This window comes from Boleophthalmus pectinirostris, unplaced genomic scaffold, assembly GCF_026225935.1.
Source record: "Boleophthalmus pectinirostris isolate CB_2022bp ecotype Guang Dong unplaced genomic scaffold, ASM2622593v1 HiC_scaffold_2, whole genome shotgun sequence".
Classification (NCBI taxonomy): domain Eukaryota; kingdom Metazoa; phylum Chordata; class Actinopteri; order Gobiiformes; family Gobiidae; genus Boleophthalmus; species Boleophthalmus pectinirostris.
This window is the reverse complement of record NW_026571152.1, coordinates 41,637,946-41,897,945: the sequence shown is the minus strand read 5'-3', so window position 1 is coordinate 41,897,945 and position 260,000 is coordinate 41,637,946. Positions and strand designations below refer to the sequence as shown.

Here is a 260,000-nt window from a genome sequence, read left to right as displayed (position 1 = left end):
AGGTACAGACGTTTGACCCAGGTACAGTTTGCATTTGACCCAGGTACAAGCGTTTGACCCACGGTACAGACGTTTGACCCAGGTACAAGTGTTTGACCCGGGTACAGGCGTTTGACCCGGGTACAGGCGTTTGACCCGGGTACAGACGTTTGACCCAGGTACAGACGTTTGACCCGGGTACAAGCGTTTGACCCAGGTACAGACGTTTGATCCAGGTACAGGCGTTTGACCCGGGTACAGGCGTTTGACCCGGTACAGGTACAAGCGTTTGACCCAGGTACAGGCATTTGACCCAGGTACAAGACGTTTGACCCAGGTGACAGGCGTTTGACCCAGTACAGACGTTTGACCCAGGTACAGACGTTTGACCCGGGTACAAGCGTTTGATCCAGGTATAGACGTTTGATCCAGGTACAGGCGTTTGACCCCCTGCAGATGAGAGGAGAGCCTCAATTCGTCCTTAGATATAAACCTTTTTCACAACGGTCGTAAGTGCCGCGATGTCCAGTGAACATCACTTCCGGTTAATGGTTTTCTGTGTAAATGTGTGTGTAAAAGTGTGTGTAAAAGTGTGTGTAAAAGTGTGTGTAAATGTGTGTGTAAACGTGTGTGTAAATGTGTGTGTGTAAATGTGTGTGTAAAAGTGTGTGTAAATGTGTGTGTAAATGTGTGTGTAAATGTGTGTCGTTTTCTCCAGCAGCTTCCTAAATCTGCCTCATCACCAAATCTTCAACCAACAAACTCCACAAAGGATAAGACCAGGACAAGATCAGGACTGAGGCCAGGACTGAAAACTGGTTTAATCCTGGTTTAGTCTTGGTTCATTCCTGATTCAGTCCTGGTTCAGTCCTCATTTAGTCCTCATTTAGACCTGGTTTAGTCCTGGTTTAGTCTTGGTTCATTCCTGATTCAGTCCTGGTTCAGTCCTCATTTAGTCCTCATTTAGACCTGGTTTAGTCCTGGTTTAGACCTGGTTCAGTTCAGCATCACAGTTTAAGTCAAACGGAAACGTGAAACGGCCGTTACCTGTTTTTTTATTTTGATTTTGGAGACAAATAATGAAGAAAATAGTTGTTTTTTCCTTTTAGGTTTAGGGTTTAAATTTTTATTTTTGGTTTTATTTTGAAACACGAATGAACGAATGAGACACGGATTATTTCTCTTCGCTTCAACTCTTCCCCTCCATTTAATTTCCTTTGTCCGTGTGTCAGTGTGACGGCCGTTTGAGCCTGAAATCGGGTCCTATTCTCTTTTTTAAAACCTGTAATCACGCCGTGGTCTGACGCTGGGACACTGGGACACGCTGGACACACTGGGACACACTCGGACACACTCGGACACACTGGGACACACTGGGACACACTGGGACACACTGGACACACTGGGACACACTGGGACACACACACTGGGACACTACTGGACACACACTCGGACACACTGGGACACACTGGGACACACTGGGACACACTGGGACACACTGGACACACTGGGACACACTGGGACACACTGGACACTGGGACACACTGGGACACACTGGGACACTGGGACACACTGACACACTGGGACACACTGGGACACACTGACACACTGGGACACACTGACACACTGGGACACACTGGGACACACTGACACACTGGACACACTGACACACTTGGACACACTGGGACACACTGGACACACTGGGACAACACTCGGACACACTGACACACTGGGACACACTGGACACACTGGGACACACTGGGACACACTGACACTGGGACACACGGACACACTGGGACACACTGGACACACTCACTGGGACACACTGGGACACACTGGGACACACTGGGACACACTGACACACTGGACACACTGGGACACACTGGGACACACTGGGACACTGGGACACTGGGACACACTGGGACACGCTGGGACACACTGGGACACACTGGGACACACTCGGACACACTGGGGACACACTGGGACACACTGGGACACACTGGACACACTGGGACACACTGGGACACACTGGGACAACACTGGGACACACTGGACACACTGGACACACTGGACACTGGGACACACTGGGACACACGGACACACTGGGACACACTGGGACACACTCGGGGGACACACACACTGGGACACACTGGGACACACTGGGACACACTGGACACACTGGGACACACTCGGACACACTGGACAACACTGGGACACACTCGGACACACTGGGACACACACGACACACTGGGACACACTGGACACACTGGGACACACTGGGACACACTGGACACACTGGGACACACTGGACACACTGGGACACACTGGGACACACTGGGACACACTGGGACACACTGGGACACACTGGGACACACTCGGACACACTGGGACACACTGGGACACACTGGGACACACTGGGACACACGGACTCACTGGGACACACTGGACACACTGGGACACACTCGGACACACTGGGACACACTGGGACACACTGGGACACACTCGGACACACTGGGACACACTGGGACACACACAGGGACACACTGGGACACACTGGGACACACACTCACTCGGACACACTGGGACACACTGGGACACACTGGGACACACTGGGACACACTCTGGGACACACTGGGACACACTGGGACACACTCACGGACACACTGGACACACTCGGACACACTGGGACACACTGGGACACACTGGGACACTCACTGGGACACACTGGGACACACACACCACTGGGACACACTGGGACACACTGGGACACACTGGGACACACTGGGACACACTGGGAGACACACTGGGACACACTGGGACACACTGGGACACACTGGGACACACTGGGACACACTGGGACACACTGGGACACACTGGGACACACTGGGACACACTGGGACACTGGGACACACTGGGACACACTGGGACACACTGGGACACACTCGGACACACACACTGGGACACACTGGACACACACTGGGACACTGGGACACACTGGACACACTGGGACACACTGGGACACACTGGGACACACTGGGACACACTGGGACACACTGGGAGACACTGGGAGACACTGGGACACACTCTGGGACACACTGGGACACACTGGGACACACTGGGACACACTGGGACACACTGGGGACACACACTCGGACACACTGGGACACACACGGACACACGGACACACTGGGACACACTGGGACACACTCGGACACACTCGGACACACTGGGACACACTGGGACACACACTGGGACACACTGACACACTGGGACACACTGGGACACACTGGGACACACTGGGACACACTGGGACACACTCGGACACACTGGGAACACTGGACACACTCGGACACACTGGGACACACTGGGACACACTCGGACACACTGGGACACACTGGGACACACTGGGACACACTGGGACACACTGGGACACACTGGGACACACTCGGACACACTCGGACACACTGGGACACACTGGGACACACTGGGACACACGCTGGGACACACTGGGACACACTGGGACACGCTGGGACACACTGGGACACACTGGGACACACTGGGACACACTCGGACACACTCGGACACACTGGACACACTGGGACACACTGGGACACTGGGACACACTGGGACACACTGGGACACACGGACACACTGGGACACACTGGGACACACTGGGACACACTGGGACACACTGGGACACACTGGACACACTGGGGGACACACTGGGACACACTTCGGACACACTGGGACACACTGGGACACACTCGGACACACTGGGACACACTGGGACACACTGGGACACACTCGGACACACTGGGGACACACTGGGACACACGGACACACTGGGGGACACACTGGGACACACTCTGGGACACACTGGGACACACTGGACACACTGGGACACACTCGGACACACGGACACACTGGGACACACTGGACACACTGGACACACTGGGACACACTGGGACACACTCTGGGACACACTCGGACACACACTGGGACACACTGGGACACACTGGGACACACTGGGACACACTCGGACACACTGGGACACACTGGGACACACTGGGACACACTGGGACACACTGGGACACACTGGACACACTGGACACACTGGGACACACTCGGACACACTGGGACACACTGGGACACACTGGGACACACTCGGACACACTGGGACACGGCGGCGCTGGAGCAGGTGGTGACATTGTGTGATTGGCGTCATTATGTGTGATTATCACTGCTGTTTGTGAGTGACGTCCTCTCTGTGCCCGCAGCCTACCGCTGCTACGCTCATTATCTGAAGATCGAGGTGAGCCAGTCCCACCCGGTGATGAAGGCCTTCTGCGGGCTGCTGCTGCAGAGCGGGGGCCCGGACGGCGCCGCGCTCAGGCCCAGAGACGCAGAGGAAGGTTTGTACTGCGGGGTTTTCAGATTCTACAAAGTGATCGTGTCAGGGGCAAAGTGAAATGTGATCCTGTTGATCCAAAAGGTAAATTCACAGTTGTTGAACCTGGTATTTTCAGTAAGAATGTAACAAAAAACGTAATATCGTGATATCGTATCGTCAAAGTTTTCACAATAATATCGTGGATCATCACAATATATCGAAGCACAAGTCTCTTTGTTTAAGTAAAATGAGTTATGGTGCAGTAACAGATAAAAAAAACACAGAGGGAACTACATAGACCATGATCCTTTGCTCCATTTCAGTGCAGACGACAAGAAGAAATAACAGTTCTAACACTTTTAAGTCTTAGTTCTTTGGATTAAGTCTTGTTAAGGCATTTTAAGAGGAAAAAGTCGCACATTAACAAAATATCGTAATAAATATCGTACCGTGAGATGTTTATCATGAAAATATCGTACCGAGAGATTTGGATATTGTTACATCCCTAATCGTGAGCCTCGCCTCCATATCATGAGCTTTACCACAATATCACAATAAATATCGTACCGTGAGGTTCATACTGTGGCGATATCGTATCGTGAGACTTGGATATCGTTACACCCTAGACTGGTGCATGTCAATGGCCGTAGTTGTCCTGCCACTAAAAACAGTCTTACCCACTCCACAAAACACCTGAAGGAATGTAGTTAATATGATTAAGTGAGATTCAGGAGCTGGACCACACCTCAGCCGCCCTCTCCTCTCACCAGCGAACCACAACTCACCTCGACCACGCCTCTAATTTCCCATCATCCCAGTTTGTCTCGGCGAACTTGACCCCACCCTCCCATTTCCTATTTTGTCGGTATTTCAGTCATAAGACGCCTACGGGGGGGGGGTCCCGTTCCGGCTGGGCCAATTGAAGACCAAAAAACACACATGAACATACAGGCCTCGTTTATGAACTCTCTCTCAAATAAAACTCTCTGCTTCATGTCATTTTTATCATATTTAAACGATGCTTGTCAGTCTTTTCTCTTCCGTAGACTTTTCGGTTTCATTTGGACTTTTGGACACGATTGTTCTGATTCTGATTCTCCAGTGTCACGACGAGGAACCCGCTGCATTTCACTCACACACAATAAAACAATAAAACACTAACACAGAAAAAGAATAAAACAGTAAAACAGTGTTGAGTGTTTGGGAGTAACGCGTTGTAAAAGTAATGAGTTACTGTGGTGCGATGTTTTTTTGCTGTAACGCAGTAACGTGGTCAGATTTTACTGTACAAGTGTGAGGAACGCGCGTCACGTTTGCGGTTTTAACCTGGACTCAAGTTGGGGGTTTTTCTGTTTTTTTTCTTCAAATAAATTCGCAAAAATCACGGTGAGATCAACAGCGGAGAAACGACATCGGTACGGTTCCGAGTGTCTGTTTCAGTTCTGGTTTAGACCTGCGCCAGTCCTGGTTTAGTCCTGGTTTTTAGTCCTGGTTCAGTTCTGGTTTAGACCTGGTTTACTCCTTGGTTAGACCTGGTTTAGTCCTGGTTCAGTTCTGGTTTAGACTTGGTTTAATCCTGGTTTAGTCCTGGTTCTAGTCCTGGTCTAGTCCTGGTCTAGTCCTGGTTTAGTCCTGGTTTAGTCCTGGTTTAGTCCTGGTTTAGTCCTGGTTCAGTTCTGGTTTAGACTTGGTTTAATCCTAGTTTAGTCCTGGTCTAGTCCTGGTTTAGTCCTGGTCTAGTCCTGGTTTAGTCCTGGTTTAGACCTGGTTTACTCCTTGGTTAGACCTGGTTTAGTCCTGGTTTAGACCTGGTTTAGTCCTGGTTTAGTCCTGGTTCAGTTCTGGTTTAGACTTGGTTTAATCCTGGTTTAGTCCTGGTTTAGTCCTGGTTTAGACCTGGTTTACTCCTTGGTTAGACCTGGTTTAGTCCTGGTCTTACATTTTAAACACAGTAATATTGTAATATAACGAATTACTTTGAAATTACAGTAAAAGTAAAAAAATAAATAACATATTACAGTTTTGAAGTAACTTGCCCAACACTGACACAGTAACACATATCAGATTGAGACGGAGCCCCCACCCCGAGTCTCAACCAGCATCTCTGCCTCGCGTCGTACATTATCAATAAACTTCTTCGCACTATGTCGTTGTTGGTGTGGTCCTGGCTAGTGAAAATCTATTATTACAAAAGACTGTTTGTGCTGATAGAATAAATTTTAGAAGTAAAACCAACGTTGCGTTTGAACGGATTTATGTCCGAGCAGCAGTGAGTTGTTCTTCCTGATAAAAAGCTCAGCAGCGGCGGACTGATATATGAGAAAATAGTCCCTCAACATTTAACGAGGGCCCCTGAACCTGGAGGGGCCCCCAACCAATTCCCCTCAGTGCCACTAATGGCCGAGGCCTGAGAGTAATTTGATTTTCTCTCAGTATGACATTAAATGAGAAGAGTTTTACTTTTAAACAAGAAAACACCGTCAGTATAGAATCTGATTGTCAAATCTATTTAAACTGTCAAAGCATTCGCCCCTTTTATGCTAGAACTATGTTAGACGAGTCAGTTTGACCTTGATTTGAATAACTTTAGCAGAATCACAATCATATATAATGGATGTAAACAAAAATGTAATTGTACCAGCAAAAAAATAAAACTACTTTCACTTCTGGTTTTCTAGTTTAGAAAACCACTGAACTAATAAGACGAGTTTCCAATCCACCATAATTTAAATAAAGACGTGCGTGTCTCAGTGGGAAACAATGGGAAAAACAGACAATAAATAAAAACAAAACAAAACAAAAAAAAAAAACATAACAAAACAGTGCCTTATAGTGAGGGCCCCAAACTTAAGTTCACCTAGGGCCCCCACATTGCTGACTCCGGCACTGTTTAAGACATTATTCTATCAACACAGACATTCACATGGACAGTCTGGTGTAATAATAGATTTTCTTCGGGTGTTTTGTGGAGTGGGTAAGACTAAGAATATTTTAAAAAGTGTCTTCACACGTCTCCAACACTCTGGACCACGAGGAAATGAAGCTCTGTGTCCAAAATTCCAAACCGTTCCCTTCTGTATTAGATCATTTTGGCCGATAGAACGTTGTGATGTCCTCTGAATCCGAGCAATATCCACAAGGCTGGTTTATACTGCGGCTGTAACGCACAAGGTTAAAGACTAATCAGATCTGAGCGGTGGCGAGCACGCGGGGAATAAAGACTGAGGGAGCGACTCAACGTGTCAGGAGAGAATGAGCTGCTGCTGTCAATCAAGAACTCTCCATGACAACGACAAGAGGGACTTTAGAATGACACGCACACAGACATACACACATTCATAAACACACACACATACAGACACACACACATACACACACACACACACATATACACACACACACACATACACAAAGACAGACACATAGACACACACACACACACATAGACACACACACACACACATAGACACACACACATAGACACACACACACACACACACACACATACAGACACACACATACATAGACACACACACACACACACATACAGACACACACATACATAGACACACACACAGACACATACACACACACTGACACATACACACACACACAGACACACAGACACACACACACACACACACACATACAGACACACGTACAGACACACACACACACACACATAGACACACACACACACACACACATAAGCAGAGAAAACATTCATCTGGTGTGTGCGCGCGTGTGCGTCCCTGTGCGTCACCGCAGTTGAGTCGTGCGCTTTTACGCACAGACGCGCACTGTAACAGAACTTTATATCAGAACATGATGTGAGACTGAAGCTCTGAGAGAAACAGGTGATCTGATCCACGTGCACGAGCCCCACGGGGACGCGCCTTACACTAATTATTATTATTATTATTAGTAGTAGTAGTAGTAGTAGTAGTAGTAGTAGTAGTATTCTGCTCTCGGTGTGTGCGTCACTTCCACGCCGCTCACGTTCGTGTTTGGTTTTGTTGTTTTTGTTTTTTTTTCTCTCGTGTGTGTGACATGTGTGTGTGACATGTGTGCGCAGGGATCCAGCTCGTGCAGAAGGAGAAGAAAGTGCACAAAGTGTCGAGCGCCAAACGAGCGCGCGGCCGCTGGCAGCTCCTCTACACGCTGGTGAACAACCCCGCGCTGGTGGGCACGAGGAAGCACTTCCGGCGGCAGAGCGCGGGAGGAGGAGGGGGCAGCTTCGTGAACGGCAGCCTCAAGAAGAGCACCAAGGCCGGAGGGGGCGGGAGCCTGAAGGACGCGGCGGGGGGGAGCGCAGCGAGCAACTAACACCCCGAGAAAAAAACAAAAAAACAAAAACAAAAAAACACACAAACTGGAACACGCACCAAAATATAAAACAAAAAAAAACACAATGAACATACAGGCCTCGTTTATGAACTCTCTCTCAAATAAAACTCTCTGCTTCATGTAATTTTTATCATATTTAAACGATGCTTGTCAGTCTTTTCTCTTCCGTAGACTTTTTTGTTTCATTTGGACTTTTGGACACGATTGTTCTGATTCTGATTCTCCAGTGTCACGATGAGGAACCCGCTGCATTTCACTCACACACAATAAAACAATAAAACACTAACACAGAAAAAGAATAAAACAGTAAAACAGTGTTGAGTGTTTGGGAGTAACGCGCTGTAAAAGTAATGAGTTACTGTGATGCGTTGTTTTTTGCTGTAACGCAGTAACGTGGTCAGATTTTACTGTACAAGTGTGAGGAACACGCGTCACGTTTGCGGTTTTAACCTGGACTCAAGTGGAGAGGTTTTCTGTTTTTTTTCTTCAAATAAATTCGCTAAAATTACGGTGAGATTAACAGCGGAGAAACGACATCGGTACGGTTCTGAGTGTCTGTTTCAGTTCTGGTTTAGACCTGCGTCAGTCCTGGTTTAGTCCTGGTTTAGTCCTGGTTTAGACCTGGTTTAGACCAGGTTTTGACCTTGGTTTAAACCTGGTTTAGTCCTTGTTTAGACCTGCGTCAGTCCTAGTTTAGTCCTAGTTTAGATCCTGTTTAGACCTGGTTTAGTCCTGATTTAATCCTGATTCAGTCCTGGGTTAGACCTGGTTTAGACTTGGTTTAGTCCTAGTTCAGTTCTGGTTTAGACCTGGTTTAGACCTGGTTTAGACCAGGTTTTGACCTTGGTTTAGACCTGGTTTAGTCCTTGTTTAGACCTGCGTCAGTCCTAGTTTAGATCCTGTTTAGACCTGGTTTAGTCCTGATTTAATCCTGATTCAGTCCTGGTTTAGTCCTGATTTAATCCTGATTCAGTCCTGGTTTAGTCCTGGGTTAGACTTGGTTTAGACTTGGTTTAGTCCTGGTTCAGTTCTGGTTTAGACCTGGTTTAGTCCTGGTTTAGACCTGGTTTAGACCAAGTTTTGACCTTGGTTTAGACCTGGTTTAGTCCTTGTTTAGACCTGCGTCAGTCCTAGTTTAGATCCTGTTTAGACCTGGTTTAGTCCTGATTTAATCCTGATTCAGTCTTGGTTTAGTCCTGGGTTAGACCTGGTTTAGTCCTGGTTCAGTTTTGGTTTAGACCTGGTCTAGTCCTGGTTTAGTCCTGGTTTAGACCTGGTTTACTCCTTGGTTAAACCTGGTTTAGTCCTGGTCTTTCATTTTAAACACAGTAATACTGTAATGTAACGAATTACTTTGAAATTACAGTAAAAAGTAAAAAAAAAAAAATACCACATTACAGTTTTGAAGTAACTTGCCCAACACTAACACAGTAACACAGTACTACAGTAACACAGTACTACAGTATCACAGTACTACAGTATCACAGTACTACAGTAACACAGTACTACAGTATCACAGCACTACAGTAATAGAGTAACGCAGTACCTTTAAATACTCTCGCAGCGCGTTCGGCCTTTTTGTGCCTAAACCTGTGGAACATTCTATATCCTAATTGTCTCTTCTTATGATGTTGGAATGACCCGTTTAGTTCTTTTGAAACGACGATTAAAAGTGTTTTTTTCTTTTTACTGAAAATAAAGCTGAACTTGTCACATTTCCAGGCTGTGCGGCTGTTTGATGAGCGGCGCGAGGAACAAAGAGCCTTTTTACGCACGGGCCTTTGTCTGCTGCGTCTCAAAAAACACGCTCCAAATAAACACCACAGCCGCGTTTTGATTTCATGTTTTATTAATTTCACGTACATAAAATAATATCAAAACGTCGGAACCTTTTTTGTTACAACAGTTCACAAAAAGTCACGTGTAAATACAAGACGAGGAAAGCCTAAAGTGGCTCTGGATGCGCTTTTGTGAAACGCTTTGTAGAAACTTACCGTCCGTAAAAAAATAATAAATAATAATATAAAAGATAGAAATAAATTAACTGGGGAAAAAAAAAAAAATCTGCATCCCAATTCACGTGGCTATACATCACAGGTCACAGTTATCTACGCGGTGGAGACTACACTAAACACACATTTCACGCGTGACATGCCATGGACACGTTTGGAAATCAAAAGCACCCGTTAATATCATGTTCAGGAGTAAAAAGCCTTCACGTGACACTACATCAGCTGGTAAATGAGGAATAGTATTTTACTTTCAAGCACAATTTCACGTTTTGTCAGCGAATGTTTCAGGAGAAGCGGTGCCAGATCCAAAAAGGAGCGCGCGTCGCAACCCGGAGGAAAAGGAGGAGGAGGAAGAGGAGGAGGAAGATGGTGTTTTCGTGCTCAGATTATCGACTAAAGAAGCTCATTTGCAAAACTGGCAGTGCGTAAAAGTCCCTGTATTTTTTCTATAAAATATGGCACTGGTGTTTGGGGTTGTGCTCTGGGGTAAGACATCGGTATTTCTTCTTTACGTACGGTTCTTTTCCTTTTACGCACAGTTCTTTGCCTTTTACGCACAGGTGTTTTCCTTTTACGCACAGTTCTTTGCCTTTTACGCACAGATATTTTCCTTTTACGCACAGGTATTTTCCTTTTACGCACAGGTATTTTCCTTTTACGCACAGTTCTTATCCTTTTACGCACAGTTCTTATCCTTTTACGCACGGTTCTTTCCTTTTTACGCACAGTTCTTCGCCTTTTACGCACAGTCCTTTGCCTTTTACGCGCGTGTGCTTGTTTTGTAAACGTAAACTCTGTACATTAGCATGTCACGTACACGTATTAACAATCTCTGACGCAGTGCTTCTGAGGTAAAAACGAAAGAGTCGCCCTTGATCTTAGTCCTCGCAGTCCGTGTTTTTGGATTTACCTGTTGGATGAGCGACTGAAAACTGAACTTTTTTTTTAATTTTATTTATTTTTTTATTTTATATAGCGGAGGCTCCGGGGGAATCAGCGGCTCGGCTCCTTGTAGTTGCCGTTGATTTCCTCGGAGATGGTGACGGCCTCCGCGCCCAGGGGCAGGCGGTCGCTGTACTCCGACCCCACCTCGAACTCCTCCGGGTTGGTTTTGGACGAGGAGCCCGGGATGGACTCCGTGACCACGCTGCCCTCCGCCTCTCCCTCCCGGTCCGCGTCCTCCGGCTCGCCCTCGCCCTCCTCTTCCAACTCGCTGGGGTTAAAATTCTTTTCCGAGCCCACGAAAGACGCGCGGGGGTCAAAGTCCGCGGCCATTTGCTTCTCCATCTGATCCGGGTTCTGCGCCTTCATGATGAGCTTGTAGGTTTTTCCCTGGTATTTATAGAGGAGGTGGCAGCAGGTGGCGCCCAGCAGAGGCACAGTGGCCAGAGCCAAGAGGAAAATACTGACCACCACGATAATGAGCAGAGACGGGATCTTCTTCCTCGTCGTGAAGACCACCTGCACCTGGCAGTCCTGCCCCGCGTAGGTGAGGCACAGGGTGTAGTTGGTGCCCGGCTGTAGATGATGGAAGTGATAGGAGTTAACCCTCTCCTCTATTTTGGACCACTGCACCATGGAGTGTCCGTTTCCCGTGTCCACGCAGAGGTAGAGCATGTCCAGCGTGGTCTTGGAGCCGGAAGACTCAAACACTCGGATCGGCTCTTTGCTGACGGTGTCCAGGTGGTCCCCGGGGCTCAGGTGGAGGTTGGTTTTGGTGTTGAGCTGCAGCGGGTTGAGCTGGACCCTGGCCTCGGTCTCGGACACCTCCAGGGCGATGACCCCGAAGTCGAAGGTGTACTGTTTGAGGTCGTCCAGGGTCCTGTTGAAGGCGTGGTTAGAGATGTACTCGCTGCCGTCTTTCACGCCGCATTTACTGCCCACCGTCGGCTCTTTGGGTTTGGCTCCGGCCCGCTCCACCCCGTGTTTGTCAGAGAAGGCGTCATCGCTCTTTGTCCTCTCTTCAGTTTTGGACCAGTTGATCACGTTGTTCTTGGAGACCTTGGGGGCTATGGGTTTGCTCACCGCGGGCAGTTTGTCTGTAGAATCCGGCTCTGGTTTGGCGATGTGTTTCTGTGAGGCCAGAGCCACTCGGACGCTGCTCTGTGCTCGGCCCACGTCGTTGGTGGCAGAGCAGCTGTAGTTTCCCTCCACTCTTTTGCTCATTCGGGGGATGGTGAGGGTGCCATTTTGAAAAACGTGGAACAGGCTGTTGGTCGCTTTGTCATTGATGGGTTTGTCTGAACTGATTCCGTTTGACGGCAGAGGAAACAGGTAGTTCTGTCCGGCCGTGCTCAGCTCCCACACCAGCTGAGGGAGGGGGATGCCTTGGGCCTCGCAGGTCAACACCACGGTGGCCCCCTCACTGAGCTCGGTGCTCTCCAGGTCGGGCTGGTACGTGATGGTGATGATGGGGGCTTTGCAGCTGAGTTGAGGCATGTTAGTGACCATAGTGCCCTTCAGGTGTGCGGGACTCTCACACACGATATTATTGGGCTCCGGCACTGAGATCTTTGTGGTGGTGATCCAGTCCCTGAGCCACTCCAGGGCGCAGGAGCAGGAGAAAGGGTTGTTGAAGATCTGCAGGTGGGACAGGGAGGACAGCGTGCTGAAGGTGCCCTGGACGATGGTGGTGAACTTGTTGTTGTTGATGCGCAGGGACCTGAGGTCGGCCAGAGTGGAGAAGGCGTCTTTGGGGAGACTCACCATCTCATTATTGTTCATCTTGAGCAGCTGCAGCGCCGTCAGGTTCTGCAGGTCCTCCCAGGGAAAGTTGATGATTTTGTTGTAGCTGATGTCCAGGTTTCTGAGCTGGACCAGAGGGGCCAGCGTGTCCCTCTCGATGGTCACTATCTCATTATGGGCGAGCCACAGGGAGTTGACCTGCGTCACGTTCACGAAGCTCTTACTTTTGAGCAGACTGATTTTGTTGGCGGAGAGGCTCAGGGTGGTGATGTTGGGGGGCAGATCCGCGGGCACCTCCAGAAGCTCTTTGTACGCGCAGTTTGCCAGGTTTTGCACCGCTTTATCCACGCACGTGCAGGGCTGAGGGCAGCACTGCGTCACTGCGACCAGCAGCGCGCACACCGCGAGCGAGCGCACAAAGCGCGCGGGCATTTTCTCCATCTGAAAACAACAGAAATATTTAGTTACGACATAAAATATTTCACAAACAAACAAAAACAGACAAACAAGATCCCAGTGCGCATGACAGTGGAAAATAAATGTTGAAAGATGAAAAAAGATTCTTCTTTCCCTGCACATGTCATGAAGCCGTGCACTGTGTGTGGTTAGAAGTGACGGGATGTTTCTGTTGTTTTGTGGCTCGTCTCCTCAGCCGCGGTTTGTCCTCGTGCACTCGGCTCAGGGCGGGCTCACATCACTGGAGCATCCTACCTGTGAGAGCAACTTCAGATGATCCGTGTCCAGAGGCTCCTGTGAACGGCTTCACTCCAGACTCCACTCGCGCTCCGCGGAAACTCCCTCCCCGAGACTTTGGCTGTGGTCAAGGCGCGGTGAAGCGCACATCTTCCCGCGGAGAGGCTGCAGTCACCGGTGCGCTCTCTCTGACGCTCGCGCTCTGAGTGCCGGAGCCAGTGCGCGTTCACGGCGCAGCGAGCGAGCGCGCGGCCCCTCCCATCCATCTCCTCCAGACGATTAAAGGCGCAGAGGCTCTACGGGATCTATAATTTACGAGACGGTGTTTATAATGTATGAACCGACCCCGAGCTCCTCTTTGACCCGCTTCACTTTGACCTGGTTCAGTTCGCTCCAAAAAAGCTCCAAAAAACTCAAGCAGCAAAACAACATCAATATTTAGTGTTTTTATTAAACTGTAAGTCTAAACTCAGCGCACTGTCCTCGTCCTACAGTTAAACCTACACCTTTCGTCTTTTGTGTCCGGAGAATGAAATTATATTTTATAAATATTTGGTTTATCACACGATCCATTGAGCTGTGCGCACAAAAATACTTTTCACTCACTGACGGAGTTACAGCGCCATCTACAGGTCAGAATAGGCTCCTGTTTATTTTATGAAGGAGCCTAATGTTGCAGTACAGCTCCCTCTGCTGGTGATTTGAGGAAGTGCACTCGGGGAGGTCACGTGCTTCTTAATTATTACACTGAGACAAACTTTATTGATCCACGAGGGAAATGATTTGAACACATGAACATCACAATAAAATATAAAAACAAAGAGGAAAAATATAAATGGTAAAAAATTAAATCTAAATAAGCAGCAAAAAAGAGCAAGAGACAAAACAAAATAAAACAAAAACATTTAATTATATACATGTAAATGTACAAGTTAAAATAAAATAAATAAATAATAAATACAATCTCAGCTTCTTTTTTTCATCTGTTACATAAGGGTGAGTTGTTGTACAGTTGTAGGGAGTATTATCTGTTACATAAGGGTGAGTTGTTGTACAGTTGTAGGGAGTATTATCTGTTACATTGTACAGTTGTAGGGAGTATTATCTGTTACATAAGGATGAGTTGTTGTACAGTTGTAGGGAGTATTATTTGAGTTGTACAGTTGTAGGGAGTATTATCTGTTACATAAGGGTGAGTTGTTGTACAGTTGTAGGGAGTATTATCTGTTACATTGTACAGTTGTAAGGAGTATTATCTGTTACATAAGGATGAGCTGTTGTATAGTTGTAGGGAGTATTATTTGAGTTGTTGTACAGTTGTAGGGAGTATTATCTGTTACATAAGGCGAGTTGTTGTACAGTTGTAGGGAGTATTATCTGTTACATAAGGGTGAGTTGTTGTACAGTTGTAGGGAGTATTATCTGTTACATAAGTGAGTGAGTTGTAGGAGTATTATCTGTTACATAAGGTGAGTTGTTGTACAGTTGTAGGGAGTATTATCTGTTACATAAGAGTGAGTTGTTGTACAGTTGTAGGGAGTATTATCTGTTACATAAGGTGAGTTGTTGTACAGTTGTTGTACAGTTGGAGTAGTAGGAGTATTATCTGTTACATAAGAGTGAGTTGTTGTACAGTTGTAGGGAGTATTATCTGAGTGAGTTGTTGTACAGTTGTAGGGAGTATTATCTGTTACATAAGGGCGAGTTGTTGTACAGTTGTAGGGAGTATTATCTGTATTATGAGGGTGTTCTGTGAGTGTGGGCGGGGCTATGGAGCTAAATATTATAATAAAGCAGAACAGCGACGGCACGTGTCAACTTTATTTTTGTCTTAAAGATTTTATATTTACACTAAACTGACTCTTGTGAACTTTAAGGGCGACTCACATTAGGACTTTAGAACCGTGCCGAGCTCAAGCACCGTCGCGTAGGTTCTATGTTCCACACTCACACTTGCAGAACCGAACCGGGCCACAGCCGAAGACGTCGTCACGCGGCGCTGTTTCTGTTTGTTTACATGTGCTGACGCTTTTAGCAGAGAAAAAAAAAGTCCAGCGGCAGAAATATCGATGACACAGTGAAGCTGATGTTTGTCCTTTTATGACACTCGCTCCTCTGAGTTTACGGAGACAAAAACAGAGCGGCACACACACACACACACACACACACGCACACACACACACACACACACACACACACACACACACACACACACACACGCACACACACACACACACACACACACACACGACACACACACACACACACACACACGACACACACACGCACACACACACACACACACACACACACACACACACACACACACACACACACACACACACACACACACACACACACACACACACACACGCACGCACACACACACACACACACACACACACACACACACACACACACACACACACACACACACACACACACACACACACACACACGCACACACACACACACACACACACACACACACACACACACACACACGCACACACACACACACACACACACGCACACACACACACACACACACACACACACACACACACACACACACACGCACACACACACACACACACACACACACACACACACACACACGCACACACACGCACACACACACACACACACACGACACACACGACACACACACACACACACACACACACACACACACACACGCACACACACACACACACACACACACACACACACACACACACACACACACACGCACACACACACACGCACACACACACACACACACACACACGCACACACACGACACACACACACACGCACGACACACACACACACACACACGCACACACACACACACACACACACACGCACACACACACACACACACACACACACGCACACACACACACACACACGACACACACACACACACACACACACACACACGCACACACACACACACACACGCACGCACACACACACACACACACACACACACACACACGCACACACACACACACACACACACACACACACACACACACGCACACACACACACACACACACACACACACACACACACACACACACACACAGGGCTCGTACGGTAAAGTCACGTGTGTGTGTTGACAACAGATAACGGTATCTGCAGAAATTATTATTCAACTGTTCCACTCTGGAGTGGAACAGTTTGCGTTTTTAAGCCCCAAAACACCGTCACCGTCTAAACGAAAGACACTTCGCATAAAATATTTTGTCATTTTTCCCAGTGGGTCAAGCAGAAGTAAACAACAAGGCCAAAAATTCAAGTTCAATTCAATTCAAGTATAAAATGTATTGAACAGATACATATGTACTCTAGTTTATGAAACTGTTGACCTTTTTTCTGTACCATTTTTGGTTCTAAAGTTCCATATGTTTTAAACAGACCATGTATGAAACATGGAACAAAAATTATTTCCCAAATTTCAAAGACCTGAAAATCATGTAAATAAATGGATGTATTTCATCATATCTTGTGTTATTCCATCTTTGAACTGTTGATGAAGGTACATGATTTTTTTTTTTTTTTTATATTTATTTAAAATGATAAAAATTTGCTTGGAAGGACTGACATATTTTATAGAAATAGTTTCTTTCATTTTTAAGTAATATTAAAGTTTTCAGAAGAAAAAAGTGACAAATGATGTAAAATCCTGCACCTTCTACTTGTTTGTACAATTTTCCCTCCGTTACTTTTCCCTCCGTTACCATGACCTTTCTTAATAAAAAATCTCATGAGTCAAAAAGTAAGAGGTTTTTCAACCTAATCTTGTACCATATGGTAGAAAACTATATGAAGCAAATATTCAAACCAGTTTGTTAAGGATATGTAAGTGAGAACCAAGAGTTATCACTGTTTGGATTTATTGACCAAAAAGTGCTGCATATTTCATTCCCTCCGTTACCGACATGAGTTTTTAAATTTTTTGTCAACAACTTGAAAGAATATCACAGGTTTAACTTGACCCTGTTGGAGTGTAACTCTTTCCTACATTCTGATACTTTACTTATTTCAATAGTCCCTCTAGTTTCTGAATAAGAGACATTTGAATGTCAAAAATCTGCCCCTGTTTCCCTCTGATAACACTGGACCAGACCCATGTGTAAACAGTGTTCTCATGTAAACAGACCCTAAGTCTGAAAAAATAACCTAATAACATAAATGATTGGAAGACCAAACGAACCTCATTGGACTATGTAGCTCCTTTTAACTTTTGTTCACAAACGGTCAAATCCAGAGCTGAAATCATCCAAATGTTTCTAGTGAAGGTGCGTGGAGTTAAAAAACAACAACACTGCAGATCAGATAAGTGCATAATATGGGACCTTGAATGAGTTGATAAGGGAAACATTTCCTCAAAACTCAGACTTTAGACTTTGTTTGTTCTGTTTGACTTCCTCAGGGGGAACCTCCTCTTCCTGTGTGCAGCAGAAAAACTGTGTGAAACGCAGAGGGTCAGGGTCTGCAGTCCTTCTCTGCACAGACTCATGTTAATTATATTATTATTATTAAATGATTCAAAATGTTCTGTTCTCTTCCTTTCAGGGTTTTTCTGATGCTTGTGCTGCTTCCACACATGGATTTTCATATTAAAGTATTTTCAGCCGTCACTTGTTGCCAGGCACAGTCAAAGTCAAAGAAGTTTGGCGGGAACTCGAACACAAAATAAATGTCCATGAAACTGTTGCTTCAGCCAATCAGATTTTGAGTTGTTGTCGCCGGGACCTTCAGTAGCGACGACAACGACACCGGATTCAGACTCGTGATTGGACAGAGACAAAACAGCAAACTGCATCTGCAGCAGCGACGCCAAAACTAATGATTATTACTGTGTATAAATGACATATGATACCAGAGTGAACCAGGACTAAACCAGGACTAAACCAGGACTAAACCAGGACTAAACCAGGACTAAACCAGGACTAAACCAGGACTAAACCAGGACTAAACCAGGACTAAACCAGGACTAAACCAGGACTAAACCAGGTCTAAACCAGACTAAACCAGGACTAACCAGGACTAAACCAGGACTAAACCAGGACTAAACCAGGTCTAAACCAGGACTAAACCAGGACTAAACCAGGACTAAACCAGGACTAAACCAGGTCTAAACCAGGACTAAACCAGGACTAAACCAGGACTGAACCAGGACTAAACCAGGACTAAACCAGGACTAAACCAGGACTAAACCAGGACTGAACAGGACTAAACCAGGACTGAACCAGGACTAAACCAGGACTGAACCAGGACTGAACCAGGACTAAACCAGGACTAAACCAGGACTAAACCAGGACTAAACCAGGACTAAACCAGGACTAAACCAGGACTAAACCAGGACTAAACCAGGACTGAACCAGGACTAAACCAGGACTAAACCAGGACTAAACCAGGACTGAACCAGGACTAAACCAGGACTAAACCAGGGACTAAACCAGGACTAAACCAGGACTAAACCAGGAAACCAGGACTAAACCAGGACTGAACCAGGACTAAAACCAGGACTGAACCAGGACTAAACCAGGACTAACCAGGACTAAACCAGGACTACTAACCAGGACTAAACCAGGACTAAACCAAAACCAGGACTGAAAGACCAGGACTAAACCAGGACTAAACCAGGACTGAACCAGGACTAAACCAGGACTGAACCAGGACTAAACCAGGACTGAACCAGGAACCAGGACTAAACCAGGACTGAACCAGGACTAACCAGGACTAAACAGGACTGAACCAGGACTAAACCAGGACTAAACCAGGACTAAACAGACTAAACCAGGACTAAACCAGGACTAAACAGGACTAAACCAGGACTAAACCAGGACTGAACCAGGACTAAACCAGGACTAAACCAGGACTAACCAGGACTGAACCAGGACTGAACCAGGACTAAACCAGGACTAAACCAGGACTAAACCAGGACTAAACCAGGTCTAAACCAGGACTAAACCAGGACTGAACCAGACTAAAAACCAGGACTAACCAGACTAAACCAGGACTAAACCAGGACTGAACCAGGACTAAACCAGGACTAAACCAGGACTGAACCAGGACTAAACCAGGACTAAACCAGGACTAAACCAGGACTAAACCAGGAACCAGGACTAAACCAGGACTGAACCAGGACTGAACCAGGACTAAACCAGGACTGAACCAGGACTAAACCAGGACTAAACCAGGACTAAACCAGGACTAAACCAGGACTGAACCAGGACTAACCAGGACTAAACCAGGAACCAGGACTAAACCAGGACTAAACCAGGACTAAACCAGACTAAACCAGGACTAAACCAGGACTAAACCAGGACTAAACCAGGACTGAACCAGGACTGAACCAGGACTAAACAGGACTGAACCAGGACTAAACCAGGACTAAACCAGGACTAAACCAGGACTGAACCAGGACTAAAACCAGGACTAAACCAGGACTAAACCAGGACTAAACCAGGACTAAACCAGGACTGAACCAGGACTGAACCAGGACTAACCAGGACTAAACCAGGACTGAACCAGGACTAAACCAGGACTGAACCAGGACTAAACCAGGACCTAAACCAGGTTAAACCAAGACTAAACCAAGGCTAAACCAGGTCTGGCGGGTCTGGTCACCGGGTCTGGTCTGGGGTCTGGTCGGGTCTGGTCTGGTCTGGTCTGGTCGGGTCTGGGCGGGTCTGGTCTGGGGGTCTGGTCTGGGGGTCTGGGGTCTGTCTGGTCTGGTCTGGTCTGTCTGGCAGGTCTGGGCGGGTCTGGGCGGGTCCGGGCTCAGACTTTAGGCGTTTGTTTGATTGTTGGGACTTCCTCAGGGACCCGTCTCGGTCTCGGGAGCAGAAGTGCACTCGGGTCTTTTTATAGACCCAGGGACACGGTGACAATCACGAGAACGGAAACAGAAAGAGTCGTTATGATGTCATTAAAGATGTGACGTGGAGCTGATTATTTGGTTTGTTTCATGACGTGCGCGTTCAGGGTGACGAAATACAACTGTCAAACTGAAACTTTATTGATCCACGAGGCAAATTATTTGGACACAGCAGCTCACACAATAATATAATAACAAAGAGAAAAAAATCAATTCTAAATAAGCAGCAAAAAAGAGGAAGAGGCAGACGTGTGCATTTATATCCTCTGTTCTTCTCTGTCCATTGTATTTGTCATTGTCAGTATCTTGTCATCAGTGTCGGGAAAGTGACTTTTAAAATGTAATCCCCTACAGATTACAGATTACATACACCAAAATGTAGTTTGTAACAGAATTCATTAAATTACTTAAAGTGAGTAATGTAATCTGAATACTTTGGATTACTTGATTTGCTGTAGAGAAACAAAGACGAGGAAATCGTAACATAAGAAGTTTTGTCTGATAAAAGAAAATAAAAAGTCCAGATTTTACTGAACCAAATTAAAAATATTATTGATAGAAGAAGAAACATGTCCACACAGCAGGATTTAGACCTGGTTTAGACCTGGTTTAATCTTGGTTTAGTCCTGGTTTTAGTCCTGGTTTTAGTCCTGGTTTAGTCCTGGTTTTAGTCCTGGTTTAGACCTGGTTTAGACCTGGTTTAGTCCTGGTTTTAGTCCTAGTTTAGACCTGGTTTAATCTTGGTTTAGTCCTGGTTTTAGTCCTGGTTTTAGTCCTGTTTTAGTCCTGGTTTTAGTCCTGGTTTAGACTTGGTTTAGACCTGGTTTAGTCCTGGTTTTAGTCCTAGTTTAGACCTGGTTTAATCTTGGTTTAGTCCTGGTTTTAGTCCTGGTTTTAGTCCTGTTTTAGTCCTGGTTTTAGTCCTGGTTTAGATCCGGTTTAGATCTCGTTTAGTCCTGGTTTAGATTCCAGTAATGAGTGAAATTACCAAAAAAAAAAAAAAAAACTACTAAAACAGAAAAACAGGAAAATCCCTCTGTGTAATCCATTTATTTCAACAAAGTAACTGTAATCCAATTCCCACTCACTGAAACAGTAACTGTAACTGAATACAGTTACTCATAATTTGTACTCTGATTACATAACTCCAGTACATGTAATCTGTTACTCCACAACACTGGTTAAGAATTACTTGCCGGACCCAAATATGCAGAGACAAATAAAGGTATTTTATTAACAAAAATAGTCTTGGAGGGGGAATAGGTTCCAGGGGAGGCAGGACAGGTCCAGGTCCAGGTCCGGGTCCGGGTCCGGGTCCAGGTCGGCTGCAGATTGGTGGTACGTGGTGAGTCTGACCAGAGGTTTACCGAACAGGTGACAAACGGGATGAGACTGGCTCCAAACAGAAGTGCTGAGGATAAAACAAAAAGAAAATGTTATGTTAAAGTATCAAAAGCCTTTGGAATCCTCAAAAACATTCAAAAAGCCTGAGCTGTTCAAAACTAGAATGACAGAAAGATCTGGTACTGAAGAGAAAGTCAGCAGGTCTTTTATGGCAGGCGATGATTGATGGATGAGGATCAGGAGTGGAGCTCAGCAGGTGCGCGATCGGGATCCGCCCAGGAAACGCCAAACAAGGTAAGGAGATAAGGAGAGAGGGAGCAGGGAAAGGAGGAGTAGGAGGAGCAGGATGAAACTCTCACAGGGTTTGGATTTACCACCAAATAAAAACAAGGCCACAAGAAAACGGACATCACAGGGAGGAAAATAACAACCGTGGATCACATCATCAACACCAGCGAGTGTTTCTGTAGACTTAAAACTTTTAATTTAATACGTGATAGTTTCAACTGCTCTTTGTTTGTTTATTTGACCACGTGTGACCCGGATGAACGTGCTGAAGGAGATGGGCAGGATTGATCCACAGGAAGAACCAAAAAGGAAACATTTGTCTGACTAGGAAATCATCCCGAGTTTGCAGAGAACATTTTGTATGTGGAGCAACAACAAAGCAAACTCAGGACGATTTAGGCAAACAAATGTTTCCTTTTTCGTTCTTCCTGTGGATCAATCCTCCCTTTGAACGGAGGTTTGAGTCGCACACATCTGATTCACTTTTGAATTCATGGAGTTCACAAACTTCCAAAGCCCATTTTTCGAGCTGTTTTCCGCTGTTAGGATCCAACAACCACATAATTAACGATGTCCAAATCCCAAAACTAAAATATGACAATATCAGAACCAGAAACAAAAGTGATATGGTTCAAAAGACTTGAAAAGATCGACTTTGACAAGAGACACATCCCACTGGGAAAACAAACATGGAGGTTTGATGCTCAGTTTTTCGGAAAATCCTTCGCAGTATGAAATGAGCGATGACCTGAAGTCTGAGATTCTTGATGCATCTATTGAAGTACGCTAAGTCTATACTGTATAAACATGCTTTACAACAATTACTCAATGTGGCTGCGTGCAACCGCTTGATACAAGGTTTTTAAGTAAATATAAAGAATCATTTTTTTGAGTTTATACTGACATATGTTCTGGGTTGAGTGCTGAACAGTTTTCCTTAGACACTCGAATCACAATTTTATTATGACAAACCACCACAAACCAAGTGTGACAGGTTTTGATTTTGAAAATCTGATCACTCTACACCACTGTTGGGCAAGTTACTTTGAAACTGTAATGTGTTATTTATTACCTATTACTGTCATTTCAAAGTAATTCGTTACATTACAATATTACTGCATTTAAAATGTAAGGCATTACATTACTATTGCATTACTTTAAGTTACTCTCACCAAAATAACTTTTGCGCTGTATATGGACTGAACCAGGACTAAACCAGGACTAAACCAGGTCTAAACCAGGACTAAACCAGAACTGAACTAGGACTAAAACAGGACTCACTGTCAGGACGGGCTCGAAGGTGACGCAGGAGAAAGGAGCGGCTCTGCTCCGCACCTCACGGAGGTAAGAGCGGCTGTCGCCCGATCGCTCTTTATGGACCCTGCTGCTCGGGCTCACGGCCCTGATTTCAGCAACTATTTGCAGGTACAAGACCCGGTGCAAGATTCTGCTACAGCGCGTAACTTCTACCTTCCTTCAGCGTGTCCAGAAGTCCAACTTTTTGTGCGATGGTTTGCATCTTCCTCTGTCTTTTGGGTGCGAGCGCAGGAGCCTTTGTCGGTGCAGAACGTTTCGTCGACACTTCAGAATCACACTGATACAGATTGAACATGTATTTAAATTTGGCAGCTGAACACATTCTGTACTGTACAGGAGACAGGAGTCCCTCAGCCAATCAGGACGCAGCGGGAGGAACACAATAAACATTCATACAATGTAAAAAAAAAAAGGCATGCAAAATTGCACAAAAAAAAAAAAAAAAAAATAAAAAATCTGCGAAACAGCAGGACCGCGAAAAGTGAACTGCGATAGAGGGCGGGACGAGTGTAACCAGGTCTAAAACCAGAACTGACCCAGGTCTAAACCAGGTCTAAACCAGAACTGACCCAGGTCTAAACCAGGTCTAAACCAGAACTGACCCAGGTCTAAACCAGGTCTAAACCAGGTCTAAACCAAACTGACCAGGTCTAAACCAGGTCTAAACCAGGTCTAAACAGTGTGGAGTTCTTTGTCAGTCCTTCCTTTTTACCTGAAAGTCTATGAGGAGCATCTCCAGCGTTTCACGCTGCTGATATCGAGGTGATTTTAGCAAATTTGTATGAAGAAAAACTCACCACTTCAATCCAGGTTAAAAAAAACACTGTAACGCGCGTTACTCACATTTGTACCGAGTAAAATATCATTATTTTTCCCCTGTAAATGCCACATTACTGCGTTACAGCAAAAAGTAATGCATTACTGTAAATTCGTTACTTTTATAACGCGTTACTCCCAACACGGCTCTACACCAGAGTCCTGCACAGGTCCATTTTTGGAGACCCGCACCCGTCCACACCCGAGCAGTTCAGCACCGCACCCGCCGTTAACCCGCGATCATATCAAAGTTAAACCACCGGGACCCGTGAACATTCCAGCTGTTACCCGCTCGGGTCCGTGTAAATCACACAAATTACAAGCTTCTAACTGAAGCGTCCATCAGAATACGAACTGAAAAAAATTACAACTTCAACAATTACAACGAAATTAAATGGTTTCACTTTCCCTTCGCTTTTTCTTCATGACGAATACAAATTCACAGACGCGACTCGACTTGTCAAAAACACGTCGTCACTTCACACACATTAATTATTGAGCAGAAGAAACATTGATCGAGCGCGTTTACGCGTGCACGTTTACACACACACCATGGACTAGACCAGGGACTAAACCAGGACTAAACCAGGACTGACTGAACCAGGACTAACCAGGACTGAAACCAGGACTAAACCTAAACCAGGAGAACCAGACTAGGACTAAACCAGGACTAAAACAGGACTGAACCGGGACTAAACCAGGACTAAACCAGGAAACCAGGACTAAACAGGACTGAACCGGGACTAAACCCGACTAAACCGGACTAAACCAGGACTGAACCGGACTAAACCGGGACTAAAACCAGGACTAAACCAGACTAAACCAGACTAAACCAGACTAAACCAGGACTGAACCAGGACTAAACCAGGACTAAACCAGGACTGAACCAGGACTAAACCAGGACTAAACCAGGACTAAACCAGGATGAACCAGGACTAAAGGACTAAAGGACTAAACCGGACTAAACCAGGACTGAACCGGGACTGAACCAGACTGAACCGGGACTAAACCAGGACTAAACAGGACTAAACCAGGACTAAACCAGGACTAAACCAGGACTAAAAACAGGACTAAACCAGGACTGAACCAGGACTGAACCAGGACTAAACCAGGACTGAACCTGGACTGAACCAGGACTAAACCAGGACTGAACTAGGACTAAACCTGGACTAATCCAGGACTGAACCAGGACTGAATCAGAACTGAACCAGGACTAACCAGGACTGAACAAGGACTAATCCAGGACTAATCCAGGACTGAACCAGGACTGAACCAGGACTCACTGTCGGGACAGGTCCGGAGGTGCGCCCGCGTTGTCCGTCAAGTGACGGCAGGCGAAAGGACCGGAGCAGATCTACGCGCCACATGGAGGTAAGTGCTGCGTTTTGCGGACACGGGCTCGGGCTTCTCCCTCTCTCTTAAATCCAAGACTAGTCCTGGTGTAGTCCTGGTTTAGTCCTGGTTTAGTCCTGACCCGCCCGTGTGTAATCCGCACCACATACCCGCCCGTAAAATTCCAGTACGTTAAAACAGCGCAGGACTCGGACTCGGCCTCCAGCTAAATATAAAGTGTCAATATTTTATAATTTTACCCCAATGTTGGAGCCACTTAAAGTTTCAAATCAGCCCAATGTGAAACCAGCCAAATAATCCTTTTCCATCAAGTACTAAACCCAGAGACTAACACTGTTGGGCAAGTTACTTTAAAACTGTAATGTGTTATTTATTAATTATTACTGTCATTTCAAAGTAATTCGTTACATTACAATATTACTGCATTTAAAATGTAAGGCATTACATTACTATTGCATTACTTTAAGTTACTCTCACCAAAATAACTGCGAAAAAGCTGAACTTTTGAGCCGTATATGGACTGAACCAGGACTAAACCAGAGCTGAAACCAGGACTGAACCAGGACTAAAAACCAGGACTGAACTAGGACTAGGACTCACTGTGGGGACGGGCTCGAAGGTGACGCAGGAGAAAGGAGCGGCTCTGCTCCACACCTCATGGAGGTAAGAGCGGCTGTCGCGCTTTATGGACCCTGCTGCTCGGGCTCACGGTCCTGATTTCAGCAACTATTTGCAGGTACAAGACCCGGTGTAAGACTCTGCTACAGCGCATAACTTCTACCTTCCTTCAACGTGTCCAGAAGTCCAACTTTTTGTGTGATGTTTACATCTTCCTCTGTCTTTTGGATGCGAGTGCACGCAGGAGCCTTTGTCGGTGCAGAACGTTTCGTCGACGTTGTGGATTTTGTCGGAGAGAAAACTTGCAACTGTACAACACTTCAGAATCACACTGATACAGATTGAACATTTATTTAAATTTGGCAGCTGAACACATTCTGTACTGTACAGGAGACAGGAGTCCCTCAGCCAATCAGGACGCAGCGGGAGGAACACAATACGTGCTCATACACTAAAAACAAAAGGCATGCAAAATTGCACAAAACAAAAAAAAACAAAAAAAACAAACAAAAAACAAACAAACAGCGAAACAGCGAGACCGCGAAAAGTGAACCACGTTAGAGCGAGGGACGACTTTAAACCAGGTCTAAACCAGAAGTGACTCAGGTCTAAACCAGGTCTAAACAGCGGGTTGGTCCTTTCGCCCGCGGTTAACTGAAGGTTTATCCGGCTGCGTCTCTGGCGTTTCACCGCTGCTGATTTCATGGTGATTTTAGCGAATTTCTATGAAGAAAAACCCACCACTTCAATCCAGGTTAAAAAAGCATTGTAACGCGCGTTACTCACATTTGTACCGAGTAAAATATTAACATTTTTTCCCCTGTAATGCCGAACATTACTGCATTACAGCAAAAATCTACGCATTACTGTAATACATTACTTTTATAATGCGTTACTCCCAACACTGGAGACTAATGAATCTTAATATTCAGTCCAGGTCGTTTAAAGGAGCCGTGTTTGGTCTGAGGATTAGACCGGGGGGGGGGAAATATGAGATGATTTTGCCGGAGATGTTCCTGTGGCAGAGCTGGTGGGCATTTACGAGGGCAGAGCTGCAGAGTGGCGCCGTTTCAATCGAGTCTGTGCCACGACGAGACTGGAGCCTGGAACTATTGGAATTGCCATCAGTGGGAATTAGACGAGTATCAACGCAGGAAGCAGATTGACAGCACGGTCCATTAGTTTTTAAGAGCGTTTTATAATGGGCTCTTTGTGTAATTTGAGAAACAGAAGAAAATAACGAAATAATGTCACTCCTTGTTAAATGCCAGACTTTGATAACAGCGAAAACAAACAGATTAAAAAGGAAAGACGCGCCCCAGACTCTAGAATTTTCCTGGTGTAGAGGATCTGAGGCTCCTTCGTCGTTCTGGGACCTGCAGAGATTAAAGTCGTCTGAAGGGGGAGACACAAAACTGACTCTTTTGAGCAAAGTCACTACATTTCATCTTTTAATGGTTTTAAACATTTCTGCAAAACACTTTTACTTTTGGCTCTTCAAGTACATTTTTAAACAAGTACTTTAATACTTTGACTTATACTTTGTATTGTGTAGGTTTTCTGGTGGAGGGTCTGTCACCTGCTTGTTTCTATGGAGATGTCACTGCTGGAATGTTCCACAGTGTGACATTAAACAGCTCTACTTGACATTTATTCAATTACAGGTGGTTTTATGGCTCAAAAATACCTTGAAAAACAAACATTTTGATGTGAGCGGGGTCGCCTCTCCACAGATCTGACCTGTAACTCTGGTCTGGTCTCCATGAAGATACAAAGGTTTAAAGCCACACTGTGAAACATTCCAGACAAAGCAATAACATCTCCATGGAGAAAAGTGTTTGACGGACCACGCCTCAACCTCCTGCTCTTCTCCAGAGAACCACAGCTCAGGTCCCCAGGAGCCTTTTCACACAGGCCCCTCCTCACTGAGCTCGGTGCTCTCCAGGTCGGGCTGGTACGTGATGGTGATGATGGGGGCTTTGCAGCTGAGTTGAGGCATGTTCGTGACCATAGTGCCCTTCAGGTGTGCGGGACTCTCACACACGATATTATTAGGCTCCGGCACTGAGATCTTTGTGGTGGTGATCCAGTCCCTGAGCCACTCCAGGGCGCAGGAGCAGGAGAAAGGGTTGTTGAAGATCTGCAGGTGGGACAGGGAGGACAGCGTGCTGAAGGTGCCCTGGACGATGGTGGTGAACTTGTTGTTGTTGATGCGCAGGGACCTGAGGTCGGCCAGAGTGGAGAAGGCGTCTTTGGGGAGACTCACCATCTCATTATTGTTCATCTTGAGCAGCTGCAGCGCCGTCAGGTTCTGCAGGTCCTCCCAGGGAAAGTTGATGATTTTGTTGTAGCTGATGTCCAGGTTTCTGAGCTGGACCAGAGGGGCCAGCGTGTCCCTCTCGATGGTCACTATCTCATTATGGGCGAGCCACAGGGAGTTGACCTGCGTCACGTTCACGAAGCTCTTACTTTTGAGCAGACTGATTTTGTTGGCGGAGAGGCTCAGGGTGGTGATGCTGGGGGGCAGATCCGCGGGCACCTGCAGAAGCTCTTTGTACGCGCAGTTTGCCAGGTTTTGCGCCGCTTTATGCACGCACGTGCAGGGCTGAGGGCAGCACTGCGTCACTGCGACCAGCAGCGCGCACACCGCGAGCGAGCGCACAAAGCGCGCGGGCATTTTCTCCATCTGAAACCAAAACAACTTTATTTATAAAGCACTTTAAAAACTGTACAGCTGCCCAGAGAACACTCTCAGAGTGCTGTACACAAACACAGGACAGACAAGGACAATCACAGTAGAATAAATTACACAAACACAATACAACTATTAAAAACATAGAAAACTGTAAAGTTTTCAATAACAAGAAATGTACATGTCACTTGTTAGAAGCCAGTGAAAAAAGGAGCGTTTTTAGGAGTGATTTAAAAAAAGGTCCAGACTCGGCCTCTAAACTCTAAAGGCGACTGGCTTCACAGTCGAGGGGCAGAAACAGAAAACACACGGTCCCCACAAAGCTTACGTTTAGTTTTGGGACGGCGAGCTGGAGCTGGTCTGCAGATCTGAGAGTGCGAGACGGGGACATAAGGGTGGATCAGGTCAGTGAGGCAGGAGGGCGCTGGGCCGTGCAAACACTTAAAAGTAAATAAAAGAATTTTAAAGGGCCCGTCTCATGCAAAATCAACTATTCAGAGCTTTGTACTTTCTAACAGTGATGTGTGGGCTTGTATACACTTCCATTCAAAAGTTTGGGGTCACTTAGAAATGTCCTTATTTTTGAAAGAAAAGCACTGTTTTTCTCAATGAAGATAACTTTAAACTAATCACAAATACACTCTATACTTTGCTAATGTGGTAAATTATACTTAGTTTTGCAAAATACTTATGAGTTTACGAATATTATATCCAGACCAGGACGAGACCAGGACTGAGACCTGGTTCAGTTCTGGTTCACTTCTGGTTTAGTCCTGGTTTAGACGTGGTTTAGTCCTGATTCAGTCCTGGTTTAGACCTGGTTGAGTCCTGTTTGAGTCCTGGGTGAGACCTGGTTTAGTCCTGTTTTAGTCCTAGATCAGTCCTGGTTTAGTCCTGTTTTAGTCCTAGTTCAGTCCTGGTTCAGTCCTGGTTTAGTCCTGTTTAGTCCTAGTTCAGTCCTGGTTCAGTCCTGGTTTAGTCCTGTTTTAGTCCTAGTTCAGTTCCTGGTTTAGTCCTGTTTTAGTCCTAGTTAGTCCTGGTTCAGTCCTGGTTTAGTCCTGTTTTAGTCCTAGTTCAGTCCTGGTTCAGTCCTGGTTTTAGTCCTGTTTAGTCCTAGTTAGTCCTGGTTCAGTCCTGGTTTAGTCCTGTTTTAGTCCTAGTTCAGTCCTGGTTCAGTCCTGGTTTAGTCCTGTTTTAGTCCTAGTTCAGTCCTGGTTTAGTCCTGTTTTAGTCCTAGTTCAGTCCTGGTTCAGTCCTGGTTTAGTCCTGTTTTAGTCCTAGTTCAGTCCTGGTTCAGTCCTGGTTTAGTCCTGTTTTAGTCCTAGTTCAGTCCTGGTTCAGTCCTGGTTTAGTCCTGTTTTAGTCCTAGTTCAGTCCTGGTTTAGTCCTGTTTTAGTCCTGGTTCAGTCCATTATTCATGTTTTTCCATTTTTCATTTAAACACAAAATCAAAAACTGAAAAAACGAATCATGATCTGTTTTTTTCATTTTGGTTTTGGAGACAAATAATAAAAGACTGACTCACAGATTGTTCGAGCTCTTTATCGTTGGTTTTCCCCCGTTTCTGTATGAACCTGAACCCAAACATTGTTAAGTGAGGAGGCCCCACAGTGGAACAAACGCCTCAGTCTGAAATCATGACTCACACTCTTATTTCTTTGGCATATGTTTCCACGGCGACGCAGATTTACAGTTTTACAATGGGCTGAACCAGGACTGAACCAGGACTGAACCAGGACTGAACCAGGACTGAACCAGGACTGAACCAGGACTGAACCAGGACTGAACTAGGACTGAACTAGGACTGAACCAGGACTGAACCAGGACTGAACCAGGACTGAACCAGGACTGAACCAGGACTGAACCAGGACTGAACCAGGACTGAACCAGGACTGAACCAGGACTGAGGACTGAACCAGGACTGAACCAGGACTGAACCAGGACTGAACCAGGACTGAACCAGGACTGAACTAGGACTGAACCAGGACTGAACCAGGGCTGAACCAAGACTGAACCAGGACTGAACTAGGACTGAACCAAGACTGAACCAGGACTGAACTAGGACTGAACCAGGACTGAACCAGGGCTGAACCAGGGCTGAACCAGGGCTGAACCAGGACTGAGTGTCGGGATGGGCCCGGAGTTGTGCCCACATAGACCGGTGGGTGATCAGAACTGAGACCGGGACCAGACCAGGACTGAGACCGGGACGAGAACAAGACTGAGACCGAGACCAGACCAGGACTGAGACTGGGACCAGACAAGGACTGAGACTGGGACCAGACCAGGACTGAGACTGGGACTAGACAAGGACTGAGACTGGGACCAGACCAGGACTGAGACTGGGACTAGACCAGGACTGAGACTGGGACCAGACAAGGACTGAGACTGGGACCAGACCAGGACTGAGACTGGGACCAGACAAGGACTGAGACTGGGACCAGATCGGGACTGAGACTGGGACCAGACCAGGACTGAGACCAGGACCAAACAGGACTGAGACTGGTTCAGTCCTGGTTTAGTCCTGGTTTAGTCCTGATTTAGACCTGATTTAGTCCTGGTTTAGTTCTGGTTTAGTCCTGGTTCAGTCCTAGTTTAGTCCTGGTTTAGACCTGGTTCAGCCCTGATTTAGTCCTGGTTTAGTTCTGGTTTAGTCCTGGTTTAGTCCTGATTCAGTCCTGGTTTAGTTCTGGTTTAGTCCTGGTTTAGTCCTGATTCAGTCCTGGTTTAGTCCTGGTTTAGACCTGATTTAGTCCTGGTTTAGTTCTGGTTTAGTCCTGGTTCAGTCCTAGTTTACTCCTGGTTTAGACCTGGTTCAGCCCTGATTTAGTCCTGGTTTAGTTCTGGTTTAGTCCTGGTTTAGTCCTGATTCAGTCCTGGTTTAGTTCTGGTTTAGTCCTGGTTTAGTCCTGATTCAGTCCTGGTTTAGTCCTGGTTTAGACCTGATTCAGTCCTGGTTTAGACCTGATTTAGACCTGATTCAGTCCTGGTTTAGTTCTGGTTCAGTCCTGGTTCAGTCCGTTATCCATTTTTTCGATTTAATTTCACGCTGTTATTTCTTTAGCATATGTTTCCACGGCGACGCAGGATTTACAGTTCACACCGACCACAATAACGTCTGTGGAACGGCGTCGCTGCATATTTTAGTTCACAACAAAAACAAAAGGATAAAACGAGAGGAGACGGGGCCGAGGAGCAGACAGATCGATGCAGTTATGTGAGAACGCGATGCCAAATACGGTCTGGCATTGATTAGACGACGTTCCAAGAGAATATCTGAAATTCTACCTCGCAAATGTTGGAACGAAAATATTAACCCTACAAAGCCTCACAAAATTCTAATGTTTTGATATTTAACTCTTTATTGGACCTTTGAACAAAACGTAAACAAAAAATAATGATAACTTTGACCATTTTATAAATCTGTTTTTAAATGTCTGAACTGGATGATTTTTATTTTGCCATGTGGAGGAGAGAAAACAGTTACGGTCTTTGTTCAAGCTCAGATCTACATCACATTTTCCACCGTACACGTGTGTGAAATGATTATAAATATATGTCAAAAATAAATGAGTGAATCCTGTGTTTCCTCTGAATCAGTCAAATATAGATTATTGGTGATTTTGTGAGTGAAATAAGAAGAGGCAGGACAGTTACACCAAATAAACCACTGCACCTTTTATTTATACACAAGTCATGTAAAGATCCAAATTCCACCATTGTGCAATAATTGAAAATATATTTTTAAGGTGACATCTAAGTTCCATTCATCCATTTTCTTCCTCTTTATTCAGGGCCAGGCTGCGGATGCATCAGTCTAAGCAGGGACTCCCACACTTCCTTTTCCACACACACTTCCTCCAGCTCCTCCAGGGTTGATCCCCAAGGTGTTCCCAGGCCAGTCCAGAGACAAAGTCCCTCCAGTGTGTCCTGGGTCTTTCCCAGGGCCTCCTCATGGTGGGACATGAACACCTCCTGAGGGAGATGCCCAGGAGACATCAGAACAGAAGCCCGAGCCTCAACTGGCTCTTCTTGACATGGAGGAGCAGCGGCTCTACTCCGAGCTCCTCCTGTGTGACTGAGGTCCTCACTCTATCTCTAAGGGAAGCACCCAGACACCCTGCAGAGGAAACTCATTTGTGCCGCTTGTATCGGCGATACCCAGAGCTCATGACATCTTAGTTATGAAATACTAAAAATTGTGTGGTGTTAAATTTGCACAGAATTGCATGAATTATGAAGATTGCATTAAAAATGTCATTGTAGTGATGATGAAGAACAGAATCAAAAATACCTACTGTATCAAATTTGATACAATTTTAACATGATTTTTCTATAAAATGAAAATAAAAATATGAAAACTTCATAGATTAATCTAAGAAAGTAAATGTTCATATTGAAGAATCACTAAGAATATTTAGGCAATTCTTACACTAACCTTTTCAAAATGTACAAAGTTGTTCCAAAAGCAGAGAAAGTCACGCCTGCTCTATTTCCTGAAAACCATGGACAGACCATGGACAGTATTTAATTATATACAACAGGTTTTCAGGAAAAATATTGATTAAGTGTGTGGACAGAGATCTCAGAATGATGATTTCTCCAGTGTCTCCATCCAAGTCCTGACCAGGCCCGGCCCTGCTGAGCCTCTGAGATCTGACGGGATCAGGCTTTGAAAAACTGAGGCCAAAGGCCACAGAAGCCGGCATGACTCTGCCAAAACCACATCAGGAAAAAAAGAACAAGATGGTAAAAGCAGCACAGACTTAAACCCCATGGAGCTGGTTTGGGATGAACTGGACTAAAGAGTGAAGCAACCTACAAGTGCCACACATTTATGGAAACTTCTCCGACTGACTTGGGAAGAACTTTCTGAACAATATTTGATTTCTGTTGTAAAAAGAACGAGCCACGAGTGTGTTCAGCTGAGATAACTGAGCCCGGTCAAGCAGAAGTAAACAACAAGGCCAAAAATTCAAGTTAATTGCATCTGATTATAAAAATGTATTGAACAGATACATATGTACTCTAGTTTATGAAACTGTTGACCTTTTTTCTGTTCCATTTTTTGTTCTAAAGTTCCATACGTTTTAAACAGACCATGTATGAAACATGGAACAAAAATTATTCCCCAAATTTCAAAGACCTAAAAATCATGTAAATAAATGGATGTATTTCATCATATCTTGTGTTATTCCATCTTTGAACTGTTGATGAAGGGACAGGATTGTTCAAAAAAAATTATTTAAAATGATAAAACTTTGCTTGACATATTTTATAGAAATAGTTTCCTTTCATTTTGAAGTAATATTAAAGTATTCGGAAGAAAAAAGTGACAAATGATGTAAAATCCTGCACCTTCTACTTGTTTGTACAATTTTCCCTCCGTTACTTTTCCCTCCGTTACCATGACCTTTCTTAATAAAAAATCTCATGAGTCAAAAAGTAAGAGGTTTTTCAACCTAATCTTGTACCATATGGTAGAAAACTATATGAAGCAAATATTCAAACCAGTTTGTTAAGGATATGTAAGTGAGAACCAAGAGTTATCACTGTTTGGATTTAGGCAAGGCAAGGCAAGTTTATTTGTACAGCACAATTCGTACACAAAGTAATTCAAAGTGCTTTACAGAATAAGAAATACATTAAAATCATAATAAAAACAAATCAAAACATAAATAAACATGAAGATTAAAATTAAAAAAGAGAGACATAAATTGGAGAGAAGAGTGCAGAATGAAAACCTTTCAGTTATTTGCACAGTTAAACAGAAATGTTTTGAGTCTGGATTTAAACAGCGTCACAGAAGAGTCTGTCTCACATGTTCAGACTGTTCCAGGTTTTAGCTGCATGAACCTGAAACTCTGACTCCCCTTGTTTAGTCGTGACTCTGGGCACCAGCAGGAGTTGGTCCCTGAGCTCCTCAGAGTGTGAGATGTTCATATGACACTAACATGTCACAGATGGACTTTGGTGCTCGGTCATGGAGACACTTGTACAAACAGAGCTGCTTTAAAGTCTCTGAGCCACAGGAGCCAGAGCAGAGACCTGAGCACAGGACTTATGTGCTCGTACTTCCTAGTTCGAGTCAGGACCCGAGCTGCAGTGTTCTGGATGTTCTGGATGTTCTGGATGTTCTGGATGTTCTGGATGTTCTGGATGTTCTGGATGTTCTGCAGCGTCTCACAGCTCATTTGGAGAGACCAGTGAGCAGGACATTACAGTATCTAACCTACTGGAGACAAACGCATGGCCAAAAAGTGCTGCATATTTCATTCCCTCCGTTACCAACATGAGTTTTAAAAAAAATTTTGTCAACAACTTGAAAGAATATCACAGGTTTAACTTGACCCTGTTGGAGTGTAACTCTTTCCTACATTCTGATACTTTACTTATTTCAATAGTTCCTCTAGTTTCTGAATAAGAGACATTTGAATGTCAAAAATCTGCCCCTGTTTCCCTCCGTTACCACTTGACCGAACTCAAATACATATTTTAATGTGTGTGTTTTCTGCAGATGCTCATCAATAGAAAGTTTCAGGTTGAGGTGTTGGGTTTAAAAGAGAGAAAAACTCAAATATGTATAACTGCAAATGATAAAAAAGTTCATCACAAAAAATAACGAGAAGGAGAAACATGTTTTGTTTACCACATTTATTTCAAAAACAGTGAATGTCCCGTAGACTTATAACGGCCGTCCACTGGAAAACCACATTCTACCATCTGAATCCAACTTAAACATCAAAGGAAGACTCTTTTTAAACAAAACAAGAGACAATTAATATAAAAATAGTTTATTATAGCACAGCACAGCATAATCATACTAAAAAATAAATACTATAAAGATTTTAAAGCGCTTACAAAGTACAACGTCAAATTTCTGGACAAAGGAAAATTAAATTGTGGGTTTTTATTCTTTTTCTCAAAACAACTGTTTCTGTTTGACTTGCATATTTAGGCTGAGTTCTTCTCTCCAACTATAAACTCTGTTCCAATTTGTGATGTCACGCAGTCATACAGGAAGTGCTCCACTGCGTTTTTAAACCTAATACGCGTTCAGTAGAATCATTTGGAAGATTTCAGCCCTGGAACTGCCGATCTCTACTGAACTACTGAAGGTAAAAGTGGATTTTAAGTTGAAAACTGCCACTTCATGACATCACAAGTTGGAACAGAGCGTTTTGAGCTTTGGAGATGTAGACAGACGAATAAAAAAGAGTTACAAAGAGAAACACAACTCCACCTCTGTTTTTCAAGAGGGAACATTAGAACATGGTCTGTCTGTCTGTACTGGTGTTGTAATCAGTGTTGGGGAGTAACAGATTACATGTACCGGAGTTATGTAATCAGAGTACAAATTATGAGTAACTGTATTCAGTTACAGTTACTGTTTCAGTGAGTGGTAATTGGATTACAGTTACTTTGTTGAAATAAATGGATTACACAGCGGTGTTTTCCTGTTTTAAACGAGAATTAAACCAGGACTAAACCATGTATAAACCAGGTCTAAACCAGATCTAAACCAGGTCTTAAACTAGGTCTAAAACCAGGTCTAAACTACATTTAAACCAGGGCTAAACCAGGACTAAACCAGGTCTAAACCTAGGACTAAACCAGGACTAGACCAGGACTAAACCAGGACTAAAATCAGGTCTAAACTAGTGCTAAACCAGGACTAAACCAGAACTAAACCAGGACTAAATCCTGCTGTGTGGACGTGTCTCTTCTTCTACCAATACTATTTTTAATTTGGTTCAGTAAAGTCTGGACTTTTTATTTTCTTTTATCAGACAAAACATCTTATGTCACGATTTTCTCGTCTTTGCTTCTCTACAGCAAATCAAGTAATCCAAAGTATTCAGATTACATTACTCACTTTAAGTAATTTAATGGATTCTGTTACAAACTACATTTTGGGGTATGTAATCTGTAATCTGTATTGGAATACATTTTAAAAGTCACCTTCACAACACTGGTTGTAGGGAGTATTATACCCAGTCCTTCCAACAAATAAATATATATATATATTAAAATGTTTAAAAAGTGCAATGTCAAAAGAAAATTAACCTTCATTTTTGTAATCACAAAAAATTAAGTTGTGAGTTAAATATTTTTTCAAATTTTTCTGTATTAATTGTTCTGTTTTTAAGTTGGATTTTTTTTTCTGCCACACACACTTGTTGGTAAAAGTGAAACAGGCACATACTGTATGTCATACTGTATGTATTCAGTCATGTTTTACTGTTGGGCTGAGGTCTGACATTCTTTTTCCAGTTTTTCATTCCAGGGAGGAGCAGCACGTCTGTCCACAGAGGACAGTCGGGTTCATGACCTGCTCAGTGCAATTGTTAAAAAATAGAAATGTATTTGATTTAATCTCTACACACTTCTCAAAACAAAAACAAAACACCGACATTCCGCCTTCCTGTCTTTCTTTGAGATTTTAAAGGCGCACTGTGTCTTTTTATGACGGATGAGATTAATGTGATTCTTTGAGGTAAAAAAGTCATAACTTCTCATAGAGACGGTGGGAGACCTTCCAGAAAAAAAAGTTACATCCATCCATTTTCTTCCGTTTATCCGGGGCCGGGTCGCGGGGGCATCAGTCTAAGCAGGGACTCCCAGACTTCCTTCACCCCAGACACTTCCTCCAGCTCCTCCGGGGGGAACAGAGGTGTTCCCAGTCCAGCCCAGAGACATAGTCCCTCCAGCGTGTCCTGGGTCTTCCCTGGGGCCTCATCCCGGTGGGACATGCCTGGATCACCTCCCAAGGGAGGCGCCCAGGAGGCATCAGAACAGACGCCCGAGCCTCAGCTGCTCCTCTTGACGTGGAGGAGCAGCGGCTCTACTCCGAGCTCCTCACGTGTGACTGAGCTCCTCACTCTATCTCTAAGGGAGCACCCAGACACCCTGCGGAGGAAACTCATTTCTGCCGCTTGTATCGTCGATCTCGTCCTTTCGGTCATTACCCAGAGCTCATGACCAGAGGTGAGAGTAGGAACGAAGACTGACAGTAAATCAAGAGCTTCGCCTTTCGACTCAGCTCCTCTTCACCACAACGGTCCGATACAGCGACCGCATCACTGCCGACGCTGCACCGATCCACCTGTCAATCTCACGTTCTGTCCTCCCTCCCCTCACTCGAGAACAAGACCCCGAGATACTTGAACTCCTCCACTTGAGGCAGAGACTCTCCACCACCCCAGAGACGACAAGACGCCTTTTTCCGGGCGAGAACCATGGCCTCAGACTTAGAAGAGCTGATCTTCATCATCAAAAAGTTAAATAGCGGATCTTTAAATTAGATGGCCAATATTACGTAAACGCCGAGTCAGCCTTTAAGTCTCAGAGGTCGACTCACTCTTAGATCCGAACCAACAGAAAATTACTTTAAGTACTTTTGTTGACAAACCAATAAATAAATGAACCTAAAATGGAGAGGATTTTATCGATTGGTTCAACTGTCGAATGAAAATTCACAGGATCTTTGTCTTATTGATATTTTGCTGTGACGTCATGCTGCTGGTTCTGTATGCATGTCTGTGGTTAAATGTTCAGCACTTACCACGGCAACACAATGCAAATATTAGTAACACTAATGCTGTAAATCGTTTGCTCTGGCTCTGCTCTAGCTGCGATCACAAAGTTATCACGTGATACAGAGGCCGCGCTCCTCGTGCAAACGCTCGTGTACATTGGCGTGCGCCCAAGAGAGAAAAGAGCACTACTGCGGGTAAAGCCACAGGAAGTACCTCGCTGCTAAAGGCAAATCTGGTGTCATGCAGCATTGAGCTCGGCCCGTTGACTTGAACGGGCGGCCATGCTTAGACCCCGGGGCCTGGTTTCTACGGCAGCTCTTACGTTTTTTTGAGAAACTTATTTAAGAGCACAAATCAGCTCAAAATCACCTGTTGTAGTTCTAATTAAGTCAGTTCTTTGTGGTCAAATTGTGATAAATAATAATCGTAATCGAAACTCAGATTAAAATAAATTGAGTAACAAACAGAGCAGCGCCGTCAGTGCCTTTAGTCAGCGTCACTCCCCGAGGGAATGTTGATGACATCAGCTGGAAGAAAAGCGAAAGTTCTTAACAATTATTTTCAAGATTTTAGGATGCTAGAGGTAAACAGTTGCGAAGAGCAGCGCCAGCGTTAGACACACGCACTGGGACACTGACTGTGCTGCGTTTTTCAGCCTGGGCGTGTGAGCTCGAATGTCTTCTCCGGTGTCCGATCTGGTGTCTTCTCCGGTGTCCGATCTGGTGTCTTCTCCGGTGTCCGATTCGGGGACCCGTCCGCTGTCCACCTCCCGCGTCTCCTGGACTTTGAGCAGATACTCCTTCACCACCTTCTCGTAGCCCTGCTCCCGGGACACGCACTTGTAGCTGCCGTAGTGCTCCTGGGTCACGGCGGGGATGAGGTGGAGGCAGTGGGACTTCATCTGCAGACAGGGGCTCCGCAGGGCCCCGTGCTCCCAGTGGTACTCTGCGTGGAACGAGTCGATGGGGCACGAGAGGTAAAAGGGCACGTCCAGAGACACGACGTGAACCGACAGGGAGGTCTGTGCCTCCCGTTTGCTGCGCGACTGCGACTCTGAAACACAAACAGAAACGTTATAATCCCAAGAAATACGAATATTAACTAGACTTTTTATAGATTTCAAAGGGTCCATATTTGGATATTCTCTGATCTGTTTCCTCAGCACAAACAGACCTGGAGTTGTGTTTTGTTTCAGTCACACATGTTTAACGCACAAACCTGCACATTTAGGCTCTGCTCCACCTTGTGATGTCATCATGTGGTAATACAGAATGTGCTCCACTGTGTTTTTAAGACTAATACACCTTCTCTAGAATCATTTGGATGATTTCAGCCCCGAAATTGCCGATCTCTACTGAACTAAAGGTAAAAGGAGCTGTTAAACTACCTCTTCATGACATCACAAAGTGGAACAGAGCATTCTGAGCTTTCGAGATGTAGACAGACTAATAAAAAAGAGTTGCTCAAACATGTGTGAATGACAAAGGGGAAATTCAATTTGTCAACTGGACAAAAGTTTATTAGCTCTTTAGTTGTGGTCAGACGCTGTTGGACCTTTTATCTGCCTGAAGGGAGGAGCTAACTACACTGAAACTACTCTGAAACGAACACACACACTTGTTTACAGTTTCTATTTGTAGCTTGGCCTATTCATGTGGACTGAGTGTGGAGTCATATTAGCAGAATAATTCAGGCCCATGATGAAAACAAAGAGCTCCAGTGTCGGACCAGAACTGAAGAAGCAGCTTGGATGAACTGTCAATGTTTTCAAACTAAATAAACGTCATAAATGTCCAGTTGACAAAGTGAATTTCTCCTTTGCTGTGGATTCTACCTGGACGACTGAGGGATTTTGCACGTTTGTGAATGAATAAAGCACAACTGAAGGTTTAGTCCAATCAGGTTCATTTGGTCTTCTGATAATGTATGTTATTAGGTTCTTTTTTCAGACCAAGAGTTTGCAGATCGTCAAAACCTGTTTAAATCAGCTGACTGGACACGTCACAGTGACCACTCTGAGGAAGGCCGCTAGTGAGCAGTCAAAACTGTCAAGTATCAAAAACAAACTCTTGGTCTGAAAAAAGAACCTAATAACAAAACTCCAGGTAACAACTTTATAACATGATTTAAAGCTGTAGAAGTTTATTACCATCAAGGTGGGACCAGGAGACATAACGATCGTGTTCTCCACTGAAGTCGAGCCTGTCTGTGCTTGTCTCGTAGGAAGTATTATACGTCTGATGACCTAGGCCAAGAAAAGAGGATCTGAGCTGGCAGTGCGGGGCTGACGCTGCAGTGTCCTCCAGTTTCTCAAGTCAAACTGCAGGACTTTGCTGTGCCGGCCCAACACTGCCAGTGCTGTTTCTTTATCGCACTGATACTGGTTGATCTGGACCACAGACGGCGTAAAGAGGTGTTCTGAGTGAGTGTGACGTCACCCACAGCGTTTGGCTCCAGTCAAATGAAGCTCATCGGGGCTGAACTTATAGGAGCAGATTCGGAGTCGAGTTTCATGTTTGGAATTACGACTGTGAGTATCTTAGCAATCACAGAGCTAATCGGGAGTGAGGGTGTTGCCCCTTCCCGTCCGCCCGGCTGGTTTAGCAGAGAGCGGACACTTAGCAACGCTGTCAATCAAACCTGTCGCTAACGGAACAGCAGAACTGACCTTGGCGAAATACGCACATGATTTGACTGTTATTAATGTTCATATTTTGATCTCTATCTGATCCTGGTGTTTTTCAGACCAGAAAGACTCACAGCCGCAGTTATGGAGAGAGGGAAGTACACGCCGGCTAGGAGGTTAGCTATGTCCAGTTACAGCCATGTTAGCTGTGTCTTTGGTCTATGGTAGTGTGTCCAGACGTCCCTATTTACCCGGGACAGTCCCAGTTTTGAGTCCTCCATCCCCTGTCCCAGCAGATTTATACAAAACCACTGATTTGTCTCAGTTTTATACAAGAAATGTCCCAGGTTTTCTCTATTTTGGACCAGTCTGATCTAAACCAGGACTAAACTAAGACTAAATCAGGACTACATCGAGTTAGTCAGGCTGAATCCACCTAGTGCCTCCACACAATTTAATTCTCTCCAGCTCTAGGTCAGGAATCTGAATACACTAGACGATTTGCAAGAACCTCAGAAGTTGTAGACGCAATCAAAAAAATCAACTGTGAGCTGTGAAGACATGACGTCAAACTGGTGGCGTCTGTCTGTGTCCCTTTTGTGTTTCAGCACAACAATAAACAAAGCGGCGAGATGGATGTAGACGAAGACAGACATTCTGTGTTGGCAACGATTCCCCAGATCAAGGATTTAAAGCCAGAACCCAGATCAAGGATTTAAAGCCAGAACAAAGAGAATGTTTGGGGAAACGTTTAGGGAAAGACGTTATTGTCCTTTTTCCTATGGGATTTGGAGCATTACAGACGTCACGACCAAACAGCAGCAATTGCGAGGTCTGATGAATCAGGCTAACACTGAGTCTAAACCAGGCCTAAAACAGAACTATCACAATTTTTGACTAATCTGATCCTGCCAACAGTAAAGAGGAGCATAAATTGTCATTTGTTTTACCATAAAACAGAAATCTGTGTTTGTGAATGACAATAAAGCAAGAAATGCAGAGTCTGAAGTTCCTCAGGTCATGACTGACACAAGACGTGGTAAACATGCTGTTTTTACTATTTTATTTATACTAACCCAACCTGGGTGTTTCCCAGTTTGGAATCTTGAAAATCCAGTTTATGGTCTGTGGTTTATTTTGTCTATGGTTTGGACAAAAGCTTAATGTTTACCTTTTGGTGGACACACGGTGTGGTTTCCAGTCATTACTTTCTGGATGTTCCCTCTGCAAGAGAAAATGCATTCAGTGTGATCATGAAGTTTGTTAAAGCCAGTGTTGGGGAGTAACAGATTACATGTAAAGGAGTTAGGTAATCAGAGTAAAAATTATGAGTATTCAGTTACAGTTACTGTTTCAGTGAGTGGTAATTGGATTACAGTTACTTTGTTAAAATAAATTGATTACACGGCGGTATTTTACTGTTTTCATATTTTGGGCTATATCCCTTTTTCTTTTTTTCTTTTTTTCAGTAATTCCACTCATTGCCGAACACTAAACCAGGTCTAAAACAGGACTAAAGCAAGAGGACTAAACCAGGTATAAAACAGGTCTAAACCCAGGTCTAAACCAGGTGTAAATCAGACCTAAATCCAGGTCTAAACCAGGTCTAAAACAGGATTTAACTAAATCATGCTGTGTGGACGTGTCTCTTCTTCTATCAATAATATTTTTAATAAGGTTAAGTAAAGTCTAGGCTTTTTATTTTCTTTTAGCAGATAAAACGTCTTATGTGAAGATTTCCTCGTCTTTGCTACTTTACAGCAAATCAAGTAATCCAAAGTATTCAGATTACATTACTCACTTTAAGTAATTTAATGGATTCAGTTACAAACTACATTTTGGGGTATGTAATCTGTAATCTGTAGGGGAATACATTTTAAAAGTCATCTTCTCAACACTGGTTAAAGCGTAAAAAGCGTGTGTTTGTCCAGAGGAGCACTTACGGAGCGGCCGCCGTGCACCTGGACGCCGCCGTGGACCAGGCGCAGTACGGGTCCTGAGCCAAAACGCAGTCCTCACACGAAGAGCCGTACTCACACCACTGCAGGTCCACGGTCACGATGGAGGACGGCAAACCGACCACCAGTTTCTTCTGCACACAAAAACACACACAAGAGGCTTTGGTCAAGAGGCACTGTTCACATTTACGTCACAAACCAGGAAGACATATGTAAACATGAGATGACAACTTCCTTTGGGCTCTGTTCGCAGTAGTACTGTATTTTTCGGACTATAAGTGTCACTTTTTCTCATGGTTTGGGTGTTTCCTGTGACATACTCCTGTGACTTATATATTAAAATGCTGACAATGAAGTGGGGAGAGGTTCTGGTCTTGTGTGTGAGTATCTGCTGCTCCTGTTCCTCCTGCACCACTGTCACTTGGCTCTACTGCGCATGTCTCCTGCAGAAAGAGCCTCTTTAACATTTAAACAAACTTAAAAAGATGACTGAGAAGACTGAACACAAATTCCCCCCAAAACAAAATCATATTCTGCAGATTACGAGCAGCGAATCGTGAAATCTGCAGCTGAAAACGGAAATTGAGGAGCAGAAAGAAAATTTGGATATATTTCCCAGATACTTTACTGAACAATGTTTGGAATTCCATAACCCAGAAAACTAGTTAAGGTTGCGTTTAATTGTTCCCAATATATCGTATTTTTCGGACTGTAACTTGCACTTTCTGTCATGGTTTGGGTGTTTCCTGTGACTTATTCTCCGGTGTGACTTATAAATATATTAAAGTGTTGAGAGTGAAGCGTGGAGAGGCTCTAGTCTTGTGTGTGAGGATCTGCTGCTCCTGTTCCTCCTGTACCACTGTCACTTGGCTCTACTGCGCATGTCTCCTGCAGAAAGAGCCTCTGTCCTGCTGCAGAAAGAAAGTTTGGAGTGAGAGAGAAACTTGTGAGGGACATGGGGAAAAGCGGGGATGGAGACCAGACTTCAGAAAAGACCCGAATAATTCTAACTGAACTGATGCTGAGTCTGACGACAGCGACACAGAAGAGTTTGCGTCTGTTACCTCCGGAGGTTGAGTTGTTCAGAGTGACACCGAGGATGAAGGAATTGAATGATTTAGTGATTTGGAGTGAATGGAGAGTTTGTTAAACTTGTTTGTTCTTGTTATGACTCACTTGGTCATTGCATCAACAGATCAGTGTTGATGCAAACAACTTCTCCAGCTAAACTCTACAAAGATGAAGTCATAGTGTTTGTCACAACAAAGGGACAGTGTCAGCATCACCTCCAGTCTCTCTCTCTAAAACTTCAAATCACAAGAAATTCGGGTATAATGGACCAACTTAAACAGCACAGTCAATAACATCTGCAGCCTTTTACCATCAAAAACATAGCAAAACAAAGTTTACTTCAGACTTGGAAAACTAGATACTGAATGTTCTGTTCACTGTCCTCCAAACGAGTGTGAGACGCTGCAGAACATCCAGAACATCAGAACATCCAGAACATCCAGAACATCCAGACATCAGAACATCCAGACATCCAGAAATCCAGAACATCCAGAACGCTGCAGCTCAGTCCTGACTCAAACTAGGAAGTACGAGCACATAAGTCCGTCTCAGGTCTCTGCTCTGGCCCTGTGCTCAGAACTTTAAAGCAGCTCTGTTTGTACAAGTGTCTCCATTCGAGCACCAAAAGTCCATCTGGACATGTTCAATGAACATCTCACACTCTGAGGAGTCAGACCATCCTGCTGGTGCCCAGAGTCACGACTAAACAAGGGGAGTCAGAGTTTCAGGTTCATGAGCTAAAACCTGGAACAGTCTGAACATGTGAGAACTCTTCTGTGACGCTGTTTAAATCCAGATAGTTTAACTGTTAACTGAAGAATTTGATTTTATGTACTGTACTTTGTGTGAATTGTGCTCTTCTTTATTTCTCTCTTTGTTTTTACTACAACTTGACTTTACACAGGAAATGTCGGCTCCTGGTCTCCAATTTTATAAAATGAATTTCCCCCAAAAAGTGTGACTTATATGTGTTTTTTTATTCTTCATTACGCATTTTTTGGCTGGTGCGACTTATACTCTGGAGTGACTTATAGTCCGAAAAATACGGTAAGTCTGACAATATCTAGGAAAAATTAGAAAATGTCCCAGTTTTCTTCATCTCCATGTCATTGTAGTGTTCCGTTATGTTCGACTAATCAACAATTTCAACCATACCTCAGTTTTCATCATTTCTCCACTGAGACAAAACCCTGGGTACATGGGATTGGAAGAGACGAGGCGCCAAACTCCAGATGATTCCAAACAGCACATACACTACTGGTCAAAAGTTTTAGAACACCACATTTTTTCACTTTTTTTCCTGTTTCCTGTCGACCAAAACATATTCTAAACTTTTGACTGATGTGTCGACCTTTGTCAGACATAACAGCTGAACACACTCGTGGCTCGTTCTTTTTACAACACAAATCAACATTGTTTAGAAAGTTCTTCCCAAGTCTTTTACAGAAGTTTCCATAAATGTGTGGCACTTGTAGGTTGCTTCACTCTTCAGTCCAGATCATCCCAAATATTTTGAAATATTTCAAAGGACTCACCTGAGCAACATCCAGATTTCGGGCAAACCGACGCATCAGCTGCATTTTCACCTCCGTAAGTTTCACTCTCTGAAAGTCCGTCGCTGTCGCTGTTTTCCACTTTATAATCAACTTCATCGTCATTTTGAAATCAATAAAAGTCACTTTCTCTAAACTTATCCATAAAATACGTCCGCTCCTCATTATTTCTAAAACTGTGCGCCGCAATCTTTCCATTGCTCATGTTTCGTGTTGTGCTTTTTTTTTTTCCGGAAGCTACAATCGTCACTACTTCGATTAACTTTGGAAAAAATCTGCGAAAACACATCCTTGAATCCTCTTGGTCAGTGTGGGTTGTAGTGGCCCCGACCGATCACAGCCTCTGTTTACATATGAAAAACAGGAAACTTTTCTAATGGTCGTCAAATTACGTCTTTAGCAGTGTTGGGGAGTAACAGATTACATGTACCGGAGTTATGTAATCAGAGTACAAATGATGAGTAACTGTATTCAGTTACAGTTACTGTTTCAGTGAGTGGGAATTGGATTACAGTTACTTGGTTGAAATAAATGGATTACACAGGGATTTTCCTGTTTTCACATTTTGGGCTAAACCAGGTCTAACCAGGTCTAAACCCACACTAAACCAGGTCTAAAACCAGGTCTAAACCAGGAAACCAGGACTAAACCAGGCTAAACCAGGTCTAAACCAGACTAAACCAGGTCTAAACCAGGACCCTAAAACTAAAACCAGGACTAAACCAGGTCTAAACCAGGTCTAAACCAGGTCTAAACCAGGTCTAAACCAGGTCTAACCAGGTCTAAAGCAGGACTAAACCAGGACTAAACCACGTCTAAACCAGGACTGAACCAGGTCTAAACCAGGTCTAAAACAGGTCTAACCAGGTCTAAAGCAGGTCTAAACCAGGACTAAACCAGGACTAAACCAGGACTAAACCAGGTCTCCTCCTCTTCTATCAATAATATTTTTAATTTGGTTCAGTAAAGTCTGGGCTTTTTATTTTCTTTTAGCAGATGAAACTTCTTATGTTACGATTTCCTCGTCTTTGTTTCTCTACAGCAAATCAAGTAATCCAAAGTATTCAGATTACATTACTCACTTTAAGTAATTAATGGATTTGTTACAACTCATTTTGGGGTATGTAATCTGAATCTGTAGGGAATACATTTTAAAGTCACCTTCACAACACTGTCTTTAGTGAAACAGTGGAGGTGTCAAAACACGTCAATTAAGGAAACAGGGGGGGGAAAGAGTTAAACTGGTGCTGCTGATCACATTTACTTCAGTGGGTTTGATCACAGTCGGTCGTCGAGCCCAGTGTCCCAGCGAACTCCACCTGAAGTTGTCATTGCATGTTTCCGAATGTCTTCCTGGTTTGTGATAGGGATGGGCATGATTAGTCGATTAATTGATAATGATCATTAAGAATTTCATCGATTACGTTAATTTTAATCGACAAACCGAATGTAGGTTGCTGTGTGTAGTGAGACCAAACAGGTGTGTACATGTGTCTCTGCATCAGAAGGAGCGAGACACAAACACAGACAGTTGGTCTGCAACGAACCGAAGCACAAATGCGTATTTAACGATGATTTGTACAAGAAATTTCACGCTTTCCGTTTGCAGGACAAGTGTGAGTCCATGTGCACAGTGTATAAAGCAGCACATATGTTTCTGTGTCCAGTGGAAAAAAGTTTTGCCAGGTGAGAATCGTGCACTGTCGATGACGAGGCCCCGCCCCCCTCCCCCCGTACGGTGTCCTGGTTTTGACAAACACAAATATGGTCCACTGAGTCATGTCTTTTAATCCGACAGAAATTGACTGCATCAGCGACACAAGAGCTGGTAGTTTTATCTTCGCTTAGTTTATGCAAATTAGTGATGTGGTTTTAAGTTTTGTTTCTGTGAGAGTTGAACAAAACTGAATTAAACACATTATAATGTCAAACGGGCTGATGTGGCTCTAGAGTCGTTACGGTTTATATGTCGTAAAGTTGAATTTATTTATGCAGATAGTAGTGCAGATAGTAATAATAATGATGATCATTTTAATATAAAAACGTTAATGATTAATCGATAATCGATCGTTAATTCTTCCGACGATCGATTAAGAAAATTTCATCGAATGCCCGTCCCTAGCTTGTGACGTCAGCGTGAGTAGAGATTGTGGTAAATAGCCACATTTTTATAGAGCACGTCAAGGCACAAAGCGTTTTACATCAGGGAAACACTCATCCATTCACACACCAGTGCAGACAGACACTGGGGGCGAGGTGGGTCAAGTGTCCTTTCCCAAGAACACAATGACAGCATTCATGTGCGGGAGCTGGAATCACACCACCAACCTGTGAGTCAGTGGATTTGAACGCTCACCAGTGATGTTTACGTCGAGAGCGGGATTTAAACCTGTCAGCCTTCAAATCAGAAAAACACTCCGCACCGACTGAGCTTTTTAAAAACATCTTTAGTCACAACAAAGCAGTAACCTCACTCATGTAGATATTAGTTCCGTTTCCCATTTCTGCCAGTAGAGGGGGACACACACCTCCTCCGTGTCAGGATCCTCGTTCATACTTACGTCACAAACCGGGAAGACGTTTGGAAACACGCGATGAAAACTCCCGGTGTGGTTCCCGACACTTCGCTCGCCGACCGACTGTGATCAAACCCACTGACGTAAACATGATCAGCGGGAAAATGAAGACTGCGGACGTATGTGCTGTTTGGAATCATCTGGAGTTTTCGCGTGTACCCAGTGCTCTCGGAGTTGTGTGTCAGTGGAGAAATGATGAAAACTCAAGTGCGGTTGGAATTGTTGATGAGGCGAACATAACAGAACACGACAATGACATGGAGACGAAGAAAACTCGGCCTTTGGAAGTCGTCATCGCATCTTTCCTGGTTTGTGACGTAAGCGTGAATAGAGTCAAATGGCTAAAGATAATGACAAAGAACTACAACAGTGTGAAAGTAAAAAAAAAAAAAAAATGCATAGCACACTCGGATGACGCCACACGCCAATGTCCAAAAGCTTTTCTAAAAATTTTTTTTTTTTTTCAGGAATAAGCTTTCGTCAGATCATCTCCTTCCGTCCACCTGTTGTGCAATATCTAAATACAGTGCAGTGAGTTTTTTTGTCTTGGGTGTCCCAGCATTTTTTATGTCTTGCACTACTACTTACGCACATATTTCATCATCATCATCATCATCATCTTTATTCCACACTCAGTGATATTACAAAACAATAAACTTTTATGTTTTTAAAAGACACTCACACCAGTGTCTCCACATGTTGGACTGATATTGAATTGCACTGACTCTTATATCTGTGAGTGACATTATATTACATTATATTATATTATATTACATTATTGTTCAGTCTGCAGATAAAACTGTACATTGAAATTCTAAGTGCAGCTTGCAAAGTGTTCACTCATGCAGTAACAAACATTTCAGTCGCACTCAGCCATCGTGGCTCCTCAAAAGCTCCGTAAAGTGTCATTGTAGGCACCTGCAGTCTTTACAAAGTGGCTTTTTTGTAATTAATCCAGAGGTGAACTGTACAAGGGTGAACAATATGATTTAAACACTAACAACTTTACAGCATTTGTACAAAAGCCAAAATAACACATCAGAGTATTTCCCTGAGCATAGAGCATAGATTTACTATTTACTAGAGCCCGACCGATATGGATTTTGTTGTGGCCGATATGAAACCGATATAATGGAAGTTGGAGCTGCCGATAGCCGATATAATCACCGATATATTTAGTGATGTAAAAATTCACTGTAAATCTTGAATTGATTAAAAAACTTAGGTTTGGCTCTAGTGGATTCTAAATTGGGTTTATTTAGGCAACATTTATTGTTATTTTGACTCTTTACATCATATTTACAGACAGTAGGTCGGCCTAATGGCATTTTTGCATCACATTCTAGCTGCTAGTGATGGGATTCCAGTTTTTTTTTTTTTTTTGGAGAAACCGGCTCTTTTGGCTCGGCTCACTAAAGCAGCTGGCTCTTTCGGCTCCCAAGCGACTCTTGAGATGTTTTGTTGCAAGCAGGACTAAACCAAAACTGAACCAGGACTGAGTGTCGGGACTCGGTTTCTATCTCTCTCCTCACTGAGCCCAAGATTAGTCCTGGTTTATTCATTTTATGCTGAACTGCAGCCAAATATGCACTTTTTTTTATCCTATGCACACGCAGATTTCTGAAAGTTTCGTTTTCAGCCGCTGCTGCTGTCAAACTACGGGTCGACATGCGGCTTGAAGAGAAAAAGTGAGAAAAAGAGAAAACACGGCTCCCAATAAGAAGCAGGCTCCTGTTGTTCGCTCTAAGAGCCGCTTCGATCGCGACCGACCCATAACTCCTAGCTAGTAAACTATCGCTATTAGCCTTTAGCCGTGAATGCTGCGCACCGCGGTAATTAAATTATATGCATAAATGTGGATCATTCACACGTCTATTCACAGCTCATTTACATATCAATGCAGGTTCAGTAACAAATACACGGCCAATATAGTCACTTTACAATAGACCAATAGAAAACAGCCTGTTTATGTGTGGGAGCTACAGCAGCTAACCGCTAACAAAACCTAAACTAGCTTCAAAGTCGATGTATTTCCAACACTCAGACTCACACAGGCTCCTCCTCACATCACAAGTCTGCACTAATAAATGTCCTTTTAATCCAGACTCAAACCGATTGTCCGAAAAAGAATATAAACTCAGTGTTGCGCACGTCTGCGGGTGTAAACAAACACACGTGAGTGAAGTGACGTCACTCTGGTGGTGTGTTCAGGGACAGTACGGACACAGACAAATTATACCGCAGAGATAAATACTGATGCGGAGCCACATATGAGGACATTTATCTGTCTGTAAATTGGATTAAATGAACATAATGTAGAGAGTCTAAGCTTTATAACGAGGTACAACATGCCCACGTGAAATATCGGCCCATATCAGCGAGCATATCGGCCGATAGCCGATATGTCTCCAGGTGCCCATATTGGCCGATAATATCGGCCAGCCGATATATCGGTCGGGCTCTATTATTTACTATTTCTTTCCTCTATTTTGTATTTATTTATTTTTTTGTACTGCGCTGTGCATGTCCCACGTGCATGTCTGCACTGGAGGGTGAGTTGATTTTTATCTCGTTGTGCAGGTGTAAACTGTGGATTATACATGTGCATAGTGACAATACAAGACATTCATTCACAGAGACAATTCCCCTCAGTGCCACTAATCGCCGAGTCCTCAGAGCAATTCGATTTTCTCTCAATATGATATTAAATGAGAGGAGTTTTACTTTTAAACAAGATCTTTAAACTAGATCTATTTAAACTGGCAAACCGTTTGCCCCTTTTACGTTAGAATGGACGAGTCAGTTTGACCCTGATTTGAACATAATTACAGCATAATCATAATCATATGTAATGGATGTAAACAAAAATGTAATTGTACTAGAAAAAAATAAAACTACTTTCAATTCTGGCTTTCTAGTCGGCGACTGAACTAATAAGACGAGTTTCCAATCCACCATAATTCAAATAAAGATATGTGTGTCTCATGAACAATATGAAAAACAGACAATAAATATTAAAAAAACAAAAAAAAACAAAACAAAACAGTGCATTATAATGAGAGCCCCACACTAAAGTTCACTAGGGCCCCAAAAGCACGAAAAAAGATCAAAACGTAATTTAAAAACAAAAAAAGCTTTTGGACATGGGCCATCTGAATGTGCTGTGCATTTTTTTTCACCTTTAAGTTGCTGTTCGTTGCATTTGCACCTCTACAAGAACTTTGATGTCTATTTTCTGTTTCATTTGAAAAAAAAAAAACAAACTCCAGCAGCTCGTTCTGCCTCGTCATTTACCTTGGCGGAGTCCAGTTTCATCGACAGCACAGTCGAGGTATTTGGGAGACGCGTTTCCGAGACGACCACTGGCTTCGGTCCCGCCTCCAAGACCTTATGGATCTTCCAGAATCTGTGCAGAAAGTGAAGCGCCTTTAATACCTTTTGCCTCCAGCAGGTATTTTTAGTTTATTGTTCCACTGATAAATAAAACAGGAACAGGCGGCTAAACAGGGAAGCTCTTAACAATAGAACCCGAGCTGCGCCCAAACAAAAACAGAGCTATATATAAAGGAGTCGACAAAGGCAGTGTGACCCACAGCGTTCAGCTCCAGAGGTAAATGAAGCTCACAGAGGCCAGCAGTTATAGAAGAAAATTTGGAGCCAGGTTCATATTAGGAAAATGAATTAAGTTACAGACAAAATAGCGAAATAAAAACCCCAGGATCGGATTAATACGAACATTTTAAAACCAAAAATCGATCCTCACAGCAGCAGGTACAGACAGAGAAGTGACTTTTTTCAATACAAAGTGAATTGGAACCAAAGATTCCGTGTATCATTCATTCATTTGTTTTTCAAAACAAAACCAAAAATCTGAAAATGAAAAAACAACTATTCTCTTCATTATTTGTCTCTATTTTGTGCTTAAATGAATAATGGAAAAAACAGATAATGGACTGAACCGGGACTAAACTGGTCTAAGTCGTGGTCTCAGTCCTGGTCTGGTCCTGGTCTCCAGTCCCGGTCTGGTCAGGGTCTCAGTCCCAGTCTCAGTCCCGGTCTCACTCCCAACTCCAATTCTAATACATGCATCAAGAGTTTCAGACTTCCGGTCATCGCGCTGTCCATACTGGGAAGGATTTTCCAAAAAAAGTGAGCATCAAACCTCCATGTTTGTTTTCCCAGTGGGATGTGTCTGTTGTCAAAGTCGATCTTTTCAAGTCTTTTGAACCATATCACTTTTGTTTCTGCTTCTGATATTGTCATATTTTAGTTTTGGGATTCGGACATCGTAATTATGTGGTTGTTGGATCCTAACAGCGGAAAACGGCTCGAGAAATGGGCTTCGGAAGTTTGCGAACTCCATAACCCCAAAAGTGAATCAGATGTGTGTGACTGCAAACCTCTGTTCAAACTGTTTCTCTTCCCAACGGAATTGAAAAATAGTGAAAGGTGAAGGTGATGGGCAGGATTGATCCACAGGAAGAACCAAAAAGGAAACATTTGTCTGCCTAAGAAATTATCCTGAGTTTGCAGAGAACATTTTGTATGTGGAGCAACAACAAAACAAAATCCTGATCTTTCGATCAACCTCGGTTATGAATTTAAAAAGTCAACACCAAAGCAAAAGGCACCAACTGTTCACCAAGAAACACCTTCCACTGCAAAGAGACCAAGACGTGATGTTGCTGTAAAACCACAAGAACAAGAAAGTGCAGCTCAGTCTGTTTGTCTTCTGCTCCTCTACATTAACAAACGGGATTTTGTTTTGTTGTCGCTCCACATATAAAATGTTCTCTGCAAACTCGGGTCAGTCAAATGTTTCCTTTTTGGTTCTTCCCGTGGATCAATCCTGCCCATCACCTTCACCTTTTCACTTTTTCAATTCCGTTGGGAAGAGAAACAGTTTGAACAGAGGTTTGAGTCACACACATCTGATTCACTTTTGCATTTTGTGGAGTTCGCAAACTTACGAAGCCCATTTCTCGAGCCGTTTTCCGCTGTTAGGATCCAACAACCACACATTACGATGTCCGAATCCCAAAACTAAATATGTCAATATCAGAACCAGAAAACAAAAGTGATATGGTTCAAAAGACTTGAAAAAGATCGACTTTGACAATAGACACATCCCACTGGGAAAACAAACATGGAGGTTTGATATACATTTGATAGATTTGAAAATCCTTCCCAGTGTGAATTGAACAATGACTGGAAGTCAGATTCATGATACGTGTGTTCTAATGGAACAAATTATCTTCCGTAGCAGAGTGTTCACTTTCTGTTTGGCAGCGAGCGGTTTATCTCTGTCCATTATATAAACAGTCTAGTGCCAAACCAAAGAAGGACGTACCAGTGGCCAGAAGCAGGACGTTGTAGACGCTGTCGTCAGCTCCTCGGACCTGGTCCACTGTGATCTTGGTGTAGTTGTAGCTGCTCACGTAGAACGGGGCTTTATAATGCACAGAGTGGACCCAGTCNTGCAAGAAACATGCTTGTCCATGTTGATGGAAACGTTGAGATGCTACCCGATGCAAATGTAATAGATGCAACATACATAAAGGAAATTCAAGAAGCAGCTGGAGTCTACGAACAGAGCGCCTGGAAACAACGTGGTGCTACAAAAGATGCTACAGGAATTTGGAGAAATCATGAAGGACGCATTCTGGCTCCAACACCGTTGCTTCGAATGCTCTTTGAAGAATACCACACCCCAACTCATCGAAGTTATGAAGCCATCTCGAAACATATTGATTTATGGTGGCATCCTCATTTGAAGCCGATTATGCAATATTGGATAGACGAGTGTCACGTTTGTCAGACTATGAACCCGAAGAAGTCTTGCAAGCCACCTCCAGGAACTTATGCTCTCCCAAATAAGCCTTTTGAAAGAATCGTCATGGATTTCACAGACATGGGTCCTGAGATGAGAGTCCGAGGATACCGTTACCTGTTGGTTATAGTCTGTGAGTACACCAAATGGGTTGAAGCATTCCCCTGTAAGACAGAAACTGCAAAGGAAGTCGTCAAGACATTTAACTACTGATGTTTTTCCACGTTTTGGCATTCCAGATGTCATAAGATCTGACAATGGGACACATTTCACCGCCAAAATAGTCCGTGATGTGCTAAAGGCTCTTAACATCACCCAGCGCTTTGGAACTGTCTATCACGCCGCCAGCCAAGGAGTCTGTGAACGAATGAATGCAACTGTCAAGAGAAAACTTGCAAAGGTCTGGAAAACTACAAAACTTGATTGGGTCACTGCCCTACCGTTCGTCCTGATGGACATCAGAAACAGTGTAAATAAAACTACATCATATTCTCCTCATCTACTACTGACTGGAAGAGAAATGCATAAACCTGAAGGCCCATTCACTGAAGATGCACCATTCATAGACTGGGACAAACAACATCACGCATATGTCCAACAGCTTCAAGAAATAGTGATGCAGCTGCATAAATGTCGACAAAGAACGCATGACTTACAGGTCAGAGCCAATCCAGATATAACCGTCTCACCAGGATCTTGGGTGTACGTAAAGGTACACAAACGGAACAACTGGACACAGCCATATCAAACTGGTCCGTATAAAGTCATCCAGTCCACTGGGAGATCTGTACAAGTTGAAAAGGGAACATCTAAAGTGTGGTACCATTTATCGCACTGCTTCAAGTCACCAGTAGACCCAAATGATCGAAGTCTAACCCAAATCCAAACTGACATTGCCGCTACATCTACCATCCAGGATGAAGATGGGGAAAACCAACGAAATCCGGACACTGCTGGAACCAGAGAACCTAAGAAACAACCCTGTCCACCGTCCACCACTGAGGCTCCAGAGGAGGAGGAGAAAAAGGGGAGAAAACATAGAAGGGGAGTATAGGCCATGCTTTTTGAGAAATTCTCAGTGTCTATCTTTGATTATGCTAATCTTTATCTGTTGTATCTGCTTTATAGTACCTATCCATAGAAGCCTTGGAACTGACCTCGGACAGCCACAGCCAACAATCAAAGAAACAACTGAGCTGGCGACCAACAATACGGGTAAGGGTCAAGGAGCACTGAACAGATTAAAAAGAGAAACACCAAAACTTGCGAAATTTTGTTATGAGGGACAAACTTGCAATATCCTATTTGACGCATGCGAAGTTTTCGACTGCATGTTAAATATCCCAGCTATAGATCACGTATTCAATGTACAAGTTCTTTGCAAAGATACTTGTCTGACAGGAAAAAATGGTAATTCAATAGGGTTTGCCAGAGTTATAGCCAGTACTGATGAGCAACACGAAACAGAAAATACTTTCAAAACTGATTTACAACAGAGAATTACTCTAACAAAAAACAGGAAAGATGATGCAGCTTTCCAAGCAGACTTAAAACATTGTAGAGGGCGTAAATCAATTACACAACGATGTAATCCTTTGTTATTATCAATTCAAAATTCAATATTTAATGACGCTGGTATATATTCTATAGGGTTCCTGTGTTCTAAAATCCCTTCTGTGCCATGTAATAGGAAAATAAAGTTAAATTTCGAAGGATACATACAAATAACAATTTTAAAGACTAATAAGCCTGCTTCAGAAAATGATTTAATTTCCCTAACTGAAGCAATAAAAATCGAAACAGGACAAGATTTGAATGAAAACACGTGGTTAAAATGGGTGCAGTATACTGCCCATACTGTGACTACAGAAGATTGTATTGTATGTTCTGCGGCCAGACCTAGGTTAACCACTACATCCTTACCATATTCTAATGAAACAGACCTGACCTGTATCCTTAGACTCTTTACTAGAAAATCGTTTGATAAAACTGATGAATGTTATCACCTCCATCACAAACTACCAGTAGTAACTTCAAAAGATGTACCTACATCTTGGACGATGGGAATTGCTAGATATACCTGCTTCCTTAGAGATACTGTTATAAATACGGGTACAAAAAAGGCTGACAAAATTGAAATAGAGAGTTTCTCAGACAATTTCTGTAATCAGACTTTGTCTTCTGATAATTATAAAGATTTTGTCCTTTTAACCAACCACTCTATTGCCCGTGCTGATATTTGGTGGTTATGTGCAGATTTACGCTTATATGCCATTCTACCAAAGACGTGGTCAGGCATTTGTGCACCGATTATGTTATTTGTTCCATTTACTATTGGCCCTGCAAATTCAGTTATGAGTCTAAAACCGACTAAATTGTCACACAGATTTAACTTAAAATATAACCATGTGTCCAAAAGGTCCTCTCACCGGGTTAGACCCAAACTTAAAGGATCTTTTAATGATGATATTTATATAAGCGCTATAGGAACCCCAGTAGGTATCCCAGACGAATTCAAAGCACAACACGAAATTGTGGCTGGGTTCACCGCAGCTTTATTTCCTGCAGTAATGGCAACTAAAAATGCTATCTGGATAAATTACCTCTACTATAATCAACAAAGATTCATAAACTATACGATTGAGGCACTAGAAGGCATTGTAGAACAATTGGGCCCAACTTCACTCATGGCCTGGCAGAATCGAATCGCCCTTGATATGATACTTGCCAAAGAATCATCAGTATGTAGTATGTTTGGGGCAGAATGCTGCACCTACATACCAAACAACACTTCTCCTGATGGGAGTATTACCAAAGCTTTAGCCAAACTCAAATCATTATCAGCAGAACTGGTTAAGAACTCTGGTGTACCTGAAAATACTTGGTTTAACTGGCTCTATAAAATATTTGGCCCTTGGACGGCTACTATAGTATCTCTTGTTACTACTATTTTTGATTATAATGGCAGTATTAGTCGTAATTGGATGTTGCATCATTCCGTGTATGAGATCGCTGGTAGAGCGTTTGATTACTTCTGCCCTTACACGAAATGCTCCTGTTACTCAAATTTTATTACTCTCTACTGATTCTCAACTTTCACGTCCCGAACCAGATGACTGGGTTTGATTAAAACCCTACAGATTAAATCATTGATTTAAATAAGAGATTAAAACAGCTTCTAAGTAAGTGCTCCTTGTCTCTTCCGCTGTCCGAGAGTCATGTATTGATTATGTATTATGCTATTCAGTGTGTTATGTTAGTAAAACTTGAGATATGTTGAAATCAAAAAGCTAAGGCTAAAATGATATTTACTCACACATGGGGTTTTTAAATTTGGATAAATTGTAGGTGGAGGTAGCGCCTTGCTTCTCCATATTGGTTGAGTGATCACATGTTTAATGTGATCAAATAGGGGAGATTGTGGGTTTATTTTCTTGTGTTGATGCTTTACTGTTAATTGAATCATATCAAAATGTTTCTTGTTATGTTTTCTTTTGGTTGCTGCCCCAAACCAAGGTCCAAAGGGGGGCATATGTGAACCTGGTAGCCTGATCAATATGTCTGCAAAATGTCCTTCAAAACAAGTTTTATCAAATATGTATGTGGACTTTCTTGTTTAAGTGAGCTAATCAATAAGTTAATATTTCAACAAGATGTCATGTATAAGAGCTGTCTATTCTGCTGTCATTCTGAGACGCTGGTGACCGAAATCCTGTAATCATTTGAATTGAGTTCTGTAAGCTGCCTGCGCTAAAATAAAGACATCGTAGATCTTCCTATCTCCTGAAGTTTTTTGCTTAGGAGTTTACTTGCATGTCACGCTCACTGCAACCTGCCCAGGGACGACAGGTGGAAATGAGCACTGGCGCTACAACCTGGTACAAACACTCTCCTGTTAAGATTAATATTTATTGTGCACTGTCCCTGTCTCTTTAAATAAATTAATTAAACTAAATCCCGCCCACAGATGAGAACGGCCAATAGGAAACAGCCTCTGTCCTCGTCACTCACACAGGATCGATGCTTCTGCCTCGGCGTCTTGGGGCTTTGTTGTGAAATTTTAATTGTTGAATTTGAGAGCTTGAAAATATCTGTGCTGAATATGTAAAAGGTGATTTATTTTTTATTTTTTATTTTGAATTTGAAACGCATTGAAAAAGTACGCTTAAAATTTCATTCAGAATAAAAACAATTCAAACATGTTTTTTCAGAGTTAAACAATTCAAAGTGAGAAATTCAGGGAGATTTAAAATTCTAATACATGCATCACGAATCTCGGACTTCCGGTCATCGCGCTGTCCATACTGGACAAAACTAAAATATGACAATATCAGAACCAGAAACAAAAGTGATATGGTTCAAAAGACTTGAAAAGATCGACTTTGACAATAGACACATCCCACTGGGAAAACAAACATGGAGGTTTGATATACATTTGATAGATTTGAAAATCCTTCCCAGTGTGAATTGAACAATGACTGGAAGTCTGAGATTCATGATACATGTGTTCTAATGGAACAAATGATCTTCCGTAGCAGAGTGTTCACTTTCTGTTTGGCAGCGAGCGGTTTATCTGTGTCCATTTATATAAACAGTCTAGTGCCAAACCAAAGAAGGACGTACCAGTGGCCAGAAGCAGGACGTTGTAGACGCTGTCGTCAGCTCCTCGGACCTGGTCCACTGTGATCTTGGTGTAGTTGTAGCTGCTCACGTAGAACGGGGCTTTATAATGCACAGAGTGGACCCAGTCTGACATCTCCGGGTGGTCCTTGATCATGTTGACAGTGGCCAGTGGGAGATTCTTGCTGTTTTTAACACACTGCACAAAAAAGAGCAAGAGGAGGAGGAGGATGAAGACATTACATGCGTGTGTGGGTTGAGAGGCTGGTGCAGGAGAAAGTAATCAGAGGAGAACTGCAGGGAGCGGAGGGCAAAGCTTTATGAAAACAGTGCTAAGGCATCCACACACTACAGGGTTTTTTGGTCTTAAACGATTTTTAAACATGCAGCAAAAAGTTAAAAACTGCATCGAGATTTGTCTGCAGATCGATCACAGGAGATAAAGATGTGAGCGTGATATCGTCAGCTGTTTCCCGTCGCTCTGAGACTCTTAAATGTTCAAAGATCAGACTCTGCACTTCTAGTTTAGATTAGGGATGGGCATGATTGGTCGATAACTGATCATTAAGAATTACGTTGATTATGTTATTTTTTTATTGTTTTTTTCACTTTTATTGCCACAAATCAATTCACATCAACAGTGTCCTGAGACCAGGCCTTCACACAATTTATATATTCACTCTTTTTTTTTCTCCCTCCTCCCCCCTGTAGAAGAAGAAAAGAGAAAAAAAATGCAAAAACAAATAAAAATAAAAATGTAAAAACATAAAAATAAGGCATATTAGGGCACACGTGTCTTATTTGAAAAAGTCAATAATTGTATAAACTTGTCTGATTTTTGATTTCCACTGATCGGGGGTTGGTATTTCAGGTTTCATCCAGTAGATAGTGATCATTTTTCTTGCAGTCATCAGAAGAAGATGATGTTCGTTTTTAGATCGACAAACCGAATGTAGGTTTCAGTGCGAGGAGACGAGTCTGAGTCTGACATAAACACTGGAATCTTGGCCTCACAGTCCCACGTTTGGGCTCTGGCTCCTCTGAGACTCTGTTCCACTAAATGAGAGCGTTTACATGCACATCACTGTCCCGGTTTGGTCACGGTGCATGTAAACGCAGTATCCTGGTTACGGCAACATAAAGAGCTGCACTAAACCTGCACACGTACGATCTGTGAAAACATGAAGCATCTCCAACACGACGCACACACAGAACAGACTCACCATCAGCAGAACACCCCTCTGTCACAGAAAGAACACTCATATTCCACTGAGTCGTGTCCTTTAGTCCGACAGAAGCTGAACCACATCAGCACAAGGAAAGAGCTGTTTTTATCAGAGCGATTAGTTTATGCAAATGAGTCATGTGGTTTTAAGTTTTGTTAGTGTAAAACATAAACAAATGTGTCAAAGCTGCATTAAACACATTATAATGTCAAACGGGCTGATGTGGCTCTAGAGTCGTTCTGTTTATATGTCGTAAAGTTGAGTTTATTTATACAGATTAGTAACAGTAATAATAATGATCACAATTTTAATATAAAATTAATAAAAAATGTATCTTTAATTCTCCTGACAATCGATTAAGAAAATGTAATCGAATGTACATCCCTAGTTTAAATACACGTCAGAAATTATGTAAATCGCCGCTGTGGTGGTGCAGTCAGTGTAACTACACGTATCGCTGCAACAGTTTAAGCACCATCACACTGGAAAAGAAATAATGATCAGAGGAATTATATCCTGCAACACCAAGTCTGTGATTTATATATGATCACCTGTCCCTGTGTGGGTAAAACAAGCCGGGCTTTAAAAACACGTACTGCAGAACACAGGAGAACAATCAGATGTAAAAACATGAACTATCCTGTGGCGGCTCATTTTGTTGATTTTAACCATCCTGTCTCTTCCTTAAGATATATTGGCATTGAACACGTGGAGCTGCCCCCTAGAGGTGGGAATCTAGAAATGCTCCTGTCAAAAAGAGAAAACTTCTGGATTCACCAACTGAAGACTCTCGCTCCTCACGGACTGAATGTGGAGTTTGATCTACGATGTTTTTTGTGAGAGACTTAAACTATTTCTGTATTTTATAGAATGTTTTTTATGTAAATATCTAAACTGTTTTTCTTGTTGTAGAGTGGGCTGAACTCACTGGGTGACCTCACTTTGGGACCTCCCATTCATTGGAGGGTATTTGGGCACCTGGACTGGCAACCATTTTGTGTGCTGTGGTCCAAAACATTTTGCCGAAACGTTATTTTGGACATTGGCCAACCGAGTGCTATGCATTTTTTCACCCTAGTCTGGCTGCTCCTTGCATTCGCACCTCTACAAGAATTTTAGTGTGCGTTTTCTGTTTCTTTTGACACGTCAGAACTGTGTCATTATTATGTGTGAAATGTGGTGCAAAACTTCAGATACAGGATTTTTAAAGCATAAAAAAAGATCGGAGATAAAGTCCACAGGAAGAAGAGTCACTGTCACTAATTTAATCTGCAGCTTCAGCTCGATCCGTGCGCTGTGTGGATGTAAACAAACACACGTGAGGAACTACTCCCACCTTTTTACTTTTAAACAACGACTCAAACCCGACTTACAGCGTAATTTTGTGGACTGGGGTGATTACTTGCGTACGACAAATTCTATGGATAATGTGAATGAAAATACTGCAGTTTAACTTTACAACTTTAGGTGTGGTGAGTAATAATTACTCTAGTTACACTGAGTTTGTATCTTGCGTCTCTGTGTCCTTCACTGCGTCTACCCCTGACTAGGCCTGTAACGATAATCAATAAATCAATTAATCGTACGATAACTTTTAACGAGCTTGATAACTTTTCTGACCACGATAAATTCTGTTTGCATGCTTGTTTGTTTTCCTCATCTCTCTCTACTAAAGAGACTGAATGTTAAAAGGTTTCATTGTGGGCCAAAATATCGCAGATGAGGGCGGGAGTGGGACTGAAAATTCTGTCCCGTGCAGTCCTCTAGAAACAAGCGCCGCCGTCAGAACCAAAACAGTTCATCGCCGTGTCCCAAAACAAGTCATGAGAAATGTCTCAAACCCCAGCAGCCGACATACACCCATGCCCGACCGACACAACCAGCCTGACCCCTGGGGAGAGCCCGAAGTCCACAGAAATCCCACAATACACCGACGCGACACGAGACAGGACAGCGGCTCCCTCAGGGTGAAACAGGATCGCGAGGCTCACAGCAGCAGCCACAGAGAAAGGAGCCACAATATTCTGACATAAATCAATGACTAAAATCACTTTTAAGGGCAATTTTGTTACAGAGACTTAATAATCCATGCATTTATTGTTTTGGTTGTGTTTGGTTCAACAGTGGTTTATTCAAGGGCATTTTGTGAACAAGTCATTATATTAGTTGAAAATGGTCTCAAAATGTCAATATTATCGTTTATCGCAATAAATTCTTGGTCAATTAATCGTCCAGCAAAGTCCATTATGGTTCCAGGCCTATCGCCGATGCTCTGTTTTATTTTCTTTTACTGTTTGCGATATAAAAGAGCAGCTCGGAGTCGCACTGACGCCACAAACATGAGGAACACACACACACAAACACACACACACACACACACAAACACACACAAACACACACACAAACACACACACACACACACACACTCACACACTCACACACACACACACACACACACACACACACACATGAGGAGCACAGCGGCTTCAAAATCTCACACAAAAGCTCTGTTTGCACAGGTTTAGTTTTACCTGTGAACCTTTGGTGATGTGTAATAATTATGGAGGACGCCTGAGATCTTAATCCCGTGTGAATGCTCCATGTCTGTAATTTGTAAAGCACCTTCTATATTTCACCAAACAAAGACGTCCGGTGATAATCCTAGTCCCGTGTGAATGTGCACCTCAGTGTTTGTTGTTGTAATTGAGCCTTTTCTGTCTCTTTCTTTCATCTTCTTTCCATGTTTTTTTCTCTTTCAATCCCAATCAATGTCAGTAAAATAAAATCATTTCACGGACTTTGTTTATCCCGTGCGAATGTGCTGCGATTAACACAGTGGGAAAGTAATTACCGTAATAATTACCAGACGCTTCCGTGAACTTGGGGAGAAGCAAATTGCAGCCACAATTAGGCAAATTCTCCTGCAGTGTGTGGCGGCCTTTAGACTAAACTTTGTACAGGAAAAACACTGCACCTGTCTGGAATAAACTCACTTTTTAATGCACTATAGAAACTGACTGGACGCTGAAGTGGAGTCAGAATAAACTCATAGTCAAGAGTGTTTATTCGAGATAAATGTTGTGGGTTCCTTCTGTGGACATCTGCACATCACACTAGAGCAGAGCGTTTTTTCTATTTGTACCAAAATGACTACGAGACGCTGAATCGTTTGTTTATCACTGATTAAAGGGACAGTTCGGAATTGTTGATGTAGGGCGTCATTTACTCGTGATCCAGAGTGTTGGAGACGTGTGGAGACACATAGAGCACACGAAGAAGCCTGTTCCAGTTATGGCCACGTTCACATCATCACAACTAAGGCTACGTTCAGTCTGCAGCCTGAAGTGACCCAAATCTGATTTTTTGGCCCCTGTGTTCCTGTATCTGATCTTTTAATGACAGTTTGAACGACACAGATCCGATGTTTTCAAATGCGACCCAGCGCATTCATCCACCTACACGTTATCAACAAGCGACAAATGTACACAAACGTTCTTCTCGTCAAATGAAAATTGTTCATGAACTCTGTCACTGAAGTGAAGCACATCTCCACTCACCACTCTTCGCTCCATCTCCGCATCCACACGTTCCTTTCAGCGGACTGAACCACAAAACACCACGGCCAAAAACCTCATCCTTCTCAATCTCCTCCTTAAAACAAGTAAGTTGTTCATGTTCTGGCTCCGGTACGAGAGGAACTTTAAAATCTCCAGGTGCTCGATGCTGCGTCCATGTTTGGACAACTTCTGTAAACACAGAGACGCTCGCTGCGGTTGACGTCGTCGTGTCTCCAGTGTCACATGTGGGACACTTTTGGGCCGTTTAATGTTCACACTGGAGTCACATACAAGTCACATTTAATTGGAAATGTGAACGACCTCGCAAAAACATCGGATTTCACAAAAAAATCCGAACTGAGCGTTAAGCCCTGCAGTCTGAACGGAGCCTAACTAGAGCAGAATAAAACTCCGTTGCTGCTGAGAAAAAGCGACGATTCATACGATACAAGGTTAGTTTTACTTGTAAAATTATTCTATCAACACAGACATTCACATGGACAGTCTGGAGTAATAATAGATTTTCTTTGGGTGTTTTGTGGAGTGGGTAAGGACTGGATGGAATATTTTTAAAAAGTGTCTCCACACATCTTCAACACTCTGGATCATGAGGAAATGAGGCCCTATGTCCAAAATTCCAGACTGTCCATTTAAGAAAATAAAACCACAGAAGGAAGTACAGAGGTTGATTGTTAATAGTGTTTTCAAAATTAGTGATTAAAATTACTCAAACATGCACGAATCACTCCAAAAACAACTTCAAAAGAGCAAAAGGTGAAACAACTAGAACATGATTAAAAGCTCTGAAAAGTTGATTTAGCAGAAAAAGTCTGATGTAATCTGTTACTTAAACTGTGCGATGCAAATGGACAAATAACAGAACAAACTTAAATAGACTTCTCTCTTAAGTTAATGCCAACATCAACTTCCTTTTACTGAAATTCTAAAACAGGAATTATTTACAATGCGGCTGCAGCAGAAGATTAAACTACAGGGTCAAATAAAGTTTCAGAACCCTGCATTAGGTTTCAGCTCCAAAAGATGATTTAGGAAGAAATTAGGAAGAAAAAGGAGATGTTTCAGAGGTTGCTCAAGCTGCGTGAAGTTTCTGCATGAAGTTCTGAAGCTCCTGCAGATGATTTGGTTTTCCTTAAGACGCCTCTGAAGATTCAGTTGTGAAGAAAACACCTGAACAGCTTTGGGCGACATCTTTGTTACTTGAGTGAAGAAATGTTTGTCCTGCATTCTTCAGTCCAGTGTGACAAAGGAATAGAAGAAGCTGATGGTCACAATATTATGGAAAAGGAAGGTTCAGTGGATCCACCAAAGCCCTTAATCCAGCAGATTATGAAGAGAAACAGATCAGTGAGTTTGTCTCCATCAGCACCATGTGTTTCTTCGAAGCTCTTGATCTGCCAAAAACACTTTGATGATGCAGACTTTTAGAAAGTGATAAAACTGCATTCCAGGAAAGTTGTAAATGATGTTGCTGAAAGGAGGTGAAGCTTATTCAACATTTTAACTGAAGCGAAACAAACAATGAAGATCAGAAACTGTTTCTACGGCAGGAGTCAAACACACAGGAGCATCTTTAGTGACGCCAACAAACACACAGAGGAGCTGGACTTTATAAGACACTTTTATGGAGTCATTTTTATGCAAGTTTCAGTTTGTGTTTCCTGAATAAAATGACAAATTATTCGAATAGGCCTTATTTATTTGGTTCTATGTTATAGTTTAGGCTCTACAGGGCAATTTTCAAGTGTCTTGAGCAAATTCTAAATATTAATGAATTTGCATCAAATTTGGACCCACATATTTTGGTCAAATATGGAACCAAATGCAGGGTTCTAATCTAGAGAATCGAAAAACAAAAGTTTTGGACCATGCTAATCTGTGTAGTGTGTTGCAGAATGTTTCGAGGCTGTGACTGTAATTTGATGTTTGACAGATCAGATCACCTGTTATAATTCCAGCTGAGTCAGTTCTTCATGGTCAGATTGTGTTGATCAAAGCTCAGATTAAAGTCTAATTTGAGTCAGACAGAGCAGTGCTTACAGTTAGCATCACACCCCAAGTATCAAGAGCAAAATATCTTAAGTCCAGCATGTCCAAACTATGGCCCATGGGCCAAATGCGGTCCTCAGACAATTTTTTCTTGGCCCTCAGGCTTCCAAGAGAATTGGTCCGGATTACTTTGCATCAATGAAAAAATAAGTTTTTATTGCAAGTTTGTGGAAAATCGACCTTGATAAAGTGAATATTTAATATTTAGTTTGCGGTTTTAAGGATCTTAGCCTGAATAAAGACTGATGGCTCATTCTAATGAGGTAAACATGCACATATTTTAATTATTCACTTTATTGCGCCACTCGAGTCTACGGCCCTCGATCGGCCCTCTGCCTCCACTGTGTTTAAATATATGGCCCTTGATGAAAAAAGTTTGAACACCCCTGACTTAAGTGTTTTCTGTGTGAGTTCATGTACGGTAATATAATATAACAAAACAGTAGTGTTTTGAAAGTAAAAAGGAAGTGTGTTTAAAATCAGATAGCACTTCTCCACTTCTGCACTCAGCACTTGTTCGTGGAAAAACATTTCCGTGGTTCTGTGAGAAACATTTACCAGCTATTTAAATCTGCGAAAATGAGAAGTTACACAAGCAGAAATAAACGGAGTGTTAAAATAACGAGTGTGAAGAGGGCAGCTCTGGAAACTCACGTGTCCGGGTCGTGGAGTGGGGATCGCTTTGTTGGAGCCTTTAAAGGTGGAATTCTCGAAAACCTCCTCGATCATCCCGATGGTGTAGATGCACACGGCCGTGGAGTTCCTAAAAACACACACGAGTTAAACACGAGTGACTGTGTGTGTTATTTATTGTGGTTATTTATTTGTGGTAAGTCTCATGTTCTGGATCGTGGTCACAAACTAAATGTACTTCACTGTTTTACACGGTGACACTGGTACTCTGGCAGCTCCGTATAATCCAACAGTAGGTTTCTCTTTAGACGATTTTATTTTTGTAAAAGCTTTTGACCCTCTGGTGAGTTCAGAGCGGAGGGTGGGGATACGAGGCCCTAAAGCCGCTTATGAACAATGCAGGATTACTCAAAATAAAACCCTCAGTGAGCTAATGACAGAAACACACTGGAACACTGTGGAACAATGCTTCAAAAAATAGATTTTGCGTAACCAGTTTGTTCTAAATCCGACCTTGTGCTTGTGTTTGCTCTGTAATTACAAATCGATGGCGCCTGTGGCCAGTGGTGTCGTTATTTTTGTTGATGTTATTTTATTTTAAGATGTTATATTGATCGGAAACGAGTTAATAAAAGAAACAAGTGAATTAATTTCCACGTAAATAAACTGTGGTGTCCAACAGGAGCCGATGTGGCCGTAAACGTCATCACAACAAAGCGCCGCATGGACTAAACCAGGACTGAACCAGGATTAAAACAGGGATAAACCAGGCTGTGGGTCCCTCCTATGGATAGAACCAAACCAGGACTAGACCAGGACTAAACCAGGACCAGACTAGGACTAAACCAGGACTAAACTAGGACTAAACCAGGACAGGACTAAACTAGGACTAAACCAGGACTAAACTAGGACTAAACTAAACCAGGACTTAAACCAGGACTAAATCAGGACTAAAACAGGGACTAAACCAGGACTGTGGGTCCCTCCTATGGATAGAACCAAACCAGGACTAGACCAGGATTAAACCAGGACTAAACTAGGACTAAACCAGGACTAAACTAGGACTAAACCAGGACTAAACTAGGACTAAACCAGGACTTAACCAGGACTAAATCAGACTAAACTAGGACTAAACCAGGACTAAACTAGGACTAAACCAGGACTAAACTAGGACTAAACCAGGACTTAACCAGGACTAAACCAGGACTAAACTAGGACTAAACCAGGACTAAACTAGGACTAAACCAGGACTAAACCAGGACTAAACCAGGACTAAACCAGGACTAAACCAGGACTAAACCAGGACTAAACCAGGCTGTGGGTCCCTCCTATGGATAGAACCAAACCAGGACTAAACTAGGACTAAACCAGGACTAAACCAGGACTAAACCAGGACTAAACCAGGACTAAACCAGGACTAATCCAGGACTAAACCAGGCTGTGGGTCCCTCCTATGGATAGAACCAAACCAAACCTCCTATAAACAGCTGCACATCACACTCGTGAGCAAACAAAAAAACAAAACAAAAAAAAAGTGCCAAAATAACGCACCACTGCAAAATTTGACATTCACAACCAATTAAAAAACCGCTGGAGCTGAAAACGGTTTAGATCGACCCTGTAGATCGTCTTAAAAATAAGCGATTAAAGATTCTTCAAACATGAACGAATCATTTTAAAAACTCCGAGAACATTCAAACAACTATAATGTGGTGAAAAGCTGTGAGAAGCTGATGTTGCAGACTGGTTTTTCCACTCGAGGTGAGACTGCTGTCAGCGCGTTCTAACTCTGCTGATGAAAGAAGAGGAAGTCCGCACCAGCTGCTCGTGAAAATGGCGTAGACTCTGGTTCTGTTCCAGTCGTCCTCGTGCTGAACGTAGATGTCCTGCAGACGACTGAAGTACAGAGACTCCTCCGGAAAACCGCACACCAGCCGAGCTTTGATGAAAGACGTCCACATGTTCTGAAAGAAACGCTTGGATCCTCCTTCGTCCACCTGACACACAAAACACAAAACACACAAAACATAAAACAAAAAACAAACACAAAAACACAAAAAACACAAAACAAAAACAAAAAAACACAAAACACAAAAAACACAAACAAAACAAACACACACAAACACAAAACATAAAACAAACGAAAACACAAACAAAACACAACAAACAACAAACAAAAAAACACACAAAACACAAAAACACAAAAAACACAAAACACACAAAACACAAAAACACACAACACACAAACACAAAACATAAACAAACAAACACAAAACACAAAACACAACAAAACACAAAACATAAAACAAACGAAACACAAAACACAAAACAAAAACACACAAACAAACAAAAACACACAAAAACACACAAAACACAAAACATAAAACAAACGAAACACAAAACACACAAAACATAAAACAAACGAAACATAAAACAAAACACAGTGTTGGGGAGTAACAGATTACATGTAGCGGAGTTATGTAATCAGAGTACAAATTATGAGTAACTGTATTCAGTTACAGTTACTGTTTAAGTGAGTGGTAACTGGATTACAGTTACTTTGTTGAAATAAATGGATTATACAGAGGTGTTTTCCTGTTTTCACATTTTGGGCTAAATCCTCCTTTTTTTTTTTTTTTTCCTCGGTAATTCAACTCATTGTTGGACACTAAATCAGATCTAAAACCAGGACTAAACCAGGACTAAACCAGGACTAAATCAGGTCTAAACCAGGTCTAAACCAGGTCTAAACCAGGACTAAACCAGGACTAAAAACCAGGTCTAAACCAGGTCTAAATCAGGTCTAAATCAGGTCTAAACCAGTACTAAACCAGGACTAACCCGGGTCTAAACCAGGACTAAACCGGGTCTAAACCAGGACTAAACCAGGACTAAACCAGGACTAAATCCTGCTGTGTGGACGTGTTTCTTCTTCTATCAATAATATTTTTAATTTGGTTCAGTAAAGTCTGGACTTTTTATTTTTTTTTATCAGATAAAACATCTTATGTTATGATTTCCTCGTCTTTGTTTCTCTACAGCAAATCAAGTAATCCAAAGTAATCAGATTACATTACTCACTTTAAGTAACTTAATGGATTCTGTTACAAACTACATTTTGGTGTGTGTAATCTGTAATCTGTAGGGGATTACATTTTAAAATTGACCTTCCCAACACTGTTCACAAACAAGAGCACATGTTTCTCAGCTGATGTATCTGTGGAGTCAAAACAGTAACGTCTGACCAAAAAAACATCCACACCCAACCACAGTCCTGACCACAGCCGAGGACAACAAGTGCAAAAGCAAAAAAATATTTAACATCTGACATAAAGAACTAAGATGTTTCTGTATTTTCCTGCATTTTGCACTACAAAAGCACAACAATGACGTCTGTGTTAAAGGTTGTATGGAGGATTTTTTTTTTGTTTCAAACTGTCAGTGAAAGATTAAAATACCATTACAGAGACGCAGCAGCTTTGTAATTATGATGACCAAAAAAAAAAAAAGAACGAAAATCTAACTGTGGACGTGTTGAGGCCAGATAAACATCAGCCAATAGAAAACGAGGCTCCCTCATTTTCTATTGGCTGATAGGTTGTCAATCAAACTCCCTAGTATAAGGCTACGTTCAGACTGCAGCCTGAAGTGACCCAAATCCGATTTTTTGGCTTCTATGTGACCTGTATCCGATCTTTTAATGACAGTCTGAACGGCACAGATCCGAATTTTTCAAATGTGACCCAGGACACTTGGATATGTGCTCCTGAAACCGATACATATCCGATCTTTTGACATGCGACTTCAGTCTGAACGGCCAAAGCGCATCCATCCGACCTACACGTCATCAACAAGCGACAAACGTCACTATTCTGCGCTGAAGCAGGCGGAAACCGGAACTGTAAAATCGCCAGGTGCTCAATGCTCGCGTCCATGTTTGGACAACTTCCGTAAACACAGAGACGCTCGCTGCGGTTGACGCATGGGGTTGACGTCATCGTGTCTCCAGTGCGCATGCGGGACACTTTCGGGCCGTTTACCGTTCACACTGAAGTCACAGACAAGTCGCATTTAACTGGAAATGTGAACGACCTCGCAAAAACATCGGATTTCACAAAAAAATCGGAATTGAGCATTAAGCCCTGCAGTCTGAACGTAGCCTATCTGACTCGTCGGAGCGCGGGGATTACGTGGTTTATGCAGCGGTTCTTAGAGGCTTTTTCAAACTGTCGCTTCCTCGCATTTCGCACAAAGTTTGTCGCGACGGCGGACGAGAATCCACGACCGGTTCGCCGCAAAAGAAAGTCCGTTTTTGAGGTCGCTGAAAGAAGAAGAGAAACTGAGGTGATTCTTGGAGATCTCGTCCAGCGATGGCGCGACCGAAGCAGACGAAGGGTCTAAAAACTGACTGACTTCTGAACGCGCACAAGGACTGTCGCTGTATTTCTCTTCCCTTAAAAAAATCCTCTATACAACCTTTAAGTTTAATCCTGCTGACCGCCGAGCTCCAAATAGAAAGTGAAGCACGGACGCACTTCCAGCTCCATCGGCTCTGGCTCCAGTGCACTTTGTATTGACAAACTGTCGCTCGTCACTGAAACTGCTGCTGTCAGACTCATAGACCGTATAAAAAAGTGGACTAAGTGAGTGTGACGTTCGGCACAAGAGCACATTTGGATTCAGTCTCTATAAAATGAGTAGGATTTTTTCTGAACTGACAAAACAGCGAGATAAAAACACCAGGATTAGAGCTGCTCGATTATGGAAAAAGTCATTATCACGATTATTTTGGCCAATACTGAAATCATGATTATTCAACTGATTATTTTTTATTTACAAAATGCATTTACTCAGCATTTCTCTCTCAAAAAAAAAAACACTTTGTAATTAATAATTTGCGCAAAACTTTCAAATTGAAAATAAATATAGGCTACAAATATAAACCTTAGAGCAGTTTTGTGACGTATAAAACATAAAATTACTCTTCTTTCTGCTCCTTTTCATTCATTTCTTGTATGTTTGATGTTGTGACACTTTTTATACTTCATGAATTAAATAAATAAATAATAATAAATAATAAAAAAATTAATAAAATAAACTTTGATCATGAAATAAGGCAGAAAAATAATATAAATGTCTCCAAAATAAACTATATATCCAGCTGTTCTACAATCTCTATATTTAAAAAGTAAAATCAATATACTTATTTATATAAAAATAAACTTTGTTAAGCTTTATTGTTTCAACCCGATTATTTTGGAGTTTGGAGATCGTTTGACACACAAATCGAAAATCGTGATCAAAATTCTATTAATTGCACAGACTTGACCAGGATCATGTGTCGCGGGTTAATACAAACATTTTAAGACCAAAATGTCGAGACTCACAGCAGCAGGTACAGACAGAGGAGCCACAATATTCTAATATAACTCAATCTGATAACATATTTATATATCATGTATATGTTCATTAATGTGTTTTGTCCCTATTTCAAATAAAGAAAAAAGAAAAAAAGAAAAAGGGAGCTGGCGTGAGAAGGAGCCACATGTAAACCTTTGATTTGGAACACAGCAGTGAGTCTGTCCATTTATATAAACAGTCCACAAACTCCACATTTTGGTCTTAAATGTTCATAATAATTCACTCTACATGATCCTGGTGTTTTTAAGATCAATTTTAAACCTCTTTAATTTGTTTTTAAGTGTTTGATTGGTGCTGCCACGCTGGACTTCCCTGAGCTCCTCCATCTGTACACTCCTGCGCAGCTCTCAGATCGGCTGATCCGCTCCACCTGAGCCAAAAACCAACTCCTCCTGAACCAAAAACCAACTTCCTCCTGAACTAAAAACCAACTCCTCCTGAACCAAAAACCAGCTGGAACCTCAGAGGGGACTGAGTCTTTGCGGTGGCTGCACCAAAATTACAGACTGAACTGCCTTTGTGGATGAAACAAGCCTCTTCTGTACTGTTTTTAAATCTCTTCTTAAAACGCACATGGTCACTTTGGGCCTTTGACACACTTTGACTTTGAGATGTTGTTATTTTATTCGATTGTTTGATTATATTCTGCAGCACTTTGGTCAATCTGTGTTGTTTTTAAAGTGAATAAAGTTGCAGTTGCAGTTTTATTTCGCTATTTTGTCCGTAAATCCATTGCTATTCCTAAAACAGAACTCTAACTGCAGCCTCAATGAGCTCGATGACGTCACGCTCCTTTAGTCCACTTCTTTACAGTCTGGACCAGAAAAGTTATAACAGGGGTGTCAAACTCATTTTGGTCCGGGGACCGTATCCAACCTACTTTGATCCCAAAGGGGCCGGATCAGAAAACTCATGTCATATAAACCCCAAAAATAACAATAAGTTCAAATATTTGTGCAGAGAAACGCAAATCTATTACAGAAATCTTTTTTAATTGATGAACTCTTTCTTAATATAATATTATAATATTATGAACAACCTGAAACTTGAAGAAAAATTCAATTTCAACACAATGTTTTAACATGAACTTGTTTGCAAACAAGAATAAGTCAATTTTTCTTGTAAAATCCTGCACTCGGCTCCACTTTTCTCATGTTGGACATTTTTCTGATGAGGGTGTCACGGTCAACAGTCAAAACGATCGTCCTTTAAGAGCGTTTGGAAAGAGACAAGTCTTCATTTGTGCTGCTCTGGTGGGAGGGGCCACGTACAGAGACGCTGGAGACGCTGCTATGCTCAGCCCCGCAGAAAATTACCAATATTTTAATAGAAAATATAATTAAAATATTTAGTAGAAAATCACCCAAGGGCCACATTAAAAGTCTTGGAGGGCCGGATCTGGCCCCCGGGCCGTATGTTTGACATCTGTGCAGTACAATAAGCACTGGCGTAACCACATGACAAACAGAGCGCTGGACCAGTGTTTAATCTGACTGTCGCCACAAATGAGGTGGTGTCGTGTTCTTTGGGTGTGGCCATTACAACATTGTCTGATGAGTTTTTCTCTGACGTTACCCACCTTACACACCCGCGCCACCCTCGAGATCCACTGCTCGGCCTCGGGGTTGGTGTCCGAGTTCTTTTCGCGAAAAAACACGTAGATCTTCTCGTTGTCTGGGTCGTTCTCCCGCTTCACCCACGAGGAACCGATAAATGTGGGCTCTACGACAGAAAAAACACACAAACGTCACGTGTAAATACAGATTAAAGGGCTCCTCTGTGATCTATGTTCTCATGTTGTTTCCTCATCATAAACAGACCGGGAGTTATGTTTTGTTTTATTCACACAAACCCTGCAGATTCAGGCTGAGTTTTTCCCTCAAACAGAAAACACTCAAGCAACAAGAAGTGCTCCACTGTGTTTTTAAACTCTACACACCTTCACTAGAATCATTCGGATCATTTTCAGCCTTGAAATGACCAATCTCTACTAAATTAAAAGCAAGAGGTAGCTGTTCACTTGAAAACTACTGCTTGGAACTGAGCATTTTGAGCTTTGAAGATAGAGCCAGACGGATGATTAAGAGTTACTCAAACACAAAACAAACCATATATTTTGGATGAGGTAACAGCGTTGGTTTGTGGCTAAGTTGTGGCTCAAGAGTCACGTCTGTGTAATACAGGACGCAAAAAACACATTTTAGTCATGATGGACAGGCCCATGGTGTTGTTGAGGACATTTACAATATATCAAAATATAGATTATATACTTGATCCAGGGTTTGTTTGAGTAGAATGTTTAGAAAAGCAGAAGGAACGACATAGATCATGATCCTTTGCTCTGGTTCAATGCAGCCAAGATGAAAACATGGCAGTTATTAAAGACATTTGTAGTTTTAATTCCCTGATATATGACAATAATGATTTGACAGACTGACGGACCGAACTAAACCTTTGCCAGTGCACCTAAAATGGTAAAAGCATCCTCTATGATCCTCTACAATCCTCTATCATCCCCTATGATCTCATACGACCCTCTATAATCCTCTACGACCCTCTAAGATCCCCCAAGATCCCCTACAATCCTCTGTGATCCTGTACGATCCTCTACAATCCTAGATCCCTATGACTATGACCTCATACACCCTCTATGATCCTCTATCCCTCTAAGATCCCAAGATCCCCTACAACCCTCTACGATCCTCTAACTATGATCCTTTACAATCCCATACGACCCTCTATAATCCTCTAAGATCCCCTAAGATCCCCTACAATCTCTCTCTGATATCTCTACGATCCTCTCCATCCATCTAATCCTCTCGATCTAAATCCTCTACGATCCTTTACAGTCCTCTATGACCCTCTAAGATCCCCTACAACCCTCTCCCTCTAAATCCTCTATGATCCTCTACAATCCCTCTACGACCCTCTATAATCCTCTAAGATCCCTAAGATCCTATCCCTACGACCCTCTACGATCCCTCTATATCCTCTATGATCCTCTACAATCCCCTATGCACCCTCTATAATCCTCTAAAATCTCTAAGATCTAGCCCCACGATACAAAGGATCCTCTAAGATCCCCTAAGATCCCCATACGATCCTCTACGACCCTCTAAGATCCCCTACAATCCTCTGTGATCGTCTACGACCCTCTATAATCCTCTAAGATCCCCTATGACCCCGTATGATCCTCTACGACCCTCTACGATCCTCTATGATCCTTTACAATCCCCTGGCACCCTCTATAATCCTCTAAAATCTTCTAAGATCCCCCACGATACAAAGGATCCTCTAAGATCCCCTACGATCCTCTACGACCCTCTAAGATCCCCTACAATCCTCTGTGATCCTCTACGACCCTCTATTAGCCGCTACAATCCTCTACAATCCTTGACAATCCCATACAACCCTCTATAATCCTCTATGACCCTCTAAGATTCTCCAAGATCCCCTACGATCCTCTATGATCCTCTACTACCATCTACGACCCTCTAGGATCCTCTACGATCCTTTACAATCCCATACAACCCTCTATAATCCTCTATGATCCTCTATGATCCTCTACGAACCTCTGCTTTGTTTGTAAAATGTGCTATAGAAATAAAGTGGATTTGGATTTGAGAAATTGTGTCTCGTCCCAACACTTCTCCCCACTATCGCACAGAAACTGTACACACGATAAATATTTTCAGATGTGTTTTCAGATTCTAAAATGTCATGATCCCAGACAAGGGACAGTTTTTTTCATTGTACATTTCAAAATACATTGCACTTTGCCATCAAATATCTAAAAAAAATAAATGCACAAATGTTGAGCCTGATCATTTCTACGACTGACTGCACCAAAAACTCACTGTATTACAAAACAAATCTGCATTTTATCAGTAATAATTTTAGCTGACCCGCATCTGTCTTCTGAAACCCAGAAATTTGGCCCCAAAATGCAAAGAACCAGTTTTCATATGTTGAACGACAAAACAATCAATGAGTGTGTTTACATGCACATCAGTATCCTGGTTATTATCCATAACCGGGACACTCATATCCCTGTTTACATGATCAAATGGAGTATCCCGGTTTCTTGACATAATCTTAGAAATGCACAAGCGCAAAAATTTACTTTGTTTAATTTAATAAACCAGGAAAAATACAAAAAACCATGAGCTCCTTTAGTGTCGGAAGGGAGGTTTAACCAGCGCTAAGAAGCTATGACCCACTGCACAGATCAAACTGAACTTTTCCAAACACTATTTACAAGTTACACACTGCAGATTTTTATGAAAATATTCTGCATAAATAAACTCAACTTTACACCATATAAACCAGAACCACATCAACCCGTTTGATAATATGATTTAGCTTTGATCACATTTGTTTACGTTTTACTGAAACAAAACTTAAAACCACATGGCCAATTTGCATAAACTGTCTTTCCTTGCGTCCTGATGTGGTTCAGCTTCTGTCAAACTAAAGGACACGACTCAGTGTAATATGGGTTTGGTCAAGTGTTAACGGAGGGAAACAGGGGCAGATTTTTGACATTCAAATGTCTCTTATTCAGAAACTAGAGGAACTATTGAAATAAGTAAAGTATCAGAATGTAGGAAAGAGTTACACTCCAACAGGGTCAAGTTAAACCTGTGAGATTCTTTCAAGTTGTTGACAAAAAATTTAAAAACTCATGTCGGTAACGGAGGGAATGAAATATGCAGCACTTTTTGGGCAATAAATCCAAACAGTGATAACTCTTGGTTCTCACTTACATATCCTTAACAAACTGGTTTGAATATTTGCTTCATATAGTTTTCTACCATATGGTACAAGATTAGGTTGAAAAACCTCTTACTTTTTGACTCATGAGATTTTTTATTAAGAAAGGTCATGGTAACGGAGGGAAAAGTAACGGAGGGAAAATTGTTCAAACAAGTAGAAGGTGCAGGATTTTACATAATTTATCAGCTTTTTTCTTCTGAATACTTTAATATTACTTCAAAATGAAAGGAAACTATTTCTATAAAATATGTCAGTCCTTCCAAGCAAATTTTTATCATTTTAAATACTTTTTTTTTTTTTTTTTAAATCATGTCCCTTCATCAACAGTTCAAAGATGGAATAACACAAGATATGATGAAATACATCCATTTATTGACATGATTTGCAGGTCTTTGAAATTTGTTAAATAATTTTTGTTCCATGTTTCATACATGGTCTGTTTAAAACGAATGGAACTTTAGAACCAAAAATGGTCCAGAAAAAAGGTCAACAGTTTCATAAACTAGAGTACATATGTATCTGTTCAATACATTTTTATATCAGATGAATTAACTTGAATTTTTGGCCTTGTTGTTTACTTCTGCTTGGCCGGGCCCATATATATGTGTTTTTTCTGTGACAGAGGAGGTGCTGATGATGGTGAGTCTGTTCTGTGTGTGTATCGTATAGGAGATGTTTCATGTTTAACTTTACAGCGATCAGGTCATACGAGTGCAGATTGTACATGTGCAGGTTTAGTGCAGCTCTTTATTCTACAGTCATTTCCCTCATGTATGGTCACTTTATTTATGTCGGTCACTTTATTTATGTCGGTCACTTTATTTATGTCGGTCACTTTATTTATGTCGCTATTGTTGTGCTGAAAAGACTGAAAAGTGTTTGTCTTTTGAACTCAAGCACACTCAAATTTATGTTGCAGTAACCAGGACACTGTGTTTACATGCCACAGTATCCTGGTTACTATCGGAATATACCAGCTACAGCAGGGGTCTCAGACTCGCGGACCGGGGGCCAACTGCGGCCCTCGGAAGGATTTTTTGCGGCCCTCCACTTAATTCCAAAGAATAATGTCAGTGCGGCCCGCGGTAGATGTACGCACAATCCCACCCCCCCACCGCGGGCCACACTGACAGATGAAGCTGCAATCGGTGCCCGTGCAGATTCACAACAACAGATTATTAACGCAGTTTACATCCCAAAACTCAACTTACAGCAGCTGTGAAGCAACGAGTCTAAGTGGATCTGTTAATACGAGTACACGTGCGCGTACGGCGTTTTTTTTTTTTTTCGTGCAACCGCTATTTATCGAGTACTCAATGCGGCCCAGCCTCACTCAGACTTTATCTAATGTGGCCCCCAGGTAATTTGAGTTTGAGACCCCTGAGCTACAGCATCCTGGTTTCTAATAACTGGGATACTGCCTTATTCGGGACACTGAAACAGGAATACATGCACCACGATGAAACCGGGATACTCAAAAAACCCGATCACAACCGGGACAATCATGTGCATGTAAACACACTCAGTATAGTAATTATCACGACAGGCCTATGTGTGTATTTGTACGCAGTCTGTATGAACTTTTCTCCCTGTTTGACACATGTAATTCTGATTTTGTAATCCAAAGCCTGTGCTAAAACGATAAAAAACACTGTATTAGACTGTAATAGTGAAACTTAGCTTGTGTTGCTTCTCTAATCAGTTGTTTTGACAGATATTTTAGACGTACCTAAAACCCAGCTGTGGTACATCCTGACGTTGGTTCTTCTGCCAGATTTCCGTCTGAACTGCAGAGAGCTTCCGTCACTTTCTTGTGGGGCGGCGGCATACAGGTCCCCCTCTGTGCATGGAGACAGACATCACATGACAGGAATACGCTTTACATTATTTAACAGGGAGCAGATGGCACACCACTCTGCTGCACATGACTTGCGCCGATTATGTAATTGCGAGCGCTCTGCTAAGTCACGCTTTAGTCTTCCAGTCCTGTTTTTATGAGAAGATAAGAGGAGATGATGGTGCCGTGAACGTACCTACTGTGAGAGATATGGAATTCTGGGAGTATGTGAACGGAGAAATGCCTTGTCCGTCAAAGCCTTGTGATGAGTGGTTTTGTAACGCAGACTGTGGAGAAAAAAAATCTAAATATTATTAAAAGTCCAACAAGATTCATTTGGTTCACTGATAATTTGAAAAAAAAAATTCTTAGGCTCTTTTTTTCAGATAAAATGTTCAGTTTGTTTTCATCCCTGACAGTTTCGATTGCTCGTAACGATTTCCCTCAGAGTGGTCGTGTTATATTGATGTATTATATTTTACACTGTGATTTTTGGTCCTTTTTGAGCCGATTTTTCACTTGTGCGACTGTTTTTGGGATCGGCGTGAGTTTTGTCTTAATCGTGTCGTGCTTCGTGTCGTAAACATGAGGTAACAAGAACCGATAAATACCTCACGACCAGCTCCCGATCGGCAATCGTAGGTAGAGGTGTGCAAAAATATCAAAATATCGACATATCGTATCATTTAATGTGGTTATACAGTCTCGATATCATGTTCTACTGTATCGATATATCACCAAGAGTATTTTTTGGTATAATTTACTAAATAATTTTGTTACAGTTACAGTTTTGTTGCTTGTTCAGAGGAAGAAAACTCATTTATGTGACACAATTGGGCCCAGTCAAGCAGAAGTAAACAATCAAGGCCAAAAATTCAAGTTAATTGCATCTGATATAAAAATGTATTGAACAGATACATATGTACTCTAGTTTATGAAACTGTTGATCTTTTTTCTGTACCATTTTTGGTTCTAAAGTTCCATATGTTTTAAACAGACCATGTATGAAACATGGAACAAAAATTATTTCCCAAATTTCAAAGACCTGCAAAATCATGTAAATAAATGGATGTATTTCATCATATCTTGTGTTATTCCATCTTTGAACTGTTGATGAAGGGACATGATTTAAAAATAAAAATAAAAGTATTTAAAATGATAAAAATGTTCTTGGAAGGACTGACATATTTTATAGAAATAGTTTCCTTTCATTTTGAAGTAATATTAAAGTATTCAGAAGAAAAAAGTTGACAAATGATGTAAAATCCTGCACCTTCTACGTACAATTTTCCCTCCGTTACTTTTCCCTCCGTTACCATGACCTTTCTTAATAAAAAATCTCATGAGTCAAAAAGTAAGAGGTTTTTCAACCTAATCTTGTACCATATGGTAGAAAACTATATGAAGCAAATATTCAAACCAGTTTGTTAAGGATATGTAAGTGAGAACCAAGAGTTATCACTGTTTGGATTTATTGACCAAAAAGTGCTGCATATTTCATTCCCTCCGTTACCGACATGAGTTTTTTTAATTTTTTGTCAACAACTTGAAAGAATATCACAGGTTTAACTTGACCCTGTTGGAGTGTAACTCTTTCCTACATTCTGATACTTTACTTATTTCAATAGTTCCTCTAGTTTCTGAATAAGAGACATTTGAATGTCAAAAATCTGCCCCTGTTTCCCTCCGTTACCACTTGACTGGACCCATTTGACATTCTCAGTGTTTTGATGATTAAAATGTTTGTGTTTCATATGAACTTTGCACAAGAAGTGGTTTAACAAAGCGTTTTAGTATCACAGCCATAATTTTGCCTTTATTTTTTATTGAACCGTATCAAATCGAAAGTGCACTGTATCGAGATATGTATCGTATCGTGATCTATGTGTATCGAGATATGTATCGTATCGTGATCTATGTATGTATCGTATCGTGATCTATGTATCGAGATATGTATCGTATCGTGATCTATGTATTGAGATATGTATCGTATCGGCAGCTTCTTAATGACTCCCAGCCCTAATCGTAGATCACACGTGTGCAGGTCATACGAGTGCACGTTGTACATGTGCAGGTTTAGCGCAGCTCTTTATTCTACAGTCATTTCACTCATGTGTGGTCACTGTAACTGACGATAATGTCAGTATATTTGTTTTTATAGTAATAAGTGAGAAGGTTATTATTTTCTTTGTTCAAGTATTGAGATGTGTCAGAATATTGCAGTTATTGTTTTTTGTATTTTATTTGTGAATATATTTGCCTTTTGAGTTGTGTGACCTTTTGCCTTGCCCCCGGAAGTAGAAAAGAGAAAAAGTAGTAGCGCGAAAAGAGAGAAGGGAGAAACAGAGAGTAAAGGTGTAAAGAAAAAGACATCAAAATAAAAACCTGTTAACTACCGCTGGAAACGTAAAGGCGAAAACAGTAAATATAGTTTCAATTGTGTATTTATTTAAAGGTGTTTATGAAAAGTTAAGATATTTTCTGTCTGTCTTTGTTTTAGTTTTCACGGTGTGTTTCGGTGTGTGTTAATGGAATTGAAGATTGCTGAGAATAAATACTGACACATAATCATCAGTACGAAGCGTGAAGTCCTTTCTCGCTAAGAAAACCAGGGTAGCTGCAGTCACTTTATTCATGTTGGTGACTTTATTTGTGTCACTATTGTGGTGAAAAGACTGGAAAGTGTTTGTCTTTTGGACGCAGGTGCACTCAACTTTATGCTGCGTTTACATGCCCCAGTTGCTATCGGAATATACCAGCTACAGCACAGGTGTCAAACATAAGGCCCGGGGGCCAGATCCGGCCCTCCAAGACCTTTAATCTGGTCCTTGACTGATTTTCAACTTAAATATTTTAATTAAAATATTGGTAATTTTCTGCTGTGCTGAGCATATCAGCGTCTCCAGCGTCTCTGTACGTGGCCCCTCCCACCAGAGCAGCACAAATGAAGACTTGTCTCTTTCCAAACGCTCTTAAAGGACGATCGTTTTGACTGTTGACCGTGACACCCTCATCAGAAAAATGTCCAACATGAGAAAAGTGGAGCCGAGTGCAGGATTTTACAACAAAAATTTACTTATTCCTATTTGCAAACAAGTTCATGTTAAAACTTTGTGTTGAAATTGCATTTTTCTTAAAGTTTCAGGTTGTTCATAATATTATAATATTTTGTAAAAGAAAGAGTTCATCAATTTAAAAAGATTTCTGTAATAGATTTGTGTTTCTCTGCACAAATATTTGAACTTATTGTTATTTTTGGGTTTATATGACATGAGTTTTCTGATCCGGACACTTTGGGATCAAAGTCGGTTGGATACGGCCCCCGGAACAAAATGAGTGACACCCCTGAGCTACAGTATCCTGGTTTCTCATAACCAGGATTATTTTTATTTAAACGTATCAAATCGAAAGTGCACTGTATTGAGATATGTATCGTATCGTGATCTGTGTATTGAGGTATGTATCGTATCAGCAGCTTCTTGATGATACCCAACCCTAATCGTAGATCGCAAGAATATTTATTTATTTATTTATTTGAGACAGGGACAGCGTGCAATTTTTGCATTAACCTTAACACTAGAGATGCTGGTACATCAGGTTGTAGCATCGGTGCTCATTTCCACCTGTCGTCCCTGGGCAGGTTCATTGATTGATTGTTTTTAACTGACCTTGACTATCAACTGTCCTGGAGACCTACGTAGCAGGTTTTGGGTATCAATCCTGTTTGAAATCCAGTCGCCTCTCGTGACGGCTCCGCGATCCGATTTGCCAGAATCCGTCAGACGCCAAATCTTTTATTCCTTCTGCCGTAAGGATTTTAAACGGAAAGTGAATTTGTTACTGTGTCCCTGATGCACTGTGGTTCGAACGTCTAGTGTCTGTCTTTCTTTTTCTTTATTATTTATATTTATATATTGTGCATGACCAGAGATGTGCGAACTGAATTGCCCTTTGGGATTAATAAAGTTGTTGATTGATTGATTGAGCATGAGCGAACACAGAAGCAGAATGAAATAATATGAAGTTGGTGGAGGACAACAGCGGGTCAGCGTGTGTTTTGGAAACAGGATATGGAGGCTCAGCTAACCGAGCTTTGGCTTTTTACCCGAGCCTTTTCAGTGAGGCCTCACAGGGCGAACATGACCTCAACAAAACAGAGAACAGCTGGGGGTAGATTGCCGCTCAGTTGCAGCTTCCAGGTAATGTTTTTGTCCAGACTGGCAAAGTAGACACGTAGTTAATTCATTGTTGCTGTTGGTGGTCTGTGTGTTTGATAGAGAGAGACAAAGAGAAAAGCAAGAGAGATTTTGTGTAATATATTGGCTCCAATAATTCAAGAACTCCACATGTCGTGATGTGGACGTACAGTGTGCGCAGGAAGATCGCATCCAAGCATCGGATTGTATAGTGTGAGAACATGAATCGTGAGCTGTGAACTTTTAAACCGTGCGAGCTGGAGCTTTTTCTAATAGTTTCCAGCAGGCTACACGCATGCCCTCCACCTTCATTATAAAGATATTAAGAGCTGTGAAGAATGTTTAACAGAGCTAAATTTACTGAACTATTTTCCGAAGAAAGAATAGTTTTGAGCGAAAAGGTTACAAGTCCCAGGTCCGCTAGCTCCTTGAAGAGCTGCTTCCTTTCTCTGCTGTAGGTGCTGCATGACAACTAGGGATGGGCATGATTAATCGATTAATCGATAATTGATCATTAAGAATTTCATCGATTACATTCATTTTAATCGACAAACTGAATGTAGGTTGCTGTGCGTAGCGTGACCAAATGGGGGTCCGTACATGTAGCTCTGTGCACTCAGAAGGAGCGAGACACAAACAGAAACATTCGGTCAGTCTGCAACGAATGCGTATTTAAATGCGTATTTAACGATGACATGTATAAGAAATTCCACACTTTCCGTTGCGTTCGGGACAAGTGTGAGTCCATGTGCACAGTGTATAAAGCAGCACATATGTTTCTGTGTCCAGTGGGAAAAGTTTTTCCAGGTGAGAGTCGCTCAATGTGGATGACGAGGCCCCGCCCCCCTCCCCCCGTACGCTGTCCTGGTTTTAACAAACGCAAATCTGGTCACACTGACCTGTATTCACCTGAGTCATGTCTTTTAATCCGACAGAAATTGAACCACATCAGCGACACAAGAGCTGGAGTTTTATCTTCGCTTGAGTTTATGCAAATTAGTGATGTGGTTTTAAGTTTTGTTTCTGTGAGATTTGAACAAAACTGAATTAAACACATTATAATGTCAAACGGGCTGATGTGGCTCTAGAGTCGTTACGGTTTATATGTCGTAAAGTTGAATTTATTTATGCAGATTAGTAGTGCAGATAGTAATAATAATGATGATCATTTTAATATAAAAACGTTAATGATTAATCGATAATCGATCGTTAATTCTTCCGACGAGCGATTAAGAAAATTTCATCGAATGCCCGTCACTAATGACAACAATGTGTGTCTAACGATTTCTGGGCTGTCACAGTTGCAGAGGCCATTGAGGTGTTTCCCGATTTTAAATAAGCACGCAGCCAATCCACAGAGCCCTAATCACAACCTCGTTAAGACGACTTCGTCTCTTCTGCAGCTGGACCCACCATTCCTGCTATTTTGTACTTTGACGACTGACAGGCAAAAAAGTGCCTGCCCAAAAAAGTGCCGTTCCCCCTCCCATTCTTTTTGCCATTTATTAAGCAGATGTTGCTTACAGACACTTTGGCATTCCTGCTTCGCCAATGTAACGACCAGATCTATACTCTCCTTCTGAAGTGCCTTTTTGGCCGCGAGCTGGTGCTGAGTGAAACCATCAAAAATACTGCAGTGTACAGTACGCTCGGCTTAAAGCAGACTTCTCCAGGACGCCAGCTGTGTGAGAGTAAAAAAGCCCCCTCGCCCTCGTTTATAGTAGGAAGACCGTGCCAAAACCTCTTTAAATCATCTGACTAATCACACCACAGCAGTATCACGTGACCATTCTGAGGAAAACCGCTACGAGCAGATCAAACCGTCAGCGGAAGTGCAGTGGTCAGGTCCTTACCAGGTTCCAGCAGTGAGGTCTGAGTCCATTTGTCCCACACACGAACACGACGCCATTGAGCTCCTGGATCACTGTGACCACGTTTTCACAGATTACATCCTGCAGATCAGACACAAACAGTTAAAAAATAAATAAATACATACATAAATAAAATCGTGTTATTATTATTGATACTTTGCAGCTGATGTGTGTGTGTAACTGGAGGCACTGCTCTGTCTGAGAGTGTGTTAGACTTTAATCTTGAGTGCTATATTATGCAAACTTGACTCTTGTGAGCTTTAAGCAATGTTATAATGTTTTTTCCTCCTCAAAAACAGACCGGGAGTTGTGTTTTGTTTCATTCACATGTTTGAGTAACTCTTTATTATTAGTCTGTCTACATCTCCAAAGCTCAAAACGCTCTGTTCCAACTTGTGATGTCATGAAGCGGTAGTTTTCAAGAAGAGAACAGCTCCTTTTGCCTTTAGGCTACGTTCACACTGCAGCCTGAAGTGACCCAATTCCGATTTCTTGGCCCCTATGTTCCTGTATCTGATCTTTTAATGTCAGTCTGAACCACACAGATCCGATTTTTTCCAATGTGACCCAGGACACTTGGATATGTGCTCCTGAAACTGATACATATTTGATCTTTTGTCATGTGACTTCAATCTGAACGGCCAAAGTGCATTCATCCACCTACACGTTATCAACAAGACACAAACGTCACTATTCTGCGCTGAAGTCGGCGAAAAATTTTTTAAAGAACTCCATGTGACTGAAGTGAAGCACATCTCCACTCACCACTCTTGGCTCCGTCTCCACATCCACACGTTCCTTTCAACGGACTGAACCACAAAACACCACGACCAAAAACCTCGTCCTTCTCCTTCTCAATCTCCTCCTTAAAACAAGTAAGTTCATTGTTCATTGTTCATGTTGTGGCTCCGGTACGAGAGGAACTTTAAAATCTCCAGGTGCTCGATGCTGCGTCCATGTTTGGACAACTTCAGTAAACACAGAGACGCTCGCTGCGGTTGACGTCGTCGTGTCTCCAGTGTCACATGTTAGTTCAGTAGAGACTGACACTTCCCAGGTTGAAATTCCCGATGATTGTAAGTGCCATTTCATAAGGTTTACATATTTGCAAATAATTAACAATTCATAATGATTAATTTGTATTTTAGTTTAAAAGACAACTTAATATCTTTCGGTACATGAATTATGTTTGATTCAAAAGAAAGAAAACTGATATATGATTTAAGCATTTGGGGGTGAAGAAATGCTGTTCTTGAACTTGTTGACAATAAAGAAAATAGACGGCTGGAGCAACACGGTCGTTTTACCGTCCTGCAATGACATCAAGTTGTAAATGCGTAAGACAGGCTCATTATCTTCATCATCTTTCTTTGTGGAGAGGTTAAGTTAGTAATAAGGAGAAAACGAGTCTAAGGCGACGTTCAGACTGCAGGGCTTAACACTCAGTTCGGATTTTTTGGTGAAATCCGATGTTTTTTCGAGGTCGTTCACATTTCCAGTTAAATGTGACTTGTATGTGACTCCAGTGTGAACAGTAAACGGCCCAAAAGTGTCCCACATGTGACACTGGAGACACGACGACGTCAACCGCAGCGAGCGTCTCTGTGTTTACAGAAGTTGTCCAAACATGGACGCAGCATCGAGCACCTGGAGATTTTAAAGTTCCTCTCGTACCGGAGCCAGAACATGAACAACTTACTTGTTTTAAGGAGGAGATTGAGAAGGAGAAGGACGAGGTTTTTGGTCGTGGTGTTTTGTGGTTCAGTCCGTTGAAAGGAACGTGTGGATGTGGAGACGGAGCCAAGAGTGGTGAGTGGAGATGTGCTTCACTTCAGTGACACAGAGTTCATTAACAATTTTCGCCTACTTCAGTGCAGAATAGTGACGTTTGTGTCTTGTTGATAACGTGTAGGTGGATGAATGCACTTTGACCGTTCAGACTGAAGTCACATGTCAAAAGATCAGATATGTATCAGTTTCAGGAGCACATATCCAAGTGTCCTGGGTCACATTTGAAAAAAACAGATCTGTGTGGTTCAGACTGTCATTAAAAGATCAGATACAGGAACATAGAGACACCAAAAAATCAGATTTGGGTCACTTCAGGCTGCAGTCTGAACGTAGCCAAAGATTAGCCTCTTCAGTGATTCTAGTGAAGGTGTGTGGAGTTTAAAAACATAATGAAGCACTTCCCGTATCACCACATGACATCACAAGGTGGAATAGAGTGTTTTTTCGGTTCGAGAGAAGAACTCGGCCTAAATCTGCAGGGTTTGTGTGTTAAACGTGTGAATGAAACAAAACACAAGTCCAGTTCTGTTTGCGTGTTTGTGACGAGGAACATGACACATTATAACACAGACAGGAAATAGATAATTTAACCGTTGGGTTAAATATATCTGTCCAGCTCATATTTCTGCTTTTCTGTTCTGCTGATGTCAAATCAATAGCGTATGGATCCTTATAAAATGTTGTTTCAGTTCCTCATTTGTTGCTCTGAATCAGTGTTATTTCAGTAAATTGCAAGCCTCACCTTCGGGCATTCCAGGGGTCCGGTGGTCAACAAGTTCTGTGGAGAGAAATGTCATTACACAAACATGAAACTACAGACACAACAGCTGCGGTTTGCACATAAAATATAAAAATATATATATATATAACGACACCGCAGTGTTTTCCAGGGTCAACCCAATGGGCAAAAAAGCCACTTCAAGTAATGGGTCCTGACACCACGGACCACAGACTCGTTAGAAATACATGGAGACAAAAGCCTTAAGGCCACAGGCTCATTGTGTTGCAGCGCATTGTGTTTGGCGTCGTAAAACTGACACATATTAAATCCCAGTGGAGCGTGAAATAAAGGAAGGAATTACGAAGCGGTCCAAGGTTTTTTAATATACACAGAGCCTTTTTTTTTTTTTCTTTGCTTACACAACCCATTATTACGGCTGTAGACACTCCCTGATGCTTCCGCTTCGTCAGCTGCAGTCACGCTTCGATCAGATTCAGATATCTGTCACAGCGATCCGCATTCCAGACCTCTATCAGCGAGAGACGCTCCAGTTTGATCATGTGTAGAACGGTTTAGAGTGACACAGATCTGGCTCATGCATCTGAAGAAGGAGAGTCAGTTTCAAACTATCTCGCCCCTTCCCAAACTCCAGCTGCCTCCACTCCCCAAACTCCAACCTCACTCCTTACAAATCCTCATTATCATAATTCCATATCTGTTAGAGAAATTCCATATCTGTGTTGAACTGAGGGCACTACAAGCTCAGTTCCCGTTATCATGGCCAGCGTTATCAGTGGTATAATACTCCCTACAACGGCAGCATAGCCAGACTGGACTGATAGAAACCAGATAACACTATCACATAGTCCTGAGGGTCTGTGTCTCTGGGCTCTGTTCTGACGTAAATAAACTCGTCCAGCCTCAGGCCTCGTCTCTAAAACAAGAATTACACAATGAATTAAACAGAAGGCGTACAGCTCGTATTACTGTATGTCTTTATAAGTGTATTTTAATATTCATGAGACAATAATAACGTAAAGGTACGGTAAGTCGTTCTTCTGATGGGTAAACACAAGGATTTACGATTCTGTATTAAAGGGACAGTTCGGAATTTTGGACATATTTTGGACCCCATTTCCTAGATCCCGTTTACACTGAAACAAATCACCGTATCACCGTATCTGACACGTCGTTTCTGTGTCCACAAGTCTTTCCTATCCACACAGTTTTGTACATATTTGTTTACGTTTTACAGAAATGAAATTTAAAACCACATGACTCATTTGCATAAACGAAACGCTCAAAAAAACAGCTCGCTCCTTGTGTCGCTGATGCGGTTCAGCTTCTGTCGGACTAAAGGACACGACTCAGTGGAATATGAGTGTTCTTTCTGTGACAGAGGGGTGTTCTGCTGATGGTGAGTCTGTTCTGTGTTTCTGTCGTGTTGGAGATGGTTCATGTGAAACTTCTCAGAGATTATACGTCTGCAGGTCGTACACACAGACACACGTTTACATGAATGGACAGATATTCTCGCCTCTTAGTGTTTTGGTGGTGAATTACTTCGCGGTGCACGGAACTACATCAGAGTATCGGTGTTTTCAGGCGTCCACACGGTGCCGAATCAGATCTGTATGAACATGAATTCGTGGGAGCTGGAGGCACCAGATCGTTCCGTCTCTGGAGCCGTTTTCAGTCGGATTAGTGTGAACAAACACTGCACCCACAACCAACACCACTCAAATACTTACTAGTGTGGACGGGGCCCTCGTGAGCCAGAGTGTTGGAGACATGTGGAGACACTTTTTTAAATATTCCATCCAGTCCTTGTATTTGCAGAGGTCACTGGTGCTAGACTACTGTAGTGCATGTCAATGGCCACAGTTCTCCTGCCACTAAAAACAGTCTTACCCACTCCACAAAACACTCAAAGAAAATCTATTATTACACCAGACTGTCTGTGTGAATGTCTGTGTCGATAGAATAATTTTAGAAGTAAAACCACCCTTGTATTTATGTCTGAGCAGCAGCAGTGAGTTCCTCTTCCTGATAGAAAGCTTGGCAGCGGCGGAGTGATATATGAGAAAATAGTCCCTCAGTATGCGACGATTCAAGTGATGCAAGGTTAGTTTTATTTCAAACATTATTCTATCAGCACAGACATTCACATGGACAGTCTGGTGTAATAATAGATTTTCTTTGTGTGTTTTGTGGAGTGGGTAAGACTGTTTTTAGTGGCACCAGTGACCTCTGCAAATACAAGGACTGGATGGAATATTTAAAAAAGCATCTCCACACGGTTCCAACACTCTCTATAACTAGGAAATGAGGTCCTATGTCCAAAATTCCAAACTTTTTCGATAATTCCCTTGTTTGAGCTCCTGATGAGTAATTTCCAGAGGAACAGTGATGAAACAAATCGTTTTATCCCGTTCAGAGCGTCTAGAACAGGGGTCTCAAACTCAAATTACCTGAGGGCCACATTAGATAAAGTCTGAGTGAGGCTGGGCCGCATTGAGTACTCGATAAATAGTGGTTGCATGAAAAAAAACCGCCGTATGTGCACGTGTACTCGTATTAACAGATCCACTTAGACTCGTTGCTTCACAGCTGCTGTAAATTGAGTTTTGGGATGTAAACTGCGTTAATAATCTGTTGTTGTGAATCTGCACAGGCACCGATTGCAGCTTCATCTGTCAGTGCGGCCCGCGGTGGGGGGGGTGGGATTGTGCGTACATCTACCGCGGGCCGCACTGACATTATTCTTTGGAATTAAGTGGAGGGCCGCAAAAAATCCTTCCGAGGGCCGCAGTTGGCCCCCGGGCTGCGAGTCTGAGACACCTGATCTAGAACAACCAAATACACAACAAAACCTGCCCATGTTTCTCCGATGCTGCTGAAGTCAATGACGTACTGTGCCTGGTGTCATGGCAGCATAAGTACCGTTGCTATAGGGTCACGTGACGGTGCAAAGCCTCTATATGGGACCAAAATTCCCAAGTGTCCCTTTAATATAAACTTCACCTGGCGACCGTCTGTTCCCACACTGGTATCGCAGCAGTTGCCTTTTTGCTTGTTCCTCGCAGCTGTTGGTGCCGCAAATAAAACTCGTATCAGCTGTTTGTGAAGGACTGTCAGCACGTAGACTGTTGTCCTGCTCTATGTTTTCAGCTGCGTATCTCTGCGTCATGTCTGTCTCCCACAGGTGCCAGATCATCTTATGCACAAATACTCCCTACTGAGCTCCACTCTGACTCTGACTGACACTCAGGACCACTGTTGGGAAGGTTACTTTTAAAATGTATTCCCCTACAGATTACAGATTACATACCTCAAAATGTAGTTTGTAACATGATCCATTAAATTATTTAAAGTGAGTAATGTAATCTGAATACTTTGGATTACTTGATATTGTCCTGCTTTTTTAAAACTACATGAATGTACCAACCACATCCTGAAAATTCATGTTTGTTGTCTTCAAATACATGCATCAAAAATTTCAGACCGGTCATCGTGCAATTCATACTGGGAAGGATTTTCTGAAAAAGTCAACATCAAACCTCCATGTTTGTTTTCCCAGTGGGATGTGTCTATTGTCAAAGTCGATCTTTTCAAGTCTTTTGAACCATATCACTTTTGTTTCTGGTTCTGATATTGTCATATTTTAGTTCTGGGATTCGGACATCGTAATCGTTGTTGGATCCGAACAGAGGAAAACGGCTCGAGAAATGTGTTTGTGAACTTCATAAATACAAAAGTGAATCAGATGTGTGTGACTCAAACCTCTGTTCAAACTGTTTCTCTTCCCAACGGAATTGAAAAATAGTGAAAGGTGAAGGTGAAGGGCAGGACTGATCCACAGGAAGAACCAAAAAGGAAACTTAAAACTTCACATCATAAACAAAGAATAAGATACGTGTTTCTTACCTTTGAGCCGGTTCTGTCGGTCCAAAACGCGTTCAATCCATGAAAAGTTGTACTCAATAAGTCCGTAATAATCCACAGAAAAAAGAATATCAAGTTGTTTTTTCCATAAAATAATTCCATGTGGGTAAATAATCCAGAAAGTCCTCGTCCGTATGAATGGATGAATGCGTGAATGAAAATATATGTTGCCTTTCCATGCCTTCTCCCTCTCTGAGTTCCGTTTGTCTTGGCGCTCTTTTTCCTCACACTCTTAGCTTCAAAATGAGACCCTCCCCGCTGTTGTCGGTGGCGGGGTTTAGGTGGGACAAGCCGCTGAAGAAGCTAACGCACTCACGTACTTCCTGGCTTTACGCACGCGTCATCAGTTTGTTTACAGGAAATCTCTTCAGTCATTGGATCTTTCAGAAAGTGATTGACATATTGTTTTAGCCTATCACCAGAGCTTTCAAACGGTGGGTGGGACATTCAGATTGTATTGGAAACGGACCCTGTGTTTACAAGCGCAACAGAGAGACACAGACAAGCAGTGCGGGAGGAGCCATAGTGGGCAGATCTGCTAGGACAATTTTGGCTACTTTTAGGTTTTTTTCTTGAGAAAACATGCCTAAAGATCAGAAGAATTAGTATTATAATAATAACAATTATTATTATTATTATTATATTATTATTATTATTATTTTGGCACAAATTTGGCAATCTTGTGCCGAATTGTCATTTTGTTTACACAAAGGCTCACAGCATCAAAACCCTTTGTCCTAGAGATCTGAAATTCTACACAGTTGTTGCCAACAACTTGAACAATGAGTGTAGTGTCATGTACATATCTACAGAAACTAGAAGGCCTAAGCTTTAAAATGGTGCCTCACACAAGCATGTGGGTTCTAAGGTTTTCTTTTAATAAGCTATGGCATTTGGGTATGTAGTGCTATTGTGCACACGCCAAAATTAGGTGGATGGTAACAGGTTAACAGGAAAAAAGAACCTTGAAAACCTGGAGTGTCCAGCAGCACAGTCTCCAGACTTAAACCCCATCGAGCTGAAGACTGAAGAGTGAAATGACCAACAAGTGCCACACATTTATGGAAACTTCTGCGACAGACTTGGGAAGAACTTTCTGAACAATATTTGATTTGTGTTGTAAAAAGAACGAGCCACAAGTGTGTTCAGCTGTTCTATCTGACAAAGGTCAACACACACATCACTGAGTGTGTTTACATGCACATCAGTATCCCGGTTATTAGCCATGTCCCGGGTATGTCAGTATTCATGATACTGCGTTTACATGCCTGAGAAACCGGGACACTCATATCCCTGTGACATGATCAAATGGAGTATCCCTGTTTCTTGACATAATCTTACAAATGCGCAAGTGCAAAAATTTACTTTGTTTAAGTTAATAAACCAGGAAAAATATAAACAGGAAGCTCGGGAGGTTTAACCAGCAGTGAGGAGTCATGATCCCACAATCCACTGCACAGATCAAACCCAACGTATAGATTTTATTAAAATATTCTGCATAAATAAACTCAACTTTATAACATATGAACTACAACCACATCAGCCCGTTTCATCATATAATTCATCTTTACCACATTTGTTTACGTTTTACTGAAACTTAAAACCGCATGGCTAATTAGCATAAACTGTTAGTGCTGATAAAAACAGCTCGCTCCTTGTGCGCTGATGTGGTTCAGCTTCTGTCGGACTAAAGGACACGACTCAGTGGATTATGTGTGTTTTTTTCTGTGACAGAGGAGGTGCTGATGATGGTGAGTCTGTTCTGTGTGTGTATCTGTAACAGTCAGTATTACATTTATATTACTATTGATACTGTAATACCTGATTGTGGTCCCTTTTATTTTTATTATACTGTTAGGTGACAGCTCACTCGCTTGTTGCAGTGCTGTGTAATGTAATGGACACGCACCTCTGTGCTCTGCAACTCAAGCAATGTGCTGTACCGGAATTAAACTGACTAATTTCTATTTCATGTATGATTCAGACTTCTCGCCGTGGAGACCTGGCATCGTATGGTTTCTAAATGTGTAATAAACCAAGTATCAGTGGAAATCAGTAAGTCTCGCTCTTCTCTCCGCTGTCCCAGAGCACATGTTAAGGGCTATAGCTCGCGCTCTCCGCCGGATCACTAACACACGTTACATATCGTATAGGAGATGTTTCATGTTTAACTTTTCAGCGATCAAGTTTGTGCAGGTCGTACGAGTGCAGATTCCTGTGTAGGTTTAGCGCAGACATTTCACTCATGTATGGTCACTTTATTTATGTCACTGCTGTTGTAGTGGTGAAAAGACTGAAAATATTTGTCTTTTGGACTCAAATTTACGTTGCAGTAACCGGGATACTGCGTTTACATGCCACAGTGTCCCGGTTACTATCGTAAAATACCAGCTACAGGTTATGAGAAACCGTATACATGCACTATGAAGAAACCGGGATACTCAAAAAACCCGATCATAACCGGGATACTCATTTGCATGTAGTGTTGGGGAGTAACAGATTACATGTACTGGAGTTACGTAATCAGAGTACAAATTATGAGTAACTGTATTTAGTTACAGTTACTGTTTCAGTGAGTGGTAATTGGATTACAGTTACATTGTTGAAGTAAATGGATTACATGGCGGTATTTTCCTGTTTCCACATTTTGGGCTATATTATTTTGTTTGGTAATTCCACTCATTGCCGGACATTAAAGCAGGTCTAAACCAGGTCTAAACCAGGTCTAAACCAGGTCTAAACCAGGTCTAAATCAAGTCTAAAACCAGGTCTAAACCATGACTAAAACCAGGTCTAAACTAGATCTAAACTAGATCTAAACTAGATCTAAACCAGGCCTAAACCAGGACTAAAACAGGTCTAAAACCAGGACTAAAACCAGGACTAAAACCAGGTCTAAATGAGATTTAAACTAGATCTAAACTAGATCTAAACCAGGACTAAACCAGGATTTAACAGGACTAAATCATGCTGCGTGGAACTGTCTCCTTCTCTTCTATCAATATTTTTAATTTGCTTGAGTAAAGTCTGGGCTTTTCATTTTCTTTAATCAGACAAAACATCTTATCTTACGATTTCCTCGTCATCGTTTCTCTACAGCAAATCAAGTAATCCAAAGTATTCAGATTACATTACTCACTTTAAGTAATTTAATGGATTCTGTTACAAACTACATTTTGGGGTATGTAATCTGTAATCTGTAGGGGAGTACATTTTAAAAGTCACCTTCCCAACACTGTTTGCATGTAAACACACTCAGTCAAAAGTTTAGAATACATTTTGATCGACAGTAAACAGTAAAAAAAATTGAAGAAGTGTGAGTTTCTAAAACTTCTGACCGATAGTGTAGATCAGAAATTGTGCAAATATCACAGACTCTTTAAACGTTATAAATGAATTTCTGTGCTTACTTCTGCTCTAAACTTCCACATGGGCGAGAGAAATTCCGAAAACTATCTTCCCCTTTCATCAAATATTGAACAAAAAGCCGATTTACCTCTGTGACGTCATTGTTACTCATGTTTAGTTTCCACACAAATTCTTTTCCTCCAACGTACATTTCTTCATCATCCTGTTTGTAGAAAAACACTGTGTGGTTTTGTGGTTCTGGGTACTCGGCAATCGTCACTGAGTCTGGAGATTAGAAGAGTAAACCGTTAATCAGCACCTGTTCCCTCGAGCGCGGCGATTAAAAGCCTCTTTCAATTTGAGATGAATTGTTTAGAAGATGGAAATCAGACGGGTGCGCACTTTAAAATGTAAAAAACAGAAAATGTAGTCGGTCAAACTTAATGTTGGTTAAAAATGTTGGTGTGTTTTGTGATTCAAGTCAGTCCTGGTTTAGTCCTGGTTTAGTCCTGGTTTAGTCCCGGTTTAGTCCTGGTTTAATCCTTTTTTAGTCCCAGTCGAGTACCTGGTTTAGTCTTGGTTTAGTCCTGGTCTAATACCTGGTTTAGTCCTGGTCTAGTCCTGGTCTAGTACCTGGTTTAATACCAGTCTAGAATCTGGTTTAGTCCCGGTCTCGAACCTGGTTTAGTCTCAGTCTAGTACCTGCTTTAGTCCTGGTTTAGTCCACATCTAGTATGCGCTTTAGTCCTGGTCTAATACTTGGTTTAGTCCTGGTTTAGTCCCGGTCCAGTACCTGGATTACTCCTGGTTTAGTCCCCGTCTAGTGCATGCTTTAGTCCCGGTGTAGTACTTGGTTTAGTCCTGGTCTAGTCCTGGTCTAGTACCTGGTTTAATACCAGTCTAGAATCTGGTTTACTCCCGGTCTCGAATCTGGTTTAGTCTCGGTCTAGTACCTGGTTTAGTCCTGGTTTAGTCCACATCTAGTGTATAAAAGACATTTAGTCTTGTTATATTATTAGCTGTTGTTCGTTGTTATACTCTTTCTCACCACAAGAGGGACGCGCTCGCACACCGAGTGAGTCACGATCTCTTGAGTCCGTATAGCGGCGTGACGCTCAGTGCATCGGCTGTGTCTGACACTTTAATGTCTGGAATGATAGTGTGCGTCCTCTAGACAGAACCACACACGTCTTTAAGCACGCAGACATTAAAGTAACGTTCGACATTACCTGGATGTGGACTCCCTCATTTTAACTCACCTGAACGTCTATAAGTCCTGACCCGACACCCTGTAGTGACACTCAATCCTCATTACATCTAGTATGCGCTTTAGTCCTGGTCTAATATTTGGTTTAGTCCTGGTTTAGTCCTGGTTTAGTCCCGGTCCAGTACCTGGTTTAGTCCTGGTTTAGTCCGGGCTAGTACATGCTTTAGTCCCGGTCTAGTACCTGGTTTAGTCCTGGTTTAGTTCTGGTCTGGTACCTGGTTTAGTTCTGGTTTAGTTCTGGTCTGGTATTTGGTTTAGTTCTGGTTTAGTTCTGGTCTGGTACCTGGTTTAGTCCTGGTTTAGTCCTGATCTAGTACCTGGTTTAGTCCTGGGTTAGTACCTGGTTTAGTCCTGCTTTAGTCCTGGTCTAGTACATGCTTTAGTCCTGGTTTAATCCTGGTTTAGTCCTGGTTTAAAACTGGTTTAGTCCTGGTTTAGTCCTGGTTTAATCCTGGTTTAGTCCTGGGTTAGTACCTGCTTTAGTCCTGCTTTAGTCCTGGTCTAGTACATGCTTTAGTCCTGGTTTAATCCTGGTTTAGTCCTGGTTTAATCCTGGTTTAGTCCTGGTTTAGTCCTGGTTTAATCCTGGTTTAATACTGGTTTAGTCCTGGTTTAGTCCTGGTTTAGTCCTGGTTTAATCCTGGTTTAATACTGGTTTAGTCCTGTTTTAGTCCTGGTTTAATACTGGTTTAGTCCTGGTTTAATCCTGGTTTAGTCCTGGGTTAGTACCTGCTTTAGTCCTGCTTTAGTCCTGGTCTAGTACATGCTTTAGTCCTGGTTTAATCCTGGTTTAGTCCTGGTTTAATCCTGGTTTAGTCCTAGTTTAATCCTGGTTTAATACTGGTTTAGTCCTGGTTTAATACTGGTTTAGTCCTGGTTTAGTCCTGGTTTAATCCTGGTTTAATACTGGTTTAGTCCTGGTTTAGTCCTGGTTTAATCCTGGTTTAGTCCTGGTTTAATCCTGGTTTAATACTGGTTTAGTCCTGGTTTAATACTGGTTTAGTCCTGGTTTAATCCTGGTTTAATCCTGGTTTAATACTGGTTTAGTCCTGGTTTAGTCCTGGTTTAATCCTGGTTTAGTCCTGGTTTAATCCTGGTTTAATACTGGTTTAGTCCTGGTTTAATACTGGTTTAGTCCTGGTTTAATCCTGGTTTAATACTGGTTTAGTCCTGGTTTAGTCCTGGTTTAGTCCTGGTTTAATACTGGTTTAGTCCTGGTTTAATACTGGTTTAGTCCTGGTTTAGTCCTGGTTTAATCCTGGTTTAGTCCTGGTTTATCCTGGTTTAGTCCTGGTTTAATCCTGGTTTAGTCCTGGTTTTATCCTGGTTTAATACTGGTTTAGTCCTGGTTTAGTCCTGGTTTAGTCCTGGTTTAATCCTGGTTTAATACTGGTTTAGTCCTGGTTTAATACTGGTTTAGTCCTGGTTTAGTCCTGGTTTAATCCTGGTTTAATACTGGTTTAGTCCTGGTTTAGTCCTGGTTTAATCCTGGTTTAGTCCTGGTTTAATCCTGGTTTAATACTGGTTTAGTCCTGGTTTAATCCTGGTTTAGTCCTGGTTTAATCCTGGTTTAATACTGGTTTAGTCCTGGTTTAATACTGGTTTAGTCCTGGTTTAATCCTGGTTTAATACTGGTTTAGTCCTGGTTTAATACTGGTTTAGTCCTGGTTTAGTCCTGGTTTAATCCTGGTTTAATACTGGTTTAGTCCTGGTTTAGTCCTGGTTTAATCCTGGTTTAGTCCTGGTTTAATCCTGGTTTAATACTGGTTTAGTCCTGGTTTAATACTGGTTTAGTCCTGGTTTAGTCCTGGTTTAGTCCCTGAAGCGCAGCCATCAAGTGCGTCTTTCAATTTAATCAGAATTATTTAGAAACCTGTTTGGCTCAAAAGGTTTTACACTTTAAGATGTTAAAAAGTCAGAAAACGCAGTCGGTCAAACTTACGATTGGTTAAAAATCTCGGTGCGTTCCGTGATCCCAGAGTCGGTGCGTCTTCGATCAGATCGCCGAGCAGAAAATTAAACTTCGCAGCGACACAAACGCACAGGAGGAGCATTATTCTCAAGTCCATGTTCAGTGCACGAGTGTGAAATGAAATGATCAGGGCAGTGCAGTCACCGAGCGCATCCTCCGACGGGGAAGGAAACCAAAAACGTGACACGATTCAGTGCACGACGCGACCGACGAAGCACTCAGAGAAAAAGAGCAAGTCCGAACAGTGTCCTACCCGATTCTGTCGCGACGGTGCAATTAAAATAAAATAAACGGATTGTTGAACTCCGCGGGCGTTGGAGCATACAGAAATATCAGCAGAAAAAAAAAAAAAAAAAGACAAATGCCCGTGTCCTCCCTCTTTTCCTCAGAGACTGTGATCTTCATGCTGAGGTGGCACGGAGGAGTGGAGGTTTAGTTCAGCTTTAGTGGAGCTCCGACAGAGACTTTATTTAGGCTAATCTTGCGTGGAGGTTATTTACCTGCTTACGGGACACCGGTAAGAGGTACGTTCCGTTACCAAGGTGACGTACCTTTACGTACAGAAAGCAGCGTTATCCAAAATAAATAAATACAAAGTAATAATAATAATAATAATAATAATAATAATAATAATAATAATAATAATAATAATAATAATATCCAAATAATTAGCAGAAATAAGTGTGTAGGAAAGAATATTAGGAACTATCTAGTCTAGTCCCGGTCTAGTACCTGCTTTAGGCTCGGTCTTGTACCTGGATTAGTCCTGGTCTAGTCCTGGTCTAGTACCTGGTTTAAAACCTGGTTTAGTCCCGATTTAGTCCTCGTCTAGTCCTGGTCAGGTACCTGGTTTAATACCGGTCTATTATCTGGTTTAGTTCAGCTTTAGTTCAGCTTTAGTCCTGGTTTAGTCCAGCTTTAGTCCTGGTCTGGTACCTGGTTTAGTCCTGGTTTAATCCTGGTTTAGTCCTGGTTTAGTCCTCGTCTAGTCCTGGTCTGGTACCTGGTTTAATACCGGTCTAGTACCTGGTTTATTCCACTTTAGTCCTGGTTTAGTATCAGAAATTATTAGCCGAAAAAATGTATAGAAAAGAATATTCATATTCTTTGATTTCAGCTTCTTGTTGTGTAACATTTTCAGTAATTTAACCTTATTAAAAAGATAAAAATAAAGACAAGATAACAGAGAAATTTGTTATCGCAATGGCAACGGCCCTCACTTTTCAGCATTCGGAAACACTGGATAATAATGATAATAAGTATTTATTTATTTGAGATAATTTATATTCTTAAATACAAATACTACTAAATAGAATTTAATACCAAATAGAAAAAAGTGTTATTTTGAAGGTGTTATTATTATTATTATTATTATTATTATTATTATTATTGTTATTATTTATTTAGTTATTTAGTTATTTATTATTATAATTTTTTTTTTAATTGTATATATATATATATATATATATATATATATATATATATAGTCACGTAGTAAATATTCATATTCGTTTATTTCAGTTTTCTGTTATGAAACATTTTGAGGATTTTAGCCTCATTTAAACGCAAAAAAAATAAAAATATTGGTTAAAACCCTTAATTGCTATGGCAACGGCCCTCATTTTTCGCCATTCTGAAACCGATGCTGAACCCAAACTGTACCAAGGGTTTGTTTATTTATCTGAAGTTTTTATTTTTATTTTATTAATTTAATACCAGAGAGAAATAAAAGTGTTATTTTCATGGCAGTATTATTTTGATTTGATTTCGTTTTATTTTATTTTTATTTTTACGGTCACGTGGTACGTATGCCGCAGACGTACGTCAACATCTTGAACCAATCAGACGCGAGTTGACGAAAACCTGCACTTCCCCGGATCTTCTTCCCTTGAGCCATGGTAAACATTTAATAATTATTACAAATGCACGGTTTTATTATCTGTAATTTGTACGCGAGATGTGTATTAATCCACGCCGCACATAATTCTGTAAACGTGACTCTTTACATCGTTTGTCCGTGCATAAAAACAGGCAGGCTAACGAGCTAAGCTAATGTGTTTTGAATGAGATTTGTGACTGTTTGTTTTGTTTTGTTTTGTGGATTCTAGAGGTTCAGATTCTGTGGAGATTTGGATTGCCCAGATTGGGTTCTTGCAGAAATTAGCACACTGGCCAAACTGGTAAGTAAAAGAAGATTAATATGAACACTTATTAAAACACGTAAATATAGAGTAAAGTGGTTTAGTCCCGGTCTAGTACCTGGTTTAGACCTGGTTTTGTCCCTGATTTAGTCCTGGTTTAGACCTGGTTTAGTCCTGGTTTAATCCTAGTTTAGTCCTAGTTTAGTCCCAGTCTAGTACCTGCTTTAGTCTCGGTCTAGTCCCTGATTTAGTCCTGGTTTAGTCCTGGTTTAGTCCTGGTTTAGACCTGGTTTAGTCCCTGATTTAGTCCTGATTTAGTCCTGGTTTAGTCCTGATTTAGTCCTGATTTAGTCCTGGTTTAGTCCTGGTTTGGACTTGGTTTAGTCCTGATTTAGTCCTAGTTTAGTCCTAGTTTAGTCCCAGTCTAGTACCTGCTTTAGTCTCGGTCTAGTCCCTGATTTAGTCCTGGTTTAGTCCTGGTATAGTCCTGGTATAGTCCTGGTATAGTCCTGGTTTAGTCCTGCTTTAGTCCCGGTCTAATAACTGGTTTAGTCCTGGTTTAGTCCTGGTTTTGATTTGGTTTAGTCCTGATTTAGTCCTGATTTAGTCCTGGTTTAGTCACAGTTTAGTCCCGGTTTAGTCCCGGTTTAGTCCCAATCTAGCACCTGGTTAAGACCTGCTTTAGTCCTGGTTTAGACCTGATTTAGTCCTGGTTTAGTCCTGGTTTAGTCCTGATTTAGTCCTGGTTTAGTCCTGGTTTAGACCTGGTTTAGTCCTGATTTAGTCCTAGTTTAGTCCTAGTTTAATCCCAGTCTAGTACCTGCTTTAGTCTCGGTCTAGTCCCTGATTTAGTCCTGGTTTAGTCCTGGTATAGTCCTGGTTTAGTCCTGCTTTAGTCCCGGTCTAATAACTGTTTTAGTCCTGGTTTTGATTTGGTTTAGTCCTGATTTAGTCCTGGTTTAGTCCTGGTTTAGTCCCGGTTTAGTCCCGGTTTAGTCCCGGTTTAGTCCCAATCTAGCACCTGGTTAAGACCTGGTTAAGACCTGCTTTAGTCCTGGTTTAGTCCTGGTTTAGTCCTGGTTTAGTCCTGGTTTAGTCCTGGTTTAGACCTGGTTTAGTCCTGGTTTAATCCTAGTTTAGTCCTAGTTTAGTCCCAGTCTAGTACCTGCTTTAGTCTCGGTCTAGTCCCTGATTTAGTCCTAGTTTAGTCCTGGTCTAATCTCTGGTTTAGTACTGGTATAGTCCTGGTTTAGTCCTGCTTTAGTCCCGGTCTAATAACTGATTTAGTCCTGGTTTAGTCCTGGTTTTGATTTGGTTTAGTCCTGGTTTAGTCCCGGTTTAGTACCTGGTTAAGACCTGCTTTAGTCCTGCTTTAGTCCTGGTTTAGTCCTGGTTTAGTCCTGGTTTAGTCCTGGTTTAGTCCTGATTTAGTCCTGACTTAGTACTGTTTTAGTTCTGGTTTAATCCCAACCACTTATTAATACACGTAAACATAGAGTAAAGTGAACAGACGTCCCTATTTACCCCCAGTGTGTCCCCTGTCCCAGCAGATTTATACAAAACCACTGATTTGTCCCAATTTTATACAAAAAATGTCCCAGGTGTCTCTATTTTTAACCAATCGGATCCCTGCCAACAGTAAAGAGAGGCATACATTGTCTAGGTTTTTTTGTTTTAGGTTTTTGCGTAAGTGAACACAAAGAAAATATGACTATGATTATACTGACTCACATGTTGTTGTAAACAGTGTTGGGGAGTAACAGATTACATGTACCGGAGTTATGTAATCAGAGTACAAATTATGAGTAACTGTATTTGGTTACAGTTACAAAATAAACCAGGTCTAAACTAGATCTAAAACGGGTCTAAAACGGGTCTAAAACAGGCCTAAAACAGGACTATAACCAGGACTAAAACCAGGACTGAACCAGGACTAAACCAGGACTAAAACAGCATTAAAACAGCACTAAAGCAGGATTTAACAGGACTAAATCCTGCTGTGTGGACGTGTTTCTTCTTCTATCAATAATATTTTTAATTTGGTTTAGTAAAGTCTGGACTTTTAATTTTCTTTTATCAGACAAAACATCTTATGTTACGATTTCCTCGTCTTTGCTTCTCTACAGCAAATCAAGTAATCCAAAGTATTCAGATTACATTACTCACTTCAAGTAATTTAATGGATTACGTTACAAACTACATTTTGGGGTCTGTAAATCTGTAATCTGTAGGGGAATACATTTTAAAAGTCACTTTCCCAACACTGAGCGTGAATAAGTCATGAATGAACCAAGTGCAGAACAACACGCACTCATTTTACAGTTTTATTATTACCCACTGCGACCACCCCGGGACAGTCCCAGTTTTTGATTTTGAAAATCAAAAACACTGCAAACTTAAACTAAACTTTATTTTCCCAGTGTTTTCTCTGCTAGTTTTTCAACTATGGTGGTCCAGCACAGTCTCCTGCATGCTGCTGTTACTCTAATCAGTGACTTTTATCCAGGGGGACCAGACGTCTTTGTTTACCCGGGACAGTCCCCTGTCCCAGCAGATTTATACAAAACCACTGATGTGTCTAGGGCTGGGCGATATGGGTCAAAAAATATATCTCGATATATTTTGCTATATCTCGATATATGATATATATCTCGATATATGTTCAAGAAAAAATAACCCCCTAAAACTGAAAACTGCAAAAACAAATCTGCCAAATTCCACAAGGTCTTTTTTTTTAATTGAAGTGTAAGAGGTCGGCAGTTCATATAGGAACATTTAAGATTACAGAAAAACCCTAATTACATAAATAATAATTTAACTGTAAAATAAAAGAAATAATACATATTTTCTTCTTTTCATTCATAAATAAAACAACTCAACACAAGTTCATCTTTGCATTAACTCTGTTCTCCAAACCAGAACCAGAACCATGAGCTCATTTAACAGAAGAAGCTCAGGATGTTCCTTATTTCAATAGATCCATGTTCCAGCAGTGAGGAGCTCTGAGGTTTAATCCCACAATCCACTGCAGATCAAATCAAACGTTTCCAAACACTATTGTACAAGTGACACTGCAGCAGATTATTCATTAAAATATTCTGCATAAATAGAATTTACATTGCTAAACTTTACAATATATAAAGCATAACGACTCTAGAGCCGCATCAGCCTATTAGCGATAATAATGTGTTTAATGCAGTTTTGCGCACGTGTGTTTACATTTTACAGAAACTAAACTTAAGCTCATGACTCATTTGCATAAACGGCGCACTTCTCGTGCAGCTCAACTCGTTCAGCTTCTTTCGGGCTAAAGGACGCGACTCGGTGGAATATGAGGATGTGCTGCTGATGTTCTTGTCTGTAAATGGTGGAAAAGGTTCGTGGTGCTTTAAGTTTTTCACTGGCACCAACTTTAGGCGTTCACGGCGACAGTGAGGAGTGAATGAGACACAAGCGAACAAAATCAGGGAGGCGGGGGCGGGCGGAGAGAAGGTAAACAAGCGAAGCGGCGAAATCAGAATTGAATATAAGCATTATATCGATATATACAATATGTCAGAATTCATATCGAGTTTATGAAATTTATATTTAAAATATCGATATATCGCCCACCCCTAGATGTGTCGCCAGTTTTATACAAGAAATGTCCCTATTTTTGACCAGTCTGATCCCTGCCAACAGTAAAGAGAGACATACATTGTTTAGTTTTTTTGTTTTAGGTTTTTGTGTAAGTAAACACAAATAAAATATGACTATACTGACTCATGAATGGACCAAGTGCAGAACAACATGCACTCATTTCACTCATTTCACAGTTTTATTATTACCAACCGCGACCACCCCGAGACAGTCCCACTTTTTGATTTTGAAAACCTGGTCATCCTAAATAACACTGCAAATATAACCTATACTTTATTTGACCAATGTTTACTCCTGCCTGCTGTTGTTACTCTAATTACTTTAATCTAGTGCAGGGGTGTCCAAACTTTTTTCAACAAGGACCACACATCTAAACACAAATGAAGCAGACTTCTGATCGGGGGCCGTAGACCGGTGCTCAATACAGGGAATAACTGAAATATGTCCATGTTTAACACGTTAGAATGATCAATCAGTCTTTATTCATGCCAAAATCTTTAAAACTACACACTAAATATTAAATATGAGCTTTATCAAGGTAGATGTTCAAAAAACTTGCAATAAAAAGTTCATTTTTAATTGATGCAAGGTGATTTGGGCCAATTCACCCGGAAGTCTGAGGGCCAGGAAACGTGTCTGAGGGCCGCATTTGGCCCACAGGCCATAGTTGGGACATGCCTGATCTTGAGGGACCAGACGTCTTTTTTTTTAAATCCGGGACAGTCCCAGTTTTGAACCTGTGTCCTGTGTCCCAGCAGATTTATACAAAACCACTGATTTGTCCCAGTTTTATTCAAGAAATGCCTGAAGTGTCCCTATTTTTGACCAGTCTGATCCCTGCCAACAGTAAAGAGAAGCATAAATTGTCTAGGTTTTTTTGTTTTAGGTTTTTGTGTAAGTAAACACAAATCAAATATGACTGTACTGACTCATGAATGGACTAATGCAGAACAACACGCACTTGTTTCACAGTTTTATTATTACCAACCGCGACCAACCCGGGACAGTCCCAGTTTTTGATTTTGAAAACCTGGTCATCCTAAATAACACTGCAAATATAAACTATACTTTATTTGACCAATGCTTACTCCTGCCTGCTGTTGTTACTCTAATTACTTTAATCTAGTGCAGGGGTGTCCAAACTTTTTTCAACAAGGACCACACATCTAAACACAGATGAAGCAGAGGGCTGATCGAGGGCTGTAGACTGGTGCTCAGTACAGTGAATAACTGAAATATGTCCATGTTTAACACGTTAGAATGAGCCATCAGTCTTTATTCATGCCAAAATCTTTAAAACCACACACTAAATATTAAATATTAACTTTATCAAGGTAGATGTTCAAAAAACTTGCAATAAAAAGTTAATTTTTAATTGATGCAAGGTGATTTGGGCCAATACACCCGGAAGTCTGAGGGCCAGGAAACGTGTCTGAGGGCCGCATTTGGCCCACAGGCCATAGTTGGGACATGCCTGATCTCGGGGGACCAGACGTCTTTTTTTTTTATCCGGGACAGTCCCAGTTTTGAACCTGTGTCCTGTGTCCCAGCAGATTTATACAAAACCACTGATTTGTCCCAGTTTTATTCAAGAAATGTTCCAGGTGTCTCTATTTTTGACCAGTCTGATCCCTGCCAACAGTAAAGAGAAGCATAAATTGTCTAGGTTTTTTTGTTTTAGGTTTTTGTGTAAGTAAACACAAATAAAATATGACTGTACTGACTCATGAATGGACCAACTGCAGAACAACATGCACTCATTTCACAGTTTTATTATTACCAACCGCGACCAACCCGAGACAGTCCCAGTTTTTGATTTTGAAAACCTGGTCATCCTAAATAACACTGCAAATATAACCTATACTTTATCTGACCAATGCTTACTCCTGCCTGCTGTTGTTACTCTGATGACTTTAATCTAGTTCAGGGGTGTCCAAACTTTTTTCAACAAGGACCACACATCTAAACACAGATGAAGCAGAGGGCTGATCGAGGGCTGTAGACTGGTGCTCAGTACAGGGAATAACTGAAATATGTCCATGTTTAACACGTTAGAATGATCCATCAGTCTTTATTCATGCCAAGATCCTTAAAACCACACACTAAATATTAAATATGAGCTTTATCAAGGTAGATGTTCAAAAAACTTGCAGTAAAAAGTTTATTTTTAATTGGTGCAAGGTCATTTGGGCCAATTCACCTGGAAGCCTGAGGGCCGCATTTGGCTTACAGGCCATAGTTTGGACACGCCTGATCTAGGGGGACCAGACGTCTTCGTTTACCTGAGACAGTCCCAGTTTTGAGCCTGTGTCCCCTGTGCCAGCAGATTTATACAAAACCACTGATTTGTCCCAGTTTTATTCAAGAAATGTCCCAGGTGTCCTTATTTTGGACCAATCTGATCTAAACCAGGTCTAAAGTAAGATTAAACCAGGACTAAACCAGAATTTGTTACAATTTTTGACCAATCTGACCCCTGACAACAGTAAAGAGAGACATAAACTGTCATTTGTTTAGGTAAAATACAGAAAAGCTGCTTAAAAACGACCAAAACATAAAGAAAATGTGACCACACTGATTCACATTAGTGCTGAGTACAGAACAGTTTTCCTTCATTACTCACTCTATTCATAATTTTATTATCACCAACCACCACAAACAGTTTTTTTATTTTGAAAATCTGGTCAGATATTGGCAAACTTTTCTTTTTCTGACGTTTGTATTTTGTGTTTCTTCTTTAGTCAAGTGTCAAGATGAAACTACTTTGTGCACAAGTCTTAAAAGATTTACTTGGAGAAGGCATTGATGTAGGTATTTAAAGTTTATTTTTGTTCCCAGTTTAGTTTATTATCGGATTTCTTCATATCTGCATGACTCATCTGCATCTTTCTCCGCAGTATGACAAGATTACAAAACTTACAGCAGACGCAAAGTTCGGTGAGTCGCCTCTTTAAATGTATTTAAACACGGATCCATACTAACACGATCAGACTTTTTCTTGAAGTTTGAGTCTCTCGTTTCAGAAAGCGGAGACGTTAAAGCGAGCGTGGCCGTGCTCAGCTTCATCCTGTCCAACGCAGCCAAGCACGACGTGGACTGTGAGTCTCTGTCCAGCGAATTACAGCAGCTCGGTTTGCCTAAAGGTGAGATCCGGAATCACCGTTGAGCGAATTTCCGGTTTTTAAACTATAATTCATTATGTTCAGTCCAATCCAGCTTTATTTGTATGGCACATTTTACCAACATAAAGTCTAACACAATGTAAATGAACACAATAAATAAAATAAAGCATCAAATAAATAAATAAGTCAATAAAAAACATAAAATATACTAAAAATAGCAAATAAAATCAATAAAAAACAGTCAGAGGTGTTAAAATCCGGTGAGTAAAAGTGTAGCTGCCGATAATGTCAGTATATTTGTTTTTATGGTAATAAGTCAGAAAATTGTTGTTTTTATAGCCGAGTTTCAGCTGACGTCATTGTTATTAAAAGCCCGCGTTGCTGCTGGGAAATATTTTGGTCGGAGGCAAGAAACACGGTAGCGTCAAACACAGTGCGTAACCTCGCGTATTTATCCCCGATAATGGTAAATTCCTGCTGCATTATCGGACGCACAAATAGAAGCACGGAAGAAGGAAAATGTCTTTTTCGTATTCTGAGTGAAAAGAACCGCTAACGGTGAATTAAACGACTTTCAAACATCCGCAGAGCAAACGTAGAAGATCCTAACAAACCGTGGACTCCAACAAGTTCAACAACACTGTAAAATATACTAAGGGGTGCTGTCTGTATTGACCCGCTGCAGGGCGCCTTTGGAAGGATCAGCCAGATGTCTTGAATAGGGAGCTTTATTGAATTTCCAGTATTAGGAGAAAATGGTGTAAATGTGTGGTTCTGTGGAAAACAAGGCACAAAAAATGCACATTAAATAACCTTACAACTATACATAATAACACACATGGATATGTTAAACAACTCTAAACATAGCAGTGAACAATAATAGAAGTGAATAAAAGGCAGTAACGAACATAAAATACATTAGTGATGCAGCCATAATAATTTGAACCGCTCTTCTAACTATACTTCACCTTTAAGAGGTGCCGTACCCAGAGTTACGCTATCTCTCCGCATGACGCACGCAAATTAGGCCAAAACAGGCTGAAATACGATAAAGAAAAGTATATAGCAAACAATAAAAACAAAGAGAACATCTGCTTACGTTGTATATTACGCACACACCACCAAAATGAAAACAACCTAGTACTGAATCTAAGAAAAACACAACAAGAGCACTCTCATCGCAGTCTCTCTGCTAGCAGTTCTGAAAAACGCTGAACCCCAATACCTGGCCCCAGCCCTGAAAGATGGGGCCACATAAGGGGGCCAGAGTTCGCAGTGACAGTCTCCATGCGGAAGACCCAGAATCCAAGGCCTTTGTAACAAACACATCGAGACTCTTGGAGGTTTTCATCTTTTCTGCTGTGAATGGCCCAGGAGTTTCCACCAAGTCATTGTGGATATCGCCCAAGTGAATATTTGTCCAGGTAGTTGGCGATTCTGACCAGAAATTTGGTTTGGTTCACCTTTTGTCGGGGTTGAAAAGGGTGATTTGTCGTCCGTCGATGTTTATGACCAATTTCTGGTCAAATGGTCTTGGGTCCGGGATCAACACCCTTTACGGGCTTTCTCGCTCCGTCCGTCGTGTTGAATTAGTGTTTATTGCCGCCAACCAAAACAATTCCCAGCATGCAACGCGCGCTTTTGTCAACAATGAAACTCGCCTATTTGTTCAAATATTTACGATGTGTCAGAACACCACAGTTATTAATTTTATATTTTAAGTGATGTGGCCTTTTACCTTGCCCCCGGATGTAAACAAAGAGAGAGAAATACTGTAGCAGCCGCGAAAAGAGAGAAAAGACGATAGAGAAAAACACAGAAAATCGTGTAAAGACAAAGACGTCACAAATTAAAGTCACGCTACTTAACCACCGCCAGTGATGTACAGGTGAACACGGTAAATATTGTTTTCAGTTCTGCGTTCATTTAAAGATATTTATGTAAAGCTGAAACATTTTCTGTGTGTGTCTTTTAGTTTTCACAGTGTTTCAGTGTGTTAGAAAGAATAAATATTGACACACGTGATCATCAGTACGAAGCGTGAACTCCTTTCATGCGAAGAAAACCGGGGTAGCTACAAAAAGTGTGTTTTTAAACGAGACTTAAAAGAATCGACTGAAGGGGGGCACTTTTAATGTGAGGGAGGAGAGCGTTTCCAAAGTTCGGGGACAATCACAGAAAAGGCTCGATCACTCCAGGGTCACCGTAGCGTTTGAGTCTCGTTTTTGGGACGACAAGTTGGAGCTGGTCCTCAGACGTCAGCGTGTGGGAAGGAGTGTAGGAACAGTGACGTCTGAGATGTACGCTGGGGACAGTCTATGAAGCGTAGGCGGAAATTTTGAGATTAGGTTCTTTTGACAGACCAAGAGTTTGTTTTGACAGTTTCATCTGCTCACTAGTGGTCTTCCTCAGCAGTGTTGGGGAGTAACAGATTACATGTACCGGAGTTATGTAATCAGAGTACAAATTATGAGTAACTGTATTCAGTTACAGTTACTGTGTCAGTGAGTGGTAATTGGATTACAGTTACTTTGTTGAAATAAATGGATTACACGGCGGGATTTTAAATTTTTTTCGGTAATTCCACTCATTGCCGGAAACTAAACCAGGTCTAAACTAGAGCTAAACCAGGACTAAAACCAGGTCTAAACTAGATCTAAACTAGATCTAAACTAGATCTAAACCAGGTCTAAAACCAGGTCTAAAACAGGACTAAATCAGGACTAAAACCAGTTCTAAACTAGATCTAAACCAGGACTAAAACCAGGTCGAAACTAGATCTAAACTAGATTTAAACCAGGACTAAAATGGGACTAAACCAGGTCTAAAACAGGATTAAACCAGGACTAAACCAGGTCTAAACTAGATTTAAACCAGGTCTAAAACCAGGACTAAAACAGGTCTAAACCAGGATTTAACAGGACTAAATCATGATGTGTGAACATGTCTCTTCTTCTATCAATAATATTTTTATTTGGTTCAGTAAAGTCTGGACATTTTATTTTCTTTTATCAGTTAAAACATCTTATGTTATGATTTCCTCGTCTTTGCTTCTCTCCCCTCAAATCAAGTAATCCAAAGTATTCAGATTACTTTACAAACTACATTTTAGTATATGTAATCTGTAATCTGTAGGGGAATACATTTTAAAAGTCACCTTCCCAACACTGACAGGACCTTATGTCACTGTAGGTTTTTTATGTTGGCGTTGGTCTGTAAATAAAGTGATAAAGTTATATATATAATATTAACTCTAAAATGAATGGGGAGCCAGTGCATTGAGGATAAAATAGGTGTAATATTGGATGTTGGCAAATGTGAATCTTCTAACCATATAAATATTGTTGTTTTTTATTATCTTTAGTTTTATATAAATATTGTATTTATTGTTGTTTTTTATTATCTTTTGTTTTATTATATATATTATTTTGTATTATATTGTTGTTTTTTATTATCTTTTGTATCAGAGCACACCACGGGCCTCTGCAAATCATACGAAGACAAACACTCCGCCCTGAGGGACAAATTAAAGGAGACGAGCCTGAGACGTGAGTATTCCTCTTGTGTCAGACCGAAACTCTTTGTGACTCCTCGGTGACGCTGATCTGTCGCCTCGTCCCGTTGCGCAGTGGGGCGTCTCGAGGCCGTGTCGTGGCGGGTCGATTACACGTTAAGCTCCAGTGAAGTGAAGGACGTGAACGAGCCCAGTGTTCAGCTGAAACTGCAGGTGGAAGGAGCAGAGTCAGGGGTTTCGGAGACCGCGCTGGTGTCCATGTCTGCTGACAAGTTCAGAGTCCTGCTTTGTGGTCAGCGGATTTATTTAACCTATTGTAACCCATGTATTTTCAGTGGATTTAACTGGTCTTTACGGTTTCTATTTTTTTTATCTTTTGTGTTTACAGAGCTTAAACAAGCGCAGAGTCTGATGAATTCTCTGCAGTGAAGGAGAAAAAAACCACAGAACGTCATGCCCAGATGTTAAACTGCAGACTGTACTTTTTCTGTTGTGTGTTAACTGTAAATAATTCTGTTCTCAATCTTGTAACACTGTTTTTGCACAGATTTATATAAACGAATTTATTACATTTAATTAATTGTCTCCGGGTCTTTTTATTACATCTGTTGCACTGAAAAATAAATAGTTTAATTTGATTTAGATCTGGGCTACTCCAGACCAGTAAATGATAAGGATGTAGCAATAACCAAAATATCGTGATATCGTATCGTCAAAGTTCTCGCAATAATATCGTAGCGCATCACAATATATCGAATTACAAGTCTGGAGAGTTATGGTGCAGCAATAGTTTAAAAAAAAGACACAGGGAACTACATAGACCATGATCCTTTGCTCCATTTCAGTGCAGACGACAAGAAGAAATAACAGTTCTAACACTTTTAAGGTCACAAAATATTGCAATAAATATCATTCTGAGAGGTTTAGATATTGTTACATTCCTAATCGTGAGTCTCTCTTCCATATCGTGAACTTTCCCACGAAATTGTAATAAATATCATACAGTGAGGTTTATAATGGGACAATATCGTATCGTGAGACTTTGATGTCGTTACACCCCTAGTAAATAATCTACTAATAAGGCAGTGTTGGAGAGTAACTGATTACATGTAGGAGTAATCAGAGTACAAATGATGAGTAACTGTATTCAGTTACAGTTACTGTTTCAGTGAGTGGTAATTGGATTACAGTTACTTTGTTGAAATAAATGGATTACATGGCGGGATTTTCCTGTTTTCACATTTTGGGCTACATCCCCCTTTTTTGTTTTTCTATTTTATTTTTTATTTTTTCCAGTAATTCCACTCATTGCCGGTAACTAAACCAGGTCTAAACTAGATCTAAACCAGGACTAAACCTGGACTAAACCCGGACTAAAACAGGACTAAAACCAGGTCTAAAACCAGGTCTAAACTAGATCTAAACCAGGTCTAAAACCAGGTCTAAACTAGATCTAAACCAGGTCTAAACCAGGACTAAACCCGGACTAAAACAGGACTAAAACAGGTCTAAAACCAGGTCTAAAACCAGGTCTAAAACCAGGACTAAAACAGGACTAAAACCAGGTCTAAAACCAGGACTAAAACAGGACTAAAACCAGGTCTAAACCAGGTCTAAACTAGATCTAAACCAGGATTAAACCAGGTCTAAAACCAGGTCTAAACTAGATCTAAACCAGGTCTAAACCTGGACTAAACCTGGACTAAACCCGGACTAAAACAGGACTAAAACAGGTCTAAAACCAGGACTAAAACAGGTCTAAAACCAGGACTAAAACAGGACTAAAACCAGGTCTAAACTAGATCTAAACCAGGTCTAAACCAGGATTAAACCAGGTCTAAAACCAGGTCTAAACTAGATCTAAACCAGGACTATAACAGGACTATAACAGGACTAAACCAGGATTTAACAGGACTAAATCATGATGTGTGAACATGTCTCTTCTTCTATCAATAATATTTTTAATTTGGTTCAGTAAAGTCTGGCCTTTTTATTTTCTTTTATCAGATAAAACATCTTATGTTCCGATTTCCTCGTCTTTGCTTTCTCTACAGCAAATCAAGTAATCCAAAGTATTCAGATTACATTACTCACTTTAAGTCATTTAATGGATTACGTTACAAACTACATTTTGGTGTAAGTAATCTGTAATCTGTAGGGGATTACATTTTAAAAATCACCTTCCCAACACTGCTGATCAGGACAAAATAGAGAAAGTAAAAATAAAACTACAAACAAGATGGATGACAGAACAATTCGAAATCTCGCGAGACTTCACGGGATTCACGCTCTTACGTTGCACAACAACTCTTTGGTAACAAACCAACGTGGGTCCTGGTGTTTGCGCTGAGATTTTGAATCGTTTTCTTCGTGGTAAGTTTTCAGAACCGTGCGCTTTATTCATGCAAAATTAACATCAAAGTGAAGTAAATATTTAACGTACTTCGTGTTATTCGATCTGATTCCTGTATGAATGATCAGGCTGCGCTCGGGCAGGTGGGTGGATCACAGACTTGTAGGTTTTATAATTATTTAGTTTGGCCACAGTTATGACAGAGTTCTTCAGAAACAGCGGGTTTGCTTTGGCCGGACTGTCAGGGTCAGGGAATATATCATTCTCCTGAATCTGCAGCTTTTGTAATGTTCCAGCTCAGTTTACACAAATCATCACCACAGATTATTTTTTTCAAATTGATTTCTGATTTCATTATACCTCATCATGAACAAATCTGGAGTTGTGTTTCGTTTCATTCACACGCACCCTGCATGTTTATGTTAGGAGTTCTTTCCTCAAATGGAAAACACTTCATTCCACATTGTGATGTTGTGAAAATACAGGAAGTGCTTCACACACTTTGAATAGGATCGTCTGGATCATTTCAGTCTTTACTGAACTGAAGGTAAATGGAGCTGTTCACTTGAAAACTACCACTTCTTGACATCACGAGGTGGAACAGAGCATCCATCCATCCATTTTCTTCCTCTTACCTGGGGTCGGGTCGCGGGGGCAGCAGTTTTAAGCAGGGACTCCCAGACTTCCTCCACCCCAGACACTTCCTCCAGCTCCTCTGGGGAGACCCTGAGGTGTTCCCAGTCCAGTCCAGAGACACAGTCCCTCCAGTGTGTCCTGGGTCTTCCCCGGGCCTCCTCCTGGTGGGACATGCTCGGAGATAGATGCGAGAGCTTTGCCTTTCCTCAGAACAGAGCATTTTGAGCAGGAAAAAATAAAAGAAAAGTAAATGTTTTTGCATTGCTTTGTGAAGCACTTTGGAAACTGTTTTGTTTATAAAATGTGCTATACAAATAAAATTGGATTGGATTTATGTATTTATTTATTTGTTTATTTATTTATTATAGTTTTTATCAATTTTATTTTTAGTACTGCTTTTATGTATTGATTTTATTATTTTTGTTCATTTATTTTATTATTATTTTATTTATTCTATTACTTTCCTTATGATTGAAACATAATTCTGCAGATTAAATTTTTTTTTATGGTTTTTTTTTTTTTTTTTTTTTTTTTTTTTTTTTTTTTTTTTTTAATGGGATGTTTTTTATTGCTGTGTGAAGCACTTTGGAAACTGTTGTGTTTATAAAATGTGCTATACAAGCAAAGTTGGATTGGACCCACCTGAGGATCGTGACTCAGTCTTTGGGAAACAGTGATTTAAACAGACGAAAAATAAAGAGTTAGAGGAAACAAAACACAACTCCAGGTCTGTTTTTGAGGACGCAGCCACATTGTAAAACTCACAAGAGTCAGTTTTGTGTAAGATAAAACCTTTAAATGTAGTCCTGGTTTTAGTCCTGGTTTAGACCTAGTTTAGACCTAGATTTAGTGCTGGTATAGACCTGGTTTTCATCCAACTTTTAGTCCAGATTTTAGAACCTGGTTTAGATCTAGATTTAGTACTGGTTTAGTCCTGATTTTAGACCTGGTTTAGACCTAGTTTAGACCTTGATTTAGTGCTGGTTTAGATCTGGTTTTAGTCCAAATTTTAGTCCTGTTTAGTTCTGGTTTAGTCCTGGTTTTAGTCCTGCTTTTAGACCTAGTTTAGACCTAGATTTTATGCTGGTTTTAGATCTGTTTTTTGTCAAAATTTTAGTCCTGTTTAGTTCTGGTTTTAGTCCTGGTTTAGACCTAGATTTAGTGCTGGTTTAGTCCTGGTTTAGTCCTAATTTTAAACCTGATTTTAGTCCTGGTTTAGATGTAGTTTAGACCTAGATTTAGTGCTGGTTTAGTCCTGATTTTAGACCTGGTTTAGACCTGATTTTAGTCCTAATTTTAGACCTGGTTTTAGTCCTGATTTAGTCCTGATTTTAGACCTGGTTTAGACCTGGTTATAGTCCTGGTTTAGTCCTGGTTTAGACCTAGATTTAGTGCTGGTTTAGACCTGGTTTAGACCTGGTTTAGACCTGGTTTTAGTCCTGGTTTAGACCTAGTTTAGACCTAGATTTAGTCCTTGTTTAGTCCTGATTTTAGACCTGGTTTAGTCCTAAATTTTAGACCTGATTTTAGTCCTGGTTAGGACCTGGTTTAATCCTGGTTTAGACCTAGTTTAGACCTAGATTTAGTGCTGGTTTAGTCCTGATTTTAGTCCTGGTTTTAGTTCAGACTAATAATAAAGAGTTAGAGGGTTAAACAAAACACAACTCCAGGTCTGTTTGTGAGGACGCAGCCACATTGTAAAACTCACAAGAGTCATTTTCGTGTAAGATAAAACCTTTTAAATGTAGAACTAGTCCGACTCAAACACCGTCTTTACAGTTTTTTTTTCAGGCGTTCGGACGCAGACGACATGCCGGAGGGACCCGAGCTGCACCTGGCCAGTCTTTACGTGAACCGAGTGTGCGAGGGCGTCGTGTTCACCGGAGCCGTGCGCAAATCCGACGTCAGCAAGAGCCCCGACGTCCCCTTCAGCTGCGAGGCGTACACCATCACCGCCGCGTCCAGAGGGAAGGAGGTGAAGCTGACCCTCCGACCCAAACCCGGAGACGACGGGAAAAGGAGAAACGGGACGGAGCCCATGGACGTCGTGTTTCGCTTCGGGATGTCCGGGCTGTTCAAGATGACCGCGGAGGAGGAGCTGCCCAAACACGCGCATTTGAGGTTTTACACGAAAGAGAAGCCGCGCCGGGTGCTGAGTTTCGTGGACACGCGGCGCTTCGGGACCTGGCAACCCAACGGGACCTGGCAACCCGACCGAGGCCCCTGTGTGATGTTTGAGTATAAAAGATTTAGGTCAGAAATCCACACCACACACTGATAAACAGACTGGGTTAGACCTGGTTTAGACCTGGTTTTAGTCCTAATTTTAGTCCTGGTTTAAGTCCTGGTTTAGACCTAGATTTAGTGCTGTTTAGACCAGGGTTTAGTCCTGACTTTAGTCTTGGTTTAGTCCTGGTTTTAGTCCTGGTTTAGTCATGGTTTAGTCCTGGTTTAGTCCTGGTTTTAGTCCTGGTTTAGACTGGTTTAGTTCTGGTTTTAGTTTTGTTTTAGATTTTCCTGATTTTAGTTTTAGTCCTGGTTTAGTCCTGGTTTTAGTCCTTTTAGTCCTGGTTTAGACCTAGATTTAGTGCTGTTTAGACCAGGTTTTAGTCCTGACTTTAGTCTTGGTTTAGTCCTGGTTTAGTCCTGGTTTTAGTCCTGGTTTAGACATGATTTAGTCCTGGTTTAGACCTGGTTTAGACCTAGTTTTAGTCCTGGTTTTAGTCCTGGTTTTAGTCCTGGTTTAGACCTGGTTTAGTCCTGGTTTTAGACCTGGTTTTCCTGGTTTAGTCCTGGTTTTAATCCTGGTTTAGTCTTGGTTTTAGACCTGGTTTAGTTCTGGTTTTAGTCCTGGTTTAGTCCTGGTTTAGTCCTGGTTTAGACCTGGTTTTAGTCCTGATTTTAGTCTTTTAGTCCTGGTTTAGTCCTGGTTTTATCCTGGTTTAGTCCTGGTTTAGACCTAGTTTAGTTTTAGTTTAGACCTGGTTTTAGTCCTGGTTTAGTCCTGGTTTAGTCCTGGTTTAATCCTGGTTTAGACCTAGTTTAGACCTAGATTTAGTACTGGTTTAGACCTGGTTTTAGTCCTGGTTTAGTCCTGGTTTAGTCCTAGTTTAGTCCTGGTTTAGGGCTTAATATTTGAATATTTAAATGATTCTGTCTCTAATCTGAACAAAAGTCAAGCAGTTATTTTAATGATCATGATTATTTGTATATTTTTGTTATTTTTGTGGTGTCTGGTTTTGTTTAGTTTTTGTTCCTTTGTCAGTGTGAATGTGGAACAGTTTAGGGTGGTTCAGAAAATCTAAGTTCTAGACAGTTTAGTTTGAGTTTACCTATGGAAAAAAAAAAAAACGTGTGCAAAATTTTAGTTTAACTGGTAAATGTTTAGGAGCAGCTCAAGCTCGACCTTATTTTTTCTACTGGTTACACAAGATTTTACTTTATTTTATTTTTCAGGTAAAGCTTTTTAATGTGAAACTGTTCTGCGTTCCCTTTAGAAAGAGCACCAGTCGTTCTTAAGTCGTCTGCGAGGCGTTTTTATCTGTTCTCAAACTCAGAGGCGCAGATACTGGAACAAATTGTCCTCACGTGGTCAGGTGCTCCGTGTTTTTCTCCGTGTTTGTGGTCATTTTTTATGGTCACGTTTTTATGCAGTGCCGGTCACATTTTTTGGTCACATTTTTTGGTCACATTTTTTGGTCACATTTCTATTCAGCGCCGGCGTCGTTTGGGGAGAAGTCATGAGATTGTGGTAGAATAAAAAAACCCCAAAAAGAATTCAATTCAATTCAATCTTTATTAAGAACACATGATATCTGGTTCATAGTATAAAAAGAAAAAAAAAAAAAAACAATAGTAAGAATAAAAAGTTAAATACAGTGCATGTTATAATGTTTACAGACAAGAGCCAGTGTCTCCACAGCTCAGAGGTGAATCTGACAGAGCTCCTCACAGGAACACACTAGAGCTTCAATGATTTGATGACTCAGATTCACGGCTCTACACATAAATGAATAAATACAACACCTGATTATGACAGCACAGGGTCTCACATCACAATTTACAAACAATTCACTGGCGCTACAGAACCTCGGCACTTTCAGTAATATTCTCAAAGAGTCGTTATACGCCACTGTCAAACTCTGCAAACTCTTTTTCTTATAGTTACGCCAAAGATGCGCAGTATACAAAGGTGAGCAAAAACATTTAAAAAGTGCAATTTTGACATGACTGGAGCACATAGAGAACTTACGGACAAGCATATTGGCCTGGCCATAAAGCTCACACTGCTGCCTGTACATGTCTCTATCATCTGAGACTCACTGGTGACACATAATGTCCAAGATATTTTGACCTCATCTGTGAGTTGGAGGGCACTCCCGCACACAGAGAAAACAGGAAAGGACAACTTTTTGTCCTCTTTTGTTTTAACAATCATTACGTGACTTTTCCAAGCATTGTACTTAATGTCATATTCAAAGCCAAACTGAGAACAGATATTTAAAAGCTGCTGCAGACCTGCACTGTAAGGACACAGCAGCACTAGGTCATCTGCATACATTAAATGATTATACAGATAATCACCAGCAAAACATCCAATTTTACATTCATTCAGCTGCACAGACAGGTCATCAACATAGATATTAAACAGAAGGGGAGACAGGATTCCACCCTGGCGAACTCCATTACTGACCCTAAAAGAGTCAGAAGTAGAATCACCCCATTTCACCTGCATGGACTGACAGGTGCACCAGAAGATAAGTATTCTAATGAGGTACCCTGGAACACCTCGGTTTGTTAATTTGCTGAATAGTTTCCCATGATTAATCCGATCAAATGCTTTAGAAGCATCTAAAAAACACATGAATATAGTGGACCCCTGGGAATTATATTTATCCAACATCTCCTTCAGTGCAAAGATACATGTGTCAGTGCCATGACCAATGATGGGAATGAAAAGATTCTTTCACTTTTCTCTGAGTGGACGTCACTGAAGAAAAACAGCCGTAAAAACATAAAGCAGTTATACAAATCAAAGTTTATTTTCTATTATTAAAATGTTCGATAACACATTATAATAACTACACCTTATTTAGCCTTAATAAAGCATGAACAAAGACTTAATTAATAATGAGTCACGCTTAGTAACTACTTAATTACTACCTTAATTAGCACTTGCACTTAATTTGCTTGTGCTGTAAATAGTTACTCATAATTATTTCATACTTAATTACTCATGAACTAAACATTTGAGCATTTATTAATCATTAATAAGCCATGAGAGAATGATTTACTAATAATGCAAAGCAATGATCATTCAGGCAGCTGTTATCTGTTAGTTAAGTCTTTTTGAGAGCTTTTCTAAAGTGAAGACAAATTATGCTTTATTAAGCATTTACTAAGCGTGAATCATTATTAAAGGTTGTATAGAGGATATTTCAAGGGAAGAGAAATACAGCGACAGTCCTTTTACATGTATGACACCACCTTCCTCCTCCACATCTCCCTCAGTAGAAACATCTCCTCCCGCCTCTTTACTCTAGAAATCAGGCTTGTTTACATCCAGTGCATGTTCAGAATTACTGCTGAAGTTTCCTGTCTAGAAATATTTTAGCAACCGTCTTCAGTTTTTAGACCCTTCGTCTGCTTCATTCGCGCCGTCGCTGGAAGAAATCTCCAAGAATCACCTCAGTTTGTCTTCGCTCCTTTTCTCCTTCTCTTCTTCTTTCAGCGACCTCAAAAACTGACTTTCTTTTGCGGCGAACTGATCGTGGATTCTCGTCCGCCGTCGCAACAAACTTTGTGCAAAATGCGAAGAAGCTACAGTTTGAAAAAGCCCCTAAGAATCGCTGCATAAACCACGTAATCCCCGCGCGTAGGGAGTTTGATTGACAACCTAAGGGCCAATAGAAAATGAGGCAGCCTCGTTTTCTATTGGCTGATGTTTATCCGGCCTCACTACGTCCACAGCTGATAGATTTTCATTCTTTTTTTTAAAAATCATCATAATTACAAGGCTGCTGCATCTCTGTAATGGTATTTTAAACTTTCACTGACAATTTTGAACTAAAAAAAAAAAAATCCTCCATACAACCTTTAATTAAATCTTTGTTCATTATTAATTAAGTCTTTGTTCATGCTTTATTAAGGCTAAGTAAGGTGTAGTTATTATAACGTGTTACCAAATTTTCATTTAAATACACAGTATTTACCTTTCCAGTGGAGCCACGGGGTCTTAAAAGTTTTAAAAAGATCTTAAATTTCATGTTCCTAAATCAAGGCCTTTAAAAAGTCTTAAATTATGTTGTCCAAGTCTTAAAGGGTTTAAATTTCGTTAGCCTATTTGTTGTAAACTCAACCGGGCTGCAGTGTGATGTTAAATGGAGGGAGGGGAAAAAAACAACCACGTGGAATCATGTAACGTGATTGAACGTCTCATTTGGAGTACACACAAACAATACTTTGGTTTCTGGCGCCGGCGGTGATGAGTAAACAATCAGTTGAGTGGAAGATGCTGGATGGATCATGAGGAAGTGACGGTTTAATCCACAGTGGCTCTTAGATTCTCAATATAGTTCTGTAGTTGTTTGGATCTGGTGTTTTTGGGTGCGGTGTAGGTCTTGATTTTCTTTTAAGTGCTCTTTAAAAGGTCTTTCAAAAGTCTTAAATCTGGTGTAATCAAACTTGGGGATACTCTGTTTTCATTAGAATTTATCATCGTTTACTGCAGTTTGTACAAAAACACAGTGAATGACAAATGACTCAAAAACAAAACTTTAGAGCTTGAGCTGCCTCTAAATATGAACTAATCAGGCTGAGATTTTACATGGAATATTTTTTCATGGGTTAGACTCAAATAAAACATTGGCAGGAAAGAAATTTGAAACTTAAAAAAAAAAATACCATCATTTTGTGGCCCACCCTCCTGGTGCTTGTGCATTAGGGTTATAACTTTTTAAACTTTTTTTTTCCAAAATCAAAGTCCTGCATCATGATTGGATGAACTTTTTGGTATAATTGAAGAAACCAAACTTCATTTTCAACACGCTTTTAAAAAAAGTCCCCCCGAAACAAAAAATAATAATTAAATACACATTACAGCCAATGATATGAAATGTGAAATGGTGTTAAGTTCTCACAAGGACCATGACAAGTCAATTTAACTGAAAATGGATCAATAATAAGTTATACTGTCATCATAATACTGGAGTTTCAGTTTCTATTCTTGTTTCACTTTATAAACCATTTGATTCATCGTCGCTAACAACACTGACAATCATCATTTTTGGATTTTTAGTTTCCTATTTTATATGATCTTTACCCTGATCATGTGTTTTGTTCCTGTGTTATTAAAGAGAAAATTGCCTTTGGTTATTTTATGATTGAACAGATATGAACCTTATAACAGTTTTATTCTGGTTGTTGCTTTACCAAAACTTCATTTTGAGTCTGGGGAGACTTTTTTTCCAAAAATATGACCAACTGAAGGTCAATTCCTTTCATTACTGGCAAAAGTTCATCAAAATATGATACAGGGTGTAGAGGTTGTAAAAAAGTTATAACACTATTGTACATCCTCTGTCTGTTTCCTGTATGAAAATTAAAAAAAAGAATCAGGCTACATCTGTGCCAGGCTATGAATGCATCAGCCGGTTTCTATGAAGTGAAAGTCTGACCTTGCAGTGTTAGAATTAATTTGCTCGACGGTAGGCGGGTACTTTTTTTATTTAACCAATCACTGCTGTATCACTGGTTTATTAAGCTTTTCCCAAATCCCGTAGGAAGAAGAACAATAACGTCTTTCCTCTTGATGAAATTCACCAAACATTCTCTTTGTTCGGCTTTAAATCCTCGATCTCAGGAATCGTTGACAACACAGAATGTCTGTCTCTTCTCTGATTGGCTGGTGCCCAAACTCACACTTCCAGGGTTTTTGCGAACCGTCTAGAGCACAGGTGTCAAACATGCGGCCCGGGGGCCAGATCCGGCCCTCCAAGACCTTTAATCTGGCCCTCGGCTGATTTTCTACTAAAATATTTTGATTCTATTTTTTATTAAAAGCTTGTTAATTTTCTGTGGTGTTTATCACAGCAGCGTCTCCAGCGTCTCTGTACGTGGCCCCTCCCACCAGAGCAGCACAAATGAAGACTTGTCTCTTTCCAAACGCTCTTAAAGGACGATCGTTTTGACTGTTGACCGTGACACCCTCATCAGAAAAATGTCCAACATGAGAAAAGTGGAGCCGAGTGCAGGATTTTACAAGAAACATGGATTTATTCCTGTTTACAAACAAGTTCATGTTAAAACTTTGTGTTAAAATTGCCTTTTTCTTAAAGTTTCAGGTTGTTCATAATATTATAATATTTTGTAAAAGAAAGAGTTCATCAATTAAAAAAGATTTCTGTAATAGATTTGTGTTTCTCTGCACAAATATTTGAACTTATTGTTATTTTTGGGGTTTATATGTCATGAGTTTTCTGATCCGGCCCCTTTGGGATCAAAGTCGGTTGGATACGGCCCCCGGAACAAAATGAGTTTGACACTCCTGGTCTAGTGTTTTCTGATTCCCGATCTAGTCGCTGGAGAGAAATGAAACTGAGCGGAGGAACTAGGTGACGTCAGACTGACTAGGCACAGATGTAGACCCCAGGAAAAAAAGTTACTGTCTTTATTCAGTAGCTCATGGGGATCTAAATAAAAAACAAAAAACAAAAAAAAAAACATGACATCACAAATTGAGAAAATAACTCACAAAACACAACTCCAGGTCTGTCTGTGATGAGGAAACAACATTAGAACTTAGATTACTACATTAGATTCTTTTAAGAAGAAGCTTAAAGGACAACTGTCTCCATGGAGATCGCGTTGCCTTGCATGTTCCACAGCACGGCATTAAATCTACACTATGAGCAGGTGACACTGGCCCAGTTATTGGTCAAATCTGTGGAGGGGCGAGATCCGCTTGCAGAAAAATAAATTTGTTTTTCAAGCTATTTCTTAGTAAATGAGTAAATACAAGATGGAGAAGTTAATGCCAAACTGTGGAACATCTAACTAACTTTAAACTCACAGCTCCCGTTTTTTTTTTTTTTTTTTTCCAGGGAGAATGTTCTGTCTCGTCTGTCCGACCACGCCTTCGACCGACCCATCTGTGAAGTTCTGCTCAATCAGAAATACTTCAACGGCATCGGGAACTACCTGCGAGCGGAGATCCTGCACAGGTGAGGGACTCCGGAGCTCTCGGGGTTTTGTCAGGGGCAAGAAATCAACCCCGAGTTTGCAGAGAACATTTTGTACGTGGAGCGACAACAAAGCAAAATCCCGTTTGTTAATGGAGAGGAGCAGAAGACAAACAGACTGAGCTGCACTTTCTTGTTCTTGTGGTTTTACAGCAACATCACGTCTTGGTCTCTTTGCAGTGGAAGGTGTTTCTTGGTGAACAGTTGGTGCCTTTCGCTTTGGTGTTGACTTTTTAAATTCGTAATCAAGGTTGAGTGAGGGATCGGGATTTTGTTTTGTTGTCGCTCCACATACAAAATGTTCTCTGTAAACTCGGGATGATTTAGTCAGACAAATGTTTCCTTTTTGGTTCTTCCTGTGGATCAATCCTGCCCATCACCTTCACCTTTCACTATTTTTCAATTCCGTTGGGAAGAGAAACAGTTTGAACAGAGGTTTGAGTCACACACATCTGATTCACTTTTGCATTTATGGAGTTCGCCAACAAATTTCTCAAGTCGTTTTCCGCTGTTAGGATCCAACAACCACACACAATTATGACATCCGAATCCCAAAACTAAAATATGACAATATCAGAACCAGAAACAAAAGTGATATGGTTCAAAAGACTTGAAAAGATCGACTTTGACAATAGACACATCCCACTGGGAAAACAAACATGGAGGTTTGATGATCACTTTTTCAGAAAATCCTTCCCAGTATGAATTGTGCGATGACCGGAAGTCCGAGATTCTTATAAATAAAAAAATATTATTGATAGAGAAATTATTGTTATATGAGGTCACTGCTGCTTTACATTATGTCCACCTGCTGGTAAGTGTCATATTGTTTAGACCTGGTTTAGTAAGAAAAAAGAACCTTGAAAACCTGGAGTGTCCAGACTTAAACCCCATCGAGCTGAAGACTGAAGAGTGAAGCAACCTACAAGTGCCACACATTTATGGAAACTTCTGCGACAGACTTGGGAAGAACTTTCTGAACAATATTTGATTTGTGTTGTAAAAAGAACGAGCCACGAGTGTGTTCAGCTGTTCTATCTGACAAAAGTCGACACACACATCACTGAGTGTGTTTACATGCACATCAGTATCCCAGTTATTAGCCATGTCCCGGTTATGTCAGTATTTGTGATACTGCGTTTACATGCCTGAGAAACCGTGAGACCGTCTTGGTCTCTTTGCAGTGGAAGGTGTTTCTTGGTGAACAGTTGGTGCCTTTCACTTTGGTGTTGACTGTTTACATTTGTAATCAAGGTTGAGTGAGGGATCGGGATTTTGTTTTGTCGTTACTCCACTTACAAAATGTTCTCTGCAAACTCAGGATGATTTAGTCAGTCAAATGTTTCCTTTTTGGTTCTTCCTGTGGATCAATCCTGCCCATCACCTTCACCTTTCACTATTTTTCAATTCCGTTGGGAAGAGAAACAGTTTGAACCGAGGTTTGGAGTCACACACATCTGATTCACTTTTGTATTTATGGAGTTCACAAACAAATTTCTCAAGTCGTTTTCCGCTGTTCGGATCCAAAAACCACACAATTACGATGTCTGAATCCCAAAACTAAAATATGACCAGAACCAGAAACAAAAGTGAAATGGTTCAAAAGACTTGAAAAGATCGACTTTGACAATAGACACGTCCCACTGGGAAAACAATGGAGTTGGCAAACTTCCGAAGCCCATTTCTTGAGCTGTTTTCCGCTGTTAGGATCCAACAATCACAAAATTACGATGACTGAATTCCAAAACTAAAATATGACCAAATATCCCCTACAGATTACAGATTACATATCCCAGAATGTAGTTTGTAATGGAATCCATTAAATTACTTAAAGTGAGTAATGTAATCTGAATACTTTGGATTACTTGATTTGCTGTAGAGAAGCAAAGACGAGGAAATCGTAACATAAGATGTTTTGTCTGATAAAGAAAATAAAAGCCCAGACTTTACTGAACCAAATTAAAAATATTATTGATAGAAAAAGAGACACGTCCACACAGCAGGATTTAGTCCTGGTTTAGTCCTGGTTTAGACTTGGTTTAGATCTAGTTTAGACCTGGTTTTAATCCTGTTTTAGACCTAGTTTCAGTCCTGTTTTAGACCTGTTTTAGTCCTGGTTTAGACCTGGCTTAGATTTAGTTTAGACCTGGTTTTAATACTGTTTTAGACCTGGTTTTAATACTGTTTTAGACCTGGTTTTAGTCCTGTTTTAGACCTGGTTTTAGTCCTGTTTTAGACCTGGTTTAGATTTAGTTTAGACCTGGTTTTAATCCTGTTTTAGACCTGGTTTTAATCCTGTTTTAGACCTGGTTTTAGTCCTGTTTTAGACCTGGTTTAGATTTAGTTTTAGACCTGGTTTTAATCCTGTTTTAGACCTGGTTTTAGTCCTGTTTTAGACCTGGTTTTAGTCCTGTTTTAGACCTGGTTTAGATTTAGTTTAGACCTGGTTTTAGATCTAGTTTTAGACCTGGTTTTAGTCCTGTTTTAGACCTGGTTTTAGTCCTGTTTTAGACCTGGTTTAGATTTAGTTTTAGACCTGGTTTTAGATTTAGTTTAGACCTGGTTTTAATCCTGTTTTAGACCTGGTTTTAATCCTGTTTTAGACTTGGTTTTAATCCTGTTTTAGACCTGGTTTTAGTCCTGTTTTAGACCTGGTTTTAGTCCTGTTTTAGACCTGTTTTAGTCCTGTTTTAGATTTAGTTTAGACCTGGTTTTAGTAACCTGGATTACTTAACTCCAGTACATGTAATCTGTTACTCTCCAACACTGTATATGACAATATCAGAACCAGAAACAAAAGTGATATGGTTCAAAAGACTTGAAAAGATCGACTTTGACAATAGACACATCCCACTGGGAAAACAAACATGGAGGTTTGATGTTCACTTTTTCGGAAAATCCTTCCCAGTGTGAATTGTGCGTGATGACCAGATGTCTGAAATTTGTGATGCATGTATAGGCGAGTTTCATTGTTGACAAAAGCGTGCGTTGCATGCAGGGAATTATTTTGGTAAACACTAATTCAACACGACGGACGGAGCGAGAAAGCACGTAAAGGGTATTGATCCCGGTTATTTATCCACTCTAACGGCAGAGGACCCAAGACCATTTGACCAGAAATTGGTCATAAACATCAACGGGCAACAAATCACCCTTTTCAACCACTACAGAAGGTGGAACAAACCAAATTTCTGGTCAGAATCACCAACTACCTGGACAAATATTCACTTGGGCGACATCCACAATGACTTGGTGGAAACTCCTGGGCCATTCACAGCAGAAAAGATGAAAACCTCCAAGAGTCTCGATGTGTTGTTGAACTTGTTGGAGTCCACGGTTTGTTAGGATCTTCTACGTTTGCTCTGCGGATGTTTGAAAGTCATTTAATTCACCGTTGGCGGTTCTTTTCACTCAGAATACGAAAAAGACATTTTCCTTCTTCCGTGTTTCTATTTGTGCATCCGATAATGCAGCAGGAATTTACCATTATCGGTGATAAATACGCGAGGTTACACACTGTGTTTGACGCTACCGTGTTTCTTGCCTCCGACCAAAATATTTCCCAGCAGCAACGCGGGCTTTTAATAACAATGACGTCAGCTGAAACTCGCCTCAACTCGAGCTCAACTCGGCTTTGTTCCTCTTCCACTGCTATCGTTTCTATCCAGGCGATTACAGGCCCTTTAAACCCTGCTGTCCTGTTGAGCCGTTGAGGAAAGTTTATTATTGTTATTATATATATATATTATTTTTATTTATTTATGAGACAGGGACAGTGCACAGTCTGGTACAAAGATGTTTTGTGCCAATTCGCAGCACGAGAGCTAAATTCCACCTGTAGACCCTGGTGCTTGTTTTTTTTTTTTTTTTTTTTTTTTCCTGGAACAGTTTATCGGCTGCGTGACTCTGAGCAAAGCAGGATTCAAGGACTATTGAGTCGAGACTTTTAAATGTGCCTTTGTTCAGTCTGAAGAGGTTTGTTTTTAGTTTGGAGGCCTTGGGGGCGGCTGAAACTGAAACTTTGGCGAATGAAAAGAGCATTGTTTTCTTCTCAAAGGGACAATATTCCACTGTTCTCTGATCTAAAGTGTGTTATAATGTTGTTTCCTCATCACAAACACACCTGGAGCTGCAAGATGAAGGAAAAAAGGGGTCACTGGGTCATTAAAAAAAAAGTCCAAAATAGCAGTACAGGTGCTTTACGAGGGTTAAACTTATAATCTTAACAGACAGGGACATTGCTCTTACTGAAAAATGTAAAAGTGGCAAAGTGGGTACCTTGCTCACTTCTAAATTTAAAGGTCCAATACTAGGGATGTAACAATAACCGAAATATCGTGATATCGTATCGTCAAAGTTCTCACAATAATATCGTGGACTAGAGCCCGACCGATATATCGGGTGGCCGATATTATTGGCTGATAAGGGCCGATATTTCACGTGGGCATGTTATACCTCGTTATAAAGCTTAGACTCTCTACATTATGTTCATTTAATCCAGTTTACAGACAGATAAATGTCCTGATATGTGGCTCCACATCAGTATTTATCAGTGGAGTCATTTGTGTGTGTGTCTGTACTGTCCCTGAACACACCACAGAGTCACATCACGTCACGTCACTCACGTGTGTTTGTTTACACCCGCAGCCGAGCGCAACACTGAGATTATTTTCTTTTTACGGACAATCGGTTTGAATCTGGATTAAAAGGACATTTATTAGTGCAGACCGAAAGAGCCAGCTGCTTTTAGTGAGCCGAGCCAAAAGAGCCGGTTCTCTAAGAACTGGAATACCCATCACTAGTGTGTAGAATGTGATGCAAAAATGTCATTAGTCCGAACTACTGTCTGTAAATATGATGTAAAGAAGCAGAAAAACAGTAAATGTTGCTTAAATAAATCCAATTTAATATCCACTAGAGCCAAACCTAAGTTTTTTTTAGACAATTCAAGATTTACAGTGAATTTTTACATCACTAAATATATCAGCGATTATATTGGCTATCGGCAGCTCCAACTCCCAGTTTATCGGTTTCATATCGGCCACAACAAAATCCATATTGGTCGGGCTCTATTGTGGACCATCACAATATATCGAATTACAATTCTCTTTGCTTAAATGAAGAGTTATGATGCAGCAACAGCTTAAAAAACACATGGAACTACATAGACCATGATCCTTTGCTCCATTTTAGTGCAGACGACAAGAAGAAATAACAGTTCTGACACTTTTAAGTCTTTTGGATTAAGTCTTGTCAAGGCATTTTAAGAGGAAAAAGTCACATATTTACAGTTTTAGCTGTTTAACCTCCACAAAATATCACAATAAATATCGTACTGTGATGTTTATCGTGAAAATATCGTACTGAGAGATTTGGATTTTGTTACATCTCTATCTCCTCTCCTCCATATCGTGAGCTTTCCCATGATATCGTGAGAAATATCGTACCGTGAGGTTCATACCGTGATGATATCGTATCGTGCTCCTTGCATTCGCACCTCTGCAAGAACTTTGGTGTGCGTTTTCTGTTTCTTTTGAAGTGTTTTTAAGCTCCACACACTTTGACCCCCCCAGAGGAGCTGGAGGAAGTGTCTGGGGTGAAGGAAGTCTGGGAGTCCCCGCTTAGACTGATGCCCCCGCGACCCGACCCCTGATAAGAGGAAGAAAATGGATGGATGGACACTTTGTTTTTTCAATTATCCATTGATTCAAGTCAAACAAACTACAGCTTCATGACATCACAAGGTGGAGCAGAGCGTTTTGAGCTTTGGAGATGAAGACAGACGAATAATAAAGATTTACTCAAACATGTGAAAGAAACAAAACACAAGTCCAGGTCTGTTTTTGAGGCGGTAACAACATTCTAACATGGATTAAACCTTAGAAGAGTCATTTTTGTGTAAATATAGGAGACCACAGGGGGGCAACAGTCACAGTCGCCGTGTCCTTAGGCAAGACACAAGACTGTCCAGTATGAAAGTGGAGTGTGTCTGTCTGTGTGTGTGTGTGTGTGTCTGTGTGTCTGTGTGTGTGTGTGTGTGTGTTGTGTGTGTGTGTGCGTGTGTGTGTGTGTGTGTGTGTGTGTGTGTGTGTGTGTGTGTGTGTGTGTGTGTGTGTGTGTGTGTGTGTGTGTGGTGTGTGTGTGTGTGAGTGTGTGTGTGTGTGTGTGTGTGTGTGTGAGTGTGTGTGTGTGTGTGTGTGAGTGTGTGTGTGTGTGTGTGTGTGTGTGTGTGTGTGTGTGTGTGTGTGTGTGTGTGTGTGTGTGTGTGTAGGTGTGTTGTGTGTGTGTGTGTGTGTGTAGGTGTGTGTGGTGAGTGGTGGTGGTCGGAGGGGCCTTCAGTCAGTCTGTCCCAGACAGTGTCGGGAGTAACAGATTACATGTACCAGAGTTATGTAATCAGAGTACAAATGATGAGTAACTGTATTCAGTTACAGTTACTGTTTCAGTGAGTGGTAATTGGATTACAGTTACTTTGTTGAAATAAATGGATTACACAAAGGTATTTTACTGTTTTCACATTTTGGGCTGTATCCTCTTTTTCTTTTTCTTTTTTTTTTTTTTTTCAGTAATTCCACTAATTGCCGGAAACTAAACCAGGACTCAGATTTAAATTAAACCAGGTCTAAACCCAAACTAAACAGGAAACTAAACCAGGACTAAACCAGGACTAAAAACCAGGACTAAACCAGGTCTAAACCAGGTCTAAACCAGGTCTAAAACCAGGACTAAACAGGACTAAAAGGACTAAAACAGGATTAAAGCAGTCTAAACCAGGTCTAACCAGGTCTAAACCAGGACTACCAGGACTAAACAGGACTAAACAGGACTAAACCAGGACTAACCAGGACTAAACCAGGTCTAAACCAGGTCTAAACCAGGACTAAAATGGGACTAAACCAGGATTTAACAGGACTAAATCCTGCTGTGTGGACGTGTCTCTTCTTCTTCTATCAATAATATTTTTAATTTGGTTCAGTAAAGTCTGGACTTTTTATTTTCTTTTATCAGACAAAACATCTTATGTTACGATTTCCTCGTCTTTGTTTCTCTACAGTAAATCAAGTAATCCAAAGTATTCAGATTACATTACTCACTTTAAGTAATTTAATGGATTCTGTTACAAACTACATTTTGGGGTATGTAATCTGTAATCTGTAGGGGATTACATTTTAAAAGTCACTTTCACAACACTGGTCCCAGGGCAGCTGTGGCTACAACAGTAGTTTACACCACCGCGTCTGGAGTGAATGAATAATGCTCTGTAATGCGACTTTGGGACAAATATCTGTGGAAAGTGCTATATAAATAAAAACTTACTAAGTTTTGGACTTTTTAAAATGTTTTCCAGGCTGAACATTCCTCCGTTTGAGTGCGCCCGGACCGTTCTCACAGGACTGGACCCGGACGACGTGTGTGAAACCCAAGAGACGGTGAGATTTAACACCATTTTGATCTGATTATTGTATTGTTTTCTGCTGGGACTAGGCGTGTGCAAAAATATCTAAATATCATATTGTTTAATGTGATGATACAGTATTGATATCGTAGTGTATCGATATATCTCCAAGAGTATTTTTTGGTTGATTTTCTAGATTATTTTGTTACAGAGCTACGGTTTTGTTGCTTGCTCAAAGGGAGGAAACTCGTTTATGCAACACATTTGACATTTTCGCTGTTTAGATGAGTAAAATGGGAGTGTTCTGATAAATTTTCATAACATTTCGTAACTTGGCGCAAAAGTTGTTTTAGTGTCAGAGCCGCGATTGTACAAAAGACATAAAACTGCATCACTCTGACATTTTAAAAGGAAGAAATGTTTAACTCTGGGCAGATACATGAACTATGACCTTTAGTTTGTGTTGTAGAACTCTGTTGTCCTGTTACTGATTTGTTTGTTTTCTCTTGAAGTATTTATGAAGATGAACGAGTTTAAAGACGACGCTCTGACAAAGGAATAAAGGGTAAAGGCAGAATCAGTTCAAGCTTCAGAATCCGTGTGTCATTTGTTCATTCGTTTTTCAAAATAAAACCAAAAATAAGAAAACCAAAAAACAACTATTATCATTATTTGTCTCCAAAACCAAAATGAAAAAAACTGATCCTGTAGATAATTTTACATCAACCTGCCGAGGGACTGAAGATGGAAACGAGCCACGTTGGCTATAATCTTTACTTATTAAATTTTTTATCTTCATTAAGATGTATTTGTTTTTTTTTAGTTTTCGATTTTGTGTTTAAATGAAAAACGGAAAAAACGGTTAACGGACGTTTCTCATTTACGTGACTTAAACTGAGATGCCGGACTGAACCAGGACTGAACCAGGACTGAACCAGGACTGAACCAGGACTGAACCAGGACCGAACCAGGACCGAACCAGGACCGAACCAGGAACCGAACCAGGACCGAACCAGGACCGAACCAGGACTGAACCAGGAACCAGGACTGAACCAGGACTGAACCAGGACTGAAACCAGGACTAAACCAGGACTAAACCAGGTCTAAACCAGGACTAAACCAGGTCTAAACCAGGACTAAACCAGGTCTAAAAAATGACTAATCCAGGTCTAAACCAGGACTAAACCAGGTCTAAACCAGGTCTAAACCAGGTCTAAACCAGGACTAAACCAGGACTAAATTAGTTCTAAACCAGAACTGAACCAGGTCTAAAAAATGACTAATCCAGGACTAAACCAGGACTAAACCAGGACTAAACCAGGACTAAACCAGGACTCTACCAGGACTAAACCAGGACTCAACCAGGACTCAACCAGGACTAAACCAGGACTAAACCAGCACTGAAACAGGACTAAACCAGGTCTAAAAAAATGACTAATCCAGGACTAAACCAGGTCTAAACCAGGACTAAACCAGGACTAAACCAGGTCTAAACCAGGACTAAACCAGGACTAAACCAGGTCTAAACCAGCACTGAAACAGGACTAAACCAGGTCTAAAAAATGACTAATTCAGGTCTAATCCAGAACTGAACCAGGTCTAAACAGCAGCCCACGATATTAATACTGCATCATCACATTAAACAATACAATATGTTGATATTTCAGATATTTTTGCACATCCCTAATCTAAATCTTGGTTTATCTGATTATTCTATTTATATTATTTTTTTACCGGGTTTGTAAATGGGCCCACAGTTTTTCCTAATGTTTAACTTGTCGTGTTTTAAAGATGGACGACATGAAGAAGCGAGTGAAACAGGAGACTCCGGACGTGCTGCGGCTCTGTCACACCGTCCCTCTGGAGGTCGTGCGTCTCGGTCAGTTCCTCTCACCTCTCGCTGAAATGTGGCGTAAACTAACAAAAACACGTCTGTTGATTCCGTTCGTAAACCGTGACCTGGAACTTGGTCTGGTCTCCTTGAAGATTAGGGTGGTCTAAATGTTTTTATTTTTTTATTTTAACAACCATTTCCCGTTTACGTGACTTAAACTGTGATGCAGGACTGAACCAGGACTGAACCAGGACTGAACCAGGACTGAGCCTGGACTGAACCAGGACTGAGCATGGACTGTTGGGTGATCAGGACTGAGACCGGTTTAGTCCTGGTTCAGTCCGGCGTCACAGTTTAAGTCACATAAATGGGAAACGGTCGTTACCTGTTTTTTTCCATTTTTCATTTTTTCATTTTGGTTTTATTTATTCAGTTACAGGTGGTTTTACAGCTCAAAAATCCCTAGAAAAACAAACATTCTGACTGTGAGCGAGTCGCCTCTCCACAGATCTGACCTGGAACTTGGTCTGGTTGGTCTCCATGAAAATTAGGTGTGGGCCAGTTTTTTTTTTTTTAGATTGTAGATTAGAACTCTGCATTTGGTTTCATATCTGGCCAAAATATTTGGGTCCAAATTTTATGCAAATTAATTCATATTTAGAGTTTGCTCAAGACACTTGAAAATTGCCCTTTAGAGCCTAGACCAGGAGTGTCAAACTCATTTTGTTCCGGGGGCCGTATCGAACCGACTTTGATCCCAAAGTGTCCAGATCAGAAAACTCATGTCATATAAACCCCAAAAATAACAATAAGTTCAAATATTTTGTGCAGAGAAACACAAATCTATTACAGAAATCTTTTTTAATTGATGAACTCTTTCTTTTACAAAATATTATAATATTATGAACAACCTGAAACTTAAAAAATAACCCAGTTTCAACACAAAGTTTTAACATGAACTTGTTTAAAATGAACTTGTAGAAATAGGAATAAGTCCATTTTTGTTGTAAAATTCTGCACTCGGCTCCACTTTTCTCATGTTGGACATTTTTCTGATGAGGGTGTCACGGTCAACAGTCAAAACGATCGTCCTTTAAGAGCGTTTGGAAAGAGACAAGTCTTCATTTGTGCTGCTCTGGTGGGAGGGGCCACGTACAGAGACGCTGGAGACGCTGCTGTGATAAACACCACAGAAAATTAACAAGATTTTAATAAAAAATATAGAATTAAAATATTTTAGTAGAAAATCAGCCGAGGGCCAGATTAAAGGTCTTGGAGGGCCGGATCTGGCCCCCGGGCCGCATGTTTGACACCTGTGGCCTAGACTATAACATAGAACCAAATAAATAAGGCCTGTTCGAATAATTTGTCATTTTATTCTGCAAACTTCAACTGACACTTGCATAAAAATGACTTATAAAGTTCATAAAAGTGTCTCGTAAAGTCGAGCTCCTCTGTGTGTTTGTTGGCGTCACTAAAGATGCTCCTGTGTGTTTGACTCCTGCAGTAGAAACAGTTTCTGATCTTCATTCTTTGTTCTACTACAGTTAAAATCTTGCAGTGACATCACTGACACTTTCCTGAATGCAGATTCAGCCGTTCCTGAAAGTCTGCATCATCAGCCCAGTCTCCTGAGGAATTGTTAAAAATGTTTTTGGCAGATCAAGAGCTTTGAAGAAACACATGGTGCTGATGGAGACAAACTCCCTGATCTGCTTCTCTTCATAATCTGCTGGATTAAGAGTTTTGTCACGTGGCTTTGGTGGATCCACTGAACCTTCCTTTTCCATAATATTGTGATCATCAGTTTCTTCTGTTCTTCTGTCGCACTGGACTGAAGAATGCAGGACAAACATTTCTTTACTCAAGGACCAAAGATGTCGCCCAAAACTGTTCAGGTTCTTTCTTCACAACTGAATCTTCAGACTGTGAAGCTTCTTAAGGAAAACAAAAATACCAAAAAAATGCCAAATTTGTCCATTTCCAGGAAACTTCATGCAGCTTTAGCAACGTCTAAAAGATCTATTTTTCTTCCAAAAACCTAATGCAGGTTCTAATCGAGGTGATACTTGTGAAACTTTATTTTTACCCTGCTTTGATGGACCACACTAATGGGCCGTGTACGTTCACATGACTTTTTTCTCTTAACATGAGTTGTACTTGTGAGTTATTTTTGTCTAATATTTAAGTTTGCTTGATCTGAAATGAGTAAGCGTAACAAAGGTACAAAAAAAATTAAGAAATCGGGACGGGGCAAATACTTTTTCACAGCACTCTGTATACGGTAATTATGCCGTATTTGACACCAATCTTTTGTTATTTTTGCTACTTAACATTGCCATTTATATTTTTTCTCTTTGTTATTATAATATATTATGATGTGAAAGCTCCTTTGTCCAGATCCTTGTAGATCAATAATTGTCAACAATCAGCAATTGTCTAAGTCTAAATGTTGAATGCCAAGTTGCTTTAGTGATTATGGCGACAGGTCGGTGTGTTTGTGTGACCCTCTGACCGTTTTACTCACTCATATTTTCATTTTAACAGGCGGAAAAGGTTATGATCCAGAAAAACAGGACTACGCAGACTTTGAGGCCTGGCTTCAGTGTTATTACGTGGACGGAATGAAATCTCTCCGGGACAGTAACGGACGAACTATTTGGTTTAGTGTAAGTTCACGTGTGCATGTTTTGATCATTCTATAATATTTTTTTTTACTTAAATTGGTGGGAGAATACATGTGTTGTAAATGTAAATTTTAGTTTTATACTGATTAATAAGCAGTTTGTGAAGAAAAATATGTTGGAAATTACAGATAGTAGAGAGTAGATTATGTTAATTTAAACACAATTTCAACAAAATAAAGGTGTTTTCTTATTATTTTATTCGTCAAAATATTATCTCTGTGTGTATTTGGCCTAGTTTTGTCCTACTCCACATTATAGTTGCTTGCGAACAGTTATAGAATTCCCCAGCGTCATGATTTCCAACCAGAAAGTCAAATCTGAAACCTGAAAAAAGGCCAAACGAGGAAAAATGTTTATAATTTTTACTAAAGATCTTACATGTGTTTTGGTAAAATGAGTAGTCCAACCTGTCAAAGGCTTTTTAAACACATCCATCTTTAATAATCACGGTCGGGCAAGTGACTTTAAAACTGTAATGTGTTATTTATTTATGACGTGTTTCTGACATTTCAAAGTCATTTGTTACATTACAATATTACTGTGTTTAAAATGTAAAATATTACACAAATATTACAGAACTTTTAAGTTACTCTCACCAAAATAACTGTGAAGATGCTGAACTTCTGCGCCGTATATGGACTGAACCAGGACTAAACCAGGACTAAACCAGGACTGAACCAGGACTAAACCAGGACTGAACCAAGGACTGAACCAGGACTGAACCAGGACTGAACCAGGACTGAACCAGGACTGAACCAGGACTAAACCAGGACTGAACCGAGGACTAAACCAGGACTGAACCGAGGACTAAACCAGGACTAAAAACCCTAACCAGGACTGAACCAGGACTAAACCAGGACTGAACCGAGGACTAAACCAGGACTGAACCGAGGACTAAACCAGGACTAAACCAGGACTGAACCGAGGACTGAACCAGGACTAAACCAGGACTGAACCGAGGACTAAACCAGGACTGAACCGAGGACTAAACCAGGATTAAACCAGGACTGAACTAGATCTAAACCCGGACTGAACCGAGGACTAAACCAGGACTAAACCAGGACTGAACCGAGGCCTGAACCAGGACTAAACCAGGACTGAACCAGGTCTAAACCAGGTCTAAACCAGAACTAAACCAAACCTGAACCAGGATTAACCAGGATTAAAATAGAACTGAACCTGAACCAGGACTAAACCAGGATTAAACCAGGACTAAACCAGGACTTAACTAGGTCTAAACCCGGACTGAACCAGGACTGAACCGAGGACTGAACCAGGACTAAAACAGAATTGAACCAGGACTGAACCAGGACTGAACCAGGACTAAACCAGAACTAAACCAGAACTAAACCAAACCTAAACCAGGATTAACCAGGACTAAAACAGAACTGAACCAGGACTACACCAGGACTTATCTTGGACTAGAACTTGGAATCTCTGAGAGAACCCCGAGCCCGTGGAACAGGGTGTCTGTAAGGCACAATCGGGCATCAGCTCCGGTTCGCCCCGTGGAGCGTGGAGTTCTGCGTCGGTCCTGTCGCGTCTCCGCCGTTTCACCGCTGCTGATATTGCGGTGATTTTAGCGAATTTGCATGAAGAAAAACGAAAAACCCACCACTTCAGTCCAGGTTAAAAATGCATTGTAATGGATCGTCCGTCTTGTATGTTTGATGAGCAGATTTCTCTATGTTCGCTGTTGTGCCTATTTGGAATAAGAACTCAAGATTTGTCATCCCAAAAACTGGACCACATATTATCACGGGGGTTTTTATCAGCAAAACGTATTATTATGATGAACTGGAAGGAACGCAAACATAAATGTTTCGAGATAGACAATTGGTACAAAGATTTTTTGGATTTAATTTCTATGGAGCAGGCGGCTCAATCGTTGGACACAAAAAAAAAAAAACGGACTGATGACCTATGGACTGTGGCAAAACCCTATTTGGACAAAGCACAGTAAAATAAGAACAACATACTCTTGGATAATGTCAAAATATATGTGTATGTAAATGTTTGTGTCACTGCATTGAGAAACTCTGTACTGTTTTTTTTTTTTTTTTTTGGGGGGGGTATTATTATTGTTATTATTATTATTATTATTATTTTATTTATTTATTTTTTATCCTTATTATTATTTATTTTTATTATTATTATTATTATTATTTATTTATTTATTTTTATTTATTTATCCTTATTATTATTATTATTATTATTATTGTTTATTTTATTTATTATTTTTTTTTTTTTTTTTTTTTTTTTTTGTATGCGTGTTTAGTTAAGTCTGTCTTATTGTGGATGTGACAAATTATAAATAAAAAAAAAAAAAAAAAAAAAGCATTGTCACACGTGTTATTCACATTTGTACCGAGTGAAATATTAACATGTTTTTCCCCTGTAACGCCACATTACTGCGTTACAGCAAAAAGCAATGCAGTACAGTAATTTGTTACTTTTATAACGCGTTACTCCCAACACTGTTAATAATTATTACTACTAATAAATTACTTTCTGTGTTTTTATTTCTTCAGGGAAATCCAGGTCCTATGGCGCCTAAAGGTTTGTATCACAGTATTTTTATTTTACTACTGAAATCTGCAGTTGTCTCCGTGGTGAAGTGATTGTTTTGCGTAGAATGTTCCACAGTGAGGTTTTAACGTCTTGCGTTTACTCAGTTACAGATGTTTAATTATTTATTATTATATATATTTAAGAGTATAATATAAACCAATAGGTATAAAAATTAACATGCACAGGGAGAGTGTGTCTGTGTGTGTCTGTGTGTGTGTGTGAACATTAACATATATTTAGATTGTGTTCTGTATTGTGTAAGTTTATTCTATAACATTTAGGACATTTTCTTTCCTGCTCTTATAAAAGAGGCTTTCTTTTGTTGTTGTTTTCTGTACATAGTTCTGCCTCTTGTATCCTGTTTTATATGTTAATATGGTTTGGAATCCGTGTATCATTCGTTCATTGGTTTTTCAATATAAAACCAAAAATAAGAAAACGAAAAAACAACAGTTTTCTAAGCTATTTTTCTCCAAAACCAAAATGAAAAAACAGATAACGGCTGTTTCCCGTTTATGTGACTTCCATGACTGCGATGCCGGACTTTTGCACCGCATACGGACTGAACCAGGACTGATCCAGGTCCGAGACCAGACCGGGACCAGAGCGGGACTGAGGCGGGACAGACCAGGACCAGAGCGGGACTGAGACCGAGACCAGTGGTCCGAGCGGTTCCGTGTCATCGTCTCCGCGCTGGTTCCGTGCGGGGAAAGTGAGAATGTTCTGTGGACTACAGAGCTGCTCTGGTCCTCCGCGCTCAAGAACCGCGGCTGGTTCCGAGGTGGAGCAAAGCCTCCAACTGACGCTTTCACACCAACGAAAACGAACCGAACTAAGAGCTTTTGGTTCAAATGGACCAGGTCCGGGATCAGACCGGGACCAGAGCGGGACTGAGACAGAGACAAGACCGAGACCAGACCGGAGGCTCAGAGCCCACGGCAGGACCGGAGCTCGAAGGTGAGGCTTGGACCCCGCGGAGGCTCAGAGTCAAAGCGTGGAGTCCGCCCCAGTCCCGGTCTGGTCCCGGTCTCAGTCCCGGTCTGGTCTCGGACCTGGATCAGTCCTGGTTCAGTCCGTACACGGTGCAAAAGTTCGGCATCGCAGTCACGGAAGTCACGTAAACGGGAAACGGCCGTTATCCGTTTTTTCCATTCTTCATTTAAACACAAAATCGAAAACTGAATAAACAAATCATTATCCGTTTTTTCATTTTGGTTTTGGAGACAAATAGCGAAGAAAACTGTTGTTTTTTCGTTTTCTTATTTTTGGTTTTATATTGAAAAATGAATGAACGAATGATACACGGATTGTTTGGCAAAACAAGTGTTAAACTTCAGCCTAAACCCTTTTGGTCTACAGAATAACTTTATTTATATGCACTAACTGCATAATTTGTTTGTTTTGTGTTTTTTTGTTTTGTTAAATCATTGTTATATGATGCATGATTATGTGAATTGACCGAAGAACTACTACTACTACTACTACTACTACTACTACTACTACTACTACTAATTAATGCAAAAATAACTTGGAAAAGCAGAAGTGGGGTCACCTGTCCAAAGGTCTGATCTCTAATTCGGTATCACCTGCTTGTCTTCGTGAAAGTATCACTGACTGTTTATAAATGGACGTAACTAACCCACTAACCCGCCAACCGCTGCGTTCTTTTTCACAACAGCCGGAAATGCCGCAATGTCGGGTAAACGTCACGTCCGCTTAATGGTTTTCTGTAGGGGTGTGCAAAAATATCGGAATATCGATATATCGTATCGTTTAATGTGATGATACAGTATCGATATCGTGGGCTGCTGTATCGATATTTCACCAAGAGTATTTTTACGTGTGTTTTACTAAATTATTTTGTTACAGCTACAGATTTGTTGCTTGTGGAGTGAAAGGAAACTCATTTATGCGACACATTTGACATTTTTACTGTTTTGAGGATTAAAATATTTGTGTTTCATATGAGCTTTGCACTAAGAAATAAAATAAATATTAATAAAAATTTATTAAAAATTAATAAAGCCTTTTAGTATCACAGCCACGATTTAGCCTTTATTTTTTATTGAACCGTATCGAGTCGTTTTGAAATATATCAAATCGAAAGTTCACTGTATCGAGGTATGTATCATATCGGCAACTTCTTCATGATACCCAGGCCTAGTTTTCTGTGTGTAAATGTGTGTGTAAATGTGTGTGTAAATGTGTGTGTAAATGTGTGTCGTTTTCTCCAGCAGCTTCATAAATCTGCCTCATCACCAAATCTTCAACCAACAAACTCCACAAAGGATAAACATTCTAACATGAACAATTTATCCACAACGATCAAGAGAAGAAAGACCAAAACTTAAAGGAAACAACGACGACGCATTAGTGACATTTTCGTTAGTTTTGGTCTTTCTTCTCTTGATAGTTGTGGATAAATTGTTCATGTTAGAAAGTTTATCCTTTGTGGAGTTTGTTGGTTGAAGATTTGGTGATGAGGCAGAGAAAACGACACACATTTACACACACATTTACACACACATTTTAACACACACTTTGCTATAAAAACGCACCAACCGTCAGTGTTGGGGAGTAACAGATTACATGTACCAGAGTTACGTAATCAGAGTACAAATGATGAGTAACTGTATTCAGTTACAGTTACTGTTTTAGTGAGTGGTAATTGGATTACAGTTACTTTGTTGAAATAAATGGATTAAACCAGGACTAAACCAGGACTAAAACTAGAACTAAACTAGGACTAAACCAGGACTAAACTAGGTCTAAACCAGGTCTAAACCAGGTCTAAACCAGGACTAAACTAGGTCTAAACTAGGACTAAACCAGGACTAAACTAGGTCTAAACTAGGACTAAACCAGGACTAAACTAGGTCTAAACTAGGACTAAACTAGGACTAAACCAGGACTAAACTAGGACTAAACTAGGTCTAAACCAGGTCTAAACCAGGACTAAACCAGGTCTAAACCAGGTCTAAACCAGGACTAAACCAGGTCTAAACCAGGACTAAACTAGGTCTAAACTAGGACTAAACTAGGACTAAACTAGGCCTAAACCAGGTCTAAACCAGGACTAAACCAGGTCTAAACCAGGACTAAACTAGGACTAAACTAGGTCTAAACCAGGACTAAACCAGGCTTTAGGATTTAACAGGTCTAAACCAGGACTAAACTAGGTCTAAACTAGATCTAAACCAGGACTAAACTAGGTCTAAACTAGATCTAAACCAGGACTAAACTAGGTCTAAACTAGGTCTAAACTAGGACTAAACCAGGACTAAACTAGGACTAAACTAGGTCTAAACCAGGACTAAACCAGGACTAAAACTAGGTCTAAACTAGGTCTAAACTAGGACTAAACCAGGACTAAACTAGGTCTAAACTAGGACTAAACCAGGACTAAACTAGGTCTAAACTAGGTCTAAACTAGGACTAAACCAGGACTAAACTAGGTCTAAACTAGGACTAAACCAGGACTAAACTAGGTCTAAACTAGGTCTAAACTAGGACTAAACCAGGACTAAACTAGGACTAAACTAGGTCTAAACCAGGACTAAACCAGGACTAAACCAGGTCTAAACCAGGACTAAACCAGGACTAAACCAGGTCTAAACTAGGTCTAAACCAGGACTAAAACAGGCTTTAGGATTTAACAGGACTAAATCCTGCTGCGTGGACGTGTCTCATCCTCTTTTATCAATAATATTTTAATACGGTTAAGGAAAGTCTGGGCTTTTTATTTTCTTTTTAGCAGATAAAACATCTTATGTGAAGATTTCCTCGTCTTTGTTTCTCTACAGCAAATCAAGTAATCCAAAGTATTCAGATTACATTACTCACTTTAAGTAATTTAATGGATTACGTTACAAAGTACATTTTGGTGTATGTAATCTGTAATCTGTAGGGGATTACATTTTAAAAGTCACCTTCCCAACACTGCCAACCGTAAATTATGTTTCTGGCTGTTGTAAAAAAGGTCTGTTGACTCTGGCTCCAATTCACTTTCCCCTTTCATTTTGGTCTTAAAATGATTTATTAACCCACTCTACATGATCCTGGTGTTTTTATTTCGCGATTTTGTCTGTAAATCAATTCCTAGTCCTAATATGGAACTGGCTCCAAATTCGCCCCCATAACTTCAGCCTCGATGAGCTTCATTTGACTGGACCTGAAGTGTATAAAGTCACACTCACTCACTCCTCTTCTTTAGTCTGTGAAAGATAAACAAGTTTAGACCTATTCTGTGGAACACTTCAAGCAAAGCAACAACATCTCCGTGGAGACGAGCAGACGGCACAGCGTACGCCAGAAAAGTTACATGATGAACCTTTAACGTATGTGTTTTCTATCAGGCGCTAAATCACCCAAGGCGAAAAAAAGAGTAAAGAAAGAAGAGGACCACGACTACACCGAGAAGAAGAAGAAGAAGAAGAAGGTAAAGAGTTTGATTTTTGCAAGCCGGGACACGTGGACTCAGTCTGGGTTTGTTTTTCAGCCTGTGAGTCGCCGTGGAAACGCTACTGAGAAAAAGGCGGTGAAAAAGGAAAATGTGGACAAAAAAACAATAAAGAAAGAGAAGGATGAAAAGGTCCGGAAAACACGCGCACCTCCGGACAAAAAGAACAAGTCTGTGCCCAGGAAGAGGAAGAACACAGAGGCTCCAGCGGCAGGTGCAGTTCAGAACCAGCGACTTTAAATCAGACCGATTGTGCTTTTGTTTCTTAGAATTTGCACGTTTTAAATCACAATATTGATCTAAAACAACGTAATAAAATGAACACATGAGCTGATTTCTGTGTTAGAAAACTGTGGTGTCCAACAGGAGCTGATGTGGATGTTAAACGTGATAACACAGCGTCGAATGGACTAAACCAGGACTAAACCAGGACTAAACCAGGACTAAACCAGGACTAAACCAGGACTAAACCAGGACTAAGCCAGGACTAAGCCAGGACTGGACTGAAGCAGAACTAAACCAGGACAAAACCAGGACTGGGCTAACCCAGGACTGAACCAGGACTAAACCAGGGCTAAACCAGGACTGAACCAGGTCTAAACCAGGACTGAACCAGGACTGGACTGAATCAGAACTAAACCAGGACTGGACTGAAGCAGAACAAAACCAGGACAAAACCAGGACCGGGACCAGACCGGAACAAGACCAGGACTTAGACTGGGACCAGACTGGGACTGAGACCAGGACTGAAAACGGTTTAGTCCTGATTTAGTCTGTATGCAGTGCAAAAGTTCGGCATCGCAGTTTAAGTCGTTACCCGTTTTTTCCATTTTTCATTTAAACACAAAATTGAAAACTGAAAAAAAAAAATGAAAAAACAGAAACTGATAAAAAAATGTTTTTTATTTTGGTTTTAGAGACAAATAATGAAGAAAAGTTGTTTTTTTGTTTTCTTATTTTAGTTTTTATTTTGAAAAACGAATGATACACAGATTTAAAATCCACGCCAAAAGGAGAAATCAGAAGTTTATTTGGTCAAAAACGTTTCTAAGTTCTGCTTCTTCAGTTCTGGTCAGACGTTGGTGACACTTCCTTTTATCTGCCAGAAGGGAGGAGCTAACTACACTGAAACTCCTCTGGAACTAACACATCTACTAAAACAAAAATAATGAAATAACAAACCGTTTTCCCAGTTTGTTTTTCATTCTTAGATGAAATTCAGGACAGAAATGCGTACATCAGCGAGTTTCTACCGGTGGAGCTGAAAACGGGGGTTTATTGATTGACAAAATGGCGTCTTGAAAATAAGTGATTTAAAGATTTTTCAAACATGAATCACTCCAAATAGAAGTTCAGAGGGTCACTGAGAAGAAAACTATTGTAAGAAAAGGTCGATTTTGCAGAATAGGTCTGATTTAATGTCTAGAAAACTATTTCGTCCTGTTTTATTGTCACTAACAAACCCTGTATTTCAGATTTACAGGAGAACAGAAGAATAACAAGACGCAGCAGCAGATGAATACAAGGGAATTTTGTATCATTTTTTACATATTTTTAATAAATGTACTAAAAAAAACAGTATGTGGTGTTTGTTTTGATTAACACAACCAAATCTCAGTCTGGATCAGTTGTATCAGTACCTCATTTGGAGCCTGTCCATCACAAAATCAGCAGCTTAAAGTCTCCTCCATGATTCAGCCAAAAAAACTCCCTTCTTTGAAATGAAAGAAATGTGCTGTTTTTTATTTATTTATTTAAGGTCTGTTTTCACTATTTACGCTGTTATTTAATGTTCTAATGTCGTTTAATCATCACGAACAAACCTGGAGTTGTGTTTTTTTTGTTTCATTCGTGCACGTTTAAAAACACAAACCCTGCATAAAAAAAAACTAAAACAAAACATTCCACCTTGTGATGTCATGTGGTGATACAGGATGTGCTCCAGTGTGTTTTTAAACTCCACACACCTTCACGAGAATCATTTGCTTGATTTCAACCCTGGATCTGCCCATCTTTACTAAACAAACAGTAAAAGGTCATCTTGAGAACTTGAAAACAGAGCATTTTGAGCTTTGGAGATGGAGACAGACTCATAATGAAGTGTTATTCAAACGTGTGTGAATGAAATAAAACACAACTCCTGCTCTGTTTTCAAGGAGGCAACAACATTCTAACATGGCTTAAAGCAGGGGTCTCCAACCTCTTTCCTCCGGTGAGCTACTTTTACAAAATTTTGTAGTAAAGTATTAGAAATAAAACTAACCTTGGATTTGAACTTTGAACTGATTTGGACTGATATATGAGAAAATAGTCCCTCAACATGCGACAATTCATGCGACGCAAGGTTGGTTTTACCGTATTTTACAGGCTATCAAGCGCACTGTTATTAAATGATCTATTTTCGAACTTTTTTCACAAATAAACCGCACTGGACTTTAAACGAAACACAGCAGTTCGATGGGTCAGTCGGACTTTCTTTGGCGCCTTCACGGTGACTCTGGGCTTTGTTCAGTTGTGGCGTGTAGGGAGGGTGTGTCTGGGACCAACGGATTGTCGGCGTGTTCGCAGTGACTCAGTTGTTCAGTCGTGTCTAGAAGCGGCACGTTGCGCTCGCTTTTTTGGTTCGTTCCTCCGTTCCGTTCCTTGTCGGTGTGGAGTGATGAGTGTGTCTGTGGGTGTGTTTCTCTGTGCGGTCACTGTCTGCTCCATGTGTGTTTGCGGCTTTGTAGTTTACTGAAGTCGTACTGGGACACCCGAGTGGATTCGTGTATGGGGCGCTCTGGATTGTGGCGCTCGGTCGTTTTTTAATGCGGTTAGAGGCGTAAAACCACGGCTAATGGCCCGGAAAATATGGTATTTCAAACATTATTCTATCAACACAGACATTCACATGGACAGTCTGGTGTAATAATAGATTTTCTTCGGGAGTTTGGTGGAGTGGGTAAGACTGTTTTTAGTGGCAGGAGAACTATGGTCATTTACATGCACTAGTCTAACACCAGCGACTTCTGCAAATACAAGGACTGGATGGAATATTTTAAAAAAGTGTCTCCACACGTCTCCAACACTCCAAATGAGGCCCTATGTCCAAAATTCTGAACTACCGTATTTTCCGCACTATAGGGCACACTTAAAAGCCAAACTAATTTCATCCAAAAATGACTGCGCGCCTTAAAATCCAGAGCGCCTTATATATGAATTTATTGTAGTGTCTTAGTACGACTTTAGTAAAGTACAAAGCCGCTCCACTTGCAGCATCACGGCTCCCGTAGTCAGGAGCATCAGGAGTAATACATACTGTATTTTAGGCGCTCTGGATTATAAGGCGCACTGTCATTAAATGGTCTATTTTTCGAACGTTTTTCACAAATAAACCGCGTGGGACTTTAAAGGAAACACAACAGTGTGATGGGTGAGTGGTTTTGTTTGTTTGTTCGTTCACGGTGACTCTGGGCTTTGTTCAGTTGTGGCGTGTAGGGAGGGTGTGTCTGGGACCAACGGATTGTCGGCGTGTTCGCAGTGACTCAGTTGTTCAGTCGTGTCTAGAAGTGGCACGTCGCGCTCGTTTTTTCGGTTCGTTCCTCCGTTCCGTTCCTCGTCGGCGTGGAGTGATGAGTGTGTCTGTGGGTGTGTTTCTCTGTGCGGTCGCTGTCTGCTCCGTGTGTGTTTGTGTGTTCTGTGGGTGGTGCGGCTTTGTAGTTTACTGAAGTCGTGCTGGGACACCTGAGTGGATTCGTGTATACGGCGCTCTGGACTGCGGGGCACTCGGTTGTTTTTTGATGCGGTTAGAGGCTTAAGAGCGCGACTGTGATTCCTTTTAATATCAAAATGCACCTGTCAAGAGACACGCTCACAAACTCAAGGCTGTTCGAAAGTGAAAGTGCGTTTAGCTGCGTAGGAGCAGTGGATGAGAGAAGGAGAACAAACATTCACCAAGACAAAGAGACGGCGCCAAGCGACTTACGTCACGATCTGCCGAGGGATCGTGGACGCCCGGGCGAAGGATCAGGATCAGGGCTGTGGTCCGAGCTTTCACCAAAGACCAGAATCATCACTGAACTGAACTCCAGGGAACAGTAACCACACTGACTCAGATCATCACTGTAACACTGAACTGAACTCAGAATGAACACAGTGAACTGACACTCACAGTATTTTTTTATGCGACTGAACAAAGTTGAGAGTTATAGAGTTTCATGCAAAAGCGCGCGATGCTGGGAAGGTCGGTGGCAAGAAACACTAATTCAACATGTGGACGGAGCGAGAAAGCGTAAAGGGTATTGATCCGGTTATTTATCCACTCTAACGGCAGGACGCAAGACCATTTGACCAGAAATTGGTCATAAGCATCGACAGACGCCAAATCACCCTTTTCAACCCCAACAGAGCCTGGACCAAACCAAATTTCTGGTCAGAATCTCCAACTACCTGGACAAATATTCACTTGGGCGATATCCACAATGACTTGGTGGAAACTCCTGGGCCATTCACAGCAGAAAAGATGAAAACCTCCAAGAGTCTGGATGTGTTGTTGAACTTCCACGGTTTGTTAGGATCTTCTACGTTTGCTCTGCGGATGTTTGAAAGTCGTTTAATTCACCGTTAGCGGTTCTTTTCACTCGGAATACGAAAAAGAAATTTTCCTTCTTCTGTGCTTCTATTTGTGCATCCGATAATGCAGCAGGAATTTACCATTATCGGGGAGAAATACGCGAGGTTACGCACTGTGTTTGACGCTATGCATGCAACGCGGGCTTTTAATAACAATGACGTCAGCTGAAACTCGCCTATTGTGAACGCGTTAAATAAAATTTGACTGACTTATCTAACTGTTGTGTTTCATTTAATGCGCCTTATAGTCCGGTGCAGTTTATATGTGAAAAAAATTTGAAAATAGACCATTCAGTGACAGAGCGCTTTATAATCCAGAGTGTGGAAAATATGGTACCCCTTTAAAAAACTATAATCCCAAACCATAAAGTGAGTGGAAAGAGTTAACATTTCATATTTAGCCCTAAAAGTCTGATCAATTCTTCGCATGTAGGAGCCATACAGTCATGGAAATTTCACTTTAGGTCATGAAAAAGTCATGGAATAAGTTTGGAAATTTGGAGAGTAGAAGCGTGGGAACCCTGAGAACCATCCTCACAACACTAGAAGAAGAGAAACGATCTGAAAAGGTTTGAAGTGAAGCGTGATTCCCTGAGGTGTGAGCGTCGCAGGTCGGTCGGGGTCCTTCCGCTCCAGGAGGTCACAACTGGAAAGGAACAGTGATAAGACTGTTTTCTACACAAACCATTCTACAGTAAGAAATCGACTTAAAACAACCAGACACGTGGATTACTCACTGCCACGCCTCTTTCACTGGAAGAGAAGTTCTCAGAGCCGAGGTCACGGAGCTCCCATGTGATTCATACAGACGGACCACCAGAGCCTGGGTCAGGTCCTCCGCCTGGAGCAAAGAGACACGGAGTCATGGATTATAACAATGCTTTAGTTCAGGTTTTTTTGGAAGGCTTGTTCCTACGGTAAAGTGTCCAGACGTCCCTGTTTACTCGGAACTAGGGATGGGCATTCGATAAAATTTTCTTAATCGTTTTTATATTAAAATTATCATCATCATTATTACTATCTGCACTACTAATCTGCATAAATAAATTCAACTTTACGACATATAAACCGTAACGACTCTAGAGCCACATCAGCCTGTTTGACATTATAATGTGTTTAATTCAGTTTTGTTCAACTCTCACAGAAACAAAACTTTAAACCTCAAGGGTAATTTGCATAAACTAAGCGAAGATAAAACTCCAGCTCTTGTGTCGCTGATGTGGTTCAACTTCCGTCGGATTAAAAGACATGACTCAGGTGAATACAGGTTAGTGTGACCAGATCTGCGTTTGTCAAAACCAGGACAGCGTACGGGGGGAGGGGGGCGGGGACTCGTCATCGACATTGAGCGACTCTCACCTGACAAAGCTTTTTCATGTTTTTCGGTGTCCTGGTGCTTTGAGGTCCGTGGCACCTCCACTGGACACAGAAACATATGTGCACTGACAACATTTGTACACTTTGCACATGGACTCACACTTGTCCCGAACGCAACGGAAAGTGTGGAATTTCTTGTACAAATCATCGTTAAATCCACATTTGTGCTTCGGTACGTTGCAGACTGACCCACTGTTTGTGTCTCGCTCCTTCTGAGTGCAGAGAACTACATGTACGGACCCGTTTGTCCCTGGACATGGACATTTGTTCACCCTACGCTATGCACAGCAACCTACATTCAGTTTGTCGATTAAAAATTTACGTAATCGATTACATTTTTAATGATCAATTCTCGATTCGACTAATATCGACTAATCATGCCCATCCCTACTCGGGACAGTCCCAGTTTTGAGCCTGTGTCCCTTGTCCCAGCAGATTTATACAAAACCACTGATTTGTCCCAGTTTTATACAAAAAATGTCCCAAGTGTCTCTATTTTGGTCCAATTTTATCTAAACCAGGTCTAAACTTAACCTGACTCATCAGACGGTTTCACTTCGTACAAACTGTCTGACCTCGCAGCATTACGTTTAGTTCGCTCGACGGTCAGCGGGTACTTTTTTAAATTTTTATTTATTTATTTTACCAATCTCTGTTGTTTGGTCGTGACGTATGTAATGTGACCACAGACTGTATAAAAGAAGTGGCCTAAGCGAGTGTGACGTCACCCACAGCGTTCAGCGTCGCTCAAATGAGGCTCGCGATGTTCAAGGTTACAAGAGCCAATCTGGAGCCACACTATGATTTTCTTTTCAATCAATCAGTCAACAACTTTATTAATCCCAAAGGGCAACTCAGTTTGCACATCTCTAGTCGTGCACAATCTATAAATAATAAAAGAAAGAAATATACATTCAAACCACAGTGCATCAGGGAAACAGCAGCAAATTCACTTTCCATTTAAAAGATTTGGCGTAGCGGTTAGTCTTTTGCTGTAGGGTGACATAGCGCCTTCCAGAGGGCATTTTCATGAACTGTGAGTGCAGAACATGGTTAGTCTGGCTCAGTACGGCCTTAGTCTTTTGGAGCACCCGATGTCTCCACACAGACGCCAAATCCTCCATCTGAACACCACTGATTTTGCTGCACACTTTTACTATCTGGTTCAGACTGTTCCTGTCCTTCACAGATAATCCATAAAACCAACAGATAAAAGAAAAGGTCAGCAAACTTTCGATAAAAGAATGATAAAGATTTTTTTGACGGACAAAATAGTGGAAAAAAAATAAAAAATCAGGATCATGTGTCGCTGGTTAATATGAACTAGAGGTGAGATCGGGCCTAAAAAATCCAGCCCGACCCGACCCGGCCCGCGGGTATTAAAACCCGACCCGGCCCGAGCCCGACCAATTAACTTGATTTGCAGGCCCGAGCCTGAAGCAAACCCGAAATGTCATATTTTATTTGTGAGGACTCGGGAGGAGGAGCAGTGCTCAGCGTCGAGGTGCCAGTCTTTTTGCTCTCGTATGAAAGCAAAGCGCCACATTGACGACATTCAGCGAAGCCAACGCAAGTTTCTGTAGCATTTTCAACAATCAATTTGAAGCTTTTCCACACCTCACTCTTACCGGTGCGTGTTTGTCTTTTCAGTTCTCCTGCCTTTAGTTTAACTTCTTGCTCCTTCCATAATGGGGACACCAGATCAAAATAGATGCAGACTTGTGGAGGGGAAGATTATTAAATGAAGAGGGGGCGTTCACGTGCGCAGAGCTCTGGCTCTGCGGATCCTGTTTAGTAGTTAAATAGCAATTACATTACATTACTTCTCTGTTTTATCCATATTATTTATTTTATAACAAGTATTCCTTAGTTTAGTATCCACACATCGTTTTAGCATACATTTTATAAACATATATTTTTTTGAAGCCCGAGTCGGGCTTGGGCTCGGTCTTAAGATCTTACCTCTAATATGAACAATTTAAGACCAAAATGACGAGGCTCACAGCAGCAGGTACAGAGAGATGAGCCGCAAGATCCTAGTGTGAGTCAATTGGACCAGAGCCAGAAGGAGCGAGAAGAACCTCCTGGTGAACTTCCTGTTTGGCACACGGCGACTAGAGCGTTAGCCATGTCCACTTATACTGTATATACAGTCTCTGAATGTGCCAAATCCTGTAGGAAGAACAACAATAACGTCTTTCCCCTTGATAAAATTCACCAAACATTCTCTTTGTTCCGGCTTTAAATCTTTGATCTGGGGAATTGTCAACAACACAGAATGTCTGTCTTTGTCTACATCCATCTCGACGCTTTGTGAAGAGCTGTGAAGTGTATTTACCTTGTTGACATGTTTCGGCTGCTGCTGCTGCATCTTCAGAACTGTCCTCGGTGTTGGTGGTGACGTGTCGTATATCAGTTGCCCGGTGTCTCTGGAGGAGGGTGTCCCAGGTGTGTGAAAGGAGGAACGCGCCGTCATCACGGTTAACACTGTCCGTGCCTCGTTTCCTGATTTCACCGTCCTCCTTGATCCAGCGTTTGAACTTGTTGTTTTCCGATCCAATGACCCGAGCCTCGTCCTGATCCATAATGTGGTTGTTCCTTTTACAGTGTCTGATATGGAGGATTTTAGGTTTTCCTCTTCTGCTTTATCTTTTTGTGTTCTGGTGAGTCTCCCTGACAGTTTCCTTTTCGCATTCCTTTTGGTGTTCCTTTTTTCGGATGTGAAATGCCCGGCCTGTTTCCCCTATGTATGATTTATTGCATGATTTGCATTGAATTTCGTAGATGGCATTGCATTTTTGTTCTTGTGGGATTTTGTCCTTGGGGTGTACGAGCTGTTGGTGGAGTTTTGTGTCTGGTTTTACTCCAGTGCTTATGTTGTGTTTTTTCATGGCTCTGGATGGGTTTGGTTATTCCTCTGATGTACGGTTAGTGTGACTATGTTCTTGTCCTGCTGCCCTGTGTTGGATTGTTGTGTTTTTTCCGGGGTTTGTTGGTTTTATTGATAACTTGTTGTCTGCCTTTGTTTATGGCCCAGCTGGGATACTGACATTGTTTGAGTGTTTGTATGATGTGTCTCTCCTCTTCCTCCCTGTCGGTCTGTGATGAGTGTGGCCCGTTCCAATAATGTTCTTACTACTGAAAGTTTGTGTGCAGTGGGATGTTGGGATGTCCAGAGCAGATATTGGTCAGTGTGTGTGGGTTTCCGGTATATTGTGATTTTGATGCTGCCGTCTGCGATGTGGTGGATTTTAATGTCCAGAAAAGGTATTGCTCCGTCTTTCTCCTCCTCGTGTGTGAATTGAATGTTTCCTGTGTCGTCTTGTGTGTTGAGATGGTCCGTGAGTTCTTGAGTGTGTCCTTGCTGTATTTTTTCCTAGGATGTCATCTACATAACGTTTCCAAAAGGTTAAACGGCATTGTGGTGGTGCGGTGTTGAAAGCTTTCTGTTCCAGGTCCTCCATGAAAAAACTGCTCATTATTGCTGATAGTGGATCTCCCATTGCAAACCCGTCTTTCTGTCTGTAAATTATGCTGTTGTACTGAAAATATGTAGATTTGGCCACGAAACGTAATAATTGTGAAATGTCATCAACTGCTAGATTTGTGCGTTTTTTGAGTGTTTTGTCCTTTTTAAGTTTTTCCTGTACTATGCGTAGTGTGACATCCACGGGGGTTTTTGTGAACAGTGATATGACGTCGTGTGATATGAGTATTTCATCCGGTGCTATTGTAATATTTTTTAGTTCCTGTGCCAATTGTTTCGCATTCTTGCAGTGGAATTTTGTTTGACCGATGAGTGGTTTTATTATTTCGACCAGGGCTTTGGATAAATTGTATGTTACCGAACCTATGCTATCGACTATCGGGCGGAACGACAACGGACGACGGGAGGCGTGGTCAGTCTGAGCGACCTGCCAGGTCCATCAGGCTGACCACGCCTACAGGAAGTAACAACAACTGATATACGACACGTCATCACCAACACCGGTGACAGTTCTGAAGATGCAGCAGCCGAAACATGTCAACAAGGTAAATACACTTTACTGCATTGTCTTTAAAAAGAACCCAAGAAGTTAAAGTATATAAGAAGACAAAATGAACATCATTGGGTCTTCCCTGACTGGTCGGTGCACCGTCTACAACAGGGCTGCTCACACTTTTTCATCATGCGAGTTACTTACAAAATGACCAAGTCAAAATGATCGACCTAATACAAAGCCAAACAAACTGCACTGAAACACTCTGTGCCCCTTTTTTGGACCCTCCCCCACAGTTTGAGAACCTCTTCTTTAAGAGAACTTCCTCTGGCACTTTACACAAAACTGTGAAAAAAGTGAAGGAAGATTTTTAAACCTGTTTTTTAAAGTTCCAAACTGGAGTTGCATTCTTTTCTGGTTTTGCAGTGATATTTACCAGCCTCTGCACGTTTACCAAACCAAACGCACATCGTGACAAACACAGATGCATTTGTCACTTTTGTTAGACAAACTTCAGCCAAATGTGGCAGTAGGTCTGTTCTGTAGATCCGCTCTATGCTGTAGACCTGCTTTGTGCCAACACTGGAACACAAATTTAGACTGGTTTTTGCTTCACGTTTGGTCTTGCTCTTCTAATCAGCCGCACTGTGGGAGGGGCTTGTGTTGGCTGTACGCAGGAAGGAGCGAGAGCGTGAAAAGGCGAGGGGCGGCGTGCTGACGTGAGGCAGATGGACAGGTAGGATGTTTAGGAAGTTGAACCTGCCCTGTGATGCACGCTGGTACACGAGGGCACACGCTGTCGCAGACGAGCCGTGCATAGGGAGCGTGTGTGTTTGTGATGCGCCGTAGAGTCTCCGCGGGTTTCAAATGAGCACACAGGCTGCACTGAGACGCCCCACACGCTCCTGCACCCGCTACAAGTTTATTACCAACAGCAGCGGCCGGAATGAAATATGATCACACTTGTTGAGTGTCAGACCTCGAGTGAGAGACAAGACCGAGTCCAAACGTGAGTCTGAGACGAGACACGGCGATCGACCCACACGACCTTGGCGATCGACTGGTAGATCGTGATCGACGTATTGAGCACCCCTGGTCTACAACTTCCGGGGTCCTTGCAAACCGTCTAGTGTTGACATGTCAAACTCAGGCCCGGGGGTCAAATTTGTCCCGCAGTATAATTATATTTGGCCCAGGAGATCATATCAAACATTATAAGAGCTGCCCGCCGGCTACAGATCGACTATAGAGACATTTTATCCTTTAACTGTTCTAAAAATCAAAATACTTTTACTTTTTAAACAGGTACTTTAATAGTTTTACTTCAGTTGATTTTTTTCACGCAATACTTTTACCTTTAAATCTGTACTTTTATTTAAACTTGCACTATGTAAGTTTTGGGTTGGGGGTCTGTCACCTGCTTGTTGTTACTATGGATACGTCATTTCTCTGTCTGAAATGTTCCACAGTGTCACTTTAAACAGCTCTACTTGATATTTATTCAATTACAGGTGGTTTTATAGTTTTATCCCAACTTTGAGCAAACCAAATACATAAAAACAGTTTGAAATATTAAGAAATTTATTTAAAATCAGCTGAAGTCTTTTTCAAAATCACTACATTTCATCCTTTAATTAGAAAAATCTCTGCAAAATACTCTTAAAGTACATTTTAAAACAGGTACTTTAATACTTTTACTCAAGTAGATTTTTTTCATGATATTTTTACTTTTACTTGAGTAACTTTTTACCTATAAATCTGTACTTTTGCTCAAACTTTCACTGTGTAACTTTTGGGTTGGTTGTCAGTTCTTTGTCAAAATCACAACATTTAATCCTTTAATTGTAGTAAAAATCTAAATACTTTTACTTTTTACTCTTTACGTATATTTTTAAACAGGTACTTTAATAGTTTTACTTAAGTAGATTTCTTTTCATGTGAAACTTTTTACCTTTAAATCTGTACTTTTACTTAAACTTGCACTGTGTAACTTTACTGTTTGGGTCCGTCACCTGCTTCTTGTTACTATGGAGATGTCGTTTCTCCGTCTGGAATGTTCCACAGTGTGACATTAAACAGCTCTACTTCATGTTTATTCAATTATTAAAGGTGGTTTTATAGTTTCATTCCAATTTTGATCAAACCAAAAAAAAAAAAAAACACAAAAGTAACTTGAAAAATTAAGAAATCACAACATTTCATCTTTTAATTGTTCTAAAAATCAAAATACTTCTACTTTTTACTCATAAAGTACATTTTTAAACAGGTACTTCAGTTGATTTTTTTTCACGTGATAATTTTTACTTTTAAATCTGTACTTTTACTTTTACTTGCGCTGTGTAACGTTACTGTTTAGGTCCGTCACCTGCTTCTTGTTACTATGGAGACGCTATATCTCCGTCTGGAATGTTCCACAGTGTGACATTAAACAGCTCTACTTTATGTTTATTCAGTTACAAGTGGTTTTAACGCTCAAAAATGCCTTGAAAAACAAACTTTCTGACTGTGAGCGGGGTCGCCTCTCCACAGATCTGACCTTTAACCTGGTCTAGTTTGGCTATACCGCGGAACATTCCAGACAAAGAAAATAACATCTAACATGGAGAAAATTTGACGGACGCTCCACCGGAAAAGTGAAATCAAACAAAGCGCGTTAAACTTTTCGTACCTGTTTGACGGTTTCCAGGACGACGGCGGGGCTGCTCACGGAGAACGCGCTCCACGGACCGGCCTGCGGGGGGCACTGCGCCGGCCTCAGAGGGTAGTTCAAGTTGTAAGCGCACCGGATCACAGAGGCATCCTGAAAGCTTCCTGTAATCACACGATCTGATGAGACCGAACACTCCAAAAACAACAACAAACAGACGTAATTACGGGTGCGCCAGGGTCACGTCTGCTGATAACATTCGAAAAGGTCCGGAATTTACTGTGGAATTTGGCGTTTACGGTCAAAATGCAGATGTTCTGATCTCTGTGAATACCGGGCACGGCTGGACACAAAAACACAAACACAAACTCTGAAATATTCTGCATGTTTTCAGGAGGAGGGCGGTGGAATAAATGTTTCTTTTCAATGGAGGACTCATGGTTTTTCTGAAAAATATCCACTGTAAAAATGTGGAGTCTCATTTATTTGATTTGCCGTATAAAACTAAAACCTGATCTTGTTTATTATCTCTGTGTTTACTGGGCACAATTGAAAACAAAAACCTGGCACTAATTCTTAATCTGTGTATGATTCATTCATTCGTTTTTCAATATTAAAACCAAAAATAAGAAAATGAAAAAACAACTGTTTTCCTCATTATTTGTCTCCAAAACCAAAATGAAAAAACGGATAATAATTCCTTTTTTCAGTTTTTGATTTTGTATTTAATGAAATTATACCATTGTGCTGGTGAATAACTTTTTTTTTTTTTTTTTTTTTTGTGCACTTAAAGCAGATGTCACAGAGAAAAATAATTAGTTGTAATATAATGTGACCATTTTTTTTTTTATTCCCCAAACCCCCCTTCCCATCACCCTCCTCCACCAATAGGCGAGTTTCAGCTGACGTCATTGTTATTAAAAACCCGCGTTGCTGCTGGGAAATATTTTGGTCTGAGGCAAGAAACACTGTAGCGTCAAACACAGTGCGTAACCTCGCGTATTTATCCCCGATAATGGTAAATTCCTGCTGCATTATCGGACGCACAAATAGAAGCACGGAAGAAGGAAAATGTCTTTTTCGTATTCTGAGTGAAAAGAACCGCTAACGGTGAATTAAACGACTTTCAAACATTCACAGAGCAAACGTAGAAGATCCTAACAAACCGTGGACTCCAACAAGTTCAACAACACATCGAGACTCTTGGAGGTTTTCATCTTTTCTGCTGTGAATGGCCCAGGAGTTTCCACCAAGTCATTGTGGATGTCGCCCAAGTGATTATTTGTCCAGGTGGTTGGTGATTTAGACCAGAAACTTGGTTTGGTCCAGACTCTGTCGGGGTTGAAAAGGGTGATTTGGCGTCCGTCGATGTTTATGACCAATTTCTGGTCAAATGGTCTTGGGTCCTCTGCCGTTAGAGTGGATAAATAACCGGGATCAATACCCTTTACGTGCTTTCTCGCTCCGTCCGTCATGTTGAATTAGTGTTTCTTGCCGCCGACCAAAATAATTCCCAGCATGCAACGCGGGCTTTTGCCAACAATGAAACTCGCCTATATCCAATCTCCATTATAAAAAAAAAAAAAAAATAATAATAATAATAAATAAAAGAATAAAAGAATTTAAAAGAATTAAAAAAAAAAAAAAATACTGTAATAAGTACTGAATAAATAAAGGGAAAAAAGGGAAATACTTTTTTTTTTTTTTTGAATCACAAAAATTTAGTTAATTACATGACTATTACAATTGTAACTGTATAATTCGTTTTGCACTAATAAGTGGACAGTGGTTTATGTTTCATTGGCCTCTAACTGTACCCAGAAGCTCGCCCTCTTTCTTATAATCGCTCAATGTTTTGCGGCCGCTGAAATAATCAGCTCTTTGACATTTTTGTTTTGTAAAAGCAGCTCACGACAGGAAACAGGTTGGAGACCCCTGATATAAAGAAATGTTTATAACTAAGTGTGTAGAAGAGGAAATTTAAGTTCATTTGTCATTTGAATGTGACGAAAACATTTTGAAATGTAGTTATTTATTTAGTGTCTGGAGTAATGTGACGTACTTTTAGAAGAATCTGGCAGAAGCACATTATTGCTTTAATGGTTTTGTAAAAATGGGTGGGGGCAAATAAACGTTTGCTTCTCCTCACTCCTTTTCCGAAATTATAGATTTTTTTATAGACTATATTCGTGATTAGTAAAATAAAATAACTGTCTTTATGTTTCTGTTGATTATTGTTGGAACATAATGTAATTGATCATTTATGAAATATCCAATTAAACTTATTAGCATCACAATTCTGTCCATTTTAGCAATATTTATTTGTTTTTGACCAGAGCAGTGGTCCTGATCTTTAACCATTATGAAACACATGGAAAGGCTGTGTTCAAAATCCACATATTTTGACCAGTTTTACATTTAATATCTTTGTTATTCCTGGGCCTGTCAACATTACTCAAAAGCTGGAACACGTAATAGAACATTATGTCATGTTCAGGTGGAGGGTGGGTCCAGGACGGGGCTCTGTGGTAATCTGAAAATGAACTTTATGTGTAATTATTAGGACAAGACCTCGTGAAATAAAACTGCCACAAGTCGATGCAGACGTGAGGAAACTGATCTCGTGAGATTGTTTTTCATTTAGTTTACATCTAGACTGGACAAAAACAGTTAAAGCTGGTAAAAGACATCTCCTGTGACGCTGTGAGTCCAAAAACAAGGTCCTCTACTACTACAACAGAAATGGGTCTGGTCAAACAGAAGTAAACAACAAGGCCAAAAATTCAAGTTAATGCATCTGATATAAAAATGTATTGAACAGATACATATGTACTCTAGTTTATGAAACTGTTGACCTTTTTTCTTTACCATTTTTGGTTCTAAAGTTCCATATGTTTTAAACAGACCATGTATGAAACATGGAACAAAAATTATTTCCCAAATTTCAAAGACCTGCAAATCATGTAAATAAATGGATGTATTTCATCATATCTTGTGTTATTCCATCTTTGAACTGTTGATGAAGGGACATGATTAAAAAAAAATATATATATATATATATTTAAAATGATAAAAATTTGCTTGGAAGGACTGACATATTTTATCGAAATTGTTTCCTTTCATTTTGAAGTAATATTAAAGTATTTGGAAGAAAAAAGCGACAAATGATGTAAAATCCTGCACCTTCTACTTGTTTGTACAATCTTCCCTCCGTTACTTTTCCCTCCGTTACCATGACCTTTCTTAATAAAAAATCTCATGATTCAAAAAGTAAGAGGTTTTTCAACCTAATCTTGTACCATATGGTAGAAAACTATATGAAGCAAATATTCAAACCAGTTTGTTAAGGATATGGAAGTGAGAACCAAGAGTTATCACTGTTTGGATTTATTGCCCAAAAAGTGCTGCATATTTCATTCCCTCCGTTACCGACATGAGTTTTTTTAATTTTTTGTCAACAACTTGAAAGAATATCACAGGTTTAACTTGACCCTGTTGGAGTGTAACTCTTTCCTACATTCTGATACTTTACTTATTTCAATAGTTCCTCTAGTTTCTGAATAAGAGACATTTGAATGTACAAAATCTGCCTCTGTTTCCCTCCGTTACCACTTGACCAGACCCAAATATTAAATTAGAAAACATTAGGCCAAAACTGAAAACGGGATCGCACAATTATTTCAGAATATCCAATCATCCATTTTCTTCGGCTTATCCGGGGCCGGGTGGCGGGGGCAGGCGTCTAAGCAGGGACTCCCAGACTTCCGGGCATTCTCAGCCCAGAGACATAGTCCCTCCAGTGTGATCTGGATCTTCCCCGGAGCCTCCTTGGACATGAACACCTCACCTCAGCTGCTCCTCTTGACATGGAGGAGCAGCGGCTCTACTCCGAGCTCCTCCTGTGTGACTGAACTCTATCTCTAAGGGAGACGCCCAGACACCCTGCGGAGGAAACTCATTTGTGTCGCTTGTATCCGTGATCTGGTCCTTTCGGTCATTACCCAGAGCTCAAGACCAGAGGTGAGGGGAGGAATGAAGACTGACGGTAAATCGAGAGCTTTGCCTTTGGGCTCAGCTCCTCTTCACCACAACGGTCCGATACAGCGACCGCATCACTGCCGACGCTGCACCTGTCCACCTGTCAATCTCACGCTCCGTCCTCCCCTCACTCGAGAACAAGACCCCGACATAAAGAACAAAAATGTGGCTGTTTGCTGCAGGTGTTCCAATCAGTAGGAGCAAGTAGAGGACGCTCTTGGAAAAAAGGATCAAAACTCAAACACAACGGATTCCAGGCAACTCCAAACAAGTAGAAAAAGTTAACACATCGCACGAGAAAAAAATATAGTTAAAAGGCCTTTGTTTGAATGGCCAAAGCCGACATGTTAAGACCTTAACTTTTCTTCATCAGGGCTTAATTGCAATTTTCTCGTGCGATGTGTTAACTTTTTCTACTTGTTTGGAGTGACTGGAATCTGTTGTGTTTGAGACGACCTCGACATGAACTCCTCCACTTGAGGCAGAGACTCTCTACCCACCCGGAGAGAACAAATGAACACAGTTGTTAATTTGTTCTGACAGAGATGACGTTACACTTTGTGACAGTTTTTGGGAAAAACGGTGACTCTTCCCCTGAGTCCCATTTTGGCCCCACCCTCCTTCTAAAAGTATGAGAATATTATAGAATTTGTGCCAGTTTTTGTTTCATAGTGATGTGCCCAGTAATTACAGGGATATTAAAGCTGCACTGTGCAACTTTCCAGTTTTTGTTTTTTCTACTTGACTCCATGGAGATGTTGTTGCTATGTTACTGTTATTGGAATGTCCCATGGTCTGACTTTAAACATTTACATCTTACATTTATTCATTACATGCATTTCTAGTGGTCAAAAATACTTTAATTTCTTCTGTAATATAATCCACATCCAGTGTCGGGGAGTAACAGATTACATGTACCGGAGTAATGTAATCAGAGTACAAATTATGAGTAACTGTATTCAGTTACAGTTACTGTTTCAGTGAGTGGTAATTGGATTACAGTTACTTTGTTGAAATAAATGGATTACACAGCGGGATTTTTCTGTTTTCACATTTTGGGATAAACCAGGACTAAACCAGGACTAAAACCAGGACTAAAACCAGGACTAAACCAGGACTAAACCAGGACTAAACCAGGACTAAACCAGGACTGAACCAGGACTAAACCAGGACTGAACCAGGACTAAACCAGGACTGAACCAGGACTGAACCAGGACTGGTCCCGGTCTCAGTCCCGCTCTGGTTCCGCTTTGGTCCCGGTGTGCTCCCAGACCTGAATCAGTCCTGGTTCAGTCCTGGTTCAGTTCGTATGCGGCGCAAAAATCCGGCATCGCAGTCACAGAAATCACGTAAACGGGAAACGGTCGTTATCTGTTTTTTCCATTTTTCATTTAAACACAAAATCGAAAACTGAAAAAATGAATCATCATCCATTTTTTTCATTTTGGTTTTGGAGACAAATAATGAAGAAAACTGTTGTTTTTTCGTTTTCTTATTTTTGGTTTTATATTGAAAAATGAATGAACGAATGACACACAGATTGGTGTGGTTTGCAGGACGCTGTCCACCCACTTCTCCCGACGTGAGATATAAAAAAATATGTATATAAAATACTACAACTTAAATGTCAGGCTGATCGCCCTGTCTGCTGACTCGCGCGCGCCTAATAGTATAAAAAAGAGACAACAACGTGTGAGCACGCGCACAGTTCAGGATCGAAAGGACATAACATGGATTACTAACAGACTGTACCGGTTTGGTCCACGTATACGGTGCCAAAAGATCAGACCGACAGGACCCAGCTCGACCCGGTGAGATCCTCCATGTATTTTGCCTTTGCGCGTGGATCGAGGCACGCCGCACGAGAGCGCACGAGAGCGCCGCCGCACAAGAGTGCGCACCGCCGCTGCGGCCCTTTGGATATAAATTTTTTTTTTTTGAAGATCATTAATTTGGGATTTATGAGACTGTTTTAAAGGGGTGAGCGGGAATTCGGTGACACTGGATTAAATACATTCATCGGAGGAAAGACTGACTGGGGCCCGTATTAAGCAGGTGGGCTGAATGAACTTTTAATTTGGCAGTGTCTATATAAGCGGCCTAATATAATTTAAATTTGAAACAATCATAAATTTGCCTTTGTTATATTTTGTTCATTACAAGCAGACCATTGTATATAGTTTTAAGAAATAATCAGTTACCCAGATATATATTTTTTGGATTGGTACAGTGCACCTGCGCACAGTGTGGGTGACAAAGTGATGCTGAAATGTGATTGGTCAAATGCTTCATTATGAAAATCCATGTCTGGAAGCGGCACAAGCATCGGAAAAGCTCTTAAAGGAAGCGGACAGAACATTTGGAATTATTTTGTAATTATGTTTTTAGGCCAGCAGAGAAGGACAAGCAGGTGGACCTTTAAACATTAAACAGGTCCAAACATCTGGATTTTGCCTATGTCAGAATTATTGAAAATTTTAAGCAAACTGTATATCTTTTGAAGGGTAAAAAGTCCTCAAAATGTCTCAGAAAGCTCAAATCCATAAATCCAGAACTGACCTGAGTGTGGCATGACGGCGTAGGTGAACTGGTGTGTGCCCATGTCTGCGTTGGCGTCTGGGGCTTTGGGAGCTCTGAGCCTGAGGAGAAACACGTTTATCTCAGAGACCATCAGACTTTTATTCTGTGTATATAAAAGCTTTACAGTCTTTGGTTTAATGCAGTGGATGTTTGGAGCAGAGTTAAACAGACGGAGGAGATGAGAGGCTCACAGTGAGAGGGTCAGCGTGTTCTTGTGGACAGAGTATCCGTATTTACAGTCGTTTAAAAGAGCCACTCCAAAGTTGTGCTCGGACAGATCGGCCCATTTGTGACCCCAAACCTGAAAAACAGAACGTGATTTACTGCAGATTCAAAAGACAAACAAATATATATGTAAAAATACTATATTATATAACTTTTTTTTGCTGAATAAATCCAAATTGTGAACATGTGTGATACTAATTTATTATATACAGTCTATTTTTCCTCTGTGGGTGTTTGTTTATGGACCAATCGTCACTACAATAACGTTAACATCATGACTACATTCTGTCCTGGTTTGGTCCTGGTTTTTGCTCAGTTTAATCCTGGTTTGGTCCTGGTTGAGTCCTGATTAATCCTGGTTCACTCGTTGTTCAGTCCTGGTTCAGTCCTGGTTCAGTCCCGGTTCAGTCCCGGTTCAGTCCCGGTTTATCCCCTGGTTTAGTCCTGGTTTAAGTCCTGGTTCAGTCCCAGTCAGGTCCCGATTCAGTCCCATTCCCAGGTTTAGCCCCAGTTTAGATGTGGTTTAAGTGAGTGCACTTACATTGATTTGTTTCTGGTTTGAGCCCAGTTCAAACCTGATTTAGTTCAGATGAGTCCTGGTTTAGTCCTGGTTCAATACTAGTTTTGTCCTTATTTCGTATTTATTTGTGAAGGGACAGCACATATTAATGAATATTTAAAATGTAAATATGTAAAGAATTTAGCCAGGTCTAGTCCTGTTCTACTCCTGGTTTGGTCCTGGTTTAGTCAAGGTTCAGTCCTGGTTCAGTCTCGGTTCAGTCCCGGTTTAAATCCTGGTTTAAATCCTGGTTTAGCCCTGGTTCAGTCCTGATTCAGTCCTTGTTTAGTCCTGGTTTAGTCCTGGATTGGTCCTGTTTTCATTCTGGTTTTAGTTCCAGATTAGTCCCGGTTTCATCCTGTTCTCATCCTGGTTCAGTCCCATTTCAGTCCCGGTTTACTCCTCTTACAGTCTAGGTTCAGTCCTGGTTTAGCCCCGATTCCGTCCCAGTTCAGTCCTTTACAGTCCTGGTTTATGTCCCGGTTCAGCCCTGGTTCAATCCCGGTTCAGTCCTGGTTTCAGTCCTGGTTCAGTCCTGGTTCAGTCCCGGTTCAGTACCTCAAACCGGGCCCAGTCCCAGGAGGTGTTTCGGTGCGTGGGCCGGTCCAGGTGTCCAAACTGGATCTCGTAGGAGGCTCTGGGGCTGTGGACGCTCACGGGAAACTCCACCTTCAGGAACTTATGAGACTCTCTCCACTCCACCTGCAACCGAGTCCAGGGACATCGAGTCAAACCTCGCGCTGGGGGAGTTCTACATGTATGCGTATGGCGGAATGTTCAGCAGTTACCATGGTGACGCAATGCACAGTCTTGTAACGAGTAAGAAAAAATGTCATGTTACTAGAGAAAGGAATTATCAAGGACAAGTGGACCTCTTTGCTTAAAGTGTGATAAGTTTTGTTTTTTGTTTTTTTTTCACGCTAGGGGTGTTCTACATGAATGTCTAATGGAGGAAAGTTGAGGCACACATTAGAAAACACTGTCAAAAAGTTTTAAGATCATCTGAAAACTCAAGAAAAAACTACAAAACTGATTTAAAGCGCACGTTTTCAGGAGGCCGTGGTCAGTCCAAGCGAGTCAGAGTCCAGTTTAAGAGTTTGATTTTCAGCAAAAAGGTGAGAATGAGTCTGAAAAACTGTGGGCTGTTGATATTTTGGGGCTCAGTATTTCTTATAGTGTGAACAGTTTCTTTACAATAGTGGAGAGATTTTAACCTGTTTGTGTAATACAATCAGATTTGAGCTGTAGAGGGGAGAATAAATAACTTTAATAATTAATTATTGGTTCATTCTGACATGTTTTATACACAGTTCAGGTCTTTAATGATACTGTCTGTTTAAAAAAGTGTTTAAAGGGATTTTCCTGTTTTGTGTCAGTGACATAAAGTAGATTTAACATTATAATTTATCCATAACCACAAAGACGAGTGTGGGAGAGGCTCTACTGTGTGTGTGTGTGTCTGTGTGTGTGTGTGTGTGTGTGTGTGTGTGTGTCTGTGTGTGTGTTGTGTGTGTGTGTGTGTGTGTGTCTGTGTGTGTGTTGTTTGTGTGTGTGTGTGTTGTCTGTCTGTGTGTGTGTGTGTGTTGTGTGTGTGTGTGTGTGTGTGTCTGTGTGTGTGTGTCTGTGTGTGTGTGTGTGTGTGTGTGTCTGTGTCTGTGTGTGTGTGTGTGTGTGTGTGTGTGTGTGTGTGTGTGTGTGTACCTGTGTGTTGTACCTGTGTGTGTGTGTGTGTGTGTTGTACCTGTGTGTGTGTGTGTGTGTTGTACCTGTGTGTGTGTGTGTGTGTGTGTGTGTTGTACCTGTGTGTGTGTGTGTGTGTGTGTGTTGTACCTGTGTGTGTGTGTGTGTGTGTGTGTGTGTGTGTTGTACCTGTGTGTGTGTGTGTGTTGTACCTGTGTGTGTGTGTGTGTGTGTGTGTGTGTGTTGTACCTGTGTGTGTGTGTGTGTGTGTTGTACCTGTGTGTGTGTGTGTTGTACCTGTGTGTGTGTGTGTGTGTGTTGTACCTGTGTGTGTGTGTGTGTTGTACCTGTGTGTGTGTGTGTGTTGTGTGTGTGTGTGTGTTGTACTGTGTGTGTGTGTTGTGTGTGTGTGTGTGTGTTGTACCTGTGTGTGTGTGTGTGTGTGTGTGTGTGTGTTGTACCTGTGTGTGTGTGTGTGTGTGTGTGTGTGTGTGTGTGTTGTACCTGTGTGTGTGTGTACCTGTGTGTGTGTGTGTGTTGTACCTGTGTGTGTGTGTGTGTTGTACCTGTGTGTGTGTGTGTGTGTGTGTGTGTTGTACCGTGTGTGTGTGTGTGTGTGTGTGTGTTGTACCTGTGTGTGTGTGTGTGTGTGTTGTACCTGTGTGTGTGTGTGTGTGTGTGTGTGTGTGTGTGTTGTACCTGTGTGTGTGTGTGTGTGTGTGTGTGTGTGTTGTACCTGTGTGTGTGTGTGTGTGTGTGTGTGTGTGTGTACCTGTGTGTGTGTGTGTGTGTGTGTGTGTGTGTTGTACCTGTGTGTGTGTGTGTGTGTGTGTGTGTGTGTTGTACCTGTGTGTGTGTGTGTGTGTGTGTTGTACTGTGTGTTGTACCTGTGTGTGTGTGTGTGTGTGTGTGTGTGTGTGTGTGTGTACCTGTGTGTGTGTGTGTGTGTGTTACCTGTGTGTGTGTGTGTGTGTGTGTGTGTGTTGTACCTGTGTGTGTGTGTGTGTGTGTGTGTGTGTGTTGTACCTGTGTGTGTGTGTGTGTGTGTGTGTGTGTGTGTGTGTTGTACCTGTGTGTGTGTGTGTGTGTGTGTGTGTGTGTGTGTGTGTGTGTGTGTGTGTGTACCTGTGTGTGTGTGTGTGTGTGTGTGTACCTGTGTGTGTGTGTGTGTGTGTGTGTGTGTGTGTGTGTGTGTGTACCTGTGTGTGTGTGTGTGTGTGTTGTACCTGTGTGTGTGTGTGTGTGTGTGTGTGTGTGTGTGTGTGTGTGTGTGTGTTGTACCTGTGTGTGTGTGTGTGTGTGTGTGTGTGTGTGTGTGTGTTGTACCGTGTGTGTGTGTGTGTGTGTGTGTGTGTGTGTGTTGTACCTGTGTTGTGTGTGTGTGTGTGTGTGTGTGTGTGTGTGTTGTACCTGTGTGTGTGTGTGTGTGTGTGTTGTACCTGTGTGTGTGTGTGTTGTACCTGTGTGTTGAACTTGAGGTAGGGGCAGTTGGCGTCCATGATGATGTCCTGGGTGATGGAGCTTCTGTCGCTGATCCTCAGACTGAACCGGACTGTGGCCCTGAGCTGATCTGAGGTCAGAACACGAGTCTGATCCACCAGGTCCACCACCGGCCTCCTGCAGCAGAACATGTTCAGAACAAACGAGAAAAACCAAAGACCGGCCTCCTGCAGCAGAACTCAGAAAAACGAGAAAAAACAAAGACCGGCCTCCTGCACAGAACGTGTTCAACAAACGAGAAAAACCAAAAGACCGGCCTCCTGCCAGAACGTGTTCAGAACAAACGAGAAAAAACCAAAGACCGGCCTCCTGCAGCAGAACTGTCAGAACAAACGAGAAAACCAAAGACCGGCCCCTGCAGCAGAACGTGTTCAGAAACAAACGAGAAAAAACCAAAGACGGCCTCCTGCAGCAGAACGTGTTCAGAACAAACGAGAAAAACCAAGACCGGCCTCCTGCAGCAGAACGTTCAGAACAAACGAGAGAAACCAAAGACGCCTCCTGCAGCAGAACGTGTTCAGAACAAACGAGAAAAACCAAAGACCGGCCTCCTGCAGCAGAACATGTTCAGAACAAACGAGAAAAACCAAAGACCGGCCTCCTGCAGCAGAACATGTTCAGAACAAACGAGAAAAACCAAAGACCGGCCTCCTGCAGCAGAACGTGTTCAGAACAAACGAGAGAAACCAAAGACCGGCCTCCTGCAGCAGAACGTGTTCAGAACAAACGAGAAAAACCAAAGACCGGCCTCCTGCAGCAGAACGTGTTCAGAACAAACGAGAAAAACCAAAGACCGGCCTCCTGCAGCAGAACATGTTCAGAACAAACGAGAAAAACCAAAGACCGGCCTCCTGCAGCAGAACATGTTCAGAACAAACGAGAAAAACCAAAGACCGGCCTCCTGCAGCAGAACGTGTTCAGAACAAACGAGAAAAACCAAAGACCGGCCTCCTGCAGCAGAACGTGTTCAAAACAAACGAGAAAAACCAAAGACCGGCCTCCTGCAGCAGAACGTGTTCAGAACAAACGAGAAAAAACAAAGACCGGCCTCCTGCAGCAGAACGTGTTCAAAACAAACGAGAGAAACCAAAGACCGACCTCCTGCAGCAGAACGTGTTCAAAACAAACGAGAAAAAACAAAGACCGGCCTCCTGCAGCAGAACGTGTTCAAAACAAACGAGAAAAACCAAAGACCGGCCTCCTGCAGCAGAACGTGTTCAGAACAAACGAGAGAAACCAAAGACCGGCCTCCTGCAGCAGAACGTGTTCAAAACAAACGAGAAAAAACAAAGACCGGCCTCCTGCAGCAGAACGTGTTCAAAAACAAACGAGAAAAACCAAAGACCGGCCTCCTGCAGCAGAACGTGTTCAAACAAACGAGAGAAAACAAAGACCGCCTCTGCAGCAGAACATGTTCAGAACAAACGAGAGAAACCAAAGACCGGCCTCCTGCAGCAGAACATGTTCAGAACAAACGAGAGAAACCAAAGACCGGCCTCCTGCAGCAGAACATGTTCAAAACAAACGAGAGAAACCAAAGACCGGCCTCCTGCAGCAGAACATGTTCAGTACAGACCATATATACTGTATATATGAGTGGATGTAGTTAACCTGCTACCCGCCATGTGCCAAATAGGAAGTTCTCCAGGAGGCTCATCCGGCTCCAATTGACTTACATTAGGATCTTGTCACCCCTCTCTCTGTACCTGCTGCTGTGAGCCTCGTCATTTTGGTCTTAAAATATTTGTATGAACTCGCTCTACATGATCCTAAATTTTTTTCACTATTTTGTCCATCAAAAAAAAATCCTATTCGTAACAGAGTCTGGCTCCAGACTCGCTCCTGTAACCGTGAACATCAGGAGCCTCATTTGAGCGGAGCTGAACGCTGTGGGGGACGTCACACTTGCTTAGTCCACTTCTTTATACAGTTTATGGTACAGATGAGAGAAACCAAAGGAAATACTGGCTACGAATCACCATGGCCACAGGAAGCAGCCTCGTAGCGAGAGGGAGATTAAAAAAAAAAAAAAAAGTATTAAAATATTTTGCACAATTTAGACATTTTTTTATGAATATTTTGGGAAGTGACACATGTATGCTATTATGTGTATTTAGATTTTAATTTAATTATTTTAGGCCTAAACATGCAGGTTTACGGAGGTTATATTGTCAACGTCAGGTTTCCCGCTTGAAGATTTACAGCACCAATGATAAAAATGACTTTGAGCTTCAATGTGAATCACTGAAGCCAACTTTAAGTCATGTAATGATCAACCAATAATTTAATAAGGAGTAAGATCATAACATGCATGGATGTATAAAATCGCTATTAAATTGTGACCAAAGTTTATAGAAGAACCCCAGGAATATTGACGCTTCTCTAATGGATAAAACCCTTATATCAGAATAAAATACAAGTATTATTGTGTAGTTTTATGTTATTACTGGCCTGTATTTGTATTCTATCTTTATGTTATTAGTGGATTAAACATTAAACACAGATGGACCTGGTCTGCAGGTGGTAGTCCATGACGTCCCAGGCGTCCCAGTACAGAGGAACGTCATCGAACAGGACAAACCTGTTTCCTTCACATCCGTCCAGAAGAGCCTCCCTGCTCCACAGACACAGAGGGGCACAAAATACTGTTTAAATATGATTTAATACTGTTTAAAATACTCTTTAAATCATTTATAATGAAACAGGGAACAGCACCTGCCGGACGAGACCAGGCAGAGCGATGCCAGGCTGCCGTCTTTGTTTACAACAGCTCTCAAAATGCCGTTGTCCATCAGCACAGTCCCATCAGCCTACGGAGGAACACACTTTAAACAGGAGTGTTTAAAATGACATGAGGTATTAGACTATAAAACAGTGAGAAGAGTGTGGTGTAGTGAAGCGAGGTGAGGCCGTACCTGCACCGTGACAGACACTGGACTCAGAGGTTCTGTTGGTTTGACCGGAGCTAAACCAACACTGGGGACCTGCACCAGAGCTGGACACACAAGCAAACTCAGATTTACAACATTTGAGACATTTGACAAAAAAAAAAACTAAAAAAACATTGGTATTGACCCTTCTTTATTTTAACACAATGGCCATAAAGAACTGATTTACAGATTTACTACAACAGGTGAGATGATTTCTGCTTTAGTCAACAATTTTTTTAGTTAGTTACTTTCACCTTTTTGTTGAAAATCAAACTCATGAACAGGACCACGAACGCTCGGGCTGATCACAGGGAAATGAAAACGTGCTCTTTAAATCCATTGTGTTTTCTCATATCTTAATCTTTTCTCAATCTTAATCTTAATTCATCTTTTCATAAGATCTTAGTCTTCACCATAGTAACTATTTGTGTTGTAGTCAAGACCGCACTAATCGAGACCAAGACCAGTCCAAGACCACAGGGTCCCGAGACCGAGGCAAGACCAAATCAACACCATCTTTGTGATTTTCAACTTTTATTTGTATTTTACACTTATTTTGGCACATTTATATCAATGTTTCTAGAAATCTATCTCCATTTTATCACTTGTCGAGTGTCGAACCTCGAGACCAAGACAAGACCGAATCCAAGCGCCTTCAGGACCGAGAGAAGATCGAGTCCAAATTCCTTCAGGACCGAGACAAGACCGAGTCCAAGAGCGATTGAGTCTGAGATGAGACCAAAACTGCAAAAAAGGCTGGTTTTGAGACCAAGTCCGGTCTCGAGTAATGTGACACTAGTAACTACTGAACATTACCTCACAAACATACAGACAGAACACCCAAAGCGTGATGTCAGTGGAAACTATCGATTACCGTATTTTCCGGGCGATTAGGCGCGGCCTTAACTCTTTCCCCCCTGGACGCCGACTAGGAACAACCCATACATATGTTACTAGGGCTACACCCATAGAGCATCACTGCATAAAAGAAAACAGACTTCCACCAGTGATTATAAATGATTTTTACACTCATGAACTTAATTGTAACACAGACATATTTGTATCTCTGGAAACCTTAGACTCTTAAACATCCATAAATGAAGAGTTCAATGTGATTCAACTCATTTATAGGTGTATAACAGCTCACTGAAAATGAGAGTTTACCTGGTCAGGTGCAAAATCGAAAACAAAAAAACTACATTCAGCATTTGATATCTGCATGTTCTGAAAACTATATTCATAAAAAAATAAAAAATATACTTTGTCAAAGTATTTAAACAGATTTCATATCACCAGATACAGTACAAGTGTGCACCTGTTTGTACCTGTTGTTCACCTGTGTGCACCTAATTCATTTTTTTCCATTTAACTTATTCAACTCATTTAGCTTATTCAACTAATTTAGCTTATTATAATATAATAATATAATAATAAAACTCTTCCCCGTCAGTGTGTGTCCAGTATTTGTCATCTTGGTTGTTTTCTCAGGTGCAGAGCTCCGCATAAGTGTTTTTTCTGTAGTGATTCTGTTACACATCGCATCTTGGAAAAAAAGACTGAAATATTTTAAAGGACTAACCTGGGCAACAACCAGATTTCAGGGCAATTTTGGTTCATAATCGAGTATAAAGCTCAGATAGTTTGTTGGGACATCGCAGGACTCCACACAGACGCATCAGCGACATTCTCACCTTCTCCCCGAAAGTCCGTCGCTGTCACTGTTTTCCACTTTATAATCAACTTCATCATCACTTTGAAATCTATAAAAGTCACTTTCTCTAAACTTATCCATAAAATACGTCCGCTCCTCATTATTTCTAAAACTGTGCGCCGCAGCGCCGCAATCTTTCCATTGCACGTGTTTCGTGTTGTGTTTTTTCCGGAAGCTACCATCGTCACTATTTCGATTAACTTCGGAAAAAATCGGCGAAAACATATCCTTGAATCCTATTGGTCAGTCTAGTGTCGGTTGTAGTGGCCCCCACCGATCACAGTCTCTGTTTAAATGTGAAAAACCGAGCCGTTTCTAAAGGTCGTCAAATCTTGTCTTTAGTGATACGGCGGAGGAGTCAAAAGTCGTCATTAAGGAAACAGGGGGGTCGTCAAATGTCGTCTTCATGGGGGAAAGAGTTAAGCCTCCAAAAACGACTGCGCGCCTTATAATCCTGGAGCGCCTTTTATATGAATTTACGCGAGTGTTCCAGTACAACTTCAGTAAACGACAAAGCCGCACCACTTGCAGCATTACGGCTAACGTAGTCAGGAGCATCGTGGAGAAATACGTACTGTGATTCCTCATTTTTCCTGTGGACGAGGAAAAGATGAGCGACTGGCTGCGAGAAGTTTACCTTAAGAGACCGGATGGCTTTTTCCACACATCTCCATCCCTATTGATCTGCGACTCCAGCAGTAACAGATTGTTGTTCAGACGCAGCCGCGATTCATTTTCAAATAATTTTACCAACAATGGCCAATACAGAGAATGAAACACACGAAGATCAGAGCAAGAACCAGTGTGCGAACATGTGGCTCCAGAGTGAGGCAAAATTGGGGGTGAACGTCTGTTCAGGACCTGCACACACAGAGACGACCCGATGTTCCCCCGTGATCATGTACCAACCAGCATTTGTTATTTTAGGCTTTAATTAACCAAATAATTTTATGGCAATAGCCTATTCAATTGATACAACTTCAAAAAGTCCCTGCTTTTAGCCTAGTGTGAGAAATACAGTCGGACTAGATCCAAACCAGAGTCCTGAACCAGCGGGGGCAGCTCCGGTTCAGGCCGGGCTCAGAGGAGCTGGAGCGGGGAGCCTCGACCTGAGGAAGCGCTTTCCCGGGAAAGAACCAAATGTGCCAAGGACGGACGCTCAGAACAACATATAACAAACCAAACTGGACTCACGCTTCTGTCCGGATGCTGCACCACCTCGGAACCAGCCGCGGTTCTTGAGCGCGGAGGACAGGAGCAGCGCGCCGGACCTGTAGTCCACAGCGCATTCTTGCTTTTCCGCACTGAACCAGTGCGCAGACGACGGAACGTACCCGCTCGGACTCAGTCCATCAAGCACTGGTCTTGCTCGCAACCATCTGGAACCAGCACGTGGAGGACAGAGCCTCCGGACCATCTGACCAACGAACTTGTAGGACGACAGAAGACCAAGGACCAGACCCCAGCCCCGTCCTGAGGAGCTGTTGGCTGCTGCTGTTACCCGAACTCTGGGCTGATGCGGTGAGTTTGAACAAAGTTCTACATGTTGCTGTTTTATGAGTTCATGGTGATAATTTGAGATGAGGACGGCCCGTGGTTTTAACAGGAACATCGGTGTTGATAACTGGAGTATCGCTGTTTTACCGGGAAACAGAGACACGTCAATCGAACCAGTTTTGGTTGGTTTGTCGGTGTGAACGCAGACCACACTGGAGTGTATTTGCTACATAATAACAATTTTATTGCCTGGTGCGACCAAATAATCGAACTAGCGGTGTGAAAACGCCCCAATGTGTTATTTTTAGTTATAACCGAACAATTATGAGTTATTGTGAATACCTGACAATTTATTGGTCTCAGACAGTTTTTTGTTTTTTACATGTTACACATGAACAAAGTTGAGAGTTAACGTAACGAGTAAACGCGTTAAATAAAGTTTGACTGATTTACCTAACTGTTGTGTTTCGTTTAACGCGCCTTATAGTCCAGTGCGGTTTATATGTGAAAAAAGTTCGGGAAAACGACAGTGCGTCTTATAACCCGGAGCACCTAATCACCCGGAAAATACGGTACATTCAGTCTTGAAAAAACCCTTATGTGACCACATCCCTGTGATTCAGCTCTAATAGTCCTCCCAAAACCAGACCCTCCCAAAACCAGACCCTCCCAAAACCAGACCCTCTCAAAACCAGACCCTCCTGCGCGTGTGATTCAGCTCGTTCTCATCTAACCCGAAGCCTCCTGTGTGTGTTTGTGTGTGTTTGTGTGCGTTTGTGTGTGTGTTTGTGTGCGTTTGTGTGTGATTCAGCTCCTCCTCACCGAACCCAGATCCTTGAACATTGACCACCTCCTGACGTTCCCAGGACAGAGGGTTAAACACGGCGTCTGATCTGCCTCCAGAGCTCAGCGCCGTCAGAGCGTTCTGAAGCAGCTTTGAGCCAGATCCTTGGATTTCTAAAGGGGCAAAAAATAAACAGAACTGAAAACTACAGAGATGAAAAGCAGAGTCATATCAGGTTTACTGCTTTCATTTTGGTTTATCTTTGCATTGACTAATATTTAATAACATGTGTATAAAAGACAATTTAGTGCTTTTATTTTGGTAGTCACCAAGTAGGAACACTTTGAATAAAAGTGTGTTTAGATTGACTTCTTCTCTCAAATGTAAAACTCTGTTCCACCTTGTGATGTCATGTAGTCATACAGCACTTCACTGTGTTTTTAAACTCCACACACCTTCACTAGAATCATTTGGGCTGCGTTCAGACTGCAGCCTGAAGTGACCCAAATCAGATTTTTTTTTACCGCCATGTTCCTGTATCTGATCTTTTAATGACAGTCTGAACCACACAGATCTGATTTTTTCAAATGTGACCCAGGACACTTGGATATGTGCTCCTGAAACCGATACATATCTGATCTGAGTTTATTTGGATATTTCATAAATGATAAATTACATTATGTTCCAACAGTAATCAAAAACCATTAGAGCAGGAGAGTCAAACTCAAATTGACAGAGGCCAAAATTAAAAACTGGGACTAAGTCATGGGCCAAACTAAATATTTATTGACAAATTTCAACCACATCTGCATGTTTTCTCTTCTTTTGAGATCTGTAATGTTAAACCTTTTCTTATTAAAATAAATGTTTAATAATAGTTTTGCTTAAACACTGAATCCAGAACAAGCAGAATATAAAATAACAACATAATTTTAAATAAATAATGTCTCTGTAGCTTTTGAACTCCTTTTAAATGTTTTTTTCCCAAGCCAACAACCAGTCAAAAATAACAACTTGCTTCAATGAAAATCAAGTCTTTCAACTATGAACAGTCAAAAATCATAAAGAAAACATTAATCCAAGCTCAGTTTGCTAGTCTGTGATTTATTCTGATGGATATGGGTCCAAAACAGAAACAAATGAAACAAATACTTTGCATCTCTTCTTAAATACAAGTTCATCAAAGTAGTAGTTTCAGTAGTACGTAGTCGTATTAGCAGTGCAGCTCTAATACATATTTGATATGAGCTTGCCGGCCGAATATAATTATATTGTGGTCTGACATGTCTGCATTAAAGCAATAATGTGCTTCTGTCAGATTCTTGTAAAAGAATGTCACATTACTCCAGACACAAAATAAATAACTGCATTTCAGAAAGTTTTAGTCACATTCAAATGACACGTTAACTTAAATTCCTTCTTCTGCACACTCACCTATAATATTTTTTTTTATATCTTCGTTTAAACATTTTCATATTTGGGCTTTTTCTGAGCTTAACACTTCCAGATTTTGACCCCACAAACTGAAATACAAAAATTTTTCCTTGTTGCTCTGGTCATTTTAAAGAGACGCTTCCCCTTAAATTGTAAGTACTTTCCCTTTCTATAAAATGTTTCTGAATAGATTTGGTAGTTCTTTCCTTTTGGCCTTGTACATTATTTCTGTTGTCTGTCTGTGAAGAGTTACTGAGACATTTGTGAATGGAACAAAACACAACTCCAGGTCTGTTTTTGAGGAGGTAACGGCTTTAGAACATGACTTAAAGATCTCAAGAGTCAGTTTTGTGTAATATTGGACCTAACTAGAGTTAGGTTGTATGGAGGATTTTTTTTTGTTTCAAATTGTCAATGATAGATTATAGATGCAGTCGCCTTGTAATTATGATGACCAAAAAAAAGAGAATAAAAATTCATCAACTCTGGACGTGGTGGGGCTAAACATTTGCCAATAGATAACGACACTGCCTCGTTATCTGTGAGCTGACAGGCTGTCAATCAAACTCCCTACGTTTCTAGCGTAACTGACTTGTCTGCGCTGCCGGTACGTGGTTTACGTACGTCTGTCACGCAGTCCACAGACGCACAGACGCTGTTTACTCCACCAACGCAACAGTTCTTAGCGGCTTTTTTTGACCTATATCTTCCTCGCAGTTCGCACAAAGTTTGTTGCAATGACGACAAGAATCCAGGAGCAGTTCGCCGCAAAAGAAAGTCCGTTTTTGAGGTCGCTGAAAGAAGAAGACAAGGGGAAAAGCAGCGAAGCCAAACTAAGGTGATTCTTGGAGATTCATTCCAGCGATGGCGCGACTGAAGCAGACGCAGGGTCTAAAGACTGAACCACTGGTCCACAAATTACTCCTGGACAGGAAACTTCTGCTTATTATGAAAACGTACTTTATTTCCAAGAGTTAGACAAACGTTTTTCAGGACACGAAAGCGATATCCTATGTCTGAAAACGTCATTTTCAAGGCAAAGAAAGAGTCCGCTTGCTGCTGCGTGTTGTAGCTAATTCATTCGCACGGAATCTCCGCGCAACCTTTCTCTGCACTCCCTTTCCTGCTCCTCTCCCGTCTGCGCACGAATCCGCTCCCCCGCTCCTCACTTCTCCGTCTTGCCTAACCAACACTGTAGTTGTTTACAAGTCATGTGCAGCACACCGGCTGTAAACAAACCTGTTTCTGGCGTAAAGAGGAGGAGGGAGGAGGCGTTTCTACGTAGGAGCTGTAGGGGAGGTGGTTTCACGCATGCGCAACATTTGAAAAAGGACAAACAGTCGCTGGATTTCTCGTTCCTTGGAAAATCCTCTATACAACCTTTAAGCGAGTTCTGTACCTTCATAATATCTTAGTGCGTCCTCCACCACCAGCTCGATGCAGCTCCCAGGGATCACGTCATGAAACTGGTTCAGAAGCAACAACCTACAGAAAAAAAAAATATTTCTCAGTTTTTTCCTGGCTCTAGGTGTTTTTTTTGTTTCTCTGTGTGTGCACCTCCACAGCTCCTTCAGCCTCTTCTCCGGATACTTGAAGCTCTGGTCTCGGCTCAGGGCCAAACAGCTGCACACCTCCACATCGTGCAGCAGAGTCTCGCACTGACGGTTTCCACGTTTTATCTGCAAAACGACAAACATATATCACGTAAAACTGACTCTCGTGAGCTTTAAGTCGTGTTCTAATGCTGGACCTCGTACCTGGGCCTGTGTGGTGTAGGTGCCGTTGTGCAGTTCCAGAAACAGTTCTCCGCTCCAGGTGCAGAGGAGCTCGGAGTCTGACCGCAGCTCGGAGAAGAGGGAGTCGGGAGAGGACAGACGAACCCTGAACATGGAAAATAATTTGTAATAATTTATTCTGAATGTCAGTTAATGAAATTTTAAGTAAGTGAGTCTGAAAAATAACCTTAAACTTTCAGCACAAATACTTTCGAGCCTTCAAATTCAACAGTCAAAATTCAGAGTGTAAGGCAGAAGCAACCGATCCAAAGTGATCCGATCTAACTTAGTAACAAAGAGGAAATGGACCAAATCCTCCTTTGGTCCATTTGAATTTTAAAGGTTGTATAGAGGATTTTTTTTAAGGGAAGAGAAACACAGCGACAGTCCTTTTTCAAATGTTGTGCATGTGTGACACCACCTTCCTCCTCCACAGCCTCAGTAGAAACACCTCCTCCCGCCTCTTTACTCTAGAAATCACGCTTGTTTACAGCCGTGCGTGTTCAGAATTACCGTTGAAGTGACCTGTCTAGAAATAATTTAGCGACTGACATGTCAGTTTTTAGACCCTTCGTCTGCTTCAGTCGCGCCATCGCTGGAAGAAATCTCCAAGAATCACCTCAGTTTGTCTTCGCTCCTTTTCTCCTTCTCTTCTTCTTTCAGCGACTTCAAAAATTAACCTTTTTTTTGCGGCGAACTGGTCGTGGATTCTCGTCCGCCATCGCAACAAACTTTGTGCGAAATGCGAGGAAGCTACAGTTTGAAAAAGCCTCTAAGAACCGCCGCAAAACCACGTAATCCCCACACGCCGACGAGTGAGTTACACTCGAAACGTAGGGAGTTTGATTGACAACCTGACAGCCAATAGAAAATGAGGCAGCCTCGTTTTCTATTGGCTGATGTTTATCTGGCCTCACTACGTCCACAGTTGATAGATTTTCATTCTTTTTTTTTTTTTTTTTGGTCATCATAATTACAAAGCTGCTGCGTCTCTGTAATGGTATTTTAAACTTTTATTGACAATTTGAAACAAAAAAAAATCCTCCATACAACTTTAAATGCGCTTAATTTTCACTTAATCTGACAAATTTGAAACATTAAAAAAATTGTTTTCAAACAATACTTGAAACCATTTTTAAAATCCTAAATCTAAAACAACCTTTAAAATGCAACAAACGCGAAATTACATTTCTCACTTAACTCTGAAAAAACACGTTTGCATTATTTTTATTCTGAATGTCGGTTAATGAAATTTTAAGGATACATTTTCAAAGTGTTTAAAATTAATTATAAAGAAAAATAAGCTTAAACTTTCAGCCATCAAATTCAACACATGCCAAGGCAGAAGCAACCGATCCAAAGTGATCCGATCTAACTTAGTAACAAACGGGAAATGGTGCAGTGAAGCGATCTGATTGGTCGCTTGGCAAAGGACAATTTCAATTTGTCAACTGGACAAACATTTATTTACTGTATTTTCCGGGCTATTAGGCGCTCTGGATTATAAGACTCGCTGGCATTAAATTGTCTATTTTCGAACTTTTTCACAAATAAACCGCGTGGGACTTTAAAGGAAACCCAACAGTGTGATGGGTGAGTGGTTTTGTTTGTTTGTTCGTTCACGGTGACTCTGGGCTTTGTTCAGTTGTGGCGTGTAGGGAGGGTGTGTCTGGGACCAACAGATTGTCGGTGTGTTCTAGGGCTGGGTATCATTAAGAAGTTACCGATACGATACATATCTCAATACATGGGCCACGATACGATACGCTTTCCGATACAGTGAGCTTTTGATTCAATACGATTCAATACAATATATTTCACATCGATTCGATATGGTTCATTGTAAAAAAGGCTAAAAGTTGGCTCTGATACTAAAAGTCCACTAAGTTTGTGAAAAGTGAATGTGAAAAACATCCATTTTACTCAAAACAGTGAAAATGTCAACACAACTGTAGCTCTTACACAAACTAATTTAGTAAAAATATACCTAAAATACTCCTGACGATATATCGATACAGCAGCCCACGATATCGATACTGTATCAGCACATTAAACGATACGATATATCGATATTTTGATATTTTTGCACACCCCTAGTGTGTTCGCAGTGACTCGGTTGTTCAGTTGTGTTTAGAAGTGGCACATTGCACTCGCTTTTTTGGTTCGTTCCTCCGTTCCGTTCCTCGTCGGCGTGGAGTGATGAGTGTGTCTGTGGGTGTGTTTCTCTGTGCGGTCGCTGTCTGCTCCGTGTGTTTGTGTGTCTGCGGGTGGTGCGGCTTTGTAGTTTACTGAAGTCGTACTGGGACACCTGAGTGGATTCGTGTGTGGGGCGCTCTGGATTGCGGGGCACGGTCGTTTTTTGATGTGGTTAGAGGCTTAAGAGCGCGACTAATCGCCCGGAAAATACGGTAGTTCGAAAACTGCAGTTGAAGTCTGAAGGGAGGAGCTAACTACACTGAAACTACTCTGGAACTAACACACACACTTGTTTACAGTTAATGTTCATAACGTGGTCTATTGAACTTGTGTGGGGTCATATTAGAATCATTCAGGCTTTTAATGAGTCCTCTGGGCCTGACTACCGCTGTTGTTCTTTGTTTTAGGTTTGAGGATGGACTTGTCGATGGGAGACAGATGGTGTCTCAGTCCTCCATTTCTGATCAAGAAAGGAAAAAATAGCTTCTTTAACTCTCCTCTCAAACCAATTATTTTCTCTGGCTCAGATCTGTTCCTCACTGTCCTCAAAAGGAGCGGCCCGCGGCATTTAGGTGGAGATGTACAACAGACCGAGGTCCTTTTGAGGTCCGTGTGAGTGGTGTGGTCCTCTGTGTCTTTATTAATTTATTTATTTTTAATGTATTTTATTGACTTTATTTATTTATTGCTATTCTGTAATTTTGCTCTTATTTATTTTACTGGTTTTATTATTTTAAGACTAGTATGATTAAATCTGAGCATTTATTTTATAATTTTATTATTGCTGTTATAATGTATTTGTGCAGCACTTTAGAAACAGTTTGTTTGTGAAATGTGCTATAGAAATAAAGTGGATTGGATTTTAGGTCAGGGGTCATCAAACTAAGGCCCGTGGGCTGATTCTGGCCCCCCAGCCCCTCTGCCCCTCCACTTGAATTGACCCTATGAGACAATCCTCAAAAGTGTCATGGCTTTTTTTTAAATTATTATTATTACTTTTTGGCAAATAATAACACATTTACATCTTGTATTTTGTAGATTTTTTTCAATTAAAAAATAATATATCACGGTACGATATTTATATATTGATATTAGGTTATTAGGATTACATATATTTACATTTACTGTTGAATTTTTGTCAACCAATGAACACAAAGTCAAAATAGCAAACAGTGAACAATAAAGCAACTGTAATTCACACAAGCAGACGTTCGGTTATCGTAGTTGTACAGTTGGAGGTATCAGGACTAATGATCAGGTCATACTATTCTGTCATACGGCCGACCCGAACCCCAGTCCCCATCGCAGTCAGGAGCGATAATGTGGCCCGCAGAGAAAAAAGTTTGGCGACCCCTGTTTTCGGTGGAGCTTTACAGCAGACTGAGGTCCTGTGTTGCTCTCTCATCTGTGTTGGTACTAGGGATGGGCATTCGACGAAATTTTCTTAATCGATCGTCGGAAGAATGAACAATTAATCATTAACGTTTTTATATTAAAATGATCACCATTATTATTACTATCTGCACTAATCTGCTTAAATAAATTCAACTTTACGACATATAAACCGTAATCACTCTAGAGCCACATCAGCTGTTTGACATTATCATGTGTTTAATTCAGTTTTGTTCAAATCTCACAGAAACAAAACTTAAAACTGCATCGCTAATTTGCATAAACTAAGTGAAGATAAAACTCCAGCTCTTGTGTCGCTGATGTGGTTCAATTTCTGTCGGATTAAAAGACATGACTCAGGTGAATACAGGTCAGTGTGACCAGATTTGCGTTTGTCAAAACCAGGACAGCGTACGGGGGGAGGGGGGCGGGGCCTCGTCATCCACATTGAGCGACTCTCACCTGGCAAAACTTTTTCCCACTGGACACAGAAACATATGTGCTGCTTTATACACTGTGCACATGGACTCACACTTGTCCCGAACGGAAAGCGTGGAATTTCTTGTACAAATCATCGTTAAATCCACATTTGTGCTTCGGTACGTTGCAGACTGACCCACTGTTTGTGTCTCGCTCCTTCTGAATGCAGAGCGCTACATGTACGGACCCCCGTTTGGTCGCCCTACACTACGCACAGCAACCTACATTCGGTTTGTCGATTAAAATTAACGTAATCGATGAAATTCTTAATGATCAATTATCGATTAATCAACTAATCATGCCCATCCCTAGTTGGTACATCCTCTTGTGAAGTGGCTGTTTTGTTTCTCCAGTGTGGCGCTCACTGCAGTCTTCACCACACTGAACGGAGTAAACTACATTGTTTTGTCTGTGGCTCGGTGTTTTGTCTTCAAGTGTTCGTAGGTTTGAAAATCCTCTAGTTTTTTCAGAAACACAGGCCAGGAAAGGACAAGTTACACCCTTTCTACTTCAGTGCCTACATGAAAACCTTATCTCTTTTATTTGTTAAGTGTAAACCCCGCCACAGATGAGAACAGCCAAAAGGAAACAGCCTCTGTCCTCCACACTCACACACAATCGACGCTTCTGCCTCGGCGTCTTGGATCTTTAATGTGAAATTTTACGCTCTGAATTTTGACTGTTGAATTTGAAGACTCGAAACTATCTGTGCTCAATATTTAAAAAGGTGAAATTTATTTTGAATGGGAAAGCGTGTTGAAAAATTCAGAATAAAAATAACTCAAACATCTTTTTTTCACAGTTAGAAAATCCAGAGCAAGAAATTCAACATCTGGAGCAAATGATCTTCCATACCAAACCCAAACAGTCAGACACAGACTCATATCCTCACATCGTCACGTCAGGTCAGAGTTCAACATCCTCCCAGTGTCGACGTGCAGACATTGTCCACAGACCCCCCCTCTGAGACCAAATAAGGGTCCAAAGTGACGCTGTAAATCTACTGACTCAGAGTGACATCAAATATTAGTATTGTTGGGTTTGAGCTGAGTCAGGTTCATCCTCCTGGAGCGTCCTTTTGGAGATGGGAAAATGAAAATACTCAATACTTACACAGGCTCTGCTTTCAATATTAGTTTAAGTACAAAAAATAAGTATAAATACCACCAGGAAAGCAGATATTAATGAATTGTTATTAAAGAGTTATTATTGATAATATATTTTAAACCTGTGTGTATCTGTAATGTGTTTTTTTTTTCCATCTAAATTTATCTAATGTCAAATGTCTAAAGCAGAGGTGTCAAACTCAAATTTTAGATTAAAAATTTAAAACTGGGACTAAGTCATGGGGCAAACTAAATATTTACTGACAAATTTTCAACACCATTTGCATGTTTTCTCTTCTTTCGAGATCTGTAATGTTAAACATTTTCTTATTAAAATAAATGTTTAATAATAGTTTTGCTTAAACACTGAATCCAGAACAAACAGAATATAAAATAATAACAACATTTTAAATAAATCATGTGTCTATAGTCGATCTGTGTGCAGTGGGCAGCTCTAATACAGATTTGATATGATCTTGTGGGTCAAATATATTTATATTGCGGGCCAAATTTGGCCCCCGGGCCTGAGTTTGACATGTCTGGTCTAAAGATACACTTGTACTTAACTATATAATGAATGTAGATGAAATATTGTAAATTGTAGAGTTGGATTAAAATAAAATATGCTTCTTCCTACTTGTTTCTTGAACATTGAATGTTTTTTAACAATTTTGTTTTTCTTTATTAAATGTCATGAGTATGAAGACTATATGTTGTGTCTTCATACCTTTAAAAAAAAAAAAAGTTCAAATACATTAACTCTAACTCTAATAATAGATTTGTGGTGGTTGGTAATGATAAAACTGTGAAATGAGTGTGAAATTAAGGAAAACTGATGAGTCAGTATAGTCACATTTTCTTTGTGTTTTGGTCGTTTTTAAGCAGCTTTTCTGTATTTTACCAAAACAAATGACAGTTTATGTCTCTCTTTACTGTCGGCTTGGATCAGATTGGTCCAAAATAGTGACACCTGGGACATTTCTTGTATAAAACTGGGTCAAATCAGTGGTTTTGTATAAATCTGCTGGGACAAGGGACACATAATCAAAACTGGGACTGTCCCAGGTCAACAGGGACGTCTGGACACCTTAGTATTATGGCCGAGTCTCATTTCTCTTTCCTCACTTCCTTCTCCTTGATTCCTCGATTCTCCATTTTTCCGCTGTCAATCAAATGTTACGTGGTTGGCCCAAAGAAAACCACGGACTGACCATTTGATTGACAGCTGGAAAACGGAGTATCGAGGAAAAGGAAGCGATGGAAAGTGAAATGAGGCGCGGACGGGGTGTAACCTGCCGTCCTTCCTCGCTGACAGACAGGGGGCAGTGTTATTCCCAGCGGCGCTCCAGATGCACTGACCTGGGAAGTCCATCTGTGTCCTGGACGCGCTGCAGCCGGTCCAACATGAGCTGCGTGGGACCGCCGCCGCCGTCGCCAAACCCGAACAACGCCGCGCTGTGATTGGCCCGTCCTTTATCTTTGTTGTTCCTCACGGTTTTGATGAGCTGAGCAGAAAAAGGGAAAATAATATAAGTAATGATAATTGTGATAGTATTTTTTGATATCGTGACATCTCTGCTCCAAATCACCAACACAAAACTCACGTCTTCCACTTTTCCTTTCATTTCGTAGGAGTTTCCAGGCGGGAAATGAGTGAGGACTTTAGAGCCGTCCAGACCTTCCCAGAAAAATGTGTTGTGCTTCGAAACAAAAGAAACACAAATGTAATACAATTTTAATCAAGCGTCACAGCATTAGTGAGTTATTATTAGTGCCACTTTAAACAAACTTGAGAGGTCGTGACTCACAGGAAACGTATTGACCAGGTTCCAACTCAGCTTCTGCGTGAGGAAGTTAGAAATGCCGCTGCCCTGCATGATCTGAGGGAGCTGGGCCGAGTAACCGAACGTGTCCGGGAGCCAGAACTACGGAAAAAGGCCGGAGGTGTGATCAGAGGGAGCGTGAGAGGGAGTGTCAGAGGAAAGAGCTAATGAGCGTTTTGGGGATTAAACAGCTGAGGTCTGTGGAAAGCGAAATCAGGTGTGATGAGCAGGAGGGTTTTCCCTGAAGTGAGCAAAAGTGAAAGCCTGTCTTATTTGTGCAATCCAGGCTTATCAAAGCCTCAGTTTCACCAAAGTGACTGACCAGACGTGATCTGAGTTTTTATCTTAGCTCTGTCTCCAAGAATGTCTAAAGAAAACGTTTAGTCAAAAGTTTCAGACAGTGTAGTCACTCACACACCTGTGTCAGAACACACCTGTCTCTGTCTGATACAGATGAAAATGTGACTTTTATAGTCGCATGTTGCTTGAGACTTTCAGTCCATACACTCTGCACACAGGACACACGTGTGGACGCTGCACTCAACACAGAGACACAAACCATATAAAAGCCTGTGGCCATTATTTCATTAAATGATGCTGCACATGTGTCTGTTGTTGTGTCTGTTGTGAGGGGTTAGGGTCAGGGGTCAGGGTGTCTGTTATGAGGGACAGAGCAGCTTTTCCACACAAACAGACGCTGGTTTGGACTCTGAGGATGACTCTGGGTTCTGTCTGTTCCTCCTGTGTCTCTCTTCATTCCCTCGTCTCTTGCTGCCTTTCAAACTGCAAACACCTTTGTGCAGATTTGATCATTTCTTGTTACATACATGTGAAGAGTTCTGTCACCGCTTCACTTTCACATACAGTGTAACTTAAGCTCTGCACACACTAAAAAAACATCACATTTTTGGCCCATTTTCTGTGATGCCATTGCTCTGTCCTTCTCAGAGTCACTGGGAGCACAAAACTCACCTTAAACTTCAGGCCTGAATTCACTTTGGTCAGACTCAATTTTGTTGCTGTCATAGAAACAAAAAATGGAGCTTCATTCAGCTCAGGATTTCAGGATAAGCCTGGATTTATTAAGCCAATTTGGTGGACGACGACGACTACTACAACTACTACGACTACTACGACTACTACAACTACTACAACTACTACGACTACTACGACTACTACGACTACTACGACTACTACGACTACTACGACTACTACTACGACTACTACGACTACTACGACGACTACGACGACTACTACGACTACTACGACTACTACGACTACTACGACTACTACAACGACTACAACGACTACTACGACTACTACGACTACTACGACTACTACGACTACAACGACTACAACGACTACTACGACTACTACGACTACTACTACGACTACTACGACTACTACGACGACTACAACGACTACTACGACTACTACGACTACTACGACTAACGACTACTACGACTACAACGACTACAACGACTACAACGACTACAACGACTACTACGACTACTACGACTACTACGACTAGGGCTGAGTATCATTAAGAAGTTGCCGATACGATACATATCTTGATACAGTGCACTTTCGATTTGTTATGATATATTTCAAATCGATTCAATACGGTTCAATAAAAAATAAAGTCTAAATCGTGGCTGTGATACTAAAAGTCTTTGCTAAACCACTTTTTCTTGTGCAAAGTTCATATGAAACACAAACATTTTAATCATCAAAACAGTGAAAATGTCAAATGTGTCGCATAAATGAGTTTCCTTCCACTCCTCAAGCCACAAAACTGTAGCTCTGTAACAAAATAATTTAGTAAAACACACGTAAAAATACTCTTGGTGAAATATCGATACAGTAGCCCACGATATCGATACTGTATCATCACATTAAACGATACGATATATCGATATTCTGATATTTTTGCACACCCCTAACTACGACTACTACTAAGAAAAAGAAAAAGAAGAAGAAGAAGATTTTAAGAGCAAACTGAGGAGTCTGAAAGCAGCAGTTACAGCGAGAGGCGACATTTTTTCAATACAAAGTGAACTGGAGCCAGAGTTGATGGAGCTAAACATTTTATGCACTGATAAGCAAAGTATATTTCAATTGACAGGAAACATTTTACAAACCTCTTTGCAGTAAATCCCAAACTCCTGGTTAAAGAAGCGTTGTCCTTCTAAAAACTGTCGCACCATGGACTCTCCTGAAGGCAGGTTACCGTCCTGAGAAACACAAGCTCCATTATCACAAACTGTAAAACACAAACTATATCCGTACGTATGTTTCAAGGCAAGGCAAGTTTATTTGTACAGCACAGTTCGTACACAAAGTAATTCAAAGTGCTTTACAGAATAAGATAATAAAAACAAATCAAAAATAAATAATAAAGATTAAAAAAAAAAGAGAGACATAAATTGGAGAGAAGAGTGCGGAATGAAAACCTTTCAGTTATTTGCACAGTTAAACAGAAATGTTTAGAGCCTGGATTTAAACAGCGTCACAGAAGAGTCTGTCTCACATGTTCAGACTGTTCCAGGTTTTAGCTGCATGAACCTGAAACTCTGACTCCCCTTGTTTAGTCGTGACTCTGGGCACCAGCAGGAGTTGGTCCCTGAGGTCCTCAGAGTGTGAGATGTTCATATGACACTAACATGTCACAGATGGACTTTGGTGCTCGGCCATGGAGACACTTGTACAAGCAGAGCTGCTTTAAAGTCTCTGAGCCACAGGAGCCAGTGCAGAGACCTGAGACCAGGACTTATGCGCTCGTACTTCCTAGTTCGAGTCAGGACCCGAGCTGCAGCGTTCTGGATGTTGTGGATGTTGTGGATGATGTTCTGGATGTTCTGGATGTTCTGGATGTTCTGCAGCGTCTCACAGCTCGTTTGGAGAGACCAGTGAGCACAACATTACAGTATCTAACCTACTGGAGACAAACGCATGGATAAGTTTCTCCAAGTCTGATTTAGACAGTAAACCTTTGATTTTTGCTCTGTTTTTTAGATGGTAAAAGGCTGCAGATGTTATTGATTTGATGTGGCTGTTAAAGTTCAAGTCTGAGTCCATTATTACCCCGAGATTTCTTGCCTGATTTGAAGGTTTTAGAGAGAGAGACTGGAGGTGATGCTGACACTGTCCCTTTGTTTCTGTGGACCAAACACTATGACTTCAGTCTTGTCAGAGTTTAGCTGGAGAAAGTTGTTTTGCATCCACACACTGATCTGTTGGATGCAGTGACAAAGTGAGTCCACTGGTCCATAGTCTCCTGCTGCCAGAGAGACGTAGATCTGAGTGTCGTCTGCATAACTGTGGTAGGACACGTTATTGCTGCTTATTAACTGGCGTAATGGCAGCATGTAGAGATTGAACAACATGTTTCACACTGCTTACCGGCGCCATTTTGAGGACTTTAGACAAACAACAAACAGCATCAAATGTACAAACGTTACCATCTCCACCCAGGTTCCTCCCACAGGTATAAACTGTCCCTTCTTCACAAAATGTTGGATTTCTGCGTAGAGGCCGGGGTACCAGCTCTTCACCCACTCGAACTGCTGAGCCTGGACACGAGACGATGAAGATATGATCCCGAAGAAACACGTTTAGACTCACGATTTCAAACATGTTTTTAAATGTTTAACCTGAGAACAAGTGAAGATAAACTCTGGGTTTTTCTCCATCAGGCGGATCACGGTCACCCAGCTCCGCCCACACTTCCGAATGGTCTCTTCGTACGGCCAGAGCCAAGCTGCAAACGTAAAAAAAAAAAAAAAAAAAAAAATCAACCAATTAAAAATAAAGAAATAAAATAAAATAAACAAAAATAAAAAATAAAACAATAAAAAAAACAAAATTATATGAGGTGTAACTGTTGAGCTTTAACGTTACCAAATTAAAGATGGACTGCGTAACATTTCTAGTCCTGCTCGTCTCCATGGAAACGTTATTGCTTTATTGTCTAGAACATTCCACAGTATAGATTAAACCTCTTTATCATGCTACATTACAGATCAGATCTGTGGAGAGGCGTCCCTGTTCACAGAAGGAACTATTATACTTTTGAGCAACAGAAACACGTGGAATAAATAAATGCTAGATCGATATGTTTAAAGTCACACCATGGAACATTTCTCCATGGGGACAAGTAGGCAGCGGATCCTCTATCAGAAAAGTTGCGCAATGCAGCTTTAACTAAACAATATTTGGTAACACTTTATAATAACTACACCTTATTTAGCCTTAATAAAGCATGAACAAAGGCTTAATTAATAATGAACAAAGACTTAAGTATTAATAAGATTCATCATTAGTAACTACTTAATTACTACCTTAATTAGCACTTGCACTTAATTTGCTTGTGCTGTAAATAGTTACTCATAATTATTTCATACTTAATTACTCATGAACTAACCATTTGAGCATTTATTAATCATTAGTAAATAAATGAGAGAATGATTTACTAATAATGCAAAGCAATGATAATTCAGGCAGCTGTTATCTGTTAGTTAAGTCTTTTTGAGAGCTTTTCTAAAGTGAAGACAAATTATCCTTTATTAAGCATTTACTAAGCGTGAATCATTATTAATTAAGTCTTTGTTCATTATTAATTAAGTCTTTGTTCATGCTTTATTAAGGTTAAGTAAGGTGTAGTTATTATAAAGTGTTACCCAATATTTGATTACGGGAGTGTTTTTTGTCCATGTTGCACAGGTAAATTGTGTTGGGTTTTTGTCGCCCTCTATTGGTAATGAAGAATATTATGCTTAAAAAAATGAGAACAGGTCCAGCTCAGTGACGCTGTATGAAAAATGCACTTTAATACACTTTAAAAAATGTAAATATTGAGTATTCCACCTGTATTTACTCAAAAGTGACACAAACTTGCACAAAATTACACAAACTTGCAGTGTAATCCTTCCAAAAAAAGACTCATTTATTATTTTTCACACTCAGTAATGTAGTTGAATCTGTTTTATTTCATTGTTGTTTTTATATCGTGTTGATTTGAATCTGAAGCACTTTGGTCGCCTTGAGTGTTATAAAGGGCTCTGTAAATAAAGTTTGATGGAGAGTGGACTGTAATATTTGTTTATTTCCTTTTTTCAAGCAAATCACTGAGTCAAACTTTATTTCTAGAGCCCTTCACAACACTCAAGGCGACCAAAGTGCTTCACATTCAGATCGACACAATATAAAAACATTAAACAATGAAATAAAATAGATTCCACTACATTACGGAGAGTAAAAAATAATAAATTAGTCTTTTTTGAGAGGATTACGCTGCAAATTTGTGTAATTTTGTGCAAGTTTGTGTAATTTCTGAGTATAAACAGTAGTGTGGTGCATCGAATTACAGTAAAAAATAAAGTTTCAGATCATCTTGATTAGAACCCTGCATTAGGTCCAAAAGATCCAAAAGATGATTTAGGAAGAAATTTTGAAGAAAAAGGAGATGTTTTAGAGATTGCATGAGATTTCCTGAAAATTGACTAATTTTGAGTTTTTAAATTAATAACTCCACTACAAAAGTAAATACCAGGGAAAGTACCGTATTTTTCGGGCTATTAGAACGCGCTCTTAAGCCTCTAACAGCGTCAAAAAACGACTGCATGCCCCACAATCCACTTGGGTGTCCCAGCACGACTTCAGAACACACACACAAACACACACGGAGCAGACAGCGACCGCACAGCGAAACACACCCACAGACACACTCATCACTCCACGCCGACGAGGAACAGAACGGACGAACTGTGGGAAATATTATGTGTTGGTCATGCTAATTCACCTAATATTATGGACTTTGGAATGACAACAGGGTGGAAAACACGTATGACTATCTATAGGTCTATATAACATGTTTTTTCTGTACTTTGAGTGCCATAAAGAACATGTTTTTCTGGACTTTGAGAGCCACGAAGCAGAAAAACTGACATATGTGGACCCCGTGGCATGTTCCCACCCATGATAAGGTGCACTGGGTCAGCAGTATTGTTCATTTTCTTGCTGTATATGCTAAATCAACAAGTTAATGTTTTGTCAAGATGTAGTATAAAGCTACCCCTGATTTTGAGTTGGTCAGAGGCGTCGTTCCGGGGTGGCAGTTGTACTTGGTAATCAACTTGAATCCCTCTCAATGGAAAATGCTGAAATAAAGTGGCCTGTTCTCTCGGATTCTCCATCTCCTGTGCTTCTTTTTAGGACACGCATTGAACCTTCCGAAAAAACCCACAAGTGGTGACCCCGACGGATGATTTGACAGAGTAATGTCTGCAAACGATGCCTCCCACGAAATCCTGGAAGTAAAGACACGAAGAACGCGTTCCCAAAAGAAGGTATGACAGCGACCTTTGTTGTTTCAGAATTCCTGTCAGATTGGCTAAATGTATAAAAACTAGAAATTGTGATTTACTTCTTGGGACTTTTGTGTGATCAATTTAAAAAGTAATGGAAAACTAATTATTAAATGTTATGCTTCATGGAAAAGAAAAAAGCAAAAGCTCGAATCCGTGTTAAAAGGCTTCACGTAGAAAATAAGCCAGAAGTATGTTAATTGAGATTGAAAACAAAACCAATAGTATGTTTAGGCTTTAATCACATAAAGCGTAATTAAGAAAGTTATTGATTCCTTGAGATACCGTGTTAACCGTCACGAGAGACAAGAAAGGAATTTTATAAGGAAATTAATTTTTATTTTGCTGCTTTTTAGGACACGCATTGAACCTTCCGAAAAAACCCACAGAACGAACCGAAAAAGCGAGTGCAACGTGCCGCTTCTAGACACGACTGAACAACTGAGTCACTGCGAACACGCCGACAATCCAGACACACCCTCCCTACACGCCACAACTGAACAAAGCCCAGAGTCACCGTGAACGAACAAACAAACAAAACCACTCACCCATCACACTGTTGGGTTTCATTTAAAGTACCACGCGGTTTATTTGTGAAAAAACTTTAAAAAATAGACCATTTAATGACAGTGCGTCTTATAATCCAGAGCGACTAATAGTGCGAAAAATGCGGTAACATTAGATTCTTTAAGAAGAAGCTTAAAGACCAACTGCTTCCATCTAGACTGCGTTGCCTTGCATGTTCCACAGCACGGCATTAAATCTACGAGCAGGTGACACTGGCCGAGTTATTGGTCAAATCTGTGGAGGGGCGACATCCGCTTGCAGAAAAACGAATTTGTTTCTTAGTTAATTAGTTAATTCAAGACGGAGAAGTTAATGCCAAACTGTGGAACATCTAACTGAGACAAATTTGCTCTTTTAAACTCACAGCTCCTGTTTTTTTTATTTTTCAGGGAGAATGTTCTGTCTCGTCTGTCTGACCACGCCTTCGACCGACCCAAGTTCGAAAATAGACCATTTAATGACGCATAATCCAGAGCGCCTAATAGTGCGGAAAATACGTTACTTAAAAAGTCCTGATAGGAGCTTGAGTCATTTTGGGAAAGCTGCTGCTCCTACTGTGTTTGTTACTTGAGTTCGCACATGCTCAGTACAGCTCCAGTTTGAGAAATCAGGATCCTGCGTCTACAGGCCACAGTGTCCTGGATACTCTGAGAAAAACCCAGTGAGAGTCTCTTGGTTTCTCATCACCGGGACACTGGCAGATCCAAGAGACTGAAATCAGGAGACTCCGTTTACACGAACACTCACAAAACCAGGAGACTAAAAAAAACCTGATCATAACCGGGACGTTTGAGCGCATGTAAACGCACTCGGTGATAAACAGTATGCCTGAATGATTCTGCTAATGTGACTCAGGCACAGTTCCCACTTTGTGCAGTTCAATCGACTGAGCTACAAACAGAAACTGTAAACAAATATGTGTGTTAGTTTCAGAGTAGTTTCAGTGTAGTTAGCTCCTCCCTTCAGACAGATATAAATGTCTTCACTCTTAAATAGGGTGACCTATTTCCATTTGTGAAAACCCGGACACCTTGGGGGGGAGGGGGGTCTCACAGTTTCTCAGATTTTTTTGTGTGCAATTTTGCAATTTTTTACAGCATAAGAACGTGTATTGTGTATTACAGGCGGGGAGTAATTACACACGGGTGGGTCAGGACTAAACCAGGTCTAAACCAGGACTAATCTTGGACTTAAAGCGCGATCGGGCAATTGCCGCGTTTAACTCCGTGAGGTGTAGAGCTGAGTCGGTCCTTTCACCTGCGTCACCTCCGAGCCCGTCCTGACAGTGAGTCCTGTTTCAGTTCTGGTTTAGTCCTGGTTTAGTCCTGGTTTAGTCATGGATTAGTCCTCCTCTTCAGTCCTGGAATCAGTCCTGGGTTAGTCCTGGTTTAGTCTTGGTTCAGTCCGTGGCGAAGGCAGCACAAAAGTTTGATATAATCTCGGGTTATCGGGCAGGTGCGGTCCTGTCCTGCGCAGGTGCGGTGTTGTACTGGGGGTCTCCAAAAATGGACCCGTGCAGGACTCTGCGCTGTTGGGCTCCATTATGGAATAAATGAATCTTCAGTTCATTACATAAAGAAGGAGGAAAATAACAAAAGGACGACAACAGCAATAAGTTTTAAGAAGGAAGTAAAAAGTGTTGCACCTGTCGTGTCTGAGAAAAGTGTATAAGGTTTGTGCTGACGGGTTTTACAGCCTTAACACAGATAGAATAATTGTAAAATATAAAGTTGATACTTCGTGGATTTCACCTGTCGTGGGTTATTTTTAAAACATAACCTCAACCTGTGCACATGGACTCACACTTGTCCCGACCGGGACGGAAAACTGAGAATTTCTTGTACAAGTCACTGAGAGACGCTCAGTTTAACGCCCCCAATGAACGGTACTGAAAACCCGGACATTTGCATCACTTTATTAAAAAAAACCTGGACGGACATGTCCGGGGAAAAACGGACGTTTGGTCACCCTACTCTTAAACGTTTGTCCAGTGAAAGCGACTGAATTTTCCTTTTACTATAGATCAGACCTGGACGACTGAGGGATAACACAGGCACGATTAAAGCTCAAAATAAACAGCTGGATTCTCATGGTGTGGGAGAGGAGCAGCACCTGAGTCGATGTGGCAGTGCCCCATGGCGTGCACGGTGTGTTGGCTCTGCCCGTTGCGCTGGGTGAAGAAGGCAGAGGCCAGGCTCCGAGCTCGGGGGAAGGTGCCGGGGTCCGAGGGCTCGCACAGGTTCACCATCTCGTTCACCGTGAACAGGGCCTGGAAACCGCGCTGGTCCTGCTCCCCCAGCTCCTGCAGACAACACCAGAGCGAGTTAAATCTGGACAGAACACAGAGAATGTAATCAAACTAAAGAAGATCTATGCTTGTGTCTGCTCTAGAGTTTTAATGTATGACTGGAGATCATTTTTTAAAATAATTTAGACATTTTAAATCACAATATTGATCTAAAACAACTTAAAGAGTGATTAAACACTCTCCTGAAGCTTTACTCCACTCCTAAGCAAAATCTGAAAAATCCTCCAGAGGTGTGGGACCGGTGTAGTCCGGCCGGCGCCACCTAGTGTCTCCACTCAGTTTTATTTCTCTCCAGCGAGTAGATCAGGAATTGGAATACACTTGATGCGAGTTTGGGCACCAGCCAATCAATGAAGAGACAGACATTCTTTGTTGGCAACGATTCCAGAGATCGAGGATTTAAAGCAGAAACAAATAGAATGTTTCAAGGGGAAAGACGTTATTGTTCTTCTTCCTACGGGATTTCGGAAAAACTTAATATAACAGGTTAGTAATGCGCCACTAACTGGGCTAACTGATTCATCAGCCGGTTTTACTTCATTTCACTTCATAGAAACAGTCTGACCTCGCAGCCTTAGATTTCATTCGCTCAACAGTAGGTGGGTACTTTTTTTATTTAACCAGTCGCTGCTGTTTGGTTGTGACGTATGTAATGCGCCGCCAACGGGGATAACAGGTATATTCATCTTTTCCCAAATCCTGTAGGAAGAAGAACAATAACGTCTTTCACCTTGATAAAATTCACCAAACATTCTCTTTGTTTCGGCTTTAAATCCTCGATCTCGGGAATCGTTGACAACACAGAATGTCTGTCTCTTCTCTGATTGGCTGGTGCTCGAACTCACACTTCCGGGTTTCTTGCAAACCGTCTAGTGTGTTTTGATTCCTGACCTAGTCACTGGAGAAAAATGAAATTAAGGGTCGACAATAGGTGGCACCAGCCTGGCAAGTGCATTACATACGTCACGACCAAACAGCAGCGATTGGTTAATGATAAAAAGTACCCGCCTACCGTCAAGCGAACGAATCCTAAAATTGCGAGGTCAGACTGTTCCTAAGAAGTGAAACCAGCTGATGAATCAGGCTGGGACCAGTGCGCTCTGGACTTTAAAACTGAGCGAACATTTGTGTTCAGATTACACCGTTTTCCTTTTCTCCAGACACGGCGGGACATGGCGATGCCCGGCGGTGCCAGGTTGAGTCGGGGCTCCTCACGTCCCGTAGACGCCAGTGTCTGCGCTTTTCACGTAATAACCTGCGTCTGACTCATCTGTGCTGTTAGTCCAACCCGAAAACTCAAATGTCGTGGCCATAGTTGATCCTAAAAAGGCTGATACAAACACGACTTTGACCCAAACGTCAAATTTTTAACAAATATGCACGAAAATGCCAAAATAAGGTCAGAGACAGAGACACACTTCCATTTGAGACACATTTACACAGAGAATCAATAATAATTAAAAAATACATCAAATCGAATGCAATGTGTATGTATGAAAAAGAAAACTAAGTTGTTGTGCATAAAAGTGAAGATTTTTGTTTGTAATTGATTAATAATTGTGTCAGGACTGAAATGTACTGATCTGAATGTTTAGAAACGATCGGTGTTGATGTTTTGTCTTGAAAAGGGGCAGAGAACATAAGACTTTTCTTCTTTCTGCTCCTTTTCATTCATTTCTTGTGTGTTTGATGTTGTGACACTCTCGATGTCTTTTTATACTTCATGAATGAAATAAATAAACAAATAAGAAAATAAAAAAATAAAAATAATCAGGAGAAAAACGCGATCAAAGGGTGGTGAGACCAATAACCTGCGTCTGATTCACTGGGGCCGTTAGTCCAAACTCAAATGTCGTGGCCGTAGTTGATCCTAAAGAGGCCGAAACAGACACGACTTTGAAACAAAACGTCAATTTTTTTTACAAATATGCACGAAAATGCCAAAATAAGGCCAGAGACAGAGACACACTTCTATTTTAGGCAGATTTAGTGAGAGAATCAGGAGAAAAACATGATCAAAGGGCCGTGAGACCAAGACCTTGAGACCAGGAGACAAGCAGAGCTGTTGTGAAAAGTGCAGCTGCTCCAAAACCAAAACATGAGGAATTTTATCTATTGGCCCACGCAGGCAGCGCCAGCCTCGCCAAGGTCGCCTCGTTTCTAATCGTCCGGGAGAGACTGGACATTTCTCTACGCCTTCACTGCTTTTCCCCACCCACGATTGGCGAGCAGGTCTGTTGTATCCAGCGCCCCCTGGCTGCAGGATCTAGAGCACAGGTGTCAAACATAAGGCCCGGGGCTGGATCCGGCCCTCCAAGACCTTTAATGTGGCCCTTGGGTGATTTTCTACTAAAATATTTGAATTATATTTTTCTATTAAAATCTTGTTAATTTTTCTGTGGTGTTTATCACAGCAGCGTCTCCAGCGTCTCTGTACGTGGCCCCTCCCACCAGAGCAGCACAAATGAAGACTTGTCTCTTTCCAAACGCTCTTAAAGGACGATCGTTTTGACTGTTGACCGTGACACCCTCATCAGAAAAATGTCCAACATGAGAAAAGTGGAGCCGAGTGCAGGATTTTACAACAAAAATTCACTTATTCCTATTTATACAAGTTAATGTTAAACAAGTTCATGTTAAAACAGGAGTGTCAAACTCATTTTGGTCCGGGGGTCGTATCCAACCGACTTTGATCCCAAAGGGGCCGGATCAGAAAACTCATGTCATATAAACCCCAAAAATAACAATAAGTTCAAATATTTGTGCAGAGAAACACAAATCTATTACAGAAATCTTTTTTAATTGATGAACTCTTTCTTTTACAAAATATTATAATATTATGAACAACCTGAAACTTTAAGAAAAACACAATTTCAACACAATGTTTTAACATGAACTTGTCTGTAAACAGGAATAAGTCCATTTTTGTTGTAAAATCCTGCACTCGGCTCCACTTTTCTCATGTTGGACATTTTTCTGATGAGGGTGTCACGGTCAACAGTCAAAACGATCGTCCTTTAAGAGCGTTTGGAAAGAGACAAGTCTTCATTTGTGCTGCTCTGGTGGGAGGGGCCACGTACAGAGACGCTGGAGACGCTGCTGCGATAAACACCACAGAAAATTAACAAGATTTTAATAGAAAATATAATTAAAATATTTTAGTAGAAAATCAGCCGAGGGCCAGATTAAAGGTCTTGGAGGGCCGGATCTGGCCCCCGGGCCGCATGTTTGACACCTGTGGTCTATGTAGTTCTCTCTGTGTTTTACTGCACCATAACTCTTCATTTAAGCAAAGAGACTTGTAGTTCAATATATTGTGATGGTGATGATGTTACACTGAGAACTTTGACGATACAATATCACGATACTTTGATTTGACTTTGCGATTGGCTGTAAATTCTTTTTCTTCTTCTCATATTGTCTGGTGTGTTTGTGTAATGTACAGATTTTTGCATGTCTAGATATTCTGTATAAAATAAAAACCTCACAGACATTACATCACAATGGAAATGCTCGAGACGTCTTCCCCTCTGACTGGAAATAACCGTTACCCATTTTATCTTTTCAAACGGCGATACCCGGGTTGATAATGTTGCTCGTACCTTCACAATATCCACCATCATCTCGAAGTCTGTGAGCAGCTCCTGAACGTCGCGGCGGAAAACGACCAGCTCGGCTTTCTGAACCGAAAACCTCCTGTTGGGGTCGGGAGCCGCGATCATGGAGCCCTGTCCCGCCCCGAACAGCCCGTTACAGGCGACTTCCACGAACAGCAGCAGGCTTCAGGACCACAAAAGGATAAGAACGTAAATACAAGACAGAAGAGAGGAACATCTGAATCCTGTATGCCAAGCCGTTTTAACATTTAAACACTTAACTGGATTTGTGCTGCCGATTTTTCTCTAACTTAGTTTTGCCAAGTCGAAAAGAAAATTTGGGATTTCTGCAAAGTCATTCTTCCTGCCCGTGATTGTCGTTTTAGATCCACGACGACATTCTTCAAGGGCAAATGACGTCACCTTTGCCGTTCATTTGTTTGGGATTCAGAATTACGGAAATCCAAAATTGACCTGGTTTAGACCTGGTTTAGACCTGGTTTTAGTTTCTGGTTTACCTGGTTTAGTCCTGGTTTAGACCTGGTTTAGACCTGGTTTAGTCCTGGTTTAGACCTGGTTTTAGTTCTAGTTTAGTCCTGGTTTAGTCCTGGTTTAGACCTGGTTTAGACCTGGTTTAGACCTGGTTTAGACCTGGTTTAGTTCTAGTTTAGTCCTGGTTTAGTCCTGGTTTAGACCTGGTTTAGTCCTGTTTAGTCCTGGTTTAGTCCTGGTTTTAGACCTGGTTTAGACCTGTTTAGTCCTGTTTAGTTTAGACCTGGTTTAGTCCTGGTTTACCTGGTTTAGACCTGGTTTAGACCTGGTTTAGACCTGGTTTAGACCTGGTTTAGACCTGGTTTAGTTTAGACCTGGTTTAGACCTGGTTTAGACCTGGTTTAGTCCTGGTTTACCTGGTTTAGTCCTGGTTTAGTCCTGGTTTAGACCTGGTTTAGTAGACCTGGTTTAGACCTGGTTTTAGTTCTAGTTTAGTTTCCTGGTTTAGACCTGGTTTAGACCTGGTTTAGACCTGGTTTAGACCTGGTTTTTAGTTCTGGTTTCCTTTAGTTTAACCTGGTTTAGACCTGGTTTAGACCTGGTTTAGTCCTGGTTTAGTCCTGGTTTAGTCCTGGTTTAGTCCTGGTTTAGACCTGGTTTAGTCCTGGTTTAGACCTGGTGTAGTCCTGGTTTTAGTTCTAGTTTAGACCTGGTTTAGTCCTGGTTTAGACCTGGTTTAGCCCCAAATCTGAAAACAGTAAAATCCCTCTGTGTAATCCGTTTATTTCAACAAAGTAACTGTAATCCAATTACCACTCACTGAAACAGTAACTGTAACTGAATACAGTTACTCATCATTTGTACTCTGATTACTTTACTCCGGTACATGTAATCTGTTACTCCCCAACACTGAAGATGAATCACAGATTTCTGCAGTTGTCATTTACGAGGTGTGACGAGTTGAGTGTCGTGTTTAATGATGTAACTGCAGATTTCTGTGATTCCGTTTTGCCTCGTCAAAACTGAATTGCAGATTTCTCTCACCGTCCTTTCGTCTAAAGTCAAAATTACGTTATAGATCAAAATAAAATGATGCCTAGTTGTAAAGATATTGTTGATATCTAGATCAGGGGTGTCAAACTCATTTTGGTCCGGGGGCCGTATTCAACCGACTTTGATCTTAAAGGTGGCCGGATCAGAAAACTCATGTCATATAAACCCCAAAAATAACAATAAGTTCAAATATTTGTGTAAGGAAACGCAAATCTATTACAGAAATCTTTTTTAATTGTGGAACTCTTTCTTTTTATAAAATATTATGAACAATTTGAAACTTTAAGAAAAATACAATTTCAACACAAAGTTTTAACATTAACTTGTGTGTAAATAGGAATAAGTAAATTTTAGTTGTAAAATCCTGCACTCGGCTCCACTTTTCTCATGTTGGACATTTTTCTGATGAGGGTGTCACGGTCAACAGTCAAAACGATCGTCCTTTAAGAGCGTTTGGAAAGAGACAAGTCTTCATTTGTGCTGCTCTGGTGGGAGGGGCCACGTACAGAGACGCTGGAGACGCTGCTGTGATAAACACCACAGAAAATTACCAATATTATAACAGAAATATAATTAAAATATTTTAGTAGAAAATCAGCTGAGGGCCAGATTAAAGGTCTTGGAGGGCCGCATCTCGCCCCCAGGCCGCATGTTTGACACCTGTGATCTAGAGCTTTAATTCCACTTAGTCAAACTTAGCATTTAAATGTTAAAACGGCTGAGAAACTCACCTGTGCGGCTCATCGTCCTGCAGCGCCCCCGAGAGGACATAACTGGTCTTCTCGCCTTCTTTGGTTAAGCCCTGAAATAATCACAGATCTAATGACTCTGTACTGAGTGAAAGAACAGGGTGACCGATAATTTAAGAAATTCTTGTTGAAATAACCTCAAACAACCTAATAAACGTCAATCATCATATAATTGTTGCACTGTTTTCCTGTGATCTCTTGTATAAAGCAGTGATTTTATATTTTATTACTTATCTTTCTGTTTTATTTTAACTGGGTATCATTGAGAAGTTGCCGATACGATACATACCTCGATACAGTGAGCTTTCGATTCAATACGATATATTTCAAATCGATTCGATACAGTTCAATAAAAATAAAGGCTAAATCATGTCTGTGATAGTAAAAGTGTTTGTTAAACCACTTTTTGTGCAAAGTTCATATGAAACACAAATATTTTAATCATCAAAACAGTGAAAATGTCAAATGTGTCGCATAAAAAAGTCTCCTTCCTCTAAACAAGCACCAAAACTGTAGCTCTGTAACAAAATAATTTAGTGAAATATACCAAAAAATACTCTTGGTGATATATCGATACAGCAGCCCACGATATCGATACTGTATCATCACATTCAAGGTTGTATGGAGGTTTTTGTTTGTTTCAAATTGTCAGTGATAGATTATAGATGCAGTCGCCTTGTAATTATGATGACCAAAAAAAAGAGAATAAAAATTCATCAACTCTGGATGTGGTGGGGCTAAACATTTGCCAATAGATAACGACACTGCCTCGTTATCTGTGAGCTGACAGGCTGTCAATCAAACTCCCTACGTTTCTAGTGTAACTGACTTGCCTGCGCCGCCGGTACGTGGTTTACGTACGACTGTCACGCAGTCCACAGACGCAAGACGCACAGACGCTGTTTACTCCACCAACGCAACAGTTCTTAGCGGCTTTTTTTGACCTATATCTTCCTCGCAGTTCGCACAAAGTTTGTTGCAATGGCGACAAGAATCCAGGAGCAGTTCGCCGCAAAAGAAAGTCAGTTTTTGAGGTCGCTGAAAGAAGAAGACAAGGGGAAAAGCAGCGAAGCCAAACTAAGGTGATTCTTGGAGATTCATTCCAGCGATGGCGCGACTGAAGCAGACGAAGGGTCTAAAGACTGATGCACTGGTCCACAAATTACTCCTGGACAGGAAACTTCTGCTTATTATGAAAACTTACTTTATTTCCAAGAGCTACACAAACGTTTTTCAGGACACGAAAGCGATATCCTATGTCTGAAAACGTAATTTTCAATGCAAAGAAAGAGTCCGCTTGCTGCTGCGTGTTGTAGCTAGTTCATTCGCACTGAATCTCCGCGCAACCTTCTCTGCTCCCCTTTCCTGCTCCTCTCCCCGCTGCCCCGATCCCCACTTCTCTCTTCTCCGTCTCTGTCTAACCAACACTGTAGTTAGTTGTTTACAAGTCATGTGCAGCGGCTGTAAACAAACCTGTTTGTGGCGTAAGGAGGAGGAGGGAGGAGGTGTTTCTACGTAGGAGCTGTAGGGGAGGGGAGGTGGTTTCACGCATGCGCAACATTTGAAAAAGGACAAACAGTCGCTGGATTTCTCGTTCCTTGGAAAATCCTCTATACAACCTTTAAGCGATACGATATATCGACATTTCAATCTTTTTGCACACCCCTAATATTTACATTTATATAATTGCGTCTTATTTGACACGTGTCTCTTGCTCTTTTTTTCTACTTATTTAGAATTTATTGTCACCATTTGTATTTTTTCTCTTCGTTATTATATCCAAATAATTTCCTTTGTGGATCAATAAAGTTTGTTTAAGTCTAAGATCAAGATTTTATATTTAATGTTTTATTTTTGTTCTGTTTTCAGGTTGAATCATTCACTCCCAAACAGAAGTCATTTTGCGTTTTGGAATCTGCTGCTCACACTCTGCCCACCCAAGACTGTTCAGCTTCAACGCAAATCTTGGAAAAACTTCAACTGGCAAACAAATTATGGGCGAAGTTTTTCCAAATTTTGCACTGAAGGCAGTAAAAATAAGGAATAAAATCAAGATAAAACCAGTTAAAGGCCAACAAAGAAGGTGGTGGTTTTCAAGTTAACAGCTCCTTTTAACTTTTAACTTTCCAATTTCTTCTAAACAAGTTGGAAGAGATTGGAAATTCCAGGCCTGAAATGATCCAACTGATTCTAGTGAAGGTGTAAGTCTGTGCAAATAATTTAATTTTGACCACGATTTCAATTTGTCTGTCAAACCATCTCCAAACTCATCTTATAATCGAGTTGAAACGAGTTTATTTGGGGATATTTTTTATACAAATAAGTATATTAATTTTATTTTTAAACGTAGAGATTGTAGAACAGCTGGATATATAGTTTATTTTGGATACATTTATGTTTTTATTGGCTTTATTTCACGTTCAAAGTTTATTTTATTCATTTTATAATTTTATACGTCGCAAAAAACTGCTCTAAGGTTCACATTTGCAGCCTGTATTTATTTTCCATTTGAAAGTTTTGCATAAATTCTTAACAAAGTGGGGGTTTTTTGAGAGAGAAACGCTAAAAAAAATATTGTGATTTCAATATTGACCAAAATAATCGTGATAATGATTTTTTTTCCATAGTGAAGCAGCTCTATGAAGGTTTGTGGAGTTTAAAAACACAGTGGAGCAGAGTGTTTTCAGTTTAAGAGAAGAACCCGGCGTAAATGTGCAGGTTTAAAGGTGTTAAACATGTGAATGAAACAAAAAAAAAAAACACAACTCCAGGTCTGTTTGTGACGAGGAAACGACATCAGAACACAGATCAGAGAACAGTGTGATCGGGAACTTTAAATTGTCTGTACATTTCTTTTTTTTTTTTTTCTGAGTCGTCCACACAGATGAAGATGTGGTGCTGTTACCTGCACCGGCTGCCCGTCCCTCCAGACCATCCCCTCCCCGTCGCTCTCCCACAGCAGGTGCACTTCTTTACTTCTCCAGGAGGGGGGGATGTTGAGGCTGACTTTAAACCAGCACGTGTACCACCTCAACACAAAACAACACAAACGGTCAAGAACACGCGACTTATTTACAGCATTTCACCGGACAGAAAGCGCGGGATTAGACTCAAAGAAAGAGTCTATGACAGAGCAGTGCCTCCAGTTAGCGGTGGTTTTACTCACGTCGGTCCAAAGGTTTCTCCGACTTTATAAGGAGTGAAGTTCTGCTTGAAGGCCTCGGAGAAGGGGATGCGTTTTGGAGATAAGAAGGACTCCAACTCCACTGGACACGATTCTCCATAAAGACTGAAAAAACAACAGAGACAAACACAAATATCAGAACAACTCGACGATTCAGCCAAAAATGTAAAACTACTGAGTTTATTACATGAATTAAATCATTTTTTTTATTTTTAAGATCTAAAATGATCTCAAACTTAACATAAATTTGAGGATACTATCAGATTTTGTGTTATTTTGGGGGTTACAGCTTTTCTTGGGCCTTCTCTTTGTGAGCTGCTGACCCTGGCTTTAAAGAAGCATTGCGTAACTTTTCTGGGGGGTGGAGGGTCCATCACCTGCTTTTCATGAAAATTTCAATTAAGTAAGTTCAATTTACTGTTCTCATGATTTAAAAGTTAAATAAATTGTATTTCAGTCAGTTTTGTTCTTGTGAATGCTACTTGACCAAAATATTATACATAATTATTGATAAATCACAATATATCATCCTTTGTTTTAGTATCAGGATATATTGAATCGTGACAGGGACATCGTGATGTGTATCGTATCACCAGATTCATGGCAATGCACAGACCTGATATATTTGGGTCTGGTCAAGTGGTAACGGAGGGAAACAGGGTCAGATTTTTGACATTCAAATGTCTCTTATTCAGAAACTAGAGGAACTATTGAAATAAGTAAAGTATCAGAATGTAGGAAAGAGTTACACTCCAACAGGGTCAAGTTAAACCTGTGATATTCTTTCAAGTTGTTGACAAAAAATTTAAAAACTCACGTTGGTAACGGAGGGAATGAAATATGCAGCACTTTTTGGTCAATAAATCCAAACAGTGATAACTCTTGGTTCTCACTTACATATCCTTAACAAACTGGTTTGAATATTTGCTTCATATAGTTTTCTACCATATGGTACAAGATTAGGTTGAAAAACCTCTTACTTTTTGACTCATGAGATTTTTTATTAAGAAAGTTCATGGTAACGGAGGGAAAAGTAACGGAGGGAAAATTGTACAAACAAGTAGAAGGTGCAGGATTTTACATCATTTGTCACTTTTTTCTTCTGAATACTTTAATATTACTTCAAAATGAAAGGAAACTATTTCTATAAAATATGTCAGTCCTTCCAAGCAAATTTTTATCATTTTAAATACATTTTTTTTAAAAAAAATCATGTACCTTCATCAACAGTTCAAAGATGGAATAACACAAGATATGATGAAATACATCCATTTATTTACATGATTTGCAGGTCTTTGAAATTTGGGAAATAATTTTTGTTCCATGTTTCATACATGGTCTGTTTAAAACATATGGAACTTTAGAACCAAAAATGGTACAGAAAAAAGGTCAACAGTTTCATAAACTAGAGTACATATGTATCTGTTCAATACATTTTTATATCAGATGAATTAACTTGAATTTTTGGCCTTGTTGTTTACTTCTGCTTGGCCGGGCCCATATACAAGTGTTTTTATATTTAGAAATTAGGTAATTAACATAGGGTGTCCAGACGTCCCTATTTCCCCGGGACAGTCCCAGTTTTGAGCCCTGTCCCACAGATTTATACAAAACCACTGATTTGTCCCAGTTTTATACAAGAAATGTCCCAGGTGTCTCTATTTTTGACCAATCTGATCCCTGGGAACAGTAAAAAGAGGTATAAATGGTTATTTGTTTAGATAAAATACAGAAAAGCTGCTTAAAAATGACCAAAACACAGAGAAAATGTGACTATACTGACTCACATGTTAATTGTGAATAAATATTTTCCTTAATTACGTGCTCGTTTCACCGTTTTATTATTACCAAACACCACAAACCGAGAGTGTTCTAGTTTTTAACAAGGTTTTTAATGTGATTTGTCTAATGTTTTAATTGCACACAGATTACACGTGGAGTTAGTGCACAGACACACACACACACACACATTGTTCTTGCAGTTTAATCTTTTTGTCCTCGGGTCTTACCGTCCTCGCAGGTTGCAGTCGGTAAAATAAATGTTGGAGATGAACTTTTCTGCTCTCTCCAGCAGCGTGCGTCTGTTCTTCAGCACAGGACCGTGATATTTCCCCGAACTCATGTCTCTTCATTCAAAACCAACAACACAAACTCAACACATCAGCTGATCCGTGCAGAACCAGGAAGAGACCGGAGCTGCAGTGCGGGAAAACACACGCTAGAGGGCGATGTTACTGCAGGGATTCATTTATTGGTATTTTATATTTATTTATTCTTTATTTCAGACACAAATATTATTCGGTTCAGAGTAAAAAAAAAAAAAAAAAAAAAAAAAAATTACTGAAGTTACGTCCAAGAAGGTACTTTGGCTTTATAATCAAAAAAATATTTGTATTATCTATCGCACAATTAGAAAATACACATTACAAATACATTGCACAATTGTTGAATAATAATAATAAATAAATCATAATTTAAAAAAACACGAAACGAAAAAACGAAAAAACAGAAGAACCGATCGCAGAAATGAAAACATCCGGTTCCCAGTTTTAATACTACAAAATAAAAGTTCGCATTTCCGTCAAAAAAAAAAACAAAAAAAAAAAACTCCCTCTGGCTTTATAATAATATTGTTCCACTACTTTTGACCCTTGTAGCACCTTACAAGAATTTATATCGCTTTCAATGTTATTTATGTTATTTATACTTTTTATATTGTCAATTTTTGGTTTAATTTTTTGTTAAGGGCTCGAATGTGACACGTTGACTATTTTATAAGCTTGTATGGTTTGATTATTAACTCGATATATTCAAAAAATTGAAATAATTATAATAAAATAAAATAAAAACATTGATGGGCTCTTCCTGCGTTTTTTTTTTTATTATTATTATTATTATTATTATGTGTTAATATAATACATGTACAATATAATACAATATAAACACATTCATATTTGTAACAAAGAAGAAAGAAAAACGAAAATAAAAACATAAAATAAAATAAAGATTAAATAAAGCAAAACTAACAAAAGAAACAGAATGATGAATACATAATCATTCTTAACTTAATTTTGGGGGAGGTGTAAGCCGCCTAAACACAAACTGTTAACTGGAAGTTTCACAACACGGTGGGACTTCTGGGCGATGTGAACGGGAGCTACAGGTTGGAGACTTCTGATCTAAATTCACTCTTTTTTTCTTCCTCCCATTCATCTGAGGCACAGTTCTCTTCGGCTCCATCAGCCTCCTCAGTCTCTCCAGCTCTTGTGTGTGTGTGTGTGTGTGTTCTGGCCACCAGGGGGAGATATTTTAGTAGTAATAATGTATTTCTTCATATCTTGGTCTGTGTATACATTTAATATTCATTGCACCGAACCAAAATAACCCTTGGACTCTGGCTCAGACTCACAGGTGAAAAAGTAGTTTGTACAAATGTTTATGGAGGAAAACACCTTTTTAATTCAGGAGCATTGTTCAAAAATCATTCACATTTATGATTTTACAAAGGGGCTCTTCATAAGTTTTTGAATCTGAGAGCTTTTCTTCATCAAAGGTCTTATATTAGACAAAAGTAACTCTTGTGAGAGTCACTTAAGTTGTGTTATAATGTTGTTTCCTCCTCAAAAACAGACCTGAAGTTGTGTTTTATTTCTTTCACATGTCTGAGTAACACTTTATTATCAGTCTGTCTGCAGCTGGCGGCTGAGTGGTTAGTGGGGTTGGTATCATTCAGAAGTTGCCAATACATACCTCCACACAGCGCACTCTCCACTTTTCTATGCTGAGAATTAAAATGATTATTCAGGGGACAAACATGTGTGATTAATTTGCGATTAATTGTGAGTTAATTATGACATTCATGAGATTAATTGTGCTTAAATATTTTAATCAACTGGCAGCACTAAACAAAACACAGCTCCAGGTCTGTTTGTGAAGAGGAAACTACATTAGAACACATCAGAAAACAGAGTAATATGGAGCCTTTAATAGGAGTGTGCAAAAATATCAAAATATTGAAATATTGATATGTCATATAATTTTATGTGATGATACAGTATCGATATCGTGTGCTGCTCTATCAATATATTGATATTTTTTGGTATATTTTACACAATTATTTTGTTACAGCTACAGTTTTGTTGTTTGTTTAGAGGAAGGAAACTCGTTTATGTGACACATTTGACATTTTCACTGTTTTGAGGATTAAAATGTTTGAGTTTTATATGAATTGTGGGGAGGCCTGGCCTGACATGATCAAAGTACAAGGCAGACGACAACAAAAAAAAGGTGTGTCTTTGACAGGAATGTATTTAAAACAGACTTCTGGAGTTAACGCAAAAGAAAGTACAAATAAGTAACTAAAATCAAACAGAAGTCTCTCTCAACTGACGACCTCCTCCAAGGTTTTAAAAATGGCCGACATGAGAAACGCCCCCTTTTTGTCTGGACCATGTGGAGCTGCAGGTGAGTATGATGAATATGGAAACTGAAATGAATTAACAAATAATCGAATCAAATTGAAATAAAGTATATTTAAATGAACAATGTCTAATGTCTAAACCAGGACTAAACCAGGGTGGTCATGAGCTCTGTTTAATGAGCTCGAAATGAGTTTCCTCCGCAGGGTGTCTGGGTGCTCCCTGAGAGAGAGGGTGACAGGACACACGGGAGGAGCTCGGAGTAGAGCCGCTGCTCCTCCACGTGGAGAGGAGCCAGTTGAGGTGGCTCGGGAATCTGTTCTGATGCCTCCTGGGCATCTCCCTCAGGAGGTGTTCATGTCCCACCCGGAGGAGGCCCTGGGGAAGACCCAGGACACACTGGAGGGACTTTGTCTCTGGGCTGGCCTGGGAACACTTCGGGATCCCCCTGGAGGAGCTGGAGGAAGTGTGCGTGGAAAGGGAAGTCTGGGAGTCCCTGCTTGGACTGCTGCCTCTGTATCCTGGCCTTGGATAAAGCGGAAGAAAATGGTTGAATGGATGTCTAATGTGATAATTAAACAAAACTAAGAAGTATTGTAACTGTAGTTGGATATTGAGAACAAAATATGTGAAATCAGACAAATTAATGAGTTGAAAATGGGACAAAGGTCCAGTTTGTCACATGAACTTTGCACAAGAAGTGTTTTAACAAAGACTTTTAGTATCACAGCCACGATTTAGCCATTGTTTTTGATTGAACCGTATCACATTGATTTGAAATATATCGTATCAAATCGAAAGTGCGCTGTATCGAGATCTGTATCGTATCAGCAACTTCTTAATGATTCCAGCCTTCAACAGTCTCCCTTCCCCCAGCCCCCGTGTGTTCTGTATAATGTCTGTGAATGAAAGTCCAGTGTGATTCCCAGTCCCGTCACAGGTCTCGGTCTTGTGATCACGGCTCTGCCCACGTCGGCCTCCAGCAGCACAATGCCCTGCTTCTCCTCCTCCCTCCGCCGCGCTCTCCCAGGATGCATCACTGTTTGTGGAGGAAGCGGCTGCCTTTGATGAACACTTCCACAGAGCTTAAGTACAGGCCCGAGCGGAGACTGTGGCCTGGTCCGTGGGTCTGGACGCTCCGGTGTTTGGACTGCGGACGCCAGAAGGACATAAAGCCTCGGTCCGGTCCGAGCTCTAACGGTCCGTGTGCGGTGCCAGCGGGTGAAGCGGTGACCTCGCTCGCCGTCGCACGACGTCAGAGGAGCTCAGACTGCGGGGCTGTGGACACGCTCGACCTGCACTTACTGCTTCATTTAAAGTCCGTGTTTTTGTTCTTATTTGTGTCGTGAAGTCCCATTTTATAACGTTTTATAGATGTCAGGGGCGTCCAAACCATGTGGCCCTCAGTCCTCAGACTTTCTCATGAACTGACTCATTTTGTCTTGGCAAGAACTTTTTTTTACTGTGAGTTTTACATCTTCTAATATTATAACTTCTTCCACCGCTGATTGACACTAAATTAAGATTTTTTTTTGTCAAGCATTATATAGTCTGGTTACAGTCCTGGTTTAGATTTGTCAGGACTCAGAAGGTCAAATATTTTCTTGGCGGTTCTTGGGCATGACGTCATTCTCCAGACAAACCAAATCAAAATAAGATTAGTTTACTGCAATTTGTTCTGTTTTTCTGTTTGAAATGATGGACCTGACTCTTTATAGCAAGAGAGTCAAACCCAAATTCACCAAAATTAAAAACTGGGACTAAGTCGTGGGACAAACTAAATATTTATTGAAAAATTTCAAAAACATCTGCATGTTTTCTCTTCTTTCTAGGTATGTAAAGTAAAATTTTAAACTTTTCTTATTAAAATAAATGTTTAATAATAGTTTTTCTTAAACATTTAATCCACAACAAGCAAAATATAAAATAATAACAACATTTTAAATAAATATTGTCTCTATAGTCGATCTGTGTGCGGCGGCAGCTCTAATACAGATTTGATATGATCTCGCAGGCTAAATATAATTATATCGTGGGCAAAATTTGGCCCCAAATTTTTATTATTATTATTTTATTTTTTGTAATATAGGAGAGATTTCTGTTCTTTCTGTTGTAATATGATAAAATTTGAGCTGCAGAGAGTTGAAAAAGTCTCTTCTATGGCTAATTATTGCTTGTTTTGCATTTTTTTGGTTGCAGCTCCGAACTTTTAATGAGATTCTGTTTAAATAATGTTGATTGGGATTATCCTGCTTTGTTTTTAGTTTCATTTAAAGTCCATTTTGTCCATATTCTCATAGGAAATACTCTTGTCAAAGTGTCCTGTTTTATACTGTTTTATAGAGTCCTGGTGAGACCAATAGTCCGGTTATAGACCTGGTTTAGACTCAGAAGGTCAAACATTTTCTTGGTGCTTCTTGGTGAAGTTTGAGAACCACTGCACGACGTCATTCTCCAAGAATAACATTTATGAAAATAATTTTAATTTACTGCATTTTTTTCTACTCTGTGGGGAGACCTGAGCTTCAAGAGTTTTGAATTATGAACCTGACTGTTTATAGTTAGTCGTTCAACATATGAAACCTGGAACAGTGAATTTTGGAGCTCAGTATTTATCATGGGTGTATTTTTTATTTTATTTTTTATTTTTTGCAATACAGGAGAGATTTCTGTGAGGTTTGAGCTTTACACAGCAAAAACTGTAGGGTAAAATATGTCTTTTTTTTTTTTTTTAACACAAAAGGTGTAATTTTTAACTGTTTCAAAGTTAAATGGGGGTTTGAGTTGGGGTTATTTGCCAGAGTTGATATGGTTGAAGTTAATTCAACTTCCACTAGTGTTAATTCAATTTCTCTTAGCGTTAATTCAACTTTTCTTAATGTTAATTCAACTTCTACTAGTGTTAATTTAACTTCCCTTAGTGTTAATTTAAATTCCTCTAGTGTTAATTCGTCTCCTTCCACCCACCACTTCAAACTCCTGTGAGAGAAGACCAGTTTGAACCAGTGTTGTTCATAATTTCATCTTAAATTAACTCAAATAAAGTGTAAAAATAAAACCCCTCTGTGTGTTGTTTCTCTAAATCAGAATAACTCTACAAAGTGTTATCCTGTTTACTCTCAAAACATTAATATAACTCTGGATTTCGGGGTTAAACAGGAACTTTGGTCCAGTGTTACTTAATGAACATTTCCAAAAATGTTCAGTTAACTCTAGAACAGATTGGACTCAAATAAACTCTGAGAAAATGATAAAATAGATTCTGTCAGGGTCAATTTTAAGAGATTTGGCGTGGAATGACTCACACCTTGTGACATCATGAAGTGGTCGCGTGAACAGCTCTTTTTATTCAGTAAAGTTTGACAATTCCAGGGCTAAAATCATCAAAAACACACAAAAACACATACTTGCACACACACTGGAACAGAGTGTTTTCTGTTTGAGGGAAGAACTGAGCCTAAATCTGCAACGTTTGTGTGTTTAACATGTGAACGAAACATAACACAATTGTAGCTCTGTTTGTGACGACTACATTAGAACAAAGATCATTGTACATCACAGTGTATTTTCACCTTATTTAACACTCCACTTTTTGCTGTAAGGGCTGAAAAAGTCTCTTCTGTGACCAATTATTGTTTATTTTAGTATTAACTTGTTGCAGCTCAGGCCTTTTAATGAGACTCTTTTTAAACACTGTTCATTTAATTGTTTTTGTTTTGTCTCGTGTTTGGACTGCGGCCGCCAGAAGGACATAAAGCGTCGGTCCGGTCCGTGCGCGGTGCCAGCGGGTGAAGCGGTGACCTCGCTCACCGTCGCGCGACGTCAGAGGAGCTGAGACCGCGGGGCTGTGGACGCGCTCGACCTGCACTTACTGCTTCATTTAAACGTCCATTTTGTCCAAGTTCTCACAGGAACCACTGAAGTCAAAGTGTCCTGTTTGTGTGACCGTTTTATAAACCTCACTAAACCAAACTGTCAATTTGTCTTTGTCCTCAGACTTTTTGGTGAATTGATCCATATTGAAGCACGTTTTACTGAGAGTTTTACATCTTCTACTATTATAACCAGTGTTGGGAAGGTGACTTTTAAAATGTATTCCCCTACAGATTACAGATTACACACACCACAATGTAGTTTGTAACGGAATCCATTAAATTACTTAAAGTGAGTAATGTAATCTGAATACTTTGGATTACTTGATTTGCTGTAGAGAAACAAAGACGAGGAAATCTTCACATAAGATGTTTTATCTGATAAAAGAAACTAAAAAGCCCAGACTTTACTGAACCAAATTAAAAATATTATTGATAGAAGAAGAAACACGTCCACACAGCAGGATTTAGTCCTGGTTTAGATCTAATTTAGTCCTGGTTTTAGTCCTGTTTAGACCTGGTTTAGATCTGGTTTAGACCTGGTTTAGACCTGGTTTAGACCTGGTTTTAGGATTTAGCCCAAAATGTGAAAACAGGAAAATCCCTCTGTGTAATCCATTTATTTCAACAAAGTAACTGTAATCCAATTACCACTCACTGAAACAGTAACTGTAACTGAATACAGTTACTCATAATTTGTACTCTGATTACTCTGGTACATGTAATCTGTTACTCCCCAATGCTGATTATAACTTAAATAATTAAACATTTTGACATGAAAGCAGGTCTGAGATTTAGGTTCTGACAGTTGGGGATGTAACAAAGTGCGGTATTTTTCAAGCTATAAGTCGCTCCAGCCAAAAAATGTGTAATGAAGAAGAAAAAAAACACATATAAGTCACACTTTTTGGCAAAAATTTATTTTATAAAATCAGAGACTAGGAGCCGACATTTCCTGTGTAAAATCAAGTTCTAGTAAAAACAATAGAAGAGAAAACAACAGACTGTTAACGTCACATATGAACAGTTCTTCAGATAAACTATAACATAAACAACAGAACAGAACAAGTTTAACAAACTCTCCATCTCACTCCAAATCACTAAATCCATTCAATTCTTCATCCTCGGTGTCACTTCTGAACAACTCGAACTCCAGTTAGAATTATTGGGGCCTTTCTGAATCCCGACAGGATGTAACGATATCCAAATCTCTCGGTACAATATTATCACGATATACATCTCACGGATACGATATTTATTACAATATTTTGAAGAGGCTGATATAACTGTAGATAGGACACTTTTTTTTTCTTATGATGCCTTGACAAGATTTTGGTGTGAGTTATTTCCGTCATAATCTTGAGAATTCAAGTAAAAACATATTTCTTCATGTTGTCTGCGCTGAAATGAATCATGGGATTTGTAGTTCCTGATGTTTATAAGCTGCTGCTACTATAAAACAATGCACGATATTATTGTGAGACTTTTCACGATACAATATCACGGTATTTCGGTTGTTGTTACGTCCCTAGAATCCCGACAGGATGGTTTCGGTGTCACTGAAGTCCAGGCTTTGTCCATCCATCCAGTGACTTCAGGAAAGTTTCATGTTTCATCCTCCCGGTGTCACAAGTTTCTTTCTCACTCCAAACTTTCTTTCTGCTGCTCGATTTCTGTTTTCAGCTGCAGATTTCACGTATATTATATCTGAAATATTTTTACTATATAAGTCGCTCCGGAGTATAAGTCGCAGGAAACACTCAAACCATGAAAAAAGTGCGACTTATCATCCAAAAAATACTGTATATCGACTTATCGTTTAACATATGAAAGCTGGGACAATATTTACTGTGTGTACTTTTTCTTTGCACTACTGGGAACTTTTTTGGTTATTTTTTGGCTCTAGGCAAAGAGTCGAGCCATTTTTTTCTGCTGCTCGATTTCCGTTTTCAGCTGCAGATTTCACGACTTGCAGTTTGTAATCTGTAAAATCTGATTTTGTTTTCGGGGGCATTTGTGTTCAGTCTTCTCAGTCTTTGTCTTTATAAGTTTGTTTAAATGTTAAGTTTTCAGTGGTGCAGAAGTAACGGTGCGATCGACTGACATGATACAGACAGGACAGAGGCTCTTTCTGCAGGAGACATGTGCAGTAGAGCCAAGTGACAGTGGTACAGGAGGAACAGGAGCAGCAGATACTCACACACAAGACGAGAGCTTCTCCACACTTCACGAAAAACATTTTAATATAGTAAGTCACAGGAAACACCCAAACCATGAAAAAAGTGACACTTATAGTCCAAAAAATATGGCAGAAGTGTTTTATTCATTCATTTTGCAGCACTAACAAAAACAAAACAAAACAAAACATAGACTCCAATCCAACCCCATGGATCATGACTGAAAGGTTTTAGGCTGAAGTAAAAATGACGAGGAGAAAATTCAGTTTGTCGACTGGACAAAGGTTAGTTTGGTTGAAGACGTTTCGCAGCTCTAACTAACTAACTCAAATCATGTTAGTTTCAGTGTAGTTTCAGTGTAGTTAGCTCCTCCCTGCAGACAGATATAAGGAAGTGTCCAACAGCGTCTGACCAGAACTGAAGAAGCAGCTTGGATGAACTGAGAAACGTCTTTAACCAAACCAACTTTTGTCCAGTCGACAAACTGAATTTTCTCCTCGCCGTGGATTCTACCTGGAAAACTGAGGGATTCTTCACACATCAGCTGAAGTAAAAAAGTATTTATAAAGCCAAAATCTATTAAACAATGACAGAATTCAAAGAAAGAAAAGCAGCGTCTGAACAGCAAGTTTACATTTATAATTTCACTTAAAACTTACCGCATATATAATACACAAAATATAAATTAAAACAAACTAAATTTAATGCGTAATTCATTCATTCCAGAGTTCTATATCTTTCAAAACATAACACTTCATACTCTTTTTTCAAGGTTTCTACAGTGTTAGACTTTTTTTAAATAATCAGATTGTTCCACACACTCACGCCTCGAACACAAATACAGTCACTTTTTTTCTTTGTTCTTATCCTCATTTTTTTTTTAAGATGACATTTTTTTTCCTGTTTATGGTCGTACAAACTAATAATAATGTTAACGACGGCACAAAAGTTTATCGTTTATGATGTTACAAAATAAACCACTATATCTAGGCCCATAACTTTACTTTTGTTCAGTGTGTCACAAATGTGTCGTTGTTGTTTCCTTTAAGTTTGGGTTTTTCTTCTCTTGATTGTTGTGGATAAATTCTTCATGTTAGAATGTTTATCCTTTGTGGAGTTTGTTGGTTGAAGATTTGGTGATTTATGGGCAGATTTATGAAGCTGCTGGAGAAAACCACACACATTTACACATTTTTACACACACATTTTGACACAGAAAAAATTAACTGAAAGTTTTGTAAACCTACAGCGAGGCACTTCCGGCCGTTCTGAAAAAAGGTCTTTTTCTTGCTCGACGAGAAGGAACGTTAATTTCCACAGCCTCACTCTGGATTGACTCTTTTGTTGCTGCTACGGTGGGAATTCCAAATACAGAACTCTGCTCCAGATTCGCTCCTATAACCAGTGTTGGGAAGGTTATTTTTAAAATGTAATCCCCTACAGATTACAGATTACATACCCCAAAATGTAGTTTGTAACGTAATCCATTAAATTACTTAAAGTGAGTAACGTAATCTGATTACTTTGGATTACTTGATTTGCTGTAGAGAAGCAAAGACTAGAATATCGTAACATAAGATGTTTTGTCTGATAATAGAAACTAAAAAGTCCAGACTTTACTGAACCAAATAAAAAATATTATTGATAGAAGAAGAGGAGACATGTCTGCGCAGCATGGTTTAGTCCTGTTCAATCCTGTTTAAGTCCTGGTTTAGTCTTGTTAAATCCTGTTTAAGTCCTGGTTTAGCCCTGGTTTTAGACCTGGTTTAAATCTAGTTTAGACCTGGTTTTAGTCCTGATTAGTCCTGGTTTATTCCTGGTTTAGTCCTGCTTTAGACCTGGTTAAGATCTAGTTTAGGTTTAGTTTAGACCTGGTTTTAGTCCTGGTTTAGTCCTGTTTTTGTCCTGTTTTATTACTGGTTTAGCTCTAGTTTAGACCTGGTTTAGTTACCGGCAATGAGTGGAATTACAGAAAAAACTGGAAAATACCGCCGTGTAATCCATTTATTTCAACAAAGGAACTGTAATCCAATTACCACTCACTGAAACAGTAACTGTAACTGAATACAGTTACTCATAATTGGTACTCTGATTACGTAACTCCGGTACTTGTAATCCGTTACTCCCCAACACTGCCTATAACCACGAGGCTCGATTGTGAGGAGAAAATTCAGTTTGTCGACTGGACAAAAGGTACCGTACAGTCGACAAACTGAATTTTCTCCTCGCAATGGATTCTACCTGGACGGCTGAGGGATTCTTCACACACCAGCCTCGATGAGCTTCATTTGACTGAAGTCGAACGCTGTGGGTGACGTCACACTCGCCCAGTCCACTTTGTTTTATACAGTCTATGGCAGAGGTGGGCAAACTTTTTGACTTTTGGGCCACAAAGAGTTCTAAAATTTGAGGGAAGGGCCGGACCAGGAGCAGATTGGTGGAGTTTTTTTGGTAATTCACCTCATAAGAGAAAAAAAAACATAGGATATTTAGAAAACACACCCCATGTTATCAAATTATCCCATAAAAGCACAAAGCATTAGAACAAAATCTCCGTCTTTCAAGTCCCATGGTATTTACTATTTATTGAAATGACTTTTAAAACACGCAGACTTATTATTATTACTATTATTCAAGTTTGGCGGGCCGGATTAAAAAGATTAAAGGGCCGCATATGGCCCCCGGGCCGTAGTTTGCCCACCCCTGGTCTATGGTCAAAACTTAAAAAACAGATGCTCATCAGAATCCCACAAACTTTTGTAACGTCTGAAGGTGCATCGTGCTCAGTTTTATTCAAGTACAGTCACTTTTCAGTAATTTTTAGCCGTGCTCAGACTTTTTTACTACTACTTCTACGTACTAGATATTTTTATTTTCTATTTTATTTTGACTTGTACAGACATTACAAAAGTTTATGGGATTGTTTTTGCAAGTTTGGACCACAGACTGTATAAAGAAATGGACTACATGAGCACATACTGTACACATTTATATAATTATGCCTTATTGACGTCTGTCTCTTGATATTTTTTGCTACTTATTTAGAATTTATATATATATTTTTACTTTTTGTTATTACATTATATTGTGATGTAGCTTCTGTGTCCAAATAATTTCCCTTGTGGATCAATAAAGTTGATCTAAGTCCAAGTCTTGAAGTTCACCAGTGTGAGTGTAAAAGTGACAGAAGCTGTTTGAGGACAATACTGAATCATTTGAACATCTGTGTTTTTTGTACAAGTTCTTCACAATTAATTTTGTTTGTCTTGTTTTTTATGGTCTGTCCTTTGAAAATAACAGAATTGGTGCAATATTATAAATGCTTTGTTCTTCCAAATACATTAACTGTAAATGATAAAACAGATGCCACGTCCAGACAGACGCTTCACTGAGAGCAGTTTCCTGCAGCAGCAACTTGGTAATGTGACCCTCACCACAAGAGTCAAAGTTTTGTCTACTCAGTGTTGGGGAGTAACAGATTACATGTTATGAGTAACTGTATTCAGTTACAGTTACTGTTTCAGTGAGTGGTAATTGGATTACAGTTACTTTGTTGAAATGAACGGATTACACGGTGGGATTTTCCTGTTTTTCACATTTTAGGCTCTATCCCCCTTTAATTTTTTATTTTCTGTAATTCCACTCATTGCCGGAAACTAAACCAGGTCTAAACTAGATCTAAACCAGGACTAAAACGGGACTAAAACAGGTCTAAAACAAGACTAAACTAGATCTAAACCAGGACTAAAACGGGACTAAAACAGGTCTAAAACCAGGTAAACAGGACTACTAAAACAACTAAACCAGGACTACAACAAGACTAAACCAGGACTAAACCAGGACTAAAACAGGTCTAAAACAGGACTAAACCAGGACTAAAACATGCTGCGTGTCTCTTCTTCTATGAATAATACTTCCCTCAGCTCTGTGTGTCTCTTTAAACACAGGGAGGTTCGTCTGTAGGAGCCGAGATGAAGAGTCGGCGTCACCAGTGGAGCCTCGGCTCTGTGTTTATGATCCGTCTCTGTGTGTGCTGACGTTTCCTCTACGTGGACCACAGACTGTGTAAAGAAATGTTCTGAGGGAGAGTGACGTCGCCCACAGCGTTCAGCTCCAGTCAAATGAAGCTCATCGAGGCGGCAGTTATAGGAGTGAGTTTGGAGATGAGTTTCGTATTGGTAGTGAGACCAGATTTTTAGAATCTAAAACTGGGACACCCCCGATTTGTGGTGGTTGGCAATTATAACATGAGTGCGTAATTAAGGAACATTGTTCTGCACTCGGCCCATTCATGACTTATTCATGACTAAAGGCTGAAGTGTAGTTCTGCGTCAACTCAACACACACTGCCGCCGTCGCCCTGTCGCTGTCGTTGTGCGTCGAGGTCTATGTGCCGCGAAGAAATTCACCGTCACAACACTAGGAGGCTAGGATTGCGTTCATGTTTACAAAATGAACCGGGAAGGTTGAGCACTGGAAATGTCTGTGCAGACGACCAATCACAGCCCCTTTGTCTGTGTCGCTTTCTCCTGCCGTCTGCGTCGCTTCTACGTGTAGTTACAACATTTCGGAGGTGCATGTCAGTCGACAGAGACCCTCTGTGGAGGGGGTTTACGCTGATTCAGACTCTGCGTCATGACTCAGACAATTTGATACACGACCATAAACTGGGCTTAACTTGTGAGTCAGTATAGTCATATTTTATTTGTGCTTTGGTCATTTTAAGCAGCTTTTCTGTATTTTATTCAAACAAATGACAATTTATGCCTCACTTTACTGTTGGCAGGATAAGAGAGGTCACCTGGGACATTTCTTGTTTAAAATTGAAACAAATCAATGGTTTTGCTTTATGGACAAAAATAGCAAAAATGAAAACCCCAGGATCATGTAGAGCGGGTTATTATGAACATTTAAGACCAGAATGAGGAGCCTGACAGCAGCAGGTACAGAGAGGGGTGATGAAGCTTGAAGCGAGCCCATTCTCACTTCCTGCTTTGAACGCGGTCGTTACCTGCTGCTGTATGTCCATTTCTATAAACAGTCCGTGATGTGGAGGCTACACTGTGGAGTCAGACTGAGCTCTCTGTCCACTGATGTAGTCCAGGCTTTTCTTCTTTGTCATTTTGGTGCGTGAGATCTAGAAATAAATAAATCAGTCAAATGTTTTATACTTACCCCATTAATACACTTAAAAGGTCCATGTTACATGATCTTCTGATCTGTTCTAATGTCGTTTCCTCATCACAAACAGACCTCGAGTTGTGTTTTTTTTTGTTTCATTCACACATGTTTAACGCACAAACCCTAAAGATTTAGACTAAGTTCTTAATTCCAGGTCTGAAGTTATCCATTTTATGATTCTAGTGAAGGTGTTTAGAGTTTAAAAAAACAATGATGCACTTCCTGCATCACCGCATGAAACTGAAAACACTAAACATCAGAGTTTGTGTGTTAAACATGTGTATAAAACAAAACACAACTCTGTATTTGTGTTTGTGATGAGGAAACTACATTCAGTGTTGGGAAGGTGACTTTTAAAATGTAATTCCCCTACAGATTACAGATTACATAACCCAGAATGTAGTTTGTAATGGAATCCATAAAGTTACTTTAGGTGAGTAATGTAATCTGAATACTTTGGATTACTTGATTTGCTGTAGAGAAGCAAAGACGAGGAAATCGTAACATAAGAAGTTTTATCTGATAAAAGAAAATAAAAAGCCCAGACTTTACTGAACCAAATTAAAAATATTATTGATAGAAGAAGAAACACGTCCACACAGCAGGATTTAGTCCTGGTTTAGACCTGGTTTAGACCTGGTTTAGTCCTGGTTTAGACCTGGTTTTAGACCTAGTTTAGACCTGATTTAGACCAGTTTTAGATCTAGTTTGGACCTGGTTTAGACCTGGTTTTTAGACCTAGTTTAGACCTGGTTTAGACCTGGTTTTAGTCCTGGTTTAGACCTGGTTTTTAGTTTAGACCTGGGTTTAGACCTGGTTTAGATTAGTTTAGACCTGGTTTAGACCTAGTTTAGACCTGGTTTAGACCTAGTTTAGACCTGGTTTAGATCTAGTTTAGACCTGGTTTAGACCTGGTTTAGACCTGGTTTAGATCTAGTTTAGACCTGGTTTAGTTTCCAGCAATGAGTGGAATTACCAAGAAAAAAAACAACAACAACAACAAAACAAAAAAAAGGGGGGGATACAGCCCAAAATGTAAAACAGGAAAATCCCTCTGTGTAATCCATTTATTTCAACAAAGTAACTGTAATCCAATTACCACTCACTGAAACAGTAACTGTAACTGAATACAGTTACTCATAGTTTGTACTCTGATTACATAACTCCAGTACATGTAATCTGTTACTCCCCAACACTGACTACATGATAACAGGTCAGAAAATAGCGTAACATGCAAGATACAATAAAGGAGCGGGAATTGAACCAGCAACCGTGTTCTGAGTCACACAACAAGCTGTGAGTTACTAAGGGACACCGTTTAATTTGCCTGTTGTGGTTCTCTGCTCCGTGTTTGTCACTATGTTTAGTAAAATCCTCCACACCCACACTTTCGAGATAGACGCTTTCCAAACTCTCTAAAACGGTTCACTTCACTTTTACTTGCATAATTCCCAGAAAATGCACTTACTCATCGTGCACCCAGAAAAGCTCCAGCGTTTATAGAAAACCACAGAGCTGCACAGAACTCCGAGATTCACGCGAAGAATGCGGCTAAAACAAGTCGTGTTTTCAGCTGGGGTCCGGCGTGGGGTTCGTTTCAGGTTAGAGCACACGGAAATATGATCATTATCTGTAAATCTGTTCTGCTATCGAAACTATAAAAAGATTCAAAGCGTTTATTCTTTGCCGATGAGAGTCTTACCGTTTTCTCTTCACGAGGCACGCGAATAAAACGACGAGAGCCAGTCCCAGCGCGGAGCCCACCAGCACAGGGACGTACAGACCTGAAACCCACAAAAATCACTGAGATTATTTTTAAAAAACGTGAGACTTTTAAGGTGCATTGTGTAACTTTCCTGCTTGTTTCTATGGAGATGTCGTTGGAATGTTCCACGGTGTGACATTAAACAGCTCTACGTTACATTTATTCAGTTACAGGTGCAGGTTTTACGGCTCAAAAATACTTACAGGGTTCCCACTCTTTTTCATTACTGACAAAATTTCAAAACTTTTCCATGACTTTTTCCATGACCTAAAGTTGAATTTTCCATGACTTTACAGCACCTACATGTGTAGAATTGATCAGACTTTTAGGGCTAAATATTAAACTCTTTCCACTCACTTTATGGTTTGTGATTATAGTTTTTTAACATCCAAAAAAATCCTGTCAGTGCTTTTATTGTCGTCTCTTTTAAACAAAAAAAAAGGCGCAGACGTTCAGAAATAATCAGAACAGCCTCATGAGAACTTAACAGAACGCTGGATTTGTGTGAAACAGATACTAAAATTCCATGACTTTTCCAAAACTTTCATTGAATTTACAAAATTCCATGACTTTCCAGGCCTGAAAAATGACATTTTCCATTTCCAGGATTTCCATGACCGTGGGAACCCTGTACCCATAAAAACAGACATTCCGATTATGAGCGAGGTCACCTCTCCACAGATCTGACCTGTGACTTGGTCTGGTTCGGTCTCCGTAAAGATAGAAATGTTTAAAGCCAAACTGTGGAACATTCCAGACAAATTTACACAGAAAAAAAGCATCTGAAAACCATGCACCTTTGAGCCGTGTTCTAATGTTGTTACTCCTCAAAAACAAACCTGAAGTTGTGTTTTGTTTCATTCACGTGTTTGAGTAACTCTTTATTATTACTCTGTTTACATTTCCAAAACTTAAAATGCTCCATTCCACCTTGTGATGTCATGAAGTGGTAGTTTTCAAGTTTTCAGTTCCTTTTGCTTTCAGTTCAGTAGAAATTGACACATTCCGGGACCGAAATCATCCAAAATGATTCCAGTGAAGGTTTGTGGAGTTTAAAAACACAGTGGAGCACTTCCTGTATCACCACATGATGACATCACAAGGTGGAACAGCGTGTTTTCAGTTTGGGAGAAGAACTCAGCCTAAATCTGCAGGGTTTGTTTTTGACAAAGACACAACGTTTTAACATAATATAGACCATTTAAAAATTAATCGAGTCAGTATTAAGAGAGTTAGTTCATTTGAAAGTGATTGATTGAATATTATTGATTTATTGATTGATTAATTTAGTGTTAATTTATTTCAGATCAGAGTTTTAAATATACAGTTTTAAAAGCCCAGTTAAAATAAGAAACAGTGTTGGGGAGTAACAGATTACATGTACTGGAGTAATGTAATCAGAGTACAAATGATGAGTAACTGTATTCAGTTACAGTTACTGTTTCAGTGGTAATTGGATTACAGTTACTTTGTTGAAATAAATGGATTACACAGCGGGATTTTCCTGTTTTCACATTTGGGGCTAAATCCTTTTTTCCCCCCAGTAATTCCACTCATTGCCGGAAACTAAACCAGGTCTAAACCAGGACTAAACCAGGACTAAACCAGTCTAAAAGTCTAAACCAGGTCTAAACCAGGTCTAAACCAGGTCTAAAACCAGGTCTAAAACCAGGTCTAAACCAGGTCTAAACTAGGTCTAAACTAGGTCTAAACCAGGACTAAAACCCAGGACTAAACCCAGGTCTAAAACCAGGTCTAAACCAGGTCTAAAACCAGGTCTAAAACTCCAGGTCTAAACCAGGTCTAAAACCCAGGTCTAAACCACTAAACCCAGGTCTAAACCAGGACTAAACCAGGTCTAAACCCAGGTCTAAAACCAGGTCTAAAACCAGTCTAGGTCTAAACCAGGTCTAAACCAGGACTAAACCAGGTCTAAAACCCAGGTCTAAAACCAGGTCTCAGGTCTAAACCAGGTCTAAACCAGGTCTAAAAAGGTCTAGGTCTAAACCAGGACTAAACCAGGTCTAAAAACTAAACCAGGACTAAAAAAACCAGGTCTAAACCAGGTCTAAACCAGGTCTAAACCAGGTCTAAAACCAGGTCTAAACCAGGTCTAAACCAGGTCTAAACCAGGACTAAACCAGGTCTAAACCAGGTCTAAACCAGGTCTAAAACAGGGTTTAACAGGACCATGCTGCGAGGACTGTGTCTTTTTAATACGGTTCAGTAAAGACGAAACGATTTCCTCGTCTTTGCTTCTCTACAGCAAATCAAGTAATCCAAAGTATTCAGATTACATTACTCACTTTAAGTACACTACATTTTGGTGTGTGTAATCTGTAATCTGTAGGGGATTACATTTTAAAAGTCACCTTCCCAACACTGATAAGAAAATATATTCAAAAAGGAGCAGGCAAAGATTTCAACACAAAGACAATTTGACCTGTTCCCATTACAGAATTATAAACTTCGCTCTCGTCAGGTTAGCTCACATTTTCCAAACATTACGGGAAAACTATCTTAAGTAATCACATTTAAGTCATTTTGGGAGGAGGAGGTTTCGATGTAAAAATAAAGAATTCAGTCACGCACCTGGTTGAGTCCAGAACGGGTTTTCTGAGGCAGAGAAGGGAGATTAAAACATGATTATTACAGTTTTCACACCGGGACTCAGACCTGTCGCCACGGAAACACGTCTGCCCCTCCCGCTCCTGCTCCTACAAAAGTCTAAAATGAAGAGATCCGTGTGCAGCGCTGGAGCAGAAACAGTTTTATTTGGCTTTATGAGGCATTTACGCTTTGTAAATTTCATAAGCTGTGGCAAAGTACAGTCAGATCTGTGTAATTAAGCAGAGCTCCAGGAAAACCTCACACGGGCACAGACTCTACGGGCAGTGTCGGGGAGTAACAGATTACATGTACCAGACTTAAGTAATCAGAGTACAAATGATGAGTAACTGTATTCAGTTACAGTTACTGTTTCAGTGAGTGGTAATTGGATTACAGTTACTTTGTTGAAATAAATGGATTACACAGAGGGATTTTCCTGTTTTCACGTTTTGGGCTAAACCAGATCTAATACAGGACTAAGACCAGGACTAAAACCAGGTCTAAACCAGGACTAAAACCAGGTCTAAACCAGGACTAAAACCAGGTCTAAACCAGGACTAAAACCAGGTCTAAACCAGGTCTAAACCAGGTCTAAACCAGACTAAACCAGTCTAAACTAAACCAGGACTAAAACCAGGTCTAAAGTAGATCTAAACCAGGTCTAAACCAGTGCTAAACCAGGACTAAAACCAGGTCTAAACTAGATTTAAACCAGACTAAAAAACCAGGTCTAAACTAGATCTAAACCAGGTCTAAACCCACTAAACCAGGACTAAAACCAGGTCTAAACTAGATCTAAACCAGGACTAAAACCAGGTCTAAACTAGATCTAAACCAGGTCTAAACCAGCACTAAACCAGGACTAAAACCAGGTCTAAACTAGATAAACCAGGACTAAAACCAGGTCTAAACTAGATCTAAACCAGGACTAAAACCAGGTCTAAACTAGATCTAAACCAGGTCTAAACCAGGACTAAACCTGGACTAAAACCAGGTCTAAACTAGATCTAAACCAGGTCTAAACCAGGTCTAAAACAGGATTTAACAAGACTAAATCCTGCTGCTTGGACGTGTCTCTTCTTCTATCAATAATATTTTTAATACGGTTCAGTAAAGTCTGGGCTTTTTAATTTCTAATATATTTCCTCGTCTTTGCTTCTCTACAGCAAATCAAGTAATCCAAAGTATTCAGATTACATTACTCACTTTAAGTCATTTAATGGATTCCGTTATAAACTACATTCTGGAGTATGTAATCTGTAATCTGTAGGGGATTACATTTTAAAAGTCACCTTCCCAACACTGTCTACCTGTGCCCCTTAACCTCACACAGGTTCGTGTTCCTTCGGCTCCTTCGGGTCAGTTGTGTTTGCAGCAGCAGGACATTATGTGCACTCAAATCTACATCAGACTCAGATTAAATAGTTTAGTTAGAATAGAATATAATATAATAAAGACGTCTTCCTGAGCAAAGAATGAAGCAGCTTTGGGCTAAATATAAAGTGTCTTTGGTTGAAAGTGAAAGTTCCGTGTAGATCTGCTCAGTCCTCCCACTCCATGGGCAGGAGCCAGGGGTGAGGGTGTCCGTGGCCGTGGGGTTTCCTGGGCACGCTCTCAGGGGCCTGTTTGCGGCTGTGGGTCGGAGGTTTCTTCTTCTTGGGGGCGGTGGTCTTCCTCTGACCGGACAGGGCTTTGGTCAGAGACTGGTCCAGCTCCCAGGCCTCGTCTGTGGGTCGAGAGCTCAGGATGTGCCTGATGGTCGGCAGAGCCAGGTCGGACCTACAGTCGAGGTAACTCCTGAGGTTCAGCTCTGGGAACACTTCATCTTCTAGAGTTTGGAGGAGGAGATGATCTGCATGAGACTGGTGCAGCCGACGCGACACCTGCTGCTCCACAGACACAAAGCACAAGGCCTGGTCCGGTCCCACAGAGAGGTTCTTCCTCTGAGACCAATTCTTCATGTTCTTTTGGGTTTTGTGCCCTCTCTGTGCCCGCTGCTCTTTCCTGTTGGTAGCTGGCAGCTTGGCGACGCTGGGCAGGAGCTGGTACAGGCCTTCGTCTGCCAGATCGGCCAGGTCCCCCACCATCAGCTGATGGATCAGACGCTTCCTCATGCAGCGAGGGGTGATGGTCGGAGCTCCAAGTCCACTGCCTGTCAGACACAGAGTTTAAACAGGCTTCAGGTGGGACGAGCTCCACAGACGCATCACAGAATCCACAGACGATCACAGACTTCAGAGGCAGCCAAAGGAGAGGCGATCTCATGAAGCGGTTCCAGAGAAAGGTGCCAGGAGAAAAGCCAAAGTGCAGAACTAAAACAGTGAAACATGCTTCACAGCCCTGCGGCGCAGAGGTGCAGACAGCAGAGGAGAACATAATCAGTATGTCCCAGAGGCCATACTTAAGTGAAGGTTAATGAGAAGCACCGTCCTCCAGAGCTCCACCACAGGCAGGTGAGAGTAGGAGCCATGCAGGAGAGGAGCGCTCCAAACCGGTCGTTTGACTATTTTAACCCGAGCGGGGGTCACGGTTTGACCCGAGGAGAGGTCAGACTCACCCTCTTTAAAAGACGCCAGCACCACGCGACTGTTGGCCTCCTGTGGTCTCCTGAAGTTTCCGTTCAGAGGCTCCGGGGTCGAGTCCTGAAGATGTGACGAGAAAAGGGCCGTGGCCAGAGACACGAACTGGAGCAAAACACAAACACACGGGTCAGATTACACTGTTCTCCCATGTTTTAATGTAGTTTCCTCGTCACAAACAGACCTGGAGCTGTGTTTTTGTTTCATTCACACGTTTAACAGCAGATTTAGGTTTCTTCTTTCAATTTTGCGTAATCTAGGACCTTTAATCGACAATATCTGTAGCATTGTTGATTGTCCACTCACCTGAGAGCGAGATATGGTGACAGGATTTCTGAAAAGAGTCCAGAGCACACTGGGGTAGCAGGGGGGCGTGGTCAGGGAGCCGTCGTAGCGATAATACTCGTCCAGGCGTGAAGGAAACAGATTTCTGACGTTGAAACCGGGGACTTGCACTTTCTGACCTTAAGAACAGAAAACACAATCAAAGGTAATAAAAAGGCAAGTTTTAAACGTCCTATATTACACAAACTTTACTCTTGTGAGCTTTAAGTCATGTTATAATGTTGTTCCCTCCTCAAAAACAGACCTGGAGTTGTGTTTTGTTTCATTCACACGTCTGAGTAACTCTTTATATTAATGCTCTGTTCCATTTTGTGATGTCATGTAGTGGTTAGGGCTGTGCAAAAATATCAAAATATCAGTATATCGTATTGTTTAATGTGATGATACAGTATCAATATCGTGAGCTGCTGTATCGATATATCACCAAGAGTATTTTTTGTATAATTTACAAAATTATTTTGTTACAGCTACAGTTTTGTTGTTGTTTTTTTTTTAGAGGAAGGAAACTCTTTTGTGCAACATATTTGACATTTTTACTGTTTTGATGATTTAAATGTTTGTGTTTCATATTAATTTTGCACAAGAAGTGGTTTAATAACAAAGGCGTTTAGTGTCACAGACGTGATTTAGTCTTTATTTTTTATTGAATTGTATTGAATTGATTTGAAATATATCAAATCGAAAGCTCACTGAATCGAAAAACGTATCGTATCGTGGTCTGTGTATCGAGGTATGTATCGTGTCGACAACTTCGTAATGATACCAGCTGTAGCCATGGCAGTTTTCAAGTTAACAGTTCCTTTTACGTTTTGTTTAGGCTGTAATTACACAGTATGCTGAGAAACAAATATTTCCTTCCCTCCGTTTTCCAAAATAACATCGTGCACACAGCACCGTTTTCATTTACATCAACCTGCACAAATACGTCATCGAGCATCGTCAAAACTACACCGAGTCTCTGGGCGGCACCTGGATTAGATTCAAACCTGTAGCTTTTATGTCATTACAGTTGTAAGTTTTACTCGCAAATATCTTGAAAATCGTGCATTAGTGAGCGGGCTCGCCTCTCCACAGATCTGTTAAAGTGAGAAGAGATGGGTTTTCGGGGCTTTTTTAAACATGGGGCATGTGGATGAGTCTCTGATGTGTTTGGGCAGGGAGTTCCAGAGGGAGGGAGCAGCGGCGGAGAAGAAGGCCCGGTCCTTTCCCCCAGGTCTTTTATGTTTAGTCCTGGCGGGGGGAGACAGGAGGTTGGCATCAGTTGATCGGAGGGCACGGGCGGGGGTGTGGTGGTGGTGGTGGAGGAGCTCAGAGAGGCAGGTCGGGGGCCAGGTTGTGGAGGGACTTGTACACAGTGTTGAGGAGTGTGAACTGGATGCGCTGGGGGATGGGGAGCCAGTGGAGATCTCTGAGGACAGGGGTGATGTGTTTACGGGAGGAGGCGGGGAGGCAGCAGAGTTCTGGATGTACCGGAGTCTATTGAGGAGTTTGGAGGGTGAACCGTAGAGCAGCTATTGCAGCAGTCGAGGCGGGAGGTGACAGAAGCGTGGATGAGGGTTTCAGCAGACTGAGGGGAGAGGGACGGGCGGAGACGAGCGATGTTCCGGTGGTGATAGAAGGCGGTTTTAGTGATGTGTTTAACGTGGTGTTCAAAGGAAAGGGTCTGGTCAAAGAGGATGCCGAGGTTACGGAGGTGGGGCAAAAGGGAAACACCGGTCGCACTTTTGGCGCGTCAGCTCCTAAATCTCACTTTACACACAAACGCCAAACCGGAGTTTTCCAGAATCTCCACTTGAGCTGGAGTTTTCAGAAAGATTAATTTTCAGAGTTGAATTTGCGTTGCAAATTTGTGTGTAAAAGTTGAAACAAATGAAGGGAAATGCCTCAGTTTTTAAAAAATACCCGTGTATCTGTAAACAAGGCCTTGGTAGAGATTGGAAACTCCAGAACTGAAGTGATCCAAATGATTCTAGTGAAGGTGTATGAAGTTACAAAACACAGAGGAGCACTTCTTGTATTACCACGTGACATCACAAGGTGGAACAGAGTGTTTTCAGTTTGAGAGAAGAACTCTAAAGCCTAAATCTGCAGGTTTGTGCGTTAAAAATGTGCGAATGAAACAAAAACACAACTCCAGGTCTGATTGTGACGAGGAAACAACATTAGAACAAATCAGAAAATATGTAACTCTATTTTCTAACTTTAATTTTTTATTTTTTTTGTCACTCGATTCTGTTTGTGAGTTTATGTGACTATTTTGGGACACTCGGGATTCAATTTTGTTTTGTGTCCCTTAGTTTAGTCACTTGTTTTTTGTATAGACCTACATGACCCGGTTTTTGGCACAAAACACGATATTTGTTAATCCTGTTATTTTGTTTCTTCGTTTAAGTTATTTTCTGCACATATATTTTCACATGCTTTGTTAATTCATCCTTTTACAATCCTGTTTATTAAATTATTACTTTATCTACCAAGAGGTGCCAAAGTTCAGTAGTTAACGTTACACAATACAAACAAACGACAATAAAACCAGAGGAGACAGATTAGGAGAAACAGGCGCTCGTTACTGAAGCCGTTCAGCCCGGATTTCAACAGCTCTGCTTTTTTCCGGTTTTTGTGCAACGTGTTCGGAGCCGGAGCCGAGCGGGGAAAGAACATGTGACCGACTCTTACCTCTGTATTTAACGCCGTTCAGGAATTTCAGGAACTGATCAAAAGCCGGGCTGAAATCACCGATCTGTGAAAGAAACATGAGCCAAGATCAGAACGTTAAAGCTCAAAGTACGTCTTAAACCCCCGGGCACAAAGAGTATCAAAGAGGTGTTTGGAGACTGACGCAGACGGGGTTTTCAATCATTTATTATTACGCTATAACTACAGAGAAACATTTGTGCATGTGGGTGAGTTTATCGGGAAATTAAATGAAAAAGATTTGAGAAAAAATATAAATTGGCTCAAAAATATCTGCAGTTTATCAGTTTAGTTCAGTTTATTTGCCATTTGCAGTAAAAAAAAAAAAAAAAAAAAAAAAAACAGAGGTGGGACCAAGTCGTTGTTTTGTGGGTCTGAAGTCTTTCACCTCAAGTCCGAGTCAAGTCCCAAGTCAAATACAAGCAAGTCCAAGTCGAGTCTCGAGTCACTGGTCCATAAATCCAAGTCAAGTCCAAGTCGTCTGCTTTGGGCTTCAAGTCATTTCAAGACTTTAAACCAAAGTACCAAATAGAGCTTAGATTTTTGCAATTTATATGAATTTTAAACTAAATTGTACTTAAAAAGTCATGGTATATTTATATATAAGAGTTGTAGAAATGCTATTTTTTCTTTTTTAAATGTTGACAAGATTTGAGTGTGAATCGTTACGGTCAGAACAGAAAAAAATGATTTAAAAGTGTTTAATAACAGTTATTTTGTCTGCAATGAAATGAAAGGATCATGTTCTCTGTAGATCCCTCTGTTGTGCTTATACTGTATATTACTGTATTGTACTGTGTTTTACTGTATATTTATTATATATATTACTGTATATTACTGTATATTACTGTAGTACGGGCATGTCCATTGACTTTCAAGTCTAAATCGAGTCCCAAGTCTTAGTCCATTTTATCAAGTCAAGTCTCAATTCCTAAAAAAAAAGTGACCCAAGTCTGACTCGAGTCCAAGTCACGACTTGCATGTCCCAACCTCTAATAAAACCACATTGGAAAAAGGAAGTGATAAGCCCGGAGTGCACAGAATTCATCCACACATTCAAGCAGATAAATTAAAACAGTAAAAACACAAACCACAGAATATGAACACAAGCAAAACAACACCGTTAAAACATCAGCATCAGTTTCTTTCTAAACAATCGGCATCGGCCATGAAAAAAAATAAAGATATCAGCCATCTCTATGTCCATGTTATGTGATATTTGAGCCTCAGCCACATTTAGAGGCACATTTTAGTTCAAAATCATCGTTCACAGACTGTATAAAGACGCACGTGTTGTGTTGTTGTTTCTCACCTCGATAAAAACCCCGAGCACGGCGAGTCCGTCCGATTTATCCACCGCCACAGACATGTTCGGATACTTCTCTGAGTTAAAGTGGACGACGTGCATCTGTGAAGGACAAACAAACGTCATGAGAAACACACAGTCCTGCAGAGGAGGAGGACGGACAGAGTTTCTTACACTGCTCCTTCAAATACAATTCAAACTTCAAATTATACATCAGATGTCACATTACAGTTTTAGTTACTGCTTGACAAGTTTTCCCAATAAACTCCTACTAAAGTACTTCTTGGACCATTACTTTGTACTTCAACTTCAGTTTACTTCAGTATATTACTTTGAAATAACAGTACTTGAGAACATTTTTTGGCTCTTTGGCCCATCTTTGGTGGTGATATATCGAAAAATTGATAATATTGCAATTATTGTTCTGAAGCAAGGGTGTAGGTTTGCGTAGGGACGGTGGGGACATTTCACAACAATATTTGGGGAAGACAAAATAGTCCCTACTAATATTTGCCATTTTACTTTAATAAACAAAAATATACATTTATTCTGATATTTTCCAAACTCAATTGTATTAATTGAACAGGTTTTAGTTCACATTTTGTTTCTTAGACGTTCTGAGATGTGTTCAGTGATATGACGACAGGGTTACACCTGCCGCTGTTTTATTGGCTGTAACAGAGTGATGTCATTAGTGGAGCCAGGAGCCTAAACTGAGGAAGTGGCAGGACAGGGCCGCACCTGTACATGTCGACTTGAGCAGGCGTGACTGAAGACGCTGCACAAACTCTGAAAAACTTTATAAAAGGAACTAACTCGGCTTCATCGTCAATTAAACTCGTCTTATAATGAGTCGCCGCGGAAAAAGAGCGAATATCAGCACAAGTGCACCTGCCAAACGGAGCCCTACTCCTGCACCTGCCAAACGGAGCCCTACCCCTGCACCTGCCAAACGGAGCTCTACTCCTGCACCTGCCAAACGGAGCCCTACTCCTGCACCTGCCAAACGGAGCTCTACTCCTGCACCTGCCAAACGGAGCTCTACTCCTGCACCTGCCAAACGGAGCCCTACTCGTGCACCTGCCAAACGGAGCCTACTCCTGCACCTGCCAAACGGAGCTCTACTCTGCACTGCCAAACGGAGCCCTACTCCGTGCACCTGCCAAACGGAGCTCTACCCGTGCACCTGCAAACGGAGCTCTACACCTACACCTGCCAACGGAGCCCTACTCCTGCACCTGCCAAACGGAGCCCTACCTGCACCTGCCAAACGGAGCCCTACTCTGCACCTGCCAAACGGAGCCTACTCCTGCACCTGCCAAAACGGAGCCCTACACCTGCACCTGCAAACGGAGCCCTACACCTACACCTGCCAAACGGAGCCCTACTCCTGCACCTGCCAAACGGAGCCTACTCCTGCACCTGCCAACGGAGCCCTACTCCTGCACCTGCCAAACGGAGCCCTACTCGTGCACCTGCCAAACGGAGCTCTACTCCTGCACCTGCCAAACGGAGCTCTACTCGTGCACCTGCCAAACGGAGCCCTGCCCGTGCACCTGCCAAACGGAGCTCTACTCCTGCACCTGCCAAACGGAGCCCTACTCGTGCACCTGCCAAACGGAGCCCTACTCCTGCACCTGCCAAACGGAGCCCTACTCGTGCACCTGCCAAACGGAGCCCTACTCCTGCACCTGCCAAACGGAGCCCTACTCGTGCACCTGCCAAACGGAGCTCTACCCGTGCACCTGCACCTGCACCTGCCAAACGGAGCTCTACCCGTGCACCTGCCAAACGGAGCTCTACACCTACACCTGCCAAACGGAGCCCTACTCCTGCACCTGCCAAACGGAGCCCTACTCCTGCACCTGCCAAACGGAGCCCTACTCGTGCACCTGCCAAACGGAGCCTACACCTACACCTGCAAACGGAGCCCTACCCACCTGCCAAACGGAGCCCTACACCTACACCTGCCAAACGGAGCCCTACTCCTGCACCTGCCAAACGGAGCCCTACTCTGCACCTGCCAAACGGAGCTCTACACCTACACCTGCCAAACGGAGCCCTACTCGTGCACCTGCCAAACGGAGCTCTACTCGTGCACCTGCCAAACGGAGCTCTACCCGTGCACCTGCCAAACGGAGCTCTACTCCTGCACCTGCCAAACGGAGCTCTACTCGTGCACCTGCCAAACGGAGCTCTACCCGTGCACCTGCCAAACGGAGCTCTACTCGTGCACCTGCCAAACGGAGCTCTACACCTACACCTGCCAAACGGAGCTCTACTCCTGCACCTGCCAAACGGAGCCCTACTCGTGCACCTGCCAAACGGAGCCCTACTCCTGCACCTGCCAAACGGAGCCCTACTCGCACCTGCCAAACGGAGCTCTACACCTACACCTGCCAACGGAGCCCTACCGTGCACCTGCCAAACGGAGCTCTACTCTGCACCTGCCAAACGGAGCTCTACCCGTGCACCTGCCAAACGGAGCTCTACTCCTGCACCTGCCAACGGAGCTACCTGCACCTGCCAAACGGAGCTCTACCCGTGCACCTGCCAAACGGAGCTCTACTCGTGCACCTGCCAAACGGAGCCCTACTCCTGCACCTGCCAAACGGAGCTCTACACCTGCACCTGCCAAACGGAGCCCTACCCGTGCACCTGCCAAACGGAGCTCTACTCGTGCACCTGCCAAACGGAGCTCTACTCGTGCACCTGCCAAACGGAGCTCTACTCGTGCACCTGCCAAACGGAGCTCTACTCGTGCACCTGCCAAACGGAGCTCTACTCGTGCACCTGCCAAATGGAGCCCTACTCGTGCATCTGCCAAACGGAGCTCTACTCCTGCACCTGCCAAACGGAGCTCTACTCGTGCGCTGTGAGACCCCGACTCTACTGACAATATTCCATGGAAAAATGTACAGACATGACCTCACAAACATCTCATCACCAACAAGCAAAAGGAAATCTGCTATAAACTTCTACATCGCTGTTTTCCGCTAAAGGATCATCTGAGAAGAACAATGGACACAAACTGAAAAATTAAACCACCTCTCACTTATTTTGGACCTGCCCAGACTCTGTGTGTTTTTGGAAAGAATTCATAAAACGTGTACACAACTTCTTCTCCCATTTGACCCTTTCTTATAAAGATGTGCTGTTTGTTTTTTGCAGTACATGTCATACGAAAAGTAAACAATATTATATAATTCATCTGTTCATCAAGTAACCGATCAGTTGGTTTCATGGGGGGGATGGGTCGCCTCTCCACAAATCTGACCAGTAACTTGGTCTGGTTTGGTCTCCATGAAGGTAGAAAGGTTTAATGTCATACTGTGAAACATTCCAGACATTCCCTGTGATAGAAATTTAGATTGTGGAAAGATTTCTCTCATTCTGTCTTTGTGTAAATGAATGTGATTTGCACCTGAAACTCAGATCCGTCATGAACATGTGTAAAGGTTCATCAAACACAACTGTCTCCACCTTCAGGAAGACCTTTGTTGTCCTCAACTGTATGTTCATTTAGCACCAGCCTCTGAAACCAAAGTCACTCTGCTTTGATATGTATGTAGGTTGTATTTCTGTATAAATACTCAGAACTCAAATGCTCTGGGGAGATACTGGGCAGATACTTGGAAGATGGGGCAAGATGTGGTAGGGACATACTGCTGGTGGAGAGACGCTGTTGGGCTGTGGCCAGAACAGGACTAGGCCCTGTCCATATCTGCTGTAACAAGAATAAACTTTGGTCTATATTCCAAAAACTCATCGGGCTTTGGAAATTGATTCATTATAGGCGAGTTTCATTGTTGACAAAAGCGCGCGTTTGCATACTGGGAATTATTTTGGTTGGCGGCAAGAAACACTAATTCAACATGACGGACGGAGCGAGAAAGCACGTAAAGGGTATTGATCCCGGTTATTTATCCACTCTAACGGCAGAGGACCCAAGACCATTTGACCAGAAATTGGTCATAAACATCGACTGACGCCAAATCACATTTTTCAACCTTGACAGAGCCTGGACCAAACCAAATTTCTGGTCAGAATCGCCAACTACCTGGACAAATATTCACTTGGGCGATATCCACAATGACTTGGTGGAAACTCCTGGGCCATTCACAGCAGAAAAGATGAAAACCTCCAAGAGTCTCGATGTGTTGCTGAACTTGTTGGAGTCCACGGTTTGTTAGGATCTTCTACGTTTGCTCTGCGGATGTTTGAAAGTCGTTTAATTCACCGTTAGCGGTTCTTTTCACTCGGAATACGAAAAAGACATTTTCCTTCTTCCGTGCTTCTATTTGTGCATCCGATAATGCAGCAGGAATTTACCATTATCGGGGAGAAATACGCGAGGTTACGCACTGTGTTTGACGCTACCGTGTTTCTTGCCTCCGACCAAAATATTTCAACGCGAAGACAGCGCCAAAACCTGTATAAATCAGCTGACCGGACACATCACAGCAACATCTCAGGAAGACCAATAGTGAGCAGTCGAACCTGTCAGGTATGAAAACAAACCCTTGGTCTGAAAAAAGAACCTAATGACATATAATACAAACATATTGTCTATAAACTAAATAAATAAAAATTACAGAAAAAGCTGAAGTAACTGACATTTCTGCACTTTTTGGGGTTAATTTTAGGCTCCGTTCTTCACATTCCTGATGCTTTGTTAAAATATCGTCTGAATTTCGTGACTGACAGGATCCAAAAAAAAAAACTTTTGGCAGTAGTTTGACCTGGCTTGACTCTGACGGATGAAGTCATCCGCGTAACACTCACGAGGACATTTCCCACCATCCAGAAGCACCAGAAAAAAACCCTATCATCAGGAGCTGTGGTTTGACCCTCGAGGGACACTGTAGAGGAGCCCTGAGTGTGACGTGTCTCTGGAGAGAGGCCGGTCCCACCACAGACGCTCTGATGTGGCTCCTGCATCTGCACCAGGAACTCAGAGGAGCCTGTGGTCCATGTGAAGACACTGCTTTGAGGAATTACACGTTTAAAAGTTCCTCTATGACACAAAAAAAGGTTTCTGTGAGGTTTAAGCCGTTTCATAATACTGTGTCCTCCTCAAAAACAAACCTGGAGTGTATGTGTTTTGTTTCATTCATGTTTGAGTAACTCTTTATAGACCAAAAGTTCCTTGCGTTTTAGATTTGTGGAACTTCCGGTTAATGGTTTTCTGCGACAAAATGTGTGTGTAAATGTGTGTCGTATTCTCCAACAGCTTCGTAAATCTGCCCAATCACCAAATCTTCAACCAACAAACTCCACAAAGGATAAACATTCTAACACGAACAATTTATCCACAACTATCAACACACTGAACAAAATGTTATGATCATGAATAAAACAGAAGTAACTTGACTGATTCTACAATTAAAATAAAAAATTGATTTCATGATGTGGATATTAGCATAGACAGAGAGATATGTGAGACATCTCTAGAACCATAACATTAGTTTAGTTGAGTGTGTGGTCGTTGTTCTCCTTTAAGATTTCGTTTTTCTTTCCTTGATAGTTGTGGATAAATTCTTCACGGAAGAATGTTCTAACTATCACGCAGACAACTTGGACTCAAATGCAACACAAAGAACACAGTCAAACGCAAACGTCTCAGGTTGATAAACAAAAAAGGAATATATGAACTAATATATGAACTCAAATATCCTCTAAAACTCTTATTAGAAATTCTTATTAGAAAGGATAAGCTCAAAAACAGGTTCTTCTAACAGAGAATAATGCAGAATTGCACAAATTGCAAACAACAGATTTCAGATTCAGAGTTTCAGATACGGAGCCTGAGTGTCTCTCTTGACTAGTAAACAATCGAACAAAGACTGAATGAGCAGAGGGAGTTTACAGAGAGAGGCCTGGGATAATTTAGGAATGAGTGGCGGCTGTAGGAAAAACAGGGAGGAAGCAAAAGAAGGACTGGAACAGACTAGGGAATGGAGCCGGACTGGGGAAAAACATGAGAACAAAAGGCAGAACTGTGAAAGTTAACAGTTCCTTTTAGGGGTGTAACGGTACAAAAATCACAGTTCGGTACATACCTCGGTTTTGAGGTTCATTGGTTTTTGGTACAGCAACAATTTGTTTTAACATTATACAGACGGCAAAATAAAATAAATGCAAAGTGCTGCTTGGTAATACTAATAAATAAAATATTCTGAAATAAGCAACAAATGTATGAAATATTATTAAAAAAAATAAATTCCTTGTAGGCAGTAAACAAAAGTTTTCAAAAAATAAAGCGCAGCACTAACAGTTTCAGCAAGTTTTACTCAGTCGTCAGATTTTTGGCCAGAAAAAACAACTTTTGGTTTTGTCTGCAGTAAGTGCAAATCTGCTGCAGTTACAACGTCCCCAGTGATTGAAAATACACTTTTCGCCTCAGACAGAGGTCGCAGGTATGGGGGACGAAGCAGATTTTGTGCCGATGAAAGGTGAAAGTGAGGACCGCGGCGAGACAACTGTAGTTTTGTGATGATTCACGTGGTTCGGAGGGACGTCGTCAAAGCGAGGGGCAGTTGTTTTCAAGACGGCTGCCCTAAATATAAAGCGCCGCAGTTAACTCTACCCCACAGGTGTCAAACATGCGGCCCGGGGGCCAGATCCGGCCCTCCAAGACCTTTAATCTGGCCCTCGGCTGATTTTCTACTAAAATATTTTAATTCTATTTTTTATTAAAATCTTGTTAATTTTCTGTGGTGTTTATCACAGCAGCGTCTCCAGCGTCTCTGTACGTGGCCCCTCCCACCAGAGCAGCACAAATGAAGACTTGTCTCTTTCCAAACGCTCTTAAAGGACGATCGTTTTGACTGTTGACCGTGACACCCTCATCAGAAAAATGTCCAACATGAGAAAAGTGGAGCTGAGTGCAGGATTTTACAACAAAAATTTACTTATTCCTATTTCTAAAAGTTAATGTTAAACAAGTTCATGTTAAAACTTTGTGTTGAAATTGTATTTTTCTTAAAGTTTCAGGTTGTTCATAATATTATAATATTTTGTAAAAGAAAGAGTTCATCAATTAAAAAAGATTTCTGTAATAGATTTGTGTTTCTCTGCACAAATATTTGAACTTATTGTTATTTTTGGGGTTTATATGACATGAGTTTTTTGATCCGGTCCCTTTGGGATCAAAGTTGGTTGGACACGACCCCCGTAACAAAATGAGTTTGACACCCCTGCTCTACCCCAATCACGGAGGAGTTCCCGTGAATATTAAAGAGCTGATCCTAAGTGTAGCTGCACATTTAGAGGTTTTTTACATTTTGTTTAGTAGAGATTGGAAACTCCACAGCTGCAATCATCCAAATGATTCTAATGCAAATGTATGGAGTTTAAAAACACAGTGGAGCACTTCCTGTATCCTGCACATGACAAAACAAGGTAGAACAGTGTTTTCAGTTTGAGACGAGAACTAAATCTGCCTAAATGTTTGTGAGTTAAACATGTGAATGAAACAAAACACAACCCCAGGTCTGTTTGTGATGAGGAAACGACATTATAACAAAAATAATTCTGATAATTCTACACCGTTCTCACCTCCAGCATCATTTTTGACTCTCACCTCAACTTCCACCTTCAATTCAAAAGTCACCCAATCTGTTTTCTTCACCTCCGCACAATTAGCAAAATGAAACACATCCTCTACCGCCCTGATCTGGAAAAAGTCGCCCATGACCTCCTCTACGGACACGCTTCATCAACAAAATAAAACGTTCCCCAGTGACTGATAACACAAACGCAATGATGGACAGCTTGTTTACCGGATTAAAATAACTTAAATTCAGCTTAGAGTTTACACAAAAACACGTTAATGAGTTAAAAACCACCAGCACGGCCGCGTCGACGGAGCGAAAATGTAATGAAGCGGACATTTATAAACGCACTGAGTCAATGGTTTTCCCTGATGCCAAAACAGACGCTGTCAACGTTCACGCGAGGAGACGGAATGTTGTCATCGACGGGATCTCGGAGAAAGAAAAACGGAAAAGAGGAGAAGGTCACAGCTCCATCTGAGTCCAGAGTTAAAGGGGAATCGGGAAGTCGAAAGTAAAAAAAAAAGAAACACATTCTGACTAAAGCACATTTAAGATCATTATATCTAAAGTTGCACTGTGTAACTTTTCGTTTGGGGGAATGTTCCACAGTATGACATTAAACAGCTCGACTTACCCGGGGCAGTCCCAGTTCTGAGCCTGTGTCCCCCTGTCCCAGCAGATTTATACAAAACCACTCATTTGTCACAGTTTATACAAGAAATGTCCCAAGTGTCCCTATTTTTGAGCACTTTGATCTAAACCAGGACTAAACTAAGACTAAACGAGGACTAAACCACAATTTGTCACAATTTTTGACCAATCTGATCCCTGCCAACAGTAAAGAGAGGCATCCATCCCTCCATCTTCTTCCGTTTATTTGAGGCCGGGTCACAGGGCATCAGTCTAACAGGGACTCCCAAACTCCCAGACACGTCCTCCAGCTCTTCCAGTGGGACCCCAAGGTGTTCCCAGGCCAGTCCAGAGACATAGTCCCTCCAGCGTGTCTGAGATCTTAACCCGAGCCCTCCACCCTGTTGGGACATGAACACCTCCTGAGGGAGGCGCCCAGGAGACATCAGAACAGATGTCCTCCCCTCAGCTGCTCCTCTCGATGTGGAGGAGCAGCGGCTCTACTCCAAGCTCCTCCCGTGTGACTGAGCTCCTCACTCTGTCTTTAAGAGAGCGCCCAGACACCCTGCAGAGGAAACTCATGACCAGAGGTGAGGGGAGGAACGAAGACTGACGGTAAATCGAGAGCTTCGCCTTTCGACTCAGCTCCTCTTCACCACAAAGGTCCGATACAGCGACCGCATCACTGCAGACGCTGCACCGATCCACCTGTCAATCTCACTCTCCATCCTCCCTCCCCTCACTCGAGAACAAGACCCCGAGATACTTGAACTCCTCCACTTGAGGCAGAGACTCTCCACCCACCCGGAGACGACAAGACGCCGTTTTTCCAGTCAAGAACCATGACCTCAGACTTAGAAGAGCTGATTCTCATCCCAGCCGCTTCACACTTGGGTCAAACCGCCCCAGTGCTGATTAATCGATAATTGATCATTAAGAATTTCATCGATTACGTTAATTTTAATCGACAAACCGAATGTAGGTTGTTGTGTGTAGTGTGACCAAACAGGTGTGTACATGTGTCTCTGCATCAGAAGGAGCGAGACACAAACAGTGGGTCAGTCTGTAACGAACCGAAGCACAAATGTGGATTTAACGATGATTTGTACAAGAAATTCCACACTTTCCGTTGCGTTGGGACAAGTGTGAGTCCATGTGCACAGTGTATAAAGCAGCACATATGTTTCTGTGTCCAGTGGGAAAAAGTTTTTCCAGGTGAGAGTCGCTCAATGTGGATGACGAGGCCCCGCCCCCCTCCCCCCGTACGCTGTCCTGGTTTTGACAAACACAAATCTGGTCACACTGACCTGTATTCACCTGAGTCATGTCTTTTAATCCAACACAAGTTGAACCACATCAGGGACACAAGAGCTGGAGTTTTATCTTCACTTAGTTTATGCAAATTAGTGATGTGGTTTTAAGTTTCGTTTCTGTGAGATTTGAACAAAAATGAATTAAACACATTATAATGTCAAACATCTGATGTGGCTCTAGAGTCGTTATGTTTATATGTCGTAAAGTTGAATTTATTTATGCAGATTAGTGCAGATAGTAATAATAATGATGATCATTTTAATATAAAAACGTTAATGATTAATCGATAATCGATCATTAATTCTTCTGACGATCGATTAAGAAAATGTCATCGAATGCCCATCACTAGTCAGGACTATCACAATTTTTGACTAATCTGAATCGGGGCCAACAGTAAAGAGGAGCATAAACTGTCATTTGTTTCGCCAAAACACATAAATCCATGTTTGTGAATGATGATAAAGCAAAAAAATATTTATTTATACCAACCATCCCAACCTGGGTGTGTCCAAGTGTAGAATTAAAGAATAAAATCTGGTCAAAACAAAAACACAACTCCAGGTCTGTTTGTGATGAGGAAACTACATTATAACAGAGATCAGAAAACAGAGTAATAATACAGGTTTTTTTAATTTCAGTATCTGGGGAGAGACGGGAGACAAAAGCGCAAACTGGTGTGAGAAAAGTGCTTACGGGGCAGAGGCAGCAGACGGCCACTCCCCTGAGAGGTGGTGGAGCCCAGTGTATAATCGTATCTATCCTCTTTTAATCCCCAAACCACAGCTCCCGGAGACACAGAGGCACGAGGAGCAAACAAAGGAATCTCCATTTTTAAACAAACTCCTCTGATACACAATACAAACACCAGATTATTTTGGTCCCGTAATGTCACACTCTGGTTTACTGGCTCTTAAGGTTTAATGCCCTACTGTGGAACATTTCAGACAAACAATATACCAAGTCTAAACCGGGACTAAACCAGAATAAACCAGGACTAAACCAGGACTAAACCGGGACTAAACCAGAATAAACCAGAATAAACCAGGACTAAACCAGGACTAAACCAGAATAAACCAGAATAAACCAGGACGAAACCAGAATAAACCAGGTCTAAACCAGGACTAAACCAGAATAAACCAGAATAAACCAGGACTAAATCAGGTCTAAACCAGGACTAAACCAGGACTAAACAGAATAAACCAGAATAAACCAGGTCTAAAACAGAATAAACCAGGTCTAAACCAGGACTAAACCAGAATAAACCAGGACTAAACCAGGACTAAACCGGGACTAAACCAGAATAAACCAGGATTAAACCAGGACTAAATCAGGACTAAACCAGGATTAAACCAGGTCTAAACCAGGACTAAACCAGAATAAACCAGGACTAAACCAGGTCTAAACCAGGTCTAAATCAGGTCTAAACCAGGACTAAACCAAAATAAACCAGGACTAAACCAGGTCTAAACCAGGTCTAAATCTCAGTCTGACCTGTAACTTGGTCACAAACAAAGGAATCTCCATTTTTAAACAAACTCCTCTGATACACAACATAAACATCAGATTATTTTGGTCCTGTAATGTCACACTCTGGTTTATTGGCTCTTATTACGCTTGTTTAGTTTGATCAACGTGTCACTTTTGTTTTGATGAAGAAAGACGAGCATCAGAAAGTTTCTGAAGTGAGTCCAAGAGTCGGTTTGGTTTGTCAGGACTCGGAGCAAAACTCAAACAAACAAACACAAACAGAGATTCGTCCAAATTACTTTTTAATGTGTCTCGCAAAGCTGCAAAATCGAGCTTTTTCTAACTCATGGTTTCAGAAAAAATTACTAAAATATCCGGTTTGGAGTCCGACACCTGCTTATTTCTTTGGATACGTCATTGTTCTGTCTGGAATGTTCCGCAGTGTGACATTAAACAGCTTGACTTTATATTTATTTAATTACAGGTGGTTTTAAAGCTCAAAAATACCCAGAAAAACAGACATTCTGACTGTGAGCGGCGTCGCCTCTCCACAGATCTGACCCGTAACTTGGTCTGGTTTGGTCTCCAAACAAGAGGCCACACTGTGAAACATTCCAGACAAAGCAATAAACCAGGTCTAAACCAGGTCTAAACCAGGACTAAACCAGGACTAAACCAGGACTGAAACCGGGAATAAACCAGGACTAAACCAGAACCAAACAAGATCTAAACCAGGTCTAAACCAGGACTAAACCGGGATTAAATCGGGACTAAACCAGGACTAAACCAGGTCTAAACCAGGTCTAAACTGGGACTAAACTGGGACTAAACCGGGACTAAACCAGGTCTAAACTAGGTCCAAACAAGGTCTAAACCAGGTTTAAACCAGTTCTAAACCAGGTCTAAACCGGGAATAAACCAGGTCTAAACCAGGACTAAATCAGGACTAAACCAGGTCTAAAACAGGACTAAACCAGGTCTAAATCAGGACTAAACCAGGTCTAAACCAGGTCTAAACCAGGACTAAACCAGGTCTAAACCAGGTCTAAACCGGGACTAAACCAGGACTAAACCAGGTCTAAACCAGGACTAAACCAGATCTAAATCAGAACCAAACAAGGTCTAAACCGGGTCTAAACCATTTCTAAACCAGGACTAAACCTCAATCTGACCTGTAACTTGGTCTGGTTTGGTCTCCATGAAGATAGAAATGTTTAAAGCCATACTGAGAAACATTCCAGACAAAACAGTAACATCTCCATGGAGAAAAGCTTTCGACAGACCCTCCACCAGAAAAGTTACACAATGTGGCTTTAAGTGTGAACCGTTCCCATCAGGTGTATGTTTTTGTGTGTTCCTTACCTCTCCTGCGTACTGTTTGTTATTGACCATGTGCTCGGATCCCAGCGGTCGAGCGGCCGAGCCCCAGTGGAAGTGGAGCTGAGCGGCCGTGTACCGGTGAGGCAGACTGGAGATGTACATCCGAGAAGGAAGAGAGATCTGGACTGTGGAGAAGGAACAGAAGTTTAGTCCAATACGCACCAATAATAACGCAGCGGTTTAAGTCTGTATAGGTTAGGGCAGAAAACTGATATGAAAGTGTCTTTGTTTTTAAAATGACAAAATAGGAGACTCTGTGGCTCATCGGGGGCGAACCACTGTCATATTTTTTAGGATTGCAATGTTCTGAAATTTTATTGGACACAGATTTGGAGTCATATAAACCATGTTTTTGGATCTAAATTGATGTTTAGCTTTGAGTGTTTATACTTGGGAGATGTTAAAGGTTGTATGGAGGATTTTTTTTGTTTCATATTGTCAATGATAGATTATAGATGCAGTAGCCTTGTAATTATGATGACCAAAAAAAAGAGAATAAAAATTCATCAACTCTGGACGTGGTGGGGCTAAACATTTGCCAATAGATAACGACACTGCCTCGTTATCTGTGAGCTGACAGGCTGTCAATCAAACTCCCTACGTTTCTAGTGTAACTGACGCGTAACTGACGCCGGTACGTGGTTTATGTACGACTGTCACACAGTCCACAGACGCAAGACGCACAGACGCTGTTTACTCCACCAACGCAACAGTTCTTAGCGGCTTTTTTTGACCTATATCTTCCTTGCAGTTCGCACAAAGTTTTGTTGCAATGGCGACAAGAATCCAGGAGCAGTTCGCCGCAAAAGAAAGTCAGTTTTTGAGGTCGATGAAAGAAGAAGACAAGGGGAAAAGCAGCGAAGCCAAACTAAGGTGATTCTTGGAGATTCATTCCAGCGATGGCGCGACTGAAGCAGACGCAGGGTCTAAAGACTGAACCACTGGTCCACAAATTACTCCTGGACAGGAAACTTCTGCTTATTCATGAAAACGTACTTTATTTCCAAGAGCAAGACAAACGTTTTTCAGGACACGAAAGCGATATCCTATGTCTGAAAACGTAATTTTCAAGGCAAAGAAAGAGTCCGCTTGCTGCTGCGTGTTGTAGTTAGTTCATTCGCACGGAATCTCCGCGCACTCTTCTCTGCACCCCTTTCCTGCTCCTGTCCCCGCTGCCCGATCCGCTCTTCTCCCTGCTCCTCACTTCTCCGGGCACGGAATCTCCGCGCACCGCTCCCCTCTCCTCTCTCCTCTCCCTGCTCCCTGCTCCGCTCTTCTCCCCGCTCCTCACTTCTCCGTCTTGCCTAACCAACACTGTAGTTAGTTGTTTACAAGTCATGTGCAGCGGCTGTAAACAAACCTGTTTCTGGCGTAAGGAGGAGGAGGGAGGAGGCGTTTCTACGTAGGAGCTGTAGGGGAGGGGAGGTGGTTTCACGCATGCGCAACATTTGAAAAAGGACAAACAGTCGCTGGATTTCTCGTTCCTTGGAAAATCCTCTATACAACCTTTAATGTCCAGAATTGGAGAAACGATGATAAAAAGTTATGAGCAATCCTACTTGTAGCGAGCAAAAAAGCCATGACAAGAAAATGGCTGAGGGCGGATCCTCCATCGATAGAGGAGTGGATAGAAATAGTTTTTGAGATTTATGTGATGGAAAAGCTGTCTTTCACCCTCCAGAACCAAAGGGACTTATTTTATGAAACATGGACGAAATGGACTATGTGAGTATGTGAAACCTGTCAGATCAGACTTTATTTGAAAATGAATAGCTCACATACATCTTGATTGATATTTCATTGAACGACTGTAACGGCACTCTTCTCCTCTGTGTTTGTTTTTTTCTGTTTTGCTTTATTTTGTTCTGTATAATTGAAAAAATTAAAAAAATAAAAATTATAAAAAATAAAATAAAATGACAAAATAAAATCTAAAAATCTGATCAATCAAAATGAGGACAAAAAAGATCGGCGAATCGCTGCTGCGTCGGGAGTGATGCTGTCGCTGTATGTATATCAATCTTTATTCCTCCCCTCACCTCTGGTCATGAGCTCTGTGTAATGACCGAAAGGACGAGATCGCTGATACAAGAGGCCGAAATGAGTTTCCTCCGCAGGGTGTCTGGGCGTCTCCCTTAGAGACAGAGTGAGGAGCTCAGTCACACGGGAGGAGCTCAGAGTAGAGCCGCTGCTCCTCCACGTCAAGAGAACATCTGTTTTGATGTCTCCTGAACGGAAAAAGATCATTTTCATGTTCACTTAAATCCAAAAAGGTGCGTAAATATGAGTTAGAGATATTATCTGTAATTAGATCGTAATTAGAAATGTCTAAATTATGACGCACTTTCTAAATAAATACAGAACTAAACTTGTTTGGTGTGTGTTTCATGTGGAGCGCTCTCTGGTGTTACACCAGGTCACACACCTCTCTCGTGGTGCAGGGTTTCATCAGCCCCTCTCCCTCAGACAGAGATCTGCTCCACAGAAACGAGCAGAACTTAATGCAAAGAGAAGGAAGAAGAGCCCCAGGTGAGTCTGAACTGAGGCCAGGTGAGGGGAACAGGCCTCACATCTGCCCTCTACTGGTGAAAAAGAATCGATGGTAACTTTAAATCTTGAGTAATGAGCAGTGTGTCTGGAGCAGTGTGACACTCATCTTCAGACTGTGGAACATTCTAGACCTGGGCCTTGTTCAGCTCCAGGCCACATCCGGCCCTTTAGTCGACTCTGACCGACCTGTTTAAGCCCATTTGCAATCACAAAATAAACATATTAGATCATTTTACCTCATGCTTGGACTAAAGCTCCATTGCTTTTTATTTTAGAGCTGTTTTTTATTATATTTTTTGTAAGGCAGCCTCACTTTTTCATTGCTTATTTATGACAAATTCTTCCCAGTCTGAGCAGCTCATCAAAACAATGATAATTACTGCTTTTTTTTTTTTTAAATAAAGAAATACAATTAATATTATGCAGATTTGAGTTCAGCATTTTGGCCTCCACAATATTTTCTATTTCTCATGTGGCCCCATAGAAATAAGTGTTGCCCATCGCTGGTCTAGACCAGGGGTGTCCAAACCAGGCCCACATATCTAAACACAGATGAAGCAGAGGGCTGAATGAGCCTTTAGTCTTTATTCACGCTAAGATCCTTAAAACCACACACTAAATATTAAATATTAGCTTTATTAAGGTAGATTTTCAAAAAACTTGCAGTAAAAAGTTCATTTTTAATTGATGCAAGGTAATGTGGGCCAATTCACGCATCAAGAATTTCAGACTTCGGTCATTGCGCAATTCACACTGGGAAGGATCCTCAGAAAAAGTGAGCATCAAACCTCCATGTTTGTTTTCCCAGTGGGATGTGTCTATTGTCAAAGTCGATCTTTTCAAGTCTTTTGAACCATATCACTTTTCTTTCTTGTTCTGATATTGTCATATTTTAGTTTTGGGATTCGGACTTTGTTAATTGTGTGGTTGTTGGATCCTAACAGCGGAAAACGGCTCGAGAAATTGGTTTGCGAACTCCATAAATGCAAAAGTGAATCAGATGTGTGTGACTCAAACCTCTGTTCAAACTATTTCCCTTCCCATTGGAATTGAAAAATAGTGAAAGGTGAAGGTGATGGGCAGGATTGATCCACGGGAAGAACCAAAAAGGAAACATTTGACTGACTAAATCATCCCGAGTTTGCAGCGAACATTTTGTATGTGGAGCGACATCAAAGCGGGATCCCGTTTGTTAATGTAGAGGAGCAGAAGACAAACAGACTGAGCTGCACTTTCTTGTTCTTGTGGTTTTACAGCAACATCACGTCTTGGTCTCTTTGCAGTGGAAGGTGTTTCTTGGTGAACAGTTGGTGCCTCTCGTTTTGGTGTTGACTTTTTAAATTCGTAACCAAGACTGAGCGAGGGATCGGGATTTTGCTTTGTCGCCGCTCCACATACCAAATGTTCTCTGTAAACTTGGGATGATTTAGGCAGTCAAAGATTACCTTTTTGGTTCTTCCTGTGGATCAATCCTGCCCATCACCTTCACCTTTCACTATTTTTCAATCCCGTTGGGAAGAGAAACAGTTTGAACAGAGGTTTGAGTCACACACATCTGATTCACTTTTTACATTTATGGAGTTCGCAAACAAATTTCTCGAACCGTTTTCCGCTGTTAGGATCCAACAACCACACAATTACGACGTCCGAATCCCAAAACTAAAATATGACAATATCAGAACCAGAAACAAAAGTGATATGGTTCAAAAGACTTGAAAAGATCGACTTTGACAATAGACACATCCCACTGGGAAAACAAACATGGAGGTTTGATGTTGACTTTTTCGGAAAATCCTTCCCAGTATGAATTGCGCAATGACCGGAAGTCCTGAGATTCTTGATGCGTGTATAACCACTTGATGCAGACGGCAGGTGGAGGACTCTCGATCAGCAGTGACGTGAGACTGAACGTCATCTCCTGAGTCAGCGAGTGCAGAGCTGACGTCCACTCGCTCTCATAAGCACCGGTCTGCTCCAGAAGCCTCCACTGTCACTATCATCACGAGTGCGCTCTCGTCGCCCCGCGTGATCCGCACGCGTCACTCCGCTGCGCACAGACGGCCGAGAGTTTCAAAAGTGTCGACTAATGTTTGTGTGGATTATTGAGCGCAGTGGAGCCGTGAGCTCTGGTCAGGACGGGGCTGTGTAATAAGACAGTGTCGGAGGATAAACGCTTCGGTAAACAGAGACCAGAGCCGCTTTGGTAAACTGCAGGATGATCCCGAGTCATTTTCTGCAGGTCCACCCATAATTTAGATCTCAAGTGAAAAAAAGCGTCCTTCATATTTAATTCGGGCTTTTGTAATGTCCGTGTGAGCTCAGATTTGTAGCGGCTCTCTCTGAATAAAAGCCTGGGCCCTGAGCTTGAGGAGAGTGTTGTTGGTTTGCGTTTGATATTCTGGTACAATGACAGGTCCTCACGGGGGTTTTCACTCACACAAGAAACTGATTTGATGATATTATCAGATTATTCTACACATGCAATAAACTATGAGAACTTTTAGTCACATAAAAAAAAAAAAAAAGTAAACGGAACTGAGTAAACTAGATAAAATACTGTGAATTATTTTGAAGATATTAGAGCTACTGCAGACTGATGTATCTCTTCACCGATATTTACACTTTTTTAGGAATCAGCCTCACATCTTTTTGGACAATCAGTATTCAGTCTTGACAGTGTCGGGAAGGTGACTTTTAAAATGTAATCCCCTACAGATTACAGATTACATACACCAAAATGTAGTTTGTAACAGAATTCCATTAAGTTACTTAAAGTGAGTAATGTAATCTGAATACTTTGGATTACTTGATTTGCTGTAGAGAAAGCAAAGACGAGGAAATCGTAACATAAGAAGTTTTGTCTGTTAAAAGAAAATAAAAAGTCCAGACTTTACTGAACCAAATTAAAAATATTATTGATAGAAGACGAGGAGACACGGTTTAGTCCTGTTAAATCCTGTTTGATCCTGGTTTAGTCCTGGTTTTAGTCCTGGTTTAGACCTGGTTTTAGTCCTGGTTTAGACCTGGTTTTAGTCCTGGTTTAGACCTGGTTTTAGTCCTGGTTTAGACCTGGTTTTAGTCCTGGTTTAGACCTGGGTTTAGTCCTGGTTTTAGTCCTGGTTTAAACCTGGATTTAAACCTGGTTTAGACCTGGTTTAGACCTGGTTTTAGTCCTGGTTTAGACCTGGTTTTAGTCCTGGTTTAGACCTGGTTTTAGTCCTGGTTTAAACCTGGATTTAAACCTGGTTTAGACCTGGTTTAGACCTGGTTTTAGTCCTGGTTTAGACCTGGTTTTAGTCCTGGTTTAGTCCTGGTTTAGACCTGGTTTTAGTCCTGGTTTAAACCTGGATTTAGACCTGGTTTTAGTCCTGGTTTAGACCTGGTTTTAGTCCTGGTTTAGACCTGGTTTTAGTCCTGGTTTAGACCTGGTTTTAGTCCTGGTTTAAACCTGGTTTTAGACCTGGTTTAGACCTGGTTTTAAACCTGATTTAGACCTGGTTTAGACCTGGTTTTAGACCTGGTTTAGATCTGGTTTAGACCTGGTTTTAGACCTGTTTTAGACCTGGTTTTAGACCTGTTTTAGACCTGGTTTAGACCTGGTTTTTGTTGTTGTTGTTCACACTCCCAAAGAGAAATCATTTTGTGTTTTGGAATCTGCTGCTCAGTCACAAACCCAAGACTGAGCAGCTTCAGTGCAAAATCTGGAACAACTTCACCCACTGGGAAAGAAATTTGGACTTGGTACAAAAAGTTTAAAGATGAAGTCTGCTTATGTAGGATAAAAGATCTGGTAGACCAACATCAGCATCGTCACTGAGCTTGACTTAGCGGTTTTCAAGATAATTGCTTTTAAAATTATGTCAGTTTTTTGGGGATTATACCTGTATTATTCTTGTCTGTTCCAAAAAAACTTACATTGTAAACTTCCAAATAAGGAAATAAATTTATACTTCTGCACTTTTGTGGGTTATTTCTACTACTACTACTACTACTACTACTACTACTACTACTACTACTACTACTACTACTACTACTACTACTACTACTACTACTACTACTACTACTACTACTACTACTACTACTACTACTACTACTACTACTACTACTACTACTGTTAGAATACTAAAAGAATAAAGAAATATTATTATCACTGTACTCTTTCTCTTCTACCCCTCTCTCTCTCTCTTCTGTCTCTCTGTCTCTCTCTTCTCTTCTCTACTCCTCTCTCTCTCTCTGTCTCTCTTCTCCTCTCTCTCTCTCTCTCTTTCTACCCCCTCTCTTCTCTCTCTCTCTCTTTCTGCCCCCTCTCTCTCTCTCTCTCTCTCTCTTCTCTTTCTACCCCCTCTGTCTCGCTCTCTCTCTGTCTCTCTCTTCTCTCTCTCTCTCTTCTACTCTCTTCTCTCTCTGTCTCTCTGCTCCTCCCTCTTTCTCTCTCTCTCTTTCTGCCCCTCTCTCTCTCTTTCTACCCCCTCTCTCTCTTTCTACCCCCTCTGTCTCTCTCTTCTGCCCCCTTTGTCTCTCTCTCTCTCTTTCTCCCCTCTGTCTCTCTCTCTTTCTGCCCCTCTGTCTCTTTCTGCCCTCTTCTCTCTCTTTCTTTCTGCCTCTCTCTCTCTCTCTCTGCCCCTCTGTCTCTCTCTCTCTTTCTCCTCTGTCTCCCTTCTCTCTCTGTCTCTTTCTACCCCTTCTCTCTCTGTCTCTTTCTGCCCCCTCTGTCTCTTTCTGCCCCTCTCTCTCTTTCTGCCCCCTCTGTCTCTCTCTTCTTCCCCCTCTGTCTCTTTCTGCCCCTCTGTCTCTCTCTCTTTCTGCCCTCTGTCTCTCTCTCTCTCTTTCTGGCCCCCTCTGTCTCTCTTCTGTCCCCCCTCTGTCTCTTTCTGCCCCTCTGTCTCTCTCTCTTCTGCCCCCTCTGTCTCTCTCTTTCTGCCCCTCTGTCTCTCTCCCTCTCTCCCCCCTCTGTCTCTCTCTTTCTGCCCCCTCTGTCTCTCTCTTTCTGCCCCTCTGTCTCTTTCTGCCCCCTCTGTCTCTCTCTCTTCTGCCCCCTCTGTCTCTCTGTCTCTTTCTGCCCCCTCTGTCTCTCTCTTTCTGCCCCCTCTGTCTCTTTCTGCCCCCTCTGTCTCTCTCTTTCTGCCCCCTCTGTCTCTCTGTCTCTTTCTGCCCCCTCTGTCTCTTTCTGCCCCCTCTGTCTCTCTCTTTCTGCCCCGTCTGTGTGGTGCCCACCTGAGTGCCCGTTGTTGCCCAGGGTGAGCTGCTGGGTGGGGGGCAGGTGGTAGTTGTGGAGCTGGACGGGGGGCAGCGTGGGGTCAAACCGGAGCAGGTCGGAGCTGATGTGAATCGGCGACTGGAAAACTCCACCACAGAACGGGAAGAGTCTGGACCAGTGCTGCTCCCCGTCCAAACCTGCAAACAAATCAGCATTTTTACACAAATCAAGATGAAAAATAAAAGTTTAAAATAAAATTAAAAATAGGTTAAAATGTACAGGAAATCGAGTCTAAAAAATAAAAGTCTCAAAAGTGTCATAAGAAAAACTTTTACTTTTACTGTGATTTTAAACATTATTTCAACAAAACAAAGGCGACTAAACCAGGACTAAACCAGGACTAAAACCAAGATTAAACCAGGACTAAAGGACTAAACAGGACTAAACCAGGACTAAACACAGGACTACTAAACAGGACTAAAACAGGTCTAAACCAGGACTAAACCAGGACTAAAACCAGGACTAAACAAACCAGGACTAAACCAGGACTAAACAGGTAAAACAAGTCTAAACCAGGACTAAAACCAGGACTAAAACAGGACTGAACCAGGTCTAAACCAGGACTAAACCAGGACTAAACCAGGATTAAAACAGGACTGAACCAGGTCTAAACCAGGACTAAACCAGGATTAAAACAGGACTGAACCAGGTCTAAACCAGGACTAAACCAGAACAGAACCAGGACTAAAACAGGACTGCACCACGTCTAAACCAGGTCTAAACCAGGACTAAAACAGGTCTAAACCAGGACTAAACCAGACTAAAACCAGGACTAAAACAGGTCTAAACCAGGACTGAAACCAGGTCTAAACCAGGACTAAAACAGGACTAAAACAGGACTGAACCAGGTCTAAACCAGGTCTAAACCAGGTCTAAACCAGGACTGAACCAGGACTAAACCAGGTCTAAATCAGGACTAAAAAAGGACTAAACCAGGACTGAACCAGGACTAAATCAGGACTAAAAAAGGACTAAACCAGGACTGAACCAGGACTGAACCAGGACTAAACCAGGTCTAAACCAGGTCTAAACCAGGTGTAAACCAGGTGTAAACCAGGACTGAACCAGGACTGAAACAGGACTGAACCAGGACTAAAGCAGGACTTAACTAGGACTAAACCAGGTCTAAACCAGGTCTAAACCAGGACTAAACCAGGACTAAACAAGGACTTAACCAGGTCTAAACCAGGTCTAAACCAGGTCATAAACCAGGACTAAACCAGGTCTAAACCAGGACTAAACCAGGACCAAAACCAGAACTAAACCAGGACTAAACCAGGTCTAAAACAGGACTAATCTCGGACTTTAAAGCAGCGTTACTCCTGTACCAAGATGGCGGCTTTGTTGACGCATTCGTTCCGTTGAGCTATAATAAAATCTAAATAAATAAATTATAATCCAAAAAAATCTACAATAAAAAATAAACTGTAATGAAAAAAATTACCATAACAAACTATAATAAAATAAACTATAATAAAACTCTAATTTAAAAAAGTTTTAATAGTCGATGCGAGATCTACAATTATATATGTTTATGGACTAGAAAAGTTGCGGAAAAAAAAAACGTTGACTCACCAGAATAGCTCCATTTTGCAGCTGAAACACAAAACATCAATTATTTTCATCTTCCCTGCCTTGAAAAACGTTTAAATTGACACAGTTTGAAGCTTAAACCGCGTATTATTATTATTTTTCGCTCATATTGTGCCTAGAGCGCGTAGTTACCGTGCAGCAGGGAGGCGGCGCGCAGGAGCAGGGCGGATGTCAAAGCCGTCCGCAGCTGCATGTCTCCGGCCTGAGGAGTCCCGACAGCCCCGGTGTGCGCACGGGAGTCCCGGAGCCCGCTTTTATAACCATGCCTCGGCCTCGGTGTTCCCGGAGTGACGTAGAGAAGAGCGCGTGCGGGCGGCGGAGGGCAGCGGAGGGCAGTGACCAGTGAGTGACCGCGCTTCACCCGCCCACGTGCCAGGGCCGGGAGGGCATCCGACACACACCGACACAAGCTGACATTATCATAAACAATGCTGGGAAACAGAGGTGGGGGTTTGGACTCGAGTCAGACTTGAGTCACAATTTTTAAGACTTGGGACTTGACTTGGACTTGAGAAAAACTTTTTAAATCTGAATTCTTTTTATTCTTACCGTAATGATGCACTCTTAAGATCTTGTCAAGACATTTAAAAAGGAAAAAAAATCACAAACAACTCTTATTTAAATACACATATAAATTTATATAAAAATACTATGATTTTTTAAAGTTCAATTTATCTTAAAATTCATTTAAATTGCAAAAATCTTTGGTACTTTGGTTTAGAGACTTGAAATAAGTTGAAGCTCAAAGCAGACAACATGGACTTGACTTGGATTTATGGGCCAGTGACTCGAGACTCGACCTGGACTTGCTTGTATTTGACTTGGGACTCGACTTGGACTTGAAACTCACTAACTTGGAAACTTGACTCGGACTTGAGGCCTGTGACTTGACTCAGACTTGAGAAGCACTTTTAAATCTGAATTCTTTCTGTTCTGACCGTAATGATTCACTCTTAGATCTTGTCAAGACATTTAAAAAAGAAAAATTTACATTTCTACAACTCTTACATACTCTATAAATACTCATATATAAAAATACTATGATTTTTTAAAGTTAAATTTATCTTAAAATTCAGATAAACTGCAAAAATCAAAGCTATATTTGTTACTTTGGTTTAAAGACTTGAAATGACTTGAAGTTCAAAGCAGATGACTTGGACTTGACTGGGACTTATGGGCCAGTGACTCGAGACTTGACTTGGACTTGCCTGTATTTGACTTGCGACTTGACTCAGACTTGAGAAGCACTTTTAAATATGAATTATTTTTATTCTTACCATAATGATTCACACTAAGACCTTGTCAAGACATTTCAAAAGGAAAAAATTAAATTTCTACAACTCTTATATAAATACTCTGTTATAAATATTAGGGGGTGTAACGATATCCAAGTCTCATGATACGATATCGTCACAGTATGAACCTCACAGTACGATATTTATTGCGATATCGTGGGAAAGCTCACGATGTGGAGGGAGGTTCATGAATAATGATGTAACTTGTAAAAATCTGAGCTACTTTGGTTTAAAGACTTGAAATGACTTGAAGCTCAAAGCAAACGACTTGGACTTGACTTGGACTTATGGGCCAGTGACTCGAGACTTGACTTCACTTGCCTGTCTTCGACTTGGGACTTGACTCGGACTTGACTCGGACTTGAGGTCAAAAACTTGAAACTTACTTGAGACTTGCAAAACAACGACTTTGTCCCACGTCTGCAGGGAAATAGTCAAACTAAATGCATGTACCCAAAACAAACAAACCGATTACAATACTCAGAATAAATAACTTTATTCTGATACAGTTCCATCCATCCATTTTCCAGACTTCCTTCACCCTAGACATGTCCTCCAGCTCCTCCAGGGGAACCAGCCCAGAGACATAGTCCCTCCAGCGAGTCTTGGGTCTTCCCCAGGGCCTCCTCCTGGTGGGACATGAACACCTCCTGAGGGAGGCGCCCAGGAGACATCAGAACAGATGCCCGAGCCTCAGCTGCTCCTCTCGACGTGGAGGAGCAGCGGCTCTACTCCGAGCTCCTCCTGTGTGACTGAGCTCCTCACTCTATCTCTCAGGGAGCACCCAGACACCCTGCGGAGGAAACTCATTTGTGCCGCTTGTATCGTCGATCTCGTCCTTTCAGTCATTACCCAGAGCTCATGACCAGAGGTGAGGGGAGGAACAGAGACTGACGGTAAATCGAGAGCTTCACCTTTCAGCTCAGCTCCTCTTCACCACAACGGTCTGATACAGCGACCGCATCACTGCCAACGCTGCACCTGTCCACCTGTCAATCTCACGCTCTGTCCTCGAGAACAAGACTCCGAGATACTTGAACTCCTCCACTTGAGGCAGAGACTCTCCACCCACCTGGAGAGGACAAGACGCCTTTTTCTGATCGAGAACCTCGACGTCGGACTTGGAAGAGCTGATCCTCATCTGGTACAGTTATTTTTCTAAATTAAAAGGAAAACATGCTCTGAAAAAAAACAAACAATATCTGTGTAAGTTAAAATGACTTAAATTAAGAATATTTGACTTTATTTGAGTCGATTCAACTTGAGGAGTAAAATTTTCGACCAGTGGAACGAGTGTGTTTTTCTTAATTCCACAAACATTCAATTTTGTTTCTTATTTTAAGTGTAGCCAGATGTATTTTCTTATTTTAAGTACAAAAAGTCTTCTTCCACTGGCAGATCATTTTACTCCTTAAGTGAAATTTACTCAAATCGTGATAAAACTTTCTTAATTCAAATCATCTTAACTTGACTAGATTTTGTTTTTTGCCGTGTAGTAATGATGATGATAAATTTAGGGTGACCAGAATTTCAAAATAAAAAACTGGGACACTCCTGGTTTGTGGTGGTTGGTAATAATAAAATTTATGGAGTAAGAAAGCTTTAAAAAATATTCGTGTGCATAGAAAAGAAATCCATGCATATTTGTCTGTAGTTGCGCATAAAATAAATATTTGTAAACTCTCAAATGATTCCAGTCGTACATAAAATATATTGTGTGTATTTTATCCATCAGAATACGAACTGAAAAGTTACGACGTCAAGAATTACAATTACAAAATTAAAGTTTACGATAACACTTTCATCAGTACGAATACGAATTCACAGACGCAACTTTACTGTCAAAAATACATCGTCACTTCACAGACATTATTTATCGAGCAGAAGAAACATCGATCATGATCAAGACTGAGCAGGTTTAAGTTTGTAGCAGAGTAAAAACAGAGTAATGACACAACAAGGAGCTACAACAGAAGAACAACAAGTGGGAGAACTCAAATTTATTGTAAAAATGTCTTGTCTTGCCACATTGAATTCGGGAACCGAACGCTGCTGTGTGATATTGTGTAGAAACACCTCCTCTGAAAGGAAACTGCACCGATATCAGTCTGCAGCCTGAAGTGACCCAAATCTGATTTTTTGTCTCTATGTTCCTGTATCTGATCTTTTAATGACAGTCTGAACCACACAGATCCTGATTTTTTCAAATGTGACCCAGGACACTTGGATATGTGCTCCTGAAACTGATACATATCTGATCTTTTGACATGTGACTTCAGTCTGAACGGCCAAAGTGCATTCATCCACCTACACGTTATCAACAAGACACAAACGTCACTATTCTGCACTGAAGTAGGTGAAAAATTGTTAATGAACTCCATGTCACTGAAGTGAAGCACATCTCCACTCACCACTCTTGGCTCCGTCTCCACATCCACACGTTCCTTTCAACGGACTGAACCACAAAACACAACGACCAAAAACCTCGTCCTTCTCCTTCTCAATCTCCTCCTTAAAACAAGTAAGTTGTTCATGTTCTGGCTCCGGTACGAGAGGAACTTTAAAATCTCCAGGTGCTCGATGCTGCGTCCATGTTTGGACAACTTCTGTAAACACAGAGACGCTCGCTGCGGTTGACGTCGTCGTGTCTCCAGTGTCACATGTGGGACACTTTGGAGCCGTTTAACGTTCACACTGGAGTCACATACAAGTCACATTTAAATTGGAAATGTGAACGACCTCGAAAAAACATCGGATTTCACCAAAAAAATCAGAATGAGCATTAAGCCCTGCAGTCTGAACATAGACTTAGTAGAAACATAGTGGAGCCAGTTGGCGATATCAGACGTAACGTTATCCCAGGGTGAATCAGCAAATATCAGATTCTCTGCATGTTTAGATTAAAACATTCACGGCCACAGCCACAGCGAGCATCAGTCAGTCTTAACCTTCATCTCAGCTGCATTTCTCGCATGAAACTCATAACACTGGGTTATATATGAGTTAGGGACGGGCATTCGATGAAATTTTCTTAATCGATCGTCGAGAAGAATTAACGATCGATTATCGATTAATCATTAACATTTTTTATATTAAAATGATCATCATTATTATTACTATCTGCACTAATCTGTATAAATAATTCAACTTTACGACATATAAACCGTAACGACTCTAGAGCCACATCAGCTGTTTGACATTATAATGTGTTTAATTCAGTTTTGTTCAAATCTCACAGAAACAAAACTTAAAACCACATCACTAATTTACATAAACTGAAGTGAAGATAAAACTCCAGCTCTTGTGTCTCGCTGATGTGGTTCAATTTCTGTCGGATTAAAAGACACGACTCAGGTGAATACAGGTCAGTGTGACCAGATTTGTGTTTGTCAAAACCAGGACAGCGTACGGGGGAGGGGGCGGGGCCTCGTCATCCACATTGAGCGACTCTCACCTGGTAAACTTTTTCCCACTGGACACAGAAACATATGTGCTGCTTTATCCACTGTGCACATGGACTCACACTTGTCCAACGCAACGGAAAAGTGTGGAATTTCTTGTACAAATCATCGTTAAATCCACATTTGTGCTTCGGTTCGTTACAGACTGACCCACTGTTTGTGTCTCGCGTCCTTCTGATGCAGAGACACATGTACACACCTGTTTGGTCACGACACACAAACATACATTCGGTTTGTCGATTAAAATTAACGTAATTGATGAAATTCTTAATGATCAATTATCGATTAATCGACTAATCATGCCATCCCTAATATGAGTTATAATGAGTTACAACTAGCAAATCCATCCACACCACGACACGGTTATACTCACCGGTAAATACTGTAGACCAGGGGTGTCAAACTCATTTTGTTCCGGGGCCACATCAAACCGACTTTGATCCCAAAGTGTCCGGATCAGAAAACTCATGTCATATAAACCCCAAAAATAACAACAAGTTCAAATATTTGTGCAGAGAAACACAAATCTATTACAGAAATCTTTTTTAATTGATGAACTCTTTCTTTTACAAAATATTATAATATTAAGAACAACCTGAAACTTTAAGAAAAATGCAATTTCAACACAATGTTTTAACATGAACTTGTATACAAACAGGAATAAGTCATTTTTTGTTGTAAAATCCTGCACTCGGCTCCACTTTTCTCATGTTGGACATTTTTCTGATGAGGGTGTCACGGTCAACAGTCAAAACGATCGTCCTTTAAGAGCGTTTGGAAAGAGACAAGTCTTCATTTGTGCTGCTCTGGTGGGAGGGGCCACGTACAGAGACGCTGGAGACGCTGCTGTGATAAACACCACAGAAAATTAACAAGATTTTAATAGAAAATATAATTACAATATTTTAGTAGAAAATCAGCCGAGGGCCAGATTAAAGGTGTTGGAGGGCGGGATCTGGCCCCCGGGCCGTATGTTTGACACCCTTGCTGTATACATACTAGGGCTGGGTATCATTAAGAAGTTGTCGATACGATATAAACCTCGATACATAGGCCACGATACGATACGCTTGCGATACAGTGAGCTTTCGATTCGATAGGATTCGTTACAATATATTTCACATTGATTCGATGTGGTTCAGTGTAAAAAAGGCTCATGTCTGTTATACTAAACGTTTACTAAGTTTGTGCAAAGTTCATTTGAAAAACACCAATTTTACTCATCAAAAATTGTGAAAATGTCAACACTTCTGTAGCTCTTACACAAAATAATTGGTAACATTTTATAATAACTACACCTTATTTAGCCTTAATAAAGCATGAACAAAGACTTAATTAATAATGATTCACGCTTAGTAACTACTTAATTACTACCTGAATTAGCACTTAACTTGCACTTAATTCACCTGTGCTGTAAATAGTTACTCATAAGTATTTCTTACTTAATTACTCATGAACTAACCATTTTGTGTGTGCATTTGTAAAATGTATATTTTAAGTACAAATTTGAGCATTTATTAATGATTAGTAAACCATGAGAGAATGATTTCTCGTAATGCATTATTGTTTCTCTGAAATTTGACCTTAATAAATGTTTAATAAAGCATAATTAGTCTTCACTTTAGAAAAGCTCTCAGAAAGACTTAACGAACAGATAACAGCTGCCTGAATTATCACTGCATTACATTATTAGTAAATCATTCTCTCATAGCTAATTAATCATTAATAAATGCTCAAATCTGTACTTAAATATGCATTTGTAAACATGGAAATGGTTAGTTCATGAGTAATTAAGAAGTATTGAGTAACTATTTACAGCACAGGCGAATTAAGTGCAAGTTAAGTGCTAATTCAGGTAGTAATTAAGTAGTTACTAAGCGTGAATCATTATTAATTAAGTCTTTGTTCATGCTTTATTAAGGCTAAATAAGGTGTAGTTATTATAAAGTGTTACCAAATAATTTTGTAAAATATACCAAAAATTACTCTTGCCGATATATCGATACAGCAGTCCACGATATCGATACTGTATCATCACATTAAAAGATACGATATATCGATATTTCAGTATTTTTGCATACCAAGGTGTTGCCTGTAAACACGAACGTTAATTGATGCTGGAAGCTGCATTAAACTGTAATGTGTCACATTTCATTGGCTGTGACGTCTGTAACCAGGACAGTTTGGTCGTGTTTGGTGTAAACTGGGACATTTCAGCGTCCGGAGGAACTTTTGGTCCCATTTCATGCGAGAAATGCAGCTGAGATGAAGGTTCAGACTGATGCTCGCTGTGGCTGTAGCCGTGAATGTTTTAATCTAAACATGCAGAGGACCTGATATTTGCTGATTGACCCTGGGATAACGTTAGGACTGGTATCATTAAGAAGTTGCCGATACGATACATACCTCGATACACAGGCCACGATACGATACATATCTCGATACAGTGCACTTTCGATTCGATACGATATATTTCAAATCGATTCGATACAGTTCAATAAAAAATAAAGTCTAAATCGTGGCTGTGATACTAAAAGTCTTTGTTAAACCACTTCTTCTTGTGCAAAATTCCAATGAAACACAAACGTTTTAATCCTTAAAACAGAGTCAAAATGTCAAATGTGTCGCATAAATGAGTTTCCTTTCACTCCACAAGCAACAAAAATGTAGCTGTAACAAAATAATTTAGTAAAACACACGTAAAAATACTCTTGGTGATATATCGATACAGTAGCCCACGATATCGATACTGTATCATCACATTAAACGATACGATATATTGATATTCCGATATTTTTGCACACCCCTAGATAACGTTACTTCTGATGTTCGTCAACTGGCTCCACTGTGTTTCTACTAAGATATCGGTGCAGTTTCCCGTTCAGAGGATTAGTTTCTACACAATATCACACAGCAACATTCATTTCTTAAATTCAATGTGACAAGACAAGACATTTTTACAATAAATTTGAGTTCTCCCACTTGTTGTTCTTCTGTTGTAGCTCCTTGTTGTGTCATTACTCTGTTTTTACTCTGCTACAAACTTAAACCTGCTCAGTCTTGATCTCGATCGATGTTTCTTCTGCTCGATGAATAATGTCTGTGAAGTGACGATGTATTTTTGACAGTAAAGTCCCGTCTGTGAATTCGTGTTCGTACTGATGAAAGCGTAATCGTAAATTTTCATTTCGTGATTGTAATTCTTGACGTCGTAACTTTTCAATTCGTTTTCTGATGGATAAAACACACACAATATATTTTATGTACGACTGGACTCATTCCAGAGTTTACGAATATTTATTTTATGCGCAACTACAGACAAATACGCACGGATTTCTATTCTATGCACACGAATATTTTTTAAAGCTTTCTTACTCCATAAAAATTGTGAAACGAGTGCTTATAGTAATTATAAGCAAAATTTTTCTGTACTCGACCCATTCATGACGAACATGAGCCAATATAGTCACATTTTCTTTGTGTTTTGGTCATTTTTAAACAGATTTTCTGAATGTTACACACTTCTTTTTACTGTTAACAGGGATCAGATTGGTAAAAATTGTGACAAATTGTGGTTTAGTTTTAGTTTAGACCTGGTTTAGATCAAATTGGTCAAAAAATAGTGACACCTGGAACATTTCTTGTAAAAAACAAATTGGACAAATCAGTGGTTTTGTATAAATCTGCTGGGACAGGGGACACAGGCTCAAAAGGAAAACGTGACACCTTATTTAAATGAATAAATTAGTTTAAATTAATAACAACAAACAAATAAAACTGTTTGTAATCTCGTGTTTTTCACTAGCTCATAATATAATGAAAGTCTACGTAAAAGTATTCTAGTAATACATAACAAAAAACATCTGAATTTGGCTTTTCTGTATTCTGTTCCTAAATAAAAACCTAAAAAGTGCTCTTCCCGTCCCTGACCAGAGCCGCGGTGAAGCCCGATGATCTATGGACGCCTGAAAATAGCTCTATGTAAAGTTTTAGTCCAACTCCGAGCACAAAAGAAAAGGAAAAGTTAAACAGAGCGACCGCCGTGACGCGACTGATGTGGTGTGACCTTCAGGAGGACGCCATAAATCAACTGGAAATCACACAAATATGGATTTAAATGTTACTGGTCAAGTGGAAAAATGCAGTCTAATTGAAACGGCATCTTAAACTCTCATGTCTGTGCTTTCACTGTGGCGCCCCCTGCTGTTCTTTTAGTGGAATTGCATTAGAATATGGGCTAAAAAACTGCTACAGACATTTAAAACCTGCAAAGTTACCAAAATTTTAGAAGTTTGAGGGTCCAAATTACGCTATTTTCTGATTTACTTTATGTTCTAATGTCTTTTCCTCATCACAAAAAGACCTGGAGTTGTGTTTTTTTGTTTTATTCACACAAGTTTAACACAGAAACTCTGCAGATTTAGGTTGAGTGAATATGACTTAAATTAAGAATATTTTATTTTATTTGAATCAATTCAGCTTGACAAGTCAAATTATCTAAGTGTGTTTTTGTCTTAATTCAAGCAATATTTGATTTTGTTTTTTATTTTAAGTGTAAAAAGTTGTTGTTTTTCATATTTGAAGTGCAGCCAGATGTATTTTCATATTTATTTTAAGTACAAGACGTCTTGCTCCACTGGCAGATCATTTTATTTGTCAAATGAAATTTACTGAAATCGTGATCAAACTTTCTTAATTTAAGTCATCTAAACTTGACTAGATTTTACTTTTTGCAGTGCGCTCCACTGTGTTTTTAAACCCCACACACCTTCACGAGAATTATTTGGATAATTTCAGCTGCTGGAACTGCTGATCTCTACTGAAAACTACCCCATGACATCACAAGGTGGAGCAGAACATTTTGAGGTTTGCAGATGTAGACAGACTAATAATAAAGAGTTGAATGAAACAGAACGACTCCAGGTCTGTTTTTGAGGAGGAAACAACATTACAGTTTATCTTTATTCCAGACTCACGGTTCATTTTTAAAACAAGGACAGTGACACAAAACAATAAACATTTTTGTTTTTAAAAGACAAATCAGTGTCGCCACATGTTGAACTGAAATCGAACTGCACTGAAACTTATATTTGTGAGTGACATTATTATTTAACTGTCTGATTTATAGATAAAACTACATTAAAGTTCTTAGTCGATCGGGCAGATTTTTCACTCGTGCAATAACAAACATCTCAGTCGTACTCGTCCTCCTCAAAAGCTCCACAAAGCCTCACTGTAGCACCTGCAGATTTTGCAAACTGGCTTTTTATAATGAATCTGGAGGTGGGCTGTGTATAACCGTGTACGATATGATTTAAACAATGACTTTACATCTTTTGTACAAGAGTAAAACTTAAAGGTTGTATAGAGGATTTTTTAAGGGAAGAGAAATACAGCGACAGTCCTTGTGCATGTGTGACACCACCTTCCTCCTCCACAGCTTCCTCAGTAGAAACTTCTCCTCCCGCCTCTTTACTCTAGAAATCACACTTGTTTACAGCCAGTGCGCTTTCAGAATTACTCTTGAAGTTTCCTGTCTAAAAATAATTTAGCGACCGACGCGTCTTCAGTTTTTAGACCCTAAGTCCGCTTCATTCGCGCCATCGCTGGAAGGAATCTCCAAGATCACCTCCGTTTATCTTCTCGCTCCTTTTCTCCTTCTCTTCTTCTTCTTTCAGCGACCTCAAAAACGGACTTTCTTTTGCGGCGAACTGGTCGTGGATTCTCGTCCGCCGTCTCGACAAAGTTTGTGCGAATTGCGAGGAAGCGACAGTTTGAAAAAGCCTCTAAAAACCGTTGCATAAACCACGTAATCCCCGTGCGCCGATGAGTCAGTTACACTAGAAACATAAGGAGTTTGATTGACAACCTAACAGCCAATAGAAAATGAGGCAGCCTCGTTTTCTATTGGCTGATGTTTCTCTGGCCTCACTACGTCCACAGTTGATAGATTTTCATTCTTTTTTTTTTTTGGTCATCATAATTACAAAGCTGCTGAGTTTCTGTAATGGTATTTTGAACTTTCAGTGAAAATTTGAAACAAAAAAAAATCCTCCATACAACCTTTAAGCATAAGAGGATTTGCCTGAGCAGAGCCTCTTACCCCGTCTACACCAGAGTTTCCCAAACTTTATTTCTGGGGATCCATATTTTAAAAATCACAAACCTTGACCCAAATCAACAGACAATATTCATAAATCACAAAATAAAGTTGGTTTTGTTGAACATTAATGAGGATATTTTATTGTTGACTGAGTGATCGTGTCTCTGAACATTTAGTTTGACCCACAGGTGCCAAGAGATTTTTTTGGGGGGGGTTCCCTTGTTCCCTTGTCACGATCTTCTTGTCGGGCTGCAATATACTGGAGCTCTTTGCCCATTGAGTTCTGGTCCATCCCTGACCTGCTGCTGTTCAAAGCCAAACTTAAAACCTACTTATTTAGAATGAGTTTTAACACTAAGGCTGTGTTCAGTCTGCAGCCT

General features: G+C 41.1%; 8 protein-coding genes across 10 annotated transcripts in view; 3 read left to right on the top strand and 5 right to left on the bottom strand.

Moving 5' to 3' along the window:
- Window positions 1-8,695, top strand: part of stra6 (signaling receptor and transporter of retinol STRA6) — a 53,939-nt gene extending 45,244 nt beyond the window's left edge. The window contains exons 16-17 of the mRNA XM_055155130.1: window positions 4,257-4,391; window positions 8,445-8,695. Coding sequence (XP_055011105.1) covers window positions 4,257-4,391; window positions 8,445-8,695 — 386 coding nt within the window. The remainder of the gene's footprint in view (window positions 1-4,256; window positions 4,392-8,444) is intronic.
- A 2,960-nt stretch (window positions 8,696-11,655) lies between these two features.
- Window positions 11,656-18,376, bottom strand: islr2 (immunoglobulin superfamily containing leucine-rich repeat 2). 2 transcript variants are annotated; one of them, XM_055155129.1, is made up of 2 exons: window positions 18,333-18,376; window positions 11,656-13,854 (listed from the first exon to the last, which is right to left on the bottom strand). In XM_055155129.1, exon 2 carries the CDS (start codon window positions 13,852-13,854, stop codon window positions 11,722-11,724), a length of 2,133 nt encoding a protein of 710 aa, XP_055011104.1. In that variant the 5' UTR covers window positions 18,333-18,376; the 3' UTR covers window positions 11,656-11,721. The 2 variants fall into 2 exon arrangements, with proteins under 2 accessions (XP_055011104.1, XP_020783873.2); XM_020928214.2 differs by lacking the exon at window positions 18,333-18,376 and adding an exon at window positions 14,125-14,254.
- Window positions 18,377-28,238: 9,862 nt separating this feature from the next.
- LOC110163290 (immunoglobulin superfamily containing leucine-rich repeat protein 2-like) lies at window positions 28,239-29,800 on the bottom strand. Its single transcript, XM_020928215.2, has 2 exons — window positions 29,762-29,800; window positions 28,239-29,427 (listed from the first exon to the last, which is right to left on the bottom strand). The coding sequence occupies exon 2, from the start codon at window positions 29,425-29,427 to the stop codon at window positions 28,648-28,650; it is 780 nt and encodes a 259-aa protein (XP_020783874.2). The 5' UTR covers window positions 29,762-29,800; the 3' UTR covers window positions 28,239-28,647.
- Window positions 29,801-35,611: 5,811 nt separating this feature from the next.
- sema7a (semaphorin 7A) lies at window positions 35,612-98,105 on the bottom strand. Its single transcript, XM_055155477.1, has 16 exons — window positions 97,805-98,105; window positions 94,744-94,880; window positions 87,324-87,359; window positions 84,773-84,871; window positions 78,920-79,010; window positions 78,616-78,726; window positions 73,690-73,832; window positions 68,508-68,686; window positions 66,711-66,819; window positions 59,210-59,405; window positions 54,909-54,919; window positions 52,051-52,152; window positions 43,542-43,690; window positions 42,770-42,822; window positions 41,122-41,217; window positions 35,612-40,025 (listed from the first exon to the last, which is right to left on the bottom strand). The coding sequence occupies exons 1-16, from the start codon at window positions 97,929-97,931 to the stop codon at window positions 39,550-39,552; spliced, it is 2,115 nt and encodes a 704-aa protein (XP_055011452.1). The 5' UTR covers window positions 97,932-98,105; the 3' UTR covers window positions 35,612-39,549.
- Window positions 98,106-99,652: 1,547 nt separating this feature from the next.
- commd4 (COMM domain containing 4) lies at window positions 99,653-110,826 on the top strand. Its single transcript, XM_020928213.2, has 8 exons — window positions 99,653-99,732; window positions 99,943-100,014; window positions 106,356-106,421; window positions 106,512-106,551; window positions 106,638-106,757; window positions 110,204-110,284; window positions 110,366-110,542; window positions 110,639-110,826. The coding sequence occupies exons 1-8, from the start codon at window positions 99,730-99,732 to the stop codon at window positions 110,677-110,679; spliced, it is 600 nt and encodes a 199-aa protein (XP_020783872.1). The 5' UTR covers window positions 99,653-99,729; the 3' UTR covers window positions 110,680-110,826.
- Window positions 110,827-112,517: 1,691 nt separating this feature from the next.
- neil1 (nei-like DNA glycosylase 1) lies at window positions 112,518-143,105 on the top strand. 2 transcript variants are annotated; one of them, XM_020928212.2, is made up of 10 exons: window positions 112,518-112,623; window positions 115,019-115,492; window positions 122,341-122,460; window positions 129,827-129,908; window positions 131,666-131,753; window positions 134,256-134,377; window positions 136,927-136,954; window positions 141,322-141,401; window positions 141,465-141,639; window positions 142,901-143,105. In XM_020928212.2, exons 2-10 carry the CDS (start codon window positions 115,050-115,052, stop codon window positions 142,942-142,944), a joined length of 1,182 nt encoding a protein of 393 aa, XP_020783871.2. In that variant the 5' UTR covers window positions 112,518-112,623; window positions 115,019-115,049; the 3' UTR covers window positions 142,945-143,105. The 2 variants fall into 2 exon arrangements, with proteins under 2 accessions (XP_020783871.2, XP_055011180.1); XM_055155205.1 differs by having other exon boundaries at window positions 141,322-141,404.
- Window positions 143,106-145,739: 2,634 nt separating this feature from the next.
- Window positions 145,740-202,242, bottom strand: man2c1 (mannosidase, alpha, class 2C, member 1). Its single transcript, XM_055155203.1, has 26 exons — window positions 202,074-202,242; window positions 200,047-200,169; window positions 199,786-199,909; window positions 196,863-196,933; window positions 194,593-194,770; window positions 190,795-190,984; window positions 185,404-185,510; window positions 185,212-185,322; window positions 183,892-183,984; window positions 181,736-181,852; window positions 181,532-181,627; window positions 181,287-181,432; window positions 174,736-174,859; window positions 174,536-174,657; window positions 174,378-174,463; window positions 171,583-171,717; window positions 167,538-167,617; window positions 167,338-167,432; window positions 167,132-167,236; window positions 164,583-164,739; window positions 162,001-162,144; window positions 160,850-160,959; window positions 160,638-160,717; window positions 154,062-154,204; window positions 146,774-146,877; window positions 145,740-146,682 (listed from the first exon to the last, which is right to left on the bottom strand). Exons 1-26 carry the CDS (start codon window positions 202,184-202,186, stop codon window positions 146,571-146,573), a joined length of 3,066 nt encoding a protein of 1,021 aa, XP_055011178.1. The 5' UTR covers window positions 202,187-202,242; the 3' UTR covers window positions 145,740-146,570.
- Window positions 202,243-221,198: 18,956 nt separating this feature from the next.
- Window positions 221,199-248,954, bottom strand: ca12 (carbonic anhydrase XII). Its single transcript, XM_055155920.1, has 8 exons — window positions 248,894-248,954; window positions 247,126-247,305; window positions 239,344-239,486; window positions 227,018-227,113; window positions 225,688-225,751; window positions 222,973-223,130; window positions 222,645-222,771; window positions 221,199-222,239 (listed from the first exon to the last, which is right to left on the bottom strand). Exons 1-8 carry the CDS (start codon window positions 248,952-248,954, stop codon window positions 221,629-221,631), a joined length of 1,440 nt encoding a protein of 479 aa, XP_055011895.1. The 3' UTR covers window positions 221,199-221,628.
- Between the last annotated feature and the right edge of the window lie 11,046 nt (window positions 248,955-260,000).

What these genes read in the sequence shown, in the direction of transcription:
- commd4 (XM_020928213.2), top strand. An exon ending in TTAGCACACTGGCCAAACTG is followed by an intron (nt 100,015 to 106,355) that starts GTAAGTAAAAGA and finishes TTTCTTCTTTAG; the next exon opens with TCAAGTGTCAAGATGAAACT. An exon ending in TACTTGGAGAAGGCATTGAT is followed by an intron (nt 106,422 to 106,511) that starts GTAGGTATTTAA and finishes CTTTCTCCGCAG; the next exon opens with TATGACAAGATTACAAAACT.
- man2c1 (XM_055155203.1), bottom strand. Translation starts at nt 202,186, where the DNA reads ATGAGTTCGGGGAAATATCACGGTCCTGTGCTGAAGAACAGACGCACG. An exon ending in TGAAAGGAAAAGTGGAAGAC is followed by an intron (nt 181,433 to 181,531) that starts GTGAGTTTTGTG and finishes TTTTCTGCTCAG; the next exon opens with CTCATCAAAACCGTGAGGAA. An exon ending in CGCACTAAGATATTATGAAG is followed by an intron (nt 171,718 to 174,377) that starts GTACAGAACTCG and finishes TTGCCCCTTTAG; the next exon opens with AAATCCAAGGATCTGGCTCA.
- ca12 (XM_055155920.1), bottom strand. Translation starts at nt 248,954, where the DNA reads ATGCAGCTGCGGACGGCTTTGACATCCGCCCTGCTCCTGCGCGCCGCC. An exon ending in CGCCGCCTCCCTGCTGCACG is followed by an intron (nt 247,306 to 248,893) that starts GTAACTACGCGC and finishes ATTTGTTTGCAG; the next exon opens with GTTTGGACGGGGAGCAGCAC. An exon ending in GAACGGCGTTAAATACAGAG is followed by an intron (nt 223,131 to 225,687) that starts GTAAGAGTCGGT and finishes TCTGTTCTTAAG; the next exon opens with GTCAGAAAGTGCAAGTCCCC.
- neil1 (XM_055155205.1), top strand. Translation starts at nt 115,050, where the DNA reads ATGCCGGAGGGACCCGAGCTGCACCTGGCCAGTCTTTACGTGAACCGA. An exon ending in AGGTCCTATGGCGCCTAAAG is followed by an intron (nt 136,955 to 141,321) that starts GTTTGTATCACA and finishes GTTTTCTATCAG; the next exon opens with GCGCTAAATCACCCAAGGCG. An exon ending in CACAGAGGCTCCAGCGGCAG is followed by an intron (nt 141,640 to 142,900) that starts GTGCAGTTCAGA and finishes CCTGTATTTCAG; the next exon opens with ATTTACAGGAGAACAGAAGA.
- LOC110163290 (XM_020928215.2), bottom strand. Translation starts at nt 29,427, where the DNA reads ATGGAGAAAATGCCCGCGCGCTTTGTGCGCTCGCTCGCGGTGTGCGCG.
- islr2 (XM_055155129.1), bottom strand. Translation starts at nt 13,854, where the DNA reads ATGGAGAAAATGCCCGCGCGCTTTGTGCGCTCGCTCGCGGTGTGCGCG.
- sema7a (XM_055155477.1), bottom strand. Translation starts at nt 97,931, where the DNA reads ATGGACTTGAGAATAATGCTCCTCCTGTGCGTTTGTGTCGCTGCGAAG. An exon ending in CCACTCCACGACCCGGACAC is followed by an intron (nt 59,406 to 66,710) that starts GTGAGTTTCCAG and finishes TTTTTTGTGCAG; the next exon opens with TGTGTTAAAAACAGCAAGAA. An exon ending in TGAAACTGGACTCCGCCAAG is followed by an intron (nt 43,691 to 52,050) that starts GTAAATGACGAG and finishes TTTTGTGTGCAG; the next exon opens with AAGAAACTGGTGGTCGGTTT.